The 236897-nt window shown below is 41.2% G+C and overlaps 10 protein-coding genes and 6 non-coding genes across 25 annotated transcripts; 12 read left to right on the top strand and 4 right to left on the bottom strand.

Moving 5' to 3' along the window:
* The first annotated feature begins 22391 nt into the window (after positions 1-22391).
* Positions 22392-54097, top strand: fgd5a (FYVE, RhoGEF and PH domain containing 5a). Of its 2 annotated transcripts, none has more exons than XM_084927755.1 (21): positions 22392-22739; positions 24517-27286; positions 34938-35055; positions 36009-36067; positions 36484-36514; positions 39259-39410; positions 39926-40082; positions 44140-44230; positions 44634-44684; positions 44824-44882; positions 45615-45686; positions 45889-45957; positions 48329-48412; positions 48500-48579; positions 48701-48797; positions 49150-49287; positions 49441-49543; positions 49653-49789; positions 50228-50356; positions 50685-50839; positions 52606-54097. In XM_084927755.1, exons 1-21 carry the CDS (start codon positions 22730-22732, stop codon positions 52640-52642), a joined length of 4599 nt encoding a protein of 1532 aa, XP_084783881.1. In that variant the 5' UTR covers positions 22392-22729; the 3' UTR covers positions 52643-54097. The 2 variants fall into 2 exon arrangements, with proteins under 2 accessions (XP_084783881.1, XP_084783882.1); XM_084927756.1 differs by having other exon boundaries at positions 22393-22739; positions 50228-50329.
* trnae-cuc (transfer RNA glutamic acid (anticodon CUC)) lies at positions 49956-50027 on the bottom strand. Its single transcript has one exon. It is a non-coding gene; the product is annotated as a tRNA-Glu (tRNA).
* Positions 54098-57930: 3833 nt separating the features above from the next.
* On the bottom strand, positions 57931-59505 carry LOC146386595 (uncharacterized). Its single transcript, XM_084927214.1, has 3 exons — positions 59332-59505; positions 58556-59032; positions 57931-58443 (listed from the first exon to the last, which is right to left on the bottom strand). Exons 1-3 carry the CDS (start codon positions 59359-59361, stop codon positions 57937-57939), a joined length of 1014 nt encoding a protein of 337 aa, XP_084783340.1. The 5' UTR covers positions 59362-59505; the 3' UTR covers positions 57931-57936.
* Positions 59506-62305: 2800 nt separating this feature from the next.
* prkcdb (protein kinase C, delta b) lies at positions 62306-107052 on the top strand. 2 transcript variants are annotated; one of them, XM_084927754.1, is made up of 17 exons: positions 62306-62616; positions 95847-95977; positions 96174-96449; positions 100227-100395; positions 101161-101192; positions 101358-101443; positions 101857-101986; positions 102128-102228; positions 102327-102411; positions 102928-103052; positions 103833-104006; positions 104507-104598; positions 104730-104792; positions 104955-105093; positions 105308-105496; positions 105589-105717; positions 105876-107052. In XM_084927754.1, the coding sequence occupies exons 2-17, from the start codon at positions 95869-95871 to the stop codon at positions 106032-106034; spliced, it is 2058 nt and encodes a 685-aa protein (XP_084783880.1). In that variant the 5' UTR covers positions 62306-62616; positions 95847-95868; the 3' UTR covers positions 106035-107052. The 2 variants fall into 2 exon arrangements, with proteins under 2 accessions (XP_084783880.1, XP_084783879.1); XM_084927753.1 differs by lacking the exon at positions 62306-62616 and adding an exon at positions 87425-87572.
* Positions 68396-81938, top strand: LOC146386594 (uncharacterized). Its single transcript, XM_084927275.1, has 3 exons — positions 68396-68486; positions 80521-81582; positions 81667-81938. The coding sequence occupies exons 1-3, from the start codon at positions 68396-68398 to the stop codon at positions 81936-81938; spliced, it is 1425 nt and encodes a 474-aa protein (XP_084783401.1).
* On the bottom strand, positions 98664-98735 carry trnae-cuc (transfer RNA glutamic acid (anticodon CUC)). Its single transcript has one exon. It is a non-coding gene; the product is annotated as a tRNA-Glu (tRNA).
* A 1758-nt stretch (positions 107053-108810) lies between the features above and the next one.
* On the top strand, positions 108811-131329 carry sfmbt1 (Scm like with four mbt domains 1). 5 transcript variants are annotated; one of them, XM_084927746.1, is made up of 21 exons: positions 108811-108985; positions 114302-114362; positions 115978-116072; positions 116943-117186; positions 117875-117963; positions 119819-120071; positions 120864-120961; positions 121142-121243; positions 122765-122924; positions 123068-123150; positions 123768-123915; positions 124435-124548; positions 124734-124776; positions 124878-124942; positions 125048-125187; positions 126380-126489; positions 126845-127035; positions 128449-128627; positions 128715-128939; positions 129364-129492; positions 129684-131329. In XM_084927746.1, the coding sequence occupies exons 2-21, from the start codon at positions 114338-114340 to the stop codon at positions 129822-129824; spliced, it is 2634 nt and encodes an 877-aa protein (XP_084783872.1). In that variant the 5' UTR covers positions 108811-108985; positions 114302-114337; the 3' UTR covers positions 129825-131329. The 5 variants fall into 5 exon arrangements, with proteins under 5 accessions (XP_084783872.1, XP_084783871.1, XP_084783873.1 ...); XM_084927745.1 differs by having other exon boundaries at positions 108817-108985; positions 124875-124942; XM_084927747.1 differs by having other exon boundaries at positions 108819-108985; positions 124875-124942; positions 126845-127020.
* An 82-nt stretch (positions 131330-131411) lies between these two features.
* Positions 131412-145507, top strand: stimate (STIM activating enhance). The gene is made up of 8 exons (XM_084927751.1): positions 131412-132389; positions 135029-135077; positions 135176-135271; positions 135377-135498; positions 135824-135936; positions 139475-139552; positions 139954-140097; positions 143366-145507. The coding sequence occupies exons 1-8, from the start codon at positions 132164-132166 to the stop codon at positions 143477-143479; spliced, it is 942 nt and encodes a 313-aa protein (XP_084783877.1). The 5' UTR covers positions 131412-132163; the 3' UTR covers positions 143480-145507.
* Positions 140700-140772, top strand: trnar-acg (transfer RNA arginine (anticodon ACG)). Its single transcript has one exon. It is a non-coding gene; the product is annotated as a tRNA-Arg (tRNA).
* Positions 141516-141588, top strand: trnar-acg (transfer RNA arginine (anticodon ACG)). Its single transcript has one exon. It is a non-coding gene; the product is annotated as a tRNA-Arg (tRNA).
* trnar-acg (transfer RNA arginine (anticodon ACG)) lies at positions 142514-142586 on the top strand. Its single transcript has one exon. It is a non-coding gene; the product is annotated as a tRNA-Arg (tRNA).
* A 1504-nt stretch (positions 145508-147011) lies between the features above and the next one.
* On the top strand, positions 147012-148521 carry mustn1b (musculoskeletal, embryonic nuclear protein 1b). Its single transcript, XM_084927752.1, has 3 exons — positions 147012-147198; positions 147301-147424; positions 148145-148521. The coding sequence occupies exons 1-3, from the start codon at positions 147190-147192 to the stop codon at positions 148258-148260; spliced, it is 249 nt and encodes an 82-aa protein (XP_084783878.1). The 5' UTR covers positions 147012-147189; the 3' UTR covers positions 148261-148521.
* trnae-cuc (transfer RNA glutamic acid (anticodon CUC)) lies at positions 147600-147671 on the bottom strand. The gene has a single exon. It is a non-coding gene; the product is annotated as a tRNA-Glu (tRNA).
* Positions 148522-149820: 1299 nt separating the features above from the next.
* On the top strand, positions 149821-161980 carry LOC146386584 (inter-alpha-trypsin inhibitor heavy chain H3-like). Its single transcript, XM_084927744.1, has 22 exons — positions 149821-149985; positions 150186-150215; positions 150467-150490; positions 150631-150785; positions 150937-151041; positions 151140-151302; positions 151901-152011; positions 152116-152244; positions 152348-152461; positions 152544-152712; positions 152828-152953; positions 153073-153254; positions 157346-157531; positions 157652-157791; positions 157964-158124; positions 158437-158463; positions 158569-158631; positions 159557-159670; positions 159863-160064; positions 160961-161133; positions 161382-161493; positions 161615-161980. The coding sequence occupies exons 1-22, from the start codon at positions 149872-149874 to the stop codon at positions 161751-161753; spliced, it is 2739 nt and encodes a 912-aa protein (XP_084783870.1). The 5' UTR covers positions 149821-149871; the 3' UTR covers positions 161754-161980.
* Positions 161981-164553: 2573 nt separating this feature from the next.
* LOC146386583 (inter-alpha-trypsin inhibitor heavy chain H3-like) lies at positions 164554-180357 on the top strand. The gene is made up of 23 exons (XM_084927743.1): positions 164554-164736; positions 164945-164974; positions 165226-165249; positions 166011-166165; positions 166318-166422; positions 166523-166685; positions 167284-167394; positions 167499-167627; positions 167739-167852; positions 167935-168103; positions 168216-168341; positions 168461-168642; positions 173091-173276; positions 173397-173536; positions 174982-175142; positions 175488-175514; positions 175616-175675; positions 177423-177485; positions 178416-178529; positions 178722-178923; positions 179305-179477; positions 179729-179840; positions 179962-180357. Exons 1-23 carry the CDS (start codon positions 164623-164625, stop codon positions 180098-180100), a joined length of 2799 nt encoding a protein of 932 aa, XP_084783869.1. The 5' UTR covers positions 164554-164622; the 3' UTR covers positions 180101-180357.
* Positions 180358-198172: 17815 nt separating this feature from the next.
* Positions 198173-235963, top strand: LOC146386582 (inter-alpha-trypsin inhibitor heavy chain H3-like). Of its 4 annotated transcripts, XM_084927739.1 has the most exons (41): positions 198173-198310; positions 198887-198991; positions 199122-199659; positions 199839-199868; positions 200120-200143; positions 204422-204576; positions 204730-204834; positions 204935-205097; positions 205709-205819; positions 205924-206052; positions 206164-206277; positions 206360-206528; positions 206644-206769; positions 206889-207070; positions 216277-216462; positions 216583-216722; positions 216895-217055; positions 217369-217395; positions 217501-217572; positions 218622-218758; positions 219431-219466; positions 221066-221089; positions 223360-223514; positions 223598-223702; positions 223785-223947; positions 224104-224214; positions 224324-224452; positions 224677-224793; positions 224877-225045; positions 227775-227900; positions 228414-228595; positions 228725-228907; positions 230139-230278; positions 230415-230575; positions 230681-230710; positions 230854-230898; positions 231453-231581; positions 232070-232271; positions 232444-232619; positions 232979-233090; positions 233207-235963. In XM_084927739.1, the coding sequence occupies exons 3-41, from the start codon at positions 199546-199548 to the stop codon at positions 233343-233345; spliced, it is 4779 nt and encodes a 1592-aa protein (XP_084783865.1). In that variant the 5' UTR covers positions 198173-198310; positions 198887-198991; positions 199122-199545; the 3' UTR covers positions 233346-235963. The 4 variants fall into 4 exon arrangements, with proteins under 4 accessions (XP_084783865.1, XP_084783866.1, XP_084783868.1 ...); XM_084927740.1 differs by lacking the exon at positions 230854-230898; XM_084927741.1 differs by lacking the exons at positions 198173-198310; positions 198887-198991 and adding an exon at positions 201432-201530 and having other exon boundaries at positions 199608-199659.
* The last annotated feature ends 934 nt before the right edge of the window (positions 235964-236897 follow it).

Here is a 236897-nt window from a genome sequence, read left to right as displayed (position 1 = left end):
GAACACATTTTAATGACCATCAACAACTGTAATGTTTTTACTGTCCACAATAATTAGTAAATGTAACAAAACACACCTTTCAGCTTTTCAAGCTTTCATCATCTGTTGTTTACATGTGCAATAGGCTATAAATAAAATAGATGTGACAGTCAACACAAAACGATTCAGACGTTTTTAATAGTGCGTGTTTATATATTTTCACCCCCCTCCAAAAAAATTATTTGACATCATTCATTCATTCATTCATAATACATACTGATAAAAACAAAGTATCAATCCTATCACCTAGCATCGATTTGAAACCAATGCCAGTACTGGTATCAATACTGTCCATATTGGTTCAATACAGTACCCTTACACCGTATACCTTACTGAAGTGGTCCTCAGTTCATCCTGTTAAGTGTTGAAATTAAAACATCTGTGCTAAACACTATCATACTGTCAACTGGGCATACAAGGAAACAACAAAAAAAACAAACTGTTAGCATTAAATGCTTAAGGGTATTCCACAAATATGTTGTGAAATGTGACATTTCACGCAGATTATTGCCTTTGCTTTGTAATACAGGGATTCTCAATCTTGTGTTGTGTCATTCAGGCTATTTAAAATTTTAAAAAAATGTTTGTGCTCTTGTGTTCACCAGAGTGAACAGAGACAAGAAACAAAACAAGAGAAAAGGAAGAAAATAATTGCCATGCGTGGTCTTGGTAAAGGCTGCAATTTCTTCTGCTAACATCTGATCTCTGTATGACATTGAAGTTTATGGGACCACATTTAAACTCCTTAGATGTGGCTGTAGCCTATTTGACACAGGAAAAAAATACAACAAAAACTTCAAAACATACACTACTTGACCTCCAAGATCAAAACACTCTGACTGTACTGTGCGCCCCTTTCTGAATACAACAGGAAAAGCCCACTTTTGAAAGGGAGACGTTACAAAAACTCTGCTTTTCTAAAATCCTTACTGAGCAGCTGCTTTTCAAACAGAAGAAACAAAAAGTAAGTGTCATCATGTTCACAGGAGAGAATTAAGCTTTTAAGGAGCATCACGCCCTGCCCTCTGTGATCTATGAGGCGGCTCAGTTGTCTTATGGGGATGCTTTGCTGTGTGTGCCATAGGGCACCTTGCAGGATAAAATCAAGAGATTATTGAGACACATATGGGGAGAAACATACAGCTAGAGGGCTCTATCACTTAACAGGATAATGATTTAAAGCTTTTAAAACACTGGACCACAGTGAAGTATCCAGTATGAATCTTTTTTCATTCATTCATAAAACAAGTTATTTTTGTTAGTGCCAAATGATTAAAGAAGTATATTTGTGCACACTTACTTTAGACTCTCGTCGCTGTATATCACTGAAATCAATTTTTAGCAATCGTATTTAGCACAGTTGTTTGAATGCTGATACTTTTCATGCAATCTTAGTGTAACTTTTCTAAATCACCGTGGGGCACTGGAGTTTAACAATGGCACTGAGAGTTAAATAAAGTCTATACTAGTAATTACCTGATAATTGCTCTGGTTTATGTGCTTTAGCCCCGCAACTAGCAATCATCTATAAAAACAGTTAATGAGCATTAAAGAGCGAAATGGCCTGCTCAAATGGAATAAAACTATCTGATGAATTAATCTTATTGTCCGCAGTGGATGCAAAGTAACTGAATGAAAAATAAAGTCCTAAAATATACAGCACCCTTTCTTCTGCATTTCTACTACCCTACATAAAAAGTAATTAATTTGTTGCTTTGAGTTGTTTTCCACTCTGCAGTGATGAGACAGGAAATTTAAATCTTGGTATTATGTTACTTAAGGGCATCTACCTTAAGCATATGATTTAATGTATCCAAATTGTGTTAATGAATCTCTTATTATCAAATGATTAATAAACCTTGGATTGGCCTCTTTGCATTTTAAGAGTGGTGCCTGAGGGTTTGTGGACATAATTAATCCACCTGTCTACACCGCCTCTAAAATTAAAGCAAATGTGGAAAAGGTGTCTTCTACAGAGGTCACCAGCAGTCTGCTAATGTATGCACTGATAGCTGATAACCTTATGAGCTCATAATATTTGATGCTGGGGTGTGTGCTCATATGTGCGCAGGACACGAGCCTCAGAGTTTCTTTGATTTGAATGTGGTGGTGTTTTTTGGAGGGTTTTTTAACAAACTGATTTTTAATGAGGTGTTCCGAATGACAGCCTCTGAAAACTGATAACTAAAAATAACTGCTGTGGCCATGTCCTTCATAGCTGACTGCCCACCATCTCAGCCCTTCTCTCTCTCTCGATTTGTGCTATCCGCCTTTCCTCTTTCATTTAACCTCGGACATGCTCTCATGTTAAACGGCAGAATGATGTGATAACATTTCATCAAAAAAAAGGAACTACAATCCCAGAAGACACTTGAAAACCAGTTTGGTTATGACTGAAACCCATTGCCGTGGGTCTCAATCACACTCTTGCTCCTGGGCACTTTATTAAGGTGTTAGGTATGCTCCAGACTGCAGCAGTGTCAGCTCTGTTGGCTTTCCCTGTATTGTTATTTTAGATGTACACTAGTTGAAAGGTAGGGCAAAGTCAAAACCTTCTGGTGCTGACACATTTTTATAGATTCCATTGAAATGCCATCTGTCACTCCCCCACCTTAAGCTGGGACATTTTGAATGTCACTACTGTGCTTTTGAGGTGACCCCACTCTTGGCGATCCATCACAGCCAACTGCAGTTAAGGTTCATGCAAAGACCGAAGAGATCAGAATTAAGCAGGCCTTCACTAGATCGTGGCAGGCTATCAAAACAATGACACCTTGCTCGGAAGAAGAACCTCAGAGGAGCTGTGTGCACTCCCCGGAAAACAGGGAAAGAGACCTTTTGCTTTCTCCTCTGCAAGCAGAGACATGGGAATCAGAGTTTGTCAGCTTTATAGCTCCATATATCTCATATCCATTTGCCATCTGATTGCTTTCTGTCAGGACATCCAAAGTAGAGTTGATTGTGCTAATGATAATGTGTCACAGCGATATGGCCCTAGTTAGGCGCAAAGCAGGGCTGCCAGCCAAGAAGACAAGGAGAGGCTTCAGGCTGATGTTGTGTTGTGCTGTTGTAGGTGATTGATGACTCTCTCTGTTCTAGTGCTTTGATTAAGACTCCAGTGATTTATCGCCACTGCTCACAATATAATTAGACTCTATATACACTCAACAAAACAGTGTTGTCCTGCTATACTGTGGGATGCCAGCAAGTGTGGGTGTGTTTTTGTGCCTGTGGGTGCTATGAGTTATCTTCATAGCCATACATCTAGTACAGTATATTTTGCTGATGTGCATCTAAATGGTTGCCAAGTGTGAATACATTCACATTAAAGCAAATTCACCCTGCACACTTTTCTGTTTTAAAGTAGGAAATGTAGCCAGGAAATGTGCTGCACGTGATACAAGATTTATTCAGTGTATGATGGATTACCTTTGACTGAAGCTGTCTGGAGTGTTTTCACTTGGCTATTACCAGGATGCTCTGCGAGTAGATATTTGCTGTGAAAATGAACCCTTGCTGTTTTTATGGTTGGGTCAATGGATTTTTGGTGTGTCGAGATGTCCTTAGTGTGGCAGGAGAAGTGGAAAGATACAGAGCTCATCTAAAATTCGCCTTATAATGACAATTTAGAAGATTAAAAGCCCACTAAATGTATACTTTAAAAGTAATTACAGGATCCTACTCCTTTTTTGAACTGTATGGAAACAGCTCTTAATTTTAGGCTAGCATTGTTGCCACCATTGTGAAGTGAAATAGAAAGTTAGGGGTGGCTGTACCGTCTCCAAGGTGTTCAAATAAAATAATCCATCATCCTATGATGTGAGGAGTGTGGCGTCATTGCTGGTTTGCACTTTGTTCTTCCTGTTGCTGATGGGCAGCGCCCACAGACAATTTGTGCTTGACACTTCCTGCCTACGTGGGAGGGGGACTCGCTCTGACCTTGCAGCACATGGTGTTTTGTTGTTGTTGTGATTTTTCTTTCTTTTTTTTCTTCTTTCTTTTCATTTAACCTCCCAATTTTGTCCAATAGAGTTATTTCTGCACTGGAGGGAGAGCTAAACATTGAAAGCAACAACTATAAGGTGACTTTAAAGCAAAAGGCATACAGCTGTGCTCAGTGAAATGTAACTCAACTCATTAAACACAGCCACTCCACTGGTTTGGGTGTATTTAGCACTATGTTATTATTTATTTACTGTTGTTTTGTTAGATTTTAAAGGGACTGTTACTTTTCATTATACATAGTATACCACACTCCTCCTTACACTAAATTTAAAGCTTCAGTCAGTAGATGATTAGTTTCATTATCTTGTCTTTACAGAAAACTGGAAGTACACAGGAAATGAATCACATGAAATATATTATGCTAGTGAGTTTTTGATGTCACTGCTTCTCCAGTTTATCTTAAGCTAAGAAACTAACAATGTACAAACATGGGAGAGGTGTCTCTCTTTCTCTGTAATTCTTTCACTTTCATTTCGACTCTTGCTTGCTTGAGTTGAGACATCTATACCTTAGTAGACTTTACCTTGGGGATAGGTTTGGAACAAGTAGCTTATTGCTATTTGTTCTAGCATCTGGAAAATCTGTCATCTTTCTTGGTGTGCATCTGTGTAGCGTTGATAGCAACGCTGATATATTCCTTTTAACGGATATTTGGGAGAGGCTAATTCTAAGTTTCTTTCAAGGACTCCAGAGGAATTACAGGAATCCTTAAGACCATGAGACAGAATTTCCCTCTGACTACTTCAACTGCTTTTATTCCTGCTTGTACTTCCTATTTCCTGGCCTCCTCGGTATGCTTCCTGCTCTGCCATTTCTACTGTTCCTCAATCCCCGTTGTCCTTTGCATGCCTGAAGGAGACACTGTACATAGTAATGACAACATCCAGTCCTTTAGCAGTTACTGTTTCCTCACAGAAGTGAATTAAGTGACAAACATCCATCCATCCATCCATTCGCTACTGCTTATCCTTTTCAGGGTCGCGGGGGGTGCTGGAGCTAATCCCAGCTGTCATAGGGCGAGAGGCGGGGTACACCCTGGACAGGTCGCCAGTCTGTCGCAGGGCTAACACACAAGGACAGACAACCATTCACATTCACTCGCACATTCACACCTAGTGGCAATTTGGATTATCCAATTAACCTATCCCCACAAACTGCATGTCTTTGGACGGTGGGAGGAAGCCGGAGTACCATACATTTTTTTTCTTAAATCTATTGACCAGCAGTCCATAAACGACAAGAAAGAGGTGCGCTTCACCACTTTGTCACGTGTTACTCTTATGTCACTCTAGGGCAGAAAATATATCACAACCCCAAAGAAGTCTCATTGATTTCCCATTCAAATGCCTTCAACAGATGTTTGTGACACAGGAAATGTAGTTTTCTTTCTGCTTTAAACTCCTTAATGCTCCTAGTATTCTAGTTTTTGACAGAACAAGGTAAGGCCCAGAGTTACTGCAGAAGTCATTTAGTCAGCAAATAAAAACTGCATCAGTGATTTCCTGACCTCTTTATTTGTGGCAAGTTTTGTTTGAATGATGACTTGGACCCCTCTGAGGTCCAAGTCATCATCTGTGATGACCCCAACCCTAAAAGTAACCTTCAATTCAATCCAGATATGTATTGTTTAATTGTTCTCCCAAGTCTTGGCAACAAGAAGACAAGAAAATAATCATTCTAAATGACATTTCAAAAACTATTTCCCCCCCAAAAAAGTACATTTTGTCTTCTCCAAAATAGAGGGTTAGGGTCATGCTAGTTCCCACCCTAAGGTTTCACTAGGACACAGGTGTCGAACTCCAGGCCTCGAGGGCCGGTGTCCTGCATGTTTTAGATGTGTCCGTGTTCCAGCACAGCTGATTTAAATGGCTAAATTATCCCCTCAACATGTCTTGAAGTTCTCCAGAAGCCCTGTAATGAACTAATCATTTGATTCAGGTGTGTTGAAACAGGGTGATATCTAAAACCTGCAGGACACCGGCCCTCGAGGCCTGGAGTTCAACACCCCTGCTCTAGGAGTTCTTTGGCCCTTCATTTTATTTTCTCCCTCTTCCTCTACAGAGCATGGGCCAGGGTGGAGCTTTAGGAAGTGGGGTATATCCTTCCTCTCCAATGAGAACATGACTGAGGGGAGAGGCCGCGGGTTTGGATGGCTGTGTCTCCACAACACTGGCAAGAATTCAGAAACCACAAGCAACTTAAAGCATATCTCCTCCATCACTGCACTGAGATGTATTCCGGTAATATTCACACAAAGCAGTCACAGAAGATTGCAATACTGAAATACTCAACAGCCTAGCTGGCAGCATAACTGCACTAAAGTGATAACGCTCACGAGATTTGCATTGTAAAAGTAAAACAGGCTCTTCTATTGTACCAGCTTCACTGCATCTCTAATAAAATCTATTTAGCTTTTTAATATTTGCCTTCTATCTGGTCATATCAGTGATATTTACTGAAGCAATAATTGATTTTTAAATGCATTCATAACAACTGTCTATGTCACCTAATGAAAAGAGTAGTAACATTTTATTCCATTTTAACTGAGTACTTTAAGTGGTGGGCTGTAATCATGAGACTCGTTGTTCACATATCAAATATTAATAATACGCGTATTCATTCGAGGGATGTAAAATATTAAATCGATGGCCAAGACAATTTAATCCATAAACACATTTTACTAATATGGTTACAGTCTCCTTACCTAATATTTGCTTTGTAATCACACTGAAAAGAGAACTCCTCTAATTTATAGGCATAATACTGTGTAACTACACAGTAAGCAGAGAGAAAATAAAAGGATAAAATGGAGTTTCATTTTACAGCCCACATAACCTGTAAATGATGTCTACATAAGGCTGAACTATGCAAGGAATATAACCCATAATTACAATAAATGAGAGGTGAACGTTGCAGCATGCGAAGCACTTAAAAAAATCACTTGTGTGTGTGTGTGTGTGTGTGTGTGTGGGGGGGGGGGGGGGGGGGGGGGGAGTGTAAAAGAAGATGAAATTAACTAACAGGGTAAACAGAAAGCTTCCTACCCCATCCTCTCACCTGTAGAAACTATTATACCTGTACGTTCACTTCACTCATTCAGCTGTAATGGCATATTTGTGTTTCTCCTTGTGCAGATGCAAGCAGAGTGCCAGCTAGTGTCTAGTTCACATTCTCCCACCATAACAAATGCACAACTAAAAGGAGAATGTTTATTAAAGCAATTTGGATGCTAACTTATTTATTAGGATGATGGGCAAACAGTGTCATCTGCTCCTGTGGGCCTCTCAGTGAAGTAATAGCTGTCTCTTTAGTGAATGCATTAGTGAGTGCATTAGTGAATGTATCTTACATTACACAGAAACAAAGGGACACCCACACATTTATATTTAACAGCTACAAGTGTACATTGCACACATCCCGTTTCTCAACCCAGGGCAGCTGTGGTTCAACATAACAAACAAAGGCTCTCTCTCTCTCTCTCTCTCTGTATCTCTCAGTATGTCACTGTCTCCCAGCATCACCCTGAGTGATTGCCAGTCATGACACCCGCCTGCTTGTACCACAAACCCACCCAAATGCCCAGGAAATTAAATGCTCTACCAAGGTAATAAAGAGAGTAAATCCTGCTTGTATTTTCTGCCCATGGCCAGGGCATTGTGGGGGCAGGTATTACCATATTAAGCCCAGACAGAGGGGATCAGCTCAGCATTCCCTCATTACACCTCATCTAGTGGGGATTTACAGCTTTTCCAAAAACAGCATGCCCACAGCTGTAGTCTTCGCCTGTGGGTGAGAGGGGTGTGCCAGGCAGTTTGATCTCAAATTATCCATTATAAGTATATTTTCATGCACACGGTAACTTTTTGAATTTGGTGGAAGAGCTACAATGCTAGATTAACCCTCAACACACATGTTTGTCTTTGTGCATATGGACACTAAGACTTCGCAGCTGCTTATTTACACAATTAAAGCTCATCTGAATCAGCATATTGCTATTCTTTTCCTAGGATCTCATGTCTTTCACTACAAGATCAAAAAGTATAAGTTTAGGTTTCTTCTTGTTTCATAACACTAATATATTTTTCACAGACGATATCATACCTTTTTTTGTTCATTATTAGCTAGTGAGACGCGACGAACACCCTGCACCGTGACTGCAACAAGCATGATATAGCCATTCATTTTGAACAGATTTCCCCTCCTGATAACAGCTGCAGAGGAACAGATTAATAATGTTGTGGAAAATGAGATTATGCTGACTCATTAAGTTTATATCTCTCTGTAGAAGTAGATAATGGTTCTGCCAGTGATCACAACAGTCGGCACAAAGTCACCAGAATGCTTGATTATAAATGAAGCCCTTGAAATCTTCTGCCACTGGGGGAGTTGGATACCTTTTTTTTTTTTATTGAAAACCTAGTTTATGAGTTGCCAACAGTTGTTTGTCTCTTGTAAAGAGAAAGTAATAAACAACGGGCATAAAATGTAAGGATAGAAAAAGGTAAGTAAGTGCTACCCTGAAGAGAAGACAATAAGACGTATACAAAATTTATGGTTTAAAAACATCATCCCACATTTGTTTTTGTTCCTAAAATGTCCTGGTGGGTGCATTTCTGGAGCAACCACTATTGCAAAACCAGCATTACTTAAAGTGTACATGCAAGCTCACTGAATCAGATACTAGGAAAAGACTCCTGCTGGGAGTCAAAATCATTTACACAACAAACAGCTTGTGCACACAGGTATGTAGAAAAAAAAAAAGGCAAATGACACAAGTGCACAGATTTCACTGCAAACAATTTATGAGCAGCCTAGGGCAGGCCCTTTAGTTTTTAATGTATCTGTTTGCTTTTTGTGTTTCTTATTTTGCCTCCCTACAGTTAATTTACTTGTTTTCAAAGTGAAGTAATCTATTAACACAGCAGGGGACAGACGGTTGTCGTTAGTACTATGCTATATTTTGGAGACCGTAACATGCACATTATTAGCTTGTTTGATAAGCACTAGCAATCTAAAATGAAAGCTTCTCACTGAAATACCAATCTGGAAAAACATATCAACACTAATTAATGGTTCAGCACACTACAGTATTCAACTGAACATGACTGTAGTATCTGGTTTAGCTTCCAGTTTGAGTCCATCAGTAAAAAAATCACAGTCTTCTTCACAAGGCCAAGACTTCACAATATCAGACATGCAATGGCAGTCAGACTGAGACAACAATATCACATTTGCACTAAGATGGAGGCCACACAACCTCCTCTCAGGCCCTAAGACCTGGACTACAAATGCAGAAGTGCTGTAGTCAATTTGTACTTCTAACGTAGAACTGTCACACACAACCCACAGGCAAATATCTGTAAAGTGTTCAATCAGAGCTGTCAAGACGAGGATTTAGCATGTGGGATGTTGACGGAGGATCGATAGGACTCCATCAGGACTAAGCCATTCCCTCAGTTCTAATAAACGCAAACCATCACCCACTTGAAGACCACTTGAGCAAACCAAATCCACAACACACTGACCATCCTGCGGGATTAGTAAATTTTGTTCTCTTCTGATGTGGTCGCACACATCACATATTGTGTGTGTGTGTGTGTGTGTGGGGGGGGGGGGGGGGGGGTATCTTCAGATAATGCAGTGGTGATAGGCCTTCGCTGAAATACAGATACTGTTTGATAAGAGCCATATGTGTCTTGGTTGCACATCCCCCATGGCAGTATTGAGGTTGAAGTATTACACCATGTGCTATGAGGAAAGTGACAGAAACATAAATGAAGCTAAAGGAAAAAGATTACTGTTTAGTGTGGTTTTAGAGTTTTCAATAACTTGGAACCAGCAAGATAAACAGAAACATCCCTCAAGATATTTAGGGTACTTTATATGAAACATACATATATATAAAATCCTCTTAGATGCCAATCTTGCCCTTAGGTGCAGCTTCAGGTAGAAAAGCACAAGATAGGCTTTATCACTAAATTCAAAGCCTGCAGCCACATACTACAACAGCTTTATTGTAACCTTACAAATAGCTCTTTCTTATTTCCTACCCAAAAGCCTAAAGAGAAAGTGGTGACAGACTAAAATACTGTGGCAATTAAAAAGAAAGGGGGTGAAAAGAGAAAGTTGCTAATGGGTGGAGAACATAAATCAAAGCCATGTATTTTTTTTTTTTTTTGAAAGAAAGGGGGGGGGGGGGGGATTGGGAGAGAAAGGGAGTGTGAAAAAGAGACAGCACCATCTGTCTCTGTGGACAAAGTACTGAACACTTGCATTGAAGCATATGTTCGACTGATCACACAGATCACCAAGCGTATGTGCTGAGGTGGGATGTTCCTGTGAAAAAAAAAAAGGTGGCATTTTACACCCAGTGCAGGTAACTGCTGCTCTAGTGAGCAGTGGAAGACCCAATCAGAAGGATGGCATGCCAGGAAAGTGATGCTTTAATAACCTTCACACTCAGATAAGCCTAGTTTTAGGATAAAAGCTCCTTGTGTACAAGACATTTTTATAATGCTATATTAATAACATCAGCATTCGTGTCCTCCTTTAAATGGAATGTATTTTCTTTGCTCATTCTCTAACCTTTAATACCATCATCAAGATTTCTTTGGTTTCTCACTGAGCATCCATCATCTTCCACTTAAACCTGTCACCCCTTTTGAGATACTCCTGGGGGACCGCAAGGCTTTTCTAGGCAAGATGCGATCTATAATCTCCAAACCTTCAAAGGAAGGTGGGCAGCAGGCATCCTGACCATGTTCCCAAACCACCTCAACTGTCTCCTTTGAGCAATGTGTAACACCTGTACAGGGAGCTTTGTCTGGATGTCCAAGTGCCTCACTCTATTTCTAATGCTGACTCTACAGTTGACTCTGCCACAGAGTCAACTGTAGAGTCTAATGCTGACTCTGCCACATCTCTGTAACCCTACATTTTCAATCATTACTCTAATCTTATGGTTGTAGGTGAGGGCTGAAATTTAGATTGGTAAATTGAAAGCTTCACCTTTTGACTCAGCTCTTGTTCAGAAGACGAGTACATGCCTACATTACTGCTGACACTGGTCCATTTCACTTCACTTGATCCCAAGGTCATTACCAAAGAGACATTGACATTGCCTTGGCTGTATTTTGTGTTCAGCAAATTGTCATTTAAGCAAGTGTGTGGCAACCAAGAATGCAGGACTCAGCTAAACAGAACAAAACTCAAAATCACAGTTTCATTGCTGGTAAAAATGGTAAAAAAAAAAAAAAAAAAAAAAACAACAACAAAAAAACAAAATCCAAAAGTAAACAGTAACAGGACATGATGTACTGACTGGAAGGAAAACAGATGAACATAACCTACAGCCAGGGAGAACACAACTAAGAGCCAAGGGAGAGGCAGACAATAAATACACAAGAGGAGATTGGGACGGAGTGGACACACCTGGGGAACACAGCTGAACAAAATCAGACTGATGAGACTGGAGAAAGAAAACTGAACATCACACACACAAGACAGGAGACGCAGGATGAGACTTAGACTAAGGACTGGACATAGAAAGAAACTAAAATCATAAGGAACCAAGGACTAAAAGCAAAGATCAACCTAGAAGCACAAACGAAGAAGACAAATTTTTATTTTTATCCATCCTTAGCCTCCTCTTCTGTCACACCAACCCTCTGCATGTCCTCCGTCACTACATCCAATCTTTTCCATGGTCTTCCACTTTTCCTCCTGCCTGGTAGCTCCATCTTTAACTTTCTTTGTCCATATATCCACAGTCTCTCAACTCAGCATGTCTAAACCTTCTCATCTTTGCCTCTCTTACTAATCTATTTCTAATAATTTCCATCCCTTCTGGTCATTCTAAACTAAGATAAACAACATGTTGACAGATTACCTTTCCTGCCATGTTAGCATTTAGCTCAAAGCTTAGCTGTGCATGTGCAACTTCACAGGGCTGCTAGCATGACTGAAAGTCAAGCGTTAGTTCCCAGAACTGAAAAATTAAACCACTGCTTAAGTGGCAAAGCTGCAGGTCCTTGGTCACATGGGACTGGCTCTAAAAATAAGTCAGTCCCCAGAAATTCCCATGTTAAAATATCCAAGCTAACAGCATTAATAGCAAGTTTACCAAGTGATATAAAAAGGTCTTAACCTCAGTGAATAGTTTCCTCTTTAATAATTAATAACTCCTAAGGAGATGCTTAAAGAACTCATCCATTTGAATTTTTGCTATGGGCTAAAGTTGGGCTTTGATTGACCGGTGTGCTGACAAAGGCATCTGTAGCCAACAGTTGCACGCTAGGCCTCACTTCTGGACAAAGAGGTGGAGTGCAGGAATTAGTGGGTGATTTCATGGTGGCTTCATTCATCTTTCATATACACTCTATAGGTAGCTCTCACAGAGCTGTTAGCATAGCTGAGGACTCAAGTTTATTTAGCCTCTATTTCTTCACTGTCAAAACTTCTCGCTGCCCTCCTGCTTTACACGGTTAAAAGCATCATTTTCAGCAGTTTTCCACATCACATTAGAGGAAAATTGCAGTTTGTCATCACAGCAGGAACACCTTCGGTCAATTAAATCTGAAATGCAACCAACCATTTTACATGCTAGAGACCTGAGAAACTGTGATACTGGCTAATTACATTTGCTTACAAAGTGTAAGGTAAATGTTGACATGATGTATCATAGCCTGCCAAATTCCTCCACCTCCAACCACCTGCATCACAGTGATTGAATAGCTTTAGAGGTATCAACAATATTCACCAATCACTTGTCTGCCAAGAGTGAAAGTCAATGACATTATGTCTACTTATGTGTTTTGATTAATTGTTAGGAATTGGCTTTTTCAGTGCCATCTCCCTTGCGCTTGGAGGAGTAGCTGTTGGCAGTCATTACCATAATCATGTTAGTGTTTGACTCTGCCCTTGTAGTGACTCTGTCCCATTATAATTCCACACGGTAATGGATGCACATCTGAGATGAGATTGGGACATCCTTGTCCTCCGCAGGTTAGGACGGTGGTCACAGCTGCATAAAAGGAAATGTGTTTTAGAAGTTAGCTTTAATATCATCAAATTTGATATCTCAAATGTTCAAAGCACGTCTCTGATGAAAATTTCTGTTCGCCTGTCTGGTCACCACGTTGCCTACAAGTGTAAATGTGTCTGTCTTGTGATTTATGTTTCGCTCCGCTGACGGTCTCTGCAGGGATCAGCGGCTCTGCTGTTTGCTGTTATCTATCTGACTGAGACATCTCTTGCTCCATCTCAGCTGTCACCTAAAGCTTCATTTCCCTGCCTGTCACCATCTGCTCGGCTCAGTGTCTGCCACAAAGCCACTTTTATATATATATATATAAAAACTACTCTGCCACATATTACATCTCATTTCACTGACAATACTTGTGCACCCACGCTGTAAGACCTGACCCTTTGACCTCACCTTATGAGAGTAATGAAAAGTGCCACTGTAGATAAAATGTGGGCCGCTTCCCCGCATGTACACACACAAATACACATCCCAAAGGCAGGAAGGGGAAAAGCGCTGAAAGGTGTTAAAGAGAGCAAGGTTTGGTTTAGCACAATAAGCATGTGTCCATCCTGAGAAAACAGGAATCCAATAGCGAGGGTTGCCCCAAGGATGATATCGTGCATTTTATGGCCTCTTTATGTCGGTGTTAGCACAAACTTTTTAATGGAGCTCATAAAATGTGCATACTGCTTGAAGACACAGATTTTCTCACAGTGGGGACCTATGGCTGCTACAATGGAAAGAGCACTGATGCTTGTACTTTTCTAAATGTTACTTTTTTTTATCACTTTCATTTTAATGTAAAAACAATTGATAAGTAATTACATTTTTTTGATAGTGATACTCTTGAAGCTACATTTTGAAATGATACATATGATAGGAGTATTCAAATATTATGACTTACAACACTGACGTCTTACACAACTCACTCCAAGGCTGAATCGTTTTAATGTAGGATACAAGCTATACACAAATAGCTTTTTCACTCAGTCTCTGATGATGATAACGACAGCTTTGCGCCCCGAAAAAGAGCTATATCTAATGTGATCGCCCACATTTCATTCAGTCATTTTAGTTTGGTCTGGGTGTCACTTCCATTATAAAATGTATTTCAGTTAGATACAGTGCTGTGCAAAAGTCTTGAGCCACTCGTGACTTCTTTTTGCAAGGATAATGGGAAATAGGTGATGGATGATTGAAAAATGTGCAAATACACATAGAAACAATTGTAACAGCCTTCAGGTTTTTGTATATTGCCTTCCATTTGCTCTATTGTCTGACAAGAAGATCCCGCACTGCTTGAGTAATGTTAAGGTCTGGGGTCAGGGGAGGCCAATCCTTGACTAATTGTGTGCTCCGTGGTGTCTTTTTCTCTCCAGATATGCTTTTACTGCACTGGCAGTGTGTTTGGGATCATTGTAATGCCAAACATATGCTTTCCAGATGGTATTACATGGTGGTTTAAAGTCTGATGGCACTTTTCTGTGTTCATAATTCCTCAGTTTTGACAAGATCCTCAACACCACTGACTGAAATACAGTCCCAAACCATGACAGAGCCTCCACTGTGTTTTACAGTTGGCTGTAGACACTCACTATTGAACCTCCCATGGACATACTGGCAACAGCTGATGACTTTGAACCCAAAATTGTACCCCATAAGATGTGTTTCCACTGATTTTCAGTCCAGTTCTTGTGTAATTTGGCATACCTCAGCCTTTTATCCCCATTTCCCTTACTTAACAATGGCTCTGCTGCAGACCATGCCAAGACATGCCAAGAGTTTGGCTAATGGCTGTTTGTTGATCGTTTGCCTGTCGAACTGTGTTATCTTTGGCATTTTTCATAGATTCAAAAAATTGGGAACAAATGATGTGTTTTTGCAACAGGCTACCTAAATATACAATTTGAAAATTGGTTATTTGCTAAGTTGTCTGTTATGTGTAGAGTGGTTCATCCCTTGAGTTAGGTTTCTTTTTTAATATTTGAATAGTTCATAGGTCAGTGTTAAACAATGAAAAAAAAAAAACATTCCTCTAAAAACGGTCTGGTATAGGCACTGGACTGAAAATGAGTTACAAAGCACCCAACGTTAAAAGAAGAACTTTGGAAGACCTTCATAAAGCCTTGAGGCCTTTTGATGGAGCCCACTTCAAAAAAATTCAAGAATGTATGGCTCCTTGGAACCAAAATTTTAAAGGAATAAGGGTTTGCTGGAGACTTTTGCACATTTACTACTTAGTACTTTGGGTTGAATTTGGCTTCTTAAGGACGTAAGCTCGACTGAATTAAAAAAGTGACATATATGAATGCTCCGAATTATTTTGTCTGGCTGTCTGGCAATGACCTCACCTGTGCTCTGCATCTAGGTGCCGCTTAACCTCATTAGAGGACAATGAAACAATAGATAAAATATCTGTTTGCCTACGCACACACACAGACACATGAATTATAAACAGATATTTCAGCCTTTACGTTCTTGACACGGACACACTTTTTTTTCACAGCGATACATCTTTATTACCTACTTAAGCCTAAAGTGGCTCCATCACCTGACATCTAAATCTTTGTTATTGCTCTGGCGCCACAGTGTTGGATTCATAAGGCAATACAACACAGCAGAGCTTAGACCACGCTCAAGTGTGTGGGCATTGCAGACAATGGCCACTGGGTCAATGAGGGGTGAGGAGAGAAGTGAGTCCCAGGAGAGCGTGCAAGAAGGATTTTCATTGCTCCAAATAATGACAGCACAATATCACCAAGCCAATGCGTTGTGACGACAGTAACGATCGAATGTGGTTCTTTGTATCAAAGTTCACCCTTTTAACCTCCATGTTGCTATGGAAACACTATATAGTAGCAATAGCTGCTGACTGACACCTGTCACCTGGGGCAGATATCACTTTCAGATAATGTTCTTTTAAGTGCACTCTCCTTCCCCTGTTTGTCACCAACAGTCGCCCTATAGCCAAAATTTACAAGCTGTGCTTCCAATTATGCTTAGATGGCAACATAGTCAGTGACTGGATTGTGGTTTGATTTTGGCACACAAATGTTTGTTTGTTTTATAGATAAAGGCTAATGCATATGGAAAGAATCATAACCTGTTTAAGATTAATGCAAATAAACAGTGTGTCCGGTTGCTGTGGATATTTTCAGAATTAAGCCAAGCCACAATCTTTATGATTCATACAACACTGCAGAGTGCTGTGGTCTCACCAGTTATTTATAGTTTCAAAAGTTTGTCATTGAGCGTTATATCTGTATTTTCAGTACTGATATTTTTGCAACTTGTGAAATGCATAAATTAACAACATTTTCTGTTCCAGCTAAAAAAAATTATCAAATTATACTAACATTGTAATTAAAAGGATTTTTGCTGTTGCAAATTAGTTTTAGACACAATTTGCAAAAGATTCTTTTTTCATAATCATTAGTTTAACCAAACTGCTGAGCCGATGTTGTGACCTATGCGCTGCTATTATGATTTTAACATGATCACATATATATGCTCCTGCATATTCTACACTTGACTGGTTTTGCGGTGTTCCATAATTGAAAATTGAACGTGCTTTGTTTGTGCTGATGTCGTCGAAAACCCTCCAGTTTGTATATGAAGCATCCTGTGCACCCCCCTCCAACAACACTCTTCCCCCGAGGCTCTCTCTGTGTGTGAGAATACACAGAAAGCCCCAGCTGAAACCACCTCAGCAAAATTTTTGACCAGAGACAGGACAGCTAAACCGCTCTTGCCCCTTGGGTGTTTGTTCATGAGAAAGAGATAAAACGAAGAACAAAGAAAAAGTAAAAAACAGCATAAAAAAGGACGTTATTAGGATTGAAAAACAAAGAAGACTCAAAGTCAAGTTTTTTCTCAATTCAAGTCTACATGGTAACAGGCTCTGGTGTAGTCACCTTGTGTTTCCAGATAAATGCCAGTGCTCCAGGGAAGTAATGTCCTGCCAATGGGAGCGTCACGGTGATATGAAGGGAAGTTGTGCATCAGTTTGCAGTGTAAAAAGGGCAAAATAACCCTCACGAAATTCCTTTAGAGAGCAAAAGTTGCCTGATGCAAACTATGATGAGTAGACTTGGAGTAATTGCATAAATAAATCTGATATCTCCATCAACTGATGTTTGGTAAAAGATGGTAAATGAGAAAACTGTTGCTCAGTTTTCATGTTGAAGTGGGCAAAATCCTGGACACTGAATTGTTACAGATGCATCCATGGCAGTGTGAGTGTGTGTGAGAGAAAGTGCTTAAACTGATTTATGAATCTATTGATAAATGTAGCTTATAGTGTTAATAGTGTTAATTAGAATAAAGTGATATTTAAGTGCCAGTTCTTTTTAAAAACTACAAATTATAAGAGGAAAAATGCAATGCAACTTTTATAAAACAATCTTATATCAGTTTCAGGCTCTTAAGCTTACTGCAGTGCACTGCAGTGATGGGAACAGTGTGTCTAATGCCAGTGAAAAATGCATGTATATATGACCAGATAGTTTAAATACATCATTACCTGAACCTAATCTTGTTTTAATGTACTCTAGATCTCTCATATCCTGTCAGTTAGGGACCCATCGTGATTAGAAAGGACTTAATTATTCCAAAACAAAAGCCTACTGGAGACACAAAAGGAAGGTTGTGGCGCTGGCTGTTGATATTGTTCTGTCAGACAGCTCGAAGGGAGGAAGTCCTCTGTCTGAGCTGCCAGGCCTCGCTGTTTTTTGGGGGGCTCGGGGGAAGAGGGGGAGGGGTCGTGGGGATAAGAGACCACCCTGTTATCTTTGTGTAAAAGGTCACACAAGAAGCAAAAGCAACAGCCATCTGTGTTTTCCACACACTCTGATGCAGCTATCTGGATAATGGAGGGCTGAGCGCACACACGCATGCACGCAGACATCGGTCACTCGTATCTGCACACGAGGACAATATCTTGAAAGGTGCATTGTCAGAAGAAAGTGGAAAGCCCCGCTGATATGTTATATGTTGTTGCTGTAACGTGCGTATGTGGCTACCATTGTTGTTGAAACAAAAAGTTTATGTGCAGGCGTTTGCTTGGAATGAATAGTGCTCATTTATATTTATCAGAGATTTGACGTATGTTTTAGTGCTGCCATTGAACAGGATGTGTCTCCTTATTTATGCGACAGCTTCAAGCAGCCTAAAGCATGATATTTTCATTTGCAGCTTTGACGTATTGTCAAAAATAAACTGGAGTGGAGGCACTCTAGCTAATGATGGCCGTTCTAATACATCAGACTGCTGTCCATGGGGTTAAATGAAATCCTTTCTTGTGTTCCACGTTGTTGCATAACTCAATGCACAATGTGCTTGCACCTTCATCCAGACTTGCGTGAGACTATATAAAAGCTCTGCCAAAGACGTGTGTTTCACTAGCAGGAGTATCTGCATCCTCCCAGTCTCCTTTGGCTGAGAAATGTGAAAACACTCACAGGAAGAGTAAATTCTGGCTCGGGACTTTTTTTCACGATCCTATTGTTTTCTCTCCAGTTCCTTTAGTGGCATACACAAGCAGACTGGTCACAGTGGATAGCACACAACACATGCGTGCTCGTGTGGAGACATGTACGCCACATAATTGCATGAACACGCACAGCACATGCACACACGCGCCTTTACGTGCTCAGAGCGGATCCCGTCCAGGGAATTCATGTTATTATTGCCACATGGGACCTCAGTGTTGAGCGCTATTAAAGCGATAAACAAAAGCACGCTGCACAGATTACGGAAATATATAATTCGGTAAGAACCTGCAGAGATAAAGACAATAACTCATCAGTCTGTCACAATAAAAGGCCTCTGAGGACACAGATGCTCCTTTTTATAGAACTCCTTGAGTGGTGCACTGTTTTTGCCTCCACTGCAATATAGAAAAAAGAATAACAAATTCATCCATTATCAGGGTCTGGCCTAGTCTCTGGGCTTCAGGCTAATTAACGACAATATGACAGCTATTGTTCCAGAGCCATGGCCTTTTACTACAGAGCAATAATACTTTGTTTTTTTTGGGAATGCAACAGTGCTTTCACTTTATCTTTGAGTAGCCTAGACTTAACACAAACAGACCTTCTGAAAGATAGCATGACCTAATTCGCCACTGACGCACCACTCAATCATGATTTGGAAAACTTATGTGGCATTTTTACAAAGTGCTTACGAGAGCATGAAATTTACAGTGTGGCAGGGACAGATCCGAAACAGTAACAGAGCTTGAATATTCCTAAATTTGATATAATGTGCTTTATTGTTCAGATGTCAGCGATGATACGAGGTAGTCTGATTGATGTGTTGTAGACTCCTAAAGGCCCTTTGGGGAATGAAACCTGTATTTGCTGCTTATTTGTGCTGATGCCCAGGGTCTGTCTGCTTATTGTAAAGCTCAGCTGCATTTATACATGCATTATAGCCATATATATATATATATATATATATATATATATATATATATATATATATATATATATATGTATCTGTGTGTGCAAGCAAAATTAGTGGAGGGAATTTGGAGATGGGGTCTGCCTTGTTGGAAGAGTTGGAGGAAACACTGCTGACAGCAGGGTTTTCTTTCAGATTGCAAAAAATGTTTTTTGTGTGTATTTTAGGCATAAAAATTTCGAGATGGCTTCAAGAGACACTGATGTGCTCATTTTTAATAATGAATCATGATTTTTTTTTTTCTTTGTCTTGCCACTGTTGTTGGAAAAAAGAAAAATAATCCTGAAATAATCTCCCCTCGCATTTTGTAATGAAGTCTGTTGTCCTGTCATATTCACCACGTCTGCTGTGAAGTCTCAAAATCAGAGTCTATTCAAAAGTCTCTGAAGAGCACTGTTGTCCTTACTGGTTCACAGTTGGGGATCAATAAAACACGTCGATGATTGTTCGATCCGCTGCAGGAGTCAAACGCTTTGCCTTCCAATTATAAAGGTGTTAGAGGTCGCTTTAAAGGGTGAAAGACCTCTGCCTGATTGTTCTCAAGCATCACATTAATCAATAATGCACTGCAGTTTGACTGCATGGCCGCTTAATTCACTGCTCTGCTTTCTTGGAAAATTATTCAGTGCAAAAGTTTCTCTTTCGTTGACACACATATCTGTGTCACACATGTGCTTTCTAGCAACCAGCTGCATTAAACTGTGATATCTCGCTGCTCTCTCAAAGGACTAAATGCATTCAAACCATCCACTGAGTCTAGTGAGTTGCTTGTAAAGCAGGTGTTATGGATTGTGTCAGCTCTGGGAACAAGTTGCTGACCCCTTTGCCCAATCCTTTTCCTGTTTGGTGTTGGGTGTGCTGGCGAGTGCGGGGTGAGATCAAGTCAGTTTGTTTTTCTGCTACTACAGCGTGTTTTTCTCAATAATATCACCGTTGCCCCCTTCTCTCTTCCAGTCAAGCCATGTTCCAGGTGGGGTGATAGAGCGCAGTGCACCGCCACAGGCTGTCCAGGAAATTTGTGTCCTCCATCCAAAAACATGTTTTGACCGTCTGTGCCACATCTGGTGGAGATATTTACTACTGAAGCCATTCTTTTCTGCAAGAGCATGACACAATACTCTTGACAGGTTCTATTTGCACACCCAGCAAAAGCAAAACACATTTTGCTCAAATGAAAGCACAAAAAAAAAAGGTCATGCGCACCAATTGTGAATAAAATACTCTTGAGAGTGGCACATTGGTACTGCCAAAAGACCAGACTGGAGCTATCTTTAGTCATCCAATTGAAAAACAAAAGGTTGCTTTATGGCAGCTATAAATGTGCTACTACTGACAAAAAAAAAATCTTGGCTTCAGCATACCACAATAGTTTTATTTATGTTTTTTTTACAGCATCACAATCTAACAATTGGAAGCGGAACAACTGAGTCACAGTGATCAAATTGTTTTGCTGTACCGTATTGCAAAATACATTAGTCAGCATAATACACAAATAAAGAGTTTAATTACTGCAGCAAATGCTGCGGTCACATTTCCAAGTGAAATAATCTCATATTTAACATCCTCTATGGTGATACAGTTAATAATTCAGGAATTGTATAATAGCAAACAGTAATTTTATTTTATATTTCTTAATTAGACGACCCACAGAAGAGCAAAGATAACATGGAGTCATTATGACATGAACACTCTCTTTGCACCTGCAGCAAAGTCTGGTCCCTTCTGCACCAAACCATCTGGAATGGGAATTTTCCAGTGTGTATAATGTATGGGTCTGTACGCCAGCGCAGCAGTGAAGACCAGAGCCCTGTGGTGATACACTAGATGATTCTTTCATTGTGCTTCTCTGCTCTATCACTATCCACTTCAACTGCGCTGTAGAAATCCCTGAGGTATGCCGCTTTGTTTGACCTTCAAGTGGGTAGAAAAGCAGGAAGAAAGAGGTGAGCTACTCCTATTCTAAGAGTGGGCATTTAACCAGCATTGGGAGCTGTCAAATCAGAGACCCCTAAGTGGGCTATGGTCCCAGTCCCCCCATGTTTCACAAGGTGTCCTTGGAATCCCACCATGAGCCCCACTTTTAAGCTGTTTGAAGTTTTTCTATTCCTCGAACCATCGTGCTCTGCAGAGCACCAGTCAATCATATTTGTTGGAGGTTACCTAAGGGGTTAACATTACCAACCTTTCCCATCTGTTGCTAAGGAAGTGGTGCCTGTTGTGCAGGAAACTGGGAGAGCAGTTTCCTGTTATGAAGAGAGGTTTTTAAAGGGTTGCATTCATTCAATCATGCCACAGATGCCGGGCCAGGAAGCCCAGCCAATAGCAAAAGCTTTGGTGTCCTAGAGAAACTGTTTTTGGAAACTGCTTTTAGGAGCCTTTCTATGCACTGTTCTAGTTCAGGAAATGCTCCATGAGCAAAACACACTGGAGAAAAACTGCTTCATTTCTGATTAGATAATCCAGTGATGCTCCAAGCACGACAAGTATGCAGCGACACAGCTGAACAGCTTATCTAACTTTGTGGATCTTCCAACTGTCATCAGTTACATGTCAATGAAAAGACACCTCACACGCACACACACAAAGAACAGATGTTGTTTTCCATGCAAAAAACAATAAAAATGTATCTGCAGATTTAAAGCTGTCCATCGGGACGATACGGTGCTGAAGATGAATTGTGGCTTATAGTTTCATATTTACTGAACAAATCTCTCTCAACTCCATCTGACCCTGCTGGTCTGTATGGCAACATTTAAACGCATATGTGGAGCAAAGGACGGCCACTCGTGTGGTGAAGTACACTGATTCGTCAGTGCCAAAACTTCCACAGTAGCTGAGAGAAATTGGTGTGCAGTGCATTTTGAGTGGGGCTGGATCGCGCCTCGAGTCCGCGCTGCGCTCTGTAATCCTGCCTCAGGAAGCGCCAGGAAGCACCTCCCGTTTCCACACAGCAGCGTCCGTTGTAGCATCAGCACTCGAGCTCAAAGCTCAGCTGCTCATTCTGCGAGAAGAGGCACCTTGCACAAGTCGACCACCACTGGAGAAGATAAAGATGACATGTTCTGCTCCGCTTCCTCCACAACTTGATTCTCCGGCGATGCGTTTGGATTAAGTTTCCGCGTCATTTGGAGAGGCACGATCGGCGTGTGGGCAAAAATGAGGATAACTTTCGCTTACCGTGTATGATGATGTCCAAGAATGAACGCAGGTTGGTTGTGAAATATTTAAGCTTTGCGTGAACACACCAGAAAGGCAACTTTTGGTTTTACATGATGAAAAGTGTGTTAATGCAAGAGTGTTAAACTGTGAATCTGGTTAATGGTGCCTGGAGGTATATTGCACCTACTTGCTTTGCACGTTACAGGATGATTTTCATTGTATGACTGGAAATGATCTGGTCCGTTACATTTTAGTTAGTTTGATAGTTTGGTCACACGTCTACTGATCTTTTTTCATGTGAATTATCTGTTTATAACACTTTTTGAGTGGTTTAAATCACAGACCCGTTATGACCAGTTCCCAGTGGAGGGCTCCACTAGGAAAAATGTCCTGTTATAGTATTAGATTTGGAATTAGGATTATAATCCATCTCTATGAAAGTGCACAAAGCAATTGTTCTCGATAAAAGGTCACCTGTCCTGAAAGGTTTAGCCTTCAAGAAAGAAAGAAAGAAAGAAAGAAAGAAAGAAAGAAAGAAAGAAAGAAAGAAAGAAAGAAAGAAAGAAAGTTAGTAACCGGGTGCAGTTTAAGTGAAAAATTTCAAACAGAATCTCAGCAGTAATTATCAGTTTCTGTATGACAGCCTCCTCGCTTTAGATTTTAGGCTGGTTCGGTGTGATTTTCATGGTTGGTATTCATAATAAGGACTCAGTCTGAAATCATATCCTGAGAGTTTGGCACTGTCAAGGTCCCAGTGTCTATCTCTTCCTTTGTTTTTCAAGCATTTGTTCTAATTGAATTCTTGTTGCGTAATCCATATCCTGTTGTTTGCAGTCGGTTGCTTTGTCAGACTGGGATCCTTGTTTTTTCTCTTCCTCTTTTATTGTTCTTTGACACACTCTTTCAGGAAAAAAAAGAAAAGAAAAACTGTGTGTGCTTACATATGCGCTTGTGTTTCTGGGTGTTTGGGAAGAATGGCGAGAAGGAAGTGCATTTGTGTTGTGAAAATATGTACTCCTAAAGAGGTTTATGGAGGAATGATGGGGGGGTGTAGTTAATGTCCTTTCCCTATCCTGCGTGGAGTCCTTCATGTTGTCTCGGCTGGCCTGATTAATGAACCTGGAATTCTTTTTTTTTTTTTCATTACTGAAAAAAAGTCAAAGTGTTGGAAGAATATGCTATAAACGAGACGGAGAGTGCACTGGCACACAGAGAGAGAGAGGGAACACTAAGAGATAACCAGGGTGCACACAGGGTTTAATAGGATGTGCGTCAGGGCAGGTACTAAATAACAGGAAGAGACCAGGGGTGTATACACACTTTGTTAAGTATGGGTGTGTTTCATTAGAATTATAAATTTCACAAGCATTGCTCTTCACTGACTTAACACAATTTAACACCTACTTCATTTTAATAGTAAAAAAATAAAGTTATTATAGGTATAACCACCTTAATCATACCTTATGAGATTGTTTAAATACACATATGGCAGTGTGAAGAATTCTTATGAATTTAGTTGAAAAGTTTTCACCGTAATCAGCCCATCATTATCTAATCCTGCTTTAACTGGCCAATCTGCATGTGTCATTTCCTAGATGGGAAATGTTATTGTTCCTTCTCTAAGTACCCTGTGGCTCTGTTATTTTTCCTGCTGATTGTGTCCCCTGCAGCTTTCTGCGTGTCACTGACAACTACAGTGTACAAGGTTTCCTCTTAGCAGTGTACACAGCAGCAGAAGCCACATGTTTTATCTCAGCGCAAGCTTGCAAAGTATGGCAAATATTATTTGCGTCACTAATTTCTTTAAATTTTCTCACTTTCTTCAGATTTTCAAAATCCGCTGCAAGTCCCTCGACCAAAGGTCCGCAGTCATCTCGCCATCAAAGTGCAGTCCAAGCTAATGTCGAGGCCTTGTCCCACTGTCAAAGGTCCAAAACCTCCTGTTGCCCCCAAGCCCAGACCCCTGTATGAGCCTTACCCACAGGGGGAGCCCTGTGCTCAGCAGAGTCTCAGTAATGGAGATGTGGCTCATTCTGATGGAGAGACTGAAGAGCTCCATGAAATGGAAAATCAGGACCAAGAGGAGAAAAGTGAGGCACAGGAAGGGGATAATGACAAAGGGGACACAATAGAGACAGAAACTAAAAAGGAATCAGAAAATGAAGAAGAAATATTAGATAATAACGGTGATGTAGACAGCATCGGCTCTGATGACACAGTCAAAGCAGATGATATTTCCACTGTTGACACTACTGAGAATGAAAATGATGACACTGACTTGAACTCCCCTGAAGATGGCAGTCGCACTGATGATGATGAGAATACACCAGCACCTTCTCAAACTGAAACAGAAGAAGAAGCAGGAGAGGAGGATGAAGAAGTAGAGGAGAAGAGATTAACTGAAAAGACTGAAATACTTTGTGAGCCTGCAGAACACTCAGATGAAGCTTTAGAGGAATCAGACACTGATCAAACCCAGTCACTCAACAACAGTGAACCGAAGGAGGAAGTCAGTGAAGAAAGTGACGAGCATCTGCACGATGACTCACTTATAAATGAGAATGAACTGACAGGTGGAGGGTTTGCCTTTGGATTCAGCATGCTTCCAACTGTAACTGAGGAATATCCCTACGATGTGATTGGTCCCACAGACGATGCTAGTGATACATGTGAGTCATGCGACCCAGCTGAAACAGGGGACACCGAGGTCTGGCAACCAGAACGGGCAACCAAGGATCCTTCCGGCTGTTTCCGATTCACATCCAGCACGGAGGATGTGTTTGGGCCTTACTCTGTCATACAAGCTGTTCCGGGAGATGTGACTGACACTGCTGACCCTGAGTGGAATCAGGATGATACTGATGGGAAGCCTTCTACCACAGATGAAGAGCACACAACAGGCTATGCTTCTAACCAGGAACCTTACTATGTGTCATCAGATGATGTGGACAAGTTGGAGGATAAGCAGGCGCTTTCAGAACTGGGGCACATCGATGAGGCCACTGAACAGTCAAACGAGCACAAAGAAAAAGCAAAGGACAGCGAGTCAGCAGATGAGTATGCAAACATTGATGATTCACTCTGCCCTAAAGACGATGACCTTGAGCAGGTAGAGTGTGTCTCATCAGAGGATTACATCGAGATAGGTGATGACGATGAAGAGGAAGCAGAGGAAAAGAAGCATTTCCGAGTAAAAAGTGCAAAAGAAAGAAACGCCAAAAGAGAGCAGGCTCTGCGCAGCCAAAGAAAAAGCTGCCAGCCTCGGCTCAGGTTGTGTAATATCACAGTGCCAGCTGACCTAGACCTGGGCCGAACCCCAGAGCTAACGAACAGGGTGGTGTTTGCCCACACGACCGAGGCCTTTGAAGAAGACATAGAGGAACTGGACTGCCATATTGTGCCTTATTATGAAGACACAGACTCCAATAGTGAAGAGCATATTTATGAAGAGGCAGGGTTTGACTCAGAAGGGGAGAATTTTGTGACACTTGATCGAAAGACAATAGTCACTCGATCACGATCCTATTCTGGGAAAGTTCCTGGTTATGTCCCGGAAACGGTACCAGAGGAGACAGGGACGGAATACCAGACCCATGACTACTACACGGTGTCCTTGGACAAGAACAGTGAGTCTACCAGCCACCCCCAGCAAGCAGGTATAAACTGTGTGATTCCATCTATGAAGTCTCGCCGCTTCTTGTTATACTCACGGTCTGCAGATGGCCCAGACGTGTCCTTGAGCAGCCCACTTGAGATGGGTCAATCATTGAAAGATGAAATCAGGATGAAGAGAAAGGATGACACCCTTTCCCTTCCATGTATGATAACTTCTTCTGGAAGTTTCTCCCAGCGTAGCCATCAGTCCTCCAGTGGTGTTTCCACACCAACTTCTCTAGTGGACATCCCTCCACCATTTGAGCTGGCTTACATCACTAAAAGACCAGTTACCAAGAGTTCCCCATCCCTCCTCATCCAACACGAACCCAGTGACCTACCGAAGAAGAAGAAGTCCTCCTTTAAGCGCTTTTTAGCTCTGAAGTTCAAGAAAAAGACAGATTCAAAGGGATTCAGTGATGGAAGTGTCCGCTCTTCGCGTTCTTCCTCTGAGTCAAGCCACCACGGTCCAGTGAGAGTCATCGAGCTTGATCGCAGAAGCACTGGGAGCTCTCCTCAGCCCCAGTCCCGCATGGTGAAACCTCAGCAGCGTCCTTCAGACCTCCCATCCACATTTCTCCTTTATAAAGACCAGCACAGGAGGAAAGGAGACCCCAAAGCTTATGGCAGGAGCGTCTCTAGAGTGGAGTCCTTCGAGGAGCGCTCTCGCCGCTCTGCCATGCCACTGCCTTTGACCAAACCCCGCTCTATCTCGTTCCCCAGTGCAGATACCTCAGACTACGAAAACATCCCAGCCATGAGCTCAGACTATGAGAACATCCAGATCCCAGGCAGACCCACTAGATCCCACACTGTTACTGAGTTTTTTGAGGATCCAAACCGTTCAACAGTCCCCTGCAATGAGAATGATGGCTATGTGGATATGAACAGTTTCCCTGGGATTGACAGCAAACCCCAGCCATCGAAATCGGACAATGAAAGGTAAGATTAAAAATCCAGCTGCTCTTCAATGGATTTAGTTTCAAAACCAAGATTTTGAAAAGCTTGTTTCATCTGAGCTCTAAAAGAGATGTTACCTCACACCCTACCATCTATAGTGGCATCTTATTAAATGCATTAAATGCATACAGTGCTACACAATATAGACCAAAGTTATTAAAGGTTCGGTAACTGAGTGTCTAGTTTATACAGCCAGAAAAATTCACACATTAAAAATATTTGGTTATTATATGAAACGTATTTGGTCAGACCTGGTTCCTCTGTTGGTATTTGCTGATTTATAGGTTTTTAACCATTTTAGAGTTGTCCTGACCCCAGCTTTATTTGTGTACACTGGAAATGTTTAATCTGATGGCTGAACGAGGCTTAAAGAAATTCAATCAAAAAGCTTCCTTTGTCATTTTCTGCCAACAACGATAAATGAAATGTACCTTAGTGTATGTTACCGAGGACCGCTACCTGCCTGGTGGGTGTATCTTGAGAATCCCAGATATAGACCAATACAAACAACTCAAAGTCAGTGGTTTTTGGTTTTTTTTATGGGTGTGAGCACCACAAAGGATATCACATCTTTCTGTACTGCACTGTGGCTAAAGCTGCATCCCAACATCTGGGCTAAAGAAAATGTAATCTCCATATGCTATGAATTGGAGTGCACTGGCCTTAATACACAACAAAAAACTACTCCGCGAGTTCCAGCCAACGACAGAGGATTAGTGCTTACTCATTTAGTCAAATTAATTAGCTAATCCATTAGCTGTCCAACAGCTTGACTTGGATTGCAGCCTTATCTTGTATGTCTTTATTATAATACCCCTTTAATGGATGTTGTTTATGATCAGCTGTTGATTTCCAGCCAGTCTTTTTATACTTGGAAATTTTAAACTCTAGAAACAAAGCTTATTCTACCTGTTCATTTTGCAGTCTGCAGAACAAGAGAGCGCATCTGTCACTGGAATCAGTTTTAAAGTGAGTAAAGCTTGAGTTGTTAGGGGCAGCGCAATACACGCAAGAGTCCAGGCTTAACCCTAGAACGGCTGACAGACATTGTGTGTGAGAGATGAGCAGCCTGCTATGTCAGGCATCACTGGCTTCGGGAAGAAAGACAATGCTTATGGGAGAGCTTACTCCTGATTTTCCATTTGGTGGATTTAGAGGTCACATCTGGTGGTGGTGCTGCTTCTTCTGCAAGTCTGAGCAGATAGAACAGGTAATGGCAATTGCGTAGCTGGCAGAGTGCAGGTTACACACATTAGAGAAAGTCATTATGGATGCAATTAAAAGTGCAAAAATTGAGAGGAGGTTTTTTTTCACATGTAAGAAGTGGCGAACACTAAAGAAAGTGTGAGAGCGTGAGGGGAGGGGAGGTGTGACTAAAAGGAGCTGATCAGTAAGAAAACAAAGAGAATAGCGATCAAGTGAGGTGGTGGGTGGGGGCAGTAGGAACAGGAAAAAGAGAGCGAGAACAGTTGTGGTATAATTGCTCTCCTGTACCTGACACTGATAGTTAAGTTCAGGAGGGCTTTTATTAAAGTAGCTCTCTCCTGAGTGCTCCTCTTTCATTGGACCCTTGAGGGGCAGCAGGGTTTACTGCAGTGCGTGATAGAGTGAGGAATCACCGAGATCAGACTGGGCCAAATTACCCCAGCCTGTGGCACAGCTTCAGCCACTGCAGGCCTCAGTGTTTCCCCAGTCTTAATAAAAGTCGTGTTTGATGACTTCTGTGTGGTCAAAGAGATGGGTCATTACCGAGAGCGCTGTGAAATGTTTAAGATGATCCTGGGACAGAATGCTTCCTCCTTAATTTGCCCTTATTTCTGGCAGTGTCGTTTGTTTTGTTTTTTTATTTAATGATCTAATCTACAGTTTGTTTTATAGGTTTATTAGCAAATTTTGTCCTTTGTAACACTTAGCCACACAAAGCTTCTTCTCCAGGTATGCAGCTGTTCATTTTCACCATACCAGCATACATATTTATATACATATTTCAACATCATTTTAAATCATTTGCGTTTCAAGCCCTTTCCCGTGGCTTTTTGTCTCCTGATGATGCTATCAATGTGGCTCATTGTGTGCCAGAGGTCTCACAGCGCTCACAAGGATGCAAAAAGCCTATCTGTCCAGTCACCTTGCCTATTCTTCGTTCCCCTGGAGAGGCATCTATTGCCAGGGTCACTCTTTAGTGTATCCATACATGTCAGAGTGTATATACCGCATGTGTGTACCTGTGTTTTACTGCCCACAGTAATAAAGTCCTGTATAGTTGGTGTAGGTGCTTTTGTCTGCGTGTATGTGTACATCTTGCCCAAAACTCTTTTCAAATCTTGACACTTGCCACTGTCCCAGGCCACCAAGCCAACGGAGGCAGTGATTTATTGAGGAAAGATTCAACAGTCAATGTGGTTGTAGACCCACAGAGGAAAAAGTGTGTTTTTGTGGTGAGGAAAATGGCCAAGTGGCCCCAGAGCAGTGCATACAAAAGGACCATGCCTGCAGTCGCAGACATGCATTTTAAGGAGAACTTACAGGCTTGGCTTGTTTCCACGCATGTGATTAATGTCCAGCAGCATTCAGACGCTACTTTAACACAGGCATTCAGGCAAAGCAAAGAGACATGTTCATTAGCAAGCTACCATAGTGTACAATGGATAAGGAAAAGGTGCACTAATGATTTATTCCAAGCCCTATACAAGATGTTTGTTTGTAAGTGGTGTGTATATGCATATGTGCACGCATACTAAGTTACAGCTCTGTGTGCTTTATCAAAGATGAGTCTCATGCTGAGTGTGCAGCCTCAGCAGAATAATGTTTGCCAAGTAGCCCTTGCAGTAACAAATGAGAGCTGGAAAACAAGCATTTTAGCAAGGAAAGTCCAGGATTTAGGACTGTGCTCAAATTACGAAGCATAAAGTGTCCCTTCAGGTACCTCAAAGCACTTCCAGGTAGGTTTACAGCAATAATGCAAATATGTTGCCCACGCTATGCACACAGTAAAAGGTTTCCACTGTGCTGAGCTCAGTGACACATGCATGTGTTGTTTATCTTTTGGCATCATTTTCACTTCAAACGGTTCAACGTGAACCTCCTCAGAGTGATGACAAAGCCTTGGCATGGCCTCTGAAACAGCTCCTCCACCCACTGTTATGTTAGTGTTAGTAGTGATGAGGGAGACATCTTAAGTACATTGTTGTACTGGGTGGTGGCTGTGTAGCGAGGTGGTGGACAGGGTGTGTCACTGGTTTGGCCAGGCCTGGTGCCAGTCACTCTGAGGTCATTGCCAGGTCATCCCCGGGGAGGAAGCGTCCAGCCTAGGAGCTTCCCACCAGCCTGTTTACAGGAAATGCAGGACGAGGGCTGGGCTCTGGTGGGAGGCAGCAAGGTGGAGAGAGGGGAGGACAGATAGAACGAAGTGGGAAGAAGGGGGTCACCGAGGTGGGGTGGAGGCTCGCAGACTTTCCCTTGAATAGCAGAACGAGGTGTGGTGCAGTCAGGAATGTCAGGTCCGATGTTATTGTTGTTCCAGTTTATCAAGACCATCCCCAGACTCTCGTCATCTTGGCCCAAAGTATAGCAGCATTAAGGATGAATCAACCAGAAGTGAACAGGAGTTATAATGCTGTTCTATATACGGATGGAAGGAATTGCAACCAATCACGATGTGGAAATATTAATAACCTCAACCTATTGATCACATCACAGGGAAGACAGCAGCAATACAGCAAGTCTTCTTCTCACAGTTTCAGCTACACAACAGCCACAGGCTATATGTAATCGTCCTCTCTAAAAACAGAAAAACAGCTATTTAGCACTGCTCCCACACTCTTAATCCTCCCATTAGTATCCCAGTCTTCAATAGTTAGCAAGCTAATGAAGCTTTTCCTTTGGTCCTATTTCTTGTAATAGTGCCATTAGGAGAGGGAAAAGGCCTGTCTCATTGGTCCAAATATATACTTTAACACTCAACGTTTAGCTCAATTGAATTACATATTACAAGCATCGCCAAATTCGCAGCAGATTGGTGGAATATCGGCCGTTTAGCAGAGAGCCATTGTGTCTTCCTCGGAATTTGACACAGTAGATTTAACTTTGTCTCATTAACAGGGGACATTGCAGTCGGCTGGCGTAATAGCATTGCCTTAATGGTCTTGTGAAAGGCCTAATGAATTAGTATATTACAAAACTCATATTTGCTGATTTAAATATGGTAACGGCATTTATGTATTTAGTTGTTTGAAGTTTAAATTTGGCATGCCACCGTTTAGAGTAAAAATAGGGCAAAATGGGCTGTTTTTAAAGTGTCAGTATATTTTAAATCAGCAGTCATTGTGTGTGTGTGTGTTTCACATTTTCTTGTTTGGGAAACAGCTCTTGAATTTGGCCAGTGTAAAGTATCCATAACGCACACAGAGGGTTTGTTTACAAAGATTGTTCTGCCGTTCAAGGTTGAAGGTGAAAAGGTGAAGGTGAGAGTTTGTCTTGGATGTTTGAAGTAATTGATCTCACTTTGAGCTTAGGAGCTACCCATTCCCCCACCATTTCTCTTTCTTCACAGCGTCACCCACGCAATCCAGGCTGACCTGTCTTCATTCAAGGTCACCAGGCTGGAGGTGCTTTCACCAGCCAAACCAGTGAGGTCAATTGGTGTCTGTGTGTGCACGTGTGTGTGTGAGTGACTGAGTATGTGTAAGTGAACGGAGATGAAGTCCAGGGGGATACCTCTTTTAACCTTTGGTCTACTCTCAGTTTGCGCTGAGGGCTGTTTGAGGCATCAATAAAAACACTGATTAAAGGAATGCATGTGAGAATCTATCTCACATCCTCACATGCATTCCTCCTTCACTGAGTCACTGAAGGAGGATCATGCTTGAATTTGGTGGGGTGAAGAAAACAGTAGTGTGAGTGGAGACCTGAGTGAGGCAGGCAGACAAACAGAGAGGTCAAGAACCGGATACACAGAGACACAAGGTCAGCTAGCGATAACTATTAACACTTGTGAATGTCTACTTGGACTTAACTTTAGTAGCACATAAGTCTGGCAGAGACTGGAGGGAACAGCCTGGCTAGAAATATTGCAGACTAATGAACCTCAGGTCTGTGGGAGGATTGGCAGCAGGCCGTGTAAATGGCATGCCACACCAAGAACAAACAGCAGACCAAACAAAAGTATTACACACAGCATCAAATGCAAGTAATGAGGAAAAGGTACAAGGAAAGATCAGGTCATTTACATTTTCTCCAACAGGTCCAATTCAAGGTCACACAGGGTCAGACAATGATTCACACTCAATGTCATTTAAGAATCACAGATTAAATATTACTTGATAGTTAGATTAAAGTGTGTGTTTTTCCAGCTCACAGCAGTATTTTGAACTGCGTGTTTCACAGTGTATCTAGTCAGGTCAGGTAAATGTGGCCAATCACACAATGCTAGGGGGAGACGTTTGTCTCCAGAGCTTTGTGGCTGATGTGCTTTTTCTTATAGTCGCACTAGGGAAAACTGTGCTTCAAAGACAGGAGGCAGGTCTGTGATCCCTCCCAGTCAGCTACTGTCTTGAAGCAACATTGGTGCACTAAGACAGCATTAAAATGGCAATAAGACAGAAAATAGATAGATCTGAAACTTCCTCCACAGATAGTGATGTAGTTGCTTCACAACAGCGATTTAACAGCAACTCAGCAATCTTGTTCTTACATGGGAATATAACCAGAATACAAGCAGTTGGCAACCAGTGGAGTCGAGTCCTCCAGTGTAAAGACGCAAGTTTTCACACCTGTAGTTCATTTACTCTGGTCCCAGTAGTCTTTTCATGTCATACATAGTTGCTATCCTGTACAGACCTGTGCACACCTATAGTGCCTTGCTGCATCCCAGAATACAAAGTATTCATGGCTATGGGAAGTTTTTTAGCTATGCTTGCAGCGCATACCTGGTAGTTGGTTCGACTGAAGGTCCGATCATGTTCACATCATAAACAAATCGCTCTGGAGTTCGTTTAGAACCGCACCAAGACCACCTCCACCAAAGGGTCTCAGTGCCATTGTTTTGTTCCGCACCCAAGTGCGACTACCGTGTTCACATCTGCACAAACAGACTGCACCAACGAGGAAACTAAACCAGAGTTTGAGTTAAACTGACTGAATACTTACTCAACCAGGCAACCAGTCCAGTCGCCTTGTGATTACACCCAGAGGTTCACCATGCCTCAACCTCTGGGTCAGCAGTTGGTCCTTGTAATTGCTTTCATTTATCTCAAACAACAAAATAATTCAATGTGATCACCAGGCAACCACCAATTTTCCCTATTCACAAGGAGGTTGCCATCCCACTTTTACTCTGAGGTCAAGTGAGGTAATAAAGAGCAAAAAGGTTGTGGTGTGAGAAATGTTCAGACACACCATTTTTAAACTTTTAGGTCTAAGAAATGAAAATATTTGAAGATGTTTACCAGTGCTAAGCTTCTGTCACAAAGTTCTGAAGGTAAACTTTACCCCAGTTATGATTTTTTTTTTCAGCATAATGGTTAAAATAATAAAAATGCAACCTAAATGCAAAACAGCTCTTACTTATATTCCACCTTGAGTCATTACCAGTAATTACCAGGAGTAAAAACTGATCATGTTGATCAGTTTTTACTCCTGGGTTAAAATTCTGAACTTTGCTATGCTGTAATTGTTGAGTAATGTAATGTGATTTCCAGTGTCTGCCAAGAACAGCACTGAGGTTTGTTTAGGCCACCATGACTGAGACTCCTGTAGCTATTAGTGAGTGCCAGCGAGTGTTCACATTCAGGGTCATCTTTTTTATGCTAATTAAAGCTGTGTTCTTGTGGTCATGTATGAGGCTCAGTGACTGTGACAAAAAATGAGATCTTGGCTCTACTAACAGTGTGAGAGTATATTTTGTGAACTGATTTATTTTCTAGTCACTTAAACTCATGTATATTGAGGTGCTTTTTATTTAATATTAAGTAGAGCTCACTAACATGAGTTAGAATTTAAAGTGTAGTAACGTGTGTTTCATCAGAGCACAGGCAGTGCTCCCAGCACCTATTATACCTGTCCTATACATGTCATACTGCTGCTCTGCCAGTAACTGTTACTCAGGTATCTTACTGACAGTGTGACTGTTAGGATACTGAATGGGTCTTAATGGGCCAGAGGGCATTAATAATTAGCACAGGTTGCATTTAAAGGGATTAAATGTGAAGTGACCTACAACGTGCCCCTCTCAGGTATAGAAGCTCACTAAAGGATTAGTGCACATACACAAACGTGCCATCTGTGAAGAGCACAAATCAGGAAAGGGATTACAGTATCCCTCTGGAGGGCTCCATATGAGGACAGAAATGCTTAGAGATGCACACAGGAAAAAGGAAAACCCACAATTACAGGGAGTTTGCAGTAATCCTTAGTGTTTTAAAGAAAGCCCCATTAGAATACGGTGGCTTTTTACAGTAAATGTGCTAAATGCGTCCTCTGTGCTACCTTGAAATCCCAGTTGAATATATTCAGCATCTTCCTGGTTAAGATTTGCTCTTATGATAAAGCCTCTCATCAAACTAGATATTTTATATGTCATATTTCATTACCAGTGCTGTTTTGCTGCTTTCATACTTTTTTCTCCCCCTGGCAGTGCCTACACAGAGCCTTTCCCAATGAACCCCGTCTCTGCTGGGCTGTCAGCGGATGAGGACCACGGGCGTACCTCTGAGGAGGAAGAGGGGGCAGTAGAGCAGGGTTATGAACGGCAGGTGAGTCGTGGTGGGATGTGAAAACGAGTGAAAGCGAGAGAGAAAGTGGTTTATTTAGCCCCATGACCTGCTAATTGGTTTAGTAACTCTAGATGAACAGCTGAAGTCCTGCTTTATTTTGTTGACAGTGCTAGATTTGAATTATCAGACCTTTGACAAAAGTAAAAACGAAAAATGAGGGGTAAACAATTTCTGTATAGTAGAAAGCAGACATTTTACAGTAGCTCAAAGATGGACCCCACCCATCCTGCTGCTATCACAATTGGATCAGCCCCCTGCTCTCGTTATGTGACACTCATTTCCTTGTTCTCCCTTTCTTCAAAGAAAAGCCACAATAAATGAGAAGAGAATGCAACGAGGAAAAAAGTGAGGTTTTAGTTGTTGGCCCCAGGAACAGATTCATTTAACTGCATTTTGTTTTGGTTTTATTTCAAGGAAATGAGGATCGTGTGACTTTAATGCAGTATTTGTAAAATGCCGCACGTAAGAACAAAAATAAGGCCGACAAGCACAGGAGCTGTACCGGTAAATCCCTAAAAGGCTCCGATGTTATGCTTTGGCTTGGATGTTTTGAGGCCCTTTGATTAGCTTCTAAATCAATGGGCAGCACTGTTGTCACCACACACACGCACACACACGCACACACACGCACACACACACACACACACACACACACACACACACACACAGGCTCTCATACATAATGCATCTCAATTTAAAAGTTACGTATTTTCAGGAAACCTTCATGTCTGCGCTGCAGCGTAATGAAATAATCAGTCTTATTTTGACAGCAGGAATCTACAAAAAAGTGGATCTGAGTTTTTGTCGGGCTCCTCGGCCGCCGCGTGGCTTGGCTGCGCATTAGCGTTCGAGAGCAGTAAGTGTCCACAGAGAGCCTTTAAACATGCACCGTGTTCATTCGTCTCCCGCCGTTCTCCCTCCCTGTCACGCAGATTGATGGCCGATCCCGAGCGTTCTACATCGCCAAAGAGCTCGTCGACTCAGAGAGACTGTGAGTTGCCCGCACTTGTGGATTCCTCCAATTTGAGCCACATCTCTTCCACGTCATCACAAGCATCGTTCTCTTTCGACATCTAATTTATTTTTTAATACAATATTGTTATTTTTATGCCCCCGCCCCCCGTTTTGCTCTCCATTTCCATCCAACTGCATCCCCCCCTTCTTCTCCGTCATTCATCAAGCTGCATGCAGAGTAACTGACAGCCAATTACACAAGTGTCTTTCACCAGTCTCGCTCCTGCCCTGCTGCCCACTTAACCATTCCACTGATGTAGTTTTTCCATCATGCATAATTTAAATAATTAAATGAGTCCCATGGAAAAAAAAGAACTTAGTTGTGTAGAAGGTTGTAAATTCCTCCCCACAGTTTAATTAGATCTAATGCTCCTCTTCTCTTCTTGTTTTCAGACACATCAGCGGCCTGAAGCACCTTCAGGAGGTAAGAGGACATTCACCGGCAAACGCCACAAAAGTGTCACACAGGCTTAAAATCTCTCCTGCTTGAAGGCCTATTAAACTGTCTTGATAACATCATATCCTGTGTGTCTGCTCCCCAGTCTCTGTCTCCTTTTTCTCACCCCCTCACCCCCCTCCACCTTTGTATGGGTCCGTTCAGGTTTATCAGTGTTGTTGCAGCAAGATCTACTTCCTGGTTCTGACAAAGTTGACATGTAGTACTCTGGCGTGGTCAGTTGTAAGATGACGCAGCGTTCCTAATGATGCCGTCCTCGCGTCCTTACTCATCTGACACTGTGTGCGTGCGCACGCCCACCCTCGAATGGCAATCTGCCACCCGAAGGTCACCAAAAAAAACAAAAAAACAAAGCAGGAGGGTCCTTTTTTATATTTTGCGCGCACCTCAAGTTCCTCGTGACCGTGTTGTGTCATCCAGTGGAGAATTTCCCTCTCATTAGAGGAACAAGTAAAGTTATTGTTGGACAGAGGATTTGAAAGTGAGCCGTGATGAGCCAGAGGGCGGCCACGCATCGCAGCCAACTGTTGTCACCTCTTCCCATCGTTTCTCACTCACTGCCTGTCATAACAAGAGCACATCCCAGCAGAGGTACAAACAAAGAAGGGTATTTGACACCTAAAATGACCTTTAGTGACAACTTTTATTTAATTCACATTTTTTTTAAAAAAGAACTCGTGCAAACATGGTGTGGAGAAGTGGCTGTTAAGGTGATGGTTGCCAGTACAAATCTGACAGGTAGAGTCATTGAAGCCGGGGAAGCCCATCAGTCAGCCTGTACCTTCTAACCTTGAATAAGGTCATAACCTGAATTTCTTATGTGTGGCCCTTCACCATGATTTATGAACGCCTGCCGTGAGTGCACCGTAGCAGCTTTGCGTAATGGCTAATTTGATGCCATTAAACAGCAACTAATATAAATATTATGCAACGGGCCCAACTCATTATCATATATCTGCAGTCTCATCATGATCTTCAGTCATACTAATTAGCTGATGTGTGGCAAAGTGCAGGCAGAGACATATGCTGGACATCAGTGCATCAGCGATGAGACGTTTCAGCAAGTAATTAATGAACATTTTTCTTCTATGTAAATTATTATTATGTTACCAGAAATTGCCATTTAATAGACACCGAGTAACCTCGCATTCCTCCTCAGTGTCACCACACCACCTTTTCTGACACCTTTCAGAGGTGACATTGAGGCTTTTCAGGTTTTTAATCATGCATTTGCATAATGCATGGGGGTCTTGTTATTCTTCAGACTTCAGAAATGTGGTCTTTTGAGATATCAGTCACTGTTTTTATGCAGGCTGATCTCATAATGAGAATGAAACAGAGATATTCCAGCCGCGGAACGCTCCAGCGGCACAACATGTACAAACACACAGTCTGGGAAAAAAAACAAGGCGCAGCGTAAAGTGAGAGGCACACATGAGCTATTGTTCCATTGTTTGATAAGGAATAACAAGAACACAAAGAATTTCCAGGACCGTGCCTCCACATAGGAAGGGAGGCTGTGCTCCTCTTCTATGACTTTCCCCCATAACTGCTTCAGCATATGAAGCCCGGGCTTATTATTATTATCATTATTTTTATTTTATTTTTTCTCATTTATGACCTGCTGACCTCTGAACAGATTCTCTGTGCCGAATTATCACCGAGCATGACTGGCTGCTCAGCCGAGTGCTTAACGTGGTGCTTGTTGACCTGCTTTACGTGAGGAAAATTGGGAGAAGGTTGCAAGTTAATGGGCAAAAAAACAAACAAAAAAAAAGCTGGGTAAAGCTCATTCATCCATGGATCTGAGGGAGGGTGTCTATGTTTGTGTGCGTGTAGAGGAATTTGACCTGAACCGTAAAAGCAGGTGTGAGAAGTGATGAATGTTAACTCGCACCAAGATCGATTGTGTGTGATGGACGGCGTGAAGCGAAGCGCCCGGTGTCACCACGTTATCTCACGGGTCTGTGGGACATCTCTGTTTGTTTTATGGCTGCGCTTTACCCAGAACAGGAATTGATGCACTTCTACCTCACAGACTCACCTCACCTTTATAGACAGTAGTTTCACACAAAGCTTTGCTTATGAAGGAAACTGATATTTTTTAACCAGTGTCTGCAGCTCCAAATGATTCACCTACTTATTCGCTGAGTAGATAAATTACCTCTGATCTTGGTTTTCCCTGCCATAACTCCTCATATTCATCCTTTTAGTCACTGACGCCGCAGCTATAACTACATATTGCGCATTATTTATGTGAGCGAATGGATTTAAGGGACCCTAATTCACTGTATATTAGTGTACACTTAGAAATTAAAAGCTATGAGCTATGTACAGAATAAGAGTGTATCATTAAGTAAGGTCATTACGCAACAGCACCTGGATCACAGCTCTTGTGCAAGCAAGGCCACTTTTCCTGAATGCCTGGACAAAGTAATGAGATGATACGAGGGGAGGGCAGCAGGAAGGATGTTAAGGAGGATCTGACCTTCCTTCCATTTTTCTCCTGGTTCCTCATTCCTCTGTACCTTTCATTTCTCCTGCCTACTCACACCCCTTCCCCCCAAACACCTACTTCCTTCTTCAAGCCTCTCGACAAATTCCTCCATTCCTTTTCCCCCCTTTTGCTCCATACATTTGTCTTCTTAAATAAAAGAACAACAACTAAAAAACGCTCTTCTCACTAATCCTGTTTTCCCTCTCTTATGCAGGACTTTAGGTCAGCAGTGACTGAGGCGGTGGATGAGGAAGGAGAGCCAGTGCTGGAGGAGCAGAGGCTGGGGGAAATACTGGGAGTGCTGCCTGAGGTGTACACCCTGCACAGCAGCATCTTTACTGAGCTGGAAGAGCGTATTAGTCAATGGTAAGAAGAGAGAAACTGTAGAAACTTTTACAGTCGTGTTAATTTACTGTCCACTGAGACTCTAATAATCACTCTGAAACATTCAAACACCACTTTAAAAGGCCAATTATAATCATTTATTCATCGGGTCTTCCCCAACCAAAGGTAGTACCTGTTACCTGCTGCTAAGCATAGATCTATGCTCTTCTACGGTCTGCTGCGTCCTAATTTCTGGAAAAAAAACTACATTAACTTCTTTAGCCAAGATGGAAAGAGCGATGATGGGCTCATGTTGATACACTAAATTTAAGTTGCAACTACAACAGATATATTAATTGCTCATTAAAGGTTCTCAAACATCCCGATGAGAAATGTGTGGCTTGAGTAACTGAAGCGCTGCTGGAATAAAGTTCATGTCGAGTTTGAGCTCAGCTGACAGACTTTGGATGTTTGTGTGGGACTCTTTCTTTAACAAGAAAATGACTTGGAATGATTAAAGAGCATGCACTTAATCGCTGATTTTATCCACTGTGAAGGGAGGAGAGTCCAAAAGTTGCAGATGTGATCTTGTCACGTCGGGACAACTTCAGCGCGTTTGACACCTACATCTCCGAGTACGACCGCAGCATGTCTTTGCTCGAGGAGAGCTGCAGGAAAAACCCGGCTTTCGCCAAAATCGTCAAGACGTTTGAGGTAAGACACTGAACAGACTGACTAAAATGCATACACATAGTAAAGACAGCTCTTTGTCATGCTTCCTGCCAACTTTCTCTTTCTGTTGCAATTTTTCCTTTGTTTTCTTGTTTCTGCAAGCTTGGGTTCAGAAACATGATAAAAATGATCCCATCCATCCATTCGCTTCCGCTTATCCTTTTCAGGGTCGCGGGGGGGCTGGAGCCTATCCCAGCTGTCTTAGGGCGAGAGGCAGGGTACACCCTGGACAGGTCTCCAGTCTGTCACAGGGCTAACACATAGACAACCATTCGCGCTCACATTCACACCTATGGGCAATTTAGCGTTTTCCAATTAACCTATCCCCACTAAGTGCATGTCTATGGACTGTGGGAGGAAGCCAGAGCACCCAGGGAGAACCCACGCAAACACGGGGAGAACATGCAAACTCCACACAGAAAGACCCCGGCCTGATGGTGGAATTGAACTCACTGAACTTCTTGCTGTGAGGCAACAGTGCTAACCACCTTGTCACCGTGCTGCCTTCACTAAAAATGATCCAGTATTTTTTTTAAAACATAAACAAAAGTAAAATCTCAGGTTTACTTTAAATATTCATGGAGGGAAAGTAAATCAGGGTGCAGAAATCAAACCTAGTGTTTCCCCTGGTGCTTACTTTACAGCTCTCAGCTTTTATTTTTGTCACCCAGCTTCCACAGGGAGACGCTGGCCTTTCTAAACCCCCTCTATCCCCTCTCTTTTTCATCTAACTGACCTTTCTGCTGCCATGCTCACATATTCTATACCCACTCCACAGCAAATACTCATTGTTTTGCCAGCTTGAGTCTCTTCATCCAAGAGGTTGGATTTGGGTGAAGGGATCAGCAAAGGCTCAGTCTAATAGGATCTGTGGTCTAATTCCATCACTGTGGTCAAAAAATTGTGCGCATGGTCCGCTTAATAATCCTTACTTTGTGCTCCTGCTGAATATGAACATGTACAGCTTGAGCGGGTAACAACCACGACTGACATATTTTGAGTAAGACGCAGGATATTAAGAAAGCATATAGATAAACCCACATACACAGCATTCAAATGATTGAGTCTTTATATAAGCCTCATCTGCCTCTGGTTTCATCAGTGTACAGATCATTAGAAAGCACTGCCTCATGTTACCTATTCAGCTCAGCTCCTCTGTAACCAAATGCACGCGTCACCAGCTCCATGCTGTGTGCTGATTCGCCGTGAGTGCCTGACACAATGCTTCCGAGCATTTGTGGTTTGATAAGAAAAATGAATGGACAAGGCACCAACTGTCTTCGCTCATGAATATTCAACAGCAGCTGCCTCTTCCCAGAAAGAAAAACTTTGGCTCTGTCAGATCAAATATAAATAGGGGGGAGCGGAGGTGAGAAATGACTCGCAGCCACGGACAGTAAACACCGACCTTTCGTAATCTTGCGACATGTTTCCACACTTGGACAAGCTCGGCTCTAAATATCCTTGATCAAAGTCAATTACGTGCCTCAACATGAAGGGGCTATAAGCTCCTTTTCTCACATCGTAAACTGCTGCTTACCCGGAATATATGCCGTTAATGGCTTGATTGGTCTGAATGATTTGTGTGGAGTTGGCCTTACATCTCCGAAAGTATCACCCGGAGTGGCAGTCGCTATTAAATTCTCCTGGGAGGATCGCTCCAGCTGTCACTGTATATTCAACCTGCATTTACTTTTCCCTTATTACATATAAGCATGTAACCTGGAGTCTGTCCTTCCCACAGTCCCACACCAGGGCATTATGTGTGGGTGATGAATGCTGTGCTGTACCAAAGGACTGCTTTGCGAGTTGCATGGTGATTGTGACCCCACTGTAATCAGGAGGAAAGAGGGCTGAGGGAGAGCAAAGACAATCATATAGGCACACTGTACCTGCTCCTGCTCCTGAGAGATGCTGTGTTGTTGTTTAATACTGGTTGTGTGGCACATCTCAAGTCATTATACCTACAAAAAAGCACAAGCATTGACTTGGGTAATTGTACTCACAGCTTGCTGTTCTTTTTTCTGCATTTAAAAATAGTCAATCTTCATTAGATCTGGCTATTTTCAGTGCTTACCTCCCCTCAACACCTCCGTTTCCTTTTTTCCACTCTCCCGGCCAATTGCTTTTTTAATGCCACAAGCCAAAGTGCTGCAGCAAAAGTGCTAGCAATTTCATTGTGGATGTGGTGATGACAGTGATAAAGTAGCCACAGACCCTGATCAGATCACTGCTCGACCCTTACAGGATTACAGTCTCCTCTGGACGGCCAGTGTTGCTCGTTTACCACGTGAGCCAACACAGCGTGGTGTGCTTGTGTGTTACCCATTACCTCTGTTACCAATTCATTTGTGTCCCTGCATGTGTGTGTCTGATTGTCTTTGCAGGGCGATTGTCATTCACAAATTGCATGGATGTCATTCAACTGCAAACACTTCAGAAATCTCCTTCCACAGCACTTCAGGTTGGATTAGTATTCATGCGGTAGCGTAGATGTGTGTAAACGCTGCGTGTTTCCTCCTGTGCCAGAAGCCTAAGGGGACAGTGGGAGGCTGTGCAGCAGGTGGACAGAGAGCGATAGGGGGATGAGAGAGCGATGGAGTGAAATCCTTGTAAAGGCAGCTGGGCAATGAGGCAGACAGAAGCTAATTAGAGCCACAGCCTCCTTTACAACTCCCCAATTAGATCAGTTCTGTGTGCAGGCAGCAAATCAGCTGGCCGTGTGAGAGGTGTGGGGCTTCTTTTTTTTATCTCTGCGTTTCTGTGGACGTGTTTATTTGCCAGCAGAATGCATCGCACATTCGCTCCTGTCTCCCCCTTCGTTTGGTCTCACCCAAACAAACTGCAGGCTAATTACCATCTCTCGAAAGCTACTTCCTCTTTACAAGTGTCAATTGGATGACAATTTACAAGCAACACTTGAGTGGAGCGGATGCCCTGAAAACAGAATGGAGAGCTAGTTATTATTGTTCTCAATGCATCATGCAGTGATCAGTGAGAGAGGAGGAAAGAAGGAAGGCAGAAAAGTAAAGGCTGAAGCTGAGGGGTAAAAAAAAAACAACCACACCTTCATACACGGAAACCTTAGGAGTAGGTGGGTGGACGTCACTAGAAGAGGCCTCAGCTTTCTGTTACTTTTTGACTCCTGCAATTCAGATAATGAAGACAAAGCGGTGTGTTTAAGTCATATCGCATCCCTCCCCTTTTAGAGCCCTAATCAGCGTTATCTCATCACCAACCACGGCCTGGGTGTACGTGGGAAGGGATCCATCATTTGCACACTGCACGCACGTGTGAATGCGTCTGAAATTGGATGATAGAGCTCGTGTTTGTGTCTGCGTGGGCTCCTGTGTGTGCACGAGTGTGTATGCGTTTGTGTGGTGTAAATAAAATGAAGATGCTGTTTCCCGCAGGGTGCTATCTGTGCCTCGCTAATGAAGGATGGGACTTCATTGGATTAGAAAAAAAACTCTGTGTGTGTGTGTGTGTGTGTGTGTGTGTGTGTGTACACAGACAGTACACAGACCCCCACTGCTTCTCCACCGCTTAGGGCATAAATACCTGTCAGAGACAATTAGATCCTGATTGATTTTCTAAAGCCCTCTCTGATTGTGCCACTTTTTGTCCTCTTTCACCTGCAAATGACTGCACCGAGCAGAAGAATGGGAGTCGCTTCAGGTTTTTATACACTGGTGGAAAAGATGTTTTAAGGTCATCCTGTCCCATAGGTTTCATTTGGTCACTTGTGCCCTTGACTTGCAACACTGACTTATAGTGGTTAACCTTATTTGGGAGCCAGAGAAGCGGCTCTTTGTGTGTAGCTCAGGGGCACCGTTGCACTCTTTTGTGGGTGAGATCTTTTGTGGGAGAAGGTATTTAATTTCACAATAATTTTGTTCTGCGGAAATAATATGTCTGCAGTGTACAATTCAACAAATGACCCCTAATAAAAACCTTTCCATGTAGACTAGTCATGGATGATCTTTTACAAGCCTCTAAAATTTCCAATATGTGTGTGTATGTGTGTGTGTCTGTGCAGACAAGAAGCCCAGAAGAAGCAGAAGTCCCACTGAAACACCAGCTGCTGCAGGTTATAGTGAGAGTGCTTCAATACCGCATGCTACTCACAGGTAACACATAAACGCACAGATGCACATATTTAATTGTAAGACAAAGTGTTATTTATGCTTAACATGAGCTGTTGTTTCCACTTGGAGCAATTATGTGGCAGCTTAACCAGCCAGGTTTGCTGACATCAGCTAACAGTAGCCACTCAGCATAGTGTTGTGCATCCCAGGAGTTATACTGGGCTGGGGCTGTCTGGGGTCCACCCGCTCTTCAGAGTCATCACAGCACACTCAGCCTCACTCATTTTCAACAGTGTGTATTTTTGCAAAAGTTGGACTTAAAGATACAATTTCATTTGTACCACTAGTTATGGCCAGACAACTGTAGATGCTTCACACCTGCAAATTCAGATTTAACCTTGTTTTACCTTGTTTTGTTTTCATATCTTCTCTCTGATTTCTCCAGATTACCTGAACAACCTCTCTCCTGATTCCAAAGAATACGAGGACACTCAGGGTAAATCTGCATGCTTTGTGCTGACACACGTGTGCACACTTGCACGCAGCTGTATCGGGGTCTGGCTGTTGTGTTAGAGCCAATGAGAGGGTTCCAAGTTCCAACACTCTCTCTTTTTCTTTCTCTGTTTGTGTTGCAGCTGCCTTGGTGATTGTGTCCGAGGTAGCCGACCAGGCCAACGACAATCTGAAACAGGGGGTGAGTCTCTGAGTCAGGATACACCCCGCGAGTTTACATTCAGACTGTGTAGCCCCTGTTGAGTTTGACATATTCACAGCCCAGCGTTGCAGTTGCTGCGTCTTTATTCTGCGTGGCAATGAAAGAACAATTTTCAAGCGTGACAAGATTAGACAGCTGAGGTTTTTCTCCCACGTGAATCCTTCTTCCAAACGACTTGCAGGAGTGAAGGGGAGCTCTGTTCCTCTTTTTTGGGCATTTAGCTTGTTGATTTACGCAAGAGGCAAGGAAAGATGATGTCATCAGAAAGTCCCAGGTGTTTATTACAAAGGGAGCAGTGTAAAGGGTGAATATGACCCCCCCACCCTCCCACACACACACACACAGACACACACACACAAATTATCTCTTCATGGAGATAATTATAAGGGAGGGAATGGTTTGTGAATGAACTGGCAACCCCACCTCACTGCCGAGCTCCCATGTGGATCTTTGGCTTACCTGCTCTGTTTATCACACTTTTTTTCTCATTTGTGCACAAGCCCTGACACACACATACACACAGAGACTGACAGACGGTGGTAGCACATCTCTCTTTGGGCATGAAAGGGAGGGAGTCGGAAAGGGATGTGATACTAAAAATGTGAGGGATGGCAGACACAGAGAAACAGGGATGGTTCAGTTCTTTGTCTTCTCTTCCATCAATCACTAGATAATCTCTCTCTCTAACTTCCTGCTTCTCTTCTTCTGCAGGAAAACTTGTTGCGTCTGGTCCACATTGAATACAGCGTGAAAGGGAAGAGGGACCTTCTGAAACCTGGAAGGGTGAGCATGGCGTAGTTCTGTCTGACAGCGTTACTGCTGCACTGTCAAAAACAAAGCAACACCAAAATCTGAATGCCAGATCTCTGAGGTCACTTTGAAACCATAAAAAGACTGGTCATGTGTTTACGTAATGTTGTAAGGATTAGTTTACAACATTACAACAACCTAACATGCAAAGCTTTTATACTGTTTCTTTTGGCAGATGTTTGTCAAAGAGGGCACACTCATGAAGGTCTCCAGGAAAAGTAGGCAACCTCGGCACCTGTTTCTGGTAATGGCATTACATCGGATACTTAGTACTACTGGTGTTAAAGCTTAAAAGTATTTCACTATTTTGTTTCTTCAGTAGTTTGAAATGGTCTAATATTAGCTGTGATTAGCCTAGCTTATCTTTAAAAAAGGCTAATCATAGGAAAGATTAAAGAAAATGTGGTGGACAAACTGTGCAATGTAAACATGGTGGAAGGTTGTTTCTCCCATCTCTTCTTTTTATGTATTAGCCTTATTAACCTTTGATGAAAGACTGGTAAATATCTAATATCAGCCAATAGTTTTACCTCACCAATAAATCAGTTGAGTGCCAGTCTTTGTTCAAAGTAGCATATTTAATATTTATCCTGAGTGACTTAATCAAACATTTGGCTATAGCTTGACCTTTCTTTCAAGTGCTTTTTGCATTATTTCACACATGTTTACCAAAACAAAGCCTTGTGTATTCAGTATCTTTGGAAAGTGCCATCTCAGAATTCAAAAGAAACTCGTGTGGGTTTTAGGCAAGGTATGGATGGACAGCATGAGGACAGAAAACACCTGCAGTGTTATTTAGGTAATGTTAAAATGAATGCTGGCGTGGTCTGCAGAAAATGTGGAGGAATGTTGGACAGGGTTAGGTGAGGTTTTGGGGAAGGGTGGGGGGCACAAGGCCAAGGCTGTAAGACCTCGACTAAACACCACACCCATCTAGCCAAGGGCCTCCCTCTCCACTCCCCTCCTCTCCCCTCCTCCCCTCCCAGGACTTGTTTTCCAGGGCCCCACTTCCTTACAGGATGTTTGGTGTGGGTCACTGGATGCCGACTTCCTGTGTATTGGGAGGGGACTGACAGCGAAGTGAAGGCCAGACACCCTGTAGAATGCAGGGAGGAGGGGTGGTGGTGCTACACAAACACATAATGTGAAATAGAGAAGTCCCATCTATTGTTTCATGTGCAATCAGTGCTGTCTCATGTTATGAATTTCCATGGGCAGCATATTTGCCATAGGGTTTTCCAGGTAGCATGTAACATTTGAGACACTCAGGATTCATTTTGTTCTCTTCCATCAGTCTCTTGCTGTTTTTAAACTGATAAGCTCTAGCTTGAAAATGTTAGTGGTTGATACTTGTAGGCTATTAGGACTATAAAGCTATTTGCTCCCTTGAAGCCGACAGCTCCAGAGGTTCAGGTGTTATTTATGGGACTTTAAAGAAAGTGAAATACAAACGACGCCGATGAAAGCAATCAACCACCTCTGTGACAGAGAGAAGCTGCACCCATGTCACAAGCCAGGGCTCACAAAAGAAAGAAAAGCAGGCTGAGTGAGTGAGAGGAGGGATTAAGAGGGAGGATGGAGATCTAGACAGATGTCAGAGGGAAACGAGTAAAAGGGGCAGGTAAAGGAGGTGATGCTTTTACGGGAGGAGATGAAATGCCACTGTCGAAAAAAGTAAATGTCTTGGTTGCTCAAGTGGATATAATTTGCGTCTCGTGGGTCATGTCTGTGAAATCTGTTAACTTGGCGCTTGCTTGGATTTCTGTGGAATGAGTAAGTGAGCAGTGCAAGGTGGAGCAGAAGAGCTGCGGCGGCTCGAGCACAGAGGTCGTAGGCAGGGCTCGGGCTTGGCTATCATGCAGTGTTTTGTCTCCAGCCAGTCGTCCAATGAAATGCGTTACTGCTGCTGTTTGTGTTGTTGTTGTGGTGAAGGTGGCCAGTTCCACCCAGCTCTGGTTCTCAGCGTAGCCTAAGAAGGCTGTGAAGGCGAGGGGAGGCCCGGAGTCCAGAGCAGGGTGGAGAATTCCTGGATGCTGCTTATAAGGCCCCAGCGGATGTTTAGAGCACACATAAGGTGTGACCGATGATGTCATTTCTTTTGTCTGTGTTGTGAGAACACAATAGACTCTTGGTGAATTCAGTGGATTCAAATACCTCAAGTTTGACAGGAAAATAAACATTTTCCTTACAGTAATGCCTGATTTAGTTGTGTGCATACATGGGAATTCTGTGCTGACAGGATGCACAGAGGTGAGTGTGCTGTGAAAACGCAGCCTAGTACTTAACCAGCTCTACCCTCGGTGCTGTTTTGGGCAGCTGTGGTGCTTAAGTTTATATAACACTACCACCTTGTGTTAGCAGGTGATATTACATCCCAAGTAAATAATTTTCTCATCAGGAGGAGAAACTGTAAAAATCTACAATGAATCAAAAGCTTAGTCAACAAATAAATCAGTTAATAAAAAATATTATGGATTAATTTATTGTTTCTGTTTTTTTGTTGTTGTTTTTTAAATGTTGGCAGTTTCAGTAAATGTTGTGAGAATAAGCCATTATATCTCAAATAGTGAAATCTTTCTATACCTCTTATATTTTCTTTCCTTTTTCTCCTTCAGATGAACGACATAATGCTGTACACCTACCCTCAGCAGGATGGGAAATACAGGCTCAAGAACACACTGTCTCTGTCAGGGATGAAGGTACGTTAACTTTTCCAAGTTTCATAAACACGTTTTGCTTTTTTGCTTTTTACTGCACTGTGATCTGGTCTTGTTTGTCACACACAGGTGAGCAAACCCACGCTGGGCAATGTGCTGAACTGTCTTAAGATTGAGGTGTCCGACATCACTATTACACTCTCTGCCAGGTGAGCCGCTGACATCCAGAACTCTGATGTGAACAATGGCTGTCATTTCCAAAGAAATCTACACATTCAGTCAGGCACATCAGGGGCATCAGGCGTGTTGTATTTCTGTATTTCTCTTCAGTTCTGTTGGAGAAAGGGAGGACTGGTTCCACACGCTAAGTCGAGCCATAGCGGACCACGCGGCGGGACTCTGCACATTTGGCGGGCCCTGCAGTGAGGTAGGAAAAATAACTTCAGTGTAACACAATACGATTTGTCATAGAAGAGAACTTTCATCTGAGTCATAGTAAGAAAGGGCGCAGAATTAGCTAAGAGAAGGGCTTGATGATTCACTTTTTAAATAAATTACCATTTATAAGCCCTGTCTACTTATTATTGCTGGCAATAACTTGCAGTTCAACTCCTATGATATGTATTTGTCAGAAGACTCAATAAACTCTCTCAGCTTTGAAAACAAAAAGACTTTTCTGGCAATTATTTTGTGGTTCGGGCTTTACAGGGTTAAGAGTTGAATTCTGAAAAAGCGAGCTTTATTCGTGCTGTAACATCTCAACATCGCTGTCCAATCAGGCCCGTGAGAAATTGTGGATGGCGCTGGGCGAGGCTGCACCTGTCCTCGTGCCAGTTTCTCATGTGATGATGTGCATGAACTGCACCTCCGACTTCAGCCTCACTCTCAGACGACACCACTGCAATGCGTGTGGCAAGGTCAGACCCAAAGTTTGCTCTCACTCGAACGTGGTTGGCGTTTAGCCGTAAACTTGTTTGGGGATATTGGGGACATAATCTCACCATACTTTACCGTTACTTTGGAGATTTTCACTGTAGATGTATTACGATGTCACTGATGTGTCCGCACAGGTGGTGTGCCGGGCTTGTTCCAGAAACAGATATCCTCTGAAGTACCTCAAAGACCGACTGGCTAAAGTGTGCGATCACTGTTATGCCGAGCTCAGGAAAAGAGGTGAAGCTTAGCTTTCCTGGTGCCTGTTTCAAAACTCACTGTACAATGTAAACCTTATTATTTCCAGTTGTTTACCTCGATAAGGTAATGAGTTTGCATTTGACTGCAGGTGGAAGTGTGTCAGCTGCCTGTGATAACTCCAGCCCTCGGACTCACCGGGCCAGTCGTCCCCTCTCTGCTGTCTTCCAGAGTCTGCAGCCCCCTAGTCTGTGGAAGTCCCGGAAGAGCATATCCCCTCTGACCCAGGTGAACTACTCGCTGCCTGTTATCTCTACCCTTTTTTCAAACCCTGATAACTATTTTATAAGCAAGAGAGTATTGCTTCTTATTACCAAAGTAACACGGACCACTGTGATATTTAGGCAAACTTTTTAAAAACATTCATATCCCACATTGGGGAAAGTAAAGGTTTTTCCCTGACCGGGAATCGAACCCGGGCCGCGGCGGTGAGAGCGCCGAATCCTAACCACTAGACCACCAGGGAGCTGTGTGAATGGAGGATGTCTGTGTGTACTGGCATCACTGGAATCTAGTCCAGCTGCTTCCTGCAGTGCACAAAAATTGCCACTAGGGTTCACACTACTTTGTACCCTTTCATTTGTCTTTACAGCTGCAACAAACAGCTGACTCATCATCCCTGTTATTAGAGTTTCTGAATGTATAATAAATTACAATTATCTGCAGGTGTCACTTGGCGTGGAGGGCTCCACCATGAGTGGGAGTTTGCAGCGCAGGAAGAAGAGCAAAAGGAAGTGGAAGCGACTGTGGTTCCTCCTCAAAGACAAGGTGCTCTACACCTTCACAGCCAGTGAGGTGAGGGGGCACAGAGTCTCCCACACCAGCCCCAAACACATTCACACATTATCGCCACTCAAGCAAAGAAATATTCTTACTGCCTTTATCCAGCTCTTCTTAAGTGCATGACAGCTATTTAACTACATATCCACTTCTTTAACTTTTTCAGCCTCATGAGCAGAACACTTATTGACTAATAAAGGGAATCTCTGTGCTCTCTCTCTCTCCCTCTCTCTCTCTCTGTTTCTTTTGTCTTTTGTTTTCCTCAAAGCACGAGCAACTTATTAAGTTGTTGTTGCTGCTGACGGCCAGATTGGCATTTTTAACTTGTGCCTGCTTCCTTCAGGATAAAGTGGCTTCAGAGAGTCTGCCTCTGCAGGGCTTCACCGTCAAGCTGACTGAGAGGCCAGAGGGAGAAGAAAGCAGTAACGTATTCCATTTGTACCACACGAAAACACTCTACTACACCTTCAAAGCAGATGATCAAAACACTGCTCGCAGGTCAGTGCAAATGCTTTTACAAGCACATTCATGGAGTGTCTTTTAAAAGCACATTCTCTGACTAGCAATCATAGCCAGACTACAGCAACAAGAGCTCTAAATCTTAATCACTGGACCACCAGGGAGCTGTAGCAAGGCATGTGTGGTATGTTAGACAGCAGGCACTGAGCAGCTGATCTCCTGTAGTGCAGCATAATGTACTCTCCATGCATTCTCGCTTTCTCGTGTAAGATTGCTGCACTGACCGTTAACAAGTCTCCTGTCTTCTCTTAATGTTTGCACTCGTTTATCTGCATTTATGTCCTCTATTGCTGATCTGTTTTGGTAGAATGTGTGACTCAGTGAAGGCTGACAGCAAGCTTATTAATGCACTTTTTGTTTTAATAAATACGTGGCAGTTTGCAGCATCCCCATTTTACTGGCAAAGAGTGGAGGTGGCAGGCTGTGTTTGTTAAAGTGGATTCGTTTCTCTTCCAACTGACTTTGAGATTTACAAAAGGCATCAATTATTATAATGGGCCATGACAATTTATTTGAATTCACTTGTTACTTACTGTCAGCCCTGTTTTGTAGGTTGTTGGGTTTTTTTGCTTGTAAAAACAGTTCAAAAGAGTGCATATATATTTATTTTTGAAAAGTATTTGAGCAGGAGGTCTTCCAAGATTTAAACTGGATTCCTTTGAGGGGCTCCTGGGATGGGATGACATAAAAAGAAAAATAACTCCAAGGCACTTTCTTTTAAATAGCAAATAAAATGGATTTATTCTCACGGCGCTCCGTGAAATCTGTTCTGACTCCCTGACGAAGATTTGCATCCCTTTTTTTTTCTGCTTAAAGTTAAATATAAGCGTGTCACAACAATAAAAGAGAGCCTTTTTAACATTTAAAGTTCATATTCTTATTGAACAAAGCGTGAATGTTATTTGGAGCGCCGCTGGATTTATACAGTCATGTAAAATAGTAAGCTTACCCTTATTAAGAGGGTAAGTAGCTATTGGGGACGGTGCTTGTCAAATGTGCTTGATTAACGGATCATCAGCGCACGTGAGCACCTCTGTGAAAGCAGAAGTTTTGTCCTGGGAGTAACAGGCAAACCTTAATTGAGATTGGGTCATGCAATAGGACAATGATCTCAAGCACAGTTACAAATCTACAGCAGAATGACTGAAAAAGGAAAGAATCCGATCCGTGTCTTGCAAGAGCACAGACCTCAACCTGATTGAAATGCTCTGGTGGGACCTTAAGAGAGCTGTGCACATATGAATGCCAGTAAATCTCGATGAACTGAAGAAACTCTGTAAAGAAAAGTGGGCAAAATTCCTCCACAATGATGTGGAGAGGGATAAAGTCATACATGATTACTTCAAGTTTTTGCTGATAAAAATGGCACTAAAAGCTACTGAATCATGGAGTGTTTTTAGTGTTTCACAGTAAAATAGTCTATTGAAATCAAAACAAGCTGATAAAGAGAATGAGCAGGTGTACACGAGTGCAAATCATACAAACCTGTTAAATAAAAAAGACAAAGAAAGCCGCTGAGTTTTATGATCTAGTTTGTAAGATTTAATTTGTTGATTATATTCCATGAAAAACAAAGTGGTTAATATTCATATTAACAATTTAGTATCATAATTATGAGAAAACAGAAAAACACTGGGTGACCTTGACCTCTGATCTGTGACATAAGCTGACTTTCAAATCCAGTCAAAAAAAAAAAAAAAGACAATGAGTTCGAAGGTCTAATGCTCCACTTCTTTGTGTTTCAGATGGGTCAATGCCATGGAGGAGGCCACTATTTTATAGCATCTGCTAAGTTAAATAAATGACACATCCACTCCGTGACTGCAACAAAGCTACCTGCTGCATGTGAACTCAGTCCATCAGTAAGGATTCATCACAACAGGCCTTTTGTGGGATATTGAGTAACAATTCAAACACCTGGGAGATTTTTCCTCAAAGGAATTCTGCTGTATGGAGAAGAGCAGCAGAATCCTCGAGTCGGATTTCACAAGAGCCTTCAGGAGCAGCTCAAATACCTTAAATATGTCACCTGAGAGAAAAAAAAGTTATTTCTTCTGTTTTCACCTTTTTTTCAGATGTCTGCACTTTTTCCTTTTTTTTTTTTTTTTTTGCTTTTCTGGTGTATTTTACCCGAGTTTCCACTGGACTGTTAAACCACTCTTTGTCTTCTGCAGGAGACGTCCTTTCATATCAGTTTCATTGCAGTTATGCATGACACAGTTTTGAGGTAACTGCAAAGACATGAAAAATAACTTTTGCTTCAGGGTAGTATGCATATCTTGTAAAGGGGGAACGGAGAGATACTTGGTATTCTGAATATATATTGTGAAGTATACGCTGCAGATACTGAAGTGAGTTAGATGATTTATCTGTATAAAAATTGTGATTCACGATGTCCCCAATAAGGGTTCGTTTTAATCATCATAGTATGTGTACATTATTGTTCTTGTGGAGTTTTACACAGTTTTACTCTCGTGTTGAATCTGCAAAGTGAAGAAATGACCCTCGGCATGCCGTCCGCTCTAAAGCATTTGTCAAAGGATGAACAATTTTGAAGATACTTTGTATTTTTTAAAAGTCTTTTAGAAATTTTTCACACAGCTCTGAAGTGCCAGTTGCTTTCTTCCTGTTGAATGCAGTGCATTTTGCAAGTGATGATGAATGTGCCTCACTCTTTATGTTATCACAGTACTGTACGGAGGGACCTTGCTTTTTAATCTATTCTTACATATACTTTAACCTTATAGTATTTTTGAACAGGTCAGTTACTGTGCACTCACATAAGAACATGTTATTGTGCCATTTTTATGAGGGCCTTTTTTAATGCTGTATATATATGCCGCTAGATATAATCATACTTTGGCTGCTTTATTATACAAAAGCTTCTTAAAAATGCTGTCAAACTACCTTCATCCTCACAGTATTAGAGTGATCTCAGCCACTCGTGCCACAGGATTTCACTCATAATCAGATGCAGTTTCTCTTAAATAACCCATCCGATGGCATTATCTGTTCCTTTCAGAATGAAGATCCATCATCAGACAAGCAGCATGATATCAAAAGCACATGCTTGAGTACTGTTCAGCTTTTCTACCCGTTTCCTATAGCTCACACCTACAGTGTTACTATCGTTGTACCTCTATAGCATATACTGCATTGTAAATGTTTATGTATATAGATGCATATAAAAAAAATAAACAACATTAAAAATGCTTACTTAGTGGGCGTTCGCTGTGCCGTGCTGTGCTGCAGGCTTGTTTCTTTTTTGCATTATAATTCAGTATCAACAATAACGAGCGACTGTAAAATGATACCCACTGCAACAGCATAGTAACTTTTTGTATGTGTGTGTGGTTCTGGCTTTGCTGAGGATAGTTACAAGCACAACAGCACTGGATGCTCAGAAATGGCTGTGCACTTCATCCTCTTCTCTCCGACAGAATCGTCTGTTGTATTATTAGGATTTATTCACGTCTCGTTGCTATGTATTGTGTGTTTTTTGTACTGATGTTCACGCTGTGCTTATCTTCTCCTGGTGATAAATACTGGGGTGATGGAGAAATGAGAACACAATGTACCTATCCTTCTCTACTGCCTGTGGTGCTGGAAAAATACAGCTTGGTTAAGTGACCCTTTAATCCAGAAGGGGGCAGCACTACATCGTGTCAAACTGGTCTAATATGAACTTTAGCCAGCCTAAATCCTGTTTGTCTGTGTGAGCATGAGGAAATAACTGGTGTTAAGTTTAAAAGGAGAGAAGTGAAAATAAGATTTAATAATCAATGAAAAAGTGGACTTACATGGTAATGTTAATGAAGTTGTCAGCCCACTGATATGGATGGAAATATTTTGCTTTTAATATAAGGTTTTAAAAGAGAAAGAAAGAAAGAAAGTGGATTCATTTTGTTGTTTTATTGTTTTATTGTGTATCAGTATAAGCGTGTGCCAGAAACACACCACAGAATTTATAGTCTTAGCTTATTTGCAAAGGCCCGTGGCCTTTAAAATACATGAAACTCAACCACAAACACAGCAGAGGTAGTACAACACACAGTCTGCACAATACAGCTCACAACTGAACAACAGCAAAGTTGGCAAGTCACAAGAAAACCATTGAATAGAGAGCAGCAGATCATCCATAATTGCATTACTCAGAGTTTCAGGTGTAAATGATCTCAGTCAAAATCCAGATATTCCACATGTCGAACCCCAGAGAAGAAAAAGCGGTTTGCCGAAATGGGGATTTACATAGAGCCCTTTATACTCCTCACTGGTTGCTCATCATGTTTCTGAGTACAGTCATCTTAAGGGTGACTAAGCACCTGAGGAGCCTGATCATGTGATAATTTGCATACCCTGCATCATAGCTGGACTGGCCATCGGCCCACCGGGCAAATGGGCCGATGGTGAATTTTCGTTTTTATGGGCCGATGGGTTCTTTTTTTTTCGTTTTTTTTTTCCGTAACGGTATAAACACTGAAAGGTGGTGGATTGGCCAGATGCTGGGAGAAAAATAACTCAGTTGTTTGGTGGTGGCTATTGCGGAGCTTCCACCGATTCAGTAACATTAGCAAGTGGTGGAGGCCAGCAGATGCAGCACGCTGGCAGGTGGATGACGGAAAGGCAGGAGGAGCAGAGACCCGAGGCGGTGAACTGAACTTCAGGTAAGAAGTTATGACCTGCAGTCTATGTGGGTCAGATATAAACCAAGTTTAGGTGGAGGTTATTTTCGTTATGCTGACTTTTTACAGTCAGTTACAATAACCCGTACTGCGTACTAGCTAGCATGACGGAGTTTATATACTGCTGGGTGGGTGCTATGATATTATTGATGTTGAACTTGTTTTATCTTATTTTATTTATAAGGTTAGTTATTAGAGTTTCCAACCGTCCCGTAAAAAACGTAATCGTCTGGTATTCAGGGGAAAAGGAACGCGATTTGTCCCGTACTTCAGCTAGAATGAAAAAGACACAAAGCTGGAGTTATTCTGTGTCTTTGCTGCACAGCTGCCTCTTCTTCTGTCATTCTCTCCCCTCCCTCTCCTGTTTCTACTTCAATCATGAAACTGATCAATGATCAGCTGATCATCTCTCTTGTTTGTTTATCGCCCACTTTGCGCCAGAAAGAGGAAACCAGCGGATGTTGCGTTAAACAACAGCAGCACGTTCAAGCTTGATCAGCTGTTGTTAGAATTTATTTAATATTAATTTCTAGTATCAGCTGATGTTTGCTGGAGCCACAGCTGTAAAGCTGCTGGTCATGATGTCGGTTTGGATATGTGGTGAGAGGGAAACATGAAGATGAAACCAGGAGATGTCCTTACTGAATCATCAGAGCTGAACAGGTGATGGAGAAACAGGTTTACCTTTTAGGTGACATGAATGAGTTGAAGGGAAGTTATGAACTGTTTCTGAGAGACAAATAACACCAGGATCCTTTTCTATGCAGCTGACAGCTGGTAACTGTGCAGGGGCGGATCTAGCAAAGTTTTGCCAGGGGCCCAAGTAGGGCATTAACAGGGAAAGGGGGGGCACAAAGAAATTATTTTCTTTGTTATATCATTTAAAAACTTTGAATAAATAATTATCTGAATCTTACAACAAACGTTTTCATCTGATGTAAAATGTATAGAAATCCATTTTTGTACATAGTAATTTTTTTAGGGTCCCATCATATTTTCTTCAGAAGTAGCTAAGTACTGTATATGATGCCAGTATTTTCCCACATTTTCTAGATACTGTACCAGTACTGTGTGTAAAATGCCATCAAAAAGTCAATTAAGTTTTATTCTTTCTCACCTGTCTTTCTATCTCCTTTCACTTTTTAAAGGTTGCCATGTTAGAAAACATATTTTGCCCTGCCATGCTGTTTATTGATGTGGTAAATGAATAGTTTATGAAAATATATCTAAATCTGTCATCAGTAATCAGTAATGATCATGTCTCACCTCTAGTCTTCTCTGTTTTAATTTCAGGTTTTCACCATGTGTTGTAGATAGTTCAGGAGGTTAACTCGACCAAGCAGTCTACTTTTGGGTTAGAATACCAAAATATGGTGTAGATTTAAGTTTATTAGATTGATACATATATACCAACAAGACAGTGTACATCACTGTCACAACAGCGTTTGTTTTCATTCAAAGGCTTTATGGTTTTTCCTATAATGCCTGGTGGGCCGGTCTCTAGTCAAAATGCCCGGGCCGATTTTTTTGTCCCAGTCCAGCCCTGGGTGATGGTGCCTCTTGGTGCATTTTAATGCAGTTAATTAACATAATACGGCTTACTGTGCAGCCAATTGTAGAAACAGAGCATCCAAGAAGTCTGTTATGCTCAGGTCTTTTTTTTTTTTTTTTGCGTTGCATCCATGTTTGTGTGTTGGACCCAAAATGTGTTTGATACACTTATTAGCCAAGCCAGACAGCTTCAGCTGATAACTTAGCATTTCACCATCTTGCTCAAATACAGTCCAATACTAGCTCCTAAAACACAGAAGGCAACAGTTCACGTGGGTTATGTCTATCTTTTATATACAGTCTTTTGTTGTTATTATTAAATAAATCCTTTTTGATAATTTTGTCTTGTTCTCACATGTAGATCATTAAAAGGAAAGAAGATCAAATATGGAATAAAAGTTGAAACTTAATGTGCCTTCATTTTTTATACATTCTAGTAGGAGGCCTTTTCATTGCTAGTTTTCACCAATTCAAAGGCCTTGATAGTGCCATATGTCAGGTTTAGATATTTAGCATCCGAAAGCCACATTAATAAAGAAAATACATTTTTTTCTTGCTGGATCTCACCAGTTACACACTAGTTTGTGGCCAATATCCAGTTTAAGTGTGGTCATTAACTGCAACATGTTTCTTATCTTGGGGCTCTTTAAAATAAAGTCTGTCACTGTCAACTTAACCTTTATAAACTGTTAAACCTTTTTGACAGGAGACTCTTGATCACTTAAATGAGACTTATACTTTTTTAATAAATCTCTTCTGGACAAAAGTGTAATATTGTGTTATAGGTAAAAAACAATGATCCAAACAAAGACTGTAAGTTTAATGAAATTTCACATGTTTATTTTAAAATGAACAAAAAAGCTGCACAGGTTTGGAAAACAAGGGTAAATAGTAGGAGGGAGCACGAGAGACCGAGTAAGGTTGGGAGGAGGATTGGGGGAAGGTGTGGAGACTGAGGGTTTTGCGTAAAGAATAAGAGCTGGGTGAAGAGTAGGAAAGAGCACGAGAGGGTGGGTAAGGTAGGGAGGAGGTAGAGGGGTTGAGTTGGGGTGTAGGGACAGGGGGTAAAGGGCAAGAGTCGGAGGGAGTGAGAGGGATGGGAACCAGGCAGAGGTTTGGGTTTAGATCTTCAGTTGCTGTTTTATCTTCCATCTTCTCGTCACTTTTTCCCTCAAGGTTTTCTTCGATGTCCTCTTTTGTCTCCTGCTTTTCCTCCTTTTCTTCCTGCTTTTTCTTGTCCTTTCTTGGTTTGTCCGTTCCCTCCTCTTCTCCCTCGTGGTTTTCCAGCTTTTCCTCTTGGGAATTTGTTTCCAGGGTTTCTTCCTGGTGGTCAGCATCGGGTGCAAGCTCCTATGTAGAGAGAGTAAAATGTATTTTACTGAACTGTGACTCAGTCTGACAGAAGTTGTTAGGACCAAACATGACATTATGGTAAAGTGAAATGATAGCGGAGACAGCTTACCTGAAGGACATTCTTCCATTCGTCCAGATTTTCCTGTAAGTTCTCCATCAGAAGCTTGTTCTTAATTTGGAGCTCCTCCACTTTTTTCTTCTCCTCTTTCAGGCTCTTCTCGGTTGATTGCCACTTGCTGCTCCAGTGTTGTTCCCTGGTGTTTATCTCCATGTCTTTTATGGTCGATTCATGGAGGAGTTCTACCCAGGCTTTGGTTCGAGCTCTTCTTTTCTTCACGCATCTTTGAAGCGCCTCATCCTTGAGTTTGAGCTCTTCTTGGAGGCTACTCACTTCCATTTTGTGAGCATTTTCAAGGACGGCAATCTTCTCCTTCAAAGATGCATTTTCCTCCTTTGCAGTCTTCAACTCCTGAGTGGCAAAATGCAGTGCATCTTTTAATTCTTGCACCGTTTCACTTTCAGCAATCTTGTTAGCTTCCTGCTGCTGTTTCATATCAGCAGCGCTAGTCTGCACTGGCCAAGATGCCTGAATGATAAAAACATGCACGTAGTCCATAGTTAGAAAAATCAATCACACAGTGTGATGTGTGGCATTAGAAAACTTTAAGGTGACACAAGAAAAAGCAAAAACTGAGTCCTACAGATGTTCTAAAAACACAAATGTTCACAGAGTTTTGTTAAAAGTGCTTACAAATGTTTAAGTATTAAAAATGAAAGTTAAACTCCAAAGTGTACTCTGCTTCCTGAAGATTATGAAAGCTTTAGACACATTTTGAGCAAAAAATTCAAAAAAAGCTTTTGCTTGCTCACACGAGAAAAGCTTACCAGATTTTCTGAGACAAATGTTGGGTCCATTTGGGCTCAGGAAACACTGAAGAGTCGCTGTTACACTTGTTTAGCTGTCGATATTTTTCCAAAGCGTCCGTCGAGTCACAGCAAATAGCGAGAGATGCTTGTAGGTTCAGGTTGGTGTTTAGATATGAAATACCCAGGTAAACACTGCAAACACTGTGTTTGGAGAATCCTGTTCAAAAATCATCAGGTGATAGTGACAGCACTACCCAGGTGTTACCATGGAGCCGATGTTGTTTTGGTTTCTGTGTTCTTGTTGTTACTGACTGAACTTGAAGCTATTTAGCTATTTACTGTGATTAAAAATTCAAACTAGTTTGAATCAGAAAGGGTCCTTTGGGTGTAGCAACCTTTTCACTTAATCCTCAGGGGACCCGTGAGGCTCTCTGTCCTATACCTTTCATTACTTTCACCTCCAGCCTCACCTGAACTGTTTTGAGCCGTAAAATGTGCAAAGATCTCCAATCCATGTTTTAATGGTGAACGGTCATTAAAGAACAGGGTGTAGGGGCTAATTGGTTTAGAGAGAGCAAAACAAGAGCAGGCACATTCAAATTGAGACTGTGGTAAATTTTCAGTGTTTAAAAGCGGAGCGTCAAGTAAAATAGAGCTGTGTGAATATCTCATACTGGATAATCAAGAGAAATAGAGACAAACTTTTTACAAACAAATCTGGTTTTCAGATTCTGGGTTTCTCGGTTTCCTATCAGAATTTATATGAATAAAGAAATTTCTGCTCCATGTTAGCCGTCGACTCCTGACTGTGGTGATGTCCGCTATGACCTGCCCGAAACCGGAAGTGACATCATTTTCGCGGAAATGTAGTTTTTTACCATCAAGGCCTCATGAGCTTATGCTGGTGTTTTTAAAAGTTATGTTTGACTTTATGACTTTCTGTGTCGTTTCTGGGATGCTTAGGACTCATATTGCACTGCTGGAAATAGTTTATTTTGATGCATATGCTGCTTTTTTGCAAATTTGCACTTTAATATTTATTTTCGTTTTTCCTGCAGTGTATAGAAATTGGTGTATTTCAAAAATAAAACTATGAAGACACTCAAAATAAATTTCCTGTGGTGGGAAACTATTTTGTGCAACTTTTTTGTATTTACAGTTTTGAGGGATAAGCCTCTTAAATTTAACTAGAAATATATGTTAAAAAACAAAAACGATTTTCAATTTTTTTGTAGTTTATTGCACTTTTTTGCAATTTATGTAACTACGATGCACTTAATGCATGCATATTATTAAAATTTAGGCTGTAGTGGTTGTATTGATGTATAGCAACTTGAAATGCTCACAAAAATGGCTCTACAACATGTAAAAATATAATATAAGCTCTGGCGGACTTGGTTCAATGGTAGGTCTTAAAGGGTTAATTTCTAGTATCAGCTGATGTTTGCTGGAGCCACAGCTGTAAAGCTGCTGGTCATGATGTCGGTTTGGATATGTGGTGAGAGGGAAACATGAAGATGAAACCAGGAGATGTCCTTACTGAATCATCAGAGCTGAACAGGTGATGGAGAAACAGGTTTACCTTTTAGGTGACATGAATGAGTTGAAGGGAAGTTATGAACTGTTTCTGAGAGACAAATAACACCAGGATCCTTTTCTATGCAGCTGACAGCTGGTAACTGTGCAGGGGCGGATCTAGCAAAGTTTTGCCAGGGGCCCAAGTAGGGCATTAACAGGGAAAGGGGGGGCACAAAGAAATTATTTTCTTTGTTATATCATTTAAAAACTTTGAATAAATAATTATCTGAATCTTACAACAAACGTTTTCATCTGATGTAAAATGTATAGAAATCCATTTTTGTACATAGTAATTTTTTTAGGGTCCCATCATATTTTCTTCAGAAGTAGCTAAGTACTGTATATGATGCCAGTATTTTCCCACATTTTCTAGATACTGTACCAGTACTGTGTGTAAAATGCCATCAAAAAGTCAATTAAGTTTTATTCTTTCTCACCTGTCTTTCTATCTCCTTTCACTTTTTAAAGGTTGCCATGTTAGAAAACATATTTTGCCCTGCCATGCTGTTTATTGATGTGGTAAATGAATAGTTTATGAAAATATATCTAAATCTGTCATCAGTAATCAGTAATGATCATGTCTCACCTCTAGTCTTCTCTGTTTTAATTTCAGGTTTTCACCATGTGTTGTAGATAGTTCAGGAGGTTAACTCGACCAAGCAGTCTACTTTTGTGTTAGAATACCAAAATATGGTGTAGATTTAAGTTTATTAGATTGATACATATATACCAACAAGACAGTGTACATCACTGTCACAACAGCGTTTGTTTTCATTCAAAGGCTTTATGGTTTTTCCTATAATGCCTGGTGGGCCGGTCTCTAGTCAAAATGCCCGGGCCGATTTTTTGTCCCAGTCCAGCCCTGGGTGATGGTGCCTCTTGGTGCATTTTAATGCAGTTAATTAACATAATACGGCTTACTGTGCAGCCAATTGTAGAAACAGAGCATCCAAGAAGTCTGTTATGCTCAGGTCTTTTTTTTTTTGCGTTGCATCCATGTTTGTGTGTTGGACCCAAAATGTGTTTGATACTGATGAAAGATTTTTAGTTTTGTGATTATGTTTAGTTGTAGCTTCATTTAAAGGAAGAAGAGCTTGTGAATTGGAACCACCAAAGGGAAAGAGAGTGAAACCATATGTGTAGAAGAATGCTGTGACATACAATACTACCTCCTGTGTTAACAGACAAGTTAACGGTCTCTCTCTCTCTCTCTCTCCTTTTATGGGAATGTTTGAGTTTCTATACATACCAAGCTACCTCCTGTTTCAGCAGACAAGCGAACAGTTTTTCTCCTTTTATGGAAATGTTTTTGTATTCTGAACATGCCACTCCTACTTCCTTGAAAGCTCACTTGAAGTATAAATAAAGAATGCGCTGAAAGCCCTGCGCGGTTTTTCTGTGTCACATCTGTTGTGCACACGTTGGTGCAGAGCAGATCGGACCGTGACCGCCCATGCGCATGTAAAATAGATATCTGAGTGCGAGTTTATTAGCCTTCTAACAATTTTCTCCTCACATTTTCTTGGTCCTCCGAGCCAGAGAGGAAGCATCGGCCGCTGTGTCCTGACGTCGTGGAAAGCTGTGCTGAAGTCTGTCGACAGCCTCCTCTAGGTAGGAGTGAAAGTCCAGAGACGTTAAATTCGGGTTCTGGCCAGTGTCATTAAGTGGTCCGCGGCGTTGGGATCCAGTGGCTGACTTTCAACATAGCCAGAGAATCTTGGGGAGGTAAAGAAACCACTCACTTACACTCGCGTAAAACGAACTTAGGTCTAATCCGCCGAAAGGATTTAATGAGTCTGATCCACTGCACAGATCTGTAAGAATAGGTCTAATCCGCTGAAAGGATTTCAAGTTAAAAGTTTTTTAAGGATTGATCCGCCGAAAGGGTCCATGTGTAAGAATAGGACTAATCCGCCGAAAGGATTTCAAATTAGGAATTTTTAGGACTGACCTGCCGAAAAGGTCTGCGCGACTGTGTAAATGTCTGTGTAAATGTTTGTGTTTTCTGTGTGTTGAGAGTGAATTGATTTAAACAGCACAATACGCTGCTGAATCACTCTCATTGTTATTGTTATTTTATTTCCTGTCAGTAGCTGAAGTACTGGTGACAAAAGAGAACGGTTGAGTTTCATCTCATAAAATTGACACCGCTCCAGAATAGCTGGAGTAGAAGGGCGTGTCAATAACCACTCTTATTCAACATTCTCTTGGTGGCGCTGTCACTTGGTGTTCGCTCGCTCTGCGGTAGAGTATCACTTCCTGTTCCTGCTCAAACACAGTGGTGTTTCTGAGTAGCTTATTTGCTTAGCAATTTAATTAACAACTTTTAAATACATTCTTCTTTCATAGTATAATCTTCACGTGCTTCATCCGAAGCACACTTTCTGTGTACTCACTACCTAATTTATAGCCAAAGTATTCACTCACTGTCTCTGTACTGTTTCGCTAGCTTAGCTTAGCTCATAGCCGACTCGTTAGCACCATGGCTACTTCACCTGTCCCTCCTGCACTTTCTTGCTCATTGTGTCAGATGTTTAGTTACTCCTCGGCCTCCTTTAGCAGTAATGATATCTGTAACAAATGTAGCATATTTGCAGCTCTGGAGGCCAGGATTACTGAATTGGAGACTCGGCTTCGCACCCTTCATTCACCCGTAGCTAGCCAGGCCCCTGTAGCTGGTGCAGCCGAAGATAGCGTAGGCCCCGCTAGCTGTTCCCCGGCAGACCCCAAGCAGCTGGGGAAAGAGGGCGGCTGGGTCACGGTGAGGAGGAAGCATAGTCCTAAACAGAAGCCCCAGGTACACCACCAACCCGTTCATGTGTCTAACCGTTTTTCCCCACTCGGTGACACACCCGCCGGGGGTCAAACTCTGGTAATTGGTGATTCTGTTCTCAGACATGTGAAGCTAGAGACACCGGCAACCATAGTCAATTGTCTTCCAGGGGCCAGAGCAGGCGACATTGAAGGAAATTTAAAACTGCTGGCTAAGGGTAAACGTAAATTCAGTAAAATCATAATTCACGTCGGCAGTAATGACACCCGGTTACGCCAATCGGAGGTCACTAAAATCAATATTGAATCGATGTGCAACTTTGCTAAAACAATGTTGGACTCTGTAGTTTTCTCTGGTCCCCTCCCCAATCAGACCAGGAGTGACATGTTTAGCCGCATGTTCTCCTTAAATTGCTGGCTGTCTGAGTGGTGTCCCAGAAACGATGTGGGCTTCATAGATAATTGGCAAACCTTCTGGAGGAAACCTGGTCTTGTTAGGAGAGACGGCATCCATCCCACTTTGGATGGAGCAGCTCTCATTTCTAGAAATATGGACAAATTTATTAAACCCCCCAAAATATGACTATCCAGAGTTGGGACCAGGAAGCAGAGTTGCAGTCTTACACGCCTCTCTGCAGCTTCTCTCCTCCTGCTACCCCCCCAAAAACCCATCTGACTGTGTCAGCTTCCAAAAAGACAAAAAACAAACTAAAAACCAGCAACAAACAACTTAAACATAAACAATCAAAAAGAAAGAACAATACAGTATCCACATCTGAACCAAAGAGTAAAACAGTGAAATGTGGATTATTAAATATTAGGTCTCTCTCCTCCAAGTCTCTGTTAGTACATGACTTAATAATTGATCAACAAATTGATTTACTCTGCCTTACAGAAACCTGGTTGCAGCAGGATGATTATGTTAGTTTAAATGAATCAACACCCCCGAGTCATTCTAACTACCAGAAACCTCGAAGCACAGGCCGAGGGGGCGGTGTGGCAGCAATTTTTCACACCAGCCTATTAATTAATGAAAGACCAAGACAGACTTTTAATTCATTTGAAAGCCTGATGCTTATAATTGTCCACCCCAGCTGTGAAACTCAGAAACCAGTCTTACTTGTTATCATCTATCGTCCACCTGGGCCTTACACAGAGTTTCTGTCTGATTTCTCAGACTTTATATCTAATTTAGTTCTGAGCTCAAATAAAATAATTATTGTGGGTGATTTTAACATCCATGTAGATGCTAAAAATGACAGCCTCAACATGGCATTTAGTCTGTTATTAGACTCAATTGGCTTCTCTCAAAATGTAAAAGAACCCACCCACCACTTTAATCACACTCTAGATCTTGTTTTAACATATGGCATAGAAACTGAACATTTAACAGTGTTTCCTGAAAACCCTCTCCTGTCTGATCATTTCCTGATAACATTTACATTTACAATAATTGATTACACAGCAGTGGAGAGTAGATTTTATCAAAGTAGATGTCTTTCTGAAAGCGCTGTAACTAAGTTTAAGAATATAATCCACCCACTGTTATCATCTTCAATGCCCCGTACCAACACAGAGCAGAGCAGCTATCTGAACGCTACCCCAACAGAGGTTGATTATCTTGTTAATAATTTCACCTCCTCACTACGTACGACTCTGGATACTGTAGCTCCAGTGAAAACTAAGGTCTCTAATCAGAAGTACCTGACTCCGTGGTATAATTCTCAAACACGTACCCTAAAGCAGATGACTCGTAATCTGGAGAGGAAATGGCGTGTCACAAATTTAGAGGATCATCATTTAGCCTGGAGAAATAGTTTGCTGCTTTATAAGAAAGCCCTCCGCAAAGCCAGAACATCTTACTATTCATCACTGATTGAAGAAAATAAGAACAACCCCAGGTTTCTCTTCAGCACTGTAGCCAGGCTGACAAACAGTCAGAGCTCTGTTGAGCCAACCATCCCTTTAACGTTAACTAGTAATGACTTCATGAACTTCTTCACAAATAAAATTTTTATCATTAGAGAAAAAATTACCAGTAATCATCCCACAGATGTAATATTATCTACAGCTACTCTTAGTACCATTGATGTTAAGTTAGACTCTTTTTCTCCAATTGATCTTTCTGAGTTAACTTCAATAATTACTTCCTCCAAACCATCAACGTGTCTTTTAGACCCCATTCCTACAAAACTGCTCAAAGAAGTCCTGCCATTGATTAATTTTTCGATCTTAAATATGATCAACCTATCTCTAATGGTCGGCTATGTACCACAGGCCTTCAAGCTGGCTGTGGTTAAACCTTTACTCAAAAAGCCATCTCTAGACCCAGCAGTTTTAGCTAATTATAGGCCAATCTCCAACCTTCCTTTCATATCAAAAATCCTTGAAAGAGTAGTTGTCAAACAGCTAACAGATCATCTGCAGAGGAATGGTTTATTTGAAGAGTTTCAGTCAGGTTTCAGAGCTCATCACAGCACAGAAACAGCTTTAGTGAAGGTTACAAATGATCTTCTTATGGCCTCTGACAGTGGACTCATCTCTGTGCTTGTCCTGCTAGACCTCAGTGCAGCGTTCGATACTGTCGACCATAATATCCTATTAGAGCGATTAGAACATGCTGTAGGTATTACAGGTACTGCACTGCAGTGGTTTGTATCATATCTATCTAATAGACTCCAATTTGTGCATGTAAATGGAGAGTCCTCTTCACACACTGAGGTTAATTATGGAGTTCCACAGGGTTCAGTGCTAGGACCAATTCTGTTTACATTATACATGCTTCCCTTAGGCAGCATCATTAGAAGACATAGCATACATTTTCACTGCTATGCAGATGACACCCAGCTCTATCTGTCCATGAAGCCAGATAACACACACCAATTAGTTAAACTGCAGGAATGTCTTAAAGACATAAAGACCTGGATGGCCGCTAACTTTCTGCTTCTTAATTCAGATAAAACTGAGGTTATTGTACTCGGCCCTGAAAATCTTAGAAATATGGTATCTAACCAGATTCATACTCTGGATGGCATTACCTTGGCCTCCAGTAACGCTGTGAGGAACCTTGGAGTCATTTTTGACCAGGACATGTCCTTCAACGCACATATTAAACAAATATGTAAGACTGCTTTCTTCCATTTGCGCAACATCTCTAAAATTAGAAATATCCTGTCTCAGAGTGACGCTGAAAAACTAGTTCATGCATTTATTACTTCCAGGCTGGACTACTGTAATTCATTATTATCAGGATGTCCAAAAAACTCACTGAAAAGCCTTCAGCTAATCCAAAATGCTGCAGCAAGAGTACTGACAGGGACTAGAAGGAGAGAGCATATTTCTCCTGTTTTGGCTTCCCTTCATTGGCTTCCTGTTAAATCCAGAATTGAATTCAAAATCCTGCTCCTCACATACAAGGTCTTAAATAATCAGGCCCCATCTTATCTTAATGACCTTGTAGTACCATATCACCCTATTAGAGCACTTCGCTCTCGCTCTGCAGGCCTACTTGTTGTTCCTAGAGTATTTAAAAGTAGAATGGGAGGCAGAGCCTTCAGTTTTCAGGCCCCTCTTCTGTGGAACCAGCTTCCAGTTTGGATTCGGGAGACAGAAACTATCTCTACTTTTAAGATTAGGCTTAAAACTTTCCTTTTTGCTAAAGCATATAGTTAGGGCTGGACCAGGTGACCCTGAATCCTCCCTTAGTTATGCTGCAATACACGTAGGCTGCCGGGGGATTCCCAAGATGCATTGAGTTTTTCCTTTCCAGTCACCTTTCTCACTCACTATGTATTAATAGACCTCTCTGCATTGAATCATATCTGTTATTAACCTCTGTCTCTCTTCCACAGCATGTCTTTTATCCTGTCTTCCTTCTCTCACCCCAACCGGTCGCAGCAGATGGCCGCCCCTCCCTGAGCCTGGTTCTGCCGGAGGTTTCTTCCTGTTAAAAGGGAGTTTTTCCTTCCCACTGTCGCCAAAGTGCTTGCTCATAGGGGGTCATATGATTGTTGGGTTTTTCTCTGTATCTATGAAGCGCCTTGAGGCGACTTTTGTTGTGATTTGGCGCTATATAAATAAAATTGAATTGAATTGAATTGAATTATTCGTCTAATACCAGAGAAGGCTCTGCAGTTCTGTTTTAATGGGTAATCAGCCCACTAAGTTTACTGTTGACGAACAGTGGTTAGAAAAAAAAAAATGTCCAGGCGCCGGACAAATTAGTGTGCAAAGATGGAGAAATTCTAAAAAGACCAAATGTCCCACCTGGGAAGGAAAATGTAGCCCATCTGCACTATTACAACTTAAAGAAGCACTACTAAAAGAAGTAGGAGAAACAAAAGATTTAAAGAAAAAAGGAAAACGCACGCAAGAATTAGAATATTTCCAAGTATGGAAGCGAGAGGCAGATAGACGATGTGAGAATAAACAAAAGAAACAAGAAAAGAAAAATGAAAAGGCAGAGGTATCAAACCCCCCACCATATGCACCACTCGCTGGAGCAGCATCAATACTGAAGCCAACGCCCACTCCCGCTGCTGCAAAGCCAACCCGCACTCCTGCTGCTGTGAAACCAACCCCCACTTCCGCTGCTGCGACCCCCCTTAAACAATCCTGTGATCCGTTTAGACCTCAACCTGGTCCTTATGCAGAGGCACAAAACATGTTAGATAAAATGGCACTAGGTGAAAATCCACAGGAAAAAATAGGAAAAGATCGCTACGGACGAGATATGGGAGGTGATGTCGACCCACCTGGTCCTCCCGGCGTTTTTCCCATGATAGCAGTACCAAACCCCAGATACGGCCAACCCACAGGGGAAGGTGGAGAGGCACAACGTGATAATCACCCAAATATATTCGTGTTCCGGCCGTGGTCACAAAAAGATAGGCAAAATGTGTTAAAAGACGTCCCCCCTCTTAATGAAGGTTTCATACCCTGGAGAGATGCGGTAGAAATGATCAGAAGACAGTGGTATTTAAATGGTCATGAAATGTTCCAGGTAATACAAGACGTACTAGGTTTAAAAATGGGAACGGTTAGGGGAGATTTCACAGGTAGCGCCGCTGATGGAACACCCTTACCACCTGTAAGTCAAGACCTACAAACCGCCGTCACAAATTTATATGATCGCATCAGAGTACGATTAGCTCCAAGGGCTGACTATGGCAAAATTGGCGAAGTGAAACAAAAAGAAAATGAAACAGCGTCCGATTTTTTAGGTCGCCTGCGTCCGGTTTTTAGGCAACATTCAGGAATGGATTATAATGAAGGTCCTGACGGTCCTTACCAACAGCAGCTAAAAAAATGCATTCCTGAATGGCCTGCTACCCTCAGTGAAATCCCACGTTGAAAAACACTGGGTCACAATGAATACGGGACCACTAGCCGACGCATTGCAGCATGCCGAGCACGCTCTCCGTGTAATAAAGAAAAAAAACTGCAAGCACAGGTACTTTCACATTAGATCCAGAAACAGGGTTTATCGCATTCTCAGGAGGATTTAGAGGAAAGGGCCAGAGATACATAGGACAGACAGACTTACGCGAAAGAAGTGAAGAAAGAGATAATATGTGCTGGAATTGTGGCAAGGAAGGGCATTTCGCCAGAGATTGCAGACATAAAACAGACAAACGGCAATATTCAAATGAATGACTAAATGAGAAAAAGCCAAATGAAAATGACAAAAGTGACACAGAAGTATTTAATGTCTATCAATTAGTGTCTGAAGTAAAAGGCAAACCTACGCTGACAGTATATGTTAATGGAAAACCAGTGCAGATGTTATGTGATACAGGAGTATGTAAAACCGTTTTGAACAGAAAACCACAGGAAGTACAATTCTCAGAAGATACTTTAATAGTAAAATCAGCATCAGGTCACACTACAGTGCAGTGACTGATAAAACCCTTATTAAGTGAAAACCAGAGATCAAAATAGTTTAAAGTAGTTTAAAAAGGTTGGAAACAGACCCCACCGAATAGATATAAATATAAGAAGTACAAAAATAAAATAAACAAAGGCAAAATTACATTAGAACTTATCTTTAACGTATTGAAACTAATAATAGCAAGGATAACAACCTGTAAACTGATATTAACAATGAAACATAGTTGGCATGACGACCATGCCCAGAATGTATAAAATGAATAAAAGGAAATAATTCACACGAAAACCTTTTAAATAAAATAGAGAGATGCATAAGGTACATTAAGGCTGTGTCATTGTTCAGCCAAGGAAAGTGTGTGAAAAGGTAAATGTCTCCAGCTTGGGAAAGGGTGAAACTGCAGATCACCCGAAGCCCTTGATGGATACAAAATAAAATATAAAATATATAATAATAAATTGCTTGGTTCGCCACGCAACAGAGAGAATGAATGTGACTGAAGGTTGGATCTGAGATGAGACAAACAGAAGACCAGTCTAAAAAGTAGGCACAAACCTGTTCAGAGAAAAAGCAAATTTGTACAGATTGGATGAATTCTAAATTATCTGTTTGCTGAGTAAGATGATCCTAACTATTAAATTAGCTCAGTAGTAGTATAGTGGTATACACTAATAAAATATTGTAATATACTATTGTTATTATATAGAAAGAAAAAGATGATAATATTAATAATGACATAATATTAATAATAAGAAGCAACCTAGTCAGTTATGATGTGAGGTGGATGATTGTTATGAAGTAATCTGCATCAAGCTTAAGGTTTGCTCAAACTCAGTATAATGACATATGAGATGAAGAAAATAAAGAAACTATCTAAACTAATTAAGTGCATAGAGGCACTTGACCTGCTTGAAAACCTGTCATTTATCCTAGATAAAATATTACTGAGATATAGAGCACACCTATAATAACAACTAATAAGCCAAACCCTGTAGACAACAGCTAAAGCTACAGGATTGAGAAGCTGAATTAAATATGTGGACACCGCTAAGTTGATGAGCATGTTACACATTTTCTTTTATTTTTATTTATTTGTTTTTAGAGCAGAGGCTGCATGCTATTAAAAGCCAACACATGCAGCTGTCTGTGAGCTCAGTTTTTCCCTCACACTTCTGCTCTGTTTCAGTAGCAGCATTTTTCTTTTTGTGTCCTGACTCATGTATGTTTTCTGTTTTGTTTGATTATTTTATTTTGTTGGTTTGGAAGCGAATTTGTGACCATACTTGTGGATCACAGTGACACATGGTGATTAGGCATATGATTTACAAATGCCTAGTTTTAGAACTGTGAGCAATTCAAAGTTTAAAAATATGTATATATAAAAAAACCCTAACTTCAAAGTTTGAAATATGTAAGATGTGTGAGATGGGTGAATTCTTTGAAAAACTAGAAATTATCTAAAAATGCATTAATGTTGTAATGTAATGTTGCATCTATAGAGAAGAAAGAAGAAGCATTCAGTTATTTAAAAATAGGCATTACAGACAGATACAGTTTTAGCACTGCCTGACTATGATAAGCCTTTCTACTTACGTGTAGATAGAGGAGCAGGTTATATGAAAGCTGTGATAACACAGGCATTTGGAGAAAAACAACGCTCGTTAGCATCCCTGGTGAAATTTAGACTCGTGTAAATTAGACTCTGTTGCGTCAGGCCTGCCTGCATGTGCAAGCCTGTGTAGCCGCAGCAGAGGCATTAAAAGAGTCAGCTGCACGTATGCAGTCATACGTGCATATGAATTGCACGCAGGCCAAGATATAAATATATACACTGACAGCCAGTTTGTTTTTTCAGCAGTGCACCACTTTGCAAAAATTTGGCATAACAGAGGTATGGTCACCTCTACGGATAACCCCGTGCAACACGGCAGCTTATTAAAAATCTTATTGGAAGTGATCACCTTGCCAAAACAATTGGCACTTTGTAAATGTGCAGCACATCAAAAAGACAATTTTATTGTCACAAAAGGAAATAATTTTGCAGATCAAACAGCAAAGCAGGCTGCACAACAAACGATAACGCTTCTAACATCCGAACATTGTACACAAATACCACTTGACGTACTAAGAGCCGAACAAAAAGCTGCAACAACCACTGAACAGAACAAGTGGCTGAAATGTGGAGCACAACTGAAAGATGACTTAATGGTCTGTGATGGAAAACCAATATTACCAGAGTCGTTACACAGGACAGCGGCTGTAGTGACACATGAAGTAACACATGTGTCAACAGGAGGGAAATATAGTATAGATAAACAATACACACTTTTACACTATAAATTTTGAAACTTCAGCGAAAAATTTGTAAGAACATGCCTATTCTGTCAAAAACACAACTCACAAGGAAACTTAAGACCTAAAGAGAGGCCAGTTCTCCACACCATCCACATGGATTTTATTGAATTGAATGAATGTCAAGGATCAAAATATGCCTTAGTGATCATAGATGTGTTTTCAGTAAAAAGCAGAGGCAATCTCCATTGCAAAATGTTTATATAATCATTTTATTCCAACATATGGTATCCCTTCTCTGATAAGATCAGACAATGGGACACATTTTGTCAATGATGTGATCAGTAAGGTCTCTGAAGCACTAGGATTCAGTATAAGAAATCATTGTGCTTATCATCTATGGAGTGCAGGGTTAGTAGAGAGAACTAACGGCACCATAAAACAGAGACTCAGAAAATGCCTGAAATAGATAAAAATGCAAAGAGTTTAGTTTATTTAAAAGGCAGTGTGTGTGTGAGAGGATTATGAAATTATTGTGTGAATGACGTTACATTTTAGATTAAAAGTTAGTAGAATTACAGAGGGTTTGTAGATTGTAAATACAAAATGAGTTTGATTAGCCTGTAGAAACACAAAAGAGAGTAACAGGAAGTGTGTGTGTGTGACGGGAACTTTGCATGCCCATAAAAGGAGTGAGCACCCAGAGAGAAAAACAGAAGAGACAGACTCTAGCCAGATGAAGCAAATGGAGGCTTTAAGAAAAGAAATGAAAATGATATTAATGGTATGGTTTAGTGTGTCAATATAGGTCACAAATAAATAAAGGTGGACTTTTCTCAACCTAGAATTTTGAGCATAGCAGCAAAACCATAGATCAACATAATTGGGAGAAAACAAGCCAAAGTTTGGCTTAAAATTTTACAGCTTGACCTCCCACTTGTCCCGATCCTGAGAAGAAGCTCAAAGGACAGTCAATCTCCTGATGAAGACCAACAGAACATCGTGGACTTGAAGAATTAACAGCAGGCTGGTAAGAACAGTGTGACATAACTGTTTAAAGGCACTGAATGTGATATTTTGCCTGGCTGGGACTTAATCTAAAAGGAAAATACTGAAAAGAAACAGAGAAGAAACAGATTGTGTTTGCTGGAGATTTAAGACAACAAAGGACACTTTGAGAAGGGTACAGGGGCCAGTGGGAAAGGTGAAGCCCAGAGGAGTATAATTGGGTTGAAATTGAAGCCTGAACTCATGATGGTGTTTAGAGATGTCCACCAGATCACAACAAAGAGGTAAACAAAAATAGAAAACACACATATATAAATTGTTACATGTGAAATTATTTTTGGAAAGAATCAGAAGTTTGAATCAGACCTCAGTGAAAAGATGCATGAATTGATGCAAGTGAACCAATAGATAAATCTGTTAGAAAGACAACTTTAGTAGAATGAATGGCAAAACTAGTAGAAAATAGGGATATTGTTTTGAACTGCTGTGCGACGCTTCTCAAGTCTCTTGCAGATTAAAACCAGGCGATTGGGTCCTTATACGAGTACTCCAGAGAAAGAATTGGAACTCACCTCGGTGGGAAGGTCCATACCAAGTACTCCAAACGACACCAACAGCTTGCAAAATCGCTGAGAGGCCCTCTTGGATCCACCAGAGCCATTGCAAAAAGTGGAAGTGAGTGACAGCACAACCTAAAGACACCACCACCCCGACTCTTTGGTGATCTACAGGTGAAGGGAGGGCTGATTGGGTATATCCCGCCTTCTACTTCTCGCCTGTAGTCTACTCACCAGAGCAAATCGGTGTGTCTGGTCATCATGAAGATTATTCTGCTTACCACCTTGGCCCTGCTGCTTACAGCATGGACCCTGATGTACTTAAAGGATCAAGAAGCCAACTTGCATAGAAGGGCATGGACATATGACAACTCACACCTGACTGAAGTGACACAGGACCACATCCATCCCTGGATGAACAACGCCTGATATAGATAATATATAATCGCACAGAAGGCAAAGATTGTTATATATGCTCACACATGCCTGCTACAACACAGCATGCTACATTATATGGCAGACCTATGAACATGACTCAAGTGACATGCGCAGCAAGCTTTGCCAGTCTAGGTTATCAATATTCAGGAATTGTCCTAAACCACAGCGACCCCCTGACTATTGGACTATAGTTTTGGGCTGTTTTTAAATGCATCGACCAGCATCAACAAAGAACAAAATCAGGAAATTGATGCCATAAGAATAACTGTTATGCAACACCGAGTTGCCCTGGACATGATCTTGGCAGAAAAGGGCAGACTGTGTGTTTTGTTTAATATAACTTGTTGTACATATATTCCAGACAATGTGCATTCTGATAATATGACAAATGCTCTACAATTACTTAGAAACGTTCAACAGGCACAGGTAACCGATTGGGCAAATTCACAAAGTAATTGGTGGGATTGGCTTATGAGCGGCTCATGGAGAACACTGATGTTTAAGGTTTTGATGTTTATTGGCCTAATACTTATCATGTTTTGTATCTTTACTACATGCATTGTCCCCTGTGTAAGAGGAATGGTATCAAGAATGATATCCCAAACTCTTGTTGCATATGTCACTGTGCCAGACGAGGAAGAAGGAGAAGACGATGAGTATGAAACTAATGTGATGAATGATTATGTTTGAATGATACACATTTTATGACGACCAGACTGAAAGCACTCACAATGTAGGGTCTGTGTCTGAAACACGTTGATGTATCTTTAAATGCAGCTACAAACAGGAGGGAATGTTGAGAGATTTTTTTAGTTTTGTGTTATGTTTAGTTGTAGCTTCATTTAAAGGAAGGAGAGCTTGTGAATTGGAAACCACAGGAAAAGTGAGTGAAACCATATGTCCAGAAGAATGCGGTGACATACGATACTACCTCCTGTGTTAACAGACAAGTTAACGGTCTCTCTCTCTCTCTCTCCTTTTATGGACATGTTTTGAGATCTATACATACCAAGCTATCTCCTGTTTCAACAGACAAGCTAAAGGTCTCTCCTTTTAAGGCAGTTCCATACATGCCACTCCTACTGCTGTGGAAACTTGCTTGAAGTATAAATAAAGAGTGTGCTAAGAGCCCTGGGCGGTTTTCCTCTGGGTCACATCTGTTCTGCACACGTTGGTGCAGAACAGATCGGACCGTGACGGGGGATCGCCCATGTATATGTACATGTAAAATAGATATCTGAGTGTAAGTTTCTTTGCCTTCTAACAATTTTCTCCTCACAATAACAATAATAATAAATATAATCCCCGGTAAAGTCAGTTAGCGAACACTACTGGCATGTAATGCCAATGACGACCATTTCACAAACTGTCGAAAATGCTCAAAATGTTGTCGGCACCAAAAGTGAAGGGCTGACAGTTGTGTTTACATACCAACCGTAAGCGCTAATGTTGGTTAGCATCAGCTAAAGTTAGGAAGTCTGACACTTGAGAGGCAGTGAACGCAGAGAGAGCTTAAAAGTGCATCTGTGTTTTTTGTTTTGTTTTTGTTTCCTTTGCTTTGTTTTAGGTTTTCTTGCATTAAGATGTTGCGCACAGAATTCGAGATATAATGGTGACTTAGCTGCTTGTTGGATAAACCCATGGATCTTAGAAAAGATTAACATTTCCCGGATGTAAGCACACGTGTATAACAAAATGGGAAAAATTACGCTTGCTAACTTTTCCACATCATAGGTTTCAAAGTAAGTAAATGTTTTTTCAAATACTCACCATGATCTGAGTCAGTTTAAACCTTTTTTTACTCTGAAAATATGGCTGTACGGCGCTAAACTTTTTGCTTGACAGCTAGCGCAATGCTAAGATTTACGCGGAAATGATCCGCGGAAATGATCCGCGGAAATCATTAAAGTACTATTGGTCCACATTTTTCTTCTATGGTAGCAGCCTGGGCAGAGTAACACCCAACTTTAAACTGATCTGTTGACACCAATGACTGTAGAAAACATTATTGCGACAACATGTTTTTTGGGGAAAATAAAAGAGATTGAAACTTTACTCATAATTTGTCCAAGTTGAAAAATGCCCTCCTCCACAAATGTCATGTGACAACCTCATTGCCTTACAGAATTATGACGTCACACACATGTAGAATCTTACCACCATTCTGATCCTTTGATCCTTTGATCCTTAAAACCCTTAAGTAGATACTAAATAATAAACGATATTGTGCAGCACGCAAGATAGACAGCGCACAATGTGCTTTGAGGCAGCAGCCAAGAAAGGTGTAGTCCGCGTCTGTGAACACCCGTGTGTACACCTGTGTGCATACCTGTGTGGATCAGCATGCTTGTATTCCAAAGGTTTCTCCATGTAACGATCTGCTAGGGAGTGTGGGGAGCCATAGCCCCGTCCACCAGGGTATGAAGCAGGTATGGAGGAGATCCAGGCCCCAGATATCCAGAGGCCCCAGAGTACAAGGACCTGAGGAGGACCACCAAAGGGGGGGGGAACCGTGCCACCCTCCTGGGAAGAGCTGAGTAGAGCCCCAAAGGAGAGGTCACCCCGCAGCTACGGAGAAGAGGCCAGAGGGGGTTGCAGTGGCGTGCCCGCGGGCTCTGCCAGCAACCAGCTGTGCCAGAGAGGACCGAGCTTCAGGCCCAGAGGCCCGAGGGCATCCCACCCCCCGGAAGGAGCCCAGCCGGGCCACAGGCGCCCGGCCCCGCCAATCGGCCACCAGGAGTGAGCCAGTACATGCATGAGCGCCCAGCCCCAGACGACAAGGACCACCAACACACCAACGTCTGAGGGCATCAGCCACCGGCAGGGAGTGTGGTGAGGGGAGATAGGCCTCCGTACTTTAGAGGGCCTGAGATGTACCCAGAGAGGTTGAGTCTAAGACCCAACCTGACATATAGACACAGACAAACAGGCACACGCGGACACAGACGTGCATTCCCACCCCCATATGCACAACCAAATACTCGGCACTCACCCAACGTGTAGACAGACACAAATAGACACTGCACAGACAGTCGCACTCCCCAAACATACTCTATATCCCAGGTCCAGGTACCCCCGCCCCCAGAGGGGCAAGCCGCACCTAGACCCAGGAGATTTAACCCTTCTCTCTGGGGTGGAGGCAAGCGGACCACCTCCTTATCTGCAGTAGCAGGGAGGCCCCGCATCCCAGACCCCAGTCTGACGGCCAGCACCTCCTCCCAGCCCCCCAGCCCTGACGGCTAACAGAACCGGGGTGAGTGAAGACCTCAAACCTCCCTACACCCGCTCATATGTAGTGTTGCTGTGTGCTGTTCTAAAGTGCATTTAAAACTCAGGAGAGCATGGTACTAGCTTCCTCTCAGAGAGCAGCACGGCTCCTCCCGAAAACCCTTAGTGTCTAAATGCATTTAAAATTGAGGGTAGGGCACCAGCGCCAGAGGTGGGTTGGAGTACAACGACCATCCTCTGGATGCTGTAAAACGTGCCCACCCCCAAGGCCCTATATGTATGTGTTATGTGAGAGTGTGAGTAATGTGGATGTCTAGGTTGCAGAATAAAATTGAGGCACAGGCGGCCAGAAGGGGACAGAGGGGGAGTGCCTCCCCTGCACCCTGGTGACATACCTGCACCCCAAGCCCTGCGTGTGTGGGTGGGTGTGGTAGAGCGGGAATAGGGAGGCAGCTGAGGATGGGGAGGGAAGAAAGGGAGGGGCAAGCGGCCCCTCCCTGGGGCCAGCTCCCCCGCTGACCCCAGTAGGCACCCCCACGCTCTGGAACCCACCAGGGCAAGGGGGCCCAGGCCCATCCGGACCGGGGCCCGCAGCAGCAGCACCGCCCAGCCCCACAGAGTCCGGGGCAGCCCACCCGACTCCACCCCAGAGAAAACTGCACCCACCCCATCATCCAATCATCTCCCAAACTACACAAGACAATAGACACCCAGGTTGAGTTCATTCTCCCCCTCTCCTATTTCTCTCCCCCCACCTGCAGAGTGAGCTCCTGTAGTGAGGAGACCACCTGCAAAGATATAACAACCTCCCCACCAGTTAGAGAGCCCCCTAGTTGGGCCGATGCACCAGAGGTCCCCTGCACTGGGGCTGAGCCCCCCTGCACCCACCCGCCCACTGCTCCGGCGACACAACAGCCAGGACCCAAGCCCCCAAGGCCCGGCCAGCACCCCAGACCGGGGGGCGGAGCACCCCCAGACCCCTAAGCCTCCACGCCCGTCCCGGACCCTCCCAGGGGCAGCCAGGCTACCAGGCCAGTAACCAACGTCCGCCAGCACAGACCCTCCCCCATCTCCGCTGTACGCAGCCACAAGGAAAACACCATCCAAGAGCCCCAGAGCTTCTAACCAGGTCATGGCCACATCCCCCAGGTTAGGCCCTCCAGGGAAACGTCCCTAGGGACTCCCCAGACGCCCTAAGGCCGTCCCTACCCCCATATCAACCACAATAGCGAAGGCAGGACCAAACCATGACCCCCCACCCCCACTAGGTGATGAAGCCGATCAAAGGAGCCCAAAGGGATTGATCAAATGTGATGGCAGAGGTTGTATCAAGACTAATGTGATCTATTAGATGGTTTTTATATTGGTTAGAATTAAGATTATTTTTATTTTTCCAGTTAATGAGGACCATTTTCTTGGCAATGCATAGGGCCGTAAAGACAACGTGGGCTGTGTTTATTTCTGCAGTGACCTCATCCAAGTTGCCCAGCAAGCATACTAAAGGGGAGGCTGGAATGTTACATTTCAGACACTTTGATAAGTCTTCACATATCTCACGCCAAAATTTCTGAACTGGTGGACAGAACCAAAGAGCGTGGATGTAATTGTCCGGTGTATTTGCTGTGCAGTGTGAGCAGTTGTTGGAAGGCGTATAGCCCATCTTGAACATCCTATGACCAGTATAGTGCACTCTGTGTAATATTTTGTATTGTATTAATTGCAAACTGGGATTTCTGATCCATTGAAAGGTTTTTAAGCATATCTGAGACCAAAGGTTTGGGTCTAAGTTGATTGATAAATCTGCTTCCCATTTTGCAATAGGAAGGGATATTGATTTATCTATTTTAGAAAGTGTTCTGTATATTTTAGACAATAATTTGGGGGGTTTTAGACTAAAAAATTGTACCACACTTGGTGGTGTTTGTAATTCAGCTTCACTGGGATTAAATTTCTTTTTTACTATGGATTTAATTTGTTGATATTCCAAAAATCGTTTCTTGTTGATCCCATATTGTGTAACTAGTCTGTCAAACGAAATAAAGTCTGTTCCTTCCAATATATGTTCCAAGTATTTAATTCCTTTGCAACTCCAATCTGAAAAGTTTATCATATTATTGTTTTGTAATATGTCCGGGTTGTTCCAGATAGGTGTACGTTTGCATGGGATTAATGAAGACTCTGTCATTTTTAGAAACTCCCACCATGCTGTCAGAGAAGAGCTAATATTGATGCTTTTAAAGCATTCATGTCGTTTGATGTTTGAGCTGATAAATGGTAGGTCTGAAATTTCTAGGTTATTACATAGTGCCTGTTCTACATCTATCCAAGGTTCATCTAAGAGGGTGTGTTTAAACAATCTAGAGATGAACTGAAGCCTGTTGGCTAAAAAATAGTGATTAAAGTTAGGCAGATCTAATCCTCCTTTATCCTTGGTCCTTTGTAGTGTTTTTAAGCTGATACGTGGGGGTTTATCTTTCCAAAGGAATTTAGAAATATACGAGTCTAGAGATCTGAACCAATCTTGTGATGGCTTATTTGGGATCATTGAAAATAAATAGTTTATTTTTGGCAAGATCATCATTTTTATAGCGGCGACCCTTCCCATGAGTGATATGGGTAAAGATTTCCATCTAGCCAGGTTGCCTTCTACTGTCTTTAAAAGTGGGATGTGGTTTAATTTAGTTAATTCTGAAAGTTTAGGAGAGACATTAATACCTAAATATTTTATATTTCCACATTGCAGTGGGGAAGGAGAAGAATTATGGAAGGAGCAATTAATCGGAAGAACTGTTGATTTCGACCAGTTAATTGAATAATCTGAGACACTTGAGAAGGAATTTATCAATGCAATTACCCCAGAGATATTGGTTTGTGAGTTTTGGACAAAAAGTAACACATCATCTGCATAAAGGCTGATTTTATGTTCTATATTCTTACATTTTATGCCCTTAATTGTTGTAGCCTGTCTAATTGCTGCTGCTAATGGCTCAATAAAAATTGCAAACAGTGAAGGGGAGAGTGGGCATCCCTGTCTGGTGCCCCTCAGAAGAGAGAAGCGGGAGGATGTTTGGTCATTTGTTCTGACACAAGCTGTTGGGGAGTTATATAATATTTTTAACCAGTTTATGAAAGAGGGTCCAAAACCAAATTTATGTAAAGTTGCAAATAGAAATTTCCAGTTAACTCTGTCAAATGCTTTTTCTGCATCTAAAGAAAATATTATGGTTTCAGTGTTTTTACTGCATGAGTAGTCTATTAAATTAAGTAATCTACGTGTATTTGTTGATGAGTGCCTACCTTTTATAAAACCAGTTTGGTCAGGATGAATTAAATGGTCAGGATGAATTAAAGCAATAACTTTCAGTCCGCTACTTGCAGCATTGATGTTCGCAGCGTTCAACCGTTCAGTCAGAAAAGCCTTTTGAAATATTTGGATCCTTTGCATAGTCACTGTATCCAGACCAAACATGTCTCAAACCAAAGATCCAAAGGGACAAGAAGTTGACCCCTACGCTCTTCCCTGGGATGAGCCACTAGACCCTTCCATCTCCTCTCTTCCTTGGTGTGACCAAGTAGAACTAGAGGAAAAGCGTTTGGAAGAAATGGAGGATGAAGCGCTCACTAACACAGAGAAGATGAAGTTCTTGATGGAGGAAAATGAGAGAAAGAGCGCTCAACTAAAAAAGTTGTCATACCAACTTCAAAAAAAGGAAGCTATTATTGAGGAGAAACAACAGGATCTCCAAGACATGGACAAAAAGAACCAGGAGCTCCAAGGAAAGCTTGATGAAGCCCTGCGACAAAATAAAAAACTCGTCCAAGAAAAGAAACAAGATGGCATAAAGAAGAGAGGGCTGCACAGCAATCTCCGAGACATGGAGCTAATGTACAGTGTTGACAAAAAAAGGCTTGATGACACACTGCAAGCAAATGAGAAGCTTCTTCAAGAGAAAAGGCAACAGGAGACCAAACAAAAAGAATTGGATCGCAAGCTTCAGAGCATCAAGCAACACAGTGAAAGCTTGCAAGGAAAGCTTGATGAAGCTCTGCGACAAAATAAAAAACTTCTCCAAGAGAAGAAACAAGACGGCATGAAGAAGAGAGGGCTGCACTCCAATCTCAGAGACATGGAGCTAATGTACAGTGTTGACAAAAAAAGGTTTGATCGCACACTGCAAGCAAATGAGAAGCTTCTTCAAGAGAAAAGGGAACAAGAGATCAAACAAAAAGAATTGGATCGCAAGCTTCAGAGCATTGAGCAACACAATGTAAGCTTGCAAGGAAAGCTTGATGAAGCTCTGCAACAAAATGAAAAACTCCTCCAAGAGAAAGAGCAGCTGGACAGAAAGCAGGGAGACATGGAGTGCCAACTCCAGCTCATGGAGGGAAAAGAAAGGATGCTGCAGGTAAAGTTCGATGAGACACTGCACAAATATCAAGGTCTGCTTCAACAGAAAGAACAACTGGTCATTAAGCAGAGAGAAGAAAAACTTCTTCTCCAGGAGTTTGAGCGGAAAAACCAAAACCTGCAAGAACTTTACAACAAAATGAAGTTCAAAGCATCTGAGCTGGAAGGAGAAAATGAAAAACTACAAAAACAGGAGGCAACATCTAAAGTGCTGAAAGAAAGGTTGGAAGAAAAACAAGCCGAAATAGAAGAAGTGGAGAAAAAATGCAACAAGCTGCAGAAGCAAAACACAGAAACAATCGAGGAGCTGAAAATCCTCATCCTCGAGAAAAAGGTGCTCGTGGAAAAGCAGCTGGAAAAAAAGAAAAAACGCTTCCGCTTCTTCTGGAGGAAGAACACTCCTTCTTTCACTACTGCAGATGTCACCTCGTCTTCCCCCACCTCTGTTCCAGCTTAATCCTCCCCCCTCTCCCTTTAACTCCTAACACCTGTTTTCACACACCCCCCCCCTTCTTTTTTCTTAATAATATAACAATAAAAACAATTGACTGCATTTTAAATGTGTCAGATCAATGACTTTATTCAAGAATACAAGTAATGGGTAATAGCTGCATGTGTGTGTGCATAATATGCATACTTTACTTGTTGGATCCATATCCTAAAAGGAATTAAATAAAACAAGAAGACAAACAAAAACAATACAAAAATATTTTTCTCTCCCTTCCAAGGTCAGGAATCAGGATGAGGAAGAAATTAGGTCAGATCAGTGCAGGTTTTTGCACTGCTGACATTGAAAAATGTATGGCGAGATTTCCAAAATACATTTGCAATCAAATAACTTTGACAACATAAAGTTTTTTAAATCAAAGAGTGGAGCTGGAAAGACAGCTTAGCTCAACAGGTTACAGGAGATCCAATGCCACCTACTTTTCATGACAATCTTCTTTGTGGCATAAATATCCCCTTTGATCATTGATCAGTAAATCACTGCATATAAATTCATCTAACTGTTATAATTTAATGAGTAAAGATTCTCAGATGATTGAATTGTGGTTTTAGTAAATGTTGAACCTTGTTGCGATTTCTGTTTTTAGAATCAATAGCCCACATTTTCATCCACTGCTGAAACGTGCCTTTGAGTTTTTCATCATTTAACAAGAATAGGTTCAGGCAACCATTGTGTAATTAGGCTTTGTGTATGTTGGAGATGGCATTTGGCCAAATAGAGAACATGCTACTACCAGCATCAACCCCCTTTTTTCTCAAGCTTTTCACTGGTATCCATTACAGTTCATTTGTTATACCAAGGACTTCCACAAACCCAACACAACTGACTTCAGCGTCCAACCAAATAGAAAAACTATGACTGCTTAAGAAAACAGCGCAAAACATTTCAGCCTGTTTCAATTTCAGCATCTGCAGTATTAATGAGCATGAGTTAAAACAGATCAGCTTTCTGAACTAAAAGGTTTTAATAAATTTGCACAAAAGGTAAGGAAACGTGTGTGTTTGGTTGATAATTTCTTTTTGTCAGTTAACCTTATACCGTTTTCCCCCCTTAAATGGTGTCACATTTGTAAGGAAAATTCATTTTTGGTCACACCCATGAGAAACTTGCCAAATGTTCTCTGGAAATCAGTGTTTTCTGCTACCGACTCTTATTTTGAGCCTCTTGTATTCCACATGCTGACAGTCAGGTGCCTGAATGGAGCCTGATCGTCAGCAATTGTTAGCTTAGACTGTTCCACAACAGTCAATTGCTGTTTACTCCAAACATACCACATTTCTCTGATCTGGATAGTGCCCATCCCGTAAGGTATCTATAAGCTGGTAGTCTACAAAACCAAGTTACAGCATTGGAGTTCACCGTAGTACCATCTCCAAATTTCCATATAATGGGAGATCTCAGAGACACACCATGAATTGGGAGTTCCAAAAAGATGACTGTTTCCTCACTCTGTCAGCACTTAGGAAGGATAGGCAGTCCTCCACAGATTTGCAGTCAGAGTTTGCAGGACAATCCAGGCAGAAAACAGACTGCGCACAGACAATCTCCCTTATCCTAGGCCTGCCCTTTATTGTGCTGGGGTCAGCAAAGTGTGCACTGAAACCTGAAAATGTTGAGGAATGTTACGTTCAGTGATGAGTCCAGATTCTGTCTGTGACAGTCAAATTGTGGACAGGATGTGGAGAACACTAAGCTGATTGCTGCACTTATAGGGTAACAACTTTTAGTGAAGGGAATGTGGTGGTGTGGGATGGCATCTGGCTCACTGGAAAAACAAGGTCGACATTAAAGGAAATCTCAATCCAGAGAAAATTGAGATTAGATCTGCAATCAGTGGCAATCCTGTATCTCCACAGTCTGAGACTGAACTCTATCCTCCAAGATGACATCCCAGAGACTGGAGTTTATCGGGGAATACCTCCAGAATTTGGGAGTGAAGATGGAATGGCCTGCCCTCAGTCCTGGACTCAAACCCACTGAACACTTGTGGGATCAGCTTAGGCATGCCAGAGTAACCAACACAACCACACTGGGGCTACTGTTGTGCCTGTGTATGGTGCTTCCACATGCAACTGAGGCTGTCTGATAAATGAATAAATTGTTAAATGTATTGTCTTGTATGTCTTGATTCTTTAGACTTCAACCATCCAATCCAATGAACAACAACAAACAAGAGTCAAGCAGAGAATAAGCTGTTTGGCAGAGAAGATTTAGCAAGTTTTTTTATTGGCACACTCCACAACTCTGCTGCTCAACCTACACGTGCATTTTCCTTACAGATGTGACACAATTTAAGGGGAAATACACAGGCTTTCAACAGTATAAGGTTTATTGCCGAGAAACATTGTTACAACAAAGAAATAATCAATTTCCTTACTTTTTGGTCTAATTTCATATCAGCTGGAAATGGATCCTTTAATGACTCAAAGCAGTCATTTGATTTGCTTTTTAATAATTTTACAAGGTTGTCAATATTGATAATAAGGAAGTAAGAGAACAGAGGACAGTGTTTGCTGAGGACTGGATATAGAGATCAAGAGTGAAAAGTTATTTTCAATCAAATGACTAAAGCTGAAGAGTCAGGAAATAGGCAGAACAGAAAGTAGGAAGATTGGGGTTGCTCTACATACACGATCCCAGGAGCCTCAATGACCCAATACTTAACTTGAAGTAACAAAAGAAAGAGAGAAGTGAGAGCAGCAATGAAAGCGATGACAGTTGTTCATTCCCCTTAAACATCTGATAGTAAAAGTCACCTTGTTCCCACCTCTCGGACCCAAACTCACATCCTGCAGCTTCTGTCGCACAGAAACTCATTCAGCAGACCTTTCCTCAAGTAACTGCTGGTGCATTTTAATCAATATGTTTCAATTTCTGGAGTCTCTGCAAAATTTTAAGAAAAAAAGCTCTAAAAATAGTAAAAGAACACAAAAATCAGATCAATGCAGTGCTGCTATTAGAGCTGTATGTAGAATGTCAATAGGGAGAGTTGTTTGTCTCGGAAGAGTACACTGGCATCATTGTAAGCATTGTAGGCAGATTAGCAACTTTCCATGCCGGCATCTGAAATTCCTGTCTTGGTGCAATACTGTAGGCACAGTGGAAAAAAACACTGAGAGTTTTTTTCGAAGGGCAGGTGCTCTGTCTACATTTTTTTTCTTGTCTAGTAGTCACGTTAGAGCATAGAATCTGTTACACAACAGAGGATGGGCATAAATGACAGGGGCAGCCGAGTACACTAATGGATGCAACACACCAAAACCTCACTGATCTTCAAGCAATCTTTCGCAACTGGCACATTTTAACCACAGACAAGACAAAACACTTGTAGATGTGCTTCTGTTTTTTTGTTTTTTTTTCACACAGTGATGATAAAAAAAATGTCATTGCAACAGTGGCACTGCTAGATAACCCAAACCCTAACGTGATGTTTTTGACGACTTCATGTTGCCATGTCTGTGCACAAAAACTGGCCCCGTTTACATCAAGGTCAATTAAATTAAGCAACAGTTGACAGCTCTTTGTGTTAACAAGCACACACTTTTCAGTCTTGAAATCTGAAAAAAGGCAAAAGAGCATGCAGAGAACAGAGAGAGAAAAAATAAGGAGAGAAAAGGGGATGGAAATGAGGACAGTTAGAAAAAGGCAGATTTAGTCTGTGGCATGTCTCTTGATGAAAGGACCATTTCTCTCCTTTTTTAGGGATTGTTTTTTTGTCCCTCCCTTCAATCCCACCGCCCCTCTTGTCTGTTCCTCTCATTACTCACTGCAGTGTTTGCACTGGCTCAGCTGGGATTGCAGAAATGGCCACCAAAACAGGAACCGTCTGGGTCCCCAGCCTGCTTATATGGCTAATTCACACATAAAATCTGAAGCCTTGGTAGGCAAACATTTGCTGTGTCATAACATGCTTCTACTGTTTCTTTTTTTGTTTTTCTGTGAACTTGCATAACCCACACAAACTGTAGCCGAAGTGGAATTCCCACAGTCAATAATGCTGTTTCTGATTTCAACTTTAAATCGCTTGTTGATTTTTTTTCCCACCTTTTCCAGTGTACTGGGCAGACCTTCACAAACATCACTTGACTTGTAATATATCAGAAAACCGTGCAGCACTCTGACCTACATTGCCTCTCTCTGAGGGTGGTGATGGTGACATTGTTTTTTAATTATTGCTTGTTCATGTCGAGAAGAAAATCTTGCTTCCCCATTTTGATGTAGTTCCTGTTAAACCTGAATTCTGGCTGTTACAAAACAGAGGGAGGTGTGACTTAAGTACATATTCACTATTATGACTAAGAGGCAGGTTAACGTAATTGGAAGGGGAGGTAGGAATGACTGATCAAAAGTCCTTAATAGTTTTGTTGGGAGATTTTTTTTCTTTCTTTCTTTTTATTACAGCACTGGTGCAGCATGAGGTCATTGGTGAATATAAACAGTTTTCCAGGAAGTAAGAGTAGTGGAAAGAAGTCGTCTTTTCCTGTCACAATCTGAAGAAGTTCTTTTTCTTTTATAAGAGATTTGAGTGTCTGTTTTGACTGATGACCAGTGTGATAAAACTTTCTTTGATATTAAAATCCTATCACACAGTTGAATTTAAATCACTCTAAGCTACATAACATATCCTATAAGATTATAATAGAGTGATTTAAATCCAACCATATTATAATGTGGTATCCTGCCCACCCCCTCGCCCCTTAAAAAAATCATAATATCCCTCATCTCTTTTTTAACTGACATGTTTTTCATAAGGATTGAGTGCTGAATAGCTGTTTGGTCTTCTCAGTAATCTGTCATTCAAAAGTAGGTATACCAGCATGACACTGCTATACCTATTGTCGTGGCTATAAATAGCCCTTTTGGAGACTTACTGAATTTACCAACCCATTCTCTCTTATAGCAATGCAGTTTTGGTAGGTGGGGCTAATGACTCAACACCACGTGGATCAACAGGCTTTGTGTAGGCCGAGAGAGAAATGGGATCGTGGAGGTGCTGTGGGAAGACCTGATGTGGAAACGCATGGCTGTTTGACTTGACCTGAGTACTGAGAGTCCACAGTGCCCTAATATCCGGTTCCCTTGATCTACCAAATTCATATTTTTCACATAAAGAGGTTTAATCAGCACCTGTTCAAAAGCTCCCTTGCTTCCGTGTTTTGCCTTTCCGCTTTTATCGATACCGTGCGTCAGGTTCAGGTCAAGGTGTTGTTAAATACAAAGTGAATTATGGGAAGACGGTTTCCCCGTGAGGGAGGTCAGATTTTAAATGTTGCCGGTCCAGTCTTGCAAAGCAACCGCGCTCGGTTTGTAAATGAATATGTGAACACGCCTAAATGGGTTTGTGGCAATCACAGAGTCGCTCGTGCTCGTGTCTCCGGGAATGCACCTGTTTGACGTCACGCAGTCGCCGCGCGCACCGCTAGGAGCCGCGACACACAAAAGCTGGCAGACAAACAGAGAGGGAGAGCCTCGAGTAATAGCAGCGGACTTGAACACTTCCTTAAAACCACTCAGGCGTTTAAAGTCGAAGCTCCGGGAAAAGAAAAAAAACTTAAAAAAGAAACTTAGAGTCAGGCTAACGAGGTAAGTCGCTTTTTTTTTTATAAAGCAACAAAAACTTAATTGCGTTAAAAAGAAGAAGAAGAAGAAGAAGCTTGAGCTCGGTATTTGACAACACCGAGACAACAGTCCTTCCTCGCTTGCAGTGTAGTGGGAGTCAGGAGTCCCCAGCGTTTGCCTTGGCACGACTCTGGCTGGTGTTTAGTCTCACTTGGTGACTACAAACCTCGATTGTTTAGCCGTAAACTGATGGTTAGGGCTGTGTGGTTTCTAGAAAGAGGAATGCTGCTGTCGCAGAAAGCCTCTCTGTGTGTTTTATCGTGTTTTTGCCACTTAGCCCGGGAAACTTTAAGCCATGTATCGTTGCTGCAGGTTCGCGTACTGTGGCAAGAGCTTGTATCAGTGAGCTAGGTAATAACCCGGGAAACAAGCTTATAGGTCCTGCGAGTAACTACTACAAGTTGGCACAAAAGTTAACCCGTATAATAGTGAAAATCAGGGACAGGGCGTTTTCTCGTTATATCAAATCCACCTGCCGCAGAAGCTAAAGGGACGGTTTAAATGGGGTACACGCGTGATCTTTAGTATAGGCCTAATTCATGTGTGTAAAAGTGTCATAAACGCCATATTTTCATAGCTATTATTACCACTGTTTATATGCAAGTGCTCTTAATTATTATTTTAAACGTCATAAAACTGAGTTCTGCAGCTATCATAGTGACATAGGCGGTACAGTACTGGGTGAGTGTTTAGTAGATTTCCATTAAATCGCAGGTTTTTGGTGTGGCTGGACCGAGTGCTGACAGTCTCACCGTCACTACAAACAGCAGCCGTCTGCCGAAGCGGTTTAACTTGTACCGAAGCCGGATTGTATTGTTCAGCTGAGGCTAAAGTCCACCAGCTCGAAATATCAAAGGTCCTCCCTCACGTTAGGCGGCTGTCATTGCTGTTAGTCATCCTGCGGTAATGTAACTTCTTTCTTGTTGCCAGAATCACATGTGGCTTTGACATGACAGCACAACCCAGAGTACATATGATGGCTCACTTTGGTTTGTGGGGATGTGTCTGTGTGAGGATTACACTTCGTTCCTGCGGCTGTAAAAACTCGGCCTTCTCAGTAGGAAATGGTTAACACAACTTCTTATCTGACCGGCAACACTAAACCCATTATCCCATGTTGAAATATTCCATCCATTGCTTGCAAAAGTCTTGTGTCACTCACTGCAAAACAAGCCTCTTGTGTTGCGGAGGCTGCAGGTAACATTATCTGACTGCATCTGCCTGCAGTTACTGGTTTGTCAATATTGGCTTGTGGCATCATGAGCTGCTTGGAGGACGCGGTTGGGACATCTGCTCAGTGAGGAGCAGCACTGATCCCGCCAATTGCACGAAACTCACAAATATTACAGATTCACGTAAGCCTTACAATGTGCAGGGCGTATTCATTGTGTATGAATAACTAAAACATTGTTTAAAGACAGTACCTAAGAGATGGTTACATTTAAACAGCTTAAACCTTTTAATTACTAACCCAGCTATGTTTGAGAATTAACTAGAGAAATACTAAAGACAAATCATTATTGTTTATTTCTCCATTTTAAATAATATGGCACACTTGGAAAGTGTGTTCTGATTAGTGTGTCCCATCACACTTACATATGATGTGGACCTTTGTAATAGGACACATGCAGTTTTTTCCCCCCCCACACAAGTAAACAATGAAAGAGCAAGAATCGCGGGCATTGGGCTCAAATTTTGCTAATTCATCTGCGGGTGATGATAGTTTGGCTCATTACTTGCCCTTGGCCTTGTCCCTCTTGTCTCTCACACACACATCACAATCCTGCTTGGCTCCCCTTGCTCTGATGCTGTTTTGCTCGACTTAACTAAGGTTTTGTAAACTGTGAGAGGGGCAGAAATGGACACCGCTTTTAATGCATGTGGAGAGAGGACTCTCGCACACGTATGCAGACAGGGGCAGGATTCTGTCCTCGCTGTGGTAGCAGGTTTGAAACTGTGCCAAAGAGCTCAGTGTTCCTCTTAAATAACAAAAAGCCCCCCTCCCATTTAACAGTTGCACTAAAATTTCAAGTTCAAGTGTACTGTTCCTCAAGCATTTAATACCAGCTTGTACTGGTTTGATTGACGCAGTTCCCAGATCCAGAATGATCAGAGGCATGGGTGCTTCACTGCAGCGATTTGTGTCTCTGACCTTGCAGCGGTAACATCAGTTCATCTCTCCAAATCTTTCTCACTTTTCTCCCCTGTCCTAATTTAACCATATTGGTGGTGCATGTGTGTCTCGTGAGTTTGTGATAGAGGGGAAAGTCAGGCAGAATTTAACATCACAGTATAACTTCTCTGTTAGTATTACCTGTGTGTGTGAGAGAGAGAGAGACAGTGTTTGGGAAAGGGGTGTTAGCTATTAACCCAGGTTAGTGAAAGAAAGGAAGGCTTTGATTTTTCTTCAAGCCACACTCTGCTGAAATTCATTAAAGGCCCCTTTGTTCAAGGTTATTAGTATGTGCTTATGCGAGCACACTTGTGTGCTTTCCAGAAGGTAATGCGGTAATAATGCACAAGACTTGCGGATTTAAGTGAGGTATGTGGAATTGATGAAGTTTTCTGTCAAAACTGAGGTTGAGAAAGGAAATCAAGCGATTGATTAGGTTCAGAGGTTTACCTATGTCATGTAATGTTATTACCTCCACCAAGGAAGGTCTTGGTTTTGGTTCTGCCTGTCCCTTTATATTTGTATCAACCATTCACCTTTCCTCAGCTGCAGATTTTGAAACTTTCCGCTACTAGTCCTGCCTAGTTTTTTGGCATACCGTTTTTTGATGTACCGTGGCATTCATTTGTAACTAGTTGCTAAATTTGTACGTGGACAGTAAGCTGTCAATACTGCCATCATAATGAATGACCAAAAGTCAGCAATCCCTGTCTGACTCTCCTGAAAGTTTACTCAGTTTATCCACAGAAAATGCTGCATGGTTTTCTTTGTGCATGCAGGATGCAGAGCTGGATCTACAATTTGACTTTAAACGTCTGACGGGTTGTAATTTAAACAGAAAATAGGAATTAGTTTTTGCTGAGCAGTTCAAAGTTTCCTGCTCTTAAATCAAATGTGGTGTAGGAGCTAGGAACAGCATTTTTCCATGATCACAGTTTGACTTCCAGTGTGGAGAGGGTTTTTTCTCTCTCTATTTCAGCCAGCATTAAGTGCCATTTTGTGATTAATAATGGATGTTTACATACACAGCCACACACATATGCACACACCAGGTTATTTGCTCTAGGACTGACTCTGACTATGAAGTTAGCGGCTCATAATAATTTGTGTTTGTTCAGCTCTCACTGGCTCGACCAACTCCATTAGCAAGACTGTTCTGGGTCTGTCCGTAGTCTTATTCATACATGATCTCTGGAAAATGTTAGGAATCGGGTCACGCATTGAGTGTAAATGATAATGTGAATAAACACAACAGGAGATCGTTCACATCAGCCACATTCTCACTACTGGACATATGCCATTTGGTTTAGGATACTTAATGTCTCGCCTGGCTGCTTAGGACATTAGTGTTCAACCATACAGCTTTGCTGGGTAATGCCTAGAGAAGTTCAGGTCTGCAGTGCATGTGTGCAGACTGCATTCCCATTCAGTCTTGCATCCCCCTCTCTTTCTCTTTCAGTGCATGTTGTGCATTGAAGTAATAAGGACGCAAGAACCAAAGTTTCTCACAGGGCAGATTTTCTTCCATTTCATTTTTTTTTAACGCTGTGGTCAATTTCCCAATAATTCTAACTGAATATGTTGCATGCAGTATGGGAACGTGCCAAATCTACTTCATGTAAGCATCATCTGCCCTGAAATAGAACCAGCAACTAAACCTGACGTCCTCTCACTGTGGTTTTAGTGATATTACCTGTGAGCTGTTTGAGTTATCTTCATTAATATTGGGATTCTTTTGAAATGCACTGGCTGACTGATCATTTCCATTTCTGTTGCCTGCATCCACACTCTTCACTGGTTTGTATATAGAATCCTGTTAGGCTAGTTTTCATTGCTCTGGGTCATCTTTTGGCACAAAGGCAGACAAAGTGTCTGCGAGAAACAGCCACGTTTTAGTTTTGTTTTTATTTTTAAGTAAGCAAACGCATGACGTATGAAACTCAAAGGCATAGTGAATATACTGCAGATGCATTTTCAGCATTTCTTACACATCAATCTTGTAGCTCAGCTGTCAGTGATTGTTAATGATGGCTCAACTCTAAATTAGTCTCAGTAAACAGTGACAGTGAGCAGGCCTGCACAGTGCAGAACCATGAAACCAAAGCAGCACGAAGGAAACTGAAGAATGAAATAATTTTCGGTCAAGGTCACGGGTTATCTCCCATCCTTCCCAGTCTCGTTAACATGATGTAAATCAAGAATGTATTGAGGAAGTTTCTTAACATATGCTGAAAATCTCGTTGTTTTCCGTGATGAACTGATTAGAACCTGGAGGTCAGAGGTCATTGTCATTGTGATCTCACAGGAGATGTGTTCTTCTTTTTTCTTTTTCTTTTCTGAGCTCAAACTCAAGAAATCATGATCGAAATATTGCACTGTACATAGGATACTGTGCTGCTGGGTTAAAATGTTATTCTTCAGTTCACTTCTTCTCCTTTAACTGTTGTCTACTCCCACGTCTAAGATATGTCCTCACAGATTTGTTTTCTTGGCTGAGCATAAAAGCACTTAAAACAAATTGTTCCAGATCCCTGTTTTCTGTATAAGTCTGTGCAGATGTAGATGTCAGCTGCAAATTGACTTGTTGGCAGCGTCGTACAACCAAGAGCCAGTAATTCTAGTTCTCCACCTGTGCTTTTCCGCCTGTGACATGTTCAAACATCTTCTGTGGAAATAAAAAAGCCCTCAGTATGTAAGCAGAGAATGCTGGTGTATTTAAATCTGCGCAGATCTTTTGTTTTGTGGACATTGTGATGTGTCAGTGGCGATAAGGTGATGTAATGTCAGCATTAACAATGGTTACATTCCATTTAAGTGATGTAGTTCAGGGTCTTTACCGTAGCCATGCTGGCTTACAGGGTTATTTTTGGATCGCTTCAGCTGAGTCATGTTTATTTATGTTAGTTACACCTGCCCATTTTTCACCCATTTGAAATTCAAAAGTACCATAAGTGTGGAAAGTCTTCTAAAGTAAAACATAAAAACTTACACAGCTGTTTTGGGATCATCCCATTCCCATACTGTATATATGTGTATATATATATAAAATATGGGCATAAAGTGCACTCAAAGTATCTCGAGAGTTCCAATTTTCTAGCACTTGCACAGAGACTTTAAAATTAAACTGTGTCTGTGGCAACAATTAAAATGGTCTTTAAATTAACATCTCAAGAGAATTTTTATTGACTACCAAATGAAGTGCCTTTGGCTTCTTGCAGTCAGTGATTGTCTGAAGTCTACAACCTTTAGATACCAACAGACACTTATTGATGCTAGAGGCTCTAATTGCCTTTTATTCGTCCAGCGTGCTCATGCTTTGTCCGAGGGGATGGAGCCAACTGGGCTAAGATCAGGTCACTAACTTTACTAAATTAAACTCTCTTCCCATTTAAAAAATGAGTTGGCTGGCTTTTCGAGCCTGCTAAAATATTCTAATATTGAGAGACAGTTTATATTAGTCTACAAGTTCTAAACTGCTAACCTTATGTGGACTACATCACATGCTGTTTTTTTTTTTTTTAAACAAACAAATCTTCCTTGTAATTATGTAGCAAGAGGGAAGCAGGACAAGGATTTAAAGCAATGCCAGTAATATCTTAGACCATATTTCTGATTCTTGTATGTTGTTCAACTTTTGTTTATTTCTCAAATTACACGTCTTTGTTCCGACCTGCCAATTAAAGGTTACTCTCCAGCCTGCTAGACCGGCTTGATCATTTCTTCCCCATCTCCACAAATTCACTTCATACCAAGCCTTTGACTTGTCCGTGGTGCGTCGCTGAGCATGAACTCAATGATGGCCTAGCTTTTGTAGGCAGTCACGCACGTCCCTCTCCAGGACTATGTCACGTTAACTCAGTGCACAAAATTAGAATATTTGTTTTACGTCATTTCAAGTAAGGGCTATTGTGCCACTGGTTTTCTTGTACTGTTTAATACCGAAATGTGTGTTTTTTGCCGTTGTGCGTATTACAGGGTTTGCTGTTTCTGTATTTGTTCCTATTAAACACTGACTTTGACATGAATCACCGTGTGTGATTATTGGAAGAGAAATCCTTCCCAATTCCCAAGCCAAGTGGCAGCTAAAGCCCTAGTTACCAGCATCTTTTTGTTCTCTTGTTTTCCTCATACTGGTGATCCTTCTAATTAGTTCTGAAGAGCATTTTGAAGTTAAGAGAGACAGTACAGGTATGCAGCCCAGCCTTACATCTTCTGGCTCTCCAAAAGTACTAAAGACTTATTTAAGAGTAACTTCGTATCTCTTCAAAGACGCACACTGACAGATGTATGTACAGTATCTGTTTCACTGGAGTTTGTTTCTATTGTATGAGTCAGTCTAGTGAGGGCGACTCTGGTTTCCCCCTCATGTCCAGTGGCATGTCTGTCAGTGTGTTGTCTGTTTTGCTTTCTTTTTCCTCTTTCTCTCTCTTGCTCTTTTCCCCTACCCACCCCTTCCCCAATTGCATATGCTCACTTTTTCCACTTTCTCTGGGGAAACAAGGCCTTCTTTTGCACATAATGTCTGTGCATGTGTACATTGGAAAAAGTGTGTGTAAAGTCCTGATAAAACTGGAAAAGTAAGTGTTTATGTGTTTTTCTTCCTATTCCTGTATGCCTGCCTGTGTGAGTACATGTATAGGAACTTTCAAGAGCTCTCCTCTTGTTTAAGAGCAGTCTTGACCGCAGTCAGAAACAGTCATTTGTTTAGCAATCTTCAGTTTGGCGTCTGCCCGATGGTATTATTTCATAACTATATAAACATTTAAGGTGCCCGAGGCTGTGAAAGGGGCATATATGTGCTGGTTACTGAATAATTTCTGTCTGTTGAAGAAGTTGGCAATGAAAGAGCACATTGGAGATGATTTCTGAGACATCACAGTTAGTTATTCATTTCCTCACCCAGACTGTTTGTTTTGGATTTCAAGCCTTGACCTCCAAATCACAAGGCCTGTCTGTGTAGGACATCACTGCCTCCCAAACACTACACATCCCTTTATTATAGTTAAAAAAAACTCTCCTGCTTTCTCTCTCTGAAATTCTGAGTGTCACCCCAGCGAGCACAAGATGTGATCTTACTTCCAGCCTGAGCTCAAAATAGCATCTAGTCTACCTTTTAGCAGGCTGAGCAGCATGCTTATACATACATTAAAAACACATACCAGGTTCTTCAGTTGGCACCTCTGAGCATGTTTCATTCAGCAAAGTGAAAGGAACGTGAACACGAACAAACCTTGTCTTCTTATGAGTGACCGATAATGTAGACGCACAAAGGCGGCATGTCATTTCTGTGAATCTCATGTACAGAAAATGAAGTGAGGAATTACTCTTCCACTATGACGCAACATCTGAAGAATGGTTTAGCACAAGAAATGGAGCTTTAATAAGTAGATGACTTGTCTTGTTACAACAACAGTTTTAGGAACTTAGGAAATGTAAAATTTAGATGGATTCAGAAGCATTCATTTTATTAGACTACACTAGATAGAAGTATTAGACAGAAGAGATGAGATTACTGAAAAAGGAGACATGCATTTGTTTGAACATTTTGCTATGCCACTCACCTACAGGCCCCAGAACTTCAGCCAGTAGCGCTAACATGCTGGATAAACACAAGCCCCCCAATAAAACATTAAAAGCGCTCCAGATTTGTCCGCTCACAAATAGCAGGGCTGTTGTTGGTGTTGACGGTTATGGAGCCTTTTAAAGAGTGGTCAGAGCAACAGATGGCAACATCTGCTGAAAAGAATTCACAACAGGGTTGAAATTATATATTTGTGTTTTGAAAAATGTTCTCTCGCTGTCTGCCTCTCTAGAGTACAGTTTAGGATTGACATTCTGTTCCTTCTTCCCTCGTTACTGGCAGGTAGTTTCCAAACTTATGTATGAAGTAGAAAACCACTACTTCCTCTGCAGAATGCTGCTAGCCGCTGTTACCCTCTTCCTTCTTGTTTTACACACAGAACTTGAGCAATGTGTGAGTGTGTGTGAGAGCAAGAGACAAAGATCTCTCTCTAGAAAGTCTAGACAGAGTGGCTTAAATCACAGTCTTTTTTTTTCCCCCCCAGGAGCCTTTGGTGAGTGGTCACCATGCCACCCTTCCTGCGTATCACCCTCAGTAATTACGATGTGGGCGCGCTGTCTCCTCTTTCTGATGCTCCCATCTGTGCCATCAGGATAAAAGAGTCTATCGACACAGGTATGTACAGTTGCACGTGTTTGTGCTTGTGCAAGAAGTGCAACAGTTGACAAAGAGACCTTACAACATCAGTTTGACTGTCACTATCTACTGCCCTCAAAAGTCCACAAGCAAACTGATTCTTAACAAACATCTTTGAGCTATAACCACTCCTTAATGCAGCGATGATGATGATGATGTCATTGTTCTTTTACAGAGAGAGGGAAGACCCTGGTTCAGAGGAAGCCCACCATGTACCCCCCCTGGAAGTCCAATTTTGATGCTCATATCAAGGAGGGGCGTGTCCTAGAAGTTGTTCTTATGCAGAGTAATGAGGAGCCATTGGCCAAGGCCACAATGGGCGTGTCTGTGCTGGCAGAGCGCTGCAAATCCAAGTCTAGAGGCAACGGACGTGCTGAGTTCTGGGTGGACCTGCAGCCTTCTGGGAAGATTCAGATGGCTGTGCAGGTTTTTTTGGAGGATGGTGATGCAGGTAATGTGATTCAAGTTTAGTTTACAATCACTAGTTTTCTATTCTTATTGGGGGAGAGAAAACATGCAAGGTCTTTTGATCATTATCAGTGGATTTGTGGAAACATAAACATGTGACCAAACAGGTGTCACCTTCAGATTCAGATAGTGACATTGGTGCATGGAAACATGTGACATCGCCTTTACTCCAGTTGAGTCCAGCCCATTTCAGGCATGATTATAAAGCACATAGAGTTCTACATGCTGTTGTCTAATGTGAAATAGCTGAAAATGGTTCCAACTTGATCAAAGTGTCTGTTACTTGAAGTAGGTTTACATTTAAAAAATATATATTACAGGTTGTAGAAAACAGTTTTTAATTGAAAATATTTTTATTGAGTATTTGTGGATATAGTTTTCAAAGGAAAAAAAGAAGACGGAAAACACAAACTGTTTAAAATGAATGAATACAAAACAGAACTTCTCATGTTGGAACATTGTTTTCCTCTCCTATTATTTACCAAACAAGCAGAAACCCAGAAGAAAAACAAAAAGAGAGAAAACAAAAACAAGAAAACCCCCCAACAAAATAACAAAAGCCACAACCCGGGAGGGATTATGACATTAACTAACCCTTTCCATAAGAACCACACAGAAGTTAGCTACGACATCACTGAGCTTCACGTTCCCGTTAACACAGACAAACATCAGATCAGATCAGCAAATCCGTTACTCACCTGTAACATCCTTAAGTTGAAGTTTAGAGAAGTTTTCCAGAAAGAGACCCCAAATTTTATCAAATGTGCCCTTTTGGTTCTGGATGGAGCAGTGGATCTTTTCCAGACTGAGACACGACATGAGATCAGCAAGCCACTGAACATGGGAGGGCGGGGCAGCAGCCTTCCACCTCATCAAAATGGCACGCCTAGCCAGGAGGGAACCAAAAGACAGCACCCTACGCTTTGCTCTGGGAATATACTTATCATCCTCTCCCGCTGTACCAAAGAGAGCAAGTAGGGGGTTGAGAGCTAGTTTCAGGCCGGTAGCCTTGTTCAAAATGCAGGAAACCTCCTCCCAAAAATGTTGCTAGGCCAGGGCAGGTCCAAAACATGTGGAATTGTAACAGGGAATGACGGGCGCAGAGTACCAGAGAAAGGACTGAGTCCCAGACGTCATGTGACATAGATATGTTTAACTGCTTCTCCCATGTGGACTTGAGGCCCACAACGGGAGCTGGTGTTACACTGCACAGTTTATTATAGAGACATTACAGCTTTGCCTGATAGTTGCAAATTAAGGAGCTTGTCCAGTAAGTTAGCAGCTGAAGCTTCTGGAAAATTGGAGAGGTGGGATTGCAAAAAATGTCTCAGTTGTAAGTATCTAAAAAAGTGAGTTTTGGGAAGACTGTATTTTTCTGACAGCTGGTCAAATGATGCTAGTTTAGTGTGTATAAAGAGATCTTTAAAGCAAATAATACCTGCTCTAAACCAAACCTGGAACAAGTTGTCCAAAGTTGGGGGGAGGAATAGGTGGTTTGAAAGGATGGGGCTTTGAAGTGAAAAATTATTATTATTATTATTATTATTATTATTGCCGAATTATCGGATTAGATCCAAAGTTGTCAATGGATAAAGGAAGAGAAGAACCCAGGAAGGAGGCAAGAGAAATACCCTGAGTTGAGTCTGATTCCAGTGCCAGCCAGCTGGTGGGGCCCACACCCTCCCCAGACTGTAACCAGTAGGTCAGAGATCGAATATTGGCAGCCCAATAGTAAAAGCGGACGTTGGGGAGTGCCACCTTCAATCTTAGGTTTCTGTAAATGCACCTTAACTACTTGACGTCATTTACCCTTCCAAATATAAGAGGAGATTATAGAATCTAGAGTTGTAAGGAAAGACTGGTGAAGATTGAAGTATAAGAATTTAGGAAGGATATTCATTTTAATTGAATTAATTTGTCTGACCAGAGTTGTGTTCAGGGCTGACCACTGTTGAAGGCTTTGTTTGACATTCTTCAATAGTGTAAAAAAGGTGGCTTTGAGAAGTTGTTTATACTTTCTTTTAATTGTAATACCCAGGTAGGCGAACTGCTCTTTGACCACTTTAAAGGGGAAACCCGACAAATCTATTGGAAACGCTTCTTCATTTAATAGACAAAGTTCGCTCTTGGACAGATTTAATTTATAACCAGAGACTTGACTGAAATGTGCGAGTAGTGAAAATACATGAAAACAGTTTTCCCTGACCGGGAATCGAACCCGGGCCGCGGCGGTGAGAGCGCCGAATCCTAACCACTAGACCACCAGGGAGATGTGCGCTCAGTGAAAGTTGAGATCTTTTCCGGCAACAGTCACCCACTCCCGTCCCTCACCACCATTTTTCCATCTGTCTACTCTGTTTGCTATACATCACCCTCTACTGGTAGAAATGCTTCATTTTTCCTTATTTTTCTACAACCAGCAACAGATTACATGTGTTTATACCTAACATGTGTTTATGAGGTTTGTGGAGCAGCCACGCTTCTAAAGTGCCTTGAAATAATCTGTCTGCCTCAGGCTGTTGATGAGTAATCTGCATGCTGGTTTCACACCTCACACTGGTCTGGTCAGCTGACTAGGTGTGCCATGAAACCATTGCAGAATAAAACTAATCCTCTGGTGTCATTACAAATTTAGCCTGTGGCTTGGGCTGCAGTTCAATTATTTCTGACAAGGACTGTGAATGTTTGTTTTTTTTAATACACCGCACTAGTGAGTTTACTAAGAACTGGGGTAAACAAACACCTACACTGTATTAATTGTTTTTGTTGATGTCTGTGGCCTAAATTAAAATGAAAAAACACTGCAGCATTGTCAGTCTGTGAAGCCCATTTAAGTACATTGAATAACATTCTTAATAATAATAATAATATTAATAATAGCAGAGCATTAGCTGGCTTCATGCTGCATTTAGGGTACCAAGTTGGTCCGGATGGCAAGGCCAGCCCGCATAGTCACTGTTAACACAACAAACATTTCGTGGTATTTCCAAACTGCGTTCTGTGTAATGAGAGTTTCAGTGTGGGAGTGGCACAGTCTGGGTTTGCTGTTACTGGGTCATGAAAACTCCATACTCTGCATCTTGTCTCCTTCCAACACCCTCCGTAAGTTTCCTGAAAAGCAGCCCGGAGTATTTTTAGGCACGTGTGAACAGTCCTCAGCAGTATCTGCCCCCTCTGTCATTCTCTTTTCCTCTCACTCGCTCCCACTTTCTTGGCTCAACTTACCAAAGTGCTTTCCAAACAAACATCTGTCAGTAGACTGACAGATAAGAAAAAAGTTTGTCCCTCACCTCATCACTCTTCCCACTTTCCCCCGTCTGTTCTGTTGTCTTTAAGGCGGCTTCTTTTTTTGAATTGTCCCAAAATGCCACCTCCCATCCACCCACATACCCCCCTTGTCTCTTCCATAGTTTCTGTTATGTCTTTGTTTACCACTCTCACGCCTCTTTTGCTGTCTTCTCTGATTGACTTTTGACCCCCACACATTTGATTTGCATCAGTTAGAGCAGCTAATCCGGGGAAGCATTTTGCAGTGTTTAGCCTCCATTCAGCAGTGGCAGTAGCTCATGTCTCCCCTTTCCTTAGCTCATAAGGTATTCTTAACAAATAGTTTTCTGTTACAGTTGACAGTTACTGATCTATGATAAAATACACAGTGGCAACATTCAAGGTTTATCAGCCAAACTGTTTGTGAATTTAGGTAACGTTTGACAGAAATTATGTTCCTGAAATTTAATGGACATGCTATCTCTCCCCACAGTGGCTGCTAGGCCGACCCTGAAGGCTCCTACTGAAGACGGGTTGATGACCCTGAACAGGAGGAGGGGCGCAGTCAAGCAGCCCAAGGTTCTTGTCATCAAGAACCATGAGTTCACCTCCACCTTCTTCCACCAGCCCACCTTCTGCTCTGTCTGTAGAGACTTTCTCTGGTGAGATGCACAAGTCCCTCTTTGTTAGATGGCAGCTGCCACTATTATTATTAAATCTTAGTTTTTCACTGGTGTATTTTTTTTTTTTTTTAAATCTCAGTAGAGTCTCAGAGTGAGGCTATGAATGTTTTTCCTTCCACTTTGTTTGAACGTGACTAATCCAGAGGCAGCTAGTTTGCCTGTCTGTTTGCTTGCTTTTCTGCTTTGCTTTGTGTGTGTGTGCGTGTGTGTGTGTGCGTGCATGCGTGTGTTTCATTTCACTGGTACAAGTAGTCCATACTTTCAAATGTCTTTCTTAAAAGATTGGTTATTTTGTTTTGCTTAATGGAGCAGTTTAAGTGAATTAAGGGGGGAAAAAACCCTGTAAGAGTGCTATTGTGAGAATGAGTCACCTCCTAGGGAAATCCCACAAGGCTGTTATATCAGTGTCAGCAGCACTAATCTGTGAACCATACTCCTCCTTGTACTCAAACTTCAGTATTATCTATGTCTTGTAAAACAGGGAGGAGGAAGTCTGATGTTTATTGAGTCTGTTGTATGACGTTGGTATTTTTACACCCATAGTTTCAATCTTATGACCTAAGATGGGAGGAGAATCTAGTTATCTCCACATGATCTAAAGTATATCACTATCATCAGCAGTCCTACAATTAAAATCATCCCGTGTACATTACTCTTTTACAGTATTAGCAGAGAATATTAGAATATATTCTCTAAATTAGATATAGCTCAGCCATTTACCTTCTCCCTTTTTTCCCCATGCAGGGGGCTCAACAAGCAAGGATACAAATGCAAACGTGAGTGTTTCTTTGACTGTTACCAATTCATGTGGTGTCAGACTTACACATAAACACCTTTCACCTCCAGGAAAAGGGGAACCATCAAAGTTGCAAGTGAATGGACTGTTAATATTTCAGTCTCACAGTTAACACAATATTTATTGATTTATCTATTTCACACAGAATGCAATGCAGCAATCCACAGGAAGTGCAGCGACAAAATCATTGGCAAGTGCACTAGAACAGCGACCAACAGTCGTGAGACTATGGTGAGCGAAGTTGTGTATGGACGAGTACAGTCACTCTGCTGGTTTCTTTTTATCATGAAATTGAGCATGATTTTGTATTTTATCTTGTAGTAATATATCAGTGATACACTATTATATCAACTAAACAGTAATTTTAACACTATACTTTTTTTTTTGTCTTTACACGACCACATATCTTTGACTCAAATGAATACTGATCCAAACACATTCACCCAAACCTACAAACATCATCAGTATTGGATTCAGTGTTCAAATCAGTTGAAACGTGTGATTGCTTATTGTCTGTAGAAGTTCTGTGTGACTTTTACTGGCCGCTCAAAAGCAGCTTAGACAGGCGAAACATATAATCTTGCGTGTTTTAATCGTCAGGTACCATCATTCTCTGGGTTTAATGCTCTTCTTTGTGTCTGTAGTTCCAGAAAGAACGTTTCAATATTGACATGCCACATCGCTTTAAAACTTACAACTACAAGAGCCCCACCTTCTGTGACCACTGTGGAAGTCTACTGTGGGGTCTGTACAAGCAGGGCCTTAAATGTGAAGGTAAGTCTGGTGTGTTGAGTTTCTTTGTTTGTTTTGTTGTTTTTTTTAATTTTTGTTTTTATTAATATATTTTCTACTAACATTTTCTCTCTGAATCTTTTCCTTTGCTTGGGCCGTTCCATTGTTGACTCCACTGACCAGACTGTGGCATGAACGTACATAGTGGCTGCACAGGCAAAGTGGGCAATCTTTGTGGAATCAACCAGAAACTACTAGCAGAGGCTTTGTCTCAAGTCTCCCAGGTTTGCACAGTCATTGGGTGAACATTGTATTAAAAAGCTAAGAAAAACTAATTAAAAATATGAAAGAATCTGTTGCCAAACTTCTTTTTTCTCCATAGAAATCTGTGAAGAAATCTGATGACCCCCCTGCACCAGATATTGGAATCTACCAAGATGTCAGAAATGCAACAGTGGACCCTAGTGGTGAGAAGCTTTCATTGTAGCACTGACTGTAATACAAAGTTGTTCTAAAATGGTGTATCAGCTTTAGGGGACCTATTACTAGACCTGAGTGACGCTTTGTCTGCAGTATGCAGTTTTACCTCCTCTACTTTTAAGGCCAGATGCTGTTTAAGCAAACTTTTGCAAACAGAAGGTTTGAACAGCAGGTGGGAGAAGCTGCTGTGCCTGAGATGGCCATATTAACAATACACCCTCTAAATAACATAATTAAGAAACAAGAGTAAGAAAACATGGTGTAAAGCTAATCTGAAACTGTAGGTTTTGGATCAATTGCTTGCAAATATAATAATGTCATTATCTGAATGCTGGGCATATTTAAGAATGCCGTGTTGAAACAGTCATTCCCAACATCATTCTTTCCTTATTAATTATGTCTTTATTATCAACCTTAAAATGACCTTTTTGCTGTTTCAGTTTGCATGCATGTTTGTTTACAGGTTTGCATACTCATTTACTTAAAGTTTGCAAATTTTACAGCAGGTGGCAATGGGAAGGGCCCTAGCCCTAGCCCTGCCCCAGCCCCAACTACAGTTTCCCAGGCACGCCTCTCCCTCAACCAGCTAATATTCCACAAGGTTCTGGGAAAAGGCAGCTTTGGCAAGGTATGCTCCATGTTGCTGTCTTTAAATCTTTAAGTCTTTATCATGGACTGTAAGGCACCATAATGTTACTCAGACTTGCATGTGAAAATTATGTTTGCTTAAGAAAATAAACTCAAAATAGTCCTTAAATTGTCCACATGGGAATTTTTGCTGATGCTAACCATGAACTATTATGTTGGTAATGGGAGTAAAATATTTTGAAAAAACTGTATACAAAGTAAAAATTCACATGTTTTAGAAGACAAAACCATTAAAAGTAACATTACTAAGGAAAAGTGAAGATGTTTAAATTCAGATGAAGGGAACCTCTGAAAGGAAGAAACCTCTGAAGGGAAAAAAATCTCATGTGCTAATTTTTTTTTTTGTTAATTTAAGTCTATAACTAAAGCACATTTTGATTTACATGGCAGATGTAGTTTACCCCACTTTTGATCTTTAGTCTATCTTATAAGATCTGTACAACCCCCCACTGCTTCTGAAATGACTTCCTTCACTCTGCAATGGGAGCATTTGACTGCTTTCAAGCGCAATAACAAGTTGTTCATCTGTCACCACAGATGCCAGACATCATTTAACACACAGAATGATGTACAAGAAAAGGAGAAGGCAAATTTATTTATATCCAGTCCCAGTGTGGGCATTGTGGGCTCTGCATTGAAGTGAAACGTCTACACAGAAATGCAAAAACATAGCTCAGTTTGTTTTGTTATACTCTAGTTATGAAGCAGGTGTGATTAACCTGATGATGTTACTGACAGTAATGTGGTTCTGACACCCCAGGTGTTGCTTGCAGAGCTGAAGGGACAGAGCCTGTACTTTGCTGTGAAGGTCCTGAAGAAGGACGTCGTTCTCATGGATGACGATGTGGAGTGCACCATGGTGGAGAAAAGAGTCCTTTCCCTCGCCTGGAACAACCCTTTTCTCACTCATCTCTATGCCACATTCCAGTCAAAAGTAAGCGCACACATGCTAAACACCTCTGCTAGTAAAGTTCATAGAACATGTTCTCTGATGGGGAGTCTTCCAGGCTGCAGCAATAAGAGGCACAGTTCCAAGCTGTCATTAAAGGCTGCATCCTCAACAATTCAATTCTTTCAGTTTGTTTTAAAATAAACACTGTTTTAACAGCGGTTCAGTTCAAAGGAACACACAGCAGTGGTAAAATATTGAATTTATCTGCACAACAGCTACGGGCATAGAAAACAACACCTGTAATGCCTGTAATTCATTATCTATATTAAATTTAGTGCCATGCAATAGTAGTAAGTAAGTAATAACTGATGAGAGCCAGTGTTAATATAAAACTCTTTTAAGGTTTTTGGAACTTCTTAATTGTCAGATTAGTGTGGACTCTCGGCGTACCGAGAAAATGGATTAGTGTGAGCAACTTAACCCGCTCTCCATATCTCCTTTACGTCTGCTGGTTAACTTACAATAATGTATTATTTGCACAGGAGCACCTCTTCTTTGTAATGGAGTACTTGAATGGAGGTGACTTGATGTTTCACATCCAAGACAAGGGACGATTTGATCTCAACAGAGCTACGTGAGTACATGGGGATACAGTGTTTTAAAAAAGGAAGAAAAGAAAAAAAGCTACAAGTGTTGTATGAGTTATCATTTTCAGCGTCATTGGGTCTTAAATCGTACTAAAACTGTTATTTCCTCAACTTTTAGATTCTATGCTGCTGAGATTATAGTGGGACTGCAATTCCTCCACTCAAAGGGAATTATCTACAGGTAAAATCCCACAGGCTCTCTGTACTACTTCCTGCATTCTCTGCATTCAGTCTGCTACTGCAGCAGAGTAAACTGAAATTTCGTTTTAGATTACATGGCTTCAAACTGAATTTACTGTGACAGTCCTACATTGTTTAAATATCATCCTATATCTGTTTACAGAGACCTGAAGCTGGACAATGTGATGCTGGACAAGGACGGACACATAAAGATAGCAGACTTTGGCATGTGCAAAGAGAATGTCTTTGGAGATGTCAAAGCGAGCACATTCTGTGGGACACCAGATTATATCGCACCGGAGGTTAGTTTGCCCGGCTAAGGGTTCAATACCTTACTTTTCCATCAAAATCTTTCACCTTTTTATAAAAGCCACAATCTGTATGTCATTCAGGTGGCAACCTGAATCGTTTGTTTGCAGTCTCTTTGTAATACTATGTAACAAGAACAGAACACTCCAGACATCACATTTCCTCATTCTTCTTCCATGCTTCTGATCAATTTGTCTCTTATCTCAGATCCTGTGTGGACAGAAGTACACATTCTCAGTGGACTGGTGGTCTTTTGGTGTCCTGGTGTATGAGATGCTAATTGGTCAGTCGCCTTTCCAAGGTGACGATGAGGATGAGCTCTTTGAATCCATCAGGTCGGACATTCCTCACTACCCTCGGTGGATCTCCAAGGAGTCCAAGAGCCTGCTTGACCTGGTAAAAATATAAATGAATAAATTACTAGGCAAACGTGTATTATGGAATTATAGTTACATAATGAGATCTATTGTGTTCTGTTATTATTTCAGTTGTTTGAGCGAGATCCCACTCGCAGATTGGGTGTTGTGGGGGACATCCGAGGACACCCATTCTTCAAAAACATTAACTGGACAGCACTGGAGAGGAGACAAGTGGAGCCTCCTTTCAAGCCTAAAGTGGTATGGGCCTAAATTTTTGGTTTTAATTAACATTAGTTCACAGCTATTAATTAGAGCTGTCATTAAATATAATTGCTTGCCTCTAGGATATCAGATACCTCATCTTATTTTTTCTTTTTTACTTTAACCTGACTAAATGCCTAACCTCCCACCAACAGAAATCCCCCAGTGACCACAGCAACTTTGATCGTGAGTTCCTGAATGAGAAGCCGCGTCTCTCCCATGCTGATAAAAACCTCATTGATTCTATGGACCAGGCAGCTTTCGCTGGCTTTTCCTTCATCAACCCCAAACTGGAACCCATAATAACCAAATAAGAAAGTAAAAACGGCATCCTCGGGTGGCTCATCACTTCCAGCAAGCTTCTTACCCAATTCCCTTTGTCTTCGTGTGGTGGAGGGCCTGAGCTTGACAATGAAGTTTTCTTTTCTTTTGTTTTTTCAGTTCCCCAAAAGAGGAAAAGATCAAATAAAACCAAGATGTTGTTGGAAGCCAAGTGTAATAATATCTCAGCTATCAAACTTGTACAGGTGTATAAAAGAGTGTCTGGAAATTAAGGGAGTTTCATCAGAAACCAGTGTTACCATTATCAGTCTGAGGACGGGTGTGTGTAGTAGAATATATTCAATCTTTGGGCACTTTTCTTTCCCTTTTCCACGTGATCACACTTTGAATCTGTATGTATCATTTAGTGTACTGTATCATAAATTTTTATTCACAGACAGAAATGCAGCACCTTTGTTTAGTCATAGAAATTAATACACCTAGCATTGCTTAGTCAAGCCGTGTTTGTGTTTGTGTGAAAGACAGAGTGTGTGTGGTGCATGCATAAGAGCCTGTGGGTGCGTGCAGGTATTTTTGTATGTAAATGGTGCCTCTGTAGCCGGTAACATTAGCTGTTGGTGTACGAATTCTCAGCTGGTCCAGGTAAAGGTGCCGTGAATTTAAGTCTTGTGTTATTTATCCAACACTGGTGTTAAAACTCATTCTTTACCTCAGACTCAAGCACAGTGCAAACACTTGTTCCACACATAGCATTATGTTTTTCTCTGGGCTTGCAAAAGATTTCATGAAAGACTTGCAGCAGCCGTTCAGCACCATGCCTGTATGTGCTGAAGGATGTGCTTTTATTGGGGGGGGGGGGTCACTGTAAGGACAGATCTTTAATATGTCTTATATTACTTGAATGCAGCAATTTTAACATGGAAATAATATTGCTGTATATGGAAGATTAAAATGTATGTTACTATGAGCTTTCTGTAAGTTATGGGTGGACTCATTTTTTACTCTCCTCATCTTTTACATTTGATTCTGAATAAATATACTGTAAACTCCTGAGAAGTCATGCCCTTTCTTCTGCTTTAAATCCATTTTGCATCCCAGTTATTTTTGGTACAGGTTAAGAAAACGTTTACTTGGTTCACGTGCACCTCTGTACTACTGGCATTGTGTTAGGAAAAGACCTGTGGTAATTTACCGCCACCTAGCGATCAGGTGTTTTATTGCAGCTTAACGTGCCTTAGGGGGTGAAAAAAAAAAGGCGAGGAAACGTTCATGCAGCGCGCTCGCCTTTTTATGACCTGTCCTCGTCCTCTGTCCCCCACCCCGCCCCGACGCATTTCGGTGTTTTAAGTCTTAGTGCAGACTGTGGACAAATAGCAAACAAGAGACAGGAAACTGAAAGCTGCACTGGGAGGCAAACGTGTTCAACTTGTTCGGAGATTTGCCTCTCTATGCAAACAGCCTTAAGCCTAATGCAGCGTTAAAGTTGCAGGCCATTTTAAAAAGAAAAAACGACCCAACCCAGATGACAAATTAAAAATAACACGATCAAAAAGATAAATTGAAAAATGCGGCACGGTTAACAAATACTTTCTCATTCAGCAGCAGATTTATTTGGGGAAACCCAAATTCCTTCTCGTCTAGTCGAAAGCTTTTAGTGCAAGGCAGCTCCACACTGGAATAAAAATCACCAGATAAATTTTGAAAATAAATGCGTGCCCCCCTCCCCCAGTCCCTGTCACTTAAATTTATTCACGGCTCTGCGATTGTTTCGACTGTTTGTGCAAGATCCGATCGCCTCTCTGTGGCCAACATTTACTGTATTATTTCCACCTGAAAAAGAAAAAAATAAACGCTTTTAAAAATATTTGTAGGCATCCGTAAGGCTGGGCTATTGTGGGGGATTATATGAGGCAGTTGCCTTTATATGTTCCAAGTGAGCGGCAAAATGTGTTTTAGATACCGGGTGAGGCTTGAAGAGCTGAAGACGGGTTTATCGAAGGGAGGTGTACACTTGTTTCATAAGGAAAGCGCCTTTCTTGCACAAAATAGGTAGACTTTGTGCGCCGCACTCAGTGTCAGCGCATATTTCCAGCAGTTTCTCCCGCCCTCTCCCCCCCCAACAAAAAAAGAACCCACAAAAAACCCACAAAAAAAATAAACGGCTTGGCATCCTTGCGCAGCTTGAGTACCCTGACAGCAAAGACGCGTAGAATTGTATCCTTCAGTGTGATTGTCCATTTTAAAAGTACGGGACGTATGTCAGGCATTGTCTGTGAGCTTATTTTATTTACTTAACAGATATTACAGTGAATGGAAATAAACCAACTCGAGGTCATCTTCAATAACACAGCCGATAGCCTACTTCAATACAGAATGAATTGCTTTTCTTTTGTAGCAGAAAAAGAAGCCTATTCCACTTATCGAAATTGTGTCGATTATACGTGCAATTAATTCCGGCTCAGCCATTAACTAAGTGTTGATTCCGCTGGGTATAAAAGAAGCCCTTTATCGGCTGGTGAGGCTGACCCTCTCCTTCTGCACGAACACGGCAAACATTTAGCTTTTTTTCTTTTATTTTTGTGTTATAGATTTGAGTCTTCACTCCTGTTGTGTGTCATTTTTATTGTGTGTGTGAAGATGGAAGTCAGTGTGATGTAGCCAGGCTCAGAGGCATATAGGCGGCAGAACATGCGCAGTGGCCGCTCGTGCCATATTGGAATGAGGTCGTGAACGAGAACTGCGTTAAGCTAACGGCACGCTGCCGAAGCAAAGCCGGAAGTATCTGCGGATTAATCCTCGTCTCAGCAAAAGCCCCGCTCGTTGCTCGGGAAACGGCTGTAAAGCGGTGGCTCGTGAAGGCGGTTTTATTGTGAAACGTCCCACCGGGGCCTCGGCTTTTTATTCGCGCTACGCTAACGCTGCTGAGAGCAAGCAGGCGGAGAGGAACGGCATCTAAAAAGCGACTTGGAAAAACTACTTAGCGGTAAGGGGCCGATTTTGCGACTAAATATTCACTTGGTACGTGTTGTTGCGCACTAATTCCTAGCGATGTTTTGTGCTGGGGTGGCGCATTCGCCTTTTTTCCTGTCTCTCAAAAAGATGAGTCGGGTTCGGTCGAGTGTAAGCGCCCTTATTGCTCGTCAGCCTGCTCTTATTGCTCAAGCCGTGACGTTCAGTAACTTGACTCGGACACAGGCGGTTTTAAACCATGTGTCCGAGGAGTCCCGCACGGCTGTTACACGCTTACCCTCGTGTTTTTTAATTTATTACACGGAAATTGAGCACATTTCTCCGGCTGTCTGTGTCATGTTCCGCTCAGTGTGAAAGTTAGACCGTTGGCGCTGTAGTCTCTCTCTCTCTCTCTCTCTCTCTGCAAAGCCATTGCGTTGATGGCCCATCTCTCTCTCTCTCCCTCTCTGAATGCTGCGGTTAGTCGGAAAAAGCGGCGCAATCTTAAGCTAGTTACAGTTCAAGGACCGTGTGGAAGTGTCCATGGATGTGCCCTCGTGTAACTCCGTATATTTGTACCGTGTTTAAATCTTGCATAATGAAGGTTGCACGACCTCATCCGATTTGTGTTGCTACCACCAAGCAGGCTGCATAAACTAACTGCCCCCCCCCCCAAATCCCTCTTTCTCTCTTTTTTTTTTTTTTTTTTTAATTCCTCCAGCTTTTTAACGCGGATAAACGAGATGATGCTCGAAATGTCCGCGTTTTCCTGTCAGATTCACCGTTCACTTAATGCACCCTATTATTCATCAGCCCCCTTAACTTCCCTATTGTGCAACTTGAGTGATCCGCTGGCTGGCAAGCGCTTGCTCGGCTTGACGTGCCGCTGTGCAACGAGCAGCCTTTACTGAAACTAAATGGAGCACCTGAAGGAAATAGGTGTTATTTAAGCGTGCTGTATTGAGGAAATTGGTCTTTTCCATTTTAGCCTCCTCCCCCTTCTTCTTTTTCTTCTTCTTTATTTTTCTTCTTCTTTGGATGTGAAGTTGTCGCAGGTTTCGCTGGGATGTCGCATTGATTTACGGGAGCAGGCCAACTCTTATTTGTTGGGCTTTTGTTTACAACCATTACCTCCACATTGAAGATGTCAGGGTGTCTGAAGTTATTTAAATCGCCTCGGAGGGTGAGAGGTGTGTGTTTGGTGATGGGGGTTGTTCCTCAGACACCACCGTCTGAGGAACAACCAAAAAGGCTGCTGTTGTGAATTTTATGGTATCGTTTTAAGATGCGTTATCAAGAATGACATAGAGTTTCAACCTTATGTGCTAGCCCTTTAAAGGGGGTTTCGCCTAAAACCAAAACTATTCTCGCTTTCCTATTGTGCTATTATTATTGACCTATAAACCGTGTGGCTTTCGTGTCATGAACCAAGAGGTATCAAGTCAGACAGTTCTGCCTCTGTAGACTCAATAGAGGATCATTCTGTTTGTGATGTGAAATTATTCTACTGCAACACCTCCTGGCATTTAACATAACCTCATATTTCATTGTACACAGTTTATTTTTTTTACCACATAAAATGCTCCTATTAACACATTGGGTTATTTAGAGCATGGTGGGCTGTCACAGTTTCCAGATGGCTTTGTTGCTGGTGATTTTTTTTTTCATTATTTTTTTTATTTGTCACATTTCATTCCTTTGAACACCACCAACAGAACTCTGTTTGGTTTGCAAGAAACCATGAAAGATTTGATAGCATTACAGGTGTAAATTTATACCAAATGCAACAGATACGTTTTAGGTTTTGTGAAAGTCGGAGTGTGGGCTGCTAACTGTAGAAATACATTTTCAGTCACTGGTGGATGACATTTAATAGTGCTTGGGGAAGTGACTAATTTAATTGTATCGAAAGCAGATTGTGTTCTAGAAAAGCCACACAATGTGTAAAGACTTATTTAGTTGGTTTGCGTTTCCCTCCCCGAGACGTCAGAGGCCCTGAAAGGCATTATTGAGAACGCTCAGTGGAATGCTAAGTGCTGATGAGAGTATGATTCGGTGAGTGCTTGTAAAGAGGTAGTGTGGATGTCAGTTGTGGGTGTGTGTGCATTTGGCTCTTTCTCTTTCAGGTTCAGTCAGAGTCTTGGGTGTAGAAAGATTCAGGCAGAGCTGTGGTCCACACAGACCACTTTACTTTATATGAAACAGGGGAAGTTGCTTTTCTTCCTGTCTGCTGTGGCAGTTACACAGCAAAAGTGCTGCACCTCATGGACTCAAACAATTCCCTGTGAAATAACCAACTGCATGGGAAATGTATCCATGTTCCACTCATAGTGATTCTCAAATGCTGACGTCCTCCTATTTGTTCAAGAAAGCATGATTCGGTTTTATGTTGTTTGATTTTTGTCAAATGTATTTATTTAATCTGAAAATCCCATTGAGACCAAATCTGGCCAAGGTAGCAGCCATACAAACTCCAAAATATCAAAAAAAAAATGCAACAAGTACCATAAAATACAAGATCTACATAATTGTATGCAGTATAATTTAAAACTAGTGGTCTCAAGAAAAACATCCATACGTCTCCTTCACTGCATTCCCTATGATGCTTTTAAAATCAGCACTAGACATAACTGTATTTAGGTTTGGGTCTTTCATGTAGGCACAAAAGAGAATGGGAATGACATGAATTTGGATGTCTCTGCCTTGCTTGTGGGTGTATTTTTACACAGCTCAAGTAAGATTCCATGTAGATGCTTCTATTTCTAGCAAACAAGATGGAAAGATAGGAAAGGCAATACAGAAACCTCACAAATCTCAGCAGCGTTAGGGGCTAAAGGAAACAAGTTGTGCCAAGAATGTAATTGGGAAGTTGTTCAGACTACAGTACAGAGTAGCGGTTCTTAGAAAAACCATAGCCCTTAGTTTGCAAAATATTTTAGTAATTGATGTGACAAGACTTTAAAATATATCGTGTCTTCAGGTGCTAGCAAATAAAGCCATGAAAACAGCCAAGATGAGCTTTAATCCTGTCAGGCTGACTTTTAACTGCAGTTTGAGCAAAATGGCTATAATGTGAAAAAAATGTAAGTGGTAAAACATGGTTACATTGAAAATTTAAATTTGCAAGTCATTACATTGAACAGTTTTAGAACAAAATAGTTCCTGTGGCTTTTAGGGTATAATTAGTGGTACGTATTTGCATAATCAGGGTTAGGATTCTGAGCGAGTGCTTTAAAAATTTCTCCTCTAAGGGGTCCCAGTGACCAGGAAGCATGAGGAACTTTTGATGCAAACTCACATCGTCAGAACGTAAATGTTACCTGAAAATCCTCCATGTGTGAACAAAATTATCAAGGTATTGTGCTCGCGTGCTTGGAGGGAAAAATGAAGCAATCGAAGAGAGAATTTCAATTAGAAAACACAGACTTCTTCATATAAGAACAATAAAATAAGACAGATCTGAGAAGAGCGCTGCACTCGCTGTTTGACTGAAGGGTGTAAAAGTCATCAAGAAAACAGTTTTCAAACTATGACAGGGTGTTCAGAAGCAGAAAGGGAAAATACCTCATGTGTTTAAGCAAAATGAGGAAAAGAAGCACCAGCAGACTCTTCACAGGAGGACTCATTGTTGAGCACACATCATTAATCACTGAACTTGAAGAAACTGAGAAAAACGTAATTTCTTTATTGCAGAAATGCTAGAAATGCTGCAGCCACAATAATGTCAATCATTCCCTTAGCTTTGTGAGTATCAGAATACAAAAATTCTGATATTTAAAAAAATAACAATAATTAAAGGAAAAATAAAGCGGTCTAAAAGATATTTGGATATGAAGTGTCTAATGAGTCACAGGTCTGACAGTGTTTCTGTGTAATAAGTGAAAGCGTAGTTGTTAGAACAGCCTGGGATCTGTGTAAAATCGTGCTTATTTCTGGTTACAAAGAAATCTGAGGCTCTAGTCCCTAAGCACTGGATGGACATAGAAATCTTTGTGATGGAAAGGGTGCACTAGAGATGCAGGTTTCTCAAGAAAAGGAGAAAAATAGACTGTTTACACAAAGTGGGTGCTACATTTGTGTGATGTCATTATGGATGGTAATGGACATAATGCATTATCATTGTTTGAGTTTGTGAGACCCTTTTTAGGGTTCTGTTTTTCTTTATCTGTTGTATCAAAATGTTAATTTTAATTAAGTACAGAATAAAAAAAGAGATATCAGTTTAGAATGAGGCCCCTAGGACCCCTTGGAATATAGCTTTTTTACTAAAGGCCTGTAGCTCTGCTCCTATCTCTACTGCTCTTTTTCCACTCTGGTGTAAGGAGTGTGCAACCCCCCGGCCCCCCCAGGACAATGAGGTCCTCTGCTGCGTGTTTGTGTATGTGCTGGAGGGAGGGGGATAAAGGCAGAGTGAGTAAGGGACAGGGTCGCGGGTGAAAGGCGGCACTGGTCCCGGTGGAGCACGGGGGTCGCAGTGGTAGTCCCGCGGTCGGGAGGGGGTGGCTTCTGATGGCGGCCTTGGTTTTAATAGAGACATCAGATGTGACAAAGACGGGCTGACAGGGCGCCTGAATGGAGCTGCAGTGACAGACAAGCTCTACTCAGCATCCCATACAGCGTGCTCTCCACCATCGTCACGCCCAGCGCTCCGCTCTTTCTCATTCATGCCACTTCTCTTGTTGTATTAACTTATTTCATCTGGCTCTCACAATGCCCTGGGTTGGGTTTCATGTGTCCGAGATTGACGTGCGAGTCCGCATTCATGCGTTTGTGTTTTCACATTGGGCAGGAAAAGGCATATGACTGTGGTTTTAAAAAGAAGAACCCAAATGAGTTTCACAAGTAGAGAGGTGAGGTTGGATGAGATTAGCATAGCTACATATATTTTCCAGCTATCGTACCATCTGGTGCGTTACTTAGGTGGTAAGTCCGGGACCAGATAGAAGCACTTTGAATATTAATGTTAGATCTTCTCTAAAGACACTGGCAGCCTTATTATCAAGAGGCAGCAGTCCTTGATTTTCGAATGGCTCAGGGATTCAAACTAATGCAAATTCTTTTTTTTTTTTTTTTGAAGCACAGTTTGCAAATTAATGCTGTTGAATTTTCTTTGTCTTATGTCTGCTGTTTGACCCAGTAATGCAGGTTACTCTGCCTGCCATTGTGATGTTTTCTATTCTCTATGGCGAGTGGCTTACATGCTAACTGATACCGATGTTTATATATTATAATGATATAGATGGTGTTAAAATAAAGGTATAGGCATAATAGTGGTGTGCCACAGATGACTATTAGGAGCCTGGATGAGTGCACTGTTTTCATTTCTGTGTTTCATTCTCTCTTCTGCCAGAGTTTTGGAGTCCTAGTTGGCCGCGAGGGCACCAGCATGAGCCAGGAGACACTGGTGTCTGGTAAGAACAATTCTGTGAACAAATGTGTGAAAGGCAAAAAGTTTAGGGAGGTTTTGATTATGAAATTCAAAACCATCATTGACATTTAAAATAACAGTTTGGCTACACAAAAGTCTGGGGTGACCCCTCATTGCTTTATATTGAGCTAGATAAGTGTTAATAGATGCAGCGATTCATTTAAACATGGACAAAAATTAATGTAAATATAGTATATGAGGAAATATTAGAGGTGGAAAAGGGGCACATTTTAATTAACTAAAAAAATAGACATTTGTAGAACAGAAAATTAACCGAACCAATTGTGTGAATTTGGAAAACAAACTAAATTCAAATATAGAAATATCCTTAGTTTTAGTCTTTGTCAGTAGGCAATATTTGTCATGGAAATGTTTATTGAGACTTGTCTGCGAGTCAATTGCTTTTAAAAAGTTCTGTATTATTTTTTGATTTTACTTATGCCTGACATGTGCCTTCCATACATAATACGTAAAAACACTGAAACTAATGAAAATGAAACAGCAAACCGATAATTTTCCAACAATAAAAACTAAGTGACACAAACAAGCCCACTCTGGAAACGTACTTGAACTGAATTGAAAACAGAAAGTCAAAACGAAATAGAAACAGAAACTAGTTAGAAAATACAAAAGCTTTAATAACTGTGCTTCTTGAAGGGGATTCAAAGCTCTTTGGATGTTGGCTGACTTTTAATCTTTCGTGATGATCCCACGCTGAGGTCCGGGCCAATCCATGACTGATATGGTTTTTCTGCCCAGGTGCTATCCAGTTTACTGCACTGGCAGTGTGTTTGGGATCTTTGTCATTGCTGAAAAATGAAGTTTTTGCCAGTAAGAGGTTTTTCAACAATTTTGATAGTTGCCCAACACCAGTGGTTGAAATGCAGTCCCACACTATGACAGAACCTCCATCATGTTTTACAGATGGATGCAGACATTCACTGTTGGACCTCCTTTCCTGTATGCATTTTTGCAACAGGCTACTAGTAACAAAGGCCCCATTTAAATTGGTTCCTTGCTAGTACGTAGACACAGCACTACTTCATCCCTTGAGTTCCAGTTGTTATCTTTAATACTTGCTGTTAAGTCAGCGGTCCCCAACCTTTTTTGCGCCACGGACCAGTTTATGCCCGACAATATTTTCACGGACCGGCCTTTAAGGTGTCGCGGATAAATACAACAGGCTTTCGGTACCGAAAAAAAGAAAATGTATTCATAACACACGTGAAAAGACCCAGGAAAATTGAGTAAACGATAACAGAATAACGCTGAAAACCAATAAAAACCCTGAAAACTATACATTTCACACCTGAGCCTCAACTCTCACGGCCCGGTACCAAACGACTCACGGACCGGTACCAGTCCGAGGCCCGGGGGTTGGGGACCGCTGTGTTAAGTGACTCAACAAACAACAAAAAACATTCCTACAAGAAATGGTTAGCTACAAGGACTGTGCTCAAAATAAATATGAAAAAAACAAAAACAAAAAACCCCCATAAATATATACAAAACTGCAAGTGACCCGTGGATATTTGTGCACTGTGTAGGACAAAATGCTGGAAAGCAGGTTCATGAAGAAAAATGTGTTTGCATTCCAGGTGGAGACTCTGCTCAGGATGCTCCTGACTTTAACTGGGATGATTACCTGGAGGAGACTGAAGCCGTGGCCGTGCCCCATCACAGCTTCAAACATGTGGGTGTCGACAACCTTGACAGCTTACGCACATTTCTGGATAAGCTTGTGCTAGCTATTTATGATGAATTACGTAGCTTCTGTGTAAAGTCTTCAGAGAGACTGTTGGGGTCAAACTTCATATTAAAATTTAAATTGAAGTTTTTAAATTTATTATGCCCATATGGTGTTTCATTAATGTGCTAGAAGGCATAGAATGAGGAAAACAAGCAGTCAGCACCATGTTCTTTTTGTAGTAACAACAGAGTCACCACTGTCACCATTTTTTTCTTTCCCGACTAGTGTAAAGTTGGCTCTAGCTGTTACATTGTTACAAGTTACTTCCTGTATAGGCGCAACTTAAGTTATTCTGTTGTCAGATAACCAAAGCAAGTAAATATGAGTGAAAATTAAACCTTTTTTCATAGTAACTCTTGTTAATTCTATTAACTAATTACAAACATGTGCCTCACATACGGGCAGTCCATACTGCAGCGCCTTTTTTCTGAGATCGTTTTGATTTGACCAGCTGTAATATGCAAAATGCATTGAAAAGGTTTGAAGATGTTGAGGAAAAATGTGGGTCAGGTTTTGAAGTAATCCAAAGAAATCTGACCACATGTTCTTTGCAATCCAGTGGATTATATGACTAAATATTTCCATGTGCTTTGTGCTCATTTTAAAGAAACCTAACCCAACCCTGTGTTCTCTGGATAAGTTACTTGTAGCAAACAATTGGAGAGTCCTTGTGTTCTCTCATAAAACTAGTGTTTTAACCCATGTTACTTGAGCTGAAAGCTGGTAGGTAGATTTATTTAGGATGAAAACCAATAGAATAAAAGTCTTTTCTCTTATGTTGATTTGATCTCCTGTTTTCCGTTGTCCCCTCAGGTGGACCAGGGCCTGCAGACAGGGCTGACTCCAGGCATGAAGCTGGAGGTATGTGTGCGCTCTGAGGCTGACAGCCCTTACTGGGTGGCAAACATCATCACCACATGTGGACAGCTGCTGCTTTTACGTTACGAGGGATACCAGGATGACCGCCGTGCAGACTTCTGGTGTGACATCATGACGGCAGACCTCCACCCTTTGGGTTGGAGCTGGCAGCACGACAAGACAATGAGGCCCCCTGAAGGTGAGGCACTGCTGGGGTTGGCATCGTGATTTTTGAATTGTGGGACGCATAGTTAGAGCTGACTGATCTCATAAATCACAGTCAAGTAACCTTTCTGTCTTTTAAATGGAGAGAGCTCTGCAGAGACAATGCAAGATTTTGGGGGGTTTTCTTTCATGCCAAAATGTAATTTAATGTTGGAACTCAACTAGGTAATTGGACTTTTGTTCATCAGTTAGATTTAAGTAATGAATATTTCTGTTCCCCTGATGTGCTGCCGGCACAGTTGCCCACAGGTGAAACACTGGGGTTTCCCTTCTGACGTTCTCGCTTCATGAAAAATAGATTTCCCACAAAATGGGTAGGCGAAACACTGAAGGAAATTGACTTTTTTCTTGTGCATTTTTTACATTAGTGGAGATTAAAAAAAACCTTGATACTTGTGTGTATAAACAGAAAACATAACAAAACAAAACAAAATACTTGATTTGCCATTATGGGATGTGGTAGATGACACAGATGAAAATTTGATAAGATAACATCTCACCTTCAGTATATGATCCCTCTAGTATTTTTTTTTTTCTGTTTTATAATTGATGTGATGCTTCAAAGCAGCTGTGTGAGGAAAAATTGGGATGTGTGTAATGCTAAAGACCACCAGCTTTTTTGGTTAATAAACTAAATGGTGTGTGTGAATCATCCACCTCAGGTGTGCGTGAGAAGCATCAGGACTGGGAGGCTTTGCTGGAAAAGGCCTTGGCTGAGGAGTGCAGCGCGCCTGCCAGCCTGCTGGAATTGGTAAGGCAGGGGAAGGAAGCAGCTGTCCTTCCAAAAGGCTACTCACACCCAGGGTGGGGCGTTAGCTTTTGGCATTTCGGTACCCACCCGTGCCAACAACAGTCTCTTCTATCAGGGCAAATTTACGGCACACACTGTGCACTCCCATGTATCATGTCACTTAAATGTCAGATAATTACAAGTTGCATCCTCTCACATTAGATGGGCAGTTGAGGAATTGTGGATATATTAGGGAAGGGATGTTGAAGATAGAGCTGCCAGGGATGTGGAGAGACGGAGGCAGGTGATCAGCAGTGACAACCCCTAAAGGGAGCAGCCGAGAGGAGATCCTCTCTCAATATTTGACTTACCTTTGAAAGTAATGGGGTAATATTAGAGCTTATTCCAAATTACAAAGTAACAAATTAGATTTACTATATTAAAATTCAGGCCCAGCAGAAGGAATTTAAAGCAGCAGAAGTCAGTGTCTTTCTTCCTTTTTCTCTTTTTTTCCCACTGCTTAGCTTTTCTGTCTTCATTTCTGATGCCAGACTCCCTCAACATGGACAATTCCAGTTTTTGTGGAGAAATGCCATCCTTCAGAGACTTTTCTTTTTTTAGCTGTGCTTTGCTCGCAGAGTTTCTCTGCTACCTTTGTGACATCCACATTTTCCTCTTCTGTCAACTCTTTCTGTGATTATTTTATTTGTTACATTTTGGCCAGTTTGCCTTTGATTGTTGTCAAGCTAGAAAATGTCTCTCCTGCAAATATTATGTAAAACCTATCAACCAGTGTTGCAGTGTATCCACAGGCATTCATCTATAAATGTCATCCCAAACAGACTTTGCCTCACGCAGCCCCATATCACACTCTCACCTCCCTTGCTTCGCGGTCAGAACTTTGGTTTCACTGGGGGTACTCTTGGCCAGGATCATGCCAGCCATGCTGGAAACCATCTGAACAAATTTATCTTGTGTCTGATCTGATCAAAGAATGCGCTTCTATTATTAATAAGGCTTTTTTTGTGCACTTTAGCACAGTTTAATCTTTTAATTTTGTGCCAAAGAGCAAGCAGGGGAATTTTTTTTTTCTTGGCTGGTATCCATAAAAGCTGACATCAGCACAGCGTCCTTCACACTGTCTGAGCTGTTGCAGAGCATCTCATTTCTACCCAAAAACTCTGTGCCAAGTCTTCTTTTAAAGTTCTTTTTGTACAAGTGGTTCTTGGCTTATTCTGTAACTTCTGATTACTGTGGAAATGTGTTCCACTAATTTTTCCCCCTGATCTTCCTCTATGCTTTTGTGTCTTTGTGAACTCTCAGTATCAGATTGCTGCATTGATTTTCTACTTTGGGGCCTGTATTCACAATATAGTATCTCTGAATATTTTGAGTGTTTATGATAGGAAACGGGCACAGAAATAAGGCAGTTGTTAGAGATGAATTGCTTTAAATTTTAATGATAATGCCCTCATCACTGTTGCTACTTAGTTATTTGTATTTTCCTATCTGTATTTTAAGTTTAGATTTATATCTCTAAGAGCCATAATAAAAAAAATCAACATTAGAATACATCTCAGCTTGAACTAAATAAGATTTTATCTGCTGAAGTCTGAAGTATACAAAACACAAGGCTCTGAGCTTTTGTTTACACCATGAATGATGTGCTGCTGGAAGCAAATACACTGTAGGAGCAGCCTGTGAAATTCTTCACATCCATTAGTTAGCTTTCAGTCACCGTGCTTCAGTTCTGCCACTTAGCCATGCAGTGCATTCTCTCCACTGCAAATTCCTCTCCTTGTCTAGGCGTGTGTTCATGTGTGTTTGTGTTAGTGTGCTATGGGCTTTCCATTTACCACTCCTGGCCCCCTTCCAGCCCCAGCGTGGCAGAGACCCAGTGGAGCTCCTGTGTGCGGGCTGCTACATGGAGCTCCAGGATAGCGTTGACCCGGGGCTGGCCTGGGCTGCTGAGGTGGAGGAAAATGTCGGAGGAAGGTTGAAACTGCGGCTTATAGGCACAGAAGGTCTCCCAGACACACCCGCAACTCTCTGGCTCTTTTATCTCCACCCACGCCTACACCCACCCGGCTGGGCCAAAGAGCACGGCTGCACCCTCAGGCCTCCTTCAGGTCAGTGGCATCGACATGGGTCAGGTTTTATTTCCAGAAGTAAAGGAAGTTCCTTTCTTCTTCATCTATAGGTTTCTGAGCAAAGTGCCATTGCATGCATTAGTGACAGTTTAGAAGAAAGGACACGTGGACGATCCATATGAATGCATTTTAATTATCAAGTGTAATTCTATTATTTTTCTATACACTGGCCCAGCAACAAAACTTCTCAGTACTTCCTGCTAGACCTTGAAATTAATTTTCCATGCAGGATTTGATAGATCACTGCTAATACTTTTGAAGTGGATACAGTTTGTTGGCACTGGAGGCTGTAGCTCTATCCTTACTGATCTGTCTTCTAGTACCACCAAAAGTCTTCATTTATTTTAATACCACCCTTTTTATAGCTCAGATACAGAATAATGTTAGTAAAAGGAGTTAATTAGATCTTTTTAGATGACTTTTTCTTCTTCGTAAGATGTTTTTATTGTATTTTATTTTATTTTTTTCAAAAGCAGTAATTTGATTTCAGCCATTTAATTTCTGTCTGGAGTCCAATATCCTGTGATAAGAAGTTTCTGTTTTGTGGTTGCAACATTGTGGAGAGCGACATTGATTTTTTTTTTCTTCCCTTGTTTAATTAACTGGGAGCAACTTTTTAAAGGTCCAGCTAAAGACCAAGCTGACATACAGGCTGTGTTTTACCAAGTACAGCTTTATACTTTGTGTTTATTTAGTCAAATTCAAAAGCATGCCCTTGATAATCAAACATTACCACAGTTATCTTTAACAGTTATTTGGTCTTTGTTTCAGATCTGTTAGGTCTGCGGACGGAGGAGGAGTGGGAGGACGTGAGACAGAGGATCAGTGACCTGCCTCAGGATGAAGCTCTGACTGCAGAGTTAACTAAAGTACGGTCAACTGTGCTCTTTATTTGTTCTTCCCGACCAGAACATTCCTCTGTTTATTCACGAGTTAACATTTGATATTTATGCTTAACTGAAAGCGACATTCTCCAAATCGGTGCTGAAAGATTTTTAAGACCAAGGCTTTTGGAAATGGCTCTTCATACAAGTGTTTGTTTGTCTCAGGATCAACCTGCCATCTCTGCTCATTGTTTCAAAGAAGGGATGAAACTAGAAGCTGTTGACCCTGCTGCTCCCATTTCCATCAGGCCTGCAACTGTCACCAGGGTAACGGAATTTCCCATTAAATCTGTGTCTTCTGTGCTCAGTTTTGCTCCTGTTTACTGAGAATTTATTTGCTATCATACTGCAGTGAAACTCACAGCGAGTTATTGGCTTGCCATCCACTTTCTATTTCAGAGCAAGAAATAGAAAACGCTTGTACTATTCTTAATCATTATTTTCTTTATATGTTACAACAATATATGTAACACAATCAATAATCAATCATTTTTTCATCAGCTCAGCACTACTTTTATCTTTTTATTGTTTTATGTGCAGAGTGTGAAAACAATTCAATACACTATTATTTTTATCATTATTATTATTATTATTATTATTATTGCACTATTCTCAGTCTTTCCTCTTCAGACACCGGGGATGCAGCCAAATGTAACAACACAGTTTCATATGCCAGAATGAAAGCTTCCTTGTAGTTAGCTTGAGTTGGGCAGCAATGCCATTTTACTTTAATATTTGTATGTGAAATAATCTCAAATTTTAACAGCACAAAATGCTGTCATTTAAAAAATGCTAAATATTTCTCTACAGTAGATTCCTAAGAAAACGGTCTGCTTTGATGATGGGCTTTCCCTGCTTTTCTGCTAAGCACAGCTAATGGCCCCTTGTTTACTCACCTCTGCAAACCTGCGTACAGGGAAGAGAGTAACTTAAATTTGATCAGATCAGGAGCAGACTTTCGAGTTCCAGTGTTTAAATTATATGTGAAAGTGACTCATCACTGCAATGTGTTCTGCAGCATCTTGGGCAGCAGGTTCTAACTTGTGAAAAGGTTGATCTTTTTACACAGAAGTGTGGCTGCTCTGCTCTATCAGCCCATCATAGCAGCTGTAACATCACTCGCAAGCCAACAAACTGCGCATAATTTCTTTGCACTTTATAAATGCAGGATGTTGCAGACAGCAGCCCCGGTGCAGAGCTGCAATTTAACAAGCCACACAGCTCCCCTTTGTAGGAAACTGATGTCTGCCGAAGTCTGGTCAGACAAACAGCAGCAACATTTCTAGGGGTTTTTTTTGTTTGTTTTTTTTTTTTTGTGTGTGTGTGAGAGTCTTCTGACACTTGGAATCCAGTTGATTTACCCCTTTTAGTTAACAGTAGTGTAGTTAATGAAAAGTTGAAATACAACAGGATCCGGTTCATCCCCCCAAGCAATCATGCTGTTGACTGTTTCAAGGCGACGAGCTAAAAATCTGAGTGTTTCTGTTTGGTTTTTTTGGTTTTTTAAAATAAGCCCACTGACATAAAATAATATAAGCAGAGGGAAGGACATGTAAACCAGAGGACTTTGGGGGAGCCTCACAAAGCACCCAGAGTGTCCATGCTGTGCTGTCTTTATTCAGTTAAAAATGTCTTTATTCAGTTAAAAAATGTTTATCCAACATGCTTACATATGCCTGAAACAATAGATCATATTAGAAATGCTAAATTGCTAAAAACTCAACCAGCTCGGTGTGACTGCAGCATAAAACATCTGACAGTCTCTGGGTCCGGTGTTGTATATTCCAGGTGTATAATGAGCAGTACTTCCTGGTGACAATGGACAACCTTTGTGATATTGAGGAGTCAGAGAGTGCTGGGCGATCCTTCCTGTGTCACAGAGACAGTCCGGGGATCTTCCCTGCTCAGTGGAGCCTCAAAAACGGGCTCCCACTCAGCCCCCCACCAGGTTTGTTCTGTCACTTATCACTTTTTGACAACTTGAAATCAGACAGTTCATGATAACAGTGGTGAGATTGCTTGTGCTGTCTTGCTTTCTCTCTAAATTGCCTTATTTCCTTCTCTTGTTGGTGTTTATTGTATCATGCACAGGATACCAGGGTCCAGACTTTGACTGGGCAGACTACCTGAAACAGTGTGAAGCTGAAGCCGCTCCTCAACATTGCTTCCCAACTGTAAGTAAACTTTTTTTTTTTTTTTTTTTTTTTTTTTTAGCCATCTGTCTTGCAGATTACTGACCAGAAAAACAATGATTAAAAGAAAAACGAAAAACTTGGGTCTCACTATTTATTCATGCTTCTGAATTGAGGGTTATTTGTTTGTTTGTTAGTTTTTTATATGAATTGAGTTTAAATAAAATGTTGTTTATTTACATGATGGTGCATCTAAAAACTAGGCTAAGTTAAAAATTTGAGGAATGGGGAGAAAATAGTTCAATAAAAATTTTTCTGATATAGTTTTGAGAGAGACTGCAGGAAGCGAAGATAACAAAGATAACAAATAGTGGAAATATTGGTTTTCCTTGATTGTGTCATTGCTTATTCTGTTTTTGCCCCTTTTGCCTGTCATAAATGACCAAATATGAGAAATTACACTTTTCAGTTTAGCCATGTGACTGACGGCATAATCGGATACCAGTGATGAAATGTATCCTGACTGTGTAATGGGGTTGTAGAGCAGGTGACCCACTGTGACTTCTCTTGCTTTTTACGGGAGACTCAGCATGTTGTTTTCCTAATGGACAAATTTCACAAAAACTAACCATCAGCCATCCTCCCTCACCGTGAAACAGCTCTCTCTGTTTACCTCCCAGGAGCAGTGTGAGCACAGCTTCAAAGAAGCCATGAAACTAGAGGCTGTCAACCCACTGTCACCTGAGAACATTCACGTGGCCACAGTCACCCGGGTCAAAGGGCAATACATTTGGCTGAGCCTTGAAGGTGAGATGACTACTGAAACTTTAGTAGATGGATTCAAATGAACAATTACAATGTGCACAGTTTTTCTTCTGCTGTTTTAAGAAGAAAATGCTGACATAGTATTTGAATGGCAGCAAAAAACAAATTTGCAGCTAATTACGCAGAAGGCAAAGTTCATTTGTGCCTTTCTGTTGTGTGCCTTCCTCCTGTTTTGTATGTACTCCTCTTGTCTATTATTTATTTTTGTTGTCCTACTATTTATATTTTTATTCCATGTACAGTTGGTGTGGAGCACCCACACTTTAGTTGTACATGTGCAATGACAACAAAAGCCTATTCTATTCTTCTATTTTGAAAATAGTCTTTCATTTTAAAAGAAGCAGTTTCATGTCTGATTTTTATTTTTTTGACATTGGAAGGGATTTCTTTAATGTGTGTGTGTGTGTGTGTGTGTGTGTGTGTGTGTGTGTGTGTGTGTGTGTGTGTGTGTGTGTGTGTGTGTGTGTGTGTGTGTGTGTGTCCATGTCTGTATTCTTGCAGGTCTAAAGCAGCCCATGCCAGAGCTGATAGTTCATGTGGACTCACTCGATATATTTCCTGTCAGCTGGTGTGAGACAAATGGCTATCCACTTGTCTACCCTATTAAGCCCTCAGGTATACAACATGACTCATCATTGTAGAGTTTCATGGTAGTGGTGGTTACCCAGCAGCTTGAATAAGCCTGTTACTAAGAACACAAATAGAAACAAAATACGATCTTCATTTTATCCTGACGTTGGAATAAATAGCAATGAAAAGCAGTGCATCCGGGCACACGTTCATCTCTCCTTGTTTTTCAGTTGAGAAAGAAAAGAAGATTGCTGTGGTGCAGCCAGAGAAACAGTAAGTATGAGAGGAGGGGGTGGGGTGTGTGATTGGTGGTAAAGTGGACTAAGCTCAACAGCCTTTCAACATCTCATTTAATTTTCATCCTTTTACAGCAGAACTCCCCCCAAGTCTTCATCACCTGACACTGTCAAGCAGCAGATAGCAAACCAGTCGGAGACAGGTCAGTTTGTCTGTTCAGTTTTTAAGACCCTATATATTATGTTCGGTCTGCTGGTTATCTACTGTGGTGGTTCCATCATATATATCCTTGTGTGAACGTGTGCAGGGCAGGGCAACGGGAAATACTGCTGTCCCAAGATCTACTTCAACCACCGCTGTTTCTCAGGGCCCTACCTTAACAAGGGACGCATCGCTGAGCTGCCTCAGTTCATCGGCCCTGGAAACTGCGTCCTCGTGCTCAAAGAGGTGAGAAGGCTTGGTCAGCTGGTGACATGTTAGATATTTTAGCCATTTTTATATCCAAAACATTGTTATATGACCAAATATCAACAAAGCGAATGCGTTCCAGAAGTAAAAATCCCATCCATATTCTCCATAGAGGTTTTGATTATGAGCCATAAAGTTGTAAACATCCAAAGCAGACTTAGGACAAGCTACAGCATTATGGAATGCCGGAAAGTGTTTCTATGGAAACCACAAGTCTGCAAGTATATCCGCCTTGTTTTAACAGAAACATATTTTATTGTGATGCTGTGGAACTATTTTACCCACAATCCTCAATCAAAACAGTGATGACTCTGATTGGTGGAGATTGCTGTTACCATAGCAATGTTTAAACCCCACCAAATGCCAGAACACCAAACTTCAGAAACTGTGAGAGCGGTGATTACAGTCAGGAATAAATCACTCTACCAATAACCATGCAACTATGCTGTACTTTACTACATATACACAACACAGACTACTAAATGTCCAGCCATATAAAAAATGGACACTTAGCACTCAAGGGTCAGGAAGTAATTTGCTGTGGAATCTGGGATTTTCAGTGGGTTATGGGATTAATAATTCTTTCACCAGTAAAAGTAATTATCTACACAGTCTTGTGCCTGGCCTCTTTTCTATTCTTATTTTATTTTTTTAGTTTTATTGTCATGTTTCACCTCGTAGCTGGTTGGATTGGTTCAAGGCTTGAAACTCTTGGTACAAGGATTTTTTTTATTTTTTGTTTAATGGAGAAAATGAATAAGGAATTCACTTCCAGAAATAGAGTCCTTCAAAACGTGTGCAGTAGCCATTGTTCTGTGTTACATCTTTCTTTTGTGCAAATTAGTCAGTGTTAGCAATGTCCTAAACTGTCATACTGAACACTGCAAATGTAAATGCCAAATTAAAGGTGGCAGCTTTGTCACTGTGAGTATGATCAAGTTAGGATTTCACCCAAAGCACTGTATAGCACAGCTAGACCCAGGTTCTGAAATTGTTCAGCTCGTTGTGTTTCCTCAGAAACTAGTGAAATTATGCCTATTAGTTAACAACACAATGTTATACTGTACAGCAAAAATCTTGTCTCAGGCTGATTAGGGATTTTTGATGTTAAGAGAAAACACATAGTGCTACTAAAGTATAAAATAACTAATTCTTTTCATCTCATCTCCAGGTATTGACTCTGCTGATAAACTCGGCCTACAAGCCCAGCCGTGTGCTGAGAGAGCTGCAGCTGGACCAGGAGAGCCGCTGGCAGGGCCATGGAGAGACACTCAAAGCAAAGTGAGGAGACGCGTCATTTAATTCTTCACTCAAAATACTCAGTTCTTCAGAAGAACCTGTAGGAATAGAACAAGTGCTTCCAGCTGGCATATTTGACAGAACAAGCTGGTTTAAAAGTGTACTTAAAGCACAAATAGGTACAGACATGGGTGTATTCACACCGGAATCAGGGGCAACCCACTAATACTTCAGTAAAGTGGTGAATAAGATGATAGCATCTAGGTTTCTGTAAGGAGAGATCTTGTTAAATTACATATCGAAGCAGTTTTGGTTTTGAGTAACTGAAATTTTTTTTCCAGCCCAGCACTTTGTGGAAAATTAGTCACATTTACCATTGCTTTTCTTTAAACATCAGGTACAAGGGAAAGAGCTACCGGGCCACCGTGGAAATAGTCCGTACTGCAGACCGTGTGGCAGACTTCTGCAGGAAAACCTGCATTAAGTTAGAGTGCTGCCCGAACCTGTTTGGACCTCGCATGGTTCTGGAGCACTGCTCAGAAAACTGCTCTGTCCTCACCAAGACCAAATACAGTAGGTGGCAAACAGGTCATTGAGACTTAAAATTATTTCTCATTTCATCTGAAGTGTTTGTTTAAATAGCTAGAGAGGCAATATAAAGAACCTCTGATATTCATGTATAATATCTTAGAAATCTTTGTATTTGTTGATCAGCTGTTATAAACTCTTTGAGATGCAATTAGAAAACTCAACAGATTTCTAATTGAATTAGAAAGTATATGTGCAATCTGGACGTTACCCGGCTAATAAAAGACTCAGATCATGCAGTGATACAGTGGAAATCCAGTAGAACGTGTTTCTGTAACTGACAGCATTTGGCATTTGAAAGACTGTGAATACAGTAGCGTTTGAATCAGGAAAGGGAATGTCATTGCAGAAGTGATACGAAATGCCTAACATTTCCAACCAGTATTTGTAATACATGCTCAGCATTGTGGTGGCACGTGTAAACCTTTAAAGCCCCAACCATGAAATAATTGCTAGAAATTTCTAATGTTTTGAAAATTGTAGAAGTCTCAGAACGCATGTATTAAATGTGATAGGATTAATGTTACTTTTCATTATCTGTTTGTTATGTGTGGAGCTCCATAGTCTCCATCTACTAAAGAGGTTTTGCACTCCAAAATAATATTATTGTGTGTTCTGGTCAGTGCATGTCTCCTCCTCTTTTGTCTGCCACCTTTTGGGGCAGTTTGTTTTTGCAGATGTGTTTTGTTCATTTTTTTAATATAAAAACTTGTATATGGAAATGTAGGTATTTAGAGATTTTAATTAAGTTATATATTTTTATTTTTATATTTATACATTTTTGTGAAAATACATACATACATACATACATAGTAATTTCTGAATTTTTTTTTTCCTTTTACAATTTTCTTTTTTTATGGCGCTCTCATGGCTCCATAACTTGTTCTCATTTTGCCCAAAGCTTATTCACCTTCAGTTCATTTGTGTAGCTCGTGAATAGAAGCGATCCGTGCGTATGTAAACACTGCCTTGAATGTGAATATTCTGAGAATTTTTTTTTTAATTTTTTATTTTGCAATAACCTTTTGGCTTAGCGGGTATTCAGTGAGCACACAGAGTTGGTTGAAAATTGGTGTCAGGGTTGGCCTCTTTGATCTTGTGTAAAACTTTTTTTTTTTTTTTTAAGCACAAAGCCACAGATTTGCTGATATGTTTACTGCAGCTGCATCACAGTGTTGTGGTTAACTGATGCAATTCAATAGCAACAGACAAATGATTATGCTTTCTCTTTTTTCATCTCATTCAGACCTACTGAACAGCCTGTTTATCAGTGTTTTTCTTACAGAGAGCGTTTAAGAATACAAGCATTAGAGTCAGATTAATATCCATCTGTTTCAGTGGTGTATTCAAGTCTATAAGACATGCCAGATGCAACATGATAATGACACCACAGGTTTGTTGTTTTACCATCAGCATATTACTATGGAAAGAAGAAGAGTAAACGTGTTGGTCGTCCACCTGGAGGCCAAACTAATCTGGATGCTGGAGTGAAAAGAAGGGGGCGGAGGAGGAAGAGAAGGAAGCAGCTCTTTGTCCATAAAAAGAGACGCTCATCAGCTTCCGTTGACAACACACCTGCCGGCTCTCCACAGGTACCCCAGAACTCATGTTACTTCTGCATTAAGCTTTAGGTTAAACGAACTGTGTGAAGTGACCGCTTGTCATCCTTTTGCTCACAGGGCAGTGGGGAGGAGGAAGATTTAGATGAGGATGACTCCCTGAGTGAAGACTCTGGCTCTGAGATGCAGGACGATCTCCAGGATGATTCAGAGCAGTCAGTCGGGAAATCTCAGCCCACCACACCGTCCCCTTCCCCGCCGGCGACTCCCAGGCCGACACGCAGACGCCGGAAACCCCGCTCCCCCTCGTTCTCTGATGATGAGAACCGCCCCCCTTCACCAAAGGTGATGAAAATTACAGAGAGGAGCTTTGCAATATTTCTAATTATGTTTCCAAGCAGTGTATCTGTAATTAATACTCAGCAGGTTCACAAAGATTTTCCACTTGTTCTGCGCTCTGACCCTCCAGTTGCACTCTAAATAAATGCCTTGTGCTTTCTAACATTTCCATTTTAGTAACATTTTAAAAGGTGTTTCTGCCGCATTACGCTCTGTCCCATTATGCTGCTTGAAAGAAACAAAAATGTCTCCAATGGCTGTTTGACTGTGACCTTTTACTGCTTTTACACAGCTATTATTTCTTTAATGAAATGTTTAGGTCTGCTACCCGTCTCAGCATCAATTGCAAGGGTTAAAATGAGCTGCGAGCCTTTCGTCTTTGGCAGGGAAATCTCAGTCTGTCTGACTCACACTGTCTGTGTGTTTGTAGACGCCAAAAGCTGAGCCTCCTCAGAAACTGTGTTTGGATACCAGCCCCCTGGAGTGGAGCGTTACTGATGTGGTTCGCTTTATCAGGACCACTGACTGTGCGCCTCTTGCGAGGATTTTCTTGGATCAGGTATGAAATACTCAGACTTAATGGCCGTGGCCACTCGGGATAAGAGCTCACTCTACTTCAGTGCAATAAGTGCATTATACACTTGTACTGTATCCATGGTTAGAAATGGAAACATTTTAACATTTCTCGTGTGTTAAGCCAAAAACAAGCTATATATAGAATGCATCTCACATGAACTCGTGTGTTGGCAGGAGATTGACGGACAGGCGCTGCTGCTGCTGAACCTCCCGACAGTGCAAGAGTGTATGGACCTGAAGCTGGGACCGGCCATCAAGCTGTGCCACCACATCGAGCGGGTCAAGCTGGCATTTTATCAGCAGTTTGCTACGTAGCTGACGGGAGACCAGATGTGGGATGTGACTGCACCATGTTCTGTGTGTTAATCCATTCAAAATCAATGGGTTGGGGGTTTTTTTGGGGGGGGGGTTCCCCCCTAACACTGGACATTGTTTAGAATCCTTCCTATTCCACAACCTGCGTGGACACGAGATAGACGAAGCAACAATTCTTGATCCTTGGGGAGGGGGAAAGACAGCTGAGAAAGTAGAAGACCCAAAGGAAGGAACTTGTGGCTCTTTGATGGCACAAATAAATGTAAAGACATATAAGTATAAATTCCTTAAATTCAACATATTTTGACATCAAAACAAACCATCACCAAGGACTTGCTTTAGGTTTAAAAAAGAAAAAAAGAAAAGAGCTTGGTTTCTGTATCTATTTTAATTAATGCTGTTTGACTAATTTGTATCTTCAGAGTGTTGTGAACCTGTTTTTTTTTTTTGTTTTGTTTTGGGTTTTTTTTTCCCCTTTTCTTACCCCACTTAAAAAGTGACTTATCGCCACTTCTAGAACTCTTGTTCTATTTAATCATACTTTGCAGTCCACTTAGGGCAATACCACAGGATCAAAGCTTTTAAATTGTAATACTATGGGATAAGTAAGTAATAATCTCACTAAGTAATAAGTGAGATTAACTGCCTTCTGATCTGGTGATTTCTGTGGAGAATATTTAAAGTGTCTTCAAAAATGTATTTCGGTGTATTAGTTAAAGAAAAAACAGTAATCGTTTCTTCAGAAATCAAACTAGACGATGCAAAGAGTCTGCTGCCCAGTTGTGAAGCGATAGTTTGAGTCATTGCAGGGACTGCATTAGATTTTATTTTAAACATGCAACATGTATATCAAGATCCGTTGCTAGTTTTAAGATGGAATACTTTATGCCAAATTTGTATGCTTAATGTAAAATGGGGTCTTGATCTTAAGAGACTATGGCTCTCTGGTTTAAGTCTCAATATGTGAAATGATTTTGTACTGCAAGCACAAGCAAAACCATGCACTACATGGTGGTATGCAATTATGACACGTGCATGTCTGTATATAGTGTACATATTCAAATATCTTCTAGTGCAACAGGGTGATTTGAAAGGGGAAAAAAAATCGTCTTTGTGCATATGTGTAAATGCCCAAACACAATATATTTGCACAGAATAGGTCTAAACTTTGCAATATTGGGTATATGATGCGAGTCAGTTTAGCTACAGTTGATAAAAACATTTTAACAGCAATAGGTTATTTTAATTGCTAATGCTAAATGAAATTGGCAGTTTTAAAGCAAGATGATACTCTTAACATGCTTTTGTAAGTCGTTTCTCCCCTCGTTTTTTTTCAGTCCGTGTCGTGCGATTTGATGTAACGTTCTTCATTTTGTGTGATGTTTGTGTTTACTAATTTTCTCGTAGTTCCCTTGTGCTCAGAACAATAGCACAGGCCTTCGTTTGAAGATTATTATCACTGCTATTTAAAGACAACACTGCAATAAAAGCTGAACAACACTTTTTACGCGACTCGTTTGTTCCTCCTTTCCCGGCATGCACTTTGTGGCTACGTGCGCGCCACGTGACCCAGCGTCTGTCAACATGAGTGGGCACTGCTGGGCAGGGGAAGCAGCTGGATAAGAGACGGGAGCTGTGACCTGCAGTTCTTCACATTTATTTTTCTGTTCTTTTTAAACAGACGAGCTGGTATTGTGCGCGACTGTCACGAGATGCCGGTACATGCGCCGTTTTAAACCTTATAGGAAGTATAACTTTGCCTGAAAGCTTTTGCTTAACTGAACTCAGTAGTTCGCTTCGAGGCTAGCTAGGTAGATAACGATAGCAGCACCTCAGTCGCTAGACGGTGGACGGTTTCCCCATCAATTGAAATTTACCTCCAAGTGGCTGACATGTCCGTATAACGCGTTAAACACTTGCTGTTTAGCCGGGCGTATGTTTGTTGCTGATGTTAGTTCCCAGATTAGAAGATTCCAGGTCGACCTAGGAAGTGTTTGCTCCACTGTGTGTGTACCTTTAAACTAGCTTTTTTTTTAGTGTTGCATTGCCGTTTTAAACTGTGTACACGGCTCAGTTGGGACCACGCTGTACGTCGTTGCAACTTCCAGCGCCGACGGCTTCACTTGTCCAGTGACAAAGAAGCTATGGCTGCATGGATGCCTGAAGCAGGAGAATGAGTGCGAGCTTTCAATGGAGAGGATGTCACCATCTTTCACCGAAGACTGTCCTGCTTAGCGTATCGATTAGCTGACCGGCAACTTCGCAACAGAACTGGGTCCGAGCGGCTGCTGCTGCTTTTCTTCACTTTATTAATTAGTCACGTCCAGATCTTCTGTCCCATGGCTGCAGCAAGCGGGGTCAACATGCTGTCCCAGCACGGAGAGGTGGCACTGGCCGGTCCAGGAGGAGCAGGGATGCCCGCGGTGTCTCTTACCAATACATCGGTGTCTTCCACACCGACACCAGATCCCAATAACCGGGGGTGCGAGAACGGCGCCTTGATGGACTCCTTTGGGATCTTCCTACAAGGTCTTCTCGCTGTGATGGCTTTCAGCACGCTCATGTGTAAGTATGGTTAATGCTCTGCTGTGTGTCAGATATCTGACACCAGCTGCTGATGTAAGCGGGTATCATCCAATAGCAACACTCCGATAATCAAATGTGATATTGATTTCAGCTGGGAGGGTTGAGGTAAATCTATACAGAGCCAGACAAACGACAATAATACGTGTAAATCTAAATGCAGGGGTTTCACTTCACTGTAACAGCATACCAATTGGAGTCACTTGTTGGGGCTTTTTTGGCTGTGTTGATAATTTAAAAAGATACTTCCTCTCTGCATTTCCTGGCACATTTAACCTTTCGTGCTGCATGTACTCCATATACTGCTGAACTTTGCAAAATGTTGCTGTAGTTTTCACATACATTTCTGCTTGGGAGTCAGTTGAGGAAGCAATCGCAGTGGGGAAGAAAGATATAAAATGTTGCTTTCTTTTGATTGGGTGATGTGCAGATAGAAAACTGTCCTAAGTCGATTCAGAATATGTTTTTTAAATAAAGTGCTGTATCTCAAGTGATGGTCACTCTATATATCCTGTAGGTGCTTCACAGTAACAGCCACTAATGAGGTTTCTTTGTCTCAACTAGCATATATGGATTTCAGAAATAGAAATCATCTTATTATTATTTTTAATGAACTATTTAGAGAGACCATCTTAAATAGGATTTGAAAACTGAAGTATCACTGAGTTTTCAAAACACACTTCTTCTTTCAGTTGTTTAGGGGTTGCCACACTGGATCACCTGCCTCTGTCTCACCCTTTCCCTCGCCTCTGTGCATGTCCCTCTTCTCTACATCTGTAAACATTCTCTGTGTTCTTCTCACGACCTCAGAATCACAATCAGAATTAGCTTTATTCACGTAAGCTCTCAATGTAAACAGAACAGACGCACAATTGCAACATGACACAGACAATAATATGTGCAATGGTGCAGAGTCCAACAACATTCCTCTCCCCTCTCCTCCTCATTTGTCTTCAGCAGTAGCATAGTTTCCAACAGCATCTTCCTGGTCAACACAAACCGGTGGCAGTCATCATTAACCCAGACCTGAACCAATCTTGTTTCAAGGTTGCATTTATAATGAGCATTGTATTTAATTTGATGAAGATTTCATGATGAGGGTCCTTCCTAATGGGTCTGACGTTAGGAGTGCACCGAAGTATAAATGTATTTATAACTCAGAGAGCTCTCATACTGGGAGTTAGAAATACTTAAATAATACTTACAGTAATTTAATACTTAAAATGTGGGGCATGGGTGTGAAATGGCAGGACTGACAACCCCATTGGTTGCCTTCTTTCAGTGTCCTTTACTGAGCACTCATGGTTCACTTCATCTCTTCAGACTGGACGTTTAGTTTGATCTCAGCTACACACCTGAAAAGTTTTATAAATGCAACACACACACACACACACACACACACACACACACACACACACACAACATGTAGTAAACCTTATCAAACATGCTGTCTTATGTAGTCAACATAGATTGTAGTGCAACACTATATCTAGTTTTTCTTTTTTCTTTGGCTGTCCTTGTCTCGTGATGGCTAAATGTCATCTTGGTGACACCTACTGCAGCATGAGACTATTCGCTAGATTGTCTCTAGTTGCTTGTTGTCATTAAGCTCATCTTCTTTTACCTCTTCATGTGGACAGACTGTAAAACTTTTCTTTTTACACCTCAGGCTAAGGTGGCTTTACATTAGAAATTGGCAGGCAAATGTCCATAAACACAGACAAGGAAACGCTGGCACAGAAGATTGGGTTCAGCCAGTGTCTGGCACCAAACTGGCAGCTGTGTGACCTAATGAGAGAAGCCTTAGTTTTATGTGGCTCAGCAGCCTCGCAGCAGTGAGTAGTTTTTTTTTTCTGGGCAGAAGGAGGAAGCAGAGGCCTCTGTCTGCCTTCACATCACACCCAGCTGTAAGTGGGGTGTGTTGGTTATGAAGTCACACTCGTTCGGAGCACAAACTGAGCTCATAGTTTTCCGTAAAAAGTAGCCCTCAGTATATATTTGGACAGAGCAACAACAACATTTAGTTTAAGTTTACAAAAGTGAGGTAGTTTGATGTCCACTTTCCATGATGGAGCCGTAAAGCGAAGACTTGAGTGAAGCAGATTGCTTCCCAGAATAACAGTCACACGATGCATACATACAGTGGCTTTAGTGTTTGTTACCCAGCAGGAGTACTTAGCAAACAGTTCACTAATAGCTTAATTTGTACCACTTTATTTCATGTATCTTTAAATTGGGCAGACTAGGTGAACAGTTTTCCTTCTAACACTGATTTATTGATTCTCTCCCTTTGCGTCATTTTGAAAGAAGCATCCATTCCCTTTCACTTAAACTCTCATAGCTTGTAGTTTCGCGTCAGCTTGATTAGAAACTCTTTGATTTCTCGCTTGTTCACTTAATTGACTGATATCAGGGCAACGAAGGCAAGAGTCTTAGTTAGAATAAACCGGTATTCATATACGAAAGCAATAAAATGCTCACTGGAGCTTTGATGGCCTACAGGAGGGTTGTAACTTGGTTTAATGAAAACAAGAGAGAATGTTTGAATGTGTGCAACTCTATTTGCAAGAGTGATTTTTTTGTAAAATCCCACTATCTGTGTGGCACTCTTTCCTCTACAGTGAAGCGCTTCAGGGAGCCCAAACATGAGAGGAGACCCTGGAAGATCTGGTAAGGGAGTTGAGCCAGCGCTAAATTAATTTCTGTGCAAAGAAACCACATGAGACTCACTGGAGTGCCTTGGAAGTAACGTAAGCGTGTATCTGCAGGTTTCTGGACACCTCAAAACAGGCAATTGGGATGCTCTTCATCCACTTTGCTAATGTCTATTTGTCGGACCTCACAGAGGAGGATCCCTGCTCATTGTGAGTATTTGGATGTCTCTGATAAATCAGAGTAATCTTTTTAAAATGAAGATAATTTAACTTTGTAGACACTCAGTTCACATTAATTTTCCCTTTTCCCTCCAGATACCTCATTAATTTCTTGTTAGATGCTTCTCTGGGCATGTTGCTGATCTATGCAGGGGTAAGAGCCGTCAGTGCTATTGTAGAATGGAGGCAATGGGACTCTCTGCGTTTTGGAGAATATGGTGAGGACAGTGCCTATGATGTCCAGTGGAGGGCAGTAGCTGCCCTTGCTATTATAGCGCTGCAGTGCCATTTCCTACCCTTTCAATGCTTTACTTTGTTCTGTTGGCAATTATGTAACACCAAAGCAGTGACATCTAATATTTTTGTACTATATATATATATATATATAGTGTGTGTGTGTGTGTGTGTGTATATATATATGTGTATATATACACACACACACACACACACACATATACACACACACACACACACACATATATATATGTGTATGTATGTGTGAAATACATAATCATGGTTTTAGGCAATCATCTGTCTCCCCAGGAGAGCCAGTGCAGTGCACAGCGTGGCTGGGGCAGTGTATCCTCTACATTCTCATCATGATGTTTGAGAAAGTCCTTATCATGTTGGTCCTCCTCATCCCCCAGTGGAAGCAGGTCAGTAGAAGAGTGTGTTTTTTCGTACATGATCATACTATACATGTGAGGTAAATTCACTTTACACGGGTCAGCCCTGCCTCTCACTCGGCATGCTGCTCTGGTCTTGTTTTCTACACCTGAACGTTTTGGTGGGTGTTGTGCTAGTTTAAGAGTAATTTGGGAAGTTTAGTACACAAAGATGATGCCCAGAGAACTTGTGTAAATACAGTAAAGCATGGTTATAGAGAGTTATTGTATTTTTGTAATTTCTACAATTTAGTTTAGGTTCAGCTAGTTTCCAGAGTGAGTTTGCTTGTTTCAGTTTAGTTTTTTTTGAAAATGTTTTAGTTTAATTAATGTTAATTTCAGTCTTAGTCTTTATTAATTATTGTTTGGAGGGCATATGTCAGTGGTAAGATCCAGGAAAATCAGTACAAATATTAAAAAAAACAACAACTTTTTGAAAGCAGTTGACTCACAGTGTTGTCGACATCAAGTCTCAGTAAATAATATATTAAACCTCATGAAGCAACTTTTAATTTAATTTTTTTTTTTTACCAATCTAACAAATACACATTTTGTGCTATATTTTATTTTAGTTTAGTTTAGTTTTTTCAAATGTGTAGTTTTTATATTTATTTAAATTAACTAAAATGTTTGGGGGGGGGTTCCGATCAAGTTTCAGGTTTTATTTAGTTATATTTAACAATAATAACCTTGGTCCTACATCACTGTATACAATAAGGCACACTTAAACAGCATTTTCTGAGTCATTACTCAAAAGCATTTGTAAGTAATGATTTATATTTTAAGTACTCCCTGGAGAAGGTATTTTGTTACGCTACTAACAGTTTTACTTTCACATTGAGAAATACACTTACATAATTACCATTTAATAATGAAATTAATCTCACAAATGATGAGGACACACAGCATCTTTCTTTGAGTGTTTCAGTATGAACACAAAGCTGACAGCCAAGCAAGTTGTCCAAAGAGCACTTAACTGTGATTTTGATATTGCAGCATTAGAAAAAGAGTCTGTAATCGATCACTGTGTTTGTTACCTGCTGAGGGTCAGCCTCTGGCAGCTTGACTGGGGTTAGTGTACACTCGGGTTTAACTTCACTCTGGGTTCTTCAGTACTACCTTTGTTGGCTCTGCAGATGTTTTCAGAGTCTGTGTGGTGTGAGCAGCAGTTGTTCCTGGCCCAGGGTGCAGCTTGCATGTAATTGAGAAACTATTGCATTCATTCCCCTGCTGGACTTGACCCAGGGGCACTGAAAGCATTAATTCCTAACCACTGGGCCTCCAGAGACAGTTTTTTCATGGCCAAAACAGTTTGTTGTGCTGTACTTTAGCAATTGTGGCGCACTGATTATTTGAGACCTCAGTGTTGGGGGGGGAGGGGGATGAACGCACCTCAGGCCATGCGGTGACTACGTAAGCTACGCAAATTACGTGCGGGATCCGCCTTTCCCTCGTCTCACTATGGGTGTCGGTCGTTGACAACTTCTATACATGGGTAGAAAAGTTCTTCTTGTCGGGAAAGAAAAAAAAGCCTTCAGAGTAAAGTGTCGTTACGGCAGTGAGGTAAAAATGTGGCCTCTCCTCCAGTTTTCACCGAATAACAGCAGCGTTAACGTGCTAGCTAGCAGAGCACATCCAAGGTGGGAGAGCATCTTTTGGTGTCTTCGCCTCTTTTATTTTAAAAAAATTTTAGTAGTTCTGTGGTTTTGTGTCCGGTTAAAGTAACAGTAATTTTCATTTTAGTCTGTGCGTGAAATAATGGTCTAAAACCACGGGGTTACAGCTAAAAAAATAAATAAAAATAAAAGGTTGTTTATCTGCATTATGTTAATTTAACGGTAATACTGCTGTAATTGTAGTAACCGCGATTTACAGCACAAGGATGATGCCTATCTATGCATACTATGCAGTCTGCAGATTTGCCAGCTTTCCTCTTTCTTTCCTTTGTATTTGCAGCAGCTGTTTTCCATTCAGCTTGTTTTCTTAAATGCCACACATTTGCTTATATTTCGCTTGAATATGACAGACCCGTCCTTTTGTGAAGGTCACTGTTTCTTTAATGTGAACTTATTCATATACAGGCTGGATAAACCCAGGTTGACTTTGAATGAAACAAAGTTTAATTGACACGATTTTAATGGGGGGAAAGCAGTTTCCAGATGCTGTTGCATGGACCCTTTTTCTACAGATTTACTCGGTTTGTCCATATTAATATTCTGCAGGACTGTGCACAAAAAGTACAGCTTTTTTTAAATATTTTTTTTTATTTGCACATTTATCTAAGGTCAACTTTATGTGACCAGAAACTGAGGTTTTCTGAACCGGGCTCCTGATTTCCTCAGGATAATACACTGCCTACACACAGTTTTATGTTATAAGGCAGAGAATATGACTTTTACTTAACAGAGATTTTTTTTTTTTTTTTTTTTTTAAATCTCAAAACACCTGCAGGGGCATTCCTTTACCAGGATTTGAACCTGTGCCACACCAGTTAAAGTGCCAAATTCTGACCACAAGACCACTAGGGCTGTTTTCTTTTGTCTGTTTTTTTTAACTTCGACTTTAACAAAGGCATGTGCTGGAAGCATTTCAAATCACTTTGTTTCTTTGCATAGTCTTTATAAGGATTGATGGTGTACAAAACCTCTGCTTTCTCTTTGAAGGTTTCTTTTGACTAGCATCCTTTAACTGGCCATACCAGCTCCACATGACTCACTCAAATAAGCAACATGAGCTCATGGTTAATTAATATATAACCACATAATGCAAGTGACAAGGCCATTTCTTTATTGATATTATTCATGTTATATTTAAAGATGTACTGTTTACAACAACACCATGGTTGCTCTTGACTGCATCTCAAAAGACTGTGCCACTTGTGGTCAACCTGTGACATGTTAGATTTACCTGCCAGAGTTTGCTATGGATCTCACGTTTATTCTTTCTTTTTTTAACTGTCTAAAGCCTGCAGTGGTGCCAGATGTACCAGTATACTGATATAAATTGGGATACTGGGCGGGAATCCTGGCTAGACCCACCCATGCTAAAACCAAGCCCTGGAATGGTGCGGCTACGTCTGCAGCCTGTCCACAGCTCAGACACAAGCATTTCACTACATGTTGTACTCTGTATGATGTGTCTGTGACAAATAAAGCTTGTTTGTTGTTGTTTTGTTTGTTTAAATTTCCCATGTGGTATGATTCTTTTTTTTTTTTTTTTTTTTTTTTTTTAAATACCATTATACCCAGAATAACGTGTGTGGAAGGCCACACTGGGCTGATTGAATATTTTCTTGGCCACTTTTCACACTGAATAGTGAGAGGTGGGCTTTATTATCTGTACACACTTTACATAATGTTGAAAACATGTGACACATTTACAGGTCCATTGAATACTGTTTTGTGCATTTAAGACTATAATATTGTCAGTGTACAATAATATTATGGGCTGCATGTTTAACCATCAAAAGTTAATGCTGTCGCTAAGTGCAACATTATATTTGTGCTTGTTGTGTTTGTTTGTGTGGCAGCTGGCACTCCTCAAGCCTATACACAATCCTGCCCTGGAGCTGGCCATCGTTATGCTCATCGTTCCATTCTTCGTAAATGTAAGTCTGCCCTTATCTTATCTTTCTTTTCTTTTTTGTCTGAATTTTACATCTCCTGCAAAACCAATATTACATGTCTAGCAGGGGTGGGAGAAAATTTGTTTAATCTGAGGACCTAGTTTGTAGTTGAAACAATGTGATAAATCACAATATATGTTACTCAACAAATCAAAAAATGTTACAAGTCACAATAACATGAATCAAGTGAGTGAAGTACTGCGATAATATTGTGTCACTAACGTGCAGTGAGACATTGTCATTGGTTACCAAAATCATCAGTGCCCATTGTATTGCATGCACACAAAGGTAAAAGCTGTTTCTCTAGTTTTGGTGGATTTTTAAAAAACGCTTGAATCAGTTCTGTAGAAAAATCATCCACCTGTATTTTCTGTGTCATTTAGGCCCTAATGTTCTGGGTAGTAGATAATTTCCTAATGAAGAAGCACAGGACAAAAGCAAAGCTTGAAGAGAGGGAAGAGGACTCACGGGGGAACGGCAAGGTGCGATACAGAAGAGCTCTTTCCCATGATGACTCGGAGTCAGAGGTAAGTTTAACTGGAAAGCTAATGCTAAAGGAGACAGATTCAACTGACACATACCATTTTCATTTCTTCAGTCCATCTGTGTCTCTCTCTCTTTTTTTAACCCAGTAATCTTCTTTTGAGCTCAAACCTAATAAAAAGTGGTACATCGCATTTACACAGTAAATGTTTCAGTGCTACTGTGGTCCTCTAACTAGTGGTTTACTTTATAGCTGGTAAACCAGTGTTTACATATCTCTTCTCCACACACACACACACACACACACACACACACACACACACACACACACACACACACACACAGTATTCATTCACCATTCATTCAATAACATTTTTCAAATGTTAGGACAGATAGTCCCTAGATTTTCTGGAATTTTATACTGTTATGCTGATCACACTTAACTATTCTGTTATATATAGAGAGAGGGAGAGAGAGACAAAGAGAGATCTTTCTAGTCCTAAAGTAGACTGGCAGCAGTTTTCACATCGTTTTTGTGTGCTGCTGTTTGGAGCACATGCTGTTACTATACCACAGAGTTGTGGGGGATGGGTTAACCGTTTTGGAGACACACATATTTGTGTAGGCGGCCCTTTCATTCTGCAGCGGGCCAGTGGCGCAATGGATAACGCGTCTGACTACGGATCAGAAGATTCTAGGTTCGACTCCTGGCTGGCTCGTAGCTTTTTTTCTTTTTTTTTTTTGTCTTTTTGGGGTTAGATTGACAGTAGTACTCAGTGACTGTTGTCCTTTGCTGGAAGTTATTCTTTTTTTTGAGGGAAGGGGGGCGGCAGTGTTCTTGTTTCCTTAGCAGGTGTTGATTAGGAAAATGAAATGATCCAGACTGGTCGTAGCATTTTAAACAGTTGTTAAATGAAAATTTAAAAAGTAAAGTAAAGGATACATGGGAGAAATAGTCTTTGCAATGTTTGTTCATCAGAGGGCACTCAGCAACTTTGCTGTTAGAAACGTGCCACAAAGTCAACAACCAGCTGGTCCAAGTAGAGTAGGGCAGAGTATAAATGCGTAAAATACAACTTGTTGTTGTGACAGTAAAAGAAGATTATTTTCATGTTATCTTAGCAAGGACTCAGAAATCAATACACATATTATTATCCTTTGACTGAAATGATTTTTGGCCTGTAAAATTGGTGGTTGTTTATAAGTTCATGTGCAGTGTTACAGATTTGTATATATTTGATGTATGTATGTTCAATCTCAAAGCAAAATCAGGCTTATTTTTGAGGCATTTGAACACTGTAGCAGTCATGCAGCGTTGACAAACGCAAGCTTTGTTACTTCCTTCTTCTTGTGTGTTGCTGTTGAGTACCACATGCAGTCAGCAGAGCAATAGACTGTGGGGGATGGGCTGAGCTGTAGTAAGACGCATGTATTCCTGTAGGGGGGCGCTGCATTCCACTGCGGGCCAGTGGCGCAATGGATAACGCGTCTGACTACGGATCAGAAGATTCTAGGTTCGACTCCTGGCTGGCTCGTATATGTTTTATTTTCTGGGTTGCTTTGATTTGGTTGAAATAATAGAAGCAATTATTGTTATTCTTGCATAAGATGAGAACAGTCATACTATGAATACATTTTCTCTGACCTACTTAACGCTATAGTAAAATTACAGCATAACTTCATTAAATAAAGCTACAACAACTAGCTTTTTGGTTCCAGGAGTTTGTAACCTTTTCTGTGGAGAGATTTTAGGGCATTTTGTGACCACAATATTGAGCATAAACCGACATGAACATATGTGGGCAGTTACTACATGGTGTGCAAATGAGCAACAGTGCAGTTCAGTTAACAGTCACAGATGTAATTATTAATAACTATAGTTATATTAATGAGGTTGCACAGACCTCCACAAGTCCAGTATTTAATCACTCTCCAAATTCCTCTTTATGAAAAATACAACAACTCTCCTTAAAGGGGACATGAAACACTGCACATATAAAGGCTAATTTACACGATAGAGCACTGCTCTCAACCACTGACATGGATGTAACAGAATCAATAACTCAGAGGAAAATAAAGACACTAAAACCAAAAATCAGTTTAAGGGGATGACATTTGTGCTGTCTCTGCTGCAACAATGAGTTTTATGTTACGAAACCGAGGATATACTGTCCACTTTCACTGTCTGTCTCTTTAGCAGTAATTGGCTGTTAATGTCTAGCGTTTCTTGTCCCCTTTAACGCAGTCATCTTTTCCCTCTTATTTATTTGTGAAGTAGTGTTTACTCCAGCTTCTGTTAGGATGTGTTTACATTGTGAAACAACATCAAATGGATTTTTAAAGCATGAAAGGTCACAGCAGTGCAGTTTAGCTTCCCTTTCTGAGAAAGTGTTGCGGCTACATGTGGACCTTGCACCCAGGGCACAACTGTGGGGGATGGGCCACAGTAGTTGAACCATGGGGCCAGTGGCGCAATGGATAACGCGTCTGACTACGGATCAGAAGATTCTAGGTTCGACTCCTGGCTGGCTCGTAACTTTTCTTTTTTCTTTCTGGGGTTACATTGACAGTAGTACTCAGTAAAGTCTTTCTTTTTGTTTTGTTTCCTTTTCCACATGTTAAAATACAAAATTAGCAGGGGTTGATTATGAAATGATGCAGACATGTATTGGCTTTTTAAACAGTTGTTAAGTGAAACTTTAATTCGACTCCTCGCTGGCTTGTGATCTTTTCATGTATTAAGTTATGCTATTACTTTAGATTTTGTTAGTTTGTAAAATAAAACAATCATTCCCACTGTTGTTTTTTTAGTGAGAATATTAGACAATATAAAATTATGCTATCATGCTTTCATATTATGCTCATTTGGGAGCTCGAGTTTTATGTGGGAGGTCTTCTTTGTTGGGTTTATGTGCTTTACTCTGACCCCCCCCCCCCCCCCCCCCCCCCAGACTTTCTTTTCATAAAATTTTTTTGAGCAAGGTTAAAAACAAAAAAAAAAAGCTACATCAGCAATGAGGTTGTGAGGCTAGATTGGAATGTGATTGTGCTTTTATGGGAACAGGCTCTAAAACATCTGGAGGGCAAATATAAAAATAAATATTTCTGTGTTTATCTCCATTGTGTGATCAAGCACTTTAGAGTAAACAGTGCACCTGGGAGTCAACATGATAATGATGATGGCAGTCATCGTGGATCTTTTTTTTTTTTTTCTTGTTTTTTTGTTTGTTTGTTTGTTTTTTAAATGTAACCGTTAACCTCGTCTAACCTTTGAGGTCTGATATATCTCTATCTCTCCTTCGTTTTCCTCAGATCCTTTTCTCAGCAGATGATGAAATGGATGAGTCTGATGAAGACGATGTCCGTCGACTCACTGGTGTGAAGATGGTGAAAAAGAAGAAGCTTCGCATGGGGATCCCTGTCTGACCTGCGTGCCTAGCTTTACTGTTAGGATCAAAAAGTCTTCATACATTTCCCCATTCCCCTACAGATTGTGTGATATTGCCTTCAATCAGTGACCTTCAATTACAAAATAATACACTGTATCTGAAGCTCCTTTACCATTGGCTCCTGGAGGACAGCTATATGAACTTTTTTTAGCAGTTGACCATTTTTCTTTCCTTTGTTTTTTTTTTTATCATTGTTTATTTTAAACATGGCTCTCATGATGTGAGTGTTGTGTTTCAGGACACTGGGAAAAACAATAATGAGTGAAGTTACTGTTAAATCCTTAATGTAATGGGAAAACTGAACTGGCTCCAGCAGAGCCAAATATGATGTACTGGGTTACATTTGATATCCTTCCGAAGTGCACCCCCCTCCCCCCAAAACAAACAAACAAACAAACAAACAAACAAACAAAAATGAGCAAACAAAAAAAAAAAAAGATGTATTCCTTGTGTTCATTCCACGTGAACGTCTGTCCTGTTGTCGTCACATGTAGATGCCCCACCATGGCCCGTGTTATACGTGTGTCTGTGACGGTGTGTACAATTGCACACCCTTTAACTTTAAGAGGAGCATTGAATCACTGTATTGACTCTACCGTATATCTTGTACGTGATGTTACATTAGTCGAATGGAGCACATTAATCCTTGCAGCAATCTTCCATTTCTTTTAACAAAGACATCTGAAGTCTCTTTTGAACTGTTGAACCTGTAAGACTGCAAGCGCTGCACTGCAGCATCCTTCTAATGTCAGCTCAGCCACTGTTTTTTCTGTAAGCAAACGACTGCAACATGTCTGACTCTTTTACTGATGTGCTCTGACTGTATGTTTTAGTCCTTGAATGTACTTTTTTTTTTTTTTTTTTTTTTTTTTTTTTTTTTTTTTTTTATAAAGTTTTGAGTGTTTTACTTTCGGGCCAAAAAAGGTGAGTATGCTCATCACAAAAGTGTTTTTTCAGTAAATATGGGAACAGGTTCTTGCACAATTTCCCATTTTTCTCAGCTTTTGCCTTTCCCCGTTCTAATGTGTGGGTTTTTTTGTTTTGTTTTTTTATTGTTATTGTTGTGTTTTTGTTTTGTAGTTCCAACAATGTGCCTGAGTTAAATTACCAGCAGTCATTTTATTTTTGGTTTTGGTTCGGTTTTGTTTTCTTTGACTGTTTTAAGCAGAGCTCGAGATCTCCAGAGGGGTATACTACGAAGACAGTTTTAACACAGCCAGGCTTTCTTTGTGTTAGTATCATCTTATTAGTACATGCACATTCCAGTAAAAATGTGGAACTTCATTCAGTGGTTTATTAAGATACAGCTTAACAACTCGCACAAATGAAATACATTCCCCTACCATAGAATCTACATTGCGCTTAACACATGCTGTAAGTGAAAATGTGAGACTTCTGCTAATTTTTAAACTGAAACTCAGAACATAACCTGCTCCTGTCCAGTAATGGAGTCACATTAGTGACACAAAACTCTGAGTTTAAACTCAACATAGCTTTCTAAGCCACTAATCTCACTTTGTAGTACACCCCTCAGGCATGAAGCACCATACAGCAGGCTCTAATCTTAAGAATGTGACGTACATAGACCTCTAAACTGTAAACAGTAAGTGCAGACCAGGCAGCTGAGAGAAAGGGTGTGTTGGTGTGTTTGTGTGTGTGATTTAACACACACACACTAGTGTGTATATAAACTGGCATGTGCTGAATATATGTGTGACTGCTGGTCCTGTTTAAAGTAAAAGGCGTGACTTAAACTACAATGATTACGGTGCTGCTGATGATTTCATTCTGATGTTTTTGGCATGTTGGTAAAGAAGGAAAGACTGTGCATTTTTAAAAAGGGGAAAGTACGGGACAGTGCAGAAGTCATGGTAACTGTCAGCTGAACTAGGACAAAGAGGGCTTTAGTATTTTGCAGAGCTTAATCTACTTGATGAGCAACATCTGATGGAAATAAGTTATCATATAAATGCTTTTCAAATAAACGGTATGATACAGAATGAAAGTAGTGGATTACCTTTCTGTTGTGGCAGAGAAAAGGTGTTCCCTGACCGGGAATCTAACCCGGGCCGCGGCGGTGAGAGCGCCGAATCCTAACCACTAGACCACTAGAGATTGAACGGTGTAAATGCATTTATGTTAAAAAAAAACAAAGGGGGGGAAATGATGTTCATCCCAAAGCTGTTTTTCATACCTTGACTTTCAAACTTTGTATTTATTTTATAAAAGTGAGATTCAAAGATATTCATTGATATCTGCATTTGTTTTGTTTTGTTTTGTTTTTTTAATGCCATGTTTATACAACAAAATTACAACACGGTGATGATTTCAGCATCTCTTTAATTGTGGGGATTGCTTGCTGTTTACCACTAGGGGTAACGCTTTCCTTATCAGAGTCGACCGGTAATGATTGTGTTCCCAGAAATAGATCTGCTTTCAGCAAATACACATGCAGTAATTAAGCATCAGGAGCCATTCTTAGGGGCTCTTTAAAGTTCACGACATGTTGGATCAACAGCTTAATTTAAAAGGCACCTTTTGTCTCTTTGTCTAAGACTTTTTGTCTATTTATTACTTTTACTGTAAGTACCATGTTCTGCTCAAAAACATATAATTTGTTGCGTTTGATATTTTAAGTGTTGTGGTTTTAAATGCTGATGATGGAGCTCCAAGCCAGTTGTTTAAGGGTGAAGGATATATTTAACGGGCCAGCATAAACATACATGCGTAATGAGATGCTCTAAACATCGCACTGGGAAAAGTCTTAATAATCATCATCTGCACAAACGGGTAATCCAAATGATGGCTAAAAGTCCTATAACTGCTTTGACTGCTCTAAATGGGTAACAATCACATGCAAACAGTAACGAGTCGTACTGTGTGTCACTGAGTTAAAACAGTGATGAGTCGGTGTTTCCATGATCCCACAGCTCACACCTTGAATTTAAACACTGATGCCAAGTCTAATGAGTAATAGTGCCTGAACTGTTTGCTTACTTGTTCCAGGCTAAAAAGAAAAGTGTAAACGCATTTAAAACAATCCTGATCGAGTGCATAAAGTAACATGATATTAAGTCCTAATGGTCCATACGAACAGATTTGGCAGAGAATGCGTACTGAAAACACAACTGGTCCAGATTGACATTTGGGCGGCTCTTACTGGTCCAGCCCTTATTTTGATGGTTAACTGGCTGAAATGCTTTTTATGACATCCCAACAAGAAACATCCTCTTGCCTAAATCAAGTTATAGAACTGAGTAAGTAGATTCCCAAGAACTGGCTCTACAAGGCGGTACTGCTGGGTGGTGATCACTAGTTTAATGTAGTGCAAAGTGCAAAGCCCTACAGAGACATTTTCAAAAGAGGATGTGAGTGCAGGGTTAACCGGAGGAGGAGGTGTAGCCTTCTGCCACTCCTGTTGTGTCTTGAAATTGTCAGCTGTTGGCCTGTAAGCTTATCGTTAACGATGGGAGCCCCATTCCAGCTGTACTATCCTTCACGTCACACCTAATAATACACTGTGACAACAGGCAGTGGAACCGATGGCAGGGGGGGCCTGACTGACTCACTGCAGGCTGACACAGGACTATATATAATGTCTGGGGGACAGACACACACACACAACAGAATAACAACCAACAAATCAATTACACTGTCTGCAGGATCAGAGCACCAACTCTAACAGCCATGTCACAGGTACGTTACATCACCTCACATACAGCAAATGAATACACAATGAATCCACGCTTAACCAGAGAGTCACATACGTTTTATTTGCCCTTATTTTCTTTACTGTAGCCAGGCGAGGTAAAAAAGAAGAAGCGCCCACCGATGAAGGAGGAGGACCTCAAAGGAGCCCGCAGTAAACTGGGACTGAAGGGCGAGGTTAAGAGTAAGACCTATGAGGTCATGGTGGAGTGTGGTGAGTAAAGTCTTTGCTGTCTGCAAAGGCATTATGTTTTCCTGGAATAACAAGTATGAACTCATGGGCGCATAGACCGTAAACATGACTATGTATATCTCGTAAAAACAGACTAGCTGACTTTGTGTCGTATTCGTGTCCGATTGTTTTAATAAAAAAAAAAAAAAAACACTAGTTCCCTGACCGGGAATCGAACCCGGGCCGCGGCGGTGAGAGCGCCGAATCCTAACCACTAGACCACCAGGGAGAGCTGCAACTACAAAAACATGTATCAGTTTTAAAGGACACACTGACGATGAATTCCCTGTGTTTCGGGTAGTTTTCTTGATAATAAATCACCAATGGTTTCTGTCGGAGTGAGTGGAGGGACATTTTATAGCTTCTTCAAATATTGACATTGGACTCTATGAAGAAGTAAATACAGAAAAAACCCAAGTCCTACGACAGCACTATTTCACGAACATTGCACACATTCACATCCATATAAGTGTACTAGATGTCCACACTCCAAACATCTCATAGTCTGATATAGTTTTAATAGCAGCTTACTTGGACATGACGTTGAATGATTAGTATTCCTTTGGAGTTGGTGCCTGGTACTAAGAAGTGCCTGATTAAAATTTTGAATGTCAAATTCTCAACTATGAATCGAGGAAGTGCCACAAATAGAGAGTGTTTTTCTGACATGTGTCCTGTGTCTCTGTCTCGTTCTGTGATCAGAACGCGCGGGCAAAGTTGCTCCGTCTGTGTTCAGTGGCGTGAGGACAGGAAAGGAGACCGTGCTGGACCAGCCCACAGCTGCCAAAGCTCCTGGAGCCAGTGTGTTCAGCAAGTGAAGCACACTGCAACCTAAAACCAAACAAATAGCACAGGATGAACATGCACACTGTTGGCTTTGTGCTTCAGACTCAGAGACTTTTAAGTGTGTGCTTCTTCCTGCTTTAATGAAAAATTTAAGAAAGTTTAATTGAAGACAGATGAATGTGGTTCATTGCTATGATTATATATTGTGAAAAAAAGTTTGTTTTTTTACTCGTGTTCAGCATTTTCCTAAATAAACTCTCACTGTGACAAGCAACCTTAAGACTTTTCTTTCAACATATTATAATCTGCTTATTGTAACCCAATTATTTAGGATTGATTGTAAAAGTAAAAAAAAAACCCAACACTTTTGAACAAATGTTTTTTAATGCAAATGTGCACATCTGCACCAAAATACAAATGTGTGATAAATCCTGATGTTCTATTATTGTACAGGACTGTAAATCTCTTTCTTTTAAAGTTATGTGTTAACAAATCTCTAGATTTTCAGAGGCCTTCCCTAAGTATCAAAAAAATAAATGTTCATTTGTTGTATTTTAAACACTGATCCCTAACTAGTGAACAAATAGAAATGTGGGGGTTGGTCAACATAGTGCCAAAAAAATAAGTTACCAGATCTGGCTAGGTCTGGAATAGAGAAGAGCCAACATCAATAGTTGTTCGCCAAAATTGCAAAACAACAAATAAGCAGACAAAAATCTAGTTTACTGTCTGTGGAGATTATGTCTACTTATGTTTCTGGGCTTAATGACAAACACATCTTTACATAAATGCTGATGATGAGAAATGATAAAAAGCCTCTTGTAGTTTCTGACAGGTCTTCACTTTTTAATTCCAAGACCATAAAAAGACTGTAATGTAAAGTCCCACTCAAGAACCTCCTTCCTTCAGCCAAAACAATGAAGACGAGATGTGGAAGATCTTGGAGTGACCTAGCCAGTCTCCAGACCTCAGGCCTGTAAAAAATAAAGTTTCGAGTTTCCAGGCGGCAGCCAAGAAACCTAAAGGATTTAGAGAGATTTAGAGACATCTTTCCCCATCTTACAATGCTGTGATTGCAGCCATTCTCCAACTTTCTGTGAATGGTACTCTTGCCCGTTAATCTGTAGTCTTTGATCAATGGTCTTTGAAAAGTGTTTGTTGATCAATGGTCATGACAATTTGCATATTAATAATCAAGGAACTGACCTCACAGCCCATTGTTCATTTAGTGGCCTCGTTTCAGTCATTGTGTAAAGGTACTGTTTATATGGTTGGACAAACCTGCAGTCAGCTGTGACTGAAGAAGTCACTTGAATGAGTGATGAAATGTTTCTCCCACTGAAAACGTTACGTCCAGATGAACAGAATCAACTTTTTCGGATTACTTTCTTGAAACCGTTGGTGTTGATTTTATTTTCACTTTGCTAAGTCTTTAAATAAGTGTCGATTGGATTCACTCTCCCAAACATCCACAAACTAGCAAATATTGTCTTTGTGGTTCACAGCCACCTCACAGCCTCCTGGACATTGAGCTCAGGGCAGTTGACCAATATAGGAAAACACACAGATGCGTGTCCCTCCCACAGGGCACTGAGAGTTTTGCTCTGCACTGAAGTCAGCCAGTGTTCAGTCAGAGTTTGGTCATGTCTGGACTGTTGGGTGTTCGCCTGCTGCTGCTGTGGGGCTGCGCCTGCCTCTGGCTGAGCAGCTCAGCCTCAGGAGCTCTGGTCATCTCCAGGCACGATGAAGCCATACAGGTAACGTCAAACACTTTTGTGATATGAAACTGAAATAACTTTGTGGCATGATTTTGACAGCGCTGACTTCAGAAAAGTAGTAGTAGTAGTAGTTTTTTTAACCCAAAACCCTTAAACACCAACTGTGTCTGAGTTTTTTGGAAGCTTTTTCTTACAACTTATTCATGTAATCTCCGTAATATCCTGTGTGTGTATTTCAGGAAAGAAGAGGAGCTGCCAGATCACTGCAGGTACTTGGAAAACTATTCACACATAGTCTCTTTGTCTTAGTGAAAACATCTCATTAGTTTTTAATCACTGCTAAACATCAGTTTCTGATACTGCGTCATAACAGCTCAACTTCAACATAACACAGATCACACTATTCTTAAAGATATATCTGCTGGTAAACCAATAACAATATATATATGCAGTGGAAATTCACAGCTTAGTGCAGCCTTATTATTTTTTAATGTGAATGTATCGCCTTTTTTTCTTACAGAAAAGAAGTACAAATGAAGCAATGGTAAGAAAAGTATCCATTCAAATTCCTGGTGATGATAATGGTGATGAGAGATAATAGTTTTAATTCAGATTAAAAAATCAGATTCATAGAGAGAAACCCATTTTTATCTTCTTACATTTCCTTCTGTCTCTCTCTCTCAGGTGGAGGTGCACAGTGTGACAGTGGACTGCACTGTGACCTCTCGTTTTGCCCACACTGTCATGACCTCCAAGGCGTTCAACAAAGCAAATTCGTCACAGGAAATCTTTTTTGAAGTGGAGCTGCCCAAGACTGCTTTCATCACAAACTTCAGCATGTTAGTCTGTTTCCTCTCTAGTCATTCTGACAGTTTTATAGGCCAGTCCTTCATTTCACAACTGTGCTCCAAAGCTGAATTTCTCACTATCATGCAGTCAATTTATGTGCTTTACATGCCTCATGTCTATCTCCATCTTTGTGCCTCACAGGGAAATCGAGGGTCAGGTGTATGTCGGAGAGGTGAAGGAGAAGGAGAAAGCTAAGAAACAGTACGAGAAGGCTGTTTCCTCTGGACAGACTGCTGGACTCGTCAAGTGAGCCGTCCAAATGAACCAGAAACACAGATCGTGTAAATTCACTGGAGAAGCTGTCAGATGTCTGTGTGCTGTTTTCTTGTTGTTGTTTTTTCCAGGGCTTCTGGAAGAAAGATGGAGAAGTTTTCAGTCTCTGTCAATATTGCAGCTGAAAGCAACGTGACCTTTGTCCTGACATATGAGGAGCTCCTTCAGAGGAAACTGGGCCGATATGAGCTTTTGACCAGAGTCAAACCCAAAACACTGGTTCAGGACTTTCAGGTGAATCCATGTTTGATTAGATTTTCTACTTTTTTCTACTTAGGGTGTCCCAAAAATGTATTCTTTGTATCTGTAGTGCTTTCAGTGGGAGAAACGTTTTGTCACTCATCAAAATGTATCTTTGCACAATAACTGAAATTAGCCCACTGAATGAACAAAGGGCTGTGAGGTCATTCACTGATCAGTGATCAATGGTCTTTGATAAGTGGTTGCTGATCAATAGTCATGACAATTTGCATATTAATGATCAAGGAACTGACCTCACAGCCCATTGTTCATTCAGTGGGCTAATTTCAGTTATTGTGCAAAGATGCATTTTGATGATTGACAAAACGTTTCTCCCACTGAAAGCACTACAGCCAGATACTGTTTATAAGGTTAGACAAACATGCAGTCAGCTGAGACTGATGAAGTGACAAAATGTTTCTTGCACTGAAAACAGTTACATCGAGATGAACAGAATCCACAAATCAACTTTTTGGGATTTCCTTACCTGGATGATTGAGCATGCATCAAGACATTTTAACCCTCATAGGGTGATTTCCTGATTTACATTAGAAATGATCTCCTTTCTCCATGTTTGCCTTTGTGGAGACAGATTGTGACAAACATCTATGAGCCTCAGGGCATTTCTTATGTTGACGCCCATGCAACCTTCCTCTCGAATGAGCTGCTCCCTCTGGTGGAGAAAACTGTCACAGACAGAAAGGTACCTTCATACAATAATAAACCTTCTGATTATTGCGCTGCATTTTATTGCACGGTTGAATCTCAGTTGGGATCATAATTGTGTATGTATTATTCCCTTTTCAGGCGCATATCTCATTCTCACCAACCATGGAGCAGCAGAGGAAGTGTCCAGGTTGTGATGGAACACTTATTGATGGAGATTTTATTGTCAGCTATGATGTGAAGCGAGAGAAGAACCTTGGGGACATACAGGTCAGTGAAAGCTTCAAGTGCTGAATAAGATCAAATTGAAAAAGTGATTTATTACACCGTTGTTTTAAAATTCATTACTTTTTGGAATCTGTCTCTTCTTCAGATTGTAAATGGATACTTTGTGCACTTCTTTGCTCCTGAATTACCTAAACTCCCAAAGAATGTGGTCTTTGTAATTGATATAAGTGGATCAATGAGTGGAAGAAAGATGGAGCAGGTAAGAAGTTGTTCTGACCCCTGATGTGCTTCTAATATGTCAAAGTTCACGTGGACACACGTCATTCTCTGACTCTTTGTAGACAAGAGAAGCTATGCTGGCCATTCTTCAACAAGTCCATGAAGACGACCACTTTGCCATCATCCTGTTTGATTCTGTTATTGAAACCTGGAAGGATTCACTTACCAAAGCAACAAAGGAAAACATAACTGAAGCCATGGATTACATCAGAAGAATACATAGCAGAGGAGGTAAGAAATACAAAAAAACAAGCAAACAACACACAAAAAAACAAACAAACACCTAACAGCACAAAAACATTAATAGTTTATGCATTTTAAAACATGAATTGTGTTTTTCTTTTAGCAACCAATATTAATGATGCAGTGTTGACCGCTGTAAACATGCTGGTCAAAGACAGACAGATGGAGAGGCTACCAGAGAGAAGTGCAGATATGATTATATTACTGACTGATGGAATGCCAAATCAGGGTAAGTATGTAGAGTGAAAACATACCGTAGGCTAGATTATGTTTGTTCAGCATTTAACATTTAACATTACATTGCGTTTAGCATTTTTTTCTTTATGTTTTGCATGCATGCATTTGTAGGAGAGAGCAACATTGGCAAGATCCAGGAGAATATGCGTACAGCTATTGGGGGAAACATGTCTCTGTACTGTCTTGGATTTGGAAATGATGTGGATTATTCCTTCCTGGATGTGATGAGCAGGCAAAACAAAGGCCTGGCTCGCAGAATCTTTGAAGCTTCAGATGCTGTTGCTCAGCTCCAGGTGCGAGTTCCTCTTCCACACGAATATGTGTAGCTCCCTTATTTAGAAACCTTTAGATAATAACTTCTTCCACAGTGTAACCTCGTGTGCTTTATGCAAGCATACTTTCTGCTAAATCACCTGCAAATTATAATTATAATAAATGCAGCCTGTTTGTAGCTTTGGAAACCAGGATCACTGAGTTGGAGTCCCAGCTCCAGACCCTTGAAAATCCTGCAGCTAACCAGAGCCCTGTAGTCCATGTGGGCTTAGCCATCGTTAACTGCCTCCCCGGGCGGTTTGTACAGAGTAGCCAATAGATCAGGCCAGCTGGGTAACAGTAAGCAGGAAGTCCATATTGTCCCATTCACCAACCCATAGTTTGAATTATTCTATCTCCCGTGGCGAGGAAAATATTCTCGTTATTGGCAACTGTTTTGAGATGCGTGAAACTAGAGACACCAGCGACCATTGTCTTCCAGTTAGAGTCGGGTGGACTGATCCAAATATTGATAATATCGATAACAACACTAACAGTGTTATCAGAGCGATATTTGAATTTGTTTCTTCATTAAAAGGTTGAGTGTGTTGCATCTGAAAACAAACAAATCTACACAAACACCTCTCCTCTCCTGCGGCGCACTTTGCCCTACCCCCTTCTCCCCTTAGTTGTCCCATTCAGATAATATATACAGCCCACAACAACCCAGACAGTTTGAATTCATTTGAAAGCCTGACTCTTAGTCAACACAATGCAGAGCAGCTACCTAAACTCTCACAGAGGTTGATTATCTGATAGATTCTCACTGGATATGACTCTGAATACTCTGGCTCCCCTGCAGTGTTGGGCAAGTTACTTTCAAAAAGTAAATAGTTATAGTTACTAGTTACTTCTTCAAAAAGTAACTGAGTTAGTAACTGAGTTGCAATATTATAGAAGTAACTATTTACTGGGAAAAGTAACTATTGTGTAACTTTAAAAAAAATGTCTAACCCCCTTGGGGTGAGAGTATAATTGCTGTTACCTCTACAGTTCACCTTTAAAAACTATTTATCTTGCCTTGTTTGGTGTCATTCTTTTCAGCACAAATTATTTGTGCCACTTCAAAAAATAATCATATCCACTATGAGATAAAGGAGCACATCACAAGCCTGATACATCCATGCATGACAGCAGGAGATGTATCACTCCTCCTGGAGACTACACTAAACACTAACTACACAACACACTAACTACACAATCCAGACAGCTAAACATCACAAATCTCTCACATCTCAAAGCTCTCTCTCTCTCTTTCGTTCTCTCACCGCCTTCAATCCTAAAACACCCCCCTCTCCCTAAAGAACCAAATGCCATGTGACCATACCAGTTTTTTTATTGGTCGACATGGTACATTTTTCCACCAATAGGTAGGGGGTGGGGTTTTTCTTTTTTGGGGGGGGGAAGAATCATAAGCAGAGAGTGCTTGCAAGCGCTGTCCTTAGACAGTAAACGTGACGATAGTATTCTGGAGAAAACACCATGTATATTTTTTTTATCATGACTTTTATGATTTTTTTTTAATCCTGACTCTGGTTTTACTTGGCCTATCAACTCAATTTATATAGCATTATATAAGATGCTATATGGTATATAGCATCTTGTTTCTATGTGATCTTAAATTGGTCATGTGATTGGTTTACCATGAGTACTTTATTCTTCCCCAGCCAATCAGCAGCACTCATGCGATTGTTAGCTCCCGGTAAGATGAGCTTCAGCCTTCTTCTGTGTGTTGAAAAATAGTAAGGCATCTGCACTGCATTTTCTTCTTAGTAACAGTAACGGCATTGTAATGACAGAAATAGTAATTAGTTAGATTACTAATTGCTGAAAAAAGTAACACCGTTACTTTTAATGGCGTTATTACCATCACTGCTCCCTGGGGCAGTCCTAGCCTGTTTGGTGCCCTGGGCAAACACTCCCTCTGCCACACACACATACAAACACACACACACACACACACACACACACACAAAACATATTAAGGATTATACATTAACATATCTTATTGTGAAAACTGATGATGGAAACGTACTGAAATTAACCAGATAAATATTTTATATAGTGAGAGAGAGAGACTATGCAAATGGCTAACAAACAGTCATTATAATTCGTCATGCATTGAGAATAGCAGACAAATCAACATTACAGCTCTTCCAATTAATGACTAATTAATATTGTGCTGAAAACAGTCCAAAAGAGTCAATAAGCCACACCAGTGTCTACTGTCTGCCTACTGCTTACTATCATAGCCAAGTGGCTAAGAAAGGTAAACAGAAGTTTTCCCAACCCCTACTAATGAATGCTATCTTGTTTCAGGATACATGTCATACATAATACCTGCTATTATCCAAAGACACATCTGCTTGCCTGTATCTTTTGCTCGTTTCTCTCTTCTTTTCTCTTTTTTTTCTAAGCTGAGGACCTGATGGCTTTGAACTTTTCTTTTCCATCTTCCAACAGTAATTATGCACTCCAGTATCAACACCCAACCCTACAACATAAACTAACAGACCTACCTATCTGGAGCGCAGAATGGACAAACTTTGGACAAACTGCCTGAAATGCGTTGACAGAGACATGTCAGGGATTTTGAGTCATTCTGCGCTCCAGATGGATTAATTGCGTTAAATTTTTTAATTGTGTTAATCGTGATGAGGGCGTTAACGTTGACAGCCCTAATTTGATTGGTTTTTAATTTGGTTTTATTTTGCAAGCTGGTTTTAGGTGCCGCATTAGCCAGCCAGAGAGTACCCTGCCATTCCACCCCTCTCCTCCCTGTGCAGCAAGGAGCAGGCACCTCATAAATGGAGGGCGCCCTTACTCCTCGCAAATAGGCATGTGCCTATGCAATCTCCAGAATGTGCTGGCATGATGTTGGGGCAGGATGGGTGCAAGCAACTTTTTTTTTTGCAGATGCCATGATGCCGTCCCAACCACGATAGCGCCCTGGTCAACAGCCCAAATCGCTCATATCAAAACCCGCCACTGACTGCTGCCCTGAAAATAGCCTCAAATCAGAAGTACCTCACACCCTATTATAACTCACAAATGCATACCTTACTCAGGAGGAGAGGAACATGGTTTCTCACTAATTAGAAGTTCTTCATTGAGCCTGGAAAAAGAGTTTTTTTCTCTTAAAAGAAGCGATTAGAGTATGCTTTAGGTGTCAAATGTACTGCAGTGTAACCGTTTTAAATAAAGTCTATCTAATAGACTCTAATTTGTTCATGTAAATGGGGAATCCTCTTCACAAAGATTAGTTATGGAGTTCCGCAGGGTTCTGTGCTCGGACCATTTCTGTTTATATTATACATGCTTCCCTTAGGCAGTAAAACAAGAAGGCATAGCGTACATTTTCATTTCTATGCAGATGATACCCAGCTTTATCTATCAGTGAAGCCAGATAACACACACTAATTACTTCAGCTGCAGAAAAAAACCTAAAGCCATAGTTGTTCTTGACCAGGATATGTCCTTAAATGTGCATATTCAACAAATATGTAGGACTGTTTTCTTGCATCTTCGCAATATCTCTGAAATTACAAACATCCTGTTTCAGAATGATGTTGAAAAACTAGTTCATGCATTTCTAACTTCTAAAAAAACTCACTAAAAGCCTTCAGTTGATCCAAAATGGTGCAGTGAGAGTACTGACTAAAAGCCAGTAAGTATTTCTCCCATACTGGCTTTTCTTTATTGGCTCCCTGTTACATCCCAAATCAAATTCAATCTTCATATACAAGGTGTTAAATACTCAGGTCCCACCTTCACTTAAAGACCACCAAAACAAAGTAATGTAGCACCTTAACAGAGCACTTCGCTCTCTTACTTGTGGTTCCCAGGTTATTTAAAAGAAGAGTGGGAGGCAAACCCTTCAGTTTTCAGGGCCCTCTTATGTGGGTTTGATTTCAGGAGCCAGACAGACATTGTCATGATTTCTTAGATTTTCATTTAAAGCACTGCAGTTATGCCATATTCCTATGAATTATATGCCATCACTATTTCATGCTGAGTTTACGATAGAAAATTGGAACATGCAAATGTGATAAAGTGTGTGTATTTATTTCAGGGTTTCTACGACGAAGTGGCCAGCCCTCTACTTTTAGAGGTGGACATGCACTATCCTGACAATGCAGTGGATTCTCTGACCACCAGCCACTTTAGCCAGTTGTTTAATGGCACAGAGATTGTTGTGGCTGGCCATTTAATGGACAACGACCTTGACAACTTCCTGGTGGAAGTGGTTGGACAGGGGGTGAGGAAAAAAAGAAAAACACAAAAAATGGCAGAAACATTGAGATATTGAGTAGACATAGCCTATATTTATTTGTTTTACTCTGGTTTATATGGATTTTATCTTTTGTTTCTCCTGTAGCTCGAAGAAGACTTCAGAGTCCAGGGTCAGGTGAGTGCCGCAGACTGGGATGTTTTTTACCCAGACGAGGAGTACATCTTTGGAGATTTTACCGAGCGGTTGTGGGCCTACCTCACTATCCAGCAGTTACTGGACAAGAGGTCAGTTTAAATCAGTTCAGTTTGGCTGCTAAGGCACATTGTTCTCATAAGAAATATGGTATGATATATAGTCTTTGATGACACTTGTTCTTTTACCAGGACGCTCATTTTAATCATTTGATGTTCTTTTAAAGGTTTCCCTGTAGTAATACATATATTTTCCTTCTGGCAGCAAGAGCGGTACACCAGATGAGAAAGCCAACACAACAGCCAAGGCCCTGGATATGTCCCTGCAGTACAGCTTTGTCACCCCTCTCACATCCATGGTTGTTACCAAGCCCGAAACCGAAGACTCAACAAGCAGCCCTCTTATTGCTGACAAGCTGACTGAAGGTACCTGGAGAAAACAGAGTTTAAAAATGTAAAACACTGGACTGGCTTTTCTTAAAGAGACAAAAACTATATTGACTGATGAATCGGAGGGGTGTGTGTGTGTGTGTGTGTGTGTGTGTGTTTGTCAAGTGTCACTTTGAAATGGCTGCAGTCAAGCTTTACCACAAAAAGCAAAGCATGGCTGCAGCTCATTCATAAAGAGAACTGGTGACTGAGTTTACATTTTCCACATATTATTCCTCTTTAGTGAAGTATACCAGCAGAAGCTGGAGCTCCAGTTTAAAACTGTTATCTGTCTGTTTTTTCTCACAGAGCAAAGACAGCAGGCTGAAAAAATGAGTAAGTGCTTCTCGTTTTTTAACGATAAATCACAAAAAAGATTTATGGGACAAAGTCAATTTGTTGTATTCATGTTAATTTGGATTTTATTCTCCCTGTTCAAAGCATATAATTATATACATGCGCAGTCGTATCCACGGCATTCCCAGCCAGCACCCACATATTTTGGTAAGTACATCACATACAGTTCAGATAGGATAGATTGTGCTCCAGCTATGACGTCTGACTTTGCTGATATTTACAGATCTGCATTAAGAGGCACACTTAACTAGATAAATGCCATGGCATCTTTCACAAACATAGGAGGACTTGGTGACTGCTTGAGTTTAAATTTGGTGCCACTTTAAATTATTGCTAATTATTATTTCAAGTCCTGCTGGACTAACTGGTCCAAAGATGTGTGGAAATGCTCTTCATTGCTCTCAGATAATGAATAATTTTGGCTTCATCTAAATTTTAGCTTTGTTGGCATGTTTTCAACAGTATGCCAGAAAGATGCCATTTCTTTGAATGTAAGGACATGTTTAGACTCTGGTTAAAAATGGATAGATGCAGATGAAACATTAAGGAGAGCAATCTTTTTGGCTCTGAGTAAGGAAAGGCTCACTTGTAGTCCTTTCCTAATATGCTGCTTTTGAATTCCTTTTTATTCTGATGGGGACAGTTTACAAAATGAACCCCATGTTTATAAATTAGTCAGGAAATAGATCACTGAAACCGTGTGCCATTTCCCAAAGATATTGATACATATAATTTTATTTTTGAAACCCTGACAAGCCTCCCCCTGCTGGCCATAAGAATGACAGCAGATTTAAGACATCTCCATATGTGCTTCTCTTTTTGGATCCAGAAACTCCATCTTTAATATAGAGCCTGTGATGGACATATTTTTTTAAAAACAGTATCAATGTTTCAAAACACTGACAACAACACTTAAGATTATGTAGATTATGAACTAAAATGAAGTATATGGACGTGGTTCCACCCATGAGTGTGGACTTCTCATGGGTGGAACGTCATGACCGTCATGCTGCTTGTGTGTTTTTCTGCAATATGTATTTATTCCTGTCACACTATTCTGGGGCCCCTGCAGTGGATGGAGATCCTCACTTCATGATAGAGCTACCAGACCGAGGTGATGCTTTGTGTTTCAACATCAACGACAAACCAGGAACCATTTTCAACCTGGTCAGAGAGTCAAATTCAGGTCAGCCCCGTGTACACAGCTGTCTTAAGACTTAGGAAATGCAGTCTTAGTGTTGTCGTTGTTTTTCTTCATGTATAATTTTATAGATCCAAAACTTGTACTGATATTTTTTCCTCAGTTTACACATGAGTTATGCAATATGTGCTAGAAAGTCCAGACATCATGTGACTGACTGGATCCCACTGTCTCCAGGTATTTTGGTGAATGGTGAGATTATTGGAGACAAGAAAACTCCCCCTGATGGGAAAATAAACACCTATTTTTGGCGTTTTGGCATTGTCCACCAGACCCTTGGGGTCAGGCTAGAGGTGAGCACTGAGGACATCTCGCTGTTCCAGGACGGCAAATGGGTCAAACTGCTTTGGTCTGACGCGGCCTCCATTAAAGGATCCAAGTGAGTGATTACATTGTTAAAGTCACTGCAAAAAAAAGGTCTACGTAGTTTCTCCATCATCCAGGGAGTCTTACGAGTTTGAAAACAATGCCACTTGATTTCTTGAAGTTTTATGATGACGTTTTAGGATATTTGCCTAATGTTACCGCTCTATGTAAGCAACAGTTGGCTACATTAACTACTGACTGGCTTACCAACTGCCTTTTAAAACTCCCAAGGCCAAGCAACACGGTGTCTTTTGTGCATTGTACAAAGGAGTGCTTGGACCTCTACATGGGAAAAACCAAACAACCACTCCATTAAGGCATGTCATAACATAAAAGAGCCCACTCGACAGGACAAGACTCACTGTAGATCTGCATCTGAAGGATAAAGGTTAGTCTGTCGAGGATGCCAAAGGTTACATTTTGGACAGAGAAGACAGATAGTTTGAAAGAGGAGTGAAAGAGGCCGTCTAAGTCCACTGTGAACGACCATCCTTGAACAGAGGGGGTGACTTACGCCACCATCTTACATCCACCTAAAATGCAGTTTCGAGATTCCTTCCCAGGTGTTTCAACCTCCACTAACATCTTGTGTCAGGTAACCTCAATATGCCACATGACAGGTGAGGCAAGGTCTCACAGTGGTTTCTCTCAAAAGGTCTGGTGGTAATGATCCACTGCTTTTTTCACACTTTGGCTCATGTGATTTTGTGCATGATTAATCATGAGCCAATGATCACCTCCTAAGGCACAACCCTCACTGTGGTTTAAATACCTGGGACTCTCCACCTTTTGGTTTTTGAATCAAAGACGTTTCTTAGATGTGAGATGAAACGTCTCCATGAAACTGAAAGAAGTCAGGCTGCTTTCTTTTCAAGCTCTTATGATTGATTTTTATTCTTTCTCCTACAGTGTGGATCTTCTTGTGACCAAGGATCGCAGCCTAACAGTAACACTAAGAGATTCAGTTAAGTTTGTGATTTTGCTTCACAAAGTGTGGAAGAAGCACCCATACCACCGGGACTACTTGGGTTTCTACACCCTGGACAGTCACCTCCTGTCCCCTGGTGTTCATGGCCTGCTAGGTACAACATGACACATTTCTTCTCTAAATTTGTGGTTTATCACTGATATTTTCTAAGATGTTTCCATGTTCTATGTTAATGCAGTTATTAAAAAAATAATATTTAACAACAGAGGACCACTAATTTCTTGTATCAGTAAAACAAACACAGCAAAACTCAAATTATTTAGGTATAATTTAAAATTACCAGTGTTGGAAAGGGTTCAAATTCAAATATTTTTATAATTTAAATGGTTTACCATCCTCCAGGTCAGTTCTATCATGGGATTAACTATGAGGTGGCACACTTGCATCCAGGAAAAGTCCCGGAGAAACCAGATGCCACCATGTATGTGAAAGGACAGGAGCTCAATGTAACCAGGTACACTAAAGACTTCAGTCTGAAAGTGTTTGCATGCAAAATGAATTTTAAATGTGTTGTTGCTGTGTTTGTGCTCTCGCAGTGTGAATCTTCTAAATGAAACATCTCTCTCTGTCAACAGAGGCTGGCAGAGGGATTTCAGGAACGATGTGAAGAACGGGGAAAATGTTCCGTGCTGGTTCATTCACAATAATGGGACTGGCCTCATTGACGGACATGTGACAGACTACATTGTTTCCGGCCTTTTTAAATCTGTTTAAGAAGAGGCCACACAGCCGTACCAGCTGCTGAAATCATCAAAATGCAATTCTTTTAAATAAATATTCAAATCCACAGGCACTTACAGCACCAATAACCAGCAACCAACACAAGACAGCTTTCATTCATAGTGCTGTATACATAATAATCTCAACAGTGTCAAGTACTTGGAGACTGTAATGAAAATATGTGCAAAACAGTCATTAAAGATGTGTTCAAGATTGGTCAATATGTGTCCCTTTTTCATGCTTTCAAACACTGTTCGTGTTTCCTCCTATTTACTGGAAAATGTATTTAACTTAAACACTTTCAAAACAGGGCTGGGCAATTAATTTTATTGAACGCCGTGAAAACTACAAACATAAAACACAAAGGCTTTAAGCGCTTCAGTCAATCAAAAGTAACACTTGTGCTTTAACAACAAAAAATTACCTCGTGGCCGCCTGCCACTTCGGAGGTCCTAGAAGAATACCTTTACAGTCTTGTGCATTCTAAATTAAAACATAAAATAATTAGAACACCACACATTACAAATTTTCACAATATTACAATACAGTTATAGCAAATAGCAAATACCTTATACAGCTGGTAGACCAACCAGGCCCCCGCAGATAGCTCGCTGAACTCCTTAGCGTGATTATTAAACGTGGGCTCACAGCCTATATTATCACGCCCAAACATCGCGATAGCAGCGGTGTAACAAAACTTGTTCTTTGTGACAAGATAAACATGTCTCCTATACAAGATAAACACACCTTTACAATATTGTCCACAGAAATGTACAAGCAAGAACATTTTAACTGCTGGAACCATCTATTAAACTTCTTCATACATAAGCCATTTCTGTGACACTTACAACTGGGCAATGAAAATGTGAAACAGGCATCATAAACATGCCAACATTTTATTACTATCTAATCAATGTTTCCCAAAACAATGCTGAAGAAAATTTAAAAAACTAAAATGTAAAAATCTAGTGTGTTTTGGGCTTGAACGAGCGCATTACAGTCAGGCGAGAGTCAGTGAGAGAAGATGTGTGTCTGGATTTGATTTTTTATTTAATCACTGAGGATGTTTGTTCACACACACTCCCTCCACAATGTTTGGAACAAAGAAACATTTTTTTGCAATTTTGCCCAAGTACACTGTATAAGGATTACATCTAGTTTTTATACATAGTCCCCAAGTCTGAGAAGATCAAAATTAATGAAAAAATTTACATCAATTTAAATGTGAATTTAAAAAAATGTAATATTTGAATCAACCCGTGGACATCACTAAATGTTGTGCTTCCTCCCTTAAGATGCTCTGCTAGGCCTTTACTGTTGTCACCTACAGTTGCTGCTTGTTTGTGGGTCTCTCTGCATTATGGTTTGTATTAATATTGGGTTGACTTGAGATCAGGTGACTGACTTGGCCATTGAAGAATGTACAATTTCTTTAGAAAGTCTGGATTTGTTTCTTTTGCAGTCACGTCATCAATAAACATTAGTGGCCTGGTTCCACTGGCAGGCATGCATGCTCATGTTATAATGCTACCACCACCACGTCCACCATTCAGGTTCAAGTTACTTTTGGCAGGACAAAAAGTTGTAGAAAAGCAGAATATGAATAAAATGTATGAACAGTATGAATAAATGTGGAGAAATATATGTTTTGTTGTCACGAATTCTTCTGAAAGCACCATTAAGAAATGGTCATTTTTGGATCAGCATGAAGCTTAGAATAGATCTTTCTAGAACAGAATAGATCTTTATTGTCACTGTTGCAAGAACAACAAAACACATTAGGGATGACTGCATACAGAAAAACACATTTCAGTATTCACATATGCCTGACTTGAAAAACAGTGACTCTGTCCTTTATGTACATCTGCTAAGGTGTTTTCTATCTTTCTGTCTCTCTGTCTCAGGTGGAGGTGCACAGTGTGACAGTGGACTGCACTGTGACCTCTCGTTTTGCCCACAGTCATGACCTCCAAGGCGTTCAACAAAGCAAACTCGTCACAGGAAATCTTTTTTGAAGTGGAGCTGCCCAAGACTGCTTTCATCACAAACTTCAGCATGTTAGTCTGTTTCCTCTCTAATCATTCTGACAGTTTTATAGGCCAGTCCTTCATTTCACAACTGTGCTCCAAAGCTGAATTTCTCACTATCATGCAGTCAATTTATGTGCTTTACATCCCTCATGTCTATCTCCATCTTTGTGCCTCACAGGGAAATCGAGGGTCAGGTGTATGTCGGAGAGGTGAAGGAGAAGGAGAAAGCTAAGAAACAGTAGGAGAAGGCTGTTTCCTCTGGACAGACTGCTGGACTCGTCAAGTCAGTTGTCCAGATGAACCAGAAACACAGATCGTCTAAATTCACTGGAGCACCTCTCAGATGTGTCTGTGCTGGGTTTTTTGTTGTTGTTTTTTTGTTGTTGTTTTTTTTGTGTTTTGAGTGTTTACAGGGTTTCTGGAAGAAACATGGAGTTTTCAGTCCCTGTCAATATGGTTGGGGAAGCCTGCAGTCAGCTGAGCTGAAGAAGTCACTTGGATGAGTGATGAAACGTTTCTCCCACTGAAAACGTTACGTCCAGATGAACAGAATCAACTTTTTCAGATTTCTTTCTTGATCTTGAAACCATGGGTGTCGATTTTATTGCCACTTTGCTAAGTGTTTAAATAAGTATCGATTGGATTCACTCTCCCAAACACCCACAAACTAGCAAATATTGTCTTTGTGGTTCACAGCACCTCACAGCCTCCTGGACATTGAGCTCAGGGCAGTTGACCAATATAGGAAAACACACAGATACGTGTCCCTCCCACAGGGCACTGAGAGTTTTGCTCTGCACTGAAGTCAGCCAGTGTTCAGTCAGAGTTTGGTCATGTCTGGACTGTTGGGTGTTCGCCTGCTGCTGCTGTGGGGCTACGCCTGCCTCTGGCTGAGCAGCTCAGCCTCAGGAGCTCTGGTCATCTCCAGGCACGATGAAGCCATACAGGTAACGTCAAACACTTTTGTGATATGAAACTGAAAAAACATTTTAGTATGATTTTGACAGCGTTGACCTCAGAAAGTAGTCCTGTAATTTTATTAAAAAACAAAACAAAAAAAAAAAACTTAGAAACAAACTGTGTCTGAGTTTTTTGGAAGCTTTTTCTTACAACTTATTCATGTAATCTCCGTAATATCCTGTGTGTGTATTTCAGGAAAGAAGAGGAGCTGCCAGATCACTGCAGGTACTTGGAAAACTATTCACACATAGTCTCTTTGTCTTAGTGAAAACATCTCATTAGTTTTTAATCACTGCTAAACATCAGTTTCTGATACTGCGTCATAACAGCTCAACTTCAACATAACACAGATCACACTATTCTTAAAGATATATCTGCTGGTAAACCAATAACAATATATATATGCAGTGGAAATTCACAGCTTAGTGCAGCCTTATTATTTTTTAATGTGAATGTATCGCCTTTTTTTCTTACAGAAAAGAAGTACAAATGAAGCAATGGTAAGAAAAGTATCCATTCATATTCCTGGTGATGATAATGGTGATGAGAGATAATAGTTTTAATTCAGATTAACAGATCAGATTCATGGAGAGAAACCTGCTTGTTGTTCTCGATGGGATGTGTGGATAAGCTCACAGGGACCTGAAGTGATGGCTGCCAAAGAAGCAGTGTGATCAAAGTGTAGTGTCCGAGCTGCTGATTAATCTGCAAAGATTTGTCCTGTCTTCTATTACTTTCCTCCAAATGGGCAAACTCACTATAACAGTCTCTTAAGGCTTTTTAAATTCAAACACTACACTTGATATAAACTAGAGATCATTAACGTATAAACAAATATGTGAGTTACCAAAGGTCAGTGAGGCAAAAAATAAACAAACAAACAATGTTTCATCATGAAAGGAGAACGCAAACTCCTTTAAACAGCAGGTGGACATATTAAGCTAGTCCATCCAGATGAACAGCACACAGGTAAAATTTGTAAAATACTCTCAGCTCAATTTAGTGATGTGATACAAACAAGGAGTGTTAAAAAAGTGTCGAGAGATTATAAATTGTACATTTATGCAACACCTGCTGCTGTTGTGAAGATCTGAGCAGAGTAACAATTGTGTTTTAAACAGCAAATAAAAGGGCAGCTCTTTTCTTATATGCTGATTCATTACACATGTGAGAGTTGATTTCATTCAGATTAAAAAAATCAGATTCATAGAGAGAAACCTATTTTGATCTTCTTACATTTCCTTCTGTCTCTCTGTCTCAGGTGGAGGTGCACAGTGTGACAGTGGACTGCACTGTGACCTCTCGTTTTGCCCACACTGTCATGACCTCCAAGGCGTTCAACAAAGCAAACTCGTCACAGGAAATCTTTTTTGAAGTGGAGCTGCCCAAGACTGCTTTCATCACAAACTTCAGCATGTTAGTCTGTTTCCTCTCTAATCATTCTGACAGTTTTTATAGGCCAGTCCTTCATTTCACAACTGTGCTCCAAAGCTGAATTTCTCACTATCATGCAGTCAATTTATGTGCTTTACATGCCTCATGTCTATCTCCATCTTTGTGCCTCACAGGGAAATCGAGGGTCAGGTGTATGTCGGAGAGGTAAAGGAGAAGGAGAAAGCTAAGAAACAGTACGAGAAGGCTGTTTCCTCTGGACAGACTGCTGGACTCGTCAAGTGAGTCGTCCAAATGAACCAGAAACACAGATCGTGTAAATTCACTGGAGAAGCTGTGAGATGCGTCTGTGTGCTGTTTTCTTGTTGTTGTTTTTTCCAGGGCTTCTGGAAGAAAGATGGAGAAGTTTTCAGTCTCTGTCAATATTGCAGCTGAAAGCAACGTGACCTTTGTCCTGACATATGAGGAGCTCCTTCAGAGGAAACTGGGCCGATATGAGCTTTTGACCAGAGTCAAACCCAAAACACTGGTTCAGGACTTTCAGGTGAATCCATGTTTGATTAGATTTTCTACTTTTTTCTACTTAGGGTGTCCCAAAAATGTATTCTTTGTATCTGTAGTGCTTTCAGTGGGAGAAACGTTTTGTCACTCATCAAAATGTATCTTTGCACAATAACTGAAATTAGCCCACTGAATGAACAAAGGGCTGTGAGGTCATTCACTGATCAGTGATCAATGGTCTTTGATAAGTGGTTGCTGATCAATAGTCATGACAATTTGCATATTAATGATCAAGGAACTGACCTCACAGCCCTTTGTTCATTCAGTGGGCTAATTTCAGTTATTGTGCAAAGATGCATTTTGATGATTGACAAAACGTTTCTCCCACTGAAAGCACTACAGCCAGATACTGTTTATAAGGTTGGACAAACATGCAGTCAGCTGAGACTGATGAAGTGACAAAATGTTTCTTGCACTGAAAACAGTTACATCCAGATGAACAGAATCCACAAATCAACTTTTTGGGATTTCCTTACCTGGATGATTGAGCATGCATCAAGACATTTTAACCCTCATAGGGTGATTTCCTGATTTACATTAGAAATGATCTCCTTTCTCCATGTTTGCCTTTGTGGAGACAGATTGTGACAAACATCTATGAGCCTCAGGGCATTTCTTATGTTGACGCCCATGCAACCTTCCTCTCGAATGAGCTGCTCCCTCTGGTGGAGAAAACTGTCACAGACAGAAAGGTACCTTCATACAATAATAAACCTTCTGATTATTGCGCTGCATTTTATTGCACGGTTGAATCTCAGTTGGGATCATAATTGTGTATGTATTATTCCCTTTTCAGGCGCATATCTCCTTCTCACCAACCATGGAGCAGCAGAGGAAGTGTCCAGGTTGTGATGGAACACTTATTGATGGAGATTTTATTGTCAGCTATGATGTGAAGCGAGAGAAGAACCTTGGGGACATACAGGTCAGTGAAAGCTTCAAGTGCTGAATAAGATCAAATTTAATCAATTTTATTTTTATTTTTTACACCATTGTTTTAAAATTCATTACTTTTTGGAATGTGTCTCTTCTTCAGATTGTAAATGGATACTTTGTGCACTTCTTTGCTCCTGAATTACCCAAACTCCCAAAGAATGTGGTCTTTGTAATTGATATAAGTGGATCAATGAGTGGAAGAAAGATGGAGCAGGTAAGAAGTTGTTCTGACCCCTGATGTGCTTCTAATATGTCAAAGTTCACGTGGACACACGTCATTCTCTGACTCTTTGTAGACAAGAGAAGCTATGCTGGCCATTCTTCAACAAGTCCATGAAGACGACCACTTTGCCATCATCCTGTTTGATTCTGTTATTGAAACCTGGAAGGATTCACTTACCAAAGCAACAAAGGAAAACATAACTGAAGCCATGGATTACATCAGAAGAATACGTAGCAGAGGAGGTAAGAAATACAAAAACAAAGCAAAACAAAAAAAACCAAACAAACACCTAACAGCACAAAAACATTAATAGTTTATGCATTTTAAAACATGAATTGTGTTTTTTCCTTTTAGCAACCAATATTAATGATGCAGTGTTGACCGCTGTAAACATGCTGGTCAAAGACAGACAGATGGAGAGGCTACCAGAGAGAAGTGCAGATATGATTATATTACTGACTGATGGAATGCCAAATCAGGGTAAGTATGTAGAGTGAAAACATACCGTAGGCTAGATTATGTTTGTTCAGCATTTAACATTTAACATTACATTGCGTTTAGCATTTTTATCATTGTGTGTTGCATGCATGCATTTGTAGGAGAGAGCAACATTGGCAAGATCCAGGAGAATGTGTGTACAGCTATTGGGGGAAACATGTCTCTGTACTGTCTTGGATTTGGAAATGATGTGGATTATTCCTTCCTGGATGTGATGAGCAGGCAAAACAAAGGCCTGGCCCGCAGAATCTTTGAAGCTTCAGATGCTGTTGCTCAGCTCCAGGTGCGAGTTCCTCTTCCTCACTAATCTGTGTAGCTCCCTTATTTAGAAACCTTTAGATAATAATAATAATTTGTTTCTTCATTAAAAGGTTGCATCTGAAAACAAACATATCTACGCAAACACCTCTCCTCTCCTGCGGCGCACTTTGCCCTACCCCCCCCTTAGTTGTCCCATTCAGATAATATATACAGCCCACAACAGCCCACAACAACCCAGACAGTTTGAATTCATTTGAAAGCCTGACTCTTAGCCAAGACAATGCAGAGCAGCTACCTAAACTCTCACAGAGGTTGATTATCTGATAGATTCTCACTGGATATGACTCTGAATACTCAGGCTCCCCTGCAGTGTTGGGCAACTTTCAAAAAGTAATTAGTTATAGTTACTAGAGATGGACCGATCCGATATTACTTATCGGTATCGGTCTGATACTGATGTAAATTACTGGATTGGATATCGGAGAGAAATAAAAAATGTAATCCGATCCATTAAATATCAAAAAAGCACCTCACAAAACTTGCTACACGGCGTAACTCGGCTCATAACTGTAGCACGTCGGAGCAGTGTGCTCACGTGATAGAGTGGCTGTGTGTATTTGTAGCCTCGCTACCAAACCAGCATTTCATCTCCGAGGAAGTTATCCCAGAGAGAAGTAAAGCAAGTGTGTAAGTTCATCTCTGAATGTTTGTAAAGCATTCCCACGATAAGCTTAACAACCGATATATGGAGCGATTGCCTCTTCTCGCTCCCTCCCTCTCCCGCTGCTACTTCAATCATGAAACTGATCAATGATCAGCTGAGTCCGTCTCTCTTGTTTGTTTTTGGCCCACTTCACGCCAGAAAGAGGAAACCATCGGCTGAACAACAGCAGCACATTTAACCTTAAACTGTTGTTAAAATTTATTTAATATTACTTTCTACACCAGGATCCACGCAGCTGACGGCTGGTAACTGTGCAGGGGCGGATCTAGCAAAGTTTAGCCAGGGGGGCCGATAGGGCATGAACAGGGAAAAGGGGGCACAAAGACATACTTTTCTTTCTTATTCTCATTTAAAATGTCTAGCTTTTAATAAATAATTGTCTGAATCTTACACCCAAAGTTTTAATCTTATGTCAAATATATAGAAGTCCATTACTGTATATAGTAACTGTTAAGTCTAATATACCCTAGTAAGCTATAGTACTTTTTCCTTTGGGAAGATACCATCTGTGCAGTCTGCAATTCTGTAGAAGAAAGATGTTGAATCTATTTAATTATTCTTGAAAAATAATTTATTTCTGTGCATTTTTTCCCCACATTGCATCAAATTAAAGTTGATTACGTCGATTAAGCATCATGAGGTGGAGGGTGGTTCCCTATTTTTTTTTTTTGCTGGAAGTTTGCAACCCTATTAGTTAGGTTGCTTAATATTTCTGCTAAGTACTCTTTAAAATACCAGAATAGGGAGGATGGAGTAGGTTTAAGTTTATTAGATTGATCAGTGTAGCTGAACTATGAAATATTTTGGGTGCAGTGTATTTTTTACATACAGGTATAACAGAATAGCTTTAGTGTTGTTGTTTATTTAAACTTGAGTATGAACTTATACAAAATGCAGCAAGATATTTAAAAAACAGTTTTATTGATTAAAAAACACTATATCGATTTCATATCGGTATCGACAGATATCCAAATTTATGATATCGGTATCGGACATAAAAAAGTGGTATCGTGCCATCTCTAATAGTTACTAGTTACCTCTTCAAAAAGTAACTGAGTTAGTAACTGAGTCGCAATATTATAGAAGTAACTAATTACTGGGAAAAGTAACTATTGTGTAACTTTAAAAAAAAAAAAAAGTCTAACCCCCTTGGGTTGAGGGTATAATTGTTGTTACCTCTACAGTTCACCTTTAAAAACTATTTATCTTGCCTTGTGTGGTATCATTCTTTTCAGCACAAATTATTTGTGCCACTCCAAAAAATAATCATATCCACTATAAGATAAAGGAGCACATCACAAGCCTGATACATCCATGCATGACAGCAGGAGATGTATCACTCCACCTGGAGACAGCGTTTACACTGCAGTCTGCCTTTGGTGGCTTTTTGGCATCAACTATGACATTCAGCAGTCACCTCATTGTTCTGACACACAAAACAAAACTATCGACTACACTAAACACTAACTACAAAACACACTAACTACACAATCCAGACACGCTAAACATCACAAATCTCTCACATTTCAAAGCTCTCTCTCTCTCTTTCGTTCTCTCACCGCCATCACTCCTAAAACATCCCCCTCTCCCTAAAGAACCAAATGCCATGTGACCAGAGATGGGCAGTAACGCGTTACTTGTAACGCGTTACTGTAATCCGATTACCTTTTTCAAGTAACGAGTAAAGTAAGGGATTACTATTGCAAAAACGGTAATTAGATTACCGTTACTTTCCCGTAGGAATGCTGCGTTACTGCGTTACTAAAACCGTGATTTTTTTGCGAGAATGTCTCATGACAGTGACGTAAGCGAGTGCAACGTTTGTGACAACAGCTGTCTGCAGATCAACAGTGGATAATATATCAAGTGTGGGAGAGAGTATGAGCGTGCAGCGTTTAAAGCGTGGAAGTACTGACCTTACTTTGAGTTTGATTCCATAAAAAGTGACAAAAACATTAGCATCCGTTGTGCGTGGGAAGAAAACTTCTTTTTACAGCGAAAACCCCCCCCCCCAAACTTCCAAGCAAGCACCGAGTGCGCAACGACGTAATGGGAAATTCACAGAGAAACTCGCGGATTCTTCCACTGACCACCGCGGCACACCTGCACCAGGGTAAACCTCCGCCTACCCTACTCCTGCTTTACAGGTGAAAATAGAGCAAAAGGACCGCTAGTCTTTGATTTTATTTATTTTCTGTTGTGTTTTACTTGCATCTATTTGAAAGAGTGAGTGTAAACACAAAAAAAAAAATTATGTGCTGGAATGTGCAGAAAATAGGTTTAAATATTAAACAAATTTCTTCCAGTCAGAGAATGTTGCATATAATTAAATTTTTGCTTGATGCATAAAGTTAAAAGATTAAAACTAATAAAACAAGTTTTAAAAAGGGACTTTTCCATTTGATTACATTTTGTATGATGGATTATGCAGAAAAAGTAGAATTGGGCTGAAAGATCTATCGCTTTATCACCTATTCAGGTTGTAAATCGTGTTTTTAAAAAGTAACTAAGTAATTAATTACTTTTGAAAATAAGTAATCAGTAAAGTAACGGGATTACTTTTTTGGGGAAGTAATCAGTAATTAGTTACTGATTACTTTTTTCAAGTAACTTGACCAACACTGCATGTGACCATATCATTTTTTTATTGGTCGACATGGTACATTTTTCCACCAATAGGAAGGGGGTGTTTTGTTTTGTTTTTTGATCATAAGCAGAGAGTGCTTGCAAGTGCTGTCCTTAGACAGTAAACGTGACGATAGTATTCTGGAAAAAACACCACGTGAATTTTTTTTTTTGAGTTTGTTGCTCTTAAAAGAAGCGATTAGAGTATGCTTTAGGTGTCAAATGTACTGCAGTGTAACCGTTTTAAATAAAGTCTATCTAATAGACTCTAATTTGTTCATGTAAATGGGGAATCCTCTTCACAAAGATTAGTTATGGAGTTCCACAGGGTTCTGTGCTCGGACCATTTCTGTTTATATTATACATGCTTCCCTTAGGCAGTAAAATAAGAAGGCATAGCGTACATTTTCATTTCTATGCAGATGATACCCAGCTTTATCTATCAGTGAAGCCAGATAACACACACTAATTACTTCAGCTGCAGAAAAAAACCTAAAGCCATAGTTGTTCTTGACCAGGATATGTCCTTAAATGTGCATATTCAACAAATATGTAGGACTGTTTTCTTGCATCTTCGCAATATCTCTGAAATTACAAACATCCTGTTTCAGAATGATGTTGAAAAACTAGTTCATGCATTTCTAACTTCTAAAAAAACTCACTAAAAGCCTTCAGTTGATCCAAAATGGTGCAGTGAGAGTACTGACTAAAAGCCAGTAAGTATTTCTCCCATACTGGCTTTTCTTTATTGGCTCCCTGTTACATCCCAAATCAAATTCAATCTTCATATACAAGGTGTTAAATACTCAGGTCCCACCTTCACTTAAAGACCACCAAAACAAAGTAATGTAGCACCTTAACAGAGCACTTCGCTCTCTTACTTGTGGTTCCCAGGTTATTTAAAAGAAGAGTGGGAGGCAAACCCTTCAGTTTTCAGGGCCCTCTTATGTGGGTTTGATTTCAGGAGCCAGACAGACATTGTCATGATTTCTTAGATTTTCATTTAAAGCACTGCAGTTATGCCATATTCCTATGAATTATATGCCATCACTATTTCATGCTGAGTTTACGATAGAAAATTGGAACATGCAAATGTGATAAAGTGTGTGTATTTATTTCAGGGTTTCTACGACGAAGTGGCCAGCCCTCTACTTTTAGAGGTGGACATGCACTATCCTGACAATGCAGTGGATTCTCTGACCACCAGCCACTTTAGCCACTTGTTTAATGGCACAGAGATTGTTGTGGCTGGCCATTTAATGGACAACAACCTTGACAACTTCCTGGTGGAAGTGGTTGGACAGGGGGTGAGGAAAAAAAGAAAAACACAAAAAATGGCAGAAAAATTGAGATATTGAGTAGACATAGCCTATATTTATTTGTTTTACTCTGGTTTATATGGATTTTATCTTTTGTTTCTCCTGTAGCTCGAAGAAGACTTCAGAGTCCAGGGTCAGGTGAGTGCCGCAGACTGGGATGTTTTTTACCCAGACGAGGAGTACATCTTTGGAGATTTTACCGAGCGGTTGTGGGCCTACCTCACTATCCAGCAGTTACTGGACAAGAGGTCAGTTTAAATCAGTTCAGTTTGGCTGCTAAGGCACATTGTTCTCATAAGAAATATGGTATGATATATAGTCATCTTTAAGAAGGGAGACCGGAGGGTGTGTTCCAACTACAGGGGGATCACACTCCTCAGCCTCCCTGGGAAAGTCTATGCCAGGGTGCTGGAAAGGAGAGTTCGTCCGCTAGTCGAACCTCCGATACAGGAGGAACAATGCGGTTTTCGTCCTGGTCGTGGAACACTGGACCAGCTCTTTATCCTCTCAAGGATACTTGAGGGTGCATGGGAGTTTGCCCAACCAGTCTACATGTGTTTTGTGGACTTGGAGAAGGCATTCGACCGTGTCCCTCGGGGTGTCCTGTGGGAGGTGTTGCGGGAGTATGGGGTGTCTGGCCCATTGCTACGGGCCATTCGATCCCTATACAACCGTTGCAAGAGCTTGGTTCCCATTGCCGGCAATAAGTCGGACTCGTTCCCGGTGGGCGCAGCCAAGTGGCAGAGGGCTTTCACTTTGGTGGCCTCAGAAACTCATCTCTGCTTTTTGCGGATGATGTGGTTCTGTTGGCTTCATCGGGTGAGGGCCTCCAGCTCGCACTGGAACGGTTCGCAGCCAAGTGTGAGGCAGCGGGAATGAGGATCAGCACCTCCAAATCTGAGGCCATGGTTCTCAGCCGGAAAAGGGTGGAGTGCCCACTCCGGGTCGGGGATGAGTTCCTGCCCCAAGCGGAGGAGTTCAAGTATCTCGGGGTGTTGTTCGCGAGTGATGGGAGAAGGGAGCCGGAGATCGACAGACGGATTGGGGCTGCAGCTGCAGTAATGCGGACGCTGCACCGGTCCGTCGTGGTGAAGAGTTAGCTGAGTGTAAAAGCGAAGCTCTCAATTTACCGGTCGATCTACGTCCCTACCCTCACCTATGGCCACGAGCTGTGGGTAGTGACCGAAAGAACGAGATCGCGGATACAAGCGGCAGAAATGAGCTTCCTCCGAAGGGTGGCTGGCCTCTCCCTTAGAGATAGGGTGAGAAGTTCGGCCATCCGGGAGGGGCTCAGAGTAGAGCCGCTGCTGCTCCACATCGAAAGGAGCCAGTTGAGGTGGTTCGGGCATCTGACAAGGATGCCTCCTGGGTGAGGTGTTCCGGGCATGTCCCACCGGGAGGAGGCCCCGGGGCAGACCCAGGACACGCTGGAGAGATTATATCTCTCGGCTGGCCTGGGAACGCCTTGGTGTTCCCCCGGATAAGCTGGAGGAGGTGGCTGGGGAGAGGGAGGTCTGGGCCTCTCTGCTTAGGCTGCTGCCCCCGCGACCCGGCCTCGGATAAAGCGGATGAAGATGGATGGATGGATATAGCCTTTGATGACACTTGTTCTTTTACCAGGACGCTCATTTTAATCATTTGATGTTCTTTTAAAGGTTTCCCTGTAGTAATACATATATTTTCCTTCTGGCAGCAAGAGCGGTACACCAGATGAGAAAGCCAACACAACAGCCAAGGCCCTGAATATGTCCCTGCAGTACAGCTTTGTCACCCCTCTCACATCCATGGTTGTTACCAAGCCCGAAACCGAAGACTCAACAAGCAGCCCTCTTATTGCTGACAAGCTGACTGAAGGTACCTGGAGAAAACAGAGTTTAAAAATGTAAAACACTGGACTGGCTTTTCTTAAAGAGACAAAAATTATATTGACTGATGAATCGGAGGTGTGTGTGTGTGTGTGGTTGTGTGTGTGTGTGTGTGGTTGTGTGTGTGTGTGTGGTTGTGTGTGTTTGTCAAGTGTCACTTTGAAATGGCTGCAGTCAAGCTTTACCACAAAAGCAAAGCATGGCTGCAGCTCATTCATAAAGAAAACTGGTGACTGCGTTTACATTTTCCACATATTATTCCTCTTTAGTGAAGTATACCAGCAGAAGCTGGAGCTCCAGTTTAAAACTGTTATCTTTCTGTTTTTTCTCACAGAGCAAAGACAGCAGGCTGAAAAAATGAGTAAGTGATTTTTTTTAACGATAAATCACAAAAAAGATTTATGGGACAAAGTCAATTTGTTGTATTCATGTTGATTTGGATTTTATTCTCCCTGTTCAAAGCATATAATTATATACCTGCGCAGTCGTATCCACAGCATTACCAGCCAGCACCCACATTTGGTAAGTACATCATATACAGTTCAGATAGGATAGATTGTGTTCCAGCTATGACGTCTGACTTTGCTGATATTTACAGATCTGCATTAAGAGGCACAGTTAATTCGATAAAATGCCATGGCATCTTTCACAAACATAGGAGGACTTGGTGACTGCTTGAGTTTAAATTTGGTGCCACTTTAAATTATTGCTAATTATTATTTCAAGTCCTGCTGCACTAACTGGTCCAAAGATGTGTGGAAATGCTCTTCATTGCTCTCAGATAATGAATAATTTTGGCTTCATCTAAATTTTAACTTTGTTGGCATGTGTTCTGTCCTCACTAGATGTGGGCGTGATTTAGCTTATCCAGTTTGACATACAGTGAACAGAATAAGAAGAAGAGAATGCTTTGAACTGAGATTCTTCTTTACTTCGATCTTCATCTCCAGTTTACAGGCCATGTTACTAAGGCTTCTTATACATGGTATCCCTTATCCATTTTCATTTCTCTCCTTTCTCTTTTCTTTTTGTAAAACTAAATAAACACAAAACCGATAATTACCTTCTCATTCACTGAACATACATAATGTAGTAATTGAAACTTAGTTTTCATGACAACCAGCAAAAACATAAATTTTAAGGTTGCCTAAATTAAACATAAACATCACCTTCAGTTGACTAGCATTATTGATCATAGCAAGTTATCAAGCACATGCTAATATACAGTCGCTAGCACACAAGTAGCTTTACAAATGAGTAATGACCACACAGCTGAAATAGTAACTCAGTATACTCACATTACACATGCATCACAAATCACATAGTTAAGGATATAGTATGTAATGGAAACTTACAGGCATGCGTGGGCAAAGGTTTCACCTCCACTGAGCACTTGTAGCAAACTAGCTGGGCATAACAACTTCCCAAGTACCAACTGTGGCCACAAGAGGGTGCCAAATCATACAAACAAAAGCATATTACCACATTAAAGTTATACCAACACAGCATGTTTTCAACAGTATGCCAGAAAGATGCCATTTCTTTGAATGTAAGGACATGTTTAGACTCTGGTTAAAAATGGATAGATGCAGATGAAACATTAAGGAGAGCAATCTTTTTGGTTCTGAGTAAGGAAAGGCTCACTTGTACTCCTTTCTTAATATGCTGCTTTTGAATTCTTTTTTATTCTGATGGGGACAGTTTACAAAATGAACCCCATGTTTTTTAAGTAGACTTTAAATTATGACTAAGATCATAAATTAGTCAGGAAATAGATCACTGAAACCGTGTGCCATTTCCCAAAGATATTGATACATATAATTTTATTTTTGAAACCCTGACAAGCCCCTGCTGGCCATAAGAATGACAGCAGATTTAAGACATCTCCATATTTGATAGAAACTATATTGACTGATGAATCGGAGGTGTGTGTGTGTATGTGTGTGGTTATGTGTGTGTCAAGTGTCACTTTGAAATGGCTGCAGTCAAGCTTTACCACAAAAGCAAAGCATGGCTGCAGCTCATTCATAAAGAAAACTGGTGACTGAGTTTACATTTTCCACATATTATTCCTCTTTAGTGAAGTATACCAGCAGAAGCTGGAGCTCCAGTTTAAAACTGTTATCTGTCTGTTTTTTCTCACAGAGCAAAGACAGCAGGCTGAAAAAATGAGTGATTTTTTTTAACGATAAATCACAAAAAAGATTTATGGGACAAAGTCAATTTGTTGTATTCATGTTAATTTGGATTTTATTCTCCCTGTTCAAAGGATATAATTATATACATGCGCAGTCGTATCCACAGAATTACCAGCCAGCACCCACATATTTTGGTAAGTACATCATATACAGTTCAGATAGGATAGATTGTGTTCCAGCTATGACGTCTGACTTTGCTGATATTTACAGATCTGCATTAAGAGGCACAGTTAACTAGATAAAATGCCATGGCATCTTTCACAAACATAGGAGGACTTGGTGATTGCTTCACTTTAAATTTGGTGGCACTTTAAATTATTGCTAATTATTATTTCAAGTCCTGCTGCACTAACTGGTCCAAAGATGTGTGGAAATGCTCTTCATTGCTCTCAGATAATGAATAATTTTGGCTTCATCTAAATTTTAGCTTTGTTGGCATGTTTTCAACAGTATGCCAGAAAGATGCCATTTCTTTGAATGTAAGGACATGTTTAGACTCTGGTTAAAAATGGATAGATGCAGATGAAACATTAAGGAGAGCAATCTTTTTGGCTCTGAGTAAGGAAAGGCTCACTTGTAGTCCTTTCCTAATATGCTGCTTTTGAATTCTTTTTTATTCTAATGGGGACAGTTTACAGAATGAACCCCATGTTTATAAATTAGTCAGGAAATAGATCACTGAAACCGTGTGCCATTTCCCAAAGATATTGATACATATAATTTTATTTTTGAAACCCTGACAAGCCTCCCCCTGCTGGCCATAAGAATGAGAGCAGATTTAAGACATCTCCATATGTGCTTCTCTTTTTGGATCCAGAAACTATCTCCATCTTTAATATAGAGCCTGTGATGGACATATTTTTTTAAAAACAGTATCAATGTTTCAAAACACTGACAACAACACTTAAGATTATGTAGATTATGAACTAAAATGAAGTATATGGACGTGGTTCCACCCATGAGTGTGGACTTCTCATGGGTGGAACGTCATGACCGTCATGCTGCTTGTGTGTTTTTCTGCAATATGTATTTATTCCTGTCACACTATTCTGGGGCCCCTGCAGTGGATGGAGATCCTCACTTCATGATAGAGCTACCAGACCGAGGTGATGCTTTGTGTTTCAACATCAACGACAAACCAGGAACCATTTTCAACCTGGTCAGAGAGTCAAATTCAGGTCAGCCCCGTGTACACAGCTGTCTTAAGACTTAGGAAATGCAGTCTTAGTGTCGTCGTTGTTTTTCTTCATGTATAATTTTATAGATCCAAAACTTGTACTGATATTTTTTCCTCAGTTTACACATGAGTTATGCAATATGTGCCAGAAAGTCCAGACATCATGTGACTGACTGGATCCCACTGTCTCCAGGTATTTTGGTGAATGGTGAGATTATTGGAGACAAGAAAACTCCCCCTGATGGGAAAATAAACACCTATTTTTGGCGTTTTGGCATTGTCCACCAGACCCTTGGGGTCAGGCTAGAGGTGAGCACTGAGGACATCTCGCTGTTCCAGGACGGCAAATGGGTCAAACTGCTTTGGTCTGACGCGGCCTCCATTAAAGGATCCAAGTGAGTGATTACATTGTTAAAGTCACTGCAAAAAAAAGGTCTACGTAGTTTCTCCATCATCCAGGGAGTCTTACGAGTATGCCACATGACAGGTGAGGCAAGATCTCACAGTGGTTTCTCTCAAAAGGTCTGGTGGTAATGATCCACTGCTTTTTTCACACTTTGGCTCATGTGATTTTGTGCATGATTAATCATGAGCCAATGATCACCTCCTACGGCACAACCCTCACTGTGGTTTAAATACCTGGGACTCTCCACCTTTTGGTTTTTGAATCAACGACGTTTCTTAGATGTGAGATGAAACGTCTCCATGAAACTTAAAGAAGTCAGGCTGCTTTCTTTTCAAGCTCTTATGATTGATTTTTATTCTTTCTCCTACAGTGTGGATCTTCTTGTGACCAAGGATCGCAGCCTAACAATAACACTAAGAGATTCAGTTAAGTTTGTGATTTTGCTTCACAAAGTGTGGAAGAAGCACCCATACCACCGGGACTACTTGGGTTTCTACACCCTGGACAGTCACCTCCTGTCCCCTGGTGTTCATGGCCTGCTAGGTACAACATGACACATTTCTTCTCTAAATTTGTGGTTTATCACTGATATTTTCTAAGATGTTTCCATGTTCTATGTTAATGCAGTTATTAAAAAAATAATATTTAACAACAATAGAGGACCACTAATTTCTTGTGTAAGCAAAACAAATACAGCAAAACTCAAAATATTTAGGTATAATTTAAAATTACCAGTGTTGGAAAGAGTCCAAATTCAAATATTTTTATAATTTTAATGGTTTACCATCCTCCAGGTCAGTTCTATCATGGGATTAACTATGAGGTGGCACACTTGCATCCAGGAAAAGTCCCGGAGAAACCAGATGCCACCATGTATGTGAAAGGACAGGAGCTCAATGTAACCAGGTACACTAAAGACTTCAGTCTGAAAGTGTTTGCATGCAAAATGAATTTTAAATGTGTTGTTGCTGTGTTTGTGCTCTCGCAGTGTGAATCTTCTAAATGAAACATCTCTCTCTGTCAACAGAGGCTGGCAGAGGGATTTCAGGAACGATGTGAAGAACGGGGAAAATGTTCCGTGCTGGTTCATTCACAATAATGGGACTGGCCTCATTGACGGACATGTGACAGACTACATTGTTTCCGGCCTTTTTAAATCTGTTTAAGAAGAGGCCACACAGCCGTACCAGCTGCTGAAATCATCAAAATGCAATTCTTTTAAATAAATATTCAAATCTGCAGGCACTTACAGCACCAATAACCAGCAACCAACACAAGACAGCTTTCATTCATAGTGCTGTATACATAATAATCTCAACAGTGTCAAGTACTTGGAGACTGTCTCAGTGTTTCCTTGTATTAAAATATTTGCAAAACAGTCATTAAAGATGTGTTCAAGATTGGTCAATATGTGTCCCTTTTTCATGCTTTCAAACACCGTTCGTGTTTCCTCCTATTTACTGGAAAATGTATTTAACTTAAACACTTTCAACACAGGGATGGGCAATTAATTTTCCCAACGGGGTACATGAGAAACTGGGACTGTTGTTGAGGGCCGCACCAATAAGATGAAATCAGTTCTCTTTATAACTGTAATCTCAGCTACTGGTAAAACTGGGAGATATAACTGGGCAATGAAAATGTGAAACAGGCATCGTAAACATGCTAACATTTTATTACTATCTAATCAATATTTCCCAAAACAATGCTGATGCATGATGTTAAAAACTAAAATGTAAAAATCTAGTGTGTTTTGGGCTTGAACAAGCACATCGAAACAAACCAAAACAAGAGCACCAAGAGGGCCAAAAAACAAAACACGAGTCCAAAACAACAACAAAAAAACCCCCAACAACAACAGAAACACACCGGAACCCAAGAAAACAGAGTCCAAAACAGAACGGTTCAGGGGGCCGGCCCGGGGGCCAACAGCACAGGAGCCCAAACAGTTCAGGGGGCCAACCGTGCGGACAGCGACGGCTGGGCAGGTCCGGAGGCCGGCCGCAACAACGACGATGTCTAGCCAACGGCCTGGAAGGTGGCCGGACAGGGCGAGGACGTGCAGGCCGGACAGGGCGAGGACGTGCAGGCAGGACCAGGCGAGGCAGGACCAGGTGAAGCTTTAGCTGAGGCTGGACCAGGCGAAGCTGAAGCTGTAGCTGAGGCTGTGGGAGGCGACGGCGTGGGAGCCGCAGGTGGTGGCGCTGCAGGCGACAGCGTGGGAGCCGCAAGTGGTGGCGCTGCAGCGGAGGCAGGTTGCTGGACGAGCCCCTCGGACCCTCCAGCGGAGACGAACAAAGGCTGGTGCAGTTCTCCAGAACCCCCAGCGGGGACAGAAGGCTGGACGGGCCCCTCGGACCTTCCAGCAGAGGCAGAAGGCTGGGCGGGCCCCTTGGACCCTCCAGCAGAGGCAGAAGGCTGGGCGGGCCCTTCGGACCCTCCAGCAGATGCAGAAGGCTGGACGGGTCCCTCGGACCCTCCAGCAGAGGCAAACAAAGGCTGGTGCGGTTCTCCAGAACCCCCAGCGGGAACAACAGATGAAGGCCGGACGGGCCCCTCGGACCCTCCAGCAGGACCAGGTTGCAGAACAGATGACTGGGGAGAGGAGTGGCGGTGGCGTGGGCGCCATTTCCTTCGGGACGAGGAAACAGGAACCGGTGAAGAAATGGAGACCTCCTCCTGATCTTCCGACCACATAGCTGCCAGGAAAGAGGCTGGTGAATGGACAGGTGAACAAGGTCCCGGCTGGCGTGTGGAAGGAGAGGAAGTCCGTGGCAGCATAGAGGCAGGTGGAGAGTGTGTCTTGCTGAAGCAGCGATGGGGAAGATTTAGTGAGTGAGAGAGCAAGCTCACCAGCCCTGACTTGCTCTCTCCAGGCAGTAATGGTGCCATCCAACTTAGTGTCCTTAGCAAACTGAGAAAGCTGAGGGTTATGCTGAATGATGGCATCTACTGCGCTTAGCCCGACTGCTATAGTCCATAAATCCTGTGACTGGGCAATGCGGTCGAGCAGACTCACCATCCGCATCATCTCGGCGTTGAACTCCGAGGAAAAAGAGTCTGCGGGGTCCATGTTCTGGTCGCGATCTTCTGTTATGTGAAGGCTGTGTGCAGCCAGAAGTGGTAGTAGGAGGACCCAATGTGCAGACACTCAGAGGCGGAACATGAACTCAAAAGTAGTGATGTGACGTTCTGTATCGAGGCTTCAAAGCTTGTGTCGAGTAATTGAGGGGGCGTTTCCGCGATGCGCGTATCAAGGCTTGCTTCATTTATGGGAGGAGCTGAAAATGATGACGTCCGAAGCCTCGCTGCCCGGTTTTACCACGCGACTGGTTCATGAAGTGGTTCGAACTTTGCCGCGAGCTATGACAGCGATATAAACCCCTCAGACTTCATTCAAAATCTAGGTGTTTGATGGAGAGTTGCGGTTAGTGAGAGTCTGGAGACAGTTTAGAGAGAGTAGGAGACAGTTTAGAGAGAGTTTGGAGGTTTAGGAGAGTGAGGAGAGAAAGTCAGAAGAGAATGGAGCCAGCTAAGAAGAGGAGGATGTCCTCCCCTGTGTGGGAACATTTTGATTTTATTCCTCCCAACAAGGTATGTAAATTTCTACAGAAGATGTATTTTCATAATACTGATGGTGCAATACAATTTATGTTAAGCAGCTTTACTTTTGTACAAGGTGAAGTGTTTGCTATGTGCCAGGGAGCTGGGATATAACAACAACACCTCTTCCATGCTTAGGCACTACAGAGCTTTGCATGAGAATAAGGGGAACACCGATTGTGGAGCAAGACCAGGTGAGCCATCAAATGCCATGATAATATAGCATGTGTTACACCACTCCAGGACAACTTGGTGTAAACAGCAAACCGAGTTTATTTGGGTACTCCAGAACCGTGGCTTTCACATACAGAACCCAAGAATACTCTCTTCTTCTTCTTTTTTTTTTACAGAACCTTTTTTTTCTTTTCTTTTTGCCGTGACTGCCCTCTACTGGTGGAAAACATGTAGCAGCCAAAAACCCAAACATATAGCTGAATAGCCCAAATACCAACAGATTTATGCAATGTTTTAGACATATTTTAGCTTTACACTTTACCAAGTGCTACATTCCTCCCCTGCTAAATAAATGTTGTCCCAACATTGACAAAACATGACAATAAGAAACAAAAATAAACAAATATACTTCTTTTTTTCTTGTGACAATGTAGAGATGGCGCAAGTTAGGATAGGGTTTAGCAGTGCTTTAAGATCACTTTCATGATGCATTATTGAACCTCAGGTGACAGAATCACATGTTACTCGCTTACCAGATAAGCATAGGCTTATAACAATGCTGAGTTGTTTCTAATAGTCCACACAGAAATATTACCCTCTAAGACATTACTATCACTTTATCACGTGCTCCGGAGCTTGTCAACTTAGATAGTAACCATTTAATCACGATTAGCCTCATCAAACATAACACAATCCAATGTCTTACGCTACCATCCCAAAAGCATCAAATACTTGTGTCACCATACTGGTAAGACCTTGTAAGTACTCATATATTTTTGAAAAATAACACCATTTAAATTCAGAAAAACTCTTTCACAGTTCAATAATAACTAACTGGTACATAAGCTGGATAGTAAGGCATTTGTAGAGCTGCCCAAGGTACTCCAAACTGTTCATAGAATGGAGATGCTGTTGCACTGGCATACAATGGGTTAACACTGTGACCAATTACTCTTTGAACTGGTTGGCCAAATGCATCATAAGTCAATATTTTCCGTGGACATCTCTCCCTTTGAGATCTTCTCGGCTGCAGTTCCGACAGTTCTGGGTTCATTTCACTGGGCTGATCTGGTGAAGCAACAGTGTCTGATGATGCTGAGATGTCATGTTCAGTGTTATCCTGTCCATTCACCATATCTGCTTGAAACTCTTCAGCGTCCACACTAAGCTCCGTGCTCTTTCGCTGAAGGTCCTGGTCAAGTTCAGTAGCAGGTGCAGACACCATCGGATCCCCTTGAGGCTGACAGTGGTGGTGCCTCACTCTCTGAGACCAATACTGCTCCTCATCATCCGAACTCTCTATATGGTTCAATGCATCTTGTAGGTCTCTTTGTGTTTGTGTCTGTGTAGTGCGGCTTCGTTCAGTTCTCATTATTTTGGGAAGCGGTAATGCATTACAGGGCATTAACATGTTGCGGTGGAGAATACGGCCTCGTCCAGTACCACGCTCCGGCTTGACCTCATAAACAGGGCTATTTTCTCCCTTTCGAGAGATCACTATGTGAACTTGATCCTCCCAATAGGAGCGTAACTTTCCCGGGCCTCCCCTCTCTGACATGTTCCTGACAAGTACCCTGTCCCCAGGTGAGAGTACAGCACTTTGTCTCTTCTGGTCATAATGTGATTTTCCTCTTGCCAGAGTCTTTTTAATGTTTCTGGATGCAATGTCATATGCTTCTTTCATCTGTTGTTGCCATTTGTGAGCATACTCCTCATGTGATTTGCATTTGTTTGTCTCACTCAGTCCAAAAATTACATCAATAGGGAGACGTGGATGTCTACCAAAGAGTAAATAAAAGGGCGAGTATCCTGTCGAGTCACTAGTTGTGCAATTATAGGCATGCACAACTTTGTTTACATAGTCACTCCAGTTTTCTTTCTTTTCCTCATCCAGGGTCCGCAGCACTGGGTTCCCCTGTGGATGATAGGGTGTAGTCTTTGAATTAGCTATTCCTGTGTACTTCTGCAGCTGTTTGAATAAATGGTTTTCAAATTCTCTGCCTTGATCATGATGTAATTTACCAGGAAAACCAAATTTCAAGGAAAAGTCATTAAAAATTTTATCTGCTGCTGTTTTGCCAGATTTGTTGCGTGTAGGGTAGGCTTGAGCAAACTTGGTGAAGTTGTCCTGTAACACTAAGATATACTCATACCCTCCCCTGCTCTTTTCGAGATGGACATAGTCTATTGAAACCATTTCAAAGGGTGCAGTAGCCGGCACGTGACACATGGGGGCCCTACGCTGAACTGTAGGTTTTTTCTGAATATTACATTTGCACACCTGTGTGATGAAAAACTCAATATCTTTGTACATATTCGGCCAATAAAACCTACTCCTTGCCAAATTCATCACACGGTCCACCCCCAAGTGACCCATTTTGCAGTGAAGATGTTTGTACACCAGTTCTTTGTACGATTCTGGAATCACAATCTGAGTATAAGTCACAGTCTTTCATATCAGCAACCCATCATCTGAAATAAACAGCTTTTTCCACTCATGTAGTAGCTGTTTTACTTTAGGATTTTTGGTCGCTGATGTTTTGTCAAAGCTTGCACCTGTACTCTTTAAGTTGAGAACATAAGCTACGGCAGAGTCCTGCTTTTGAGCTTGTAATAGCTCCTGCGTTGTGATTCTCACATCTGGCTGAGTTTCTGTAAGTATTTTATTTACTTCTGGATTGCACGTTATAGCTGATATCCAATCCAGTTGTTTTTCTTCCTGTGTTTCAATGGCATTCAGTACTGCGCTTAACACTTCAGGCGAACACAGCTCAGTACATTCTGACATGTATGAATCCATACTAGAAGGTGTTCTGGACAAAAAGTCTGCATCCACGTTACTTTTTCCAGGTCGGTATTTCAGTGTTATGTTAAAATCAGCCAGCTCGGAAACCCATCTGTGTCCTGTCGCATTCAGTTTAGCTGTGCCTAAAACATAGGTTAAAGGGTTGTTGTCACTATATACTGTCACTGAGGGAGCATAGAACAAGTAGTCTCTAAAGCACTCAGTCACTGCCCATTTTAGTGCCAAAAACTCAAGTTTCCCTGAGTGCCACCTGTAGTTCTTCTCAGCCTGTGTTAATGTTCTTGATCCATATCCAATTACTCTTAATTTACTGTCCTGCCTCTGGTACAAAACTGCACCAAGGCCTTCTTCTGATGCATCGATGTGCAGAATGAAGGGTTCCTCAAACTTAGGATAAGCCATCACGGGTGGATTAGTCAAAACATTCACCAAATAGTCTAGTGCTTTTTGGTGGCTGTCACTCCATATGATTTTTTGGGTGGGTGCAGCATGCCCCGCCTTGGCTGACCGCGCTGGTGTTTGGGTGTGGTCAACTGAGAGTAAATCATATAGGCACTTTGCATGTCTTGAAAAATCTTGTACATAGCTTCGGTAGTATCCTAAAAATCCTAAAAGCTTTCTCAGCTCTTTAATGTTTGTTGGTGGGTTGTCCTTCAAAGCTCGTACTGCTTGTACCTCTTTTTCATCCATTTTTTAACCGTCTGCTGAAATGATTTTGCCCACATAGCGGACCTCATTTTTAAACAAGTCACATTTATCAGGTCTTAGTTTTACTCCCTAAGCCTGCTGACGTTTGAGAACTGAAATCTTCAATATGCTGCTCAAATGTTTGACTGTACACTAAAACATCATCTAAATATGGAGTGCATATTTTGTCCCTCAAGCCTTCTAAACTTTCCTCCGTACTACGTTGGAAAGCTGAAGGCGCATTGGTGAGTCCAAATGGAATTCTATTCCATTCATACAGCCCCCAGGGTGTTGTGAAGGCGGTATATATTTTCGAGTCTTCGCTGATTTCACCTTGATAGTACGCTTTGCCTTGGTCAAGCACACTAAACCACGTATTGCCGCCAAGTCCATCAAGGATTTCCTGTATTCGTGGAATAGGGTGTCTGTCTGGAATGGTCTTTTTATTGAGGCCCCTATAATTGACACACAGTCTCAGGCCTCCATCCCGGCTCCTCACACACACTATTGGAGAGGCATATGGTGAGGTTGATTTGCGAATAAAGTCTTTTTTTAACAAGTCCTGAATGTGACTTTTTACTTCATCATAGAGAGCACGTGGGACCGCATTATAGGATTTGGCTACAGGAATCTGATCAGTGAGTTTGATATCCATTTTTAGATTTTTTATGTAACCAACTTCCTCTTTGTGTTTAGCAAATGCACCTGACTCCTCCCTTAACATTTCCATGACAGCTGCCTGTTGTTCTGTGTTAAGGTGGCCCAAATTGACAGGTGGTTCCCAAGGCTCTTCTGGTAAGCTAGGTGAGTTCTGATTGTCTTTTTCTACAACCGAACCTATCTGAGCTTCTTTGAGATTCACAGGATAACTGTGCGTTACCCTCTCTATGTTACCTAGAAGGGTTTTAGGTGGCAAAACAATGTCATGTTTGGTAACATTAGTAACATAGATATTGACTTTGCAGGTATTGCCTGATACAGACAGCAACTGGCAGTTAGATTTCAGACCCTCATCTAAAGACAGGTTTTCATCTGGCTCAAAAAGCATTTCACTTTTTACCTTTAAGTCTGTTTTGATGGAACAACTAAGGCCGTACATTTGTCCACTCGGTACGACAATAGCTTTGCGTCCTGATCTGACAGGATAAGTAACTATCTCGCTACTGGTGGTGTGGATAAGGTTCAACAGTGCTTCTGCTTTGCTTGATCCTACTCTTAGAGAGTTTCTGAGTAAAGACAAGCTTTCACTGGACTGAGTAGTGTCTTTTTTTTTATCAGTTCCTCAATAGCATTAAACCCTATTATTGGTTTTTGCATCACATCCTGACATACTAGGATTGGAACCCGAACCTCATTCTGAGCTACAGCTTTTCCTCTCGGATCACAAAGGCTAAGGCTAACTTCTACCCAACCCTGGAAAGGGACTTCAGATCCATTTACGGCTCTCAAGTCTAAAAGTTCATCCTTACTTAGTAAATCACTGATGGGTTGAACTTCTAAGTGAGGTAAATTGTCTGATTTCCAGCATGCACTCATTATTGAAACTTGGGCTCCCGTGTCCCACAGTGCCTGTGTTTTGCAGTTGTTCATTCTACACCATACTAGACACTTTTTGCCCACGAGCTGTGCTACTTTTCTTTTTTTGGTACTCAGCTTGAACACGTTTGGGGGTTGGTTCCTAATTTTAGGATTTCCTGAGTCAGTTGGTGATGCATGGGATAAGCTTTGGGCCTTGGGAATGTTGTCACATTGGGACATTGGTGCTGAAGCTGTGGCTTGTCCCGCAGTCACAGCCCCGCCCAGTTTCCCTGCTTTTGAGCTCCCCTTACTTTACATCCTTTTGCCCAGTGAGAGTCACTGCCACATTTGAAACAATGGTCACAGTCCCTGTTTTCTTGTTGACATGCAGAGCATCGCCTTTTTGGTCTCTGAGCTGACTTTCTGTACACCCTGGCTTGCCTATCACCGTCACCACTTCTATCCCGTTGGACAGTTTGCACTAGTGAAGCTACCTGTCCTGTAAGTTCCCTGATTGCTGAGTTACTTTCCTCAATTTTTGCAAATAAGGAGTTATCTTTGAGGGTTTTAGCTGGTTTTGTATCAGGCTGGCTTGTGCGGGGATCAGTAAGCACTACATTCTGCTCAACTACATTTAGTCCTGTTCTAAATGACCTGTGGGCTTTTGCCTTTAACGCTCTCTCGCTTTCATTGTACTGGGCTGTTTGCATTTTCATTAATAAGAGTTCATCGCTACAGTTTTCATCCTGCAAATATACTCTCATTTCTGCTCTGACATTGTCATTTAGAAGACCCGTCCTAATGGACTGAAAACATTGACTTTGAACAAGTTCTTTGTTGTACTTTAGGCTAGACTGGGCGCACTCAGATGCAAAAAGAATTTTTTGACGCAAATCCAGCACTCTAATCAGGAACTCAAGTGGTGTTTCATTTGCCCCCTGTGTAGCCTTGGTTAATTGCTGATACAGTACTGTTGCATCCGTTTCTGCATAATGGGCTTTTAGAACTTGTCTCAGACTGGTCAATGTGAGATCTTCTTTCCCTTCCAAATAGCTCCTCAGTTTTAACCCAGGACTGATGGCACGTATGACAGCCTCCACGATCTCAGCTTCAGAGTAGCCCATTTTTAAGCCGCTTTCCATCTGGTGCTCTAAGCTACTGAAACTCAGCGTGTCTTTAGCTGTTGACTCACCCACATGTCCACTTATCCTGAAGTCTTTTCTGAATCCACCTGATGAAACATTACAGCAGTTGTTGCCAATGCAGTCTCTCCCCCTGTGCTGTGTTTCGCCGTCCAGCGACGTCGTCATGGCCACCTGCCGCTCCGCTGATGTCCCTTGAGCCACCTGATGCTCCAGCGATATCATCGGCCCTGTCCGCCGCTCCGGAGGTGCCCGCGCCGCTGCGAGTTGCCCCTCGTGCACAGCCTCCGCCGTCATCCCCGCTCTGTCTGAAGATGAAGACCGGGCCGCCGCTCCCGCGCCTCCACCAGCAAAACCAGCACATCATTTAGCTCCAGAAGCACCGACATGCCTTCATCCTCTCGTTGCAAAAATTCTTCTCATTCACAGAACTGGCTAATAAGCTTAACGAGAGCTCTGCGAGATTTGCTTTGTATTTCTTCTTTGTCCTTTTCTGTAATATTACATTGTTCACATACTCTGAACAGTTCTTCCACAGAAAGTGCACATAACTTCTGCTCCAACTCCAACAAAAAATCTTCACGGTCCTCAGACATGCTTGAGAGATAACTAGGACGAGTGAAGCTCTCTCAGTGTATCCGACCGGAGAAAACACAGTTTGCGTCGCATTAGCTAGACTGTTGCAATCCGTTAGCATTAGCCCCTTTGCTCTGTCACGCTCCTTTACCGTGTTAGCTCCCTGCCGTCTTCCTCTGTGTGAGGTAGTCCCAAAAACGATCTCGGTGGAACCTCCAAAATGTGTAGCACTTTACCAAGTGCTACACATGCAGTAATGTTACTAAATGATATAACAATATTATACAACTGTAATAAGTTTTAGCTTCTATAAGCTTTAGGTACAGTCTAACACTTGGATCGGCACAGGCTAACAACTGGACCAACTTGGAAATTAGCTCTTTAGCTTGACATTCGCCACACACAAGACATTTATCATTAATCGCCACTGCTGTCTGTCACGTTTAGAACCTCTGTTTTACATTATCAACCACCCAGCTTACCTGTAAAGACAGAAAAATGTCTGATTAATCAGTTCTTTCGGCGCGCGGGCCGTACGCTGCCTCTTCACCACTGACACTACTTCTTCTAGTGTAGCGTCAGCTACCGATGCGTACAGGACTGAGCGCCCTCTGCTGGTGGAACATATACAACAGTAAAACTGACATTACAGTGGCCTTACTAAAAGAAAATGTCTCTGAGCATCAAATAAAATGGGGGGCTACTATTTTCATGTCTCTGTCTTTAACATAGTGCCACACTCTCCCCCACAAAATTAAATGTCTCCTGACATTTCTGTCTGCATCATCTATTGAACCATAGCTTTAACACACTCCCACAGCCCATGGTCTCCAGAAGCCATTACAGTCAATAACCTGAGCCGTAGTTACTGTACAGTTCCTCTGAACCAAAGTTGGCTGACCTAAAGTGTTATAGCTCAGTACCGTTGGTTGCTGTCTTTGTGGTCGCTGCCTCACAGAGTCAGTCTCACCACCAGTTGCAGCTAGAATGTCAGTCATAGCATCACCACTCAGTGGCCTGTCATTGTCAGGGTCAGGGCCTTGGATCTGCCCAGTCTCTTCAGTTTGTAGTGGCAAATCCTCTTCGCTCTGTAGTGGCAAATCCTCTTCTTGACAGTGGAGACTCAGATAAGGCTGGAAGGACTCTGCCAAAGGGTTAAGCGGAGTCTGTCTCTGTCGTCTCCCTGGAACCGGCCTGAGGTACCACTGGAAGGTGCCACTGTCGTCATCATCCGATGTGTCGCCATTCCCTAGCTGCTGCTGTCTACGCGGAGGTCTGAACTTCTTCCTTGTCACAGTCGGAGAGTCTTTTTGGGGCTGAACAGTCTGTGTTGATGGCTTCTCAAGTGGCAGGAAGTCACAGGGCAGTAGGAGATTTCTGTGCACCACTTTATCTCTGCCTTGGCCATTTTCAGGGCTGATCACATACACTGGACTGTCATCTGCTTTCCTCTCCTTCACTTTGTAGACTTGGTTCTCCCAAAAGGACTGGATCTTCGCGGGACCACCACGAGGAGTGAGATTTCGGAGGAGCACTCTATTCCCAGGCTGAAGATCTCTCCCTTTACCTTTCTTGTCGTGGTACGCTTTGCCTCGAGCAGCTTCCGTGGTAGCAGTTTGAGAAGCCACTGTGTACGCCTCCTGCATTCTCTTTTTCCAGCAGCTAACATAGTCATCATAGTCCACATGAGCTTCATCCCTTTTCAGGTTGAAGAGCAAGTCGATGGGCAGGCGTGGGGAACGTCCGAAGATGAGGTAATATGGGGCGTAGCCTGTTGCCTCATTCTTCATACAGTTGTACGCATGGGCGACTTTAGGTAGCGACTCTTTCCAATCATCCTTCTCCTTGTCCTCCAAGGTCCGCAACATGGACAGCAGGGTGCGGTTGAATCTCTCCACCTGTCCATTACCCTGTGGGTGGTAGGGTGTCGTGTGGGAGCCCTGGATACCAGAGAGTTCTTTCAGTCTTGCCATGAGTTTGTTTTCAAACTCCTTGCCCATGTCGTGGTGTAGTCTGGTCAGAAAGCCGAACTTGAGTGCAAAGTCATTGAAGAGCTTGTCAGCGACTGTTTTAGCTGCTTTGTTCTTCGTTGCATAGGCTTGGGCAAACCTCGTGAAGTGATCCATGACAACAAGTATATACTCATAGCCCTGCTTACACTTTTCCAGGTGAAGGAAGTCTATGGACACCAGCTGGAATGGGTAAGTGGACTGGATCGAGGACAGAGGTGCACGGGTCTGCTTACTCGGTTTCTTCTTCTTAATACACTCACATTCTTCTGTAACAAAGTGTTCAACCTCTTTCGCCATCTGCGGCCAGTAGAACCTGTCTCGAATCAGGTCTAGCGACCTTTCCACCCCTAAATGGCCCATGTCTTGGTGGAGTTCTTTAAAAACCAGGGGACGATAGGCTTTAGGGACCAGTAGCTGCTCTCGGCGTGATGTTTGGCGACGCAGGACACCCTTCTGGTCGACGTGAAGCTTCAACCACTGCTTGAGTAGGGCAGCTACTGCAGGATGCTCTGACTTCACCTCAGTTCTACTTGGTCTTCTACCCAGCGACTTATACCAGAGCACTCTTGCCAGAACTTCATCTGCTTCCTGGGCTCTGCGTATCTGGTCTGGTGTAAAAGACTGGGTAGTGTCAGAATCTTTGATTAATTTCAGAGCACTCACCTGGATAACTCCAATGCCTTGGCAAGGGTCTCTCTCCTCCACCGTTACAGACTCCATTGATGCGCTTATGGCTTCCTGTCCAACTTCAGCTGTACAGCTCTTCATGTAGCTGTCAATGTCCAGCGGCATTCGCGACAGCCCATCAGCATCTGCGTTGGTCTTGCCTGGACGGTAGCGGATGGTGAAGTTGTAGCTGGCCAGCTCCGCGACCCATCTGTGACCCGTGGCGTTAAGCTTCGCAGTAGTGAGCACATATGTTAATGGGGTATTATCAGTGTACACCACGAACGATGGGACATGGTACAGATAATCCCGGAAACGTTCAGAAATCGCCCACTTCATAGCCAAAAACTCTAATTTGCCAGAGTGCAGGTGGTACTTTTTCTCTGCTGGACTCAGGGTGCGGGAGCCATATGCTATGACTCTCATCTTGCCTTGCTGCCGCTGATACAAAACAGCACCTAGCCCAACCTGTGATGCATCACAATGTAACACAAAAGGCTCTGTGAAGTCGGGGTACCCGAGAATGGGGGGTCTTGTAAGTGCATCTACAAGCTGGTTCAATGTCTCTTGGTGGGAGGTCGTCCACTGAACGGGCACCCGTGATGGTAAGTGGCCTTTACTTTTCTTCACTTCCTTTTTGGACTTGTCGGCTGAGACTGGAGCAGAGTTCTCAGAAGATGGAGGGCTGAGCAGGCTGTAGAGTGGATGGGCTACACGGGAGAAGTTGGGGATGAAAGGCCTGTAATAAGAGAGGAAACCAAGCATTTGACGTACCTCTCCGACGGTTGCAGGTATCTTTTCCTTTAACGCCATCACCGGGGCCAACTCTGCCGGGTCCATTGTGTAGCCTTCACCTGTTACCAGCTTTCCCAGAAACTTGACACTTCGCCTGAACAGTTCACATTTCTTTGGGGTCAGCTTAACACCATGCTCTCTGTAACGCTGGAGGACAAGGCGGATATGTTCCAAGTGTTCATCAAAGCTGCTGCTGTGCACCAGGTTGGCGTCCAGGTATGGGAGGCAGATAGTGTCTCTGAGGCCTGCCATACAGTGCTCCATGTTTCTCTGGAACTCAGCGGGTGCGGAGCTCAGGCCAAAGGGAATGCGTACCCACTGATAGAGCCCCCAGGGTGTGATGAAGGCGGTTAAGGGGCAGCTTTCTTCATCCAAGAAACCCTGGTGGTACGCCTTACCCTGGTCCAACACAGAAAACCAGGAGCTCCCGCCCAGAGCATCCAACATGTCTTGGATCCTTGGTATTGGATGGCGGTCTGGGACTGACTTGCGGTTGAGCTCCCTAAAGTCACAACAAAGGCGGAGGGTGCCGTCTTTCTTGCGGACACACACCACAGGTGATGAGTAGGGGGACCGTGATGGTGTAATCCAGCCTTTGTTAAGCAGGTCTTGCAAATACTCTTTGACTTCGTTGTGCAGGGGTTTTGGGATGGAGATGTAGGTCTTTTTCACAGGATTTGTGTCATGGAGGCTTATATGCATCCTCAGAGATGGTATGCAGCCAACATCGTCACTGTCATATGCAAACGCCTCACATTCCTCTCGCAACATCTTCCTCGCAGCTGCTTGCTGATCTTCATCCAAATGCTGAAGATCCACTGGTGGGTCCCATGACTTTGGTCTCCGTTGGTTCTCTCGTGTCTGTGTGTTACTCGGGTTGTGTGACTTTAGCTCTGTACCACTTTTGTTCTCTTGTGTCAGCTCGTTTACTTTAGTCTGGATGCCAGCTGCGTATACAGTCTTTACTGGTTCAAGGTAACCAATCACTTTACGGCTCTCCAGATAAATGGTGTGGTCTGTAGTGTTAGTCACAGGGATGGGCACATATGGTACTTTTCTGTCTGGGATTTTCACCAGTACATCACTGAATATTATGCCCTCTGGTGGTGGGTCAGCTCCATCAGGTAGAAAGAGCATGTCTTGGCCCCGGGCATGTGAACTAACGTGTGCCCGTACATAAACTGTAGTGACTTGGTTCGCTGACAAAGGCACTCTTCTTACACCAGTCCTTACCACACCTGTCTCTGGGCCTTCACTGCTGTTCTGCACAAGCTTGACAACATTATGTGCAGTGCGTACAGTTATTTCAAATGCTTTACTCACATAGTGTGCTAGCTGTTTTCTTCCTCCTTTGGTTTTTACTTCTTCCTGGTTCACGATAGCTTCAATGACATTGTAGCCAATGATGGGATCACTGGCCACAGCCGGGTCACTGGATACCAATATTGGAACTTGCAGCTCACTGGTTGGAGACAAATCACTGCCTAGTCTGAAGCTGACTTCTATCCAACCAATGTAGGGAATGGGTGTGTCATTTGCAGAAAACACTGTGAGCGTCTCATTGTCTAACAGTTCTGAAACAGGTCTGACGACCGTGTGAGGGAGGTCGTTTTGCCGCCAGTTTTCATTTACTATGCTGGACTGTGCCCCTGAATCCCATAACACCTTAGCTGGGTGATTGTCCATAAAACAGTTCACAGTACATCTGTTTCCCACTAGGCTTACTAACCGTGACTTCCGTTGAGGGGGTAGTTAGTGAACCTCAGTTACCGCTGATGGGACACCAGCTGCAGTTTCTTTGGAGGATGTTGGTGGGCTTGACTGTTCATTATGGGACCGTGGGCTTTGGACTACTGTTGGTCCCATCTCAGTAGTCCCTCCCCGTTTCCCGATGGCAGTCTCGGTGCTCGGCATCCACGGGAGTAGTGGCCCTCTCGCCCACATTTGAAACAGTACAGGCAGTTCTCTTCTTTCCCCTCTTCTTTGCACTTTTTACAGCCTTTTTCTCGTTGCTTTGGTGCCATGGTGCGGGGACTGGTTTCCATAGCAGCCATAAACATTTGTTTCATCTCTTTACGTAGTTCTTCTATAATCTGCTGCGTGTCTGACTTAGTCTCTTTATTTTTCCACTGTTGTCATGGCCACTGTAGCGGGGGATTCTCTGGGTTTGGAGGGGCTCTGAGCAGATGTCAGGGCTGTTTGGCATTCTGTTTGGAGCTCTTGGACCTTGGGAATCTTGGCTGCAGTGGACCTTTTCTGTTTCTCAAATCTTTCATTTTCTAGCTTTGAAGCTTCGTTGACTTTCTCAATCAGTTCTTCATCTGTTATGGTTATGTCGTTTAGGGGGGACAGTAGCTGATACTTGATAGAGTCACTGAGCAGCCCAGTTTCAATGGAGCGGAGGAATTTGCGCTGGACGGTGGCTCTGCTATACAGTTCATCTGTCTCGTCATTTGCCGCTTTCCATAACAACTTCTCTTTAAGTTCAATGGCACGAAATACAAAGTTTAAAGCAGTTTCTTTGGGCTCTTGGGAGATATTGAGGAGCTGATGGTAAAGCTCAGTGGGGCTGTCTACCCTATAGTGTCCCTTTAATATGGTGAGCAGTTTGCTAAGTGTTAACCCACGTTTAATCTCCAACATGTCTCTTAGGGGCGTTCCTGAACTAATGGCCCTAATTACTGCTTCCAATATTTCAGTCTCCGAGTGCCTCACTCCCATTCTCAATCTGGCGAATCAGGCTGAGATAGGATAGCTTATCCTTCTGCCTATGCTCTCCAATCTGCCCACAGATTTTAAACTCCCTCTTCAGTGTTACCTCTTGAAGAGTTCGCATTGCCTCTGGTCGCCAAAATATGTTACACTGCTGAAATGTTGGGCCAACTCATCTCCCGTGCAACATATTTATTTTTACAAAAAACTGTAAAGACAGAAAAATGTCTGATTAATCAGTTCTTTCGGCGCGCGGGCTGTACGCTGCCTCTTCACCACTGACACTACTTCTTCTAGTGTAGCCAACATTACTTTATACAAGTAACTTATACAGTTTCATATTCATATGCACCACTTTGATAAACTGCTTAAATCACAAAAATACATTTTACTATACACATGAATAACATAGTGAACTCTCATTAGTTTTATCTTGTTTTTACTACTGTTTTAATCTATTTATGAACCTGTCTTCTTAACTGTATTTAATAAACTAGATCTCTTTAAAATAAATGTTTTTCTTAACATATTTTTACAGCATTCACTTTTCATGAACTAAACATAAAGCAATTCACATTTTCTCTTATTGTGCAAAATATATATCTTGTGGCTTTAACCCAAAAATACACCTGCAATGGACTCACAAGCTTTAGGTACAGTCTAACACTTGGATCGGCACAGGCTAACAACTGGACCAACTTGGAAATTAGCTCTTTAGCTTAACATTCGCCACACACAAGACATTTATCATTAATTGCCACTGCTGTCTGTCACGTTTAGAACCTCTGTTTTACATTATCAACCACCCAGCTTACCTGTAAAGACAGAAAAATGTCTGATTAATCAGTTCTTTCGGCGCGCGGGCCGTACGCTGCCTCTTCACCACTGACACTACTTCTTCTAGTGTAGCGTCAGCTACCGATGCGTACAGGACTGAGCGCCCTCTGCTGGTGGAACTTATACAACAGTAAAACTGACATTACAGTGGCCTTACTAAAAGAAAATGTCTCTGAGCATCAAATAAAATGGGGGGCTACTATTTTCATGTCTCTGTCTTTAACATAGTGCCACATATACACTGGATTGGTAAGGTCAACGTTAGATTATGGTTGTGTGGCATATAATTCGGCAGCAGACACTTCTCTTAGCAAGCTAGATTTGATTCAGTATCAGGTGTTGAGACTTTGTACAGGGGCATTTAGGATGACTCCCACTGTAGCCTTGCAGGTGGAGATGGGGGAAATGCCACTAGGGTTGAGGAGGGAACAGTTTACATTGACATATTGGGCAAACTTACAGGGTCAGGGGACGGGTCACCCTACATTAGATGTACTTAGACCTTGTTGGGAGAAGGGCAGGAGGGAGTTAAAGAGCTTTGGATGGGTGGTGGGGGGAAGAGCTAGGGAACTTAAATTGGACCACTTAGACATATGTCGGCGAGTGCCTGCAATCCCGCCATGGATACTTCCTGAAGCAGCTGTAGATTTTTCTTTGTTGCGCCAGAAGAGTAAGGACGGGGCAGGTGGTCTAGACTCAATTATAGTTCAGGGTTTCATAGATCAGTATTATGGGTATGTGCAGGTATATATGGATGCTTCAAAGAATCCAGCTAGTCAAGTGGGGGTGGCAGTAGTAATTCCGGACTTTATGGTAAAAATTGGGAAGAGGATTAATAATGGATTGTCTGTGTTTACAGGAGAAATGATAGCGATTCTATTAGCAGTGCAGTGAGTGGAAGATTTGAGGCCATTGAAAACAATTATTTGTTCAGATTCCAGTGCAGCCTTGGTTAGCCTACAGAATGGTCATTCGAAAGGTAGGTCAGATATTTTATTAGAGGTTCAGCAAACTCTTTACAGGATACATATGATGGGTCTATCGGTAGTGTTTGTATGGGTCCCGGCTCACTATGGGGTAAGGGGGAATGAAGCAGCGGACAGGTTAGTAAAGGAAGCCACTAATCATGAGATAGTTGATCTGGTGGTGAATTTTGGTCAGGAGGAAGTAAATAGTATTATTAAGCTAGAAATGAGGGGTAGATGGCAGAAACAGTGGGAAGAATACAGGAGGGGAAGGTGGTTATATAAAATTCAAAGGGGGGTGGGAGTGAGGAGATCCACAAGAAGGAGTAGGCGAGAGGAGGTGGTGGTGTCAAGACTGAGATTTGGGCATACGGGTTTGAATTCCACACTGTTCTTGATAGGGAAACATGCCTCAGGGAAATGTGATTATTGTGGAGCGGATGAAACTTTGGAGCATGTTATTTTGCAGTGTCGGAATTATACGGCAGAGAGGAGACGGTTAGTCCAAAATCTCAGTAGCATTGCTATGAAACTTGATCTTGTAGGGTTACTGCAGAAGGAGTCGGGGGATAAATGTTATCAGGCATTGTTTCAGTTTTTGAGAGAAGGAAGGTTGTTTAGGAGGATATGAAGTGGGGTTTTTTTGTTTGTTTTTGTTTTGTTTTTTAGCGTGATTTCTGTCCACACTCCATACCAGTGGTGTCGGTAATGCACCATACAGTTGTTTGCCACCCGCCAATAATACGTAAAAGAAGAAGAAGAAGCGGAAACAAGTGCGAGAGAGAGCGTGAGAAAAAAAAAATAATAATAAAAACCCATTGGGAGCGGTTTCGCGTCGCTCACTTCAAAGATCTGGCTCTCCTCACTATTTCCCCTGTTTAAGGTAAGTGCCATGCACAGATCTGTATAAACGTGGCAGCATGTGTTACTGTTGCTTATTAGCCCATTATCATTGTTCATTGTAGCGGAAGATGTGAATTGCGGACTGTTTTTGCTGAGAAGTTCCAGTTAACCTCTGTTGTTGTGTATGCTTGTTTTCGCAATTACCCCGCCTTATTGTGTGAAGATTTTTTCTGTTACTGTCTGTATAAGTTAACTACTGAACAACATGCAGTACTTAAAGTATTATTTCATTGCTGTGGAAAGTTAGTGACTGTGTCAGCTAACATCTGCAAGTTAAAAATATGTTTTTGTCCGTTAATGTTATGTAAAGTATTGTCACTATATACAGACGCGTGAGAGTGAGAGCTGCGTGTCCGTGCCATTCTTTCACTTCTCCTCACTATTTCCCCTGTTTTAGGGCACAACATTGGTCTGTTTCCTCTCTAATCATTCTGACAGTTTTATAGGACAGTCCTTCATTTTACAACTGTGCTCCAAAGCTGAATTTGTCACTATCATGCAGTCAGTTTATGTGCATTACATCCCTCATGTCAATCACCATCTTTGTGCCTCACAGGGAAATTGAGGGTCAGGTGTTTGTCGGAGAGGTGAAGGAGAAAGAGAAAGCTAAGAAATAGTACGAGAAGGCTGTTTCTTCTGGACAGACTGCTGGACTTGTCAAGTGAGCCGTCCAAATGAACCAGAAAGACAGATTGTACAAATTAACTGGAGCTGTTAATGTGTGATAGTGTGATAGTCTTTTTGTTGTTGTTGTGTTTTTACTTTTTTTATTTGTTTTTATTTGTTTACAGGGCTTCTGGAAGAAAGCCCTGTAGTTTTCAGTCTCTGTCAATATGGTTGGGGAAGCCTGCAGTCAGCTGAGACTGAAGAAGTCACTTGGATGAGTGATGAAACGTTTTTCCCACTGAAAACGTTACGTCCAGAAGAACAGAATCAACTTTTTCATTTTACTTTTTTGATCTTGCAACCATGGATGTCAATTTAATTTTCACGTTGCTAAGTGTTTAAATAAGTATCGATTGGATTCATTCTCCCAAACATCCACAAACTAGCAAATATTATCTTTGTGGTTCACAGCCACCTCACAGCCTCCTGGACACTGAGCTCAGGGCAGCTGGTCAATATAGGAAAACACACAGATACGTGTCCCTCCCACAGGGCACTGAGAGTTTTGCTCTGCACTGAAGTCAGCCAGTGTTCAGTCAGAGTTTGGTCATGTCTGGACTGTTGGGTGTTCGCCTGCTGCTGCTGTGGGGCTGCGCCTGCCTCTGGCTGAGCAGCTCAGCCTCAGGAGCTCTGGTCATCTCCAGGCACAATGAAGCCATACAGGTAACGTCATATGAAACTGAAATAACTTTTTGGTATGATTTTGACAGCATTGTCCTCAGAAAGTAGTCCTGTAATTTAATCTAAAACAACAAAGCAAAACTTAATCACAAACTGTGTCTGAGCTTTTTCTTAAAACTTACTTCATGTATTCTCCATAATATCCTGTGTGTGTATTTCAGAAAAGAAGAGGCGCTGCCAGATCACTGCAGGTACTTGGCAAATGATTCACATTTAAAAAATAACAAGGCAGCACTAAGATCTACATTTCCATCGTATATTTATGTATTTGTCAGTTTACCAGTAGATATGTCTTAAAAAATGGTGTGATCTGTGTTATGTTGAAGTTGAGCTGATATGAGAACTAGAAACTGCAGTTTAACAGTGATTTAAACCTAATGAGGTGTTTTCACTAAGACAAAGAGACTGTGTGAACTGAATCTATCGCCCTTTTTTCTTACAGAAAAGAAGTACAAATGAAGCAATGGTAAGAAATGTATCCATTCATATTCCTGGTGATGATAATGGTGATGGGAGATAATTGATTTAATTCAGATTAACAGATCAGATTCATGGAGAGAAACCTGCTTGTTGTTCTCGATGGGATGTGTGGATAAGCTCACAGGGACCTGAAGTGATGGCTGCCAAAAAAACTGTGTGATCAAAGTGTAGTGTCCGAGCTGCTGATTAATCTGCAAAGATTTCTCCTGTCTTCTATTACTTTCCCCAAATGAGCAAACTCATTATAACAGCCTCTCATTAGGGCTGTGCGATGTGACCAAAATCTCATATCCCGATATAAGAATTCTATCTTCCGATAACGATATAAATCACACAAATGTAACATTTTCTGTAAATTCTGTGAATCTCGGGCAGCTCGACTTGCGTGAAGTGTTTCCAGCTGCGCGTCATGTAGCTGGAGTCGAGTGTTTTAACCGATGCATGAAACTATACATTTAGACATAAGTTGTAATGGCCCTCGTTTGCTTTGTATTTATTAGACTGTGTGCTGTGGGTTGCCTGTTCTAACGTTTGAGTCTAAGGTTTCTTTTTTAGCACCTGGCGGCTCTTTTTTACTTCTCATCCGAAAATAATCTGCTCTTTCACGTGATTCAGTTTATTTTGAAAAGTCCCAACAGGATCTTGAGCTTTATTGTGAAAGGTTTATGTGGAACATAAACAAGCGGACACGCGAAGGTGTTACCGTCGCTGTTGCTAACGACAACGCATAAAAACAGGCGCTTGTCCGTCAGTAGTGTGGTTATATTAAATATAAGAGAAAGAGAGAACTTTAAGAAATTAATATAGCCACTACAGTCAGTGGCGTGCCAGCGGGGTGGCGTGGGGGGGGCACGTGCCAGCGGGGTGGCGTGGGGGGGGCACAGGCCACCCCCCCAATCAGACTGGACACCCCAGGTGCCACCCCGAAGCTAAAACAATAAAATTCAATGAAATATCAAATGTACGATTATGTTTTCACAGTGAAGCTCAGATAACCAATTGTAAGTGAATGCAGCATCGGCTTCTGCACTATGAGCATCATGTTAGCAAAGGAAGGAGAGCCGGCACCGCAAAAAACTATTTTTCGGCGAAAGATTAACAAGTTAACATAGCTGGACTGGCCATCGGGCATACCGGGCATTTGCCCGGTGGCCTGATGACTTTTCTTTTTTTTTTTTGTAGTAACGGCATGAACAATGACAGGTGGTGGGCTGGCCAGATGCTGGCCGATGTGTAAAAATAACTCAGTTTTTTTGGTGGTGGCTATGGCGGAGCTTCCACAGAGGCCAGCAGGTGGATGAGGGAAGGGGAGGCAGGAGGAGGAGAGACCCGAGGAGGCCGTCGGCCCAAGTGTCAGGTGAACTGAATTTCAGGTAAGAAGTTATGACCTGCAGTCTATCTGGGTCAGATATTACGGAGCCCCGGAGGGGACATGGGAGAAAAAAAAATTAAGACTGACTTTTGCGAGAGCTCGCAAAAGTTTTGCGAGCTCTCGCAAAACAAACTCGGGATCTCGCAAAAGTTTTGCGAGCTCTCGCAAAACAAACTCGGGATCTCGCAAAAGTTTTGCGAGCTCTCGCAAAACAAACTCGGGATCTCGCAAAAGTTTTGCGAGATCTCGCAAAAGTTTTAGCTGCATTCTTCCCGTTAGCTCGAAGCTAACGGGAGGTCGAGACCTACTACAGCCGGGAGGAACACCGCTTTCCCGGCACATCGTGCCTCGACCTCCCGGTCGGCTTCGAGCCGGCGTCCGAAGAATGCGGCTAAAACTTTTGCGAGATCTCGCAAAACTTTTGCGAGATCCCGAGTTAGTTTTGTGAGATCTCGCAAAAGTCCGTCTTAATTTTTTTTTTCTCCCATGTCCCCTGCGGGGCGCCGTAAGATATAAACCAAGTTTAGGTGGAGTTTATTTTCGTTGTCCTGACTTTTACAGTCAGTTACAATAACTCGTACTGCGTGCTAGCTAGCATGACGGAGTTTCTATACAGCTGGGCGGGTGCTATGATATTACTGATAGTGAACTTTATTTTATTCATAAGGTTAGTTAGTAGAGTTGCCAACGGCTCCTTAAAAAATGGAATGGTCCCTCATTCAGAGAAAATATTACATGTTTCGTATTGAGCTGAGAAGAGACGCAGTTTGTCCCGTACTTTAGCTAGAATGGGGAAAAAAAAGACACAAAGCTGGAGTTATTCTGTTGTTACGCTGCACAGCTGCCTCTTCTTCTCTCATTTTCTCTCTCCTGTTGCTACTTTAATCATGAAACTGATCAATGATCAGCTGATCGGCTTTTCTCTCGTGTTTGTTTATCGCCCACTTTGCGGCAGAAAGAGGAAACCAGCGGATGTCCCGCTAAACAACAGCAGCACGTTTAAGCTTGATCAACTGTTGTTAGGATTTATTTAATATTAATTTCTCGTATCAGCTGATGTTTGCTGGAGCCACAGCTGTTAAGCTGCTGGTCATGATGTTGGTTTGGATATGTGGTGAGAGGGAAACATGAATATGAAACCAGGAGATGTCCTTACTGAATCATCAGAGCTGAACAGGTGATGGAGAAACAGGTTTACCTTTTAGGTGACATGAATGAGTTGAAGGGAAGTTATGAACTGTTTCTGAGAGACAAATAACACCAGGATCCTTTTCTAAGTAGCTGACAGCTGATAGCTGTCAGCTACTTAGGGGTGGAGTCTAGCAAAGTTTTGCCAGGGGGCCAGGTAGGGCATTAACAGGGAGAGGGGGGCACAAAGAAATACTTTACTTTCTTATTCTCATTTAAAAATGTCTCGCTTTTATTAGATAATTATCTGAATCTTGCGAACAAAGTTTTTATCTGACGTAAAATGTATAGAAATCATACATATACCAAAAAGACAGCGTACATCACTGTCATCACAGCATTTGTTTTCATTCAAAGGCTTTATGGCTTTAATACCTGGTGGGCTGGTCTGTAGTCAAAATGCCCAATTTTTTGTCCCAGTCCAGCCCTGCAGGTTATTACTGGCAGTGTCACCATGCCATCTGACTGTATTTCATCATCAGCCAGTGTTGTTCTTTATACATCAATATTACCAAAGTTGACCATAAGGCAGCATAGAAAGTATTTACTTGCTTTCAGGTTTTATTCAAATGTTAGTCTTTTCAGTTTTTTCCCCACTGTTTTCCTGTTTCAAAATCAAACACCAGTTTGTGAGAAGATTATCTTCTTTTTTTTAACAGGCAGATAAAGTTTTGCATTGGCTAATTTGCCAGTTGTATGTTAAAAATGTTCGTATTTTAATATTCAATAATGTTTTTGCCCAAAACATATGTCAGTAAAAATACTATGCAAATATTGCTGTCCTTGAATGCTGAATAAACACTGACAAAGCACTGATTGTATCTCTTGTACTTTATCAACACAGTATCTAAAAACCGTAGTGGTTAAAATCTCATTCTAATAAGCGTTAAAAGCGCATTTGGTTATTAGGTTTATAGGGTTATTGAATTATGGTTAACGGTTGGTAGAATTGTTTTTAACATTATCTGCCAATTACATCTGCCACCCTTCTCCAAATCTGTGCCCCTATCTGGCCCCCCCAACAAAAATTTTCTAGACACGCCACTGACTACAGTGACCATCAAAATGATGAAAAAATATTGCCGTAAACAGTTTATTTTGCGACACCACGAAACAAACGATAGCGTAAAATGAAACGACAGATGTTTTTATATTGTCATCCGATATATATCGTTATATCGAACAGCCCTACCTCTCATTACTCTGAAAGGCTTTTTTAATTCAAACACTACACTTGATATAAACTAGAGCTCATTAATGTATAAACAAACAGGAATATGTGAGTTACCAAAGGTCAGTTTGGCAAAAAAAAATGCCCCCAAAACAACGCTGCATCATGAAAGGGGAACGCAAACTCCTTTAAACAGCAGGTGGACATATTAAGCTAGTCCATCCAGATGAACAGCACACAGGTAAAATTTGTAAAATACTCTCAGCTCAATTTAGTGATGTGATACAAACAAGGAGTGTTAAAAAAGTGTCGAGAGATTATAAATTGTACATTTATGCAACACCTGCTGCTGTTGTGAAGATCTGAGCAGAGTAACAATTGTGTTTTAAACAGCAAATAAAAGGGCAGCTCTTTTCTTATATGCTGATTCATTACACATGTGAGAGTTGATTTAATTCAGATTAAAAAAATCAGATTCATAGAGAGAAACCCATTTTTATCTTCTTACATTTCCTTCTGTCTCTCTGTCTCAGGTGGAAGTGCACAGTGTGACAGTGGACTGCACTGTGACTTCTTGTTTTGCCCACACTGTCATGACCTCCAAGGCGTTCAACAAAGCAAGCTCGTCACAGGAAATCTTTTTTGAAGTGGAGCTGCCCAAGACTGCTTTCATCACAAACTTCAGCATGTTAGTCTGTTTCTTCTCTAATCATTCTGACACTTTTTATAGGCCAGTCCTTCATTTCACAACTGTGCTCCAAAGCTGAATTTCTCACTATCTTGGTGTCAATTTATGTGCTTTAACATCCCTCATGTCTATCTCCATCTTTGTGCCTCACAGGGAAATCGAGGGTCAGGTGTATGTCGGAGAGGTGAAGGACAAAGAGAAAGCTAAGAAACAGTACGAGAAGGCTGTTTCCTCTGGACAGACTGCTGGACTCGTCAAGTGAGTCGTCCAAATGAACCAGAAACACAGATCGTGTAAATTCACTGGAGAAGCTGTCAGATGCGTCTGTGTGCTGTTTTCTTGTTGTTGTTTTTTCCAGGGCTTCTGGAAGAAAGATGGAGAAGTTTTCAGTCTCTGTCAATATTGCAGCTGAAAGCAACGTGACCTTTGTCCTGACATATGAGGAGCTCCTTCAGAGGAAACTGGGCCGATATGAGCTTTTGACCAGAGTCAAACCCAAAACACTGGTTCAGGACTTTCAGGTGAATCCATGTTTGATTAGATTTTCTACTTTTTTCTACTTAGGGTGTCCCAAAAAATGTATTCTTTGTATCTGTAGTGCTTTCAGTGGGAGAAACGTTTTGTCACTCATCAAAATGTATCTTTGCACAATAACTGAAATTAGCCCACTGAATGAACAATGGGCTGTGAGGTCATTCACTGATCCGTGATCAATGGTCTTTGATAAGTGGTTGCTGATCAATAGTCATGACAATTTGCATATTAATGATCGAGGAACTGACCTCACAGCCCTTTGTTCATTCAGTGGGCTAATTTCAGTTATTGTGCAAAGATGCATTTTGATGATTGACAAAACGTTTCTCCCACTGAAAGCACTACAGCCAGATACTGTTTATAAGGTTGGACAAACATGCAGTCAGCTGAGACTGATGAAGTCACTTGGATGAGTGACGAAACATTTCTCCCTCTAAAAACGCTAGGTCCACACTAACAGAATCCTCAAATCAACTTTTTGGGATTTCCTTACCTGGATGATTGAGCATGCATCAAGACATTTTAACCCTCATAGGGTGATTTCCTGATTTACATTAGAAATGATCTCCTGTCTCCATGTTTGCCTTTGTGGAAACAGATTGTGACAAACATCTATGAGCCTCAGGGCATTTCTTATGTTGACGCCCATGCAACCTTCCTCTCGAATGAGCTGCTCCCTCTGGTGGAGAAAACTGTCACAGACAGAAAGGTACCTTCATACAATAATAAACCTTCTGATTATTGCGCTGCATTTTATTGCACGGTTGAATCTCAGTTGGGATCATAATTGTGTATGTATTATTCCCTTTTCAGGCGCATATCTCATTCTCACCAACCATGGAGCAGCAGAGGAAGTGTCCAGGTTGTGATGGAACACTTATTGATGGAGATTTTATTGTCAGCTATGATGTGAAGCGAGAGAAGAACCTTGGGGACATACAGGTCAGTGAAAGCTTCAAGTGCTGAATAAGATCAAATTTAATCAATTTTATTTTTATTTTTTACACCATTGTTTTAAAATTCATTACTTTTTGGAATCTGTCTCTTCTTCAGATTGTAAATGGATACTTTGTGCACTTCTTTGCTCCTGAATTACCTAAACTCCCAAAGAATGTGGTCTTTGTAATTGATATAAGTGGATCAATGAGTGGAAGAAAAATGGAGCAGGTAAGAAGTTGTTCTGACCCCTGATGTGCTTCTAATATGTCAAAGTTCACGTGGACACACGTCATTCTCTGACTCTTTGTAGACAAGAGAAGCTATGCTGGCCATTCTTCAACAAGTCCATGAAGACGACCACTTTGCCATCATCCTGTTTGATTCTGTTATTGAAACCTGGAAGGATTCACTTACCAAAGCAACAAAGGAAAACATAACTGAAGCCATGGATTACATCAGAAGAATACATAGCAGAGGAGGTAAGAAATACAAAAAAACAAGCAAACAACACACAAAAAAACAAACAAACACCTAACAGCACAAAAACATTAATAGTTTATGCATTTTAAAACATTAATTGTGTTTTTCTTTTAGCAACCAATATTAATGATGCAGTGTTGACCGCTGTAAACATGCTGGTCAAAGACAGACAGATGGAGAGGCTACCAGAGAGAAGTGCAGATATGATTATATTACTGACTGATGGAATGCCAAATGAGGGTAAGTATGTAGAGTGAAAACATACCGTAGGCTAGATTATGTTTGTTCAGCATTTAACATTTAACATTACATTGCGTTTAGCATTTTTATCATTGTGTGTTGCATGCATGCATTTTTAGGAGAGCGCAATATTGGCAAGATCCAGGAGAATGTGCGTACGGCTATTGGGGGAAACATGTCTCTGTACTGTCTTGGATTTGGAAATGATGTGGATTATCCCTTCCTCGATGTGATGAGCAGGCAAAACAAAGGCCTGGCTCGCAGAATCTTTGAAGCTTCAGATGCTGTTGCTCAGCTCCAGGTGCGAGTTCCTCTTCCACACTAATATGTGTAGCTCCCTTATTTAGAAACCTTTAGATAATAACTTCTTCCACAGTGTAACCTCGTGTGCTTTATCCAAGCATACTTTCTGCTAAATCACCTGCAAATTATAATTATAATAAATGCAGCCTGTTTGTAGCTTTGGAAACCAGGATCACTGAGTTGGAGTCCCAGCTCCAGACCCTTGAAAATCCTGCAGCTAGCCAGAGCCCTGTAGTCCATGTGGGCAACGATAGCTTGGCCATCGTTAACAGCCCCCCAGCAGCTTGTACAGAGCAGCAGTAGTGATGGGATTTCCTGCTCTTTTTAGAGAACTGGCTCTTTTGGCTTGACTCACTAAAAAGAGTCGGCTCTTTCAGCTCCGAACCGGCTCTTCAGGTTGTTTTGTTGCTTTAATTAATTTATTATTAACAATAATATAAAATTATGCACAAAAGGAATTACTAATGTGAAAAAAAAGTGGGTTTATTTATATATGTTTATATATAAATATATGCGGTGGCCCCTAGAGACAAAACACGTACAAACTCCAAAAAGCACATAGAAATTCTAATGCGCATTTCTAGCATTAACTGAACTTCCAAAACAGAGCTACCTAGATCACTTAAATTACACAATTGAAAGCATATGTGTATTGTTTGTGTATTTATACACAAGCACTCATATCAATCAGTCAATCAATCAATCAATCAAGGCTTTATTCGCCACGTGCAGGTTGCCCTGCTGTGAAATAGCATCACATGGGGATACAGGTCGGAGATCGGTAGCGTTACAGAAAAAACACTGAAGTATACACTACAATGGGAAAGTACAAGAGGAAAAAAAGAGACCTCCACTCATGCTGGGCTCTTGGGAGGACAGCATGAGAACAGGAAACAAAAAAACTCAAAAAAACCAGGAAGCAGAGTTGCAGTCTTACACGCCTCTCTGCAGCTTCTCTCCTCCTGCTACCCCCCAAAAACCCATCTCCATAGAGACTGTGTCAGCTCCAAAAAAGCCAAAAAACAAACTAAAAACCAGCAACAAACAACTTAAACATAAACCATTACAAAGAAAGAACAATACAGTATCCACATCTGAACCAAAGAGTAAAACAGTGAAATGTGGATTATTAAATATTAGGTCTCTCTCCTCCAAGTCTCTGTTAGTACATGACTTAATAATTGATCAACAAATTGATTTACTCTGCCTTACAGAAACCTGGTTGCAGCAGGATGATTATGTTAGTTTAAATGAATCAACACCCCCGAGTCATTCTAACTGCCAGAAATCTCGAAGCACAGGCCGCGGGGGCGGTGTGGCAGCAATTTTTCACACCAGCCTATTAATTAATGAAAGACCAAGACAGACTTTTAATTCATTTGAAAGCCTGATGCTTAACATTGTCCACCCCAGCTGTAAAACTCAGAAACCAGTCTTACTTGTTATCATCTATCGTCCACCCAGGCCTTACACAGAGTTTCTGTCTGATTTCTCAGACTTTATATCTAATTTAGTTCTGAGCTCAGATAAAATAATTATTGTGGGTGATTTTAACATCCATGTAGATGCTAAAAATGACAGCCTCAACATGGCATTTAATCTGTTATTAGACTCAATTGGCTTCTCTCAAAATGTAAAAGAACCCACCCACCACTTTAATCACACTCTAGATCTTGTTTTAACTTATGGCATAGAAACTGAACATTTAACAGTGTTTCCTGAAAACCCTCTCCTGTCTGATCATTTCCTGATAACATTTACATTTACAATAATTGATTACACAGCAGTGGAGAGTAGACTTTATCAAAGTAGATGTCTTTCTGAAAGCGCTGTAACTAAGTTTAAGAATATAATCCACCCACTGTTATCATCTTCAATGCCCTGTACCAACATAGAGCAGAGCAGCTATCTGAATACTACTCCAACAGAGGTCGATTATCTTGTTAATAATTTTACCTCCTCACTACGTACGACTCTGGATACTGTAGCTCCTGTGAAAACTAAAGTCTCTAATCAGAAGTACCTGACTCCGTGGTATAATTCTCAAATACGTACCCTAAAGCAGATGACTCGTAATCTGGAGAGGAAATGGCGTGTCACAAATTTAGAGGATCATCATTTAGCCTGGAGAAATAGTTTGCTGCTTTATAAGAAAGCCCTCCGCAAAGCCAGAACATCTTACTATTCGTCACTGATTGAAGAAAATAAGAACAACCCCAGGTTTCTCTTCAGCACTGTAGCCAGGCTGACAAAAAGTCAGAGCTCTTTTGAGCCAACCATCCCTTTAACGTTAACTAGTAATGACTTCATCAACTTCTTCACAAATAAAATTTTTATCATTAGAGAAAAAATTACCAATAATCATCCCACAGATGTAATATTATCTATAGCTACTCTTAGTACCATTGATGTTAAGTTAGACTCTTTTTCTCCAATTGATCTTTCTGAGTTAAGTTCAATAATTACTTCCTCCAAGCCATCAACGTGTCTTTTAGACCCCATTCCTACAAAACTGCTCAAAGAAGTCCTGCCATTAAGTAATTCGATCTTAAATATGATCAACCTATCTCTAATAATTGGCTATGTACCACAGGCCTTCAAGCTGGCTGTAGTTAAACCTTTACTCAAAAAGTCATCTCTAGACCCAGCAGTCTTAGCTAATTATAGGCCAATCTCCAACCTTCCTTTCATATCAAAAATCCTTGAAAGAGTAGTTGTCGAACAGCTAACAGATCATTTGCAGAGGAATGGTTTATTTGAAGAGTTTCAGTCAGGTTTCAGAGCTCATCACAGCACAGAAACAGCTTTAGTGAAGGTTACAAATGATCTTCTTATGGCCTCTGACAGTGGACTCATCTCTGTGCTTGTCCTGCTAGACCTTAGTGCAGCATTCGATACTGTCGACCATAATATCCTATTAGAGCGATTAGAACATGCTGTAGGTATTACAGGTACTGCGCTGCAGTGGTTTGTATCATATCTATCTAATAGACTCCAATTTGTACATGTAAATGGAGAGTCCTCTTCACACACTGAGGTTAATTATGGAGTTCCACAGGGTTCAGTGCTAGGACCAATTCTGTTTACATTATACATGCTTCCCTTAGGCAGTATACATAGCATACATTTTCACTGCTATGCAGATGACACCCAGCTCTATCTGTCCATGAAGCCAGATAACACACACCAATTAGTTAAACTGCAGGAATGTCTTAAAGACATAAAGACCTGGATGGCCGCTAACTTTCTGCTTCTTAATTCAGATAAAACTGAGGTTATTGTACTCGGCCCTGAAAATCTTAGAAATATGGTATCTAAGCAGATTCATACTCTGGATGGCATTACCTTGGCCTCCAGTAACGCTGTGAGGAACCTTGGAGTCATTTTTGACCAGGACATGTCCTTCAACGCACATATTAAACAAATATGTAAGACTGCGTTCTTCCATTTGCGCAACATCTCTAAAATTAGAAATATCCTGTCTCAGAGTGACGCTGAAAAACTAGTTCATGCATTTATTACTTCCAGGCTGGACTACTGTAATTCATTATTATCAGGATGTCTTAAAAACTCACTGAAAAGCCTTCAGCTAATCCAAAATGCTGCAGCAAGAGTACTGACAGGGACTAGAATAAGAGAGCATATTTCTCCTGTTTTGGCTTCCCTTCATTGGCTTCCTGTTAAGTCCAGAATTGAATTCAAAATCCTGCTCCTCACATACAAGGTCTTAAATAGAGTATATATTAAAGACCTAAATAGAGTAGAGTAGGTCCTAGAGTATTTAAAAGTAGAATGGGAGGGAGAGCCTTCAGTTTTCAGGCCCCTCTTCTGTGGAACCAGCTTCCAGTTTGGATTCGGGAGACAGACACTATCTCTACTTTTAAGATTAGGCTTAAAACTTTCCTTTTTGCTAAAGCATATAGTTAGGGCTGGACCAGGTGACCCTGAATCCTCCCTTAGTTATGCTGCAATAGACGTAGGCTGCCGGGGGATTCCCATGATGCATTGAGTTTTTCCTTTCCAGTCACCTTTCTCACTCACTATGTATTAATAGACCTCTCTGCATTGAATCATATCTGTTATGCTGTGGAAGAGAGACAGAGATTAATGTCTTTTATCCTGTCTTCCTTCTCTCACCCCAACCGGTCGCAGCAGATGGCCGCCCCTCCCTGAGCCTGGTTCTGCCGGAGGTTTCTTCCTGTTAAAAGGGAGGTTTTCCTTCCCACTGTCGCCAAAGTGCTTGCTCATAGGGGGTCATATGATTGTTGGGTTTTTCTCTGTATCTATGAAGCGCCTTGAGGCGACTTATCTGGTGATTTGGCGCTATATAAATAAAATAAAATTGAATTGAATTGAATTGAATTGAAAAAAAGCACAAATGTCCACAGCACAACATTATGGGACACGTGACAAGCCACAGGGTCGGCTGGGGGGTGAGGAGTAATCCGAAGCAAACGCAGCAGCCATCCTGCCCAGCGCTACCATTCCAGCGCGGGCTCAGACCCACTGTGTTCCCAGGAGGGAACAAGCATCGAAGGCGTTTGGAAAGAGAGGGGGGATGAGTGTGTGCATATCAGTGTATACAGGGAGTGCAGAATTATTAGGCAAATGAGTATTTTGTCCACATCATCCTCTTCATGCATGTTGTCTTACTCCAAGCTGTATAGGCTCGAAAGCCTATTACCAATTAAGCATATTAGGTGATGTGCAACTCTGTAATGAGAAGGGGTGTGGTTTAATGACATCAACACCCTATATCAGGTGTGCATAATTATTAGGCAACTTCCTTTCCTTTGGCAAAATGGGTCAAAAGAAGGACTTGACAGGCACAGAAAAGTCAAAAATAGTGAGATATCTTGCAGAGGGATGCAGCAGTCTCAAAATTGCAAAGCTTCTGAAGCATGATCATCGAACAATCAAGCGTTTCATTCAAAATAGTCAACAGGGTCGCAAGAAGCGTGTGGAAAAACCAAGGCGCAAAATAACTGCCCATGAACTGAGAAAAGTCAAGCGTGCAGTTGCCAAGATGCCACTTGCCACCAGTTTGGCCATATTTCAGAGCTGCAACATCACTGGAGTGCCCAAAAGCACAAGGTGTGCAATACTCAGAGACATGGCCAAGGTAAGAAAGGCTGTAAGACGACCACCACTGAACAAGACACACAAGCTGAAACGTCAAGACTGGGCCAAGAAATATCTCAAGACTGATTTTTCTAAGGTTTTATGGACTGATGAAATGAGAGTGAGTCTTGATGGGCCAGATGGATGGGCCCGTGGCTGGATTGGTAAAGGGCAGAGAGCTCCAGTCCGACTCAGACGCCAGCAAGGTGGAGGTGGAGTACTGGTTTGGGCTGGTATCATCAAAGATGAGCTTGTGGGGCCTTTTCGGGTTGAGGATGGAGTCAAGCTCAACTCCCAGTCCTACTGCCAGTTTCTGGAAGACACCTTCTTCAAGCAGTGGTACAGGAAGAAGTCTGCATCCTTCAAGAAAAACATGATTTTCATGCAGGACAATGCTCCATCACACGCGTCCAAGTACTCCACAGCGTGGCTGGCAAGAAAGGGTATAAAAGAAGAAAAACTAATGACATGGCCTCCTTGTTCACCTGATCTGAACCCCATTGAGAACCTGTGGTCCATCATCAAATGTGAGATTTACAAGGAGGGAAAACAGTACACCTCTCTGAACAGTGTCTGGGAGGCTGTGGTTGCTGCTGCACGCAATGTTGATGGTGAACAGATCACAACACTGACAGAAACCATGGATGGCAGGCTTTTGAGTGTCCTTGCAAAGAAAGGTGGCTATATTGGTCGCTGATTTGTTTTTGTTTTGTTTTTGAATGTCAGAAATGTATATTTGTGAATGTGGAGATGTTATATTGGTTTCACTGGTAAAAATAAATGATTGAAATGGGTATATATTTGTTTTTTGTTAGGTTGCCTAATAATTATGCACAGTAATTGTCACCTGCACACACAGATATCCCCCTAAAATAGCTAAAACTAAAAACAAACTAAAAACTACTTCCAAAAACATTCAGCTTTGATATTAATGAGTTTTGTGGGTTCATTGAGAACATGGTTGTTGTTCAATAATAAAATTATTCCTCAAAAATACAACTTGCCTAATAATTCTGCACTCCCTGTATGTATGTGTGTGCGTGTCCAGAGTTCAGCTGAGACAGTGTAAAGTAAACAGTCTTCCAGCCAACCCAGGTGGTCTTGCATGGAATGGGAAGGAACAGTCTAAACACAGTCGTTATCAGGGTGGTTTTGTTCGGCTCCAGCCTTGCGACCGCAGCTGGCGCCGAAAGGGTATCCGCATGAAGTGATGGTGTATTTTACTTTAGTGCGAACAGCTCATATGAATTTCAAAGCAGTTCTAACAGTCCAACACTGGTCACTCAATCTCTCGTTGGAGAGCCGCGAGCTTCGCCACGATGTTATCAAACTTGCGCTCTGTGATGTTGTCATTCTTGTGCTCAAAGAGCCGATTCTGAGAACTCACGACCACAGTGAGCCTCCCCAAGATGTCATCCAATTTGCGCTCAGAGATGTTATTCCAAGCGAGCCATATATATTCAAATAATTAAAAAAAAAAAGTTCATTTACCTGTTACTACCACACACCAAATCCGGTCGTTGGTATTTGCTGGCTTGTGTAGCCACTAGGTAACAAAAGCTCAACACTGCGCCTAGCATCCTGGAGCACTTCTGTTGTGTTTTGTACGTGTTTTGGAGTTTGTACGTGCTTTGTCTCTAGGGGCCACCGTAAATATACTTTTATTTATTCACTCCACATAAAATGTAATAAATAAATCATATAATACAACAACCAACTATTCACATTTCAACTTTTAACTATTTAAATTTTCAGCTTTTTCCTTTTACAAATTTAAAGTGAAACAACACAAAACGCGGCAAACCACAACACAATTAAATATAAATTAAAATATGAAAACAAAAAGAACATGCATATTCTCTGTCATATGGGCCTGCATGAATAAACTTTCTGAATCCTTTATCATCCGCAACTGAAAATAGTTGTGGATGATCACTATACCTTTCTAATGTGACATTGTTGTCCCTGGCTCTCTTTCGCTCTCTCTCCCTCCCGCTCTGTTCCTGTGCTACTGCGAGTGTAACTACCCCCCCTCCCCCCTCTTCCCAGTGCAAAGCACAAGGCTCGTATGCAGAGTGAAGCGGAAAAAAGTGCGAGAGAGAGAGGGTGAGAGAAAGAGGGAAAAAAAACAAACAAAAAAAAAAACACGGCTCGCGATAAGGAGCCGGCTCGCGTCGTTCACGTCAAAGATCCGGCTCTAAGAGCCATTTCATTCGCGACCGACACATCACTAACAGACAGTTCAAATTCATTTGAATGCCTGACTCTTAACCAACACAATGCAGAGCAGCTACCCAAACTCTACTCTCACAGAGGTTGATTATCTCGTTAATGGTGTTAGATTCTAATAGCATATGACTACTGTGGCTCCCCTGAAAATGGCCTCAAACAGACATACTTGACACCCTAGTATAACTCACAAATGCATACCCAACTGAAGAGGAGAGGAATATGGCTAAACACTAATTTAGAAGTTCTTCATTTAGCCTGGAAAAAGAGTTTGTTGCTCTTAAAAAGAAGCTCTCCATAAACCTAGAATATCTTACTATTCATGGGTGATTGCAGGAAACAAGAACAACCTCAGATTTCTCTTCAGCACTCTAGAAGGGATGACAAAGAGTCAGAGCTCTGTTGAACAAACCATTGCTTTAAATGTAACCAGGCATAACTTCATGAATTTCTTTACAAATAAAAACGATTACAATACTGTTGATATTAATTTAGACTCTTTCTCTCTAATTGATCTTTTGACTTCAGTAATCACTTCCTCCAAACCATCAGTGTGTCTTTTAGACCCCATTTCTAAAAGACTCCTTAAAGAAATCCTACCATCAATTAAGGCTTCAATCTTAAATATGGTCAAGCTATCTCTATTGATAGGCGCAGACTTTGAAGCTGGCAGTAATGAAGCCATTGGTCAAAAAGCCATCTCTTGACTCAAATGTCTAAGCAAATTACAGGCCAATCTCCAACCTTATTTTTATCTCAAAAACTCTTGAAATAGTAGTTGTCAAAAAACATGAAAACTGATCATCTGCAGCGAAATTGGTCAGCTTTAAGAGCTCATCACTGTACAGAAATGGCATTAGTCAAGGCTACAAGTGACCTTCTTATGCCCTTTGGCATTGGGCTCATCTCCATGTTTGTCTTGCTAGACCTCAGTGCAGTGTTTGATACTGCTGACCATATTTAATTACAGTGATTAGAGTATGCTGTAGGTATTAAACGTACTGCACTGCAGTGGTTCAAATTAAGTCTATCTAATAGACTCTAATTTGGTCATGTAAATGGGGACTCCTCTTCACAAACAAAGATTCATTATGGAGTTCCACAGGGTTCTGTGCTAGGACCAATTTTGTTTACATTATAGATGCTTCCCTTAGGCAGTAAAATAAGAAGGCATAGCATACTTTTTCATTTCCATGCAGATGATACCCAGCTTTATCTATCAATGAAGCCAGATAACACACACTAATTACTTAAACTGCAGAAAAGTCCGAAAGCCATATTGAACAAATATGCAGGACTGTTTTCTTGCATCTGTGCAATATCTCTGAAATTTCAAAAATCCTGTTTCAGAATAATGTTGAAAAACTAGTTCATGCATTTCTAACTTCTAAAAAATTCTCTAAAAGACTTCAGTTGATCCAAAATGTTGCAGTGAGAGTACCGACTAAAAAGAGAGAGTATATTTCTCTGGGACTGGCTTCTCTTTATTGGCTCCCTGTTACATCACATACAAGCTCTTAAATACTCAGGCCCCGCCTTCTCTTAAAGACCTCATAGTAATTTAGCACCTCAGTAGAGCACTTAGAGCTCTCTTACTTGTGGTTCCTAGGTTATTTAAAAGTAGAATGGGAGGCTGAACCTTCTGCTTTCAGGCCCCTCTTCTGTGGGTTCGATTTCCGGCGCCAGACAGACATTGTCATTTTTTCTTTGATTTCATGCTTGGTACATCTTCATTTAAAGCACTACAGTTATGCCATATTCCTATGAATTATGTAGTCAATATTTCATGCTAAATTTATAACAGAAAATTGGAATAAGCAAAAGTGATAAAGTGTGTGTATGCTTTTATTTCAGGGTTTCTACGACGAAGTGGCCAGCCCTCTACTTTTAGAGGTGGACATGCACTATCCTGACAATGCAGTGGATTCTCTGACCACCAGCCACTTTAGCCACTTGTTTAATGGCACAGAGATTGTTGTGGCTGGTCATTTAATTGACAACAACCTTGACAACTTCCTGGTGGAAGTGGTTGGACAGGGGGTGAGGAAAAAAAGAAAAACAAAAGAAATGGCAGAAACATTGAGATATTGAGTAGACATAGCCTATATTTATTTGTTTTACTCTGGTTTATATGGATTTTATCTTTTGTTTCTCCTGTAGCTCGAAGAAGACTTCAGAGTCCAGGGTCAAGTCAGTGCCACATACTGGGATGTTTTTTACCCAGACGAGGAGTACATCTTTGGAGATTTTACCGAGCGGTTGTGGGCCTACCTCACTATCCAGCAGTTACTGGACAAGAGGTCAGTTTAAATCAGTTCAGTTCGGCTGCTAAGGCACATTGTTCTCATAAGAAATATGGTATGATATATAGTCTTTGATGACACTTGTTCTTTTACCAGGACGCTCATTTTAATCATTTGATGTTCTTTTAAAGGTTTCCCTGTAGTAATACATATATTTTCCTTCTGGCAGCAAGAGCGGTACACCAGATGAGAAAGGCAACACAACAGCCAAGGCCCTGGATATGTCCCTGCAGTACAGCTTTGTCACCCCTCTCACATCCATGGTTGTTACCAAGCCCGAAACCGAAGACTCAACAAGCAGCCCTCTTATTGCTGACAAGCTGACTGAAGGTACCTGGAGAAAACAGAGTTTAAAAATGTAAAACACTGGACTGGCTTTTCTTAAAGAGACAAAAACTATATTGACTGATGAATCGGAGGGGTGTGTGCGTGTGTGTGTGTGGTTGTGTGTGTTTGTCAAGTGTCACTTTGAAATGGCTGCAGTCAAGCTTTACCACAAAAGCAAAGCATGGCTGCAGCTCATTCATAAAGAGAACTGGTGACTGCGTTTACATTTTCCACATATTATTCCTCTTTAGTGAAGTATACCAGCAGAAGCTGGAGCTCCAGTTTAAAACTGTTATCTGTCTGTTTTTTCTCACAGAGCAAAGACAGCAGGCTGAAAAAATGAGTAAGTGATTTTTTTTTTTAACGATAAATCACAAAAAAGATTTATGGGACAAAGTCAATTTGTTGTATTCGTGTTGATTTGGATTTTTGTTCTCCCTGTTCAAAGAACATGATTATGATGATTATATATCCGTGCAGTCGTATTCATGGGATTACGATCTAGGATCGGATTATTTTGGTAAGTACATCATATACAGTTCAGATAGTTATGTATACTCAATTTCTATCTTCAAGATGGCTCTTTATTGCTTTATTGCCTTGTTTTTCAATATTTATTACGCTTTCTTATTTTGTTTTTCTTCAGATTGCAAGTGGATTTAATCATATTTTATCTGGTTTATAGGCCTCTTTTCTTTTATTTCCCTAAATAGATGCTAAAAATGACAACCTCAAAAATGTATGTAACCTATTATTAGAATCAATTGTCTTCCCGCAAAATGTAAAAGAACCCACCCATCACTGTAATTACACTCAAGATCTTGTTCTGACATATGGCATAGACATTGAACATAACAGTATTCCCTGAAAACCCTCTTTTGTCTGATCACTTCATAATAACATTTACATTTACAATAAAGGATTACACAGAAGTGGGGAATACATTTCATTGTAAATGACTTTCTGATGTAACCGTCTGTCTGTTGTAAATAACTTTAAGAGTATAATTCCTCCACCTTCTTCTACCTGAACTCTCCCATAATTCAAAACAAGCAAATTTTATTAATATAGCGCCAAATCAAAGTTATAGTTTAGTTTGTTTTACAGGATTTTTCACAATATGAAAATACTTTTTAAAAATCGTATGATTCTTAAAAAGTGAAAACCCCAGTTTCTTAAAAATCATGGTTAAAATGTTTGCTGTTATCAAGCATCATGCTATTGACATTTACTTACTTGAGTCATATTTCCATATTTAATAGACAACTGTGAGTAAGTATTGTAAAAGTAAAAGTTTCGTAAAGAATATGAATTTCACACCCACACACAAGTCAGGCACTGGATAGGCAAGTTGGAACTGGATAATTTTAACTCGCTTCCTTGTGTTCCTAATGTCCCTGGCACACACTATTTTAAGGAAGTCACACACACTAATTTACAGGACAATATTCTAGTAAACAGTTGTGGGAGCAGAGTAACCCTCCTCTTTTTCAACCATAGTGTGGGTGGAGTCTCATTGAAGGAACAAACTCCTCAAATGCTAAGAATTCCTTCCACATTTGTTTTCAGCTACGGGAAAGGCTGTTGCATTCCCAGACATGCCTGTGGTGTGGAGAGTCCTGCTACTGTCTGCTTGTGTCTACATCAGTCTTCTAGCTCAGACCTATGGAGCTCTGGTTATTTCCAGGAGAGATGCTCCAACACAGGTATCTTAAATAAGCTATGTACACTTTTTGGATGTAAAGAGACTCCTGTTTTATTGTTTTCTTTTTCAGTCCATACTTTTTTTTTCATTATTCCTTAATAGAGTAAAATTGGGAAAAACTGTGGTGTCATATCTAAACATTTCTTTTGAAAGAAGTGACATAGTTATTTGAAGACATAACTCTAACCTGTAACTCAAATTGTGAGCGTTACAAACTTTGTTTATTGTCTTGTTTTCTTTCATGGTTTCACATTTTTGCAGAGACTTGTAGTCTGGAGTTAGGCTGCAAAACCAGTCAATGTCAACTTTTATTTTTGAAAATAAATACGCTTGAGTATTGCACAATACTTCTTCAGTTTATACCGGACAGAGCATGAGTCACAACTCAGGGAGTGACTATTGCATTTACATCTGAGAATCTTTTAGAAGCGCAGTGTCTGGAAAACCTCTACAAGACGTAGAGAAGTCTGTTTTAGTTGAGATTAAATATTTCAAAAGCACCAATTTTTCAGATTGGCATAATTGGTACATGGTTTAAAATAAAGCTCTGAGAATTCAATGCAGAGGTGTCGTTGCATGTTGTAGGTGATACAAGCAGTTTTTATACTTATCTTTTTACAGTCATCTTTTTAATTGTTTAGTAACATTACAGTCATTCTGTGCTGTGTTCCAGGAAACCAAAGAAACCGTGGGCATCAGGTCGATGAAGGTACTCATGTCACAGTGTCTAATTATGAAAGTAGACACATTTGTATGGAAGAAATATAGTATCATCAGAATTCAAGTATTTTTAGACATTGAATTTATAACACTGAATTTTTATCCTCCAAATTTCCCTGCAAAAAAATTCACCTGCAAAAAATTCACCTGCAAAAATTCACCTGCAAAAAATTCACCTGCAAAAAATTCACCTGCAAAAATTCAACTGCAAAAATTCAACTGCAAAAGTGATGAACTTGAATGACCCAAGTATACATACCCATCTTGTACATGTTTTTTAATATTATTATTATTATTATTATTATCCTACCCAATTACATGTTTCTTTTAATCAGAGTATGCTGTTTTAATGACTTTACAATATCATTTACATTGTGTTACATTTTCCCTAATTGTATGTTACATTAATCCTATATTTCCGTTTTAATATTTCTAATGTTTGCCTTGTTTTCTTCACTGTCTGGTCTGCCTCTGTCTCGCCTGTATGGATGCATTTACACCTAAATGTCCCCAACAAAGGATGTTTTAATTCACCACTATTCCAGTGAAACACGAGTCTCCCATCTTCCTGCTACCGGTCTGGAGTTTTTGTTCACCAAAGCACACACCAACTTCATACTGACGGACAGATCACTGCCCTTTTGCCGCCTTGTCTGACCGTGTTTTGTGGCTTTGGTTCACTTCACCTCACTCTTCCCCTTTCTTGTCATTAAATCAGGCCGTTCTGCAACCATGGCAGCCATTCACTCTATTGCTTTATTCATGGTGTATTTTACCCTTTCACCAAAGGCCGTTCTCGTTTCCAACATTATATTTGCAGTGTTCGTCTATCTATCAATATCTGCGGAGTATTTTTTTTAACGAGTATCCTATTTTCTAAAGCACAGCATGTAAAGGGTAGCTCGGTTAGCAGGATGCTAGCATGTAGCGCTTAGTGAGACACGCGTCAGACGAGTTGAGCAAAGACCCCGTCTGTGTACTTTATACGTGAGCAACGGATTTAAATAAAATTAACGTTTCAAAAGACAAACTTGAAGATAAAAAACAATATACTTACCGGAGAATCGCCAGGGTTTGCCGCTTCCATCTTGCTGCTCCTAAATTCAAAACTGCCTCTGCAGACAGGCAGGGGAGGCATGGAAATTGTCTTTGAGTTAGTCAAACGTTTTCCTTAGTTCGAGTAGATGATAAAATAAAATAAAAATAAATGGGATTTTAAGTAGGACTAGGCGTTCTGTAATGATCTCTATTTAGGAGAAAAACTTAATCACTCACCTTTAAACAGCTCTCTTTTAGGAGACACACTGCTGGCTAACATGTACAAGATGGGTATGTATACTTGGGTCATTCAAGTTCATCACTTTTGCAGTTGAATTTTTGCAGGTGAATATTTTTGCAGGGAAATTTGGAGGATAAAAATTCAGTGTTATAAATTCAATGTCTAAAAATACTTGAATTCTGATGATACTATATTTCTTCCATACATTTGCTGATACTTCATTCTGTGCATTGTTTATATGTCATTCATTTAATGTTTTGACCCTGCTAAACACGTTCATGAAAATATTTATCAATTTTCTTTTTACAGAAAAGAAGTTCAAGCTCTGCAAATGTAAGAAACAGAGGCGGACAATTTTCAAAAATAGACCCTGGTCAACATGACTTATAGCTTCTAACTTACAGTAGTGTTACCAGCTTTTTCCAAAATTAAGTCCATACTTCCAGTAAAGTGTATCGCTTCCAGCTGCACTTGTCCCACTTGTCCCTCCCCCTGGTGCCCACTGAAAATGTATTTATTTACTCTCTGCTTATAAGAAACTACATGCAATTTTAATGTTAGGGTCTAGGCCATAGGTGTCAAACTCTGGCCCGCGGGCCAAATTTGGCCCGCAGCCTAATTACATTTGGCCCGCGAAGCCATACCAAATTACTATTAGAGCTGGCCTAGTGGTATTATACAGCTAATATATATATATATTGTTTAGTATTAAGCTTTGCTTGTTCCATATTCAGTTTTTCAGCAAAACGTGTTTGAGTCCATAAGAAAAGATTCATTCTTATATCTGGAGGAATAAATATATTTCAATAAATATTAACGTTAGCCTGCGACTTTGTTCCAGTTTTGAATTTTGGCCCACTGTGTATTTGAGTTTGACACCCCTGGTCTAGGCTATGCAGTGCTGTGAAAAAGTACTTGCCTCTTCCTAATTTCTTTTTTGGCATATTTGTCACTCTTAAATGTTTCAGATCATCAAACCAATTTTATTATTAGACAAAGAATAAATACAACATCCAATTTTTAAATGAGGATTTAATTTATTAATGTAAAAAGTAACCAAACTTATTTGGCCTTATGTGAAAAAGTAAAATCATGAATTAACAACATTAGTTGGGAAGCTGTATTCAATTTCACTAGCCACACCCAAGTGTGATAACTATCAAACCTGTTGAATCAGGGAATCGCTAAAAGTATAACCGGTCTGACAAAGTGAAGCAGGCAGAAAGATTAAACAAAACCATGACATTATCATGCCATAATCTGAAGAAATGGCTGGGAAATAAAGTCAGTGACATCTATCAGTTTGGAAAGGGTTACAAACTATTTCTAAAGCTTTGGGACTCCGGTGAAACATGGCGAGAGCCAATATCCAGAAATGGACCAAAATTACCCCAAAAGCCATCAACAACTCATCCAGAAGATCACAAAGTTCATTCTCTGGAGCTCAAGCACACCTGGGTTATGCAGCAGGACAATGATCTGAAACATACTAGCAAGTCCAAATGGCTCAAAAAACCCCAAACCAAACAAACAAACAAACAAAAAAAAAGCAATACAAGCCGATCATGCTCAAAAACCCTCCAGTGTGGCTGAATGAAAATAATTCAGAAAAGTGGGCCAAATTCCTCCACATGCAAGGTGATTTCAGACTCATTGCCACTTATTACAAATGCTTGATTCCAGTTTGTGCTGCCAAGGGTGGTGCAACCAGTTATTAGGATTAGGAGGGAAAGAGTAGGGAGCCAAATGGATTTAATAACTTTGATAACTTTTTCTCCCTTAATAAATGAAATCATCGTTTATAAACTGCATGATCTGAAGCATGTAAGTGTGAGAAATATGAAAAAAAAAAAAGAAATCAAGAAAGAGGCAAATACTTTTTCATTTTTCTTGTGCTTTTATCAAATTGGTTGTTGTAAAAATTTATAATTGTTGGGTTAACACTGTGGGTTGTCATTTATGCTTAGAAATATATACTCACATATACTTAGAGTTTTATAATCGATTGCATAATGATAGAGGTCTGATCCTTAGCAGTCTGCAAAGACTCTGTGTGCCTTCCAGAGCACTCTGGCAAACACACACATCTTAAGGTCATGAGAGCGGTCGTACCTTCTCTTACTGATTTATGGTATAGGAGAACACCTACTCTGTATCTGTTTAAGTATAAGAGCCCTTTGTTTAGGTGGACCGCTGGACTCCTGGCACCAGCTTTGGGGAGTCTTCACAGGGTCACATCTTGACCACACACACACACACGTACACACAGACAAGGTACTCTTTGTTCACATGTATACCTGTGTAAGACGTCATGTTAATGAACTTATGCATATTCATGTAACCACAATAAAGAGCAGTGCTACGAGGGAGCAGATAAGAGCGACTGGGGTTCGAGCAGAAGGAACGGCGCTCGTCACAGTTCTCTCCCTCGTGCACGAGATCAAACAAAGAGCTCTGCTTGGTGTCCAATGCTTTTTGCTGTTGTAGTAGAATTGTCTCGTTCCAGCGGTGGGTCTGTGCCAGACAGACCTAACAATAATTCTCTTGAACTACACTAATAATCTTTTTCTGTCAGCACATTACATTTTCCATTTATTCAAAAGGTGGAGGTGCAAAGCATTCGAATCACCTGCACTGTGTCGTCTCGTTTCGCACACACGGTCATGTCTTCCAAGGCGCTAAACAAGGAGAACTCATCCCAGGAAATCTTTTTTGAAGTAGAGTTGCCCAAGATGGCCTTCATCACCAACTTTAGCATGTCAGTCAATAGTGCAGCATTTTTGACAATGATCATAGAGCGCATCCTCCTTTAATGTTGACACATATCCTCGTGGGTCACAGGGAAATTGATGGTCAGGTGTATGTTGGAGAGGTGAAGGAGAAAGAGAGCGCCAAGGAGCAGTATGAGAAGGCTGTTTCTTCTGGGAAGACTGCTGGACTTGTCAAGTATACTGGAATAAGATGAAGATTAAACATCCCAACCTCCACCCTCAACCTGCAATAATGTAATCCATATCTATTATTGCAGGGCTTCTGGAAGAAAGATGGAAAAGTTTTCTGTATCTGTAAACATTGCTGCCCAGAGCAGCGTGTCTTTCATTCTGATCTACGAGGAGCTCCTTCAGAGAACACTGGGCAGTTATGAGATCTTGATCCGAGTCAAAGTAGAACAACCAGTGCAGGAGTTTCAGGTAGGACTCACTTTTCACTTTTATTTTTCTTCATGATGATTAATGATGGGCTGTCTGAAGTAGTTTGTGTAAGGAACTTGCGTTGACTTAGTGAGTCTTTATGCCATAATGACCTCATTTTTTATGCTTCATGTACTTCCATGGATGGTGTGACAGATTGAGGCAGACATCTATGAGCCTCAAGGCATTGCTTTTGTTGAGGCTTCTGCAACATTCCTCACCAATGAGCTGATCCCTCTGATAGAGAAAACTGTCACAGACACAAAGGTGATATTTTGGCAAGATGTCTGTCCTTGTGTTTTTACAATGTAGCATTTAAGTATAAAGGATATATGTACAATAATGTAAAGTGAAATGAACCTTTTCTGTTTCTCAGGCACACATCTCATTCTCACCAACAGTGGAGCAGCAACAGAAATGTCCAGATTGTAAGGGCTCATTAATTAATGGGGATTTCATCATCAAGTATGATGTGAAACGAGCAACAAGCCTGGGGGAAGTTCAGGTCAGCTGATGAGACAGAACTTAAAGCAGCACACAAGCAGCCTTTATCTCAGCTAAAGCACAGAATTTTGACTGATCTCAAACTCTTATAGACAGCAGTTTTATTTATAGAACTGGAAGATGCAATCATTATTTTGCTTTTAGTCTTACGTTTACTTCCCTAGCTGTATTTGTCTGCTATACATTTCCTTGCTCATCTTAACCCAAAGTACTCTTTCCCTTCAGGCAGTAAATGGATACTTTGTGCACTTCTTTTCTCCCCCTGACCTGGCCAGAGTCCCAAAGAATGTGATGTATGTAATTGACACTAGTGGATCGATGCATGGAGCAAAGATTGAACAGGTAGGGGACTAATTAGAGGCAAATTACATACTGTATGCATGACAGTGTGTTCATCTCCATAAATGTTTTGTAAACATATAAAGACCCGAGAATCAATGGTTGCCATTCTGCAAGACCTTCACGAAGAGGACCACTTTGGTATCCTCCTGTTTGAGCATAAGATTAGTTACTGGAAGGATTATCTTACCAAAGCAACAAAGAGAAATGTTTCTGACGCCGTTGACTATGTAAAGAAAATACAGGACAGTGGAAGTAAGTATTGCTGAATTTTATGTACAGTGATTTTTTTTTCTTTATTCTGCTTATTATCTGCATTATTGAATGAGTGAAAAATGGCAAAATTCTAGGTCATTGACAACTGCACAACAAGACTGGCATCATTCTGCTGTGTTACTGTTATATAGCTAAAACAAGCAACTTTGTCAAGTTTTGAGTGTGAGGTTGCCACTAAACATGTACAGTTGTAATCAGACGTTTACATAGTCATCATGGGCATGAATTTCATGGTAATTTTGGGCTTTTAATGACTTCTCTGAACTATTCTTTTTCCAGTGTGGATTGATTGTATGACATACTTTAATGAAAAACATTTAATAAGACCTTTTAACTTCTTGTTAGTCATCATGACTGATTAGTTCTTTGCCAGTATTAAAAAAAAAAATGTTTGTTATCCCTCACTGGATTGAACAATACTCAGAACAATGGAAAAATACAAGGAACTTTGTGTAGAGTTACACAAATCGGGAAGGTCTCTCGGGCCAATTTCTAAGCGACTGCAGATTCCAAGATCATCACTTCAATTGCACAAGTTTTTTGCCAAGGTCTGTAAGAAGCAGAGGTGGGCAGTAACGCGTAATCCGATTACTTTTTTTCAAGTAACGAGTAAAGTAAGGGATTACTATTGCAAAAACGGTAATTAGATTACCGTTACTTTCCCGTAGGAAGGCTGCGTTACTCAAAGCGTGATTATTTTTTTTTGCGAGAATGTCTCATGACAGTGACGTAAGCGAGTGCGACGTTCGTGGCAACAGCTGTGTGCAGATCAACAGTGGATCATATATCGAGTACGAGAGAGTATGAGCGTGCAGCGTTTAAAGCGTGGAAGTACTGACCTTATTTTGAGTTTGATTCCATAAAAAGTGACAAAAACATTAGTGTCCGTTGTGCGTGGGAAGAAAACTTCTTTTTACAGCGAAAAAAACCCCTAAACTTCCAAGCAAGCACCGAGTGCGCTACGACGTAATGGGAAATTCACAGAGAAACTCGCGGATTCTTCAACTGACCGCTGCGGCACACCTGCACCAGGGTAAACCTCCGCCTACCCTACTCCTGCTTTACAGGTGAAAATAGAGCAACAGGACTGCTAGTCTTTGATTTTATTTATTTTCTGCTGTGTTTTCCTTGCAAATATTTGAAAGAGTGAGTGTAAACACAAAAAAATATTTTATTTTATGTGCTGAAAATAGGTTTAAATGTTAAACAAATTTCTTCCAGTCAGAGAATGTTGCATATAATTACATTTTTGCTTGATGCATAAAGTTAAAAGATTAAAACTAATAAAACAAGTTTTAAAAAGAGACTTTTCCATTTGATTACATTTTGTATGATGGATTATGCAGAAAAAGTAGAATTGGGCTGAATGATCTATCGCTTTATCACCTATTCAGGTTGTAAATCATGTTTTTAAAAAGTAACTAAGTAATTAATTACTTTTGAAAATAAGTAATCAGTGAAGTAACATGATTACTTGACCAACACTGGTAAGAAGACCCAAACTGTCATCTTCAGATGGGAGGAAATTCATCAGTATATTGAGGAACGTCACAGAAACCACAAAGGCTCAAGGCTACAATGAACTGGAGACTGCTGGAACACCACCGTCACTATCAAGGACTGAGAGGGTGCCGACCAAGAAAGACACCCCAGCACCAAAATCGACATCTTTAAGCTCAAATGAAATTTGCAGCAGTCCACATGGACGAGTCAGATGTTCTTTGGGAAAAACTTTTATGGTCAAACAAGACAAAGATTGAGCTATCTGATGTCAATGACGAGAAGAATATTTGGAGAAGTAAAGGTGAGGCTTTCAAACCTAAGAACACGGAACAGGCTGTCAAGCAGGGTGATCATCATATATTTGCTGCAAGAGGTACTGGTACATTGCACAACATCGGTGGAATAATGAAGAAGCAGGATTACCTCCAAACTCTTCAACGTCACCTCAGATCAGCTGCTAAATGATTGAACTTGGACACAATCAGGTGTTCCAACAGGAAAATATTTGAAGCAGGGCAACAATGACCTTCTGAAATTAACTTTCTAACTTTCTAAAGCCGCAGCCTAAACCCTATTGAAAATCTGTGAGCTACATTTTAAAGATTTATGCCTCTAAACCAACTGATTTAAACGAACTCTACCAATTCTGCTAAGAAGAGTGATTAGACATAGAATTATGCCAGAAGCTTGTTGATGGCTATCAATTGCATCTAGTTGAGGTGCAACTTGCTAAGTGATATTTAGTACAATATTACGCAGGTGTATGTATATATAATTTATCCATGTGTAGATTAGAGAAATTTATTAATTTTATTTATTTCTTAAACAATTATCCTGTACAATTGTTTCACCCTGGACAAAGAACAATTCAATGATTAGTGACCACAGACAGCTACAGGAAGTAGCTGCCACGGCCAAGAAAGAGTCATGCTCAAAATACCATAGAAAACAGAGTAATATTTTTTTTTTTACACTTTTAGGTTTTGTGTAGATTAAACAATTAAGGTGGTGTTTTCATTTCAGAACTTAAATAAACGTCTTGAGAACTTTTGTACAGAGCTATAGTGTAACTAAACTGAATCCAGTCCTACTGCATAGAGAGAATATTATCAATCTTTTGGTCAAGGCTTAACAAGTAAAAGAGTAAAGTAAAAGTTTGAACATGATGAGATTTTCATGTTACTCAAAGCATCGTTGCTTTTCAGGCACCAACATCAACAGTGCTATACTGGATGCAGTTAGTTTGCTGAAGAAAGAAAGAAAAGAAAAGAAAGTTCCAGAGAGGAGTGTGGATATGATTTTTCTACTGACTGACGGGATGCCAAACAGTGGTGAGACAATCTTAAACATTCTGTGTGTTGAAAATTGTGGTGGATCCACGTATGGGACAGCAGGGAGAGACAGGGGTCCGGGCTGCTCCGGCGCCCGTGCCGGCTCCCAGGGTGAGGGCCGCCAGGCTCAGCGGCCTCAGTCGGGCGATGGGGGTAGGTGGTGGGGCGGGGCCTGCAATCAGCCAGGACGCGGCCTGCTGCCTCACCCATCCCCACTCCTTAGGTGGGAGCGGCATGTGGCCGGCAGGTGCTCACCGGAGGAAGCCACGAAGCAACTGCTGGGCCCACCACCAGCTCACCCACCTGCTCACCCTGAGCTAAGAACGCAAGAGGAACCTGTATCCCGCAGCATTTTTTTTACTCATTTATAATAGCAGATGAATGAATATTAACAATGTTAGGGAGTAAGATGGAACTGATTTGTTATGTAAAGCTGACACCCAACTCGACAATTTCATTGGAAATGGAAGCTTTTTAATGCATGCTCATATGTAAGTGTGTTTGTGTCTGCAGGGGTGACCATCCCCCAGCTAATCCAGCAGAATGTATTTTCTGCTATTGGAGGAAGCATGTCTCTGTTCTGTCTTGGATTTGGAAATGATGTGGATTACTCCTTCCTGGATGTTATGTGCAGGCAAAATAAAGGAGTGGCCCGCAGAATTTTTGAGGGTTCAGATGCTGCCATTCAACTCAAGGTAAGGCAAGAAATTAAGAACATTAATGACTGTAACATGAAAATCAACGCAAGCGTAGAAATGCTAGTTTGTGCCTTACATAAATGGCAACAATTAGTTCAAGAATTTCATTTTGTGTCTTTGTTGCAGGGTTTCTACGAGGAAGTGTCCAGCCCTCTGCTCTTGGAGGTGGATCTGCGTTATTCAGAGAATACAGACTTCTTAACCAAAACCCACTACAGCCAGCTGTTCAACGGCTCAGAGATCGTGGTCGCTGGTCAGCTGAAGGAAAATGACGTGGAAAACTTCTTGGTGGAAGTGTTTGCCCACGGGGTGAGAAAAGGGAGAGCACATTATTAAAGTATTTCCTTTACAACATGAGTTTGACTTCAGATCTATGATAGTGCTCATACAAATGAGCCTTATTATCCAGTCTTACTGTGGCTGAATATGGAATTTCAGGAACTGTAAATGAACCGAGCTGTAATTGACTGTTGTAGTCCGAACATCAAGTGGAGTCTCATTACTTTTCATTCTTTTCTGCTTTCAACTTAAGATTCTAAGCTAGTGGCTTCCATCCATCTTTATACTTATGTGAAGCACAATACTTATGCTTATAAGATCAGATCTGTGTAAATACTTTAAACAACTATGACAAAGTTAGTACTACGTTCCTACCAGCATATATCTACCCATCTTACCAACTGTAAGTGCTTCATGAACTTCAACTCTTTAAACTAAAATGAAAACAAATCTGTGTGTGGTGTTCAATTCAATTAATAAAGATATAGCGTCAAATCACAACAATAGTCAGTTCAAGACACTTTATATCAGGGGTGTCAAACTCAAATACACAGTGGGCCAAAATTCAAAACTGGTACAAAGTCGCGGGCTAACATTAATATTTATTGAAAAAAAAATCTTCCTCTAGATATAAGAATGAATCTTTTCTTATGGACTCAAACAAGTTTTGCTGAAAAACTGAATATGGAACAAGCAAAGCTTAATACTAAACAATATATATATTAGCTGTATAATACCAGTAGGCCAGCTCTAATAGTAATTTGGTATGGCTTCGCGGGCCAAATGTAATTAGGCTGCGGGCCAAATTTGGCCTGCGGGCCAGAGTTTGACACCTATGCTTTATATTGTAAGGTAAAGACCCTACGTTAAAGACTTAAAGAATAAATAAATATATAGAATAACAAAAATGTTTAATGCTAAAGTCATAAAATGTGTTAAGATGGATGATGGGATAAAGGCCCATTTTCAAAGCTCATGTGATATTTATGTACTTTACTGCAAGCTGAGTTATTTAGCCAGCTTCACAAAGCTATCATGGAAGCTTTGCTTTGCAAGTTGAACAAACTATAGATGCTGCAGGTACTCTGCAGATTTGGAAAACACTGTCGACACCATCTCAGATTCTAATAATTGAATATCTATGAAACGTAATTATCTGAAACAATATTAGCATACTGATGTCAGCTTGCTAAAAAATAAAAAAAAAGTTGAGTGGCTGCACAGAATAATGTCTGTCATTTAATCTTTCCTTTTTAACAAGTCTGAAGAGAACTTTGTGGCACAGGGAAAGGCCAGTGTGACTGACTGGCAGACAGCGTACCCAGAAAAGGGGTACATTTTTGGAGATTTCATTGAGCGTATGTGGGCCTACCTCACCATCCAGCAGCAGCTGGAGAACAGGTTGGTTCATGGGGAAATTTTTCTGTTACCGTGCAGAAAATTTATTGATGGTGATTTTTTTTTTGTTAAACATTATGTTATACATCATAATAAATTATTAACGTCATGTCCATCTTGTCCTCTGTCTCTCTTCCAGTGCTCTCAGTACTAAAGAGGAGAGAGGAAATATAGAAGCCAAGGCTCTGAACCTGTCTCTGAAGTATAACTTTGTCACCCCTCTCACATCCTTGGTGGTCACCAAGCCTGAAAACGAGAATGGAGCTGATCGCTCTTTCATTGCTGACAAGCTGACTGAAAGTAGGAGAAAGAAAATCCACTGCTTATTAAATTAGCAGAAACATTCTTCTCCCATCACTTTGGCAAAAATAACTTTTTCTTTTTCATTTCTTTCCTATTTTACAGGCCAGCGACAGCAAGCAGAAAGACACATGGGTATGGGAAGTCTTGGAATTTAATGTGTTTTCATTTACCTTTTAAACTGCTATAAGAGAAGAATTTCCCAAATCTGGGTTAAGTAAAGCCTTTCTTATCTTATCTGACTTACACAATGCATATGAAGGAAACTGTGCTTTTAGCAGGTGCACATGCATCGCCTGCTGTCGGCTCGCGTGTAATTGATGGTAAGTGTTTCATATGTAACATTTTTACTGACTTAAATAGTGGACAGGTGGTTTCTGTGGGGGTTTTTTTGGTTTCATTTCATGCTATTATAATAGGTAAGCATTACAGCTTCCTTATACAGTTAATGAAAACATTCATAGAAGACTCAAGAAACTCAGGAGTTGTGAATGTTTTGACCGTCATTATTTAAGAGGTCTGCCATATCAAATACAATGTTACAATATTAGTAATACTAATGTATTAATGGGGTGATGGTATGTCAATTTGGGCCAAAATGTCTGAGAACTGTTACCAGAGCCTTGTTTAACACGTTTCACAAAGAATTAAGGCTGTTTTCAAGGTAAGTGGGGTTCAGCCTCGTACTACCAAGATGTACCAAGTAAGTGTATTTAACTGAAAACATTTAATTCTGAAAAACCAGGCTGTACACTGCTGTCATAAGGGCAGGTAAGATAGTTTTACTGTTGGTGCAGACTCTGTTTTATTATAATAACACACCTGTCAGCTCAATAATTAAATTAGCTTTTTACTCAGATATACCTTTTTTTTCCAGACTTACTTGCTGCAGTTGATGGAGATCCCCATTTCATGATAGAGCTTCCAGATAAAAACGACGCTCTGTGCTTCAACATCAACGACAAACCAGGAACCATTTTCAGTCTGGTCAGAGACCCCAAATCAGGTCTGTCCTGAGTCTTACTGAAGGACTCCCCAAAGTTTGATTCTGTTCATCTGGACGTAGTGTTTTCAGTGGGAGAAACGTTTCGTCACTCATCCAAGTGACTTCTTCAGTCCCAGCTGACTGCAGGTTTCCCCAGTCTCATAAATGGTACATTTGCATAACAACTGAAACTAGCACTACTGTAATGATCAAGGAACTGACCTCCCAGCCCATTGTTCCTTCAGTGGGCTGGTTTCAGTCATTATGCAAATGTACTGTTTATAAGATTGGGGAAACCTGCAGTCAGCTGAGACTGAAGAAGTCACTTGGATGAGAGATGAAACGTTTCTCCCACTGAAAACGCTACGTCCAGATGACTAGAATCAAACTTTGGGGATTTACTTACCTGGACGATTGCGCATGCATCAAGAAGATACTGAAGGACTTGTTCTAATGGGAGAATTTTCTTTTTTCAAATTTTCCAAATTCATTATCCTCCCTCATTTCAGGCTTTGTGGTGAATGGCCAAATAATTAGCAAGAAGAAAGTTGCTCTGGATGGTAACGTGAACACCTACTTTGGCCGTTTTGGTATCACACATCAGAAGCTGGGGGTGAGACTGGATGTGAGCATTCAGGATATCTCTGTTTTCTACAATGACAAGCAGGTCAAGCTGCTGTGGTCTGATGCCACCTCACTCAGAGATGCTAAGTGAGTAAAATCCCCAGGCAAAACACATGCGTAAAGTTGAAATTATTAAATATTTTAAACCATTTTTCAGTCCCACTAATTACTATATGTACTTTAATCCCATTTGCAAATTACGTTAGTTTTTTTCCTTCATTTTTTAATGTGTTTTCCAACTTGGATGCCTCTGACCAAGTATGGAGCTCAAGCTAGTTACAAACTGCAGTCTGACAGTGACGCTGAGGCACTCAGTGAAATTCAGGGTCATCCGACACACAAAGGTTTGGAAGAGACGCCACGACCACCAAGACTACCTGGGTTTCTACACTCTGGACAGCCACCACTTGTCTGCTTCAGTTCATGGTCTGCTAGGTATTAAACTGCAAGAAGCTTTGATATAGTAATAAAGTGACGGTGTAGCTCACAGGTGTCGAACTCCAGGCATCGAGGGCCGGTGTCCTGCAGTTTGTAGATGTAACCTTAATACAAGACAGCTGAACACACTGTAAAGGCTAAATTACCTCCTCAACATGTCTTGAAGTTCTCCAGAGGCCTGGTAATGAACTAATCATTTGATTCAGGTGTGCTGACCTAGGGTGAGATCTAAAAACTGCAGGACACCGGCCCTCGAGGCCTGGAGTTCGACACCCCTGGTGTAGCTCTTTTGTTTTTACTAAAAACTAATTCTTAAAACAGAAACAAAAGATGTCACATAAGCTATTTTCCTACAGGTCAGTTCTACCGTGGGGTTGTGTTTGAGCTGACAGACCTGCGTCCAGGTGAAGGCCAGGAGAAACTGGATGCCACCATGTACGTGAAGGGGCAAAGGCTGAATGTGACAAGGTGAGGCGACTCCTTAAATTTTAGAAGTGTGCATAATATTCACTCAGCCTTAAAGTTAGTTTCCTTTCATGTATGTGCAAATCCTCCTTGAAAAAAAGCATCTATACATTCTGTAGACACTGGCAAAAAGACTTCAAAAAGGATGTGAAGAATGGAGAAAGCATCGCCTGCTGGTTTGTTGACAACGAGGGAAGAGGCCTGATCGATGGAACAGCCTCAGACTACACCGTGTCAGACCTTTTTACGGCTATTTGAAAACGCAAAGTGCGATCCGCATTGCACTGAGAGCTGCAGGGTAAATTTACATGCTCTGGGTGGTGTGTGATGAGAAGGCATTGTAGTGAGTCACTGGGTGTTTTCTATTTCAAAGTGACACATGCAAAAACTGAAAGCAAGTGCATGTTTATATTAATGCAAGCATATCACGTTACAGTATATTTTGAGTGTACGTGTTTGTGTCCGTCTGGCATTACAGAGTGTAATCGAACTGAACCTCTCCTGCTAAACGTTATTTAGTCAAACAGCATCGGGGAGATAGTTTGCTTGACTCACACAATGACAGTGTGTGAGTCAAGATAGATTTAATGATGACACAAATAACATGGCAGGTAAAGCTTTCTGAATAGTCTGCATATATGACATACTGCATTCATTTCTCTATGCTTTCTTGGAATTAAATAAATATTTTTCTTTTTAAAAAAGTGCTCCCTGTCAGCATAAAAAAAAAAGATATTGGACTTGAGAATGGCACACGGTGTTCACATTTTCTGCGCTTCAGCTGTTGAAGAACTGGTTAGCAGGCTGAGTTTAGTCATGTCAGCTGCAATTATAACACAGATGTCATCTAACCTAGTCAAGCTCAACAGTAATAAAACAGAACTTATTGTTGTGGCCTTCAAAGCTGTACTCCCAAAGATTGGCGATCTACTCACTGACATAGTCGGTCGCCACATCCTACTATCCCCAGAAGTTCACAATCTGGGTGACAATTTGAGCTTCACACTTCCATTCCAGGCTCATATAAATGAAATGTCACCTGATGAGCATCTGTAGCAGAGACCCTCATCCATGACTTTTTCACCAACTGGCTGGATTATTGCAGTGAGGTCCTGGAGTCCTGGACAGGCTCCAGTATGTCCAGAAACTCAGCTGCTAGGCTTCTAACATGCACCAAGCTCTGGGAACACATCACCCCCACCCTCATAATTTCCATTGATTCCTGGTCACATCACGCATTACTTATATCCTTTTTCTCACTTAAAAAACCCTCAATGCCCTGGCCCTGCAGTACCTGTTTGACCTGATGCACCCATACACACATAGTTTCTGAAGTCTTCAACCATGAGTGTGCTTTCTGTCCCCCACAGTTTGGCAGCCCCCCATCCCCTGAAACCCATTAACCTCTCATTTATTTATATACTTTTGTCTTTTGATACTCTTCTGTAAAGCATCCTTTGGTTTCTTGAAAGGCGCTTCACAAATCTAAGTTTACCTCGTCTTATTTCCACCTCACAGACATCTTAGTCAGAGCTCCATCCGAGCCTGAGTCTTTATCTTCACCACCACCAGCATGTAGACACCACGGGGCTCTGTCCTAAATCCTATCATCTGCTGGGATTCCTTACTTGATAGGTCATCAGAGTTACAAAATACATTAATTTCTCTATCTCAATAAATCATGTTCAGTTCTTCCAAGTCATCTCTTCTTATTGAAAAAACGACCGCTTTGCATTAGTACACACATTTTCCTGAAAATGCTGTACATGTAGATATACGATATAAATGATGGTTAGTTAAGATTTGGGGCACTGTTGTGTTTTAATGTGAGTTTCCGTTATGTGTTTGGTGGGATTTTCCATTTCAGTGTAGAACTCAGATAAATTGTGATCTTCTGGGGTTATACGTGTAACAGGACCACTGGTTAGGATTGTCCTTATGATGGCTGCATGCAACCACACAATTGAAATACTTGGGTAATATTCATTTGATCTTTTTGTCTTATGTTTACATTATGCTCTAAAGCTTCTGTGATCATAAGTTAACTTTTGATATTTTGAGTTCACCTGTAATGCATGACAGCACTAAGCTATAGTCCAAATGGTGGCATAGACTCTGTTTTGCATTGTTTGTTATTTTATATGGGTATATGTTATATTAATTATATTTCTGTTCTTTCTGAGTTACCTGGCCTTCGCTCCAGTCCTTCCTGGTTTGGCTGAAAGAGGAGGCTGAGGGTGGAGCTGGTTTAAATGCAGAAGCCAATAGAATGGACTGGACCATCTATTGTGATCATGTAGGGGGAATGGGTTCTTCTTGAATGATGGTTAGCTGTTATCTCTCTAGTTTTCACCTTTGGTGTATATAATGGTTTATTCATTTGCTATATAACTGGAGCTGTTTCTCATTTGGGCAGGTCAGTTTGTTGAGTTATGTTTTGTTAAGTGACTTTTGAGTTGAGTTTTGTTAAGTTAACCTCTTTTATGGGCCCACTTGGTTCTTAAAAAAAGTTTATTTTTGTCATTTTGAATTTTTGGAATCATCTTGTCCTTTTTGGGGTATAATAAAACCTAGTGATGGCCAAATGAAGCTTTCTGAAGCATTGAAGCTTGTATTGAAAAATAGTTCATTACTCGAAGCTTTTCAACACAGTCCTCTCTGGTGACATCTGGTGGCCAAAAATATGAAGAGCAGCTTGAATCCACAAAATAAAACCAACTGCTTCATTATGACTGCCCACTCTACAGAGTGGAATTCTGTCTGATATTGGGCCGCCGTTGTGTTGCTTTGAACGTGTATTCTTTAGTGGTTAAAAAAATGTGGTTTATTTGTTTAATAAATAATTTTGACCAGTAAACTTTCCTTGTTTAAACATGCACCATGGTGTGGTCTTTCTTTGCTTGTGACTTATTGATGTTGGTAAATACAATAATTGAAAAACACCGCATTACATATAATATACATATGATAATGTACAACACATTATGGAGTAGGCTTCTGCTGTGAGGTCCTGCCTCCATGCACTTATACCCGTCTAGCGGTTAATTGCATATTTATAAATAATATTATATTAGGGAAATTTTCCCAGACATATTTTTGACCTGGGGACAGAATTGATTGTGAACTGGAAAGGGGAAATGCTTATGAACTTGCAAATTAAAAACATGATGCATTTAAGGTAACCCTTTTTCATTTTTATTTAAGAAGAGAATTTGTTCCACTTTGCGATGGCCGAACCTGTTCCTTTTCGTGGAGATAATTTCTCCTGCCTTAAGGAAAATCCCTTCACATGGCACAGAAGAGGCTGGAGCGCACAGAAACTGGTAGAGATGCAGTTATACAGTCTACCTGGGCCCCACAAACTATCAGATAAAGAGAATAAATAACATTTGGCAGACTAACATTTTCAGATGAATTAAACAATAAAATATATATTTTTACAACATTACATGTAAAGAGTCAAGTGGAAGTTTTTCTAAAGTTATTTAATGATATTTGGAAGCAGATTTTTGACATTTTAAGTTTTTCCCGTTTTCAGATAAAATAAACACGCACAAAACAAAAGCAAACGGCCAGAACACAGAGCTGGAAAACCCACCCGATTGACAAAAATCAATTCAAAATACTCCCACACAACAGAACCTCCTCTATTCCTCGCTGGCTCCAAATCTCTCAGAAATATCAGTGGTTCGCTATCTGTCACCATCAAAACACTCCACAAATCCCGCGAATGATTCGCTTCCTTATAAACCACTGAATCAGATAACGAAGCAGTTAGGTTCTAAATGAAGCTTCAGACGTCACTGATCA

Source organism: Perissodus microlepis, chromosome 5, assembly GCF_051167445.1.
Source record: "Perissodus microlepis isolate ML-2025 ecotype Zambia chromosome 5, ASM5116744v1, whole genome shotgun sequence".
NCBI classification, from domain to species: Eukaryota; Metazoa; Chordata; class Actinopteri; order Cichliformes; family Cichlidae; genus Perissodus; species Perissodus microlepis.
The sequence above is the reverse complement of the archived record's forward strand: the minus strand, read 5'-3'. Positions and strand labels throughout refer to the sequence as shown.

Coding starts and splice junctions, on each gene's coding strand:
- stimate (XM_084927751.1), top strand. CDS start 132,164: ATGGCTGCAGCAAGCGGGGTCAACATGCTGTCCCAGCACGGAGAGGTG. Junction 135,078..135,175: donor AGGAGACCCTGGAAGATCTG/GTAAGGGAGTTG, acceptor GTGTATCTGCAG/GTTTCTGGACACCTCAAAAC. Junction 135,937..139,474: donor TCATCCCCCAGTGGAAGCAG/GTCAGTAGAAGA, acceptor TTTGTGTGGCAG/CTGGCACTCCTCAAGCCTAT.
- prkcdb (XM_084927754.1), top strand. CDS start 95,869: ATGCCACCCTTCCTGCGTATCACCCTCAGTAATTACGATGTGGGCGCG. Junction 104,793..104,954: donor TCAAAGGGAATTATCTACAG/GTAAAATCCCAC, acceptor ATCTGTTTACAG/AGACCTGAAGCTGGACAATG. Junction 105,094..105,307: donor CAGATTATATCGCACCGGAG/GTTAGTTTGCCC, acceptor CTCTTATCTCAG/ATCCTGTGTGGACAGAAGTA.
- LOC146386595 (XM_084927214.1), bottom strand. CDS start 59,361: ATGGACCCAACATTTGTCTCAGAAAATCTG. Junction 59,033..59,331: donor CATTTGTCTCAGAAAATCTG/GTAAGCTTTTCT, acceptor TTTATCATTCAG/GCATCTTGGCCAGTGCAGAC. Junction 58,444..58,555: donor AATGGAAGAATGTCCTTCAG/GTAAGCTGTCTC, acceptor CTCTCTACATAG/GAGCTTGCACCCGATGCTGA.
- LOC146386583 (XM_084927743.1), top strand. CDS start 164,623: ATGTCTGGACTGTTGGGTGTTCGCCTGCTGCTGCTGTGGGGCTACGCC. Junction 166,686..167,283: donor CACTGGTTCAGGACTTTCAG/GTGAATCCATGT, acceptor TTGTGGAGACAG/ATTGTGACAAACATCTATGA. Junction 175,515..175,615: donor ACAGCAGGCTGAAAAAATGA/GTAAGTGATTTT, acceptor CCCTGTTCAAAG/CATATAATTATATACCTGCG.
- LOC146386594 (XM_084927275.1), top strand. CDS start 68,396: ATGGGAGGTGATGTCGACCCACCTGGTCCTCCCGGCGTTTTTCCCATG. Junction 68,487..80,520: donor CGGCCAACCCACAGGGGAAG/GTGGAGAGGCAC, acceptor TCCTTTGCATAG/TCACTGTATCCAGACCAAAC. Junction 81,583..81,666: donor ACTTCTTCTCCAGGAGTTTG/AGCGGAAAAACC, acceptor ATGAAAAACTAC/AAAAACAGGAGGCAACATCT.
- fgd5a (XM_084927755.1), top strand. Junction 48,580..48,700: donor ACTATTACACTCTCTGCCAG/GTGAGCCGCTGA, acceptor ATTTCTCTTCAG/TTCTGTTGGAGAAAGGGAGG. Junction 49,288..49,440: donor ACTGCAATGCGTGTGGCAAG/GTCAGACCCAAA, acceptor GTGTCCGCACAG/GTGGTGTGCCGGGCTTGTTC.
- LOC146386584 (XM_084927744.1), top strand. CDS start 149,872: ATGTCTGGACTGTTGGGTGTTCGCCTGCTGCTGCTGTGGGGCTGCGCC. Junction 152,954..153,072: donor TGATGGAATGCCAAATCAGG/GTAAGTATGTAG, acceptor ATGCATTTGTAG/GAGAGAGCAACATTGGCAAG. Junction 157,532..157,651: donor TGGAAGTGGTTGGACAGGGG/GTGAGGAAAAAA, acceptor TTTCTCCTGTAG/CTCGAAGAAGACTTCAGAGT.
- LOC146386582 (XM_084927739.1), top strand. CDS start 199,546: ATGTCTGGACTGTTGGGTGTTCGCCTGCTGCTGCTGTGGGGCTGCGCC. Junction 227,901..228,413: donor TGACGGGATGCCAAACAGTG/GTGAGACAATCT, acceptor TTGTGTCTGCAG/GGGTGACCATCCCCCAGCTA. Junction 233,091..233,206: donor CAAAGGCTGAATGTGACAAG/GTGAGGCGACTC, acceptor TACATTCTGTAG/ACACTGGCAAAAAGACTTCA.
- mustn1b (XM_084927752.1), top strand. Junction 147,425..148,144: donor TGAGGTCATGGTGGAGTGTG/GTGAGTAAAGTC, acceptor TTCTGTGATCAG/AACGCGCGGGCAAAGTTGCT.
- sfmbt1 (XM_084927745.1), top strand. CDS start 114,338: ATGAGCCAGGAGACACTGGTGTCTG. Junction 123,151..123,767: donor CTCAACATTGCTTCCCAACT/GTAAGTAAACTT, acceptor ACCGTGAAACAG/CTCTCTCTGTTTACCTCCCA. Junction 128,940..129,363: donor ACCGCCCCCCTTCACCAAAG/GTGATGAAAATT, acceptor GTGTGTTTGTAG/ACGCCAAAAGCTGAGCCTCC.